At 31.7% G+C, this 288,358-nt stretch overlaps 13 protein-coding genes and 2 long non-coding RNA genes across 19 annotated transcripts; 7 read left to right on the plus strand and 8 right to left on the minus strand.

Moving 5' to 3' along the window:
• Positions 1-369: 369 nt before the first annotated feature.
• Positions 370-5,462, minus strand: LOC132731356 (DNA repair protein REV1-like; the record flags this gene model as incomplete). The annotated part of the gene is made up of 8 exons (XM_060717532.1): positions 5,432-5,462; positions 4,991-5,158; positions 4,657-4,905; positions 3,187-3,345; positions 1,507-1,652; positions 1,110-1,234; positions 744-901; positions 370-489 (listed from the first exon to the last, which is right to left on the minus strand). Coding segments are annotated over exons 1-8 (1,156 nt in total), but the record flags the coding sequence as incomplete, so codon positions are not given.
• Positions 5,463-6,152: 690 nt separating this feature from the next.
• On the minus strand, positions 6,153-22,797 carry LOC132731367 (uncharacterized). The gene is made up of 3 exons (XR_009625877.1): positions 22,445-22,797; positions 7,372-7,460; positions 6,153-6,469 (listed from the first exon to the last, which is right to left on the minus strand). It is a non-coding gene; the product is annotated as an uncharacterized LOC132731367 (long non-coding RNA).
• Positions 22,798-36,808: 14,011 nt separating this feature from the next.
• LOC132731355 (caspase-2-like) lies at positions 36,809-66,739 on the plus strand. 2 transcript variants are annotated; one of them, XM_060717531.1, is made up of 9 exons: positions 36,809-36,894; positions 44,197-44,360; positions 48,699-49,242; positions 49,704-49,798; positions 51,090-51,263; positions 55,092-55,317; positions 56,792-57,016; positions 63,374-63,474; positions 64,366-66,739. In XM_060717531.1, exons 2-9 carry the CDS (start codon positions 44,226-44,228, stop codon positions 64,459-64,461), a joined length of 1,596 nt encoding a protein of 531 aa, XP_060573514.1. In that variant the 5' UTR covers positions 36,809-36,894; positions 44,197-44,225; the 3' UTR covers positions 64,462-66,739. The 2 variants fall into 2 exon arrangements, with proteins under 2 accessions (XP_060573514.1, XP_060573513.1); XM_060717530.1 differs by having other exon boundaries at positions 36,809-36,840.
• Positions 66,740-76,638: 9,899 nt separating this feature from the next.
• LOC132731364 (paired box protein Pax-7-like) lies at positions 76,639-95,804 on the plus strand. Of its 3 annotated transcripts, none has more exons than XM_060717538.1 (6): positions 76,639-77,035; positions 83,402-83,920; positions 91,566-91,898; positions 92,228-92,363; positions 92,914-93,086; positions 93,672-95,804. In XM_060717538.1, exons 1-6 carry the CDS (start codon positions 76,969-76,971, stop codon positions 93,797-93,799), a joined length of 1,356 nt encoding a protein of 451 aa, XP_060573521.1. In that variant the 5' UTR covers positions 76,639-76,968; the 3' UTR covers positions 93,800-95,804. The 3 variants fall into 3 exon arrangements, 1 of the variants encoding a protein (XP_060573521.1); XR_009625874.1 differs by having other exon boundaries at positions 76,643-77,035; positions 91,566-91,905; positions 92,228-92,358; positions 92,873-93,086; XR_009625875.1 differs by lacking the exon at positions 76,639-77,035 and adding an exon at positions 81,980-82,084 and having other exon boundaries at positions 91,566-91,905; positions 92,228-92,358; positions 92,873-93,086.
• A 2,922-nt stretch (positions 95,805-98,726) lies between these two features.
• On the plus strand, positions 98,727-116,795 carry LOC132731360 (uncharacterized). The gene is made up of 13 exons (XM_060717534.1): positions 98,727-99,149; positions 100,616-100,772; positions 101,191-101,413; positions 101,821-102,070; positions 102,768-102,830; positions 105,928-106,130; positions 110,141-110,294; positions 110,791-110,948; positions 111,945-112,211; positions 114,003-114,249; positions 114,900-114,965; positions 115,495-115,743; positions 116,401-116,795. Exons 1-13 carry the CDS (start codon positions 98,894-98,896, stop codon positions 116,616-116,618), a joined length of 2,511 nt encoding a protein of 836 aa, XP_060573517.1. The 5' UTR covers positions 98,727-98,893; the 3' UTR covers positions 116,619-116,795.
• A 2,561-nt stretch (positions 116,796-119,356) lies between these two features.
• LOC132731358 (H(+)/Cl(-) exchange transporter 6-like) lies at positions 119,357-145,087 on the plus strand. The gene is made up of 24 exons (XM_060717533.1): positions 119,357-119,651; positions 120,166-120,225; positions 120,816-120,884; positions 121,440-121,505; positions 122,005-122,071; positions 122,873-122,979; positions 123,587-123,713; positions 123,973-124,040; positions 124,424-124,482; positions 124,986-125,032; positions 126,170-126,255; positions 126,575-126,688; positions 128,108-128,283; positions 128,892-128,985; positions 130,167-130,305; positions 130,764-130,917; positions 131,239-131,401; positions 131,613-131,719; positions 132,217-132,385; positions 132,777-132,814; positions 133,324-133,429; positions 143,241-143,351; positions 143,776-143,901; positions 144,884-145,087. The coding sequence occupies exons 1-24, from the start codon at positions 119,565-119,567 to the stop codon at positions 144,995-144,997; spliced, it is 2,454 nt and encodes an 817-aa protein (XP_060573516.1). The 5' UTR covers positions 119,357-119,564; the 3' UTR covers positions 144,998-145,087.
• LOC132731359 (uncharacterized) lies at positions 135,824-141,944 on the minus strand. Its single transcript, XR_009625872.1, has 3 exons — positions 141,786-141,944; positions 137,897-138,079; positions 135,824-136,260 (listed from the first exon to the last, which is right to left on the minus strand). It is a non-coding gene; the product is annotated as an uncharacterized LOC132731359 (long non-coding RNA).
• A 5,459-nt stretch (positions 145,088-150,546) lies between the features above and the next one.
• Positions 150,547-158,989, plus strand: LOC132731366 (uncharacterized). Of its 2 annotated transcripts, none has more exons than XM_060717539.1 (11): positions 150,547-150,678; positions 151,140-151,407; positions 151,937-152,069; positions 152,318-152,405; positions 152,951-153,111; positions 153,477-153,572; positions 154,099-154,241; positions 154,997-155,024; positions 155,191-155,270; positions 155,731-155,836; positions 156,564-158,989. In XM_060717539.1, the coding sequence occupies exons 2-11, from the start codon at positions 151,229-151,231 to the stop codon at positions 156,906-156,908; spliced, it is 1,359 nt and encodes a 452-aa protein (XP_060573522.1). In that variant the 5' UTR covers positions 150,547-150,678; positions 151,140-151,228; the 3' UTR covers positions 156,909-158,989. The 2 variants fall into 2 exon arrangements, with proteins under 2 accessions (XP_060573522.1, XP_060573523.1); XM_060717540.1 differs by having other exon boundaries at positions 150,661-150,787.
• Positions 158,990-165,385: 6,396 nt separating this feature from the next.
• On the minus strand, positions 165,386-177,011 carry LOC132731361 (spermidine synthase-like). The gene is made up of 8 exons (XM_060717535.1): positions 176,994-177,011; positions 176,108-176,296; positions 174,711-174,803; positions 174,089-174,242; positions 172,524-172,607; positions 171,095-171,240; positions 168,239-168,361; positions 165,386-167,254 (listed from the first exon to the last, which is right to left on the minus strand). Exons 1-8 carry the CDS (start codon positions 177,009-177,011, stop codon positions 167,189-167,191), a joined length of 873 nt encoding a protein of 290 aa, XP_060573518.1. The 3' UTR covers positions 165,386-167,188.
• A 658-nt stretch (positions 177,012-177,669) lies between these two features.
• On the plus strand, positions 177,670-196,410 carry LOC132731369 (E3 ubiquitin-protein ligase MIB2-like). The gene is made up of 19 exons (XM_060717542.1): positions 177,670-177,808; positions 180,269-180,504; positions 180,960-181,131; positions 181,435-181,541; positions 181,955-182,152; positions 184,860-185,041; positions 185,386-185,490; positions 185,656-185,760; positions 186,017-186,284; positions 186,464-186,648; positions 186,978-187,126; positions 187,600-187,756; positions 188,316-188,470; positions 188,961-189,084; positions 190,185-190,287; positions 191,143-191,231; positions 191,671-191,852; positions 192,159-192,382; positions 193,210-196,410. The coding sequence occupies exons 2-19, from the start codon at positions 180,300-180,302 to the stop codon at positions 193,251-193,253; spliced, it is 2,754 nt and encodes a 917-aa protein (XP_060573525.1). The 5' UTR covers positions 177,670-177,808; positions 180,269-180,299; the 3' UTR covers positions 193,254-196,410.
• LOC132731368 (protein DDB_G0287365-like) lies at positions 195,410-209,992 on the minus strand. Its single transcript, XM_060717541.1, has 26 exons — positions 209,814-209,992; positions 209,477-209,693; positions 208,766-208,944; positions 207,128-207,293; positions 206,631-206,807; positions 206,172-206,405; positions 205,236-205,340; positions 204,908-205,080; positions 204,084-204,284; positions 203,781-203,911; positions 202,851-202,920; positions 202,290-202,424; positions 201,502-201,631; positions 201,275-201,338; positions 200,858-200,893; positions 200,278-200,388; positions 199,625-199,808; positions 199,191-199,299; positions 198,838-198,944; positions 198,283-198,485; positions 197,760-197,930; positions 197,373-197,532; positions 197,081-197,146; positions 196,166-196,268; positions 195,750-195,860; positions 195,410-195,643 (listed from the first exon to the last, which is right to left on the minus strand). The coding sequence occupies exons 1-26, from the start codon at positions 209,943-209,945 to the stop codon at positions 195,474-195,476; spliced, it is 3,645 nt and encodes a 1,214-aa protein (XP_060573524.1). The 5' UTR covers positions 209,946-209,992; the 3' UTR covers positions 195,410-195,473.
• Positions 209,993-216,406: 6,414 nt separating this feature from the next.
• On the plus strand, positions 216,407-221,009 carry LOC132731363 (sex peptide receptor-like). Its single transcript, XM_060717537.1, has 2 exons — positions 216,407-216,562; positions 217,372-221,009. The coding sequence occupies exon 2, from the start codon at positions 217,579-217,581 to the stop codon at positions 218,905-218,907; it is 1,329 nt and encodes a 442-aa protein (XP_060573520.1). The 5' UTR covers positions 216,407-216,562; positions 217,372-217,578; the 3' UTR covers positions 218,908-221,009.
• An 8,333-nt stretch (positions 221,010-229,342) lies between these two features.
• LOC132731362 (cell surface hyaluronidase-like) lies at positions 229,343-244,518 on the minus strand. The gene is made up of 12 exons (XM_060717536.1): positions 244,509-244,518; positions 244,012-244,188; positions 243,542-243,775; positions 241,015-241,187; positions 239,133-239,263; positions 238,613-238,682; positions 237,801-237,935; positions 237,044-237,173; positions 236,818-236,881; positions 236,391-236,426; positions 234,039-234,222; positions 229,343-229,489 (listed from the first exon to the last, which is right to left on the minus strand). Exons 1-12 carry the CDS (start codon positions 244,516-244,518, stop codon positions 229,343-229,345), a joined length of 1,491 nt encoding a protein of 496 aa, XP_060573519.1.
• On the minus strand, positions 244,515-246,525 carry LOC132731370 (protein DDB_G0287365-like). Its single transcript, XM_060717543.1, has 4 exons — positions 246,368-246,525; positions 246,047-246,263; positions 245,363-245,541; positions 244,515-244,674 (listed from the first exon to the last, which is right to left on the minus strand). Exons 1-4 carry the CDS (start codon positions 246,497-246,499, stop codon positions 244,570-244,572), a joined length of 633 nt encoding a protein of 210 aa, XP_060573526.1. The 5' UTR covers positions 246,500-246,525; the 3' UTR covers positions 244,515-244,569.
• Positions 246,526-253,222: 6,697 nt separating this feature from the next.
• LOC132731372 (gonadotropin-releasing hormone receptor-like) lies at positions 253,223-260,233 on the minus strand. Its single transcript, XM_060717544.1, has 7 exons — positions 259,954-260,233; positions 256,711-256,852; positions 255,526-255,741; positions 255,099-255,271; positions 254,544-254,658; positions 254,124-254,225; positions 253,223-253,825 (listed from the first exon to the last, which is right to left on the minus strand). Exons 1-7 carry the CDS (start codon positions 260,035-260,037, stop codon positions 253,527-253,529), a joined length of 1,131 nt encoding a protein of 376 aa, XP_060573527.1. The 5' UTR covers positions 260,038-260,233; the 3' UTR covers positions 253,223-253,526.
• Positions 260,234-288,358: the final 28,125 nt, after the last annotated feature.

Consider the following 288,358-nt stretch of genomic DNA (forward strand, 5'->3'; position numbering starts at 1 on the left):
AAAAAAGCAACATAGTAAAAGGGGCATAACTTTGCAAAAGTTTAGGATTATCTTCCCTTTGAAATGGCATTTTTAATGACAGTAAACATTTAGTCCAAGATTGAAGTAAATAGATTTTACAGTTTCTGATAAAATGGACCTTAACAGAAAGTTAATTAATGTCGATGTCCATTTTAAGTGCTTCACATAATCTTTGTAAGTTTTCAAATTTTATGTTGTTTTTTTAAAAATACTTTTTGACCTCTGTGGTACTCCTTTAAAGCACACTTAATAAGATTTCAAAATTTACACAGTTGTTATTTTATTGGCAAGATTTTTAACTAGTAAAAAAAAAATACAAAGAAAAAGAGCACCTATATCAGTAACTACCTGGTAAATCTTTGACTGGCTGTGATTTAATGTAATCTGATACAAGATCTTCTGTCAGGTAGAATTGACCGTTAGGTTTAGCCTTCCTTGTTGCCATCCTGGCTAGTAGTATACTTGATCCTAGAAACACAGCAGAAACAATGTACATATATATATATCACCATTCCCTCACATTATTTCCTATATCTTTTTCTCATTATCATATCAAATGTCCATGTAATATTTAAACAGTTTTACCAATGAATGTTATTCACATAAATATTGTTGTGCCTAAACATCAGAAACATTTATACAAATATATGATCTTTTTTTTTTCCCTAACATTTGTGATTTTACAGAATACTTGCCCCCATCCCACACCCTCCAGCACTTACCAATGCCTGCCGATGCTGGACACTGTGTGTTTGTTGGAAGAGTTGAGAACGAAGTAGTGTGGCAAACTCTAGAGGTGTGGCTCCCAGTATCTGCCAGTAAATCTGTACAATCAACTAACATCTCATCACAACTTACAGCCTCTATATCATGTGTAAAACTGTAAATATAATCAACCTATCATTAACTATTACCATTATTTTTAAATAGACTTGTGTGGCTACCATAACTTCACAACTTTGGTCCAGATAGAATGGAAATAAGGGGAGGTAACTGAATTTGAAAAACAAAAGATCCATAAACTTAATTAATATTTATATGATTTAATTTAAAGGAACAAAGTTAACAAAGAAGAAACATAAGATCACCTTGCTACAGTATCATATAATGTTTTAGAGACTTGTTTGTAGCCATCAAAGTCATAAGGTATTGTAACAAGGTCTGGGCATATACTCTTAGCTCTACCCATAAACATACCATTCTTAACACCAGCCTGAAATCATATAACATATTCATATACAGTATTACAGTATAATAATTGCTACATCAAATGAAAATTCTATTATCTTAAAAGTTTATGCAAAGAAATGATGATAAGCACTTAGACAACTTAGCTGTCATACTGGCTTAACTTTCATCAATATGAACAAATCATTCTCAGTGACATATTTTTTTCTTTCTCTTTTTTTTTATTAGGTCAGTTTCAGTTTTAGCAACATTATTATTTGTTGGGTAGAAATACAATTAATCTACTTGTTTCTTTACCTGCCTTGCTTCATAGCTGCAAGAAGCTATCTCAGCCATTGAGTGGAATGATTCTATTGTTGTCGTAGTAACAGCACTGACAGTATTGATGACATCATCTGTGACATCATCATCAGAGTCAGACTGATCTGGAAAACTCATATCATCTAAAACAAAAATAATAAATAGACTTTATTATTTATAATATCTTTATGTTTTCATTAAAAATAGCAATGTGAAAATTATTTTTCAAATTGTGAAGATCTTCACAAGTCTTTTCGGATTACAAAATTTTTTTGTAGAGAACAAAATATATGATTTCATACATCAATAAACACTGCAGTCTTATCAATGTTTTGATGGATACATCTTATCAGAGAAATAGATTTTTTTAAACTTTTTCTTTTGCGAAGTTTATCATTTTTCTTATGTATAACAGTAATATTTACAAAATAATATTTGTTTCTATTAATTTAATGATTTAGAAACAAATTTTCTTATTTTAAATGATAACAATTGGTTTAACAGTTACAAAACAATACAGTTATATCTCGTGTATATGGGTGGGGTAAGCAATTAAATTCTACCTGTCAACAACCAGATCTCGTAAATGTTATAAATAAGAATGGCCTTTACATTGGGATGAGAGACCTTAGACTCCATCATGAGCTTTAAAAGGATGTCAGTGTAATATGTTCCAATGGGCCAAGTTCTTAAAATACTATACATACTGATGCAGTAAGGTAAATGATTTTATCACAACAAACTTATTCTACTCTACACTTTATCAACCAGTTTCTGCCAACAGACTAACAATCTAGCAACAGACTAACTTCGGAATTAAGAATATTTGTTTTTTCCCCAGCTAAACCTTAGTGGTTGGGGACCACCAAAACCGGACAACCACCAAACCCGGACGGCCCCGAAAATGCTTAATTTAGTATTTTCGATGTTCAGTGGTTTTCAGTCACTTTTTCATCAACAATAAATGCATGTTTCTACTACAATTAAGTAAATAAATTTATATTAACCTTCGTAAATGGTAATATTTCAATGCCTTTTTCTAGAATGTTGACATTGTCATTTGGGGGGGTTAAGAATGCATTGCCTGACCTCATATATCAGCTATAATCATTTGCAAAGTAAACAATAGAATATCCAAACTTAAGCATTTGTTGCTGAAATATTGTATATCATGATTTAAATCTAAAATCAAAACACCCAAGCTTTTATCTGAATTAAATCATGTGATGTACATATCTGTCCGGACACATGGTACTGTAGTGTAGACAATCTAGGTAATTTTGATACCCTCCTTGTCGAGCCTCAGATATAAGTGTCAATACAATCAGAAATAAACAAACTAGTTTGTTAGTTAGGAGAAGAACCTAGCTAAACTGTGTCAAATTTTAAGGTCTCTATGTTAAAAATTATGAAATCTGTACGGAAAAATGTTCAAAAAGTGTCCGGTTGATGGTCCCCGACCAGTAGGTACAAACTTTTACAGTTACAGCTTCAAACATAAGCTCATCAGGCCGACTTATCAATTGTAAACAGTAGTGCATCCTTAAGCTAAAACAGTAAAAGTTTATACCTACAGATTAGCTGGGAAAAACCCACGTCATTTGCCGAGTTCCGGATTAAATCTATTCCAAAAACTGTGATTCATAGACAAAACCGATATATATACTAGTATATTACCATCTAAACTGGTTGTGTCAACTGGTTTAATTGTTTTCTTGCCTTTGCCTCTTCTCTGTAACTTTTTCTCCTCCCACTGACGTCTCTCCAGTACTGGATCAGCTAACGGGTCAGGGGTTTGACCTTTACCCTTGGAATGTGTTACAGCTACAGGTTTACCTGTACACAAAATTATTATTATAGAAATGCTTTGATCCAGTAGTCATATTATAAAATTGTTTCCTAGGTATGTAGTGTACAAAGGTTGACAAAGTTTTAGTATTTGGTGAGCCTAATTTCCCTATCCATTTATAACATGATACATGCAAAGTTTCAAAAATTGGACTAATGATTCTAAAAAGGACAGAAAAAACCATGTCAATATCTCCTTTCTGATTTAATCTGTGGAAGATAACATCTGAAGTTTACTGTGAATGAAATGGTATTCTCATTTTGAAGCAGCAAGTAAAAACAATATCACCATTATATAAGATTTATAAATATGAGGAAAATACTTAGCTACAGTATTTATGCGACACGTATGGTACTTTTACTGTAAATCACAAGCCTGAGTTATTTACATGTATTTTTTTATTACTCTCAACAAATACTGAAACTTTCAACTTACTGTTCTTCAAGTAGTACAGTTTGATATCTAGAAGCTATAAAACATACAATGAGCTATTTTTCACTCAAACTATTACCCATTTATATGGATTATGAGATAGATTTAATCTGATCTTATAAGATATTTTTTTTTTTTTACCCTCCATTTTTGACAATATGCAACTACAACATCTACTAGTGAATGTTATTTTAGATCTCACATGACGAATCCGAAGACACTGGCGCAGCTCAAACCTACAGCAGTAAGAGGCAAGTGGTTTGAAGTCAACAACCGTAATAACTCTGCAACGGAAGCCTCTTAAATTGTCTTACTACTAAATTTTTTATTAAACATTCCCTTCAAGTGACATTATGCCCATCCAAGTGTATAAATTAGTGAACTTCAAAATAAGTGTTTATTTTGCCATAATTTCTTTTAATAAAAGCAATTATTTCACAGTAACAATAAACAACGCAATGATCCAAACAATTTTTTTGTAAATATCCATTAGAATATACCTGTTATGTTCATTTCATAAAAAAGTGGGGCAGTCTTTTTATATTTTACACAGATTTTAAAGTTTATCAAAAGCATTTTTCAATATGAACTGTTGGTCAATCACAATTTTAACAGTCAATATTTTGAAATATATAGTGAGTTAAGCTCAACTAGACTATTAAAATATGAGCATAATGTCACTTTCAGGCAATTACTTTCGCTTTTTTACTATTCAATCAAATTAAAAGTGTTTTTAGACAAAAAATCAGTGTAACAGTGCCAATGTCTAAGTCATATGGTACACTTTTATTGATAATAAGAATAATTCTGATTGGCTAATTGGAATTTAATATAACAAATAAGTGATGGGTAATAGCAATAAAAACCTCTCAAGTCTGGCCTCTTCCTCAGTCCAACAGAAACAAAGAAACAATCCATATCTATGTGCATCACACATCTTGATGGTTTTCCTCTCCTTTTGTTTGATAAAGGTTCATCAGGAGTTACTGCCCTTTCCTGAACAATCTGTCTAAGTTGTTCCCTGCCTGGAAAAATTACCTCCTTTACCTGTAGCTCATTGACATAATTTTTCCATTCTGCTTTCCAAGTAGATAGGTAGTGTAGCCCTCGAGTTGCTGTAAAAACTCATTTAGAAATTTAGGATCTCTGGCATCTGCAGTCTTCCCAGGGGAGATCTTTTAACACTCTTATTTAATTTACCATCACTAATATCTTTAACTTGAGTTTTTCCACAGGAAACTCCATTTCCACTGTTTGTGCTGCTGATTCTATTTAAAGAACTGTCTTTAACGTAAGTGGACAATGAAATATCACTAATGTTACTATCTTTAGATTGGGGAAAACTCCCTCCAGACTGGTTACTGTTCTCTGTTGATGTGGTAAATGTATGTAAACCCTTCTGTAATCCACATTGCGCTGTATACAGCTGATATTTTGCATATGAAAGGGGCTTTCCAGCACAAAATTTTTCAGATAAAGGAAAAATTTTTACTAACCACTAAAAAAGCTTTTATATAAAAAGTATAAGAAAAAATGGCTTAAAAAAATTTTTTTTTACACTATGTATAAAGCTGAGAAAAGATTTGGGACCCTTTAAATGGCCCTTTTTTAAACAGTAAACAGATAAAACATTTGAAAAACCCCTTAAAACTGAACATAAAGCCCTCAGCATTTTTTAACCCTTTGAGAGGGGAGGACAAGTTTTAAATCGCAATCTTAATCATTTTGTATAAGATGTTTTGGTATTTAAAATGCAAGGGCCAAAGGGTGAAAATTTTTAATAAAACATTTTTTCATTGGGAAATGTTAAACCCTTTAAAAATTGGGGATGCGAGGTTTTTATCAATAAAATTAAAAAAATGAAGGACCAAAAAATTGGTTTTTACACCAAAAAAATACAAAGGGAATTTTTGAGATTTGTTCGGGTATTCCAAACCCCTTTTAGTATCCTTCAGGTCGGACAAAATTTTAATTCCTTTTAACTCCTTCACCTTTTGTTGGTAAAATTTTTTGCTATAAGTGGGGGAAGGGTTTGAATAAGAAAAATGTTTTTATTTTAAATTTCCCCATTTTAACATCATTTAACTTCAAATATTCTGATTTTTATTTGGGTTTACATAAAAAAAGGATAAAAAGGTAATAATTTTTGTTTTAAATTGTGTATTCTGTAAACGCTATATTACACTACCTCTTACATTTGAGATAAGTGTCAGGTGATTTTCTAAAACAAGATGGATAACTCGTATGTTGCTCAAAACTCCAGAGACAAGATATTAAGAATGTTGATTCATACAAAATTTATTTTAATTCAATTGTGTAGGAAGCTATAAGCTTACGGACACACTTTTGAAACTGTTCCTGGAGCCAACCAGTACTGAGCAATGAATGTAAAGTTTCTTGCTCAAGGAAACAACAACTTGTCCCCTTAAGAGTGTTGTTTATTTAAGAAAATTTATGGAATGACTATCCAATGCTGGCATAAAATGGATCATTTTATTGTAATATTCATGTATTTGCTTTAAATTACAAATTAAATGTAAACTTACTTGTGTAACCATTCACATATATACTTATGCCAGCAAATATCTTTGAGCCACTGCCTTCCTTCTTCAACTGACCTGGGGCATCTTCATCAAATTGTTTTTGTAACTTCTGTTTCTTTGCATTCATGTAACCACCCTACAATGTAAGCAAATTTCAAAAATATGACCTTGACAGTCAAGGTCAATGAAAGGTCAAAGTCATATCTCTGTATGGCATTAGGGCATTAGAATAATAATATTCTGCATTTGAAGAAGTGCAAGTGAAGGAACTCATTTTATAGATTCGTTGCTATGGTAATTAACCAACATCACAATCAATGTAATCAATGTACAACATAATAAATATAACTACACAAATTTACAGTTTACTGGTGCATAATTTGAACATTACCCTTCATTTACAATTAGATAGAAATTTTTGCAGTGTTTCAATTAAGTTATAAATGAGATTCAATTTGCCATTTTTATAAACTTATATAAAATTCATTTTCAAGCATGACATTTTACTTTCATTGTATTTATGTATGATTATACCTCTATGAACAGTTTTCATATTTGTTTTAAGAACTAGCTTGCCCTTTCCTGCAGACAACATGAATTTCAATTTATCCCAATGCAATTAAATTTTAGCTTCTCTTCTTGAAGTTCTTCACCTATCATGCTCTTTGACATCAAATCAGTGCTTTTTCAGTGTAGAATTGTGGCAGAGCACATAGAGAGGGCAAAATGCACCACAGAGGGAAATAAGGGGAAATTTAGACTCTGTGTAAACAATTCACTGTGTGTTAAATAATCTTGCTAGATATGTTAACTGTGGAGCAATACCATTATGTTTTCAAACTGAAATATCCCTTTCTGTTCCATGCTTGTGAATAAAAAATCTCAAATATTTCACAGGACATTTTTTTCCAATATGGGAAAAATATCTGAGAGGGAGAGCAGTTTCAGGTTCATTTCTTTATCACATGCAGACTTTATAATTTGTTACTGTCACTACCAACTGACAGTAAGACTGTATAAGGCACTAATTGTTCATACCCACACTTCCCAGCCATCATCTCTAGACCTGCTTCTAGTGTTACGTCCTCTACTACTCATCTTTGTTTGCTGGGGACATTCTCATCAATCTAAAAATAGATATTTTACTGGGTTGTATTACCTTAATCTCAAAACATATTATGACATAATTTGTTTGTTTGTTTCATTTTACGTCTTTTCCCAACAGTATTTCAGTCATAAAGGCGGGTAGTTTCCTAACCATCGTTCCTGGAGAGTTACACCAGTACTAGACTACCTTCCTCAACGCTAAACTACCAAAGCATCTCCAGGGGATCAAACCCACGCCAGAGAGATAACTGGATTAGAAGTCATTGACTCTAACTCCTCTACCACGGAGGCGTTTCATTATAACATAAAAAATAAATTAATTTTCAATATGAATATTCACTGCAGCCCAGTTATAAAGGGGTTATGTTATAAAGGGGCTGCAGTGTACATGTTAATTGTAATGAATAGGTTTTTTGTTCTTGTTTTAACAAAATTCTAAGATAATGTTCAACTGCTGAATATCAGGTAACTTTATTCTTTTATAAACTGTAATACCTATTCACTATTGTAATTTTAATTTGATACATTCTATAAAAGATTTGCTTAAAAAAATATATTTGGTCCATGCGTGCAAAGTCGCGCATCTGATGATCTTTTCAACTCAATTCAGTTAATCTTCATCATATCCTGAAAGCTTCTGCCATGTTTGTTTTTACTCGAGGTAATGACTAAAATAGGTACTAAATCACATTCTTTTTGGTATGTCATATTGTCAGGTAAATGCATGCCCCCCACATTTTTTTCTAATCCCCTACATTTTTCAGTTGAGTGGGGGACACTCCCCCATAGATGCAACACTGGTACTCATTGTGTTTTCTGCGTGAAAAATGCGTGTTTGTATGTGACTGGGCATGCTGTAACAGTTGTACTGTATAAATATTGTCTTCTTATAATATCAAACACTTTCGCCCCCTCCTGATAATAAGCTAACAAAGAGTCGTCAGTGACTTCACAATTAAAATTTAATTTCTAATATCATTTAATAACAACCGTTCTCACAGAAATGTATATAAAGAATACACATCAGGTATTTCACCACTGCGATTGTTTTAAGAAATAGTTTACTTAGTATTTTCATTTGCTGTTTGAAAAAAAAAAAAAAAACAACATCAAAACATGTGACTAAAACTTTTGGTTTTTATTTTTCAATCCGCATTTAACTCTGTTTAGCAACATCTAAAGATGTCATCCGTTAACTTCCAACATCCACTGAATTGCATCGCTGCATTTCATTGGTTTTCCAATTTTACCTACCATTGAAAATAGGTTTAACGGACTGTGTGCAAAAGGGCAGAGCATGGCCGATTTTGACATTGCGGAAATTATCCAAATAAGGCCAGGGTGACTTTATTTTCGGCCTTTTAAGCAAAATGGGCACTATTTTGCCCAAATTGTCTAAAAACCTGATCTCAAAGTCAAATAAAAAATGTGGCTTGTTTTGGCTAAAAATGTTTAGTTCTGGTTTCCATAACTTTATATGTCACTTTTATTTTGATGTTGTGCAACTATTTGTTAGGGGAAATATGTAGAGATTATTTACCAATATGGAGTCTGCTTTCAAATGAAATCTTGCTGGACTTCAGGTTTTTAAAATTGTACAGTACTACAGATATACTAAAACCCATGACGGCATCATCACGGAAAATATAATTTACTGTCACGGGTTTTGTTAAGTTATTTATTTATTTAAATATAAGTTACTAAAGATTTTATTTGATTTTATGAATGATAATTTTAGTTTTATCTTTTAATTTACATTACTATCACGTTGCGATCACAACTTTATATTACAATAACCTCACGTGATTGACTTAGTAACGACGTCAGTGAAGATGGTAGAAACATAGAATTAAATGTCATTGAGTACAGACCAAATTCTACGGCTTATACGGTCCGAACCGCCGATATCGGCGCTTCCTTTTAGACCAAGAGGTGGCGAAACGTGGATTTTTAAAGGGGACGGTCTAAAAGCACAGGATTGGCGAGCTGACGGACATCGTTGGATAAACCAAGGCACTGTGGGTCTTCCACGCAAAAATCCGCGGTTAAAGAAAAAATATTTTTATATACATACCGAGAATGGGGCATCAAAAGAACTTGTTAAATTTGTTTACCATGAACCTGAATGCATTAACGGTCCTTTTGTAATTCAGTACATGAACAAATCTCACAGCCGATGTCCCATGGAAATTCAAAAAAACCAGGAACGCCCTTTTTTAAGATCAAAGCCAAGCAGTCTAGAAAAATGGCTAAATAAAACAAAATCGGAGGATCCAAATTTAGTTTATAAGAAAGAAATTCATGACAACAGCCAAGGGACTTAAAACAAATCCAAAATCTGTGACATAAAGGAAACACAGAACTTAGAATATTTCGTGATGCCTTCTACAATCTGCATGCTTTAGCTAGAGACACAAGCAATCAGTTTATTCAGGTAATCAATACTTTCCCAAATTTAGTTGTTATATGCGGACATAAACTTATGTTCGAAGAACTGGAAAGAGTTCTTTACCTTGACAATGAAAGTCAGTGTCTCAGCTATGACACAACTTTTGGATTTCTACGTATCTACGCTGATATTTAGACATATTCTTTTTAAGGAAATGCCATGCATGCCAGCAATATTTATGCTGCATGAGCGCAAATTCCAAAAACACCACGAATTATTGTTCAATTTTTCAAAGAAAAGATATAAGACTTCCGAAAACGCTGTTTGCTTGTGTCACAGATGGTGAACAGGGGATCATGAATGCTATGTCTTGTGTTCCAACACTTGTTGATGTGAGATGTTGGAACCACATATTAAATGATATTGGAAGATGGCTGACTGAACATGGATTTTCCAACTCAGAAGTTCTAGCATATAAGGATCATATTCGATTTATATTTGGAACAGATTCCAGAGATGACGGTATGGCTGCATTTGCCGAATTAAATACAGCCTGGGATGAACAATTTCGAAAGTATTTTGAAGAAAGAATATTACCTCAACTTGGAAAGGTTTCAAAATGGGCAATAGAAAAAATTAAAAAGTACGACCCATACAGTGGCATAACTCAAAATCAGAGCGAAAGTATGAACAAAGTATTTAAACAACTCAATAAATGGAAAGAAGCCCCAGCAGATGTGGTAGTATTGTCATTTCTACGTCTTCATCAATATTATCTTAAAGAAATTTCTCGAGGTCGCGCAGGCACTGGTACCTACACTTTAAAACCTCAATACATTTCAGCTAAAATTGATCTCTCAGAAATTATCCAATTTACAGTTTCACAACCAGAAGATATTGTAAATGGCATTCGTGAAAACCAATTTGTTAATGCAGAAAATGACGCACATCCAGAACCAAATATCCCAAAGATTGATATTAACTTCTCACGCGCCGATGAACTTATAAAAAATGGGTCAAAGACAGAAAAGGCCGGGTTGCATTTGTACACCAAATATCATGAGGCTGTGATGTTACGAAAAAAAATTTCCATTGACCTATTAATGTCGAAAATTTAATTCAGTAGGTAAACAGGAAGTGGATTAGCTACACACCTAAAATCGAATCCCACAGTATGGGACCATGTGTCAATGCTGTATGCCAAATATCAAGAGGCTGTGATTAGTAGTTTCTGAGAAAAATGTTACGAAAATTTCCTACCATTGACCATTAATGTGAACAGGAAGTGGATGAGCTGCAGACTTGAAATCGAATCCCTAGGTATGGGACAATGTGTCAATGCTGTATGCCAATTAATATCAAGAGACTGTGATAAGTAGTTGCTGAGAAAACTGTTACGAAAACATCCTACCATTGACCATTAATGTCGAAAAATCTAACTAATTTAACTAAGTGGATAAACAGGAAGTGGATGAGCGACAGACCTGAAATCAAATCCCTAGGTATGGGACAATGTGTCAATGCTGTATGCCAAATATCAAGAGGCTGTGATAAGTAGTTGCTGAGAAAACTGTTACGATAATGTCCTACCATTGACCATTAATGTCGAAAAAATCTAACTAATTTAAGTAAGTGGATAAACAGGAAGTGGATGAGCGACAGACCTGAAATCAAATCCCCCAGTATGGGACCATGTGACAATGCTGTATGCCAAATATCAAGAGGCTGTTATAAGTAGTTGCTGAGAAAACTGTTACGAAAATGTGTTACCATTGACCAATAATTTCAAAAAATCTAACTAATTTAACTAAGTGGATAAACAGGAAGTGGATGAGCGACAGACCTGAAATCAAATCCCACAGTATGGGACCATGTGTCAATGCTGTATGCCAAATATCTCAAGAGGCTGTTTATAAGTAGTTGCTGAGAAAAACTGTTACGAAAATTTCCTACCATTGACCATTAATGTCAAAAAATCTAACTAATTTAACTAAGTGGATAAACAGGAAGTGGATGAGCGAAAGACCTGAAATCCCAATTCCATAGTATGGGACCCATGTGTCAATGCTGTATGCCAAATATCAAGAGGCTGTGATAAGTAGTTGCTGAGAAAACTGTTACAAAAATTTCCTACATTGACCATTAATGTCGAAAAAATCTAACTAATTTAACTAAGTGGATAAACAGGAAGTGCGATGAGCGACAGACCTGAAATAGAATCCCACGTATGGGACCATGTGTCAATGCTGTATGCCAAATATCAAGAGGCTGAGATAAGTAGTTGCTGAGAAAAACTGTTACGAAAATTTCCTACCATTGACCATTAATGTCAAAAAATCTAACTAATTTAACTAAGTGGATAAACAGAAGTGGATTAACGACAGACCTGAAATCGAATCCCACGGTATGGGACCATGTTGTCAATGCTGTATGCCAAATATCAAGAGGCTTTGTGATAAGTAGTTGCTGAGAAAACTGTTACGAAAATATTTCCCCGCCCGCCCGCCTGCCCGCCCGCCGCCCGACATTCACCATATTATAACCCGGATTTGCACCAGTGCAACCCGGCCAAAAATGACAGAATCGTTTTCGCTCCAAGGCTAGGTACATTTACCATATTAGGACAAGATGACAAGGCTCGGGTTGTAACACTATTCCCCTAGTCATGTTCGTGTGGAAACACGCATTGCTATCATTTAATAGCTGTTAAGAAATCTATAGGTATGGAAGTGAACTTGAAAACAACACCAACCTAACATTTAGATGAAAAGAAAAAAGCAGGAAGAAAACGACCTAGACAAGATGATTTTGATTACATAATTTCCCCTGACAAAAATTCACGGAGAATTGAAAAACCCGTGACAATACAGCAATCTCGGAAATTACAGTCACCCGTGACGGATGAAGTAGAAAAACCCGTGACGATTCAGTCGTCACGGAAATTAGATTCACCCGTGACAGTACCAACTCGGGACCATGAGGAAAAATCCGTGACGACTCAGCCGCCGGAAGAACCATCGTATACTATATATATTGAACAGGATATTGCAGTCTATGCGAAAGTCAATTTTTTTTTCAGGCCACAAGGACCGAGACCCTTAGGTTTATTTCCGGCCCGGATGATATTTTTCCGGCCAAGACATTTCAAGCATTATTTTATAATAACTCAGTTGAATGTAAAAATGATTGTCTTTCTTTAAATAAGTGTGACAATCATTAGTGTGACCATCATATAGAAACACAAGAAGATGCTGACCATATGAAATAAGCAGGGTTCTCACTAGAATTTTCAAAGTAGGAGTCCTGGGACTCCCAAGCACAAAAATGTAGGACTTCCAGATCACTTTGAATATGTTAAGCCATCTTTGCTGCACTTATGCAGTTGCAATTATGATGTATATGAGCAGAGTAAGGGGCTGGGGAGTTGGAGTTTTTAAACAGAGAAAAAAAAAAGCTTATTCAGGAAAATGGTAATATGTCCCAACACTGTACCATAAAAGTGATTGAAAAGATTTGAAATATAATTCAAAAAACCCTTCATCATCAGGACCATTATGCTCTTTTCTTCCAGATTCCACTCCACTTCTCCCCCCCCCCCCCCCCCCCCCCCCCATAAGAAATATTGATTGTATGTGACAAACATGTATACAGGTAAATACCTCCATTTCAACTAAATAAACAATATCTTTAGTAATTTTAATTCCTAAACTACATTTTAAGTGTTATGACACACATTTTAACAAAACATATCTTCCTTTTAATTACGATTTTTTAATTATAAAAAGCGGCATCGCGAAAATATGTGACAATTGAAAATTTGTCTGTTTCCTGCAGAAACATTCACAAATCTACCTGTTGTTGATTTTGATTATATTAAATTAAATATTTTTTCATTATTTTAAGATTGTTACTCATCGGCTATTTCAACAGGCATCGTATAACAAAATTTTCAAATTTGTATTTTACGGCAAAATTTACCGTTGTTGATGAAACTTTTTGAAGACAGGGTTTACTGGGGGTCGGTATACTTTGCAGACGACTTTGCAGACAAGTTAAACATAGAGGGATTTTGCAGACAAGTTAAATAAAGAAGGATTTTAGACTTTGCAGACAATATAGATTATATAGGGGGTGTTTAATCCCTTGTCAACTGGTCAAAAGGTGTGAATGGGCAATTACATTGAAGTAATGCCATTTAGAAAGTATAATTAATTTGCAAAACTTTATTAAATTTGAAAAAAATATAGTTTTAAGTTGATGTTTTTTGTTAATTTATGCTTTCATAAAAAAAAATAAGAATATAATTAAAAAAATAATGATTATAACAAACAATATAAATTGTATCCAAATAAATGAAATAAAGAGTAAAAGCATTTAAAAATCAAAGTAAATCAATGATATAGATAATTGTCACATAAACAAAACATAGTAATGAAGGGCAATATGCTTGTGTGACAAATAATTCCAACTGTTTGATGTATATGAATACATGTTTTATTTAAGATAATAGAACAATTATTTCAAGTTTTTATAAATTAAAGCTATTTGATATTAATGCTAAACCATTCAATTAGCACACTTGGCCAATTGGTTTATTAAAAGTAAATCATTATTGTGTTACAAACATGCCTTTTATGGATAATTAATCTAATTTTTAATAATCACTTACAATTAATATGTTTGTTTATATTATTTGATCTTAAGTTTGGTTTTTATAATTATAGCTAAAAACTGTGAAAAATTTACTGTATAAATGGGGTGAAAAAAAAAATTACAATCTTTCTCATATTTTAAATATTAGTTCAGTGTTATATTGGTTACCAGAAAATTTTCAAAGAATTTATAAGTGTGTAATTTTTGTGAAATAAGTTGGATTATATTTCATTAAATAATTTAATTTATTTTTTTATATTTGTGTGTATTATCATTAACATGGCTGTTGTTATAGGACACTCACAGACAAAATATTTGTCTGAATATTTGAGTAAAGACTGTTTTAGTGTGTTTTCCTACCCCGGATACTCTGCTAACCAATTTCTGAAAGAGGATGTGATTTTTTGAAGTTGTGCCATTCTTTTCTGTAAGTACAATTTAAAGTTTTAAACTTTAACTTTTGGTCATATAAATTGATCACTTGTTTTCCATTTAATTTTATCATAAAAGATTTGTTTTATCAAAAGAAATGTATAACATAAATAACAAAGGCAGTTCATCCCTTATAATAGGGTGATGCTTTTAAAGGCAAATTATTCCCATGCAATATGTTGATGTGTATTGAACCCCCTGTGCTGTTGTTTTCCTGTCACCTATACAATTTACTGTGATATACATCATTGTCTAATTGTGATCCTTGTATAATCCAGCAGTGATTGGCTTAATCCCTTTATCACACAGTAGGAAGTAATGTATATGTCTTTAAGTTAATAGATAAAGTAAAGACAGAATAGAGGTTGAATTTTGCAGACAAGTTAAAATAAGAAGGATTTTGCAGACTAGTTAGATATAGAACAAAATATAAAATGATAGGGGAATATAAGGGTAATCTGTATTTTGCAGACAGAATTAATGTTGAATTTTGCAGACAAGTTAAAATAAGAAGGGTTTTGCAGACAAGTTAAAATAAGGAAGGATTTTGCAGACTAGTTAGATATAGAACAAAAATATAAAATGATAGGTGTTTTATAAGGCAAAATCTGTATTTTGCAGACAGAATTAATGTTGAATTTTGCAGACAAGTTAAAATAAGAAGGATTTTGCAGACAAGTTAAAAAATAGAAGGATTTTGCAGACTAGTTAGATATAGAACAAAATATAAAAATGATAGGGATTATAAGGCAAAATCTGTATTTTGCAGACAGAATTAATGTTGAATTTTGCAGACAAGTTAAAATAAGAAGGATTTTGAAAGACAAGTTAAAATAAGAAGGATTTTGCAGACTAGTTAGATATAGAACAAAATATAAAATGATAGGGGAATATAAGGGTAATCTGTATTTTGCAGACAGAATTAAGGTTGAATTTTGCAGACAAGTTAAAATATGAAGGATTTTGCAGACAAGTTAGATATAGAACAGAATATAAAATGACAGGGGAATTTATAGAAAACCTGTATTTTGCAGACAGAATTAATGTTGAATTTTGCAGACAAGTTAAAATAAGAAGGATTTTGCAGACAAGTTAGATATAGAACAAAATATAAAATGATAGGGGAATATAAGGGTAATCTGTATTTTGCAGACAGAATTAAGGTTGAATTTTTGCAGACAAGTTAAAATAAGAAGGATTTTGCAGACAAGTTAGATATAGAACAAAATATAAAATGATAGGGATTATAAGGCAAAATCTGTATTTTGCAGACAGAATTAATGTTGAATTTTGCAGACAAGTTTAAAATAAGAAGGATTTTGCAGACAAAGTTAGATTATAGAACAAATTTATAAAATGACAGGGAATATAAGGGTAATTTGTATATTGCAGACAGAATTAATGTTGAATTTTGCAGATTAGTTAAAATAAGAAGGATTTTGCAGACTAGTTAGATATAGAACAAAATATAAAACAATAGGGGAATATAAGGGTAATTTGTATTTTGCAGACAGAATTAATGTTGAATTTTGCAGACAAGTTAAAATAAGAAGGATTTTTGCAGACAAGTTAGATATAGAACAAAATATAAAATGATAGGGGATTATAAGGCAAAATCTGTATTTTGCAGACAGAATTAATGTTGAATTTTGCAGACAAGTTAAAATAAGAAGGATTTTTGCAGACAAGTTAAAATAAGAAGGATTTTGCAGACTAGTTAGATATAGAACAAGATATAAAATGATAGGGGATTATAAGGCAAAAATCTGTATTTTTGGCAGACAGAATTAATGTTGAATTTTGCAGACAAGTTAAAATAAGAAGGATTTTTTGCAGACAAGTTAAAATAAGAAGGATTTTGCAGACTAGTTAGATATAGAACAAAAATATAAAATGATAGGGGATTATAAGGCAAAATCTGTATTTTTGCAGACAGAATTAATGTTGAATTTGCAGACAAGTTAAAATAAGAAGGATTTTGCAGACAAGTTAAAATAAGAAGGATTTTTTGCAGGACAAGTTAGATATAGAACAAAATATATAAAATGATAGGTGTTTATAAGGCAAAATCTGTATTTTGCAAACAGAATTAATGTTGAATTTTGCAGACAAGTTAAAATAAGAAGGATTTTTTGCAGACAAGTTAAAAAAGAAGGATTTTGCAGACAAGTTAGATATAGAACAAAATATAAATGATAGGGGAATATAAAGGGTAATCTGTATTTTTGCAGACAGAATTAATGTTGAATTTTGCAGACAAGTTAAAAATAAGAAGGACTTTTGCAGACAAAGTTAGATATAGAACAAAATATAAAATGATTAGGGGATTATAAGGCAAAATCTGTATTTTGCAGACAGAATTAATGTTGAATTTGCAGACAAGTTTAAATTAAGAAGGATTTTGCAGACAAGTTAAAATAAGAAGGATTTTGCAGACTAGTAAGATATAGAACAAAATATAAAATGATAGGTGTTTTATAAGGCAAAATCTGTATTTTGCAGACAGAATTAATGTTGAATTTTGCAGACAAGTTAAAATAAGAAGGATTTTGCAGACAAGTTAAAATAAGAAGGATTTTGCAGACTAGTTAGATATAGAACAAAATATAAAATGATAGGGGAATATAAGGGTAATCTGTATTTTGCAGACAGAATTAATGTTGAATTTTGCAGACAAGTTAAAATAAGAAGGATTTTGCAGACAAGTTAGATATAGAACAAAATATAAAATGATAGGGGAATATAAGGGTAATCTGTATTTTGCAGACAGAATTAATGTTGAATTTTGCAGACAAGTTAAAATAAGAAGGATTTTGCAGACAAGTTAAAATAAGAAGGATTTTGCAGACTAGTTAGATATAGAACAAAATATAAAATGATAGGGGATTATAAGGCAAAATCTGTATTTTGCAGACAGAATTAATGTTGAATTTTGCAGACAAGTTAAAATAAGAAGGATTTTGCAGACAAGTTAAAATAAGAAGGATTTTGCAGACTAGTTAGATATAGAACAAAATATAAAATGATAGGGGAATATAAGGGTAATCTGTATTTTGCAGACAGAATTAAGGTTGAATTTTGCAGACAAGTTAAAATAAGAAGGATTTTGCAGACTAGTTAGATATAAAACAAAATATAAAATGATAGGGGAATATAAGGGTAATCTGTATTTTGCAGACAGAATTAATGTTGAATTTTGCAGACAAGTTAAAATAAGAACATGGTAACATTTCAGAATCAGGTGGCAAGAAGCGAAAGTTACAATTTTTAGATGAAACCAGTTTAAAAAAGCAAAAAATCAAAGCAGATTTGTCAGACATTAGTGAAAATAGTGATTTTGTGGAATTTGAAAGTAGTCGTGATGAAATTTATGATATGCCGGAATTACCAAAGTTAAATATTCAATGGTGGATTGAAGAGTTACAATTAACAATTGAAGACAAATCTGCACTTTTAAAAGGGGGGAAATTGAACTCTCATCATATGGAAGCTGTAAACAAAATACTAAGAAAACAAGTTGGCAGTTCGATACATGGATTACAGTTGACTGAAAAAGTTCCTTTTTTTAATGACACTGAAAATAGATGGATTACTAAATTCCCATTTGATCCTATTGAACAATCACCAGCATGTCAAATTCATCATACCCACAGTGACCACTGGGTAGTGTCCTTGTTCCATAATGACCAAGTTTACTTATTAGACAGTTTAGGAATTGAAAGAAATATAGACAAAATTATACCAGATGGCCTCAAAATACAACTCTCTCAAATTTACGGTAGAAAAGTTAAATGTCTGTCTCTCAATTTGTCATGTATAATGAAACAAACTAACTCTGTTGACTGTGGTTTATTTGCAATAGCTTATGCTACTTCTTTTTGTTTAAGGAAAAAAATATGTAATGATATAATTTTTGACACCAAATCTTTACGTACACATCTGTTAAATTGTTTTGAGAATAAAGAATTGACTGAATTTCCACTTACCAATAAGACATTAAGTATTAGACGTAGAAAAGGTTTTAGAGTAACAATGTTGGAACAATATTGTATTTGTAATATGCCTGCCTGTTTAGCAGATATGGTACAGTGTGATAAATGTTTAAACTGGTTTCATAAGTTTTGTGTAAATGCTCCATCAGATGTTTCAAGACTTGAAGAATTTAAATGTGGATTTTGTTAATAGGATTTTCTGTTTTAATATAGAAATATACATATATATCCAAAGAATAATATAAATGAGAAATAAGGTCAATGTTTTTGAACAAGTTATTTTTTACACTCTGTCACAGTAACATAAATAAAAAGATTTTTTTTTTATATTTTCAAAATCAATGGTAATTTAATACAATTAATATTAAATTCTATTATGTTCAGTAATTTTTTTTGGTAATAATTAATAAATTATTAATCAATAATTATTTTCTTACTTTAAATTTATTATAGCTAATTCATTTATTGGTATGAGCTTTTGTCCCTGGTATTGTTAATGACATTCATTATGAATAAAAGGTATGAAAAATTAGTAATAAATGATCTGTACCTTGTTTATTGTTATTTCAAAGTGTCAATACATGTTGTTTATTCAATTTGTTTATCTATGTGATATCTTGGTAAAACATCTTTAATGACAATGATATTTATAGTAATATTAGATATCTATCTATCTATCTGTATATTGTCTGCAAATTTTTTACAACTGATCAACAGCATAATTGCCCATTCACACCTTTTGACAAGTTGACAAGGATTAAACATCCCCTATATAATCTATATTGTCTGCAAAGTCTAAAATCCTTCTTTATTTAACTTGTCTGCAAAATCCCTCTATGTTTAACTTGTCTGCAAAGTCTGCCTGTATCTATCTTTATATAAATGTAGATATATATATATACACACATATCTTTCACTGAGGAATTATCTAAAATGTTTTAATTAATACTTCAAATTTGAAACATTTATGTCTGAGTACATGTTTTAAATTTATTGTGTATTATATAAAGATATAGGGTTTGGATTATTTTTTAAATACTTTTTCTATATATTGAAATTTTTTTGTTATTGTTTGTTTTTTTCTTGTTTTCAATAATTTATTATAGATATATCTATAATTATCCTTGTGTAATTATTTTCATATACTTATTAAGAAAGATGAAATATAACCATTTTGCTAATACTTTTTATAAAAACTTTCATTAAATATTGTTTTACTTATATAAGAATCACATTATTTGATAAATATTATACATTAAAAATAAAATGCTTTTAAACTTCACATTGTTATTCTTTTTTTATTACACAGCTTACCAACTGATCAACAGCTATTATTATAATTGCCCATTCACACCTTTTGACCAGTTGATAAGGGATTAAACATCCCCTATATAATCTATATTGTCTGCAAAGTCTAAAATCCTTCTTTATTTAACTTGTCTGCAAAATCCCTCTATGTTTAACTTGTCTGCAAAGTCGTCTGCAAAGTATACCGTCCCGTTTACTGGTATTTATTTGACATGTCTATAAAATAGAGTTAAGGTTGGTCAATATCTTATTTAATAAATTCTTTGTATAACGGGGTACTTGTTATCAATCAGGTCATTAATATTTTTAACTTTTTGAAATTTTATTCGGACATGAGGACTGACGGAAAAGAAATTTATCTCGGACCGCATGATTTTTATTCGGCCAGGACCGAGGACCGACGGACTTTCGCACAGACTGATATTGAACCAGGAGAGCCAGTACAGTCCAACACATCGGTAAGTGGACCAGAATGGCTAGATATTGGGCAGATTAAACTTAAGGACGAAGAAAAAAGTATCCTGTATTCACCAACAGAGTGGTTAAATGATCGGTTGATTGATGCGGCGATGTCTCTTCTAAAGACACAGTTCCCACATATATGAGGGGTTGGACAGTTGCCTAAATGCAGCAACTCTAACGTTTACTTGTGCTTTTGGAAATTTCATTCAGATCGTCAACAGAACGCCAGAACAGGGTGGGTCACATTGGCTGACATTATCCACTATGAAAACAAATAACAAGTCGGAAGTAAAAATTTATGATTCAGGTTTCACACTAAGTTTTTCTACCCAGCAAGTTATTTGCAATTCACTCACCAAAAAAGAATGATAAAATATTATTGAATTTTATGGACTGTGCATTCCAGGAAAACGGCAATGACTGTGGTCTCTATGCAATTGCAAACGCAACTGCGGAAGCCAACGGTATAGATCCCTGCACCCAAAGGTTTGACGTAGAACTGCTTCGTGGTCACCTGATTCAATGTTTGGAAAAGGGTAAGCTTGTACCATTTCCCGCTGGCACCCGGTCGCTCGAGCACCCGAATGGTGTTAGATACACGGCATTTCTTAAGGTGTTTTGTTCTTGTCGAATGCCAGAAGATGGTTTGTATGTTGTTTGCAATAAATGCAAAATATGGTACCATCCAGAATGTGAGGGTCTACAAAAAGATGACATTCCTGGTGATGACATTCTATATTTCTGTACAAAATGTACACCCCCCCAAACGAGAAACATACGACGAAAAAAACGCAAGTAATGTACAATGTATAATATATACTTTAAAACTTTAGTTTAAATTTGAAATAAATTTAATACTGTTATTTATCGTCACTTGTTTTACTCATTTCCCTTAATTCATCACATGTCATAATGTTATGTTTTCATTAAATGAAGAAAAAAAAAAGAATGATTATTTATCATAAGGATTAGTTGCATCGTCACGGGTTTTAGCTACCCTTCATGACAGACGAATAAAGGCGAATATAGTTCGTCACGGTATTTAGTGCCTTGCATTATTTATCACGGTAAATTTAGTGTGTCACGGATTTTAGGTACATGTCACGGATTTATATTGTCACGGTCGTCACGGAATTAGATATTGTCACAGGTTTTAGGTGATCCCACAGTACTATAAATAGTGTATGGTCCGTTACTAAAAAGAGATGCTAGAATTCCCCAAACCTGAAGTCCAGCAAGATTTCATTTGAAAGCAGACTCCATATTGGTAAACAATCTCTACATATTTCCCTAACAAATAGTTGGGTACACGATTTCATTGAAGTTTCATTTAAAAACAAAACCTGTATTGATTCAAAATTGATTTGTTTATCAGATGGTATTTTATTTGACCCAAATTTGATTAATATGGGTGATTTTCATCACAGGGGATTCTGTCATTTTTTTCCTTTCCCACTATATATATAATATAACAAGGGATACAACTCAAAATTGGTCAATTCATAAAAAAGTAAATAAAAGGCATTATACGACAATATTTTTCTCTTCTGATTGTTGGACTTTCATGAAAGAATCGATTATTATAAAAAATGTCCCACTTTGATACATTGACAAGATAATATTAAAAGTTAAGCTCTCGTGTTTCATTTTTACACACGTTCGTAAAATTTCGGCATGTAAAATTACACATGTAAAACTATATTTTATGCACAGTTATACTGATATGAGACAGTTTAATCATGTTATCACATAAATATCAATCACCCACCACCAGCAATGATGCAATCATAAACTTCTGCTACATATAAATCAAGGAATTCTTGTTTGTTTTGATATTTTTAAACTTCAGCTGCCATTTTGTAGTTGCCCGTATGTTCCAATGCATAAATCCAACTTCTGTTCGTAACTGTCAATTTCATTGGCTAATGAATAATAATAATCCGGATAATAACGGCATAAAGCCGCGACGAATAGCGGTTTTTTCATCAGCCAATGAAAATACTCGGAACATAAACACACTTGCAAAATGGACGACAACTTGACAGCCAATGTAAATATTGAAATGTTAGCTATTTCCTGCAATGTTACAGGTTTTAATGAAGTGTTTGTAGTAGAAATTGGGTAATGACTCGTTCATATATTAACTTCTACAATAACTTTGATGGAATAGTAGTCCTAATTATAAGACCTATACGTAACCTATTTCATATTTATCATTCATTAATCTGATATTTTACATTTTTCATTTTCCATGTTACGTTAGGTCTTAACAGATCTTTGCAAAATCGTGTAGCAAAAAAATTGACATTAGACATCGATTTAGATCTAATGAATTTAAACAATTAAAACAGCGTGTATTTACATTAATTTTTTGACCTATTTATGAACAAAACTAAAAAATAAATACCTTTAAACAAAATAATTGAACTGTCACAACCGAAAAGTCATGATTAAATCCTCTCATTTAATTAAATTATTTGTACAGCTGATATACAAATGGCCGCCATACAGTGCGCGAAATCTGATTGGCTAATTCAAATGCAAACGTTTAAATGAGTCCAGAGAAGTTTCTAAACGGAATATTTTTTCCAACGAAATAATTGCCCATGCACAGTCAGTGTGTTCGAATATATTTTTCCGTTCAAAAAATTGGAATCAATCTGTAAAACCTTTGCTTAACCAGTATGGCCGATGAGCAAAAAATAGACTGATATTTATATTTTATTTTAATTGAATTAAGTACATTGTTTTGAAAGTTTTTGTTAATGATAGAGCATGCAATTGAAAGAACAATATGATAAGCTTTTGAAATAAAGCTTGAAAGGCAAGACAAAAGACATTTTTTTATTTTTTAAATGCTATGCGTTTTTGAGCAATAAACTATTAGACGTAAAGGCTTGACCAACATAAAAATAAAGCCTGTAACATCTTAATCTATTGGACTAATGGAATAGAGTATTTTATACAGTTTACCGTGTGAATGCATTTTACGAACCCGTGCTGGTAGTGCGAGGCCACGACTTGTATCCCTTGTTTATATTATATATATATAGATTTAATAAAAAAAATGACAGATTTCCCTGTGATTTTCATAGGTTTTTATGTACTGCACACAAATTGCCAAAATTCTGGTAGCCTTTGCAAATAGGGTTGACCCATAACTTTACTGTTGCACAACATCAAAATAAAAGTGACATATAAAGTTATGGAAATCAGAGTCGATAAATACCTTTTTAGAGAGATGACAATTAAGTTGCTCAATAGTTGGCGCCTTACTTTATTGTGAAGAGTATTTGGACAGCGGTGATAAATACCTACCTAGAACGTACCACACCGTACAAAGAATTGAAATAAAATTAATGATTAAGGTCAGACACGCACATTGATTTTCCCATAGATTAATGTAGCAGGAGAGGGCTACTTCCGAGGCGACAGGTTGCAAAACTTTCACAACCTACTGTAGCATCGCAAGTTCCTCTCCCTTTTTCTTGCTACTGATTTATATACAATAGAGCCTGAAGCTTTGACTCACTTTGTCTCTTAAATTCTGAACCTTTACTGAAGGAAATAACCAAGGTTTTAATACAGATTTATGTATGATAATAATCTTTATTCAAATGTATAAACTTTAATTTATCAAAGTATGAACTGTCTGATGAACATTAAATTCTTACATCTATAATAATTACCAAATTTAAAGTACCCAAATTTAATTCAAAGAACTTTCAATGCAGAATAATATTGAAGAGAGAAATAATGTAGCTTTTACTTTAATAAAGGCCCAGCCAGCATGACCATATCGGGCCGATATAGGATAGGGGCAGTAGCGTGGCTTTGTAACCTTTCAGTCAGTCAGTTGTTTATGCTTAATGAGGGTCCATCCGCCCGTAAGGGCACAAAATGCAGCTTGCGCTGTCGAGTACGGACCCCGGACATGTCACCAGTCATGCATGTCCTTAAAGAGTTAATTTTGAAGCACAAAGTGGTGATAATTTACCTCCATGCAATTTCCACGGAGTATTAGCCAAAGATATGAATTCTGAGCCAAAAGTAGGTCACTGTACGGCGGTCAATGAGAACCTAAATGTACAGTAACCTGTGACAATAGGAAAGGTGTTTAGCCCTGAATGGGGCTGTTTGTGCCAGCATTATAGGCCCCTGCCTTTCAAAGCCGTCTAAACCGTGCTGGGGCTTATTGCAACCCTAGCAAACACCATCCTCGTCGAACCCTAGCGCCTTACTTTTGTTAGGGCCACTCCCCTCGGCAAAATTAGTCAGGACACCGGCAAGCTAACTTCATGTAGTCTGTCTAGTTCGTGCCGCCTTAAACGTTACCCCGAGTAGAAGATAAACGATACACAATCCTTCTCATCTGCCGATGCCCTGTGCCTTCTCAGCGACGTGCACGCTCCGAGGGGAAGTGAGAAGTTTGTAACATTTCCAATGAAATCGAACCTTATATACCAATGCTATAATTACTTCAAAACAACCAATATATCAAATTATTATTTTTATAAATATAAATTAAGAATAATTACCAAAAGCAAAATTTTTAAAGTCATATACCTGAAATCTTCTCTATATTAACAAATTCAATATCTAATAACATGCTTGATATGTTGTGTGTAAATTGTAATTCAAAATGTAACAAATCATAATTTCATGTACTACTAAGAAAGGGAAATAACAAATTTATAGCCTAAGTGTAAAAAATCAGAACATTTATTTATATACAAAGAAGGAAAACAACCTGCCCTACTACACTTACATTATAATAAATGGGACTTAATCCTATCCTAAAATTGAATTTTCATGCTATAAAGAGGTGATTTTCTAGCAGAATGAAATGTCTGACACATAAAAATGTTCCTGTTATATAAGGGTAACTAACCAATTTTTTTGCAAAATGACTTCAAAGAGGATCTCGTTACCCATGACTTAACTATCTCGTGGCCACGACTTAGTAATTAGTGGCCACGACATAGTATCTTGTGCGCACGAGATAAATAAAAACACATACATGTCACCTTTGTGCCACCGTACTTTCTATAGGGATTCTGTTTTTCCTATTTCAAAGTACCTTGGTTCAGAGCTATAAGTGTCGCTACATGTACTTTTGATGCAAAATGATTGTTCGCTCCCTGGTTAATAACATTGGCCATTTGTGTTAACAAAAACGTACAGTTGAAGATTTTTTATCGAAACCTAGCTTTGTTAACATTTCATTATTGCTGCAATAGATCATTGCTGTGCTTAAAGAGTGTCAATCCGCAAGTAAAGGCACAAAAGAAGCTTTCGCTGTCGAGTACGGACCCTGGATTATGCCCTTAAAAAGTTAATTTTGAAGCACAAAGGGTTGATAGTTTTCCTCAGTGCAATTACCATAGTGTATAGAAAATCAACTTTGAGCCGAAATAAGGCCACTGTACAGTTGCCAATGAACTCTAACTGCACAGTAACCAGAGCCAATGATGAAGGAAGAAAATGACTGTTTATGCCAGCATACGCTCATGCACAATAGTACCGTTCCTCGTCGTCTCTGCCTAATTTTAGTGTCACCGCTTAGGCTACTGTCAGGACATTGACTGCGAACTTTATACAAAGTATGTATGTATGTATGTATGTATGTATGTATGTATGTATGTATGTTATGTTATGTTATGTTATGTTATGTTATGTTATGTTATGTTATGTATGTTATGTTATGTTATGTTATGTTATGTTATGTTATGTTATGTTATGTTATGTTATGTTATGTTATGTTATGTTATGTTATGTTATGTTATGTTATGTTATGTTATGTTATGTTATGTTATGTTATGTTATGTTATGTTATGTTATGTTATGTTATGTTATGTTATGTTATGTATGTATGTATGTATGTATGTATTGATATGTATGTTATGTATGTAGACATTTCATAATACATTTTGTAAACTCTAAAGAAGTTAAAAAAATTTTATAATGTTTAAAAAGTAAAAAGAAAATAAATGAAAATGAAAACATAATAGTGTATGCTTTATATCTTCTCATTTGAAATAGGTTAGCCCAGAATTAACATGTGTACAGTACATTGTATCCCTTAATATATTGCCTGGTTTTCTGTTTGACCAAAACTCATTAATGAGACCAACCCGCTTATTAAGACCAGATTTGTAAAGTCCCTTCATTGGTCTCATTTGGCGAGTTTTTTACTGTATGTATGTATGTTATGTAATGTATGTATGTATGTATGTATGTATGTATTTGTATGTAATGTATGTATGTATGTATGTATGTATGATTTGTTGGGTGTTGTGTGTTGTGCGTGCGTATGTGTGTGCGTGTGTGTGTGCGTGCGTGCGCTGGCGCGTGCGATGTGTGAGTGCGTTGTGCGTGTATTCTAGTCTTAATGAGGACCAATCCGCCCTTTCTGAGAGTACGGACACCAACAGTACGCCGGTATTCATTGGCACGAATTTTAAAAAATGTCACATAAGGGGTTGGGTTAAATGGGGGTTTTAAAAAAGGGTTTTCATCTTCAAAAATTTTACCCCATATATTTTGGGGTTTATTAATTCAATGAATGGTTTTCCCAAAATCGATTTTTTGGGTGTTTTAAATTTTTTTGATGCACGGAGGCAAAAGTCACCTTTTTGCATATGAAGAAAAAAAAAGGGGTTTTGCGGCCAAAAAAAAAAAAAAAAAAATTTTATCATATTTTTGGGTGACCTTACTGATAAAGGTTACTATTAGTAGTTTTACCTGTCACATGTATTCCGTATGGCCTACATGCAAGAGCATTCTTTTCAGTTTTTCATTGACGAATTTTGAATGAGTTTTAGCGAAAAAATGCAGTCTCTTTTTCAAATTTGTATAATAATGAGAATACATCGTAAGATTCAGCAAATGATATAGAACATATTTTTGTTTTGTTTTGCCTGTTCATTTATTTATTCGTTTTTAATGGCATTAGCTTGTCGTACTTTTTTTAAGTCAACTCAAACGGGACAGGAATTTATTTGATTTTGTCTATAGACACACATAAGGGCCTGGAAGTCACGAACCTCATATTATCCGATATTTTCTTCTTACAAAATTATTCGCTTATATATACAATCAATGTATTCTGCTTGATTTACTCGTGAAACGTGTGTGTATCTATTTACATATATGAAATATAATTTAGATACCATCTTTTTCTAATGAATCATTAAGCACAGATGGTAAAATTAAAATACAAAACAAAAAACATTGCAGTATCGGGACGTCGGAACAACTATAACAAGCTAAAAATTGTTAAATCAAACTGAGGAACTTATGTACAATATAAAATTTGTGTTTATTTCACCTTTGGTGTGAAAAGTAAATTTCTGCATTATAGAATATGGATTTTCAAGAAAATAGTTTTTTTTTAGCAATTGTCTTTGACAGTATCACTTCAAGAACTGGTGTAAAAATATTTTTTTTGGTTTGAAATTTAAACTTAACTGAAATTAAAACTACTTGTTTTAAACTGAGAAAAAATAAAAAAAAACTTTTTTCAAAAATTCCCACATTTTGGGAAAAAAAACGCAGAACGAAAACAAATTTAAAAGGGAAAATAAAAAAAAGGGGGCCTTTGGTTTATATCTTATTTTAAAATGAAAGGGGAATTTTCTAAAGCCCAAATTTAAATGGATACATGTAGATTTTTTGCGTTTCAAACATATATAAGGAATGGTCGCTTGAATTAATTTACTTATCATGCACGCTTTGTCATTTTTATCAAAAAAGAGAAAGCTTCGCTACTAAATAGTTTTAAATACGTTTTTGGAAACTAAAATTGGAACTATTTTATCCATAAATGTTCAGGTTGGAAAAGGCATTATGTCCTAATAATTAAAACGTGAAATCGATTGATCGTTTACGCTTTTTAGTTTTATTCTGAACTTATTAATATGTTATCGAATTATAATATAACATGTTAGTAAAGCGAATATACGCATTTACTGTTATATACGCAGCTAGTATATTTCTGCTCCAGAATCAGCCATCAAAGCTGAAATCAAAGAAACGTTTGAATGATGAAGCAGAAAGGTATCTGGTATTCGAGAATAAGACCATGATGAACTTTACCAAACCTTTAACGAAGAATAAAATAGAGATTTTGCAGAAAAGCCCCAGGCGCTATTTATTGTTTACATCTGCCGGTGATAAAAGTAACGTCAAACAATGGCTTGGACACGAGAGGAATTATGACATTGTTGTTGTGTACTATGGCAATATGACTTTTCCAGCTTGACGTAGACGAATTATACATACGTAAAGACACCAAGTTTCCTAATTTAAAATGGTACATGCATACTCTTTCGATAGACAAGTACAGTGCTATTGCTGTTTGGGATGATGACATTGTTTGCTTCTGCACACCGTATTACCGGCGGCAGTGATGGCAGATCACTGCAGTGATGGCAGATATCTGAAAATTACCGATCGTACAGGGTAGGTTATAAATAAATTTGGTTGGTTTAATTATATTACACAAATACGGCCCATATCATTGCTATAAAAACTATTGTCCATTGAATGGAGATACTGTAAGGTAATTTTGGACTCGTTTTTTTCCTGTTTTAAGACTATTTTGAGCAGGTTAAAAGTGAAAGCCTTGGAAAAAATCCGTGAAAATGTCTGTTTTCTGTTAAAAATATCTCAAGTTTTAAGTAAATGGCAGGATTTCCTGTTATCAATATAGACGTTCATCCATTAGGGTCACGCAAGCCAAATATCTTCCCCGTGAGTCTTTTCTTGAAAGTTTTACAGACGCTCAATCTTGTCCGGTCGAAGAAAAAATGCTGCCGTTGTAGGCAGATACATATTATAAATGCTGCCGTCGATGGCAGAAATACACGAAAGTGGCTAACATTCTGACAGAAAATCAAGTTCAATCTTTTATCAATTTCCTCTTTTCTTTGCGTCCTTTTAGTCGGAATTGAGACGTTAAACTATCATTTTCTAATATTTTCTCAAGATAGAAAAGTTATTAATGCGGTGTGTGCATCGAAAAAAAAGCTTTTTAGCAACATGCAGTTACAATACAAAAAGTGATGATTTAGTACGACAAAATTTCACTATAAATAGAGAAATGAACATGAAAAACTTCATTTTTTCTATATTCATGCATGTGTGCTTGATCTGTTCATATGAATTGAAAGGTCAAAAAAAAAAGAGAAAAAGAATATAACAAATCAAAAAATTCTAGTTTTTTTTCCTATAAATACAGGATTTATTTTCATCTTGTGATATGAATCATCGAAAGGTTCATCTTTATAAGTTGTCAAGGTTACAACTAAAATGAATGAAAAAATATATAGTTAAATGGGAGCACGGTGATGTTAGAACTGTTGTTAATAGTTTAGCATAGTAAATGTAATTCAAAGGCAAACTACAACGCTATTACAAACATGAAAATTTAAAAGAAATGAATCCACGTTGTCGTGTTTTTCAAGAACTTGATAATATAAGGAAAATATTTGAACTGTCAATAATATTATCTTTCCATTTTACATTAACATACATTGTTTTTGATGAATACACTTGATGCCAGTTGCGAGGTTAATAGTCTCCCCTTTTATTACATCAATTTAATAATTTATAATCTGCGCCGATTAAGTAAATTTCAGCCTTTATTTGTCATAAAGCGATGAACATTATTACCTCGAGAAAATAATGTCATATGGCTAGCAAATGAATATCCACTTACACAAGTTACTTGCTGTAATATGCAATTGGCGTATGTCTTAAAAGGGAGTGCGCTGCTAAACTTAAGATACATATAGTAGATCTATTGTATGCATGTAACTGACAGACACAACAGATCAAGCACCACATGCATGAATATAGAAAAATGAAGTTTTTCATGTTCATTTCTCTATTTATAGTGAAATTTTGTGGTACTAAATCATAACTTTTTGTATTGTAACTGCATGTTGCTAATAAGCTTTTTTTTCGATGGACATACCGCATTAATGAAAAAAATCCAAAAATCTACAAAACAGCAATTTTTTCTTCAAAATTATATGTGAGGCCATGTTTTAACATGGAAAAAACGCGTTTTTGGGTAATTTTGTTTTTTTTTTTTTCATCATTTTCTGTTAACCCATTACCAGATATATACGCCTTTCTACGCCTTTTTCACCCCCCCCCTCCTTTTTTGCTTTCTCAAATGGTGAAAAAATGCCTTATTTAGGCCCCCAAACACTTGTTTTTGTTTTGATAAATGTTGTTTAAAAAATTGACCACTTTTTCGGCGCGGCCCCCAACCCCAATCCAAAAGATACATCAGGGGGTTGCCAGAAGGGGGATGTGTCCCCTTCTGTTTGGGGGGTTTGAAGGGGGGGCTGAGTCCCCCTCATCTCCAAGAAAACTTTGGACTTGTGGGAGGCTAAAAAATGGCCCAGGTCGATCAAAGGTAACGTGTAACCAATGCTGAAAAGCCTTTGACTCTATCTCAATCCAATTGAGGAGTGGCAGCACTTTCAAATCAATTTTGATGGAAAAAATCAACGCAAAATAGTGATTTTTGGCAATTTTGAGATGTCCCCTAGTTGCTATGGTAACAGGAAATTTCAGACTGAACATGTTGTTACAAAGGCAATGGTCCAGTCAACATTTGTGCCAAGTTTGATTAGTATTGAAGCAGTTTTTATAGTTTTATAGCAACTTGAACTTGTAACGGGAGACCTTTCAATGAAAACAGCCATTTTTCACAAGATGCTCATGGGGTAATGGGTTAATAACTTTTCTATCTTTGAGAAAATATTTAGAAATGATAGTTTAACGTCTCAATTCTGACTAAAAGGACGCAAAGAAAAGAGGAATTGATAAAAGATTGAACTTGATTTTCTGTCAGAATGTTAGCCACTTTCATGGTATTTCTGCCATCGACGGGCAAGCATTTATAATATGTATCTGTCCTACAACGGCAGCATTTTTTCTTCGACCGGACAAGATTGAGCGTCTGTAAAACTTTCAAGAAAAGACTCACGGGGTAGATATTTGGCTTGCGTGACCCCAATGGATGAACGTCTATATTGATAACAGGAAATCCTGCCATTTACTTAAAACTTGAGATATTTTTTAACAGAAAACAGACATTTTCACGGATTTTTCTAAGGCTTTCACTTTTAACCTGCTCAAAATAGTCTTAAAAACAGGAAAAAACGAGTCCAAAATTACCTTATAGTATCTCCATTCAATGGACAATAGTTTTATAGCAATGAAATGGGCCGTATTTGTGTAATATAATAAAACCAACCAAATTTATAACCTACCTGTATCGATCGGTAATTTTCAGATATCTGCCATCACTGCAGTGATCTGCCATCACTGCCGCCGGTAATACGGTGTGTTCTGTTGACAGCATTAATTCATTATTTGTGCAAATGCTTAATACGGATGCCGACATATTTTCACCGTGTCATACGACAGGTTCATATCGTCAACTGTTAAGATTAAATAGAGAGGGTGTGCGTGATGTCAATTTTATCGAAATGAACGCTCCAATGTTTTTACCATGGAAACTGAATGACTTTATAGTCCAATTCGATCCAATAATAAAAGGATGGGGGACCGATATTTGGTATTCCTATCGATGTAACCATATTTTGGACGGATGTATCATGAAAGTTTCTGATACAACATGTGTAACAAATCCTAAAACGCGGAAGGATGGTACACGAGAAATTACCAACGTACAATCTGATAAAACGCGAGAGAAAATATGGAAAACTTTTGCACGTGATATATTAAACCAGTCTAGTGATGTGCCGGTATATGATCACAACCACGGGAATGTCAAACCTATAAGAAATAATACAAGTACAATAGGATGGAACCAGTTTTGTAAACAAAATTTAAAAAAATAACCTTACATTTGCAAAATATGCAGATAAAATAGGCGTAAAGAAAATTGTCCGCGAATATAACCTAAACATTCAAATTCCAAAAACATATGCAACTGTTACAAACGCTAGCGATATTACTCTTAAAATGATAAAGTCACTGCCAAATAAGTACATATTTAAAGCAAATCATGGGGCATATATGACCGTCATTGTTAAAAATAATTCATTTACTTGTCATGGTTACTGCGGAAAATTGAAATATTCTGGTAATTCGAAAATATTGCAGTTAGAGTTTTTAATGATAAATTGTCGTAAATGGCTGTCTATTGATTTTGGAAAGATACACGATGAACGCCATTACTCTGAGATACACCGACAATGTTTCTTTGAGGAAATGATATCACAGAATAATGATTACAAGATACATACTTTCCACGAGAAACCGGCAATGATTGAGGTGTACACGAATCGGTTTAAGGGACATTTTAAAGCGTTTTACACGCCAACCTGGCGTAAAATAGGTATGAACAAAACGATACCCGAACCCACAACTGATGTTAAAAAGCCGGTCGTTTTGAGAGAGATGTTAGAAGTTGCAAAGCAGCTTTCTCGTGGCCTTTTGTACGTTCGTGTCGATTTGTATGTAAATAAAAAAACCGTAGTATTTTCAGAGCTGACAATGTCACCATCAGCGTGTCGTACCACATACACTCCACCAATTGTAGATGAATTCTATGGGTTACTGGCCACAGGTGGTAATCAAGACCCAGAGAGCATCATTTCACTATTGAAATAAAATACCAGATGCAAAAAAGTTAACACTTAGATGTAAATAATTGTGCTCGGTTTGAAAGATGTAGAACAAATATCGAAAAGTGATGTCGATATCAGTGTCGGTTATGTTATTTATAACAACAAGTTTGTTAAATGAAATTAGATAATTGTACGGTATTGTTGGCTCTTGTGTTGTTATTAGTTTCCTTAATCATATATTACGTTTCGAATTTTCACAGTGCACACAGATTTAATAGATCTATTGCATGATCCTGAATTTGTTCCAGTATGAAACATATAATTTAAACTGTCAAGGGTAGTCAAGTGCTTATTTTTGACATTTTATGAGGGTTCTATACCAAAGATTTAAATAACAAATCTTGCTTCGCTTCGTGCTTATTACATGAATAATCAAAGTACAGGTGGGCTTGCTATCTGTCACTATGTTTTACATACCTCAGTAGGTAATCTGATAAAAAACAGCTTCTAATAAACACTGTTGCGCATAAGGATCTTAATTTCGGTCACCAATAGGAGGTCACCTTCTTGTGACCTTTCAAACAGCTTATCATCAGCGAGCTTTAACAATTTTGAAAGCTATACGGTTTCTAATTTCAACCGCTTGAAAACCAATACTGAGTAAGTAATATTCACGATTTGGAGAACAACATGGCATTGTACATATAGCCGGCAGGTAAACTGGCAAAACAACCTTACCCATTTAAAATTGAGTCTATTATTTCCAGTTTATTTGTTTCAAATTACTTCAAACAATTTTTTCTAACAAAAATCAACAATTTGTTTTACTTTCACCAGAATCTTTCAAATAGAAAAGATCCTGCTTCAACACGGAGAAAAATATTTTGATACTTCGTCAAATGCCTGTTTGTAAATGACGTTTTGATTGCATTGCCAAACAAATACGTGTACGGTGGCGATCAGATCTTCATACAAGAAATAAATTAAGTAGATCTGAACTTTTGTCAGATTGCTCCATACGTAAAGTTAGAATGTCTTCTGAAAACAACGCAGTTCTGCTGCATAAAGACGGCAATAATGAAAGGATGTACACAATCGTATCAGGATGAAATCGGTATAGATCTACGTTACACCTCGTCTTCGGAAAGATCTTCCAAAGGATTGGAACGATCTTTAAATACCCCCGGAACACGATTATAATGTGAGTTTTGCATGTTCAGTCTACGAACGCGGAGATTGGCGGCCATATTTGTTTTGATCAAAATATGAGCTAAACCTCTGAGGAAGGGTTTTATTAATCTCAGACTCTGAGCTCAACTTGAGACTGAACACAAACTCAATTTTTAATAACCTCAACTTTCCTGAGTTTGATCTCAAAGTTTAGCACGGAGCTCGTTTCTGAGCTGGGAGGCCGATCTCAAATTTTTATAACCTCGGGGCCTGTTATCAGCAGAAAGAATCAGGGCCAGCTCGGCCCTAAAACGTACTCGGCCCTCGAGTCAGCTCGGCCCTATTCCAACTCGGCACGGGTCAACTCGGCCCACTTGTAAATAAAGTTTCCTTTTAAAAGGAAAGGCTTGCTCAGTTAATTGTGCCACCATCCCTTCCCTTTGAAATTGTTTTTTTTTTTGTTTCAATTTATTATCACAATTTTTTTAATTACGTATTTGTATATCATAAAGGGTTTAGATCTATTTAGTTTTTTTTTCTCGAAAAAAAAAGTTTCACTTTTAAAGGGATATGTAGGGTTTTTTCGTTTTGGCAGTTGCTAATTTCATTTATATAACAGCTTTAGATACAAGTAAATGCACTAAAAGACTTCGTTACGTGGTACCAATTAATAAGCATGTATCAACTATGTTACACCTAAAATATCTATGATTATTTCAGGCACGAGCGGGCACCTGGATAGAACCACCGACCTTCCGTAAGCCAGCTGGAACCCACAGTGGTGAGGGACCTGTGATCTCAAGTCAGCGACTTTAACCACTCGGCCACGGAGGCCCCACCGGCAAGGTTAATGATATGTCTCACCAAGACGTTTAAACTCTGTCAGTAGATCTAAATATAACTTGATCATGCACTAATATTATGCGTGATTCGGTCACGATCTTTTGATAAGCAGGACCGCCCTTTGGAGACGGAATACTACTACAGTAACCATTCTCTATTGTATAAAACTAATAAAGACAAAACCAATTATAAAAGAAACTAACTTTTGCGTCTTGAAAAAGAATTGAAACGGAATCAATCTTATTTATATAAACAAACTGGGAACTTAACAAAGATAATTTCAAACAATACGTACGGGTATACTGCCAACTTTTTCAATTTCTGTTTGTAAGTGATCACATTTCTGAAAAACTTTACTGTACTGTATAGTAATTTTCTCCTTAATTTTTTTTATTAACTAAACAATCTAAACAATCTATATCCTAATATATGTTTTTAATAGAGGGCCGAGCTGACCTGTGCCGAGTTGGTATAGGGCCGAGTTGACGAGTTGACCCATTACCCAGCAGAAAGTCAGTAGTTAAACCTCTTTGAATTCAGTCACAATAAAAAAAATGCCTACGCCTATTTTTAACAAGATCATTTTTATGTCAGACATTCTTAAAGACCAATCACCTAATTAGTTCGAAAACTCAATTTGAAGGCAGGATTGGGGACCATTTATCATTATATAAGGTAAGTCTACGGGAAAATTATACGTTAGTCTGACCCCTCCGCATGACATACGGAACGACAGCGACAGCTATTATATCATCCAACCAAAAACGCAATCGTAACAACTCGGCAATCTCCGTCAAGTTCGGAGATTGACCTCGTATGTAAGTGTAGGAATACACCAAATTGTTATACGGCCCGGCGAAGCACCGATTTTAATTATTGATGTAAACAAAGATGGCGGAGTTTTCCCAGTGAATTCCAAACTCCTCACAGTGATTACCTCCCTTGGCAGAATTGTACTGATAAGGGGAGATCACTGCGTAGGAGATTGAGTGAATTCTTGTAAGTCGCCCGAGGAGTTCCGATTGCTCGAACATAATAGTATGAATATACAGAACGGATGCGGTATGTCGGTCTAACCTACGCTAAGAAACTAAACATGTAAACAAATAGTAATTTAATGCTGGGAGTTGTTGACAAGTTTATTTCCAATAGATTTAGTAAAGTCCACCTAAAATAAGTGAATTCATAGGTACAAAAGCAAACAATACATTATTTATATATTTATTATTATGGTTGTAGAAACCGAAAGTACAAAAATCAACAAGTTGACATTTAGTCGGATTTGTTTAAAATTGAACATCAGTAGGCATATTTAAATTACAAATTGTTGTCAGACATATTTTCAAGCATAAGTGTACCGGAACAGACATTAGATGTCAAATATATACATTCGTTTTACATTATCTCTGTTTCAGTTTAATCTGAAACCACGTGGTAGACCTACTTTCAACCCGTATTGTTTCCGAGGTTATTATAGATAATAGCCGAGGCAGTTCCGAATGCCAAAACCGAAAGTAGCATAAGAGGAATCATTGTAAATTTCCATTTTATTTTCTTGCTTTACATTATAATATTGCAAGTTATACTGGTAAAATTGCATTAATTATTTTATGTGTTAAATAATCGATGATTTAATATATTTATTACATCAATGAGAATTTGGTGTCTTTGAATAGATACTGTCAGAACAAAATATTATTTACAGTGTATTCTGGCTTCCATATCTATACTGGTCGGAGACCATCAACCGGACACTTTTGGAACATTTTTCCGTACAGATTTCATTATTTTTAACCTAGAGACCAAAAAATTTGACACAGTTCAGCTAAGTTCTTCTCTTAACTAACAAACTAGTTTGTTTATTTCTGATTGTATTGACACTTATATCATAGGCTCGACAAGGAGGGTATCAAAATTACCTACATTGTCTACACTGCAGTACCATGTGTCCGGACAGATATATACATGATGTGATTTAATTCAGATAAAAGCTTGGGTGTTTTGATTTTTGATTTGTAACATGATATAAAATATGTCAGCAACAAATGCTGAAGTTTTGGATATTCTATTATTCACTCTGCAAATGATTATAGCTGGTATATGAGGTCAGGCATTGCTTTCATGACCCCTGAATTGCAACGTCAACATTCTTGAAATAGACATTAAAAAATACCATTTACGGAGGTTGAAATAAATTTATTTACTTAATTTTAAAAGAAACATGCACTTATTGTTGATAAAAAAGTGACTGACAACCACTGAACAAAGAAAATATTAAATTAAGCATTTTCGGGGCCGTCCGGGTTTGGTGGTTGTCCGGTTTTGGTGGTCCCCAACCAGTATGGGTTTACAGACACTTCAATCCCCAGCCACTTCACCCTAGGCCCTTTTTTGCAGACACTTCACCCCTCAGACAGTTCACCCCTCATTTTAAGAAATTTGATTGAGACACTTCACCCCCCATTTTTATTTGTTTGGGTCGTCAGACCAAACAAATAATGGTAGCGAAATTTCAGAGTCTAATGTTCTTAATTGCAAATGCCGAAAGTAGTCCACTTTTTTGAAGCGGTTACTTCCCTTTTGTATGTACACTAAAGCCGAAAAATTCAGGGGAGATCACTGCGTAAAGATGGTCAAAGACAGGCGCATCAATTTTCAAGCAAAGTAATTCCCGAATGGTCGAAGATTTCTAATATTGTTTTCTGGTATTTTCTGATCGAAAATAACTAAATACAAAGCGGACATTCAATCTCTGACACAGAAGTTTATGACAAACCTAACAACACAAGTAGTTCTCAAAACAGCTTAAAACTAGCGATTTAAAAGAAAGAAATATTTTATTTTGTTACAAGTATCCAACAAATTACAACGCATTTAAAGTTAAACAATAGCGTTGGCTTATAGAATTGTCAATAAATGCACAATCACAAATTACGCGGATGAATATGATTTTTATCAATGAAAATACTATTTTTAGCCATGTAGATTACCGAATACTACACAAACCGAGTAGTGGAATATATAGATTCTACATGTCGGACTGTTTGGGCGAGAGGATTTTCGCTAAAATATTTACTTCAATTTTAAACAACAGGTTTACCCTGAACAAAATACCTCGAAATTAATAAGGATTACAAACCTGAATGCAATGGAAGTTCTAAATTTAGAATGACTTGATATTATTCAGACACACTGTGTATAACTTCTCCGTGGTACAGTGGTAACGCGCTCGCTTAGTGAGTGAGAGGTCTCGAGTTCGAAACACAGTCGAGGAAAATTTTTTTTGGTTAAATTCTTTTTTTAATTGTTTTTGTTAAGGAAGTAGCCATGATTTACAAGGATAAAGTGTGGCTGTCGTAAAAAAAGTACATAAATGATTTTTTGATGCAACTCTAGTTATGCAGAATTCCGTATGTGCCTTACAAAATGAATTATAATACATAAAAATAAACTTATACAGGAAAATGCATACAGATATACAGTACGATTTAGATTGCAAAGATCAGAAAATACCAAAGAACATGAAGCCCTTTGATTCTTTATAAATATACATGCTTATAGTAAGCTTCAGGATTATTTACATCTGTGTTAAACAACAGTTAAAAGTCGTTACAAGCCCTAATTTAGAATAATATGGTTTTCTTCAGGCCGTTCACATATAAATTTAACCGTGGCTGAAGGGTTTTCGGGCTCGCTTAGGAAGCGAGAGGTCTGGAGTTCAAATCCCAGTAAAGGTAACTTATTTTTTTAAATTGTTAAAGTCAAATAAACATTGGATTGAATATCAGTGTTGCAATTAGTCTTATAGCCAATTTACTACAATTAAAACGCTGGAAAGCATTGGTGGCACTAAACATATAATCTCACAACCTGCACCTTTCTTACATTCTGAGACCCAAACAAATTCAGCGCCTTCTGTGCTTTGATTTATTTTGTGTTAAACAATCATTTATGTAGAAAATGTTAAATGTATTCAATAGTGATCAAGTATGTTTATTGTAGGGGAGGCTGATATGGGCTAGAAAGGGCGAGGCTTGCCGAGCCCTTTCTGCCCATATCAACCGAGCCTGATAAAATTGATATCAAAAGACAGAAGCATGTTTTTCTACATTTGTATTTATCATGTAACACAATAAAAACTGTCAAAATAGCAAAATAATCTACTTTTGAATAGCGAATTTGGTAAAAAAGGGGATTTTGTTCAAAGAAATAATTCTTGAAAACAAATTCCTGCGCCCCTGAAACTTACAGTAAAATATGTAAATGGTGGCCATTTTTTCTTTCGACTCTGATAAAAGATACAACAGATTGTAACACGATAAAATTCTTACCTTTAAACATCAAAAGCCCTGGGGTTTAAACTGGCCCCGCTCCGGGGGCCTATATACAGGTGAGCAACCTCAGGGTCATCATGGCCCTCTTGTTTCATACTGTCAAACCATTATGACTAATTTTAAGCACAGAAAATTTACCGGCAACACTATCAGATGGTTCTTGTAAGGAAGAGCAAGAGGCATTTTAGGGGAAAATATACCTATTTTTGGCTAAGGGAACAGCCTTTACTCGGCTGTAAAATACAGTGAAAAAGATTTACTATCAATATTTTGGACTGATTTTTAGTGCTTTAATCTGAAATAACTTCAAGGTCTTCTAAAAATCAATAGATTATAAATTCTAGTACTAACTCCCCCCCCCCCCCCTCCAAAAATTAAATTGTACCTGTCTTAACGCATACATGAGATTTATTTCAAATTTGTACTGCCTACAACAAATTTGGCGGACATGTTATGACATCATCGTAAAATAATCAATTCCATGAAAGCTGGTAGTAGCTACCAGTGTGTCTAGCAGGTAAGGGTTGGTTACGCAGGAAGATTAAATTTCAAAAAAATATCGATGAAATAACCCTATGCATTTTTAAAAAAGAAAAACAATTTGTGTATTATTGAATACTATATTATTTTCATTGTGATGAACATAAACAGTTTAGTTTCTGTTAACTTATACTGTATTATAGTCTACTCAATAGATTAAAATGCCTACATAAAATCTATGGAAAAAATCAACTTGCTACTCCTGTGATAATAGTGATTTTGTCAACATTGGTTAACAAAGCATCACCAGTTTTAGATACCCCACAACACTGAACAACAAAAGCTATAATAGCCCTTTATAACATTTTTTTTTTCAGAAATAAAATATATTTGGTCTATACCATAGTAAGACAGTAAGACAAACTTTATTTACAGTGTGTGATGGTTAACAGTACAAAACATAAGCTTTAAGCTTGTATCCGACATGAACAAAAGATAATAAGAAACAAAAATAAAGAAACAAATGTTAAGATAATAATACATTCAATTAATTCCATGTTGTCATTGTTATGAAAATCAGAGCATTTAAAATGAAAATACAGTCCTGTCTAATGAAGTATGGATAACAGGGAATTCTAACACGACCTGCATTTTTCACTATCAAATATAGAAGAACCGAAAGTGTGTGTTATTATGCAACAGAGTCACAGTTTTAGATATGTGACGTAATCATTATGCATGTGACGTAACCACTAAAAGAATCCGACGCGCTTATAATAAGAACGGAAACAAATCAGGCGCAATTTTGCTGAATATCAGGTACAGCAGCATTTATTTGTTGATGTCGTGTTAGAATCGAAATAATATATTCAAATCGCTGATTTTATCGCTGGATAACATCACTGTTTGTCGTTCGGATGCGCATCATTATATCACTTGGGCTACACCCTCGTGATATAATTCCTCGCATCCGAACTCTTAACAGTGATGTTATTGAGCGATAAAATCACTGTTTGAGATATATTATTTCTTAATTACATATATACATAGTACATAATTCAAGGAAATGGTAACTAAATTATTTTCAAGCAAAAATGGGAATTAAGTGAAATAGAACATGAATCAAAAATTTTTAGATACACATAGAGCAGGCACATTTTTCATTACTACATGGTTTTAAAATCTGACTTGTACATGTAATTACATGTATGTTCCTTACTACGCCCCAAGTAAGGGCTACTTAAGCTAAAAATAGAAATACCTTTAAACGTCTATTTCTACAGAACTACATGTAATTGATGGATGATCACTAAAATTTGTCTAGCATTCTTAGATAGCCTTTTATCAAGTTTGCTTATATTAATTTGATTGGCCCCTTTTAGGGGTCTCTAGAGCTAAAAATAGAAAAACCTTTTGACAACTTCTTCTACAGAACTAATGGATGGATGATCACCAAACTTTGTCTGTAGCATTTTTGGGTAGTCTTTTATCAAGTTTGCTCATATTAATTTGATTGGCCCTTTTTAAGGACTGCTAAAGCTAAAAATAGAAATAAATTTAAACATTTCCTTGTACAGAACCAATTGATGGATGATCACCAAATTTTGTCTGTAGCATTCTTGGGTAGTCTTTTATCAAGTTTACTCATATTAAATTCATTAGCCCCTTTTAGGGACTGCTTAAACTAAAAAATAGAAAAAAAACCTTTGAACATCATTTCCTACAGAATAATTGATTGATGGTCACTAAACTTTGTCTGTAGCATTCCTGGGTAGTCTTTTATCATGTTTGCGCATATTAATTTGATTGGCACCTTTTAGGGGCCACTAAAGCTAAATATAGAAATACCTTTTAACATCTCCTTCTACAGAACTGATTTATAGATGCTCACCAAATTTTGTCTGTAGCATTCTTAGGTAGTCTTTTATCAAGTTTGCTCATATTAATTTGATTGGCCCCTTTTAGGGGTCAATTAAGCTAAAAAAAGAAAATCTTTGAACATCATTTCCTACTAAAATATGATGAATGATCACCAAACTTTGTCTGTAGCATTCTTAAGTAGTCTTTTATCAAGTTTGCTCATATTAATTTGATTGGTATCTTTTACTGGGCTGCTAGTTTCATAGTTTCATTTCTGAATGTTACAGGATTATAGTCAATATATGAATATCATAGTTTCATTTCTGATTGTTACAGGTTTACAGTCAACATATGAATATCATAGTTTCATTTCTGATTGTTACAGGATTACAGTCAACATATGGATATCATAGTTTCATTTCTGATTGTTACAGGTTTACAGTCAACATATGAATATCATAGTTTCATTTCTGATTGTTACAGGATTACAGTCAACATATGAATATCATAGGGTTTTTTTTCTGATTGTTATAGGATTACAGTCAACACATGGATATCATAGTTTCATTTCTGATTGTCAACATATGAATATCATAGTTTCATTTCTGATTGTTACAGGATTACAGTCAACATATGAATATCATAGTTTCATTTCTGATTGTTATAGGATTACAGTCAACATATGAATATCATAGTTTCATTTCTGATTGTTACAGGATTACAGTCAACATATGGATATCATAGTTTCATTTCTGATTGTTACAGGTTTACAGTCAACATATGAATATCATAGTTTCATTTCTGATTGTTACAGGTTTACAGTCAACATATGAATATCATAGGTTTTTTTTCTGATTGTTATAGGATTACAGTCAACACATGGATATCATAGTTTCATTTCTGATTGTCAACATATGAATATCATAGTTTCATTTCTGATTGTTACAGGATTACAGTCAACATATGAATATCATAGTTTCATTTCTGATTGTTATAGGATTACAGTCAACACATGAATATCATAGTTTCATTTCTGATTGTTACAGGATTACAGTCAACATATGGATATCATAGTTTCATTTCTGATTGTTACAGGTTTACAGTCAACATATGAATATCATAGTTTCATTTCTGATTGTTATAGGATTACAGTCAACACATGAATATCATAGTTTCATTTCTGATTGTTACAGGATTACAGTCAACACATGAATATCATAGTTTCATTTCTGATTGTTATAGGATTACAGTCAACACATGAATATCATAGTTTCATTTCTGATTGTAACAGGATTACAGTCAACAGATGAATATCATAGTTTCATTTCTGATTGTTACAGGATTACAGTCAACACATGAATATCATAGTTGCATTTCTGATTGTTACAGGATTACAGTCAACATATGAATATCATAGTTTCATTTCTGATTGTTACAGGATTACAGTCAACATATGAATATCATAGTTTCATTTCTGATTGTTATAGGATTACAGTCAACACATGGATATCATAGTTTCATTTCTGATTGTCAACATATGAATATCATAGTTTCATTTCTGATTGTTACATGATTACAGTCAACATATGAATATCATAGTTTCATTTCTGATTGTTATAGGATTACAGTCAACACATGAATATCATAGTTTCATTTCTGATTGTTACAGGATTACAGTCAACAGATGAATATCATAGTTTCATTTCTGATTGTTACAGGATTACAGTCAACACATGAATATCATAGTTTGATTTCTGATTGTTACAGGATTACAGTCAACATATGAATATCATAGTTTCATTTCTGATTGTTACAGGATAACAGTCAACATATGAATATCATAGTTTCATTTCTGATTGTTATAGGATTACAGTCAACACATGAATATCATAGTTTCATTTCTGATTGTTACAGGATTACAGTCAACATATGAATATCATAGTTTGATTTCTGATTGTTACAGGATTACAGTCAACATATGAATATCATAGTTTCATTTCTGATTGTTACAGGTTTACAGTCAACATATGAATATCATAGTTTCATTTCTGATTGTTACAGGATTACAGTCAACACATGAATATCATAGTTTCATTTCTGATTGTTACAGGTTTACAGTCAACATATGAATATCATAGTTTCATTTCTGATTGTTACAGGATTACAGTCAACATATAGATATCATAGTTTCATTTCTGATTGTTATTTAATTACAGTAATTGACTGACTGTGTGTAAGAAGAGGAATGGAGGAAATACACAGGAAGATTCTGCGTGAGAATCGCTCCTATCTTGTTAAAGAGATTGAGGATGTTCTCGGCATCACAGATTATCTACATGAAAAAGATATATTAACAACTAACATGATTCAAGACATTCATGTAAGCTTTTTGAAGTTTTTAGACATTTAAGGGCTTTTTTTTTACATGAACAAACAGGAATAAATTTTTCAGGACTTGTGTATCAATTGATTTAGGTCTTGACAAAGAAATTGTGTACAAAATTTCAGATGATTCCCTCTATCTGTGTTCCCAGAATAATTTATTATGTAAAATGACCAAACCTAGATAAAAATTGTGCAAAAAATGGCTCCTTTTTATTATGCCCCCGCCAAGGGGCATATAGTGTTACCCTGTTCCGTCCTTCCGTCCTTCTGTCATCATCAGTTTCCGTTCATTATCTTAATAACCGTTGCACATATTGAACTGAAATTTGACATATACGTAGATATGTCATGAGAAAATACAGGTCAAGTTCGAAATTGGTCATGGTTCGATGTTTTTTGGCAGAGTTATGCCCCTTTTACTTTGAAAATAATATGAAATTTTCAGTTTCCGTTTATTATCTCCCCAACGGTACAACACATTCAACTCAAACTTGACATATGGATATGTCATGAGAAAATACAGGTCAAGTTCGAAATTGGTCATGGTTCGATGATTTTTGGCAGAGTTATCCCCCTTTTACTTTGAAAATAATATGAAATTTTCAGTTTCTGTTCATTATCAACCCAACAGTGTTACATATTCAACTCAAAATTGACATATGGATATGTCAAAGGAATGCGCAGGTCAAGTTGGAATTTGGTCATGGTTCGATGATTTTTTTTGGCAGAGTTATGTCCCTTTCACTTTTGATAATAATATAGATACATCTTAGGAATAAGCAGTTTAAGTTTGAATTTGTCGTGGGTTCAATGATTTTGGACAAACTTATCTTTCCTGAATGTTGGAAAAAATTTGAACTTTCAGTTTCAGCACTCATACTTTTGTGGAAATGTATATAGCCATTATTTTGGCTACAAATATGCAATATGCTATTTTCAAAAGGTTAAGACTGAATAATTTCAGTGCCTTGAACATTGTATAAAAATGGTTTGTGTTAACATTGAAAAGTTTTAAGGGCTTTGAACTTAGAATGAAAAAAATAATTTGTGCAAACAAATTTGGAACTAAATACATGTATTATAACATTTGAAATTTTGGCTGCATGCGGGGGCATCCATGGCATGATGACACATTTCTAGTTTCAATTTAAATCTAAGTATATTTCTTTATTATCTTTTGCAGATGTTTATGCTCGCCCTTGATTTATGCAAGAATTTCAAATTTTATGCTTTAAAGGTTTTGACCTCAGTGGTGCTCCTTTAAGAAAGCAAATGGTAAAACTTCTAAAATGTGCAGAACTGTCTTGAAATATCAATTCTAGCTTTAGCCATTAATTCTTTGTAAAACTGTGACTTATAGAAGAGCTTTAACTGATGCTTAATAAAAATTTTTTTATATGATCTCTTTCTTAAAGCTGCCTTCTATAAATTTTATAAAAACAGAAATAACTACATTTTGTTAATAAATGTTATCATGTCGACTCTCGTTCTTATTTTGGGGCCCCGATAACCAACTTGAGTTTTATTGTCCCCCGCCTTTTCAAAGAAAAAAGGGGGATATAGAAATAGGCTCCGTCCGTCTGTCCGTCCGTCCGTCACACTTTCGTGTCCGGTCCATAACTTTGTCATTTATGAAAGGAATTTGAAATAACTTGGCACAAATGTTTATTATAATAAGACGATGTGTCATGCGCAACAACCAGACCCCTACCTCCAGGGTCAAGGTCACACTTGCTCATTCAAGGTCAACATTGCCTATTTGAGGGTATATGTCGTGTCCAGTCCATAACTTTCTTATCTATGAAGGGATTTTGTAAATACTTGCCATAATTGTTCACAATAATCAGACAATGTGTCATGCGCAAAAACCAGTCGCCTACCTTCAAGGTCAAGGTCACACTTGGAGGTCAAATATTAACATAGTCTGTTACAGGGTATATTTCGTGTCCGGTCCATAACTTTGTCATTTATCAAAGGAATTTGAAGTTACTTGGCACAAATGTTTGTTATAATAAAACGATGTGTCATGCGCAACAACCAGACCCTTACCTTCAGGGTCAAGGTCGTTTTTGCTCATTCAAGGTTAACATTGTCTATTTGAGGGTATATGTCGTGTCCGGTCCATAACTTTCTTATCTATGAAGGGATTTTGTAAATACTTGCCATAATTGTTCACAATAATCAGACCATGTGTCATGCGCAAAAACCAGTCACCTACCTTCAAGGTCAAGGTCACACATGGAGGTCAAATATTAACATAGTCAGTTACAGGGTGTATTTCGTGTCAGGTCCATAACTTTGTCATTTATCAAAGGAATATGAGATAACTTGGCACAAATGTTTGTTATAATAAGAAGATGTGTCATGCGCAACAACCAGACCCGTACCTTCAGGGTCAAGGTCGTACTTGCTCATTCAAGGTCAACATTGTCTATTTGAGGGTATATGTCTTGTCCGGTCCATAACTTTCTTATCTATGAAGGACTTTTGTAAATACTTGCGATAATTGTTCACAATAATCAGATGATGTGTCATGCGCAAAAACAGGTCACCTACCTTCAAGGTCAAGGTCACACTTGGAGGTCAAATACTTACATAGTCTGTTTCAGGGTATTTTTTGTGTCAGGTCTATTACTTTTTCATAGATCAAAGGATTTTGAAAATACTTCGCACAAATAGTCACTATAATAAGAGGATGTGTCATGCGCAACACCTGCATCCCTACTTCCAAGGTCAAGGTCACACTTAGCGGTTAAAAATTAACATAATCTGTTATAGGGTATATTTTGTGTCGAATCTAGAACTTCTTCATAGTTCAAGGGATTTTGAAATAACTTGGCACAAATAGTTACAATAATAAGTCGATATGTCAGGTACAACACCTGCACCCCTATCTCTTAAGGTCAAGGTCACACTTAGAGGTCAAAGGTTAACAGAGTCTGTTATTTGGTATATTTTTTGTCCCGTCCATTACTTCTTCATAGATTAAGGGATTTTAAAAATACTTGGCACAAATAGTCACAATGATTAGATGATATGTCATGCGTAACATCTGTGTCCCTACCTCCAAGGTCAAGGTCACACTTAGAGGTCAAAGATTTACATAGTCTGTTATAGGGTATATTTTGTGTCCAATCTATAACTTCTTCATAGTTCAAGGGATTTTGAAAATACTTGGCACAAATAGTCTCAATAATAAGACGTTATGTCATGCACAACACCTGCTCCCCTACCTCCAAGGTCAAGGTCACACTTAGAGGTCAAAGCTTAACATGATAGATTTTTAAATTCCGTGTTTCATTTTATTTTTTTAACAAATTTATTGTTACATTTGCAGATCTAGCATTGATCATAATTTTGGACTGAATGTCCTGAGATCCATACTTCAATCTTTTGAAATAGCACAATTTTATGCTTCATATAAAACTCCCGGGGCGGGGGATGTTGGTAACTCTGTTACAAATTCTTGTTAGCCTAAAGTTCTGCAACCTCAATGTGGTGAAATAGGAAGCACAATTTCTATTTGCATCGCCTTTGGGTCATCCGTACATTGATAGAAAATCAACAAACATAGCTTTAATTAGTAGTTCAAATTTAACAATGTATTTCTACATTAAATAACAGATCTTTTGATACAATATGTATTATATCTTTTTTTTATGAGATGATTACTTTTTTGTAAATGACAGGGCTAATGTTAAGATAAAACGGTAAAACTTTGTTTGCACAAGAGATTGTCATATTTACTGCGTATAATTTATAAAATGCAGCTTTAACTGATATGATCTATTTCTGAATTGATATGATCTCTATTTCAATAGACATGATATCATTTTAAAAATATTTTAATTTTTGAGCTAGGTAATAGAGGGGGCAAATATGAAATGAACATTAAAGAAGAGCATTAAAGCATAATTTATACAAACTTTAATGAAGATCCTGTAAAAAAAAAACCTCTGCAAATATTTCACATTTTTAGGCACCCATAGTGAACATAATATTAAAATGCTTCTCTGTGATAAACATGTTACTATTCTTCTGTAAAGTCAGATATTTTTCGTGAGGACAAAATCAACCTGTGGGACTATTGTCATGGAAAATATTCATAAATTTCTATCTTGATAATAAGTCCCAAGTGCTTATTTTGTCTACAGGAAAATATCTGACTTTACAGTGGAAAGGTAAAGTCTAAAATTTATATGATACTTAATTTTCATGAAAATCATCAATTTCAAATTTAAACCCCTTTGAAATTTTCTGGTTACTGATAAGTAACTTAAAAGTCATCTATTTCTGACTTTTAAAATTTTAAAATGTTTATATTGTTTTACAGGCTGAACCAACTCCAATAGCCAGAGCCAGAAAACTGTTAGATATTTTACCTAAAAGAGGAAGATCTGCATTTGATACATTTTGTAATGTTTTAATCAGGACAGGTCAGAGAGAAATTGCTGTGAAGTTAAATCCACAGCTTGCCCATTCTGGTGTAACACCCATTGAACCAGAAAGTAAACCTGGTTCAAACAAGACTGCACCTACCAAATCATCATCCGGTAGTCAACCTGCCGGTGGGAAACTATCATCATCAGGTAGTCAACCAGCCGGTGGGAAACTTTCTAATCCTGCTTATCCTGTACCGGTACAAATGCCGTTTGAACACAACGAAACAAAGAGCTCACCATCACCAGCCAGTAAATCAGAAATGAGCTTACCACAGCCACCAGCTTTTGGAGCTTGTGGAGGAAAAGCTGGTTCCCAGCCTTCAACACCGAATGATGAGCATCAGCCAGTATTTGGAACTCAGGAATCAAGGGAGGAAACTCCATTTGATCCTGCTGAAGAAGAGTTACTAGAAAATTTTCCAAAACCAAAGCCAGGTATCCTAGACTTATCAGTGTATATATATAGTTTTATCTTGACTACAGATATATAAGAGCATTTAAAGAGGTGATTTGTCATATTGGTGTCATTGTGTAAATGATACTGATGATATTTGCTAACATCACAGCTGTGGCCTAGTGCCTCTCAACCAAGGACCATGGGTTTAAGCCCTTATTCAACATTTATTATATGTATTACATTCAAGCTAAAATAAATATGTTTAAACAAAAAAAAAATGTTCAAACAAATCTTTATTGGTAGTGAAACAGTAAAAAAACGCAACCCTTTTGTAACATTTAAAACATAATGATATCAAGGAAACATTACAAAACTTACATTTTACAGTGTTGAATATCATAAGCTAAACTTTTTTCTATATCTTCTGCTGTTTATTGTAATTATTGTGTAGAAAGTACAATTTGCAACTAAGGTTGAAATTTCTTTTCTTCAATTTAAGATTGGCCAAAATTGAAACTGACATTAGCCAGTAAAGACTTCGAAGTGAAGTTCTGTACAGGAGAGGAATTAAAGAAGCAACTCCATGATCCAAATGTAGGTGAAAATATTTAAATCTCGTCAGTTTCATATCATTCTGATATCGCTGTCATACACTGATCTATATCATTTTCAGTGGCATGACTTTGTCATCTTAAGATTCCATCAAACCATTGTCTCTGTGGTCATTGTGTGTGTTATAGGGGGTCAGTGTGTGTTATAATGGGTCAGGGTGTGTGTTATAGGGGGTCAGTGTGTGTTATAATGGGTCAGGGTGTAATATAGGGGTCAGTGTGTGTGATAATGGGTCAGGGTGTGTTATATGGGGTCAGTGTGTGTGATAATGGGTCAGGGTGTAATATAGGGGTCAGTGTGTGTTATAATTGGTCAGGGTGTAATATAGGGGTCAGTGTGTGTTATAATGGGTCAGGGTGTAATATAGGAGTCAGTGTGTGTGTGATAATGGGCCAGGGTGTGTTATATGGGGTCAGTGTGTGTTACATGGGGCCAGGGTGTGTTATATGGGGCCAGTGTGTGTTATATGGGGCCAGTGTGTGTTATATAGGGCCAGTGTGTGTTATATGGGGCCAGTGTGTGTTATCGGGGTCAGTGTGTGTTAAAGTGGGTCAAGGTGTGTTAAAGTTGGTCAGTGTGTGTTATATTGGGTCAGTGTGTGATATATGGGGCCAATGACTGTGTGTTATTTAGGGCCAGTGTGTGTTATGGTGGGTAAGTGTGTGTTATAGTGGGTCAGTGTGTGTTATAGTGGGTCAGGGTGTGTTATAGGGGGCCAGAGTGTGTTTTGGTGGGTCAGGGTGTGTTATAGGGATTTAGTAGTGTGTGTTATAGGGGTTTAATAGTGTATGTTATAGGGGTTAGTAGTGTGTGTTATAGGGGGTCAGTAGTGTGTGTTAAAGGAGTCAGTAGTTTGTCATAGGGGGACATTGTGTGTTATAGAGGGTCATTAGTGTGTGTTAAAGGAGTCAGTAGTTTGTCATACGGGGACATTGTGTGTTATAGGGGGTCATTTGTGTGTGTTATAGATGGTCAGGGATGAGTATTATAGGAGCTCGGTAGTGAGTTGTAACGGGTCAGTGTGAATTATAAAAGGTCATTAGTGTGTGTTATAGGGAGACAGTAGTGTATATTATAGAGGGTCAGAGGTGAGGGTATGAATTATCTTTATTAATACATGTAGCTTCTTTAAAAATTGAATTTTCCTTTAAAGTTTTTTACTTCAAATGTATGTTTGTAACTATGACCAACATCATATGTGAAAAGGTTCTTAACAAGTCAAATAGACAAATTTAGCAGATTAAATGTTAAAGACATTATTATATATTTATAGATATATCCAATGTCAGAAGATAAAGAGAGGCGAGCTTTGATTATCAGCAATAAAACATTTGATGGTGACATTTATGAAGAGAGGAAACTAACAGATTTTGACAGTATTCGTATACATCAGGTTCTCAAAAAAATGCAATTTAAAATTCAAACTAGTTCCAATGTAAAAAAGGAGGTAAGCAGTCTTGTTTTATCTTAAAGGAACTCCACTGAGGTTAATAAGCCTAAAACATAAAATTTTAATTTTTCACATAGACCAACACAAGCTATTAAAACAGAAATATAAATAAAATATAACTAAGAAACATACAAGAAATAAATTGAAAATCGTATGTTTGTGCTATTCTCTGTCCGATTCGAGTGAAAAGCGTTTAAACGCTTTTCAATTTTGGGTCATTTTTCACTATTATAATTATTATTTTGGAAAAACGGAACAAGCTGATGATCTGTAATTTTGCACATAAGTTATAAGTACAGATCTACATCAAATAGGGTAATAATCTCAAAAAAAAATTTCCAGTCCCGTCATGTCAAAAAATCTCAGTGGAGTCCCTTTAAAAGTAAACAATCATCCTTACAAGGCATGTTCATAGACCACTTTATTTCTACATTATATCTAGAAAACATCTTGTACCTACAGTGGTCAAACTTGATAAGTAATTGCATGTGCTCAGTTGTTGAAACGAAGTTAGGGGTGTATATAGGAGTTACTTGGTGGTCGGTCGAACAGTCTGTTGCATTTTCCTTGTCCTGAGCATAACTTGAAGACTTTAGGTTGGAATTCAATACAACTTCATACAATGGTCAACAACATTGAGAGGAAGTGCAGTACACAAGAACCATAGCTCTATCCAGAGTAATTATAGAGCTCTTTCTTCCATTTCCTTGTAGCAGAGCATAACATGAAATCTACTTGTTGGAATTCAATACAAGTTTGTACAATGGTCAAGTATATTGAGAGGAAGCGCATTACACAGGAACCATAACTCTTTCTTGACTCATTTTAGAGTTATTGCCCTTTGTTACTTTTTATTGTCCAGTGCATTACTTGAAAACTAATGGTTGGAATTCAGTGCAACTTCATACAATGGTCAAGTGCAGTGAGATGAAGTGCAATGCACAAGAACCATAATTAACTCTATTTGGACTAATTACATAGTTATTGCCCTTTGTTACTTTTTCTTGTCCAGTGCATAACTTGAAAACTAGTAGTTGGAATTCAATGCAACTTCATACAATGGTCAAGCTCAATGAGAGGAAGTGCAGTGTACAATACCATAACTTCATCTTCAGTATTTGCAGAGTTATTGCCCTTTGTTCCTTTTCCTTGTCCAGTGCATTACTTAAAAACTAATGTTTGGAATTCAATGCAACTTCATACAATGTTAAAGCACAATGAGAGGAAGTGCAGTGCTGTAGAACCATAACTTATCTGGACACATTACAGAGTAATTCACTAAAACTTCATCAATTGTCAACCGCAGTGAAAGGAAATGCAACATACTAGAACCACATCTATCTTTAATTGCCCACAACCATAACTTTATTTCAATACTCTTACAAGGTATTCTGTTACTAGTAACTTCCTTATTTCTGAAGCAGTTTTGTGGTGGTATTAATCACATTTAGTGATAGCTCTAGTTCATGTTAATGTAAATAAAAAATAATTTGAGAACACTTTTTCTTTATTGCTACAGTCAGTTATCTATTTAATTCTGTTTAAGGACGTTTTTGGGAGTTTTCATATAGACATAAAGGCTAAATTAAAACTGTTCTATAGAATTTCTTTAAACTTGGCATGTTGTTAGAATATGACAACAGAAACATTTTAAGAAAAAAAATTGGGGTCACTGTTCTTGTTTTTGAGTTATCTGCCCCTGAATCAGAATTTTTTACTTATTTAAGGTCATTTAAAGGGCAGATAACTTATACATACGTAAATGAATTCTTGTTTTTACTTCTTGGTCATGTTTTTCTTTTTATTGTTGAATACAATACATAATAACATGCAATGCCTTATATCGTTTCAGTTAATTTTTTTCAATGAAAATAAAGGTACTTTAAATTCATAAAAAATAGGTCAATTTTTAAGAAATAATGCACAGGTTAAGAGAAGAAGTGGGGAAAAATCTATCCACTCTAAATTTGTTCTTGGAATTTTGCATATTGTCTAAGACAAAAGTAAGTTTCATGAAAATAAGACAAAAAAAATGTATTGTTTCGCTTCATTGTAAATTATCTGCCCTTGAATTTAAGGAAAAAGTGCAATTCAAGGCAGATAACTCGAAAATGAGAACGGTGACCCCAAATATTTTTCCGTTTAAAAAGTTTCTGTTATCATATTCTAACAACATGCCAAGTTTACAAAAATTCTTGAACAAGTTTTATTTTGCCTATATGTCTAAATGAAAACTCCAGAAAAAGTCTTTAACAGGATAAATGAAAGATGTACAGGGTTTCAGCTGTAATTTGTTGGTAAAAAGCATATTTTTCCAATGTTTATCTAAAAAAAAAGGAAAAAAATTACCCTTATTGACCGCTGATTGATAAATCCAAATCCAGATAAAGTTGATAAAATTGTGACTGACAGCGGGGATTACATGTCAAATTGGCCTAATTGTCGCCAATTTGTCGGTCACATGCATGTTGGGAGATTTACTCACTGAAATTGCAAATTTTGAAATTTTTGTTTTTAAGGCTGTTTGCTTAAATATGGATGTATATCTTCTTTTCCAAGAAAAAATACTGCATATGATTGAGACACTTTTCAATTTTTGAATATATAAAAAAAATTGATAAAAACATGTACATCATAGAAATAATTACAATGTATATGAAATTGTAAAAAACTATCAGTTGAAAATTAAAAAAAAAAATTGTCCATCTCTAGCAGCTATATGCTAAGTATGTTCAGCATTATTGATGAACTTTTCCATCGTTTAAGGTGATATATAAAATTTAATAAATTTAACTATCAGTTAAAAATTAAACAGAGAATTTTACAGAAGAAAATAATATTTAACAAGATGATTAATCATAGATAAAAGCTAGAAGAAATATCTTCACACATATATTTTCTATAAAAACTTGTGTCTACATCAAGTTTAAAAACATCAGATGTTGCAGTCAATAAATATAACATCAATAATTATTACAACAGCTGTTGAAATGTAGCAATAATTGTCTGACTAAAATTCATTGACAGTATATCAAAAGTTAATGTAAACAACCCCCCCCCCCACATTTTAACCTTCACTGGCTGGCCAGCAGAGTTTACTGATGCAACCAGTACAAACCAAGGTCAGCCATCTCATCCATGTCATCTGATCATAGACTGCACTGTTCCTTCAGCAGTCACTACAAATTTTGAAAATTTACAATTTTTCTTTAATTTTGCCTAAAAAAGATGAATAGTTTTGGCCACATTGTATGATGGACATGATTGTATAAAGGACAAGTCCATTTAAGATATTTAGAGTGGTAAAGGTTAAACATTTTAATGAGATTTCATGATTACATACAGTCTAACCTGTGTATACTAGTCAACAAGGAGACTCTGTTAAAATGGGCAATTATACACAAGATGACAACTATATCCAGGTTGCCATGGACATAATGTATACAGGGATGAAAATTAGACCATATTTGTATTTTCATGCTATATCTGTTACATGTAACACTTCAATAAACATGTACAGACTATATGTACAATAGTAACTTTACTTAACAAATAAGTATATAAAATAGTATATAAATCAGTGTCTGTTTGTAAAAAAAGTCCTACATTGAATTGGTTAAAAACCATTTGAAATAAAAGTGGCAACTAACAGCATTAAAGATTGTTTCATTAAAAGACAGGGTCAGATTTTGTGACTACTAATGCCATTTAGACAGGCATCTGTGTCCTGGTTATATATTATGTTATTTTTGCATTGACATAATTATAGTTCATGTATGGTATAACTGTATTACTAGCAGGTAATATTATTTTGTTTATTATCAGGAGTTGGAAAATATTTTAGCGGCGGAGAGAGGGCAAGATAGTGCCAAGCTGAGCATGTTTGTAGTCATTATACAATCATATGGGGGGAAAGGCACAATAATGTGTACTGACGGAAAAATGTTGCCAGTACAGGATATTGTTAACATGTTCTCGGCTAAAAACTGTCCATCTATGGTCGGGATACCTAAAGTCTTCCTCATTCAGGCATGTGGAACCATCATGAAAAGTTTGTATATAACGGCTTTATCTGTTATGTTATCAAAATAAAGTGTAGAAATTTATAATGATTATTCACTGTGACTCTTTTGTAGCATTTTGCATGTTAAAGACATTCTTTTCTGTTTGTTACTAATACAGGAAGTTTTAATATACCCCACCACAAAATGTAGGGGAGACTATTCTGGACTCACTTTGTCGTGTCAGTCAGTCAAATGGTCTGTCCCTCTGTCTTCATTATGTCCTCATTTTAACTCCATTAACCATTAAGAATTTTTTCTCTTGGCTCAGATGTTTACCTTAGCAAGGCAATGTGTAGAACCCATGCTGCCTCCATGCCAGCTCAAGGTCAATGTCACAGTTGAAAGTCAGTAACAATTTTGTGTCTGCTCTGTAAACCCTTGATGGATTTTACAAACTAAGCTTAAAAGTTCATTTTAATGACCCAAACAGGCTCTGTGCTGATTTAAAGATTAAGGTCACAAACAAGGTCAAATGTCAGAAAGTTTCATGTCTGCTCTGAATCTTATACCCCGTGAAGTATTTTCTTCAAGCTATGCTCAAGTGATAACCATATTAAGGCCATGTGCAGAACTCATTCATTTGTTGGACAATTTTGTGTCCACTTTGTAAAGCCTTTACCCCTGAAAGGATTTCCCTCAATCTGAACTCAAATGTTTACCTTAACAAGGGGATGTGTTGATCCAATGCCACCACTGTGTCAGCTCAAGGTAAAGTCATACTTGATGGTCAAATGTCAGACAATTTTGTGTTTTAAATCCTATATTTCTTGAAGAGGATTTTCCTCAACTGACCCAGATGTTCAGCAACCTATGCTGCAGCTGTGCTGACTTGGGGTCAAAGTCACCCTTGAAAGTCAAATGTCAGACACTTTCATTTCTATAAATCCTTTACCCCTGGAAGGATTTTCTTCAAACTTGGTTCAAACAACTTTGCATAAATGCACATTAAGAGGATATTTGTGTGATTAGGTCTCTAGGTGAAAGGTCAAGGACACACTTGTATGTAGTGAATATTTGTTCATGTTTTATGCTTACTTTGCTTGTTATTCATGGACTGATTTTGAATCATTATCTATAAATATATGTGACAAGATCAGGTCATCAATTCTGTCATTCAAAGAGTTTGAAATACCAGAGCAACTTACTTTTGTGTTACAATAAGGATACTTGTCACATACAAAACACCAGGTTGACAGCTAGAAAGGTAAAGGTTGTACTTGGATGTCAAAATAGTACATTGGTGGTTGTGTCTGGTCAAATGTTTGTCGTTCATTCATAGATGTTTTTTTTTTAAAATAATTTAGTTAACTAAGAGTGTGTTTATGTTCCTTTACACTTGTAACACTCATTTTATATTTACCATGGCTTTGTTGTAAGTCAAAGGTTATGATTTCTTTACTGCACCCAGCTTTTGGGGCATTTGCTTGTTTGCAATAATAAGTTTTGTTTTTATATTTTAAGATGTTGATGACCATCTAGAGGGAGCTACATGCAAGGTAGATAGTTCCAGTCAGGCTATCATAGCTGGAATGGAAAGTTTAAATCTTGGTACAGCAGCAGCCACAGGGAAAACCGTTTCTGATACGAGGGGTAGTTTACACAGCAGCAGTTCAGAGAATTCTTTCTCAGATCCTTTAGCTCTTGAAGATACAAGTGACATATTGGTTGCTATGGCAACAACTGCAGGTACAAAAGTGAAGTGGACCTCTACAGAAGTTATATGATAAATGAGCCTGGGGTCAAAATTTTCTCATTCAAAGGGTCATATTACTGTAAATCCATTATTATTTGCGATGTTTTAATTTTCGCTATTATATGCAAAAACACAAAAAAACCTCACATTATTTTTCCAACATTATCAACAAATTAAAACATTTTCAACAAATTACGCACTTAACAGATGAATGTAAACACATATTGTTAAGATAAAAATAAATGAACAATAAAACAGTGATCTACGGACAAATTACGCACTGTTGTTCAAATATTATAAACAAGTTTATAACACCTTTTTTTACAAACATTTAACGTTTTATCAAATTCTGTATTAACAAACAATAACCAGATATGATAAAGGATTAAAAATACCTTTCATAATTAATCAATTATGTTGGTATATGATATCAAAAATGGTCACTTAATGACACAACATTAAAGATGAATTACTGTGAATAAGTTCAGCACAGTATGGAAATTAATACTTGAGGCATCCCAACCTGTAATATTAATAAACAAAATGTCACAAATTTATTTTGATTCTGCTATCGTGAATTTATGAAGCCACAAAATAATTCAAAAGTGGTTTTTTTTGCAAAATAAAAATCATGCAAATATAAAGTGATTTACAGTATTTATATAGACTTAAGCAGTAAAGATATCTTAAAAAGTCTTCTTCTAATATAGACTTATGCAGTAAAGATATCTTAAAAAAGTCTTCTTCTAATATACACTTACGCAGTAAAGATATCTTAAAAAAGTCTTATTCTAATATACGCTTACACAGTAAAGATATCTTAAAAAGTCTTATTCTAATATACGCTTACACAGTAAAGATATCTTAAAAAAGTCTTCTTCTAATATACACTTACACAGTAAAGATATCTTAAAAAAGTCTTATTCTAATATACGCTTACACAGTAAAGATATCTTAAAAAAGTCTTCTTCTAATATAGACTTACGCAGTAAAGATATCTTAAAAAGTCTTCTTCTAATATAGACTTACGCAGTAAAGATATCTTAAAAAAGTCTTCTTCTAATATAGACTTACGCAGTAAAGATATCTTAAAAAAGTCTTATTCTAATATACGCTTACGCAGTAAAGATATCTTAAAAAAGTCTTCTTCTAATATAGACTTATGCAGTAAAGATATCTTAAAAAAGTCTTCTTCTAATATACACTTACACAGTAAAGATATCTTAAAAAAGTCTTATTCTAATATACGCTTACGCAGTAAAGATATCTTAAAAAGTCTTATTCTAATATAGACTTATGCAGTAAAGATATCTTAAAAAAGTCTTCTTCTAATATAGACTTACGCAGTAAAGATATCTTAAAAAAGTCTTATTCTAATATACGCTTACACAGTAAAGATATCTTAAAAAAGTCTTCTTCTAATATACACTTACACAGTAAAGATATCTTAAAAAAGTCTTCTTCTAAGATAGACTTACGCAGTAAAGATATCTTAAAAAAGTCTTATTCTAATATACGCTTACACAGTAAAGATATCTTAAAAAAGTCTTATTCTAATATACGCTTACACAGTAAAGATATCTTAAAAAAGTCTTCTTCTAATATAGACTTACGCAGTAAAGATATCTTAAAAAAGTCTTCTTCTAATATAGATTTATGCAGTAAAGATATCTTAAAAAAGTCTTCTTCTAATATAGACTTATGCAGTAAAGATATCTTAAAAAGTCTTCTTCTAATATACGCTTACACAGTAAAGATATCTTAAAAAAGTCTTATTCTAATATACGCTTACACAGTAAAGATATCTTAAAAAGTCTTCTTCTAATATAGACTTATGCAGTAAAGATATCTTAAAAAGTCTTCTTCTAATATAGACTTATGCAGTAAAGATATCTTATAAAGTCTTCTTCTAATATAGACTTATGCAGTAAAGATATCTTAAAAAGTCTTCTTCTAATATACACTTACACAGTAAAGATATCTTAAAAAAGTCTTCTTCTAATATAGATTTATGCAGTAAAGATATCTTAAAAAGTCTTCTTCTAATATAGACTTATGCAGTAAAGATATCTTAAAAAGTTTTCTCTAATATACACTTACACAGTAAAGATATCTTAAAAAAGTCTTCTTCTAATATAGACTTATGCAGTAAAGATGTCTTAAAAAAGTCTTATTCTAATATAGACTTATGCAGTAAAGATATCTTAAAAAGTCTTCTTCTAATATAGATTTACGCAGTAAAGATATCTTAAAAAGTCTTCTTCTAATATACACTTACACAGTAAAGATATCTTAAAAAAGTCTTCTTCTAATATAGACTTGTGCAGTAAAGATATCTTAAAAAAGTCTTCTTCTAATATAGACTTATGCAGTAAAGATATCTTAAAAAGTCTTCTTCTAATATAGACTTACACAGTAAAGATATCTTAAAAAGTCTTCTTCTAATATACACTTACACAGTAAAGATATCTTAAAAAGTCTTCTTCTAATATACACTTACACAGTAAAGATATCTTAAAAAGTCTTCTTCTAATATACACTTACACAGTAAGTTTTATTCTAATATACGCTTACACAGTAAAGATATCTTAAAAAAGTCTTCTTCTAATATACACTTACACAGTAAAGATATCTTAAAAAGTCTTCTTCTAATATAGACTTATGCAGTAAAGATATCTTAAAAAAGTCTTCTTCTAATATAGACTTACGCAGTAAAGATATCTTAAAAAAGTCTTATTCTAATATACGCTTACGCAGTAAAGATATCTTAAAAAAGTCTTCTTCTAATATAGACTTATGCAGTAAAGATATCTTAAAAAAGTCTTCTTCTAATATACACTTACACAGTAAAGATATCTTAAAAAAGTCTTCTTCTAATATACGCTTACGCAGTAAAGATATCTTAAAAAAGTCTTATTCTAATATAGACTTATGCAGTAAAGATATCTTAAAAAAGTCTTCTTCTAATATAGACTTACGCAGTAAAGATATCTTAAAAAAGTCTTATTCTAATATACGCTTACACAGTAAAGATATCTTAAAAAAGTCTTCTTCTAATATACACTTACACAGTAAAGATATCTTAAAAAAGTCTTCTTCTAAGATAGACTTACGCAGTAAAGATATCTTAAAAAAGTCTTCTTCTAATATACGCTTACACAGTAAAGATATCTTAAAAAAGTCTTCTTCTAATATACACTTACACAGTAAAGATATCTTAAAAAGTCTTCTTCTAATATACACTTACGCAGTAAAGATATTTTAAAAAGTCTTCTTCTAATATACACTTACACAGTAAAGATATCTTAAAAAAGTCTTATTCTAATATACGCTTACACAGTAAAGATATCTTAAAAAAGTCTTCTTCTAATATACACTTACACAGTAAAGATATCTTAAAAAGTCTTCTTCTAATATAGACTTATGCAGTAAAGATATCTTAAAAAAGTCTTCTTCTAATATACACTTACGCAGTAAAGATATCTTAAAAAAGTCTTATTCTAATATACGCTTACGCAGTAAAGATATCTTAAAAAAGTCTTCTTCTAATATAGACTTATGCAGTAAAGATATCTTAAAAAAGTCTTCTTCTAATATACACTTAAACAGTAAAGATATCTTAAAAAAGTCTTCTTCTAATATACGCTTACGCAGTAAAGATATCTTAAAAAAGTCTTATTCTAATATAGACTTATGCAGTAAAGATATCTTAAAAAAGTCTTCTTCTAATATAGACTTACGCAGTAAAGATATCTTAAAAAAGTCTTATTCTGATATACGCTTACACAGTAAAGATATCTTAAAAAAGTCTTCTTCTAATATACACTTACACAGTAAAGATATCTTAAAAAAGTCTTCTTCTAAGATAGACTTACGCAGTAAAGATATCTTAAAAAAGTCTTATTCTAATATACGCTTACACAGTAAAGATATCTTAAAAAAGTCTTATTCTAATCTACGCTTACACAGTAAAGATATCTTAAAAAAGTCTTCTTCTAATATAGACTTACGCAGTAAAGATATCTTAAAAAAGTCTTCTTCTAATATAGACTTATGCAGTAAAGATATCTTAAAAAAGTCTTCTTCTAATATAGACTTATGCAGTAAAGATATCTTAAAAAGTCTTCTTCTAATATACGCTTACACAGTAAAGATATCTTAAAAAAGTCTTCTTCTAATATACGCTTACACAGTAAAGATATCTTAAAAAGTCTTCTTCTAATATAGACTTATGCAGTAAAGATATCTTAAAAAGTCTTCTTCTAATATAGACTTATGCAGTAAAGATATCTTATAAAGTCTTCTTCTAATATAGACTTATGCAGTAAAGATATCTTAAAAAGTCTTCTTCTAATATACACTTACACAGTAAAGATATCTTAAAAAGTCTTCTTCTAATATAGATTTATGCAGTAAAGATATCTTAAAAAGTCTTCTTCTAATATAGACTTATGCAGTAAAGATATCTTAAAAAGTCTTCTCTAATATACACTTACACAGTAAAGATATCTGAAAAAAGTCTTCTTCTAATATAGACTTATGCAGTAAAGATGTCTTAAAAAAGTCTTATTCTAATATAGACTTATGCAGTAAAGATATCTTAAAAAGTCTTCTTCTAATATAGATTTACGCAGTAAAGATATCTTAAAAGTCTTCTTCTAATATACACTTACACAGTAAAGATATCTTAAAAAAGTCTTCTTCTAATATAGACTTGTGCAGTAAAGATATCTTAAAAAAGTCTTCTTCTAATATAGACTTATGCAGTAAAGATATCTTAAAAAAGTCTTCTTCTAATATAGACTTATGCAGTAAAGATATCTTAAAAAGTCTTCTTCTAATATAGACTTACACAGTAAAGATATCTTAAAAAGTCTTCTTCTAATATACACTTACACAGTAAAGATATCTTAAAAAGTCTTCTTCTAATATACACTTACACAGTTAAGATATCTTAAAAAGTCTTCTTCTAATATAGACTTACGCAGTAAAGATATCTTAAAAAAAGTCTTCTTCTAATATACGCTTACGCAGTAAAGATATCTTAAAAAAGTCTTCTTCTAATATAGACTTACGCAGTAAAGATATCTTAAAAAGTCTTCTTCTAATATAGACTTACGCAGTAAAGATATCTTAAAAAGTCTTCTTCTAATATACACTTACGCAGTAAAGATATCTTATAAAGTCTTCTTCTTAGAAACTTAAGTGTCAGGAGCTTAGAAAATTGCCATATACCATCACCTTGTATTCCTCTACAAAAGTGATATTAAACATACCTCCTAGATCAAAATTGGCCCAGTCTTGGGTGGGGGTGGGGGATCATTTAGTTGTAGTTCTAGACTTGTATAAAAAACTATTTTAGTCTTCTTTTTTGAAACTATGATGTCAAGAGCATAGATATTTGGAATGTGGCTTTGCCTATCATTTATATAAGTCTGCCTTTGGGCCAAATATGGCCCTAGAAGTAATGACTTTAAAATTTTAAAGCTTTTCCTCAGAATATAAAATGTTTAGAGTTAAGATATTTTGCATGTACAATGTAGCATCACCTTGTGAACCTCTACAAAAGTTTAATAAATCATGCCCTCAGGCTCAAAATTGACCCCTCCCCTTGGGTCAGGTAGTCATATAAACTTAGATAGGAAAATACATTTAAGATAGGAAAATATATTTAAGTCTTCTTTTGTGTAACTACAATGGCTAGTGCTTAGATATTTCACATATAGCATTGCCTAATGGGCATCTACAAAAGTTATATAAGTCATGCCCCTCAGATCAAAAATGACCCTGCCCTGGGGGTAATTTAGTTTACATAGACTTATTTAAGTAAAAGTGTCTTCTCTGAAAGAACAGTGCCCAGATTAGATGTTTGGCATGTAGAATCTACAAAAAGTTACACAAATGGTGCCTCTGTGGTCAAAATTTGCCCTGCCCTTGGCATCAATAAGCTTCAGGGGGTCACTTCCTTTAAACTGACTTGTATGGGAAAATATATTTAAATCTTCTCCTTTGAAACTTAAATTCTAAAGGGCTTAGTATACATAGACTTACATGGTAAAACTCATTTAATTAAGTTTCTTGTGTGAAATAACAATACCAAGAGGTTAGATATTTGTCATCAAGCATTGTATCAGACATCTTCTTTTTTTAAGGCGGGTGAGGGTGTTCTTTAATGTAAGATCAAGCATACATGGAAGTGTTTAACACTTAAGATATACTTGAAAGTTCATTACTGATCTGAAGTTATTCTTGTTAACAAAAAAGAAACAGTTTTTCCCTTGTTTGTATATGTTAAAAAGTACAAATTGATGAAAGATAAATTAAATACATGTTTTTGTTTACTATTACAGACACAAATCATCAACAGTACACGTCTCTGTTTATGTTAGCGTTGTCATATGTTATCAGCAACTTTTCCAAGTCTTACCACTTTATCTCACTGCTCAGAGGGGTTTGTATATTTACTTCTAGTATAGATAAAAGTAAACATCTTCAACATGTCATAATTAAAGGCACATTATGCCTCAGAAATCCTTGTTTTTTATTTCTTTAGAAATGGCAAACTTTTGTTAAATAATGTTTTAAAATGCTCAGATTTCATTACAATGACTATATGAATTAATTGTATGTATTATTATCTTATGGTGTCTGTTTATTTTTGTTTCTTTGTTTCTTATTATCATTTTCTATATAATTCACTATAATTATACCAATTGCCAGCATTTTTTTTGAAGTATATGCAAAGGGAACTGAAAAATATATAGACAAATAAAAAGTTTTTGAGAAATAAAAATGATAGCATTTCTTAGGCATAATGGGCCTTTAAGATATTTTCATAGTTTGCATGCATACATGTGATCTTTTTTTGATGATCATGTGGGAGATTTTTCTTCAAAAAGAGGGAGATTTTAGAATTTGCAATAAACAAAGAAGGAAGTTCAGACATCAAAAATAGGGAGATTTCTTTAATTTGTGAAAATACCCATTATTTTAAGAAAAATCTTTGAAAAAATGGCTGCAGAAAGTGGGAGTCTTCAGCTAAAAGTGGGAGAGTTCACATGTATGTGCATGTAATATATTCACATTAATGAGTCAGTCACACTAGTGTATGATATTGCCTGAAAGTAAATAAGTGTTTAGATAAAATGAATAAAAAAATATTTTTGATAAAAATGAATGACATTAAAATCAAAAGTAGTATTCAGAACTATACAAACGACATTGATATTGTATTTGCAAGTAAAATACAAAGGGAGAGAATTGTAAAGGAAAAACAAAAAGAAACTGTTGAAAGTTGTTTCCCTTTTTTTCTTCTAATTTGTGTAATATATGTTTATTTCAGATAAATAATTTAAAGTGTGATCAATCTGGCAATGTTGTGAAGTTATGTGAGTTCAAGCACTCGTTGTCTAAGAAGCTGTACATGTTGCCTGTTTGACCTGATGGGTCACTAGGGGGCGCTTCTGGTAATTTCTGGCGCATTCTGATTGGAAATTCCAAATCTTCACGAGACTTCAGTCAGTTGTGTTTCTTTTAACTGCTTAGTATGTGGCAAAAGTATGGAACCTTTTGTATGGTTGATTGACTGAATATTTTCACAAGGAACATTGTCTTGATGTTTGACATATCTGAAGACATGTGACATAAATTATGATTGCATCCAGGGTATAGAATGAAGGTGAATATTGTTGTCATGACAACGTGTAGTATAGTTGTTGTCATGTAACTCTTGTAAGAATGTAATAAATGTTATAATATAAGAAAAGTGGCATATGTTATAATGTAAGAATGTAAAAAATGTTAAAATTTAAGAAAAGTGGCAAATGTTATAATGTAAGAATGTAACAATTAAATGTTATAATGTAAGAAAAGTGGCAAATGTTATAATGTAAGAATGTAACAATTAAATGTTATAATGTAAGAAAAGTGGCAGAAGTTATAATGTAAGAAAAATAAGAAAGTGGCAAATGTTATAATGTAAGAAAAATGAGAAAGTGGCAAATGTTATAATGTAATAAAATGAGAAAGTGACAAATGTTATAATGTAAGAAAAATGAGAAAGTGGTAAAAACTATAGTATCATAAAGTAAGTTATCATTATAGTTATAAAACAGGAGGACTGATGCCAGGTTACAAGATTGCTCACAGACTGGTACCAGTACCAATGTCTTGCTATGTTATACCTCAGAGCTTCTTAGGGAACCATCAATATTTGTGACCCCTTCTAGTAAAATAACCAGGCTATATTGATTTTTTTATACCTTTACATTACTTCTTTTAAAGTTTTATACTCATTTAGTGTGATGGATAATTTTAGAAAGGTAAAATAGTAAATTCTTATTGTAGAAAGTTCAAAACAAATAAGAAAGTAGTAAGTATTATTTTGTTTAAAAAAAGAAGAAGAAAGTAGTAAATGTTATTTTGGATGTAGTAAATGTAATAAACCAAGGAAGAAGTAAATGTAATTTTGGATGTAATAAATGTAATAAGCTAAGAAAATAGTAAATGCATTTTTGGGTGTAGTAAATGTAGTTATCTATGAAAGTTTTTCTGTGAGAAGTGGTGAATGTTACATGTATATTGTTAAGAAAGTAATTAATGTAATTTTGAAAGAAGTAAACCTAATAATGTAACAAAGTGGTGAATGTAATATTGTAAGAAAGCAGTAAATGTAATAATGAAAGCAATTGGTGAATGTAGTTTGATAAGACAGTACCAAATATTATATTGTAAGTAGTGAATGTAATATTATAAAGAATGTAGAGAAGGCAATATTGTAAAAAATGGTGATTTTTTTTTTGTAAATTGTAGAAATGTAGTGAATGAAGGTAGGGTAGAAAATAATGAATGAAATAATGTTAGCAATTAGTGAATGTAATAATGTAGTGAAAAATAACACACAGACATGACTGTCATTATATGAGTAGCAACCATTTACTTTATGTTTATTTATTGAGAGTTTCAGTAAAGATGTACACACTGTAATGTATAATAAATCTTCTGTTGTTTTCTGATTTCATTTCTTATCATTGTTTGCTATAATTGTGAAAGGTTTGTTTGTTTTATTTTATAAATACATGTACATATGTAAATATAAGTTATAATAGCAATATAAATAAATATATGAACTAAAGAATTTTTAAAACACACACCTGTATTATATGAGTTTTTAAATAATAACAAATAAAGAAAGATCCCATTTAACAAAAACCTGACAATTGCAAAAATATTTATAAAATGTTCATAAGTGTTTTACATAAATCCTTCAAAGACTTTCAGGTGTACTTACTTATATTACCTGTAGATAAACAGCCTAAATTGTCAGCAAACCCTGTCCATAAATGTTTTTTACCATTTCTCTGGTACCCAACCTCTATGTATTGATTTGTATATTTTTAATTTTTATATTCTTCTACCTAATATTGACTTCATTTTCATATTATAATAAGCTTTGAATTGGGAACATTCCATTTCAAAGTTGAAGAGATTTGAATAGAATAGAATGAGCTACCAACATTATAGAGCCTGGTCACACTTCACATGTTTTCAGGTTGGCCTGGCCCTATATATATTGGTGGTAAAGGCTTGAATAATCTGCTCCAGGAAGTTAAGGTTTTTATTAACCAGATAATTGTTTTGTTATAATCTGTGATATTTATTGATGTACAACTATTAATGAATTATAAAATCTGTATTAAACCCTCATCATCATTTAACTTGTTTGTGTTGGTTTATCTATGACAAGTTTAAAGAAATAATTTATCCAAAATATCTTTAAACTTGGCATGTTATTAGAATAACATAAATATTTCAAGTGAAAAAAAGTTGTATCACCTATTATAAAAATAAGGTATTGTTTACTTTCATTGTGAATTATCTGCCCTTGAATTAAGCAAAAAAGTCCAATTCAGAGGCATATAACTCAAAAGACGTGATCCTTATTTTGTTTCGCTTAAAATGTTACTGTTATCATATTCTTACAACATGCGAAGTTAAAAGAAAACAATATTTAGAATTAATGGTTTGGTTTTGACAATATTTTAGAAATTAAAATTATTAAGGTTTGAAAGTCGGTGTATATGTCGTTAAGTTAAAACATCAAATGCTACAGAGTAGGAAAAGTCTTCATGAAGTTTGAAATATTGTGTTACAGTACACAATGTTTAACATTTACGTTAACATTTCAGCTACCCTATAAGGTCTAAGACGGCTAAACAATTCTAAAAATAATGAAAATCAGAAAAATCTAAAAGTGAAGACTATTACAAATGTATGTTTACTTCCAATTCATATTAGACTTCGCATTTATTATGTATTTACTATTTTATCACTATAGTTTTACTCGGGTACTTATGAAACTACGGCTATTTTTACATTGCATCACACAATGTGCATTTTTAGCTCACCTGTCACAAAGTGACAGGGTGAGCTTTTGTGATCGCTTTTCGTCCGGCGTCCGTCGTCCGTCGTCCGTAAACTTTTACTTTAAATGACATCTGCTCATAAACCACAAGGCCAATTTCATCCAAACTTCACAGGAATGTTCCTTTGGTGGTCACCTTTAAAAATTGTTCAAAGAATTTAATTCCATGCAGAACTCTGGTTGCCATGGCAACCGAAAGAAAAAACTTTAAATATCTTCTTTAAAAAAAACATAAGAGCTAGAGCTTAGATATTTGGCATGAAACATCTTCTAGTGAGTGTCTACCAAGTTTGTTCAAATAAAAGCCCTGGGGTCAAAATTGGCCCCGCTCCGGGGGGTCATTGATTTTCCCTATATGCATATAGTGAAAACTTAAAAAATCTTCTTTTAAAGAACTCAAAGAGCTATGGCTAAGATATTGAGCATCAAACATGTTCTAATAGGTGTCTATCAAGTTTGTTCAAAGAAAAGCCCTGGGGTCAAAATTGGCCCCGCCCCAGGGGGTCATTGATTTTCCCTATATGCATATAGTAAAAACTTAAAAAAATCTTCTTTTAAAGAACCAAAAGAGTTAGCGCTAAGATATTTAGCATGAAACATGTTCTAATAAGTGTCTACCAAGTTTGTTCAAATAAAAGCCCTGGGGTCAAAATTGACCCCGCCCGGGGGGTCATTGATTTTTCCCTATATATGCATATAGTAAAAACTTAAAAATCTTCTTTTAAAGAACTCAAAGAGCTATGGTTAAGATATTTAGCATCAAACATGTTCTAATAGGTGTCTACCAAGTTTGTTCAAATAAAAGCCCTGGGGTCAAAATTGGCCCCGCCCCGGGGGTCATTGATTTTCCTTATATGTGTATAGCAAAAACTTAAAAAATCTTTTTTGAAAAAACCCAAATAGCTAGAGTTAAGATATTAAGCATGAAACATATTTTAGTGAGTGTCTACAAAGTTTGTTCAAATAAAAGACCTGGGGTCAAAATTGGCCCTGCCCCGGGGTCATTGATTTTCCTTATATGTGTATAGCAAAAACTTAAAAAATCTTCTTTGAAAAAACCCAAATAGCTAGAGTTTAGATATTAAGCATGAAACATATTCTAGTAAGTGTCTACAAAGTTTGTTCAAATAAAAACCCTGGGGTCATAACTGGCCCGGCCCCAGGCGTGTCATTGTTTTTAACTATATGTGTATAGTAAAAACTTTAAAAAAATCTTCTTTTAAATAGCCCAATGAGCTAGAGCTTAGATGTTTAGCATGAAACATTTTCTTATGGGTGTCTACCAAGTTTGTGCAAATAAAAGCCCTGGGGGTTGGGGCGGCCTATATACAGGTGAGCGACCTCAGGGCCATCATGGCCCTCTTGTTTACTTTTAGCTGGGACAAACGATAAAATTTCAGAATTCTTGACAACGGAGAGGGTATAAATTCGCATGAATCTGGAAACTTGCTGTTTTAACGCATAGACACACGTAAACAATTTAATGATACGTCCATACTGTTAATTCAAAAACAGAAACTTTCGGATACAGCAAATCTATTTTTTAAAGGTCAGAACTGTGCTCGAAAATGTTTTTAAGAAAATTCAAGAGGGCATTGACTAGTTCAGTTCATAAAACTTTATATTGTATAAACAGCTGGACTTAAAATTGACGTGGACTGTGGACACTAGTCTTTCATTTTTCTCCTAAAAATCAAATTATTTGTTTTTTTCCTTATACATTGTTTACTTGCTCGATTTAATTGTAAAAAAGGTTGACATATGTTGATGTAGGGATCACATGTGTTACATAGAATACACAGGAATCAAGGCCAATTAATATTGTACTTTATAACAGTTTTAAAACAGTCCGACTGTATGTGATAAGATAATAGTTTTAATGGCATAACATTGCTATATTAAATTGATCTTATGGGTGGTCTCTGTATCTGTAACTCAAACATGTCACATAACATAAAAGTTGATAAAACATGTGTTTTGATGGCTTAATTTTTCCAACAATTTGTATAAGAGTCATCCGACTTTACTCACGTTTAGTGACCAAGAAGTCGTATATCTCTACTCACAGCATTGATGAAATGTAACGAGTTTAGTTTTCTTGTTTAATTGAGTGTCTGGCATAATGATAAATGAGCTGCGTCACGACAAAACCAACATAGTGGGTTTGCGACCAGCATGGATCCAGACCAGCCTGCGCATCCACGCTGTCTGATCAGGATCCATGATGTTCGCTTACCAACTCTATTACAAGTGGAGAAACTGACAGCGAACAGCATTGATCCTGATCAGACTGCGCGGATGCGCAGGCTGGTTTGGATTAATGCTGGTCGCAAACGCACTATGTTGGTTTTGTCGTGACGCGGCTCAAATGTGAACTTGTAATGTTTTTATTTGTGAGGATATACCCGTAACTCTATCCACATTGATCTTAGACATAGTATAATATCTCCGACATTGAAGTATATTTTTGTACATCTAGCCTACATATGTAGCATAATCCCATGTCACCTTGTACCACACAATATACATACAACTCGAGGTCTTACCACATTGAAAAAAAAATGACCAAAAACTAATAATCCTTCACCGCTGTGTGTTTTGTTCCAGGACATTGCGAATTCTTATGTTAGATGGTCTAGTAGCACGGTTATGCAATTTATACTATGCTAGAAAGTACAGAGAATCGTCTGGGGCTGACTATAAAATAAGTTAACTGCATGTAATGTCATTTCATTCTATGACATAAAGAGAAATGAGGGTGCTTATAACCAGGTGGTAATGTTCTTTTATTCTTATTTATATTTTTACAACGTGTCTTGCTCATTTGCACTAGTTTTAATAGTCCTATTTAAATACGTCTTCACACGTCGATCACAGCATCATTGTATGTCATGTATTTAATAACAACTTTACATGCTTTAATGAGCTTTTATTGAATACCAACTTGTATGCTGAGCTTGGTTTAGCGCGACCACACAAGTTTTTCTACTTATTTAATATCACTGGTATTTAATAACTGCGTCAAAAAATGAGAGAAATTAATCTAGGCCACATTGTAAGCATGAATAATCCGTTTACGTCCATTCTTGTAGAACAAAAGTGAAAAATATGAAATTATATAGACTCAATTCATACGCCATTCTAAGAGCAGACGATGCGTTCCGAACTGTTGAATGCTGGGATTGATTTTTTGGCTGCTGAGCGAGGGATTTTTAGAAGCGGCGGCGCCAGTGCAATGAATGGCTGAAAAACTAAATATGAAAGCATCTTGAACGATAAACGTTCGTGAATAAGGGCGTATTATAAACTTTTCCGCTTCGTAGAAAATTATTTTCCGGTCTCTCCACGGGCGCGCGTCTTTTGAAGGTGATTCGTATAAAATGGCTGCACCAAAAACACTTGGGAAGGACACGGAAAATGAATTGGAAATAACGATGTTAGAAGGTATATTAGCGGGTGTTTCAATTCATTTCCCGGATATTTAAAGTTATGGACCTGCTCAGAGGGGTTAGAAGCAATTAACAAAGTCCATGTCATTGGATTACGCACTTTTCAAAAATTCATTAATCGACGTATACCAGCAATATGGTGCACGAGGCTTAGTGTTCCGTCGGGAAACGGTGTTTTCTGTAAAGTTATTGTAATTCACAATGCAAACAAAGTCATCGATTTGCACTTAATGAATTATCTGATTAAGGGAAATGAATTATTGAAACATGATATTGAAATATTAATGAAAATTATCTTTTATAAATTCATTCTCATTCTCACTCTGGCAAAAAAGTGCGTTCAGCTTATACTGAATTTACAATCTTTCATAAGCAATTGTCTATATTTTTACGTAAAAGTGATCTAAAATATTGTTTCTACTGAAGATATAGGCTTTATATTTTGTAGGATCTATTTTTAATTTCATTAACATTTGATAACAAGCTGTTGATTTATTGCAAAAGAAATAAAATTCATATTTCCACCGCCGGCTAAGATGATACTGATCTAGGTATATTTCAATCAATATTTGAAGCACAATATGACCAGATTGTGTTTTACTATTGACGTAGGTGACTGCAGATGGTTTAACATACATGACCTTGACCTTTGATAGTATTATAGTTCAATTTTAACATACATTATTATGTCTCTATTAAACTTAAATATGAAACAAATTCTTGCAACTTACGTGTATTTTATAATCATAATCGAGCACTTTTCCGAGAACTCACCAATACTGATGCCACAAGAGGAAGTATTGCTGTAATCACAATAAGGCTCAATCTCACCATGCCGGCAATAAAAGAGAGACGAGACTATCAACCACTGGGTCATCAACCAAGCCTTCCCATAACGACCATACAGTTGAACCACACATTACACCAAGACATATTTTTGGTTCTTAGATATGTTTTTAATGCGAACACTTTAGAAACATTTTTTTTCATAAAAGCTTTACAGAGCTGCAAGAAAACTTAGTGTTTATAAGTTACAAACAAAATCACCATGTATAATTATATAGAATCTAAAAATAATATTACTACACCTTTAAGGCCTTATTTTTCCTTCTTTTCATGTCGTTTGTAAAATTTCGTCAATAAGTAACAAGCATTGTTTACTTCTTTGCTTTAAGCTTTGCAAAATCATTAAAAATGGCTATTTCTTAAAAAAGAATTTTCAATCAACGTACTTAAACTGAAAGAAAGGATTTAATAAAAAATAATGAAATTTTGTATTGTGACTACGGATAAAACAAAAACCATAAAACAATTATTATAAACATGTTATTATACGTACACCGTCTATGCTTTTTAAATTGAACTTTTGAGTGATGAAAATTCAGTACCTCTCAAGCCGGTGCTAGGGGCGTGATGGATTTGCACTCATGTACAGACTCAATCAAACCAAGTCTGCACTTTTCATGTAACTTTGTTATGATTTATGCTTCCGAGGGATCACCTTTTTACCAGTTTTGTTTTTGACTGGGACATAAATATCACAGATTTGTATTATCATTGTATTCAACTATTGTAATCCTAACATAGATATTACATAAAATTCGATAATGACTTAATGAACTCGGTGTTTTTGTTCCTTGATCTAAATATTTGTATATAATATACATGTATTACAAAGCCAGTGGTAAACTTCTTCCTTTAAACATTGATAATAATGATAAAAAAACCCAGTTTATTAGTTTATTTTCTCATTTGTGCATGTTACATTATTAAATACACATAATGGTACATAAATAATAGTATTATACATGAAAAAAAATCTACAATTATATTCATTGAAACACTACTAGTGTATATCAAAATGCTATCTTTTGAAAACACTATAATTTAAAGTAGTTCCAGCATATTTATTGCAAGAGGGATATAGTTAACATTCTTTACAGGAGTTACAGAACCTTTTTGACGTGATGATTTACTTTGTCTTCGAGATGAAACATCATAAAAGCGTATCAACAATGCTTATCTCTATCTAAGAAAGTCTTTTGAGATATTGTAAAATTTTAAATACAAAAGTGGTGTTTTAACACTCGAAATGTAACTGATAGAAAGTTTATATGGTGAAAACTGTTTTGCATGTCTTCGCTTGGACTTTAAAGAAAATGGTTCTTACAAAAATGTCTTCTTACTCGTGCTTATACCTTAAATCGAACAGTAATGGCTCTTTAATTAAGTTCATGAATAAGTATTATAAAGATAATAACTATAAGTAAGTAAGCAAGCACAAGTCGACAAGATATGTATTTAATATTTTGTTACCATTTATTTAATATTTGTTAAATACTGAATACGGAGAGACTTTCAAAAAAGGGTTTCAAGCTTTTTACTCAATCCGTAAATTTTATTTTATAAACCTTATAATGTAAATGTATAGATTGTAAAAATTTATTGTTTAAACTAAATTGTTCTTCAAATGAGGATTAAACGTGTTGATAGTATTGCTATAGGTATTCTGGCAAAGTCCAAAACTCACCTTCCACGAATCCTGTTGGTACTTGAAATAAAGTTATTTCAATATTTAATCAATTTTTACATTTTTTCACATATACATGTAATTGAAAAAGAGAAGAACGAAAGAGAAGTTATTTAGTTCCTCTCCCTTGTAAATACTTCGTTCAATTTATGTGCCCTGTGACCTGAATAAGAAAACAACATGTCGCCATTTGAAGTTTTCGTTGGGAAAAAATAACAATTTTATTAAACTTCACATAAAAAGATATTCATAAACATTAACAATAATTAAAACAGAAGCACATTTTCTATTTCTGTTGTTAGTATGTTAATACATGTGTATATAAAAAGACATATTAATATTTAGTTTCTTATAGCTTACAAAAAAACAAAACATTATCAACAAAAACATTGGAAAAATAATAACACGTTCGCTATAAACCGAAGCCAAAAAACTATTATGTTATCCGAGTTATCTAATTGGTAGCCAATTTTTTTTTCTGAAACCCTTGTAATGTATATTATACTGACTCATTACCTAAACATATGACAAGATGATTCACTCAAATAGAAGTTAAGGATTATATTACAAGTACTGAAAACATCCTAACACCAAAACATATAATATAGGACTGATTTTGACACAAGTTGGCCCTCTATAAGATGCTCGAGGCATTTTGTTGTACAAGTGGTATCTTGGTATATTTTACACATTTTGGGTATGCTGAATCTGTTAAAGTCCTGTCCACAACTTAACCTGGAAAATTCTAACTCAAAGTTCATTTTCAAAAAATATCGATGGTTTTGTATAAAACTTAAATCTCAGTTTTAATGCTTTAGATCGCTCTTAAATATCCAACCTAAGCCTAATGGCCTAGTGGCAAGGAAAACGCTAACCACAAACATGTAGGTTTTCCAACTAGAAGCAGACATTCTTTTTTATAATATAATACTTCTCACTCATAAATTCTTCTTTTATTTATCCCTTTCATTATTTACAACGTATGTGGGATAATGGATAATGTATACAAATGTATATTCTTATTTTACTCGTTTTTTTAAATGAATACTGTATGTTATACATGTAGATCTATGAAAAAAATCGTATGTATTGTGTTCATTAAATATTGTCGCATTTTGTAAAATTACTGCAACAACATTCATGGTATCGAACCCACAATATTATTTTAAACTACCAAAACGTGTTTATAACTGGTGTTATACGTTCAAGTCCATAAGGTTAACTTCGGAAACCGACACAGGCCGAGAAAAGGTCACTGACTATATAAATGTCCCAATTCAATATGTGCACGTCGTCCATTTTCGGGTCTTAACTCGATCATACATAACATCAAAACTAATTTTTTAAAATACCTATGCATCTTATGAGGATTACTTACAAGTTTCTTGAAAAGTGTGTTGCTTATTTAGAACCATTTCAGTGTAAGAAGACGGACAGGGGTGTACCTGCAAGAGTCACCGTGTCTTTTCCTCTCTCAGAGAAGTTTAAGTTATCATTCATATTGTCGGTGTTACCCAGTCGCTCAAAATGTAAAATTATATAACAAGAGTTCAATAATCAAAAGATCATTATGTTTAACATATTATAATCTCTGTGTATTTTCATCCTATATGTATATTGTTAAATGGTTGTTAATATAGTAACAGTATCATTACATCATTTGAACATTGGAATCTGGAAAGGTTATGTGTTTGAAATATTGTTCTTAAAAAGACAATTATTTTGATAGATAAATTCTGATTAACTTAATAACGCTGATTATACGAATTGATAACCTAATGCAACTGATAGTTAAATGATCGATAATAAAATGATCGTTTATGTAAAACCAATTTGTAAAGAAAAAGTCAAAACAAATCATGAAAACGCCCCCCCCCCCAAAAAAAAGAGGAGAAAAATCACCCCCAACCCAAATAAACAAAGAAAAAACAACAAAAAGCACAAAAAAAAAACAACAACAAAAACGAAAAAAAAAATTAAAAAAAAAAAGAAAACAGAAACAATAAAAAAACCCAACATGATTGTGAACTTTAATGGTTCATTGATTCTTTTAGCATTGATGTATTTTTTGTGACGCGTTATATGATGTGACAGATAAAAACTTTGTACAAGATGCTACCTGGGAAACGCCAAGGTAAGATCATTTGGTTTGATAACAAGTGTTATCTGTGAAATGTTTTGTAAAACAACCTTGTCTCACTTAAATCTAAAAACGCTTGTCCGGCTCCATAGACATACCGACTCCAATTTTATGTTGTTTACTGGTTCAATCAATCTTTGAGGATACTTCTTGGAACTTATCACAGGCACGTGTGCCGAGGAAAAATAAATTATCTGCAAAACAAGCTAGTGTCTCAATGAATTACATTCGTTACCCGCGTTCTACCTTTATACATGTTCTATATCTTACATTATTATCCTCCCTGCCAAACGTATTTACTCTTCTTGTAACAATAAGACAAATTTGAAGACGGCAAGCAATAACACTTAATTTTATACCTTCTTAAATATCTAATTATAATTTTCTATTTCATTTCATGTTAATGCGATCACATTTATTATCATCCGGTTTAATGGTATATGGAGCAACTTTATGATTCTCTTTAAGTCAGATATGTCCGTAATTTTATGTCTTGTTTGAAAAAATAACATTAAGAGCCATTAATGTATAAATCATTTAAATTTCGTCTATCGTACGCCGAAATTATTCGCAAAATTTGACCATTATCAAGATCAAAAGCGTTCTAGATTGAAACATCTACATAATTGTGTTTCTTTTCATTTTTACAAGTCTTTCCAAATTCTCCATAGAATCGCACGGTAAGCGTGAATTGTCGATATTTTTGCTGCCATTTTACCGGCTTTAATCGCGCATCATTTTCTCCACCCATTTAACGGAGATTTTCTTCTGATGTTAATGTAATCTTAACTAAACCCGCCCACTTGAGCGCTCTTCACCTCGTGATGTAGAGAGTTATCTGTACATTGATCAGTGATTAAAATTCTTGTAAGATTGACAGGCGAGAAACCAGCCTCTTACATTGTTCAAATTTTCAAACATCAAATTGAAATCGTCACACCTCAGGCGTGAATTTTTGCATGATAGAATCTTTACACGCGATGATGTGCGTTAAAGAAGCTGTTGCAGTCACGTGCGTCCGTATCAACCAACCGCTTTAAAGAATTTTCCAAGGTATTAAAGAAATTTTATGCTTTCCGAGGGCCACTTTATGGTATATTATAATCAAGCGAACGTATCGGGTGGCCATATTTGCGGCAAATCTTTACACCTTTACGTGATATCAGTTTACATTTGAGTGCTAAGTGAAAGTGATGATCGTATCAATCAGTTAAGATAAGACAAGATTATTGCTGAATTAATTACTCTAATCATTAACTAGTTACCGATACGGTGTTATGTTATCATAATAAACACGATGGTATTATGATAAGCCATCAGGCGGAGTGACAGTGGTAAATTTGTGAACAAAAAACGCTCTTAGTGACATCAAAGAAATATCAAAGAAAGCCGCGTCTACAACAATGCTGAATCCGGTATTCCCGTATCATCTTGCAGGACTCGGACTCATGTCCAGTTTTCCATTGGAAGGTAAAGTATGCATTATATATCGGTAATGAAAAATCGTCCGTTATATGTGTTTTTGTTAAAATGTTTAAATAAGAAATGACACAATTGTAGTTGTTTTAAGGTAGTTGTAATGTTATTGCAACAATGAGAAAGGGCGAAAATACGTTCTTTGTCAAAGAGCATTAGACGTAATAATACAATATTCTTTTTGTGTTTCAATTTCTGTGAATATATAAATGCGAATTATAAGATATATGGTATATGGCAATTAAATCTCATTCGATACCTTTAAATAAAATATAGCAGTCGTGTTCATGTACACTACACAGATGTATGAGTATAAAATGTTGTTGGCCACCATTACATTTATAAACCCCGCCCACCTGAACATTTAACATTAGTTAGTTTATCAGTTAATTAGAATACAATTCAAATGAAACTAATGCATTATCACGCTTACAAAGTCAATTTTCTGCAACAAATATGCATAAAGTTGACCCACAAAATTAACTTCGAATATTTTCACCGGCGGGGATCATGTGCTGTAAATACCGTTGAAAACAAAAACTGTATTTAAATATGTCTTCTAAAATATATATGTTAAGGTTTCATAATAGATGGTTGCTTAAACTGTTCAAATGTTTCATAACATAGATATAAAAACTTTAATGTTACCATTTTATATTACTAATATCCTGTATAAAATTAAAAAAAAACAAAACATGTTTGTATGTTGTTGTTTTATTTGTATTAAGATTAATCTACAAACACGTTTATTTAGCAACATACAGTGTTGTTTGTTTCCTTAGATTGTAAGCTTTGTTGTTGCTTATATTTATTATATAAATTGATGTCAATATACATATTACATTTTGAAGATGTAATACATATTTAGTGATATAATTGTAGCAAACAATACAGGAAATACAATGATATAGTTCCACTCAACATTGTATATGTGTTATCTTAAGATATTTATTAGAATGTATGTTAGTTTCTAAGCATATTGTCTCCATAAAAAATCAATTTACATAAAGTTTGCACAATTTACCAGTCTGTTCCTCTTAACAAATTTGTGAACTTTTTCACCGTAGACCAAATATAATAATATTATTTTTAGGTCTTTTGTTCTTTTTTGTATTTTGTTCTAAATAACACTTTACATTTATTTTTGTGTATTGCTTTTTCAACACTAATTTTATGGTGATAATAAATTAAACATGCATCCATATCAAAGTCAAACCTTTATCTTTTACTTATAGATGACGTGTTATGTCTAGGAGTAGAAGAATATTTGGCCCTTTATTTCAACAAATAGTAACACAAGTGGCCAAAACAAAATTAATGTCAGTATTATTAACTGGTTGAAATAGTGAAATAAATTAATCTTGAACTATGTTATACGAATATTGTACTTTTACTTTACTATGAAACTCTTTCTGCACACTTCACTTATTTTCATTTCGAGCTATTTTCTGGTGGATGTTAATATAGCATACGTATAAAATGATATAATCTAGTAAATCATAATTTATTTCTATTTAATTTATACTTATTTATTCTATGATGTCATAGATTTGAGTTTGAAATGACAGAAGGTGGTTGAAGAACAACATTTGTTTAAATATTGAAACAATACTGACGATTATATTATATGTTGATATATTTATGTACACTATATACAAGCCCGAAGACCCGAAAATCAAAGTTTGGTACAAAGAAATATGACACATACAATATATACAAAACACGACATTCAAATAATCAAGGTAAAAAAGATCAATAAAATAAAAGTATTCAATATGAAATGATGCACTGTACGCATGCGCACATTTTATATAAGACTGATTTAAGAATATGTGGTTCTATGTAAGACATATGTGATTCAAAAAGATAGACTATGAGTTAAACATACATACGCGCTAGTTGCTTGTATTTTTTTATTCTTCTTTTTTTTAACTTTATATAACAATGTAACAAAATCAAGCTGTAAAACATGCAAAATGGTTTTATTTTGAATCATAAGCTTTTAAAAACTTCATTTTGATCAATGCCAAAAAGAAATATGGTCTATAAACAAACGACTTTGTAATATCTCCACGATAATAAAATGATCTTCAGACATTAAATGGTTACTTTTTATAACGTTACGTTTATAAATGCATATGCCGGTAAATTCCTATCATCAGCCTTTTTGTTTACTTTGTAATTTTCAAATTATAACCTTGTGTGATAAAGTTTCTGATATATTCATTGGTTTGTATATTGTTTCAATGACCAGTTAATTGATTGTTTATGCATAGCGAAATTTAATTTCCCGCCTATTTCACCTGCTAATTTCTACTTTCACTTTGAACTCGACTGGTCAGCTTCTCACACACTTTTCTCACATAAATTGAGTCCTGTCTACAACATAAATCACTGTCTAATATTACAAGCTGTTAAGTTGTGTCATTATCAATTAAGATACTATTTGATCCCGGTGATTTTATTATGATAAAAAGGACCAAAAGTTATCAGGGATCTTTCATCTCCGCCACCTACCGGTTAGTGAAAGTAGGCAGGGTTAAAGGAGCATACATTAAAATAGGAGCGACCATATTTGATAAATGTGCTCCGATTCTTCACATTTGAAGAATATTAGGGAAAGTTAAAGCAATGGATTTTTCATGGAAATGACAAAGTTTTTATGGCCTTCAATTCCGCTTTAATAAAATAGAAATTCTGTTGGGATATTTTTCTTATTTTGCGAGGCAATTTTGAGACCTTTATTCGATAAGGTTTGACGTGGAGAATGTTATTTTTTTTAAGGAAGACTTTATATGTTAGATAATTTGAAAATTTTATGTTTTGTTTAAAAGCATTACCACTTAACAATCTATAATTATTGTTTAATACCCACTGCATATTTGTTTAAAAAAATTGAAATTGTCAAAAATAGACAAAAGTAAACTAAAGAAAAATGCTATTTTTGCAATCCCATATGTACTATAATGTTTTTGTCATTTTGTTACACATCTATCTACATATATCTATTGTATCTATAACTTATATTTTTTTCTTTTTAAAGCTCTTCAAAGGCTCATTAAGTCTCAGAAATATTTTTGTTTATTTCTTAAAAGCTTTTTTCATTATAGTGACCTTTATGGTTTCCAAAAAGTTACTCATTGACCAATTACCTTGACCTTCTTTTTCATCTGTTGCTTTTTGGCAATATGTACGGTTATAGTGAAGTAGTATGGCAGTCAAAAACACAACTTTGTTTACGTTTTGTTACCTTTATTACAAATTATTTTACATGTTTCGCTACTTTCTTCAGGTAACAAGCATCTAACAATCTTTAAAACCATCATTTACACATTATAAAACGTTTGCTCTTTCTAAAGAAGTAAAAATCTATTTGTTTCTGAGGCATAATGTACCTTTAATGTCGCAATATCTCTCGTTGGAATTTGCCACAAATAGAAATGATCGTTAAAGATGTTATTTTACAATTATTGAAATAAATGAAACACTATCCGGAATGATAGTCATAAAACACCGCTTAGTGTCCCACTACAGAAATAAATTAGTTGCAATCACTTTCACGGCCCATCTATTCTCAATCACCCTAACATCTTTGCCCACTTGTTTTCTGTACAATCAAAGAAAATTAGGGGTTATCAAAATAAGCCGTTAGGGGGCCAGCTCACTTGTGATGATGTCATTTTATGGATCTTTACTAATGATAAGTTGACGGGGCCAGATTGGAAGTAATCTGTTTTTAGGATCAAAAGAGTCGGACTAGAAAAAGACGCTTGTCTGTTGTAACGGTAACAGTTGATACAGTTCAATAATAGCTTTTATAAAACATGTATACATGATTAATGTACATATCATGTTGCAACTTTTAAGGACAAATGTTCTAATGAAACAATCAATTCATTAACATTTCCTCATTAATTATCACAAAACACTGTCTTTCAATTTTCTTAGACGTTTTTTAAAATGATCATTTGATGCCGTAAGATGTATTAATAAAAATGATAAAAATACATGGAAACATTTCTGAAGAGAAACTGAATAGATCATACTGTAATTAAAGTCTTATACATAGTATATTGTCTGCAAAAAAACCCCATCTTAAACAGTCATTTAAAATGCACGTGATTTATATGCTACAAAACAACACAAATTCAGTCTTCAAATTTAATGATAAAGGAACTGAACGTGGAATTATATCGTTCAATCAAATAGATGTAACTTCAAATTATACCTCAGTAATGCTTTTACTTTTATTTATGAGAAGCTTTTTTAATTTTGATGTACTTTAATAGTGTCCGAAAAGTTGCTCATTGGCCAGTTTTCTTAAGCAGCTTTCTGTTGTTTTATCTGTTGCTTTTTGGAAATAAAACAGTTATAGTGACAAAGTGTATTTTGTATGGAAGTCACATACATTTGTTACTTTAACGACAAATTATTTCACATAATTATATGGCTACCTTCTATACGTAACAAGCATCTAACATTCTCTCGAACCATTATTTAAACCTGGGACAAAAATAGTTAACATTATAAAATTCATGTTTGTCTTTTCTAAAGAGGCACAACTTTATTTGTTTGTGAGGCATAATGTGCCTGAAAATTTACAGCAATTCATACATTTTTTTTTTAAATTACCCCTTCAGTCCTTTTAGATTTGACCGGTAGTTTTTATAAATTGCATTCAAGAGTCCAGAAGTCCAGAAGAATAAATTTTAAACCAATAATATAAATAGGCTTAACATTGTTTGAACGAAGGCGTACTCTTGGCTTATCAGCCCTGGTCCAGACGGTGATGTAAGGCATTGGACCACATCCGGTGATCTCCCGCCTTTTGTTTCAATGTATGCATAATTCATTATCTCATTTGCATATTAATGAACTCGTACTTTATTCCGAGCACACCTCAAAATTTCTTACACCACTGAAAAGTGAACCGGTGATACCAGATCATTGTTAATTGTGAAATTAATTTGTGCCATAGAATGAACGTATAATTGTAATTTAACATGGAATATACACAACTTGAAACGGAGGTTTTTCTTAAAGGTACATCTCGTCACATCTCATAATATACTTGTATAAATTATCTGTGTAAATGTTAAACTAACTAACCATGTAATTTCAGGAACGGACTTATTGCTTATAATTAAACACCTTTTACATTAACAGTACATTTTTTCTTGATTCATATTTCATGCACGGATTTTAATATATTCACAGAAGAAAAAAAATAAGATTTGAAATTTAACGTTCAGAAAAACTTACTTATTGTATTTTTTACACTAACTTGTCAATCTTTTGTTATTTTTTTTTTAATAAAATCCATTTTTCATTTTATATTTCAAAGCTCGTAATTAAACAGTAATTAATAAAACTGAATCAAATATTGAAAATAGTTTTGAATGTTTAAAGTAGTAAATTTCAGTACACAAGTTATTTGTAAGAAGTAACAATGGTATACCGTGTTTTTTACTTTTTTATTTTATCATATTAACGGGATCATGTGTAAATTTATTTGAAAACATAGATTCATAAGAAATCTAATAACGTTGTTGTCAGATGTTAGAGATTTCAAAATGTATACTATACAAAAACTTGTTACAGACAAATCAGTGAAATATTGTTCACTACAATAGATATACGTTTGAAAGTGAAAATACGAAATACTTAAATGTTTGTAAGGAGATTTTAAAATAACACGAGTTGTATCTTTTTTTAAGAAGAAAAGATTGACTTTGAAGAAATGGAAACAAAATCGTATAAATCATTGTAATAAGTTAACACTAAAAACACTTTTTTTCCAAAAAATATAAACTTCACAAAATATTAGATTAATCAAACTTAAAATTAAATACATAAATAAAACACAAATTAAATCTAAATTCATTTTACAGGGAATGAATGATTTAAAACGGAATATTTATTTAAATATCAAAATTTTAACAATTACAATATACTAACATAAAGTAAGGTTACTAATTGTTGATATTTTTGAGTATCATTTTAAGTGATATCATGTATATTCTGTAGGTATATCTAAATCAAATAATGTTAATAAACAAGAAAAATATTTAAGAAAACATACATTCTGATTAAAAAAAATATTATATGCCTGTCATACATTTCATTTATTATAATTATGAATTTTTATTAAATGATGGATGCAAAAGATAGTTTGAAATTTTAATTTTTGAATGTTTCCAATTTTTAACATTGACTTGGGACCAAAAAAGTCTCAGCATTGACTTAGGAAATTAATTGTTACAAATCATTGAATGGCAGAGAGTAATTTCAGTTGGATACACAAATCTACATTATTCACCGTAGTATCTGAAAAGTTAAACTGTATTTTTTTATTTCTAGGACAAGGTCGTGTGAATCAGCTAGGTGGGGTATTTATCAATGGCCGACCACTTCCTAACCACATCCGGCTTAAGATAGTAGAGCTGGCCGCTCAGGGAGTACGTCCTTGCGTTATCAGCCGACAATTGAGGGTTTCACATGGCTGTGTGTCTAAAATACTGCAAAGATATCAAGAGACAGGTAGTATCCGCCCCGGTGTTATAGGTGGTTCGAAACCAAGAGTTGCCACACCAGAAGTTGAAAGGAAGATTGAAAATTACAAAAGAGACAACCCGGGAATATTTAGTTGGGAAATTCGTGACAGACTGTTAAAGGATGGACTCTGTGACCGTAGTACTGTACCTAGTGTTAGTTCCATAAGTCGTGTATTAAGGGCAAAGTTCAATATCAAGGGTTCTGATGGAGATTCGAGTGAAGGTCATGAGAGTGACACTGAAAGGTCAGAGGTCAGAGGTAACCATGACATAGATGGTATCCTAGGTCATGATAAAGTCGAAGACAAAAGCGATGGTGATGATGGTAAGTAAAGCAGTTTATTTTCTGATTATATTAAATTACTTTTATAAGATATTTACAAAATCACCAAAACTGACGTTTTAACATAAGCACTTTGCATATACCAAAATAATTTTAGTTTCCGATATGTTTTAGTAAGGCTCAATTCCCTGTTTTGTGCGACTTCAGCCTTGCTTTCTTACTTACAGTCTATACCATTGTACTTAACTTAAAATTACAATAATCGCCTTCATTTCTTTAAAATTATCACTCGTAATTTGGTCATTTTTACTGTTTTCATTAATGTTTGTTTCTTTTTTGTTTTCATTATTGTTTTTATGGATACATTAATTTATTTTGTTATTTCTTTTAACATAATCATTTCATGATTATCATCATGTTTCAATATTTCTTTGCTCGCAAACATTTCTGAAATAAATGATCCCCCAGTCTAGCACTGTGATTTAGGGAACAAAGCTACAAGTCTCGATTCGGTCCTCCTACCCCCTGTCACAAATCAAACATATAATAGAACATCATTAACTTCTCATGATACAATATGAAGATAATGTTTTGTAATCAAAATTTGAATCAAATTTAATTGAATAGCAAAAGTTAATGGGGTTCATCTGATAAAAACTATGTTCTGTTGCAACATGATGGCGCTGTTTAAGAAGATCGATTGGTCAGCCTGTGATTTAATTATGTTTCTTAAAAATGACTTTTTATCTGAGAAAACAAAATAGGCAACATTGTCAGTAGTAACTTGTTTTTATTTTCGATTTTGTGAGAACAAAGCTGCGTTCTGCTGCAAGCTATCATAGTTGTCAGATGGAAACATCTTGTCCTGTTTAAACTGTTTATGTTCTATTGTATTTAAATGCTTGAAGATTAATCGTTATTGACATCACTTCAACATTGAGTTGATATGTTAAATGAGAAATGGTGTACATGATAAATATATTAGAGACATATTGTACAACAAACATCCTCAACTTAAATTGTACTTCTCTTTTAATAAAACAACAAGAATCCTCGAGTTACCGCACATTTTACTTCTCTGTTCATAAAATTTTATCCATTTATATCCATCACATCCATTTTCTTTTTATTTCAAATATAAAGGAAAAGTTTTTTCTTCTTCTAATTTGTGATTCTTTAATTTATATAATTTTGCCTTTACTTTGTATAAGTGCGCAAAATACCACTTTATTTATTTAGGAAATATAATATCATTATTAGAATTAGTTCGCTAATTTGTATTTATCAAAATTCAAGTCAGTTACATACATGTATATGGTCATTTTTGAATGATATTTTATCCCATGTAGCCATCGTCGTATTTCCTCGTACTATATATTTTGTGATTTAAAATGTTAGTATTACTTTAGCAGCATTTGTCTGCGAAGACTGGCAGACATGTATTATTATTTGATGAAAATTTAGTTAGTATTGCCTGTAAATTGTAGTACTTCTGCTGGTTATTTGTTTATATGTTCAATTCTGACATAGTACACTTTATGTCATGATAAAATATTAATCGTATAACAATCGTTATAGAGTAATTGTTCATTTATATAAATTATACACTTTCATCCTCGTATAGCCAAGAAAGCATTGTTTTAATGTAACTATTACTGATATATTCGTATTTGATTAGAACTGTATATCATAATTGATCAAACTTGATCTCCAATTGGTCTGTGATAATAAAAAAATGGAAAAAGAAATAGATGGTTATAATAATGATGAATGCGAGCATTGATAGATAGAGTATAAAACAACAACAACATATAAATGGATAATGATATATTAAAAATACAACAAAATTAAACATCAGCAATAACTACATAATATTTATGATAAGCAATTAAAACGATCGTGCATATCTGTTGTAATATTAAAAATGATTATAATGTATCAACTTTTTGTATAACTTTTTGTTATTCTTCTTAATATCAATAATAAAAAACATGAAAAAGATTCATTTAAGGATAAAAGTTAACTAAGATGTTTATTAGCCTAAATTGATGGTAAAGCAACCTGGACATAACTTATTTTATGTTCTTTAATTACACTACAAGACGGCGAGTTCCTAGACTACCTCGGCGGGGATCACAAAATTAGAAGACAAACTTTAAATTATCAAGATGTTTGATTAGCAATTAGTCTTTCATACCGTATACCGTACCATATGGACTGATGCAGTATACGTATGAATGTGATACGGCCTCCTGCTGGCAACCCTATAGGGGATAACTTAACATCTTGCTGAAAATTTCTAAGAATTGCCCCGTGGTTTAGAAATTCTTTGAAGTTCTTAATGAAACAGGCTGTATAAAAGTACCGTATAGTTTTGTTTTACCGGACCATCTTTTCCTGTGTTTAATTGTACCCCATTCCTCTGCCTAATTGGAGCTAAGTTATAACGTTTCCTCCTTTAAATATTACATGTTTTAGCATCTGATTAAAATCGAAAAGAAAACAAATTTCCGAAACATTAATGAAAACGATATCTCCAGGGAATGACCACCTATTGTAGTGCTTATCACACAAGTAATGATATCAGCCATGATTGTAAAATATTAAGTTATAAAACAAAATATATTTACATGTTACATGAAAATGAACGTATTTATTGATTGAAGCATGGGTACAAGTTTTCAGGCATTTGCCTGAAGTTCATGTTTTTTCTACCCTTAAAAGCTCTCTTTTTCTAAATAAAACCGATTGAAATAAGACTAAATAAAGGGATTTAAGGTTTTCATGATATTTTAACTTGCACCCATGTTAAAGTGAGGAGGGTAGAATTTAAGTGAGTAACCAAGCAAACACATTCTACTATGCTAGTTATAATATATTATAGTAAAACGCCCTTCAACGTGCGTAAAGATATGAATTTAAGGTAGAAATCATTCTATTCTTATCAACGGATGAAAAACGAAGCTAATTTATTAGTTACGGCAGAAAAATTTGAATTTTCTACAAAATTACCTTTATCAACAAACAGCACGAAGGAATTTTAGAATTTTAACTGATTGAAAATACAACAAGGCCCTTTCTTTTGTATTAATTTCAGTTTGGATTTATTTCGCGGCACGAGGCGATGTTTTACGTAACCGGAACGTCAATATGATTGACGTATTGCATGTCCGTTACGTCAGCAAGCAGGGACTAGTAAAGAAATCAATTTCATCCGCAATTTCATTGTCAAATTTGATTACGGGCGTTCGTTGTTAGTAAATCGACTGGAAAACTATTTTCAAGTATCGTAAAATTTGATTTGAAAGGTTGAAATATCTTGACTGCAACAATAAAGATTGCTGTACAAACAGAGCTTTTACCTAAAGAAAGTGGTTGGATTGGTTTGAAAGGTTGAAATAACTTGACTTCAGCAATAATGATTGCAGTATAAACAGTCGTTTCAAATCGTGGCATTTAAAGTACGATCTCATCACTACTAACAATAGTTTTTATTTAATTAAACTACATGATTTTGTGAACATTATTGGCGTATTACAACAATTTATATTTGTTTTAAACTACCCATCATAACAAAATATTTTTTTTAAATATTAGGTTGTCACTTTATAAAAATAATAGATAAATGAAAATGGTGTGAACATTTACATTTATCAACGTGTACAACTATTTCGAGTATATAATGTAATGATTTGGTTAACTTACATATTACTGTTTGCAGCACAATAGTTATGATATTTAAAGATATGCTATGCTCATCCTTGAGTAAAGTATTTGTATTACAGAAACTTATTGAAATCTGAATACGTCTAATTTGAATAAAGATATGTATAAACTATGTACTGGAAGCTGCGTTCCTATATTACGGGACAAGTAAAGTTTGTCCTTCCTTAAAAAACTGCCATTTTTTTAGATGACATTATTTGTGTAAAATTTTGAACATAATGTATCTACTTTGTATGAAGTCAAAACGTGTTTATTTTATATTTACAAAGAGACTAGTATCTAATTTTAATATCAAATTTGAGCATAGTACAATGTATATATTAAAGAAATGCTTACAAATTAAAGTGATACGTGGACCATATTTTTTAACATTTATCATACCCCATCAGCAACTCGAATAATTTATCTAAGTCATTACAGTGTTATCATGTTAGGTGTCAATCATAGACGGTGCTCGCGTGCCGTGTTTTATCAGATCAAAATACACGGACAATTATCTGACAAATTAAATGTCAATCTAGCAAATTGTTACTAACTTGATCTAATATTTCCTTCACTATCTGTGATAATAATCATGATAAGAAATGATAATTGAAGTGAAACATACTAAAACTATTTTAACTTATTCAAAAATGTGTCTCATTGGTGTTGCTTTTGCTAAACCATGTGACACAGCTTGCATTAAAATTTCCGTTTTCCCATTTTTCTTAATAAGATAATATTTTTGTTAAGTTAAGAAGAAAAAAAACAAAGGTTTATCGATGTATACTTTCGAAATCAATTATTGAGCTTAAGATAATTTTTTCAAAATGGTTAATTAGCCATTTTTTTTTATATTTCATTCTATTATAAAATATTTTATAAAAAAATTGCGACTTTTGAAGCAAAAACGTTGTAGTGTTTACACATTAGATTTTATTAACTTATCATGGTTAAACGAAAAAAAACTCGATTTTGAAATCGTTTGAAAACTTAAAAATATTTCATTAAAAAACGATGTGCGGATAGTAAAAAGAAGTTTTACGTTACATCTGTCAAGATAAATTTTAATCCTATTTCACGTATTCTAAACTATTCTGTTATATTTTTTTAAAACGAATGACAGTTGGTTTCCATAGCAATAACACATGGCGCGTGCACACAGATGTTGCGTGCGGCTTTTGAAAGATTGTTGTGGAGGAGAATTGAGACGAGATAATCGTAGAGAATGCACAATTTCCGTATATTCACGAACAAACACCGTCATACCGTAATTATCCGTAGAACACTTAACGCCAGGCTGATCATTTTCAATGATTTTCCCCTCAAAGAATTTATCAAATTTAGGCCTCAAGTGGTATATTAAGAGCTGACCACTTTCATTAAATGGAGAGAAAAACACACTATGTCGGAATATGAATGATTTATATTATTATATTTTTCAATGAGACGTTTCTCGGTTGGGATCATAAGATATTGTTCATGATCATAAATTGCTTTTAATTCTAAGTATAATTTAATGTTAAGAGGTAAAATAAAAATGCACTAAAAATAAACATTTTGTTTTTTTTGTAAAAGAGGACAAAATGCGTTGTAATATTGGTCTGTAGTGATATATAATATTAAGTAGTTTTACGGTACTAAATATGATTTTGCCTGCTTTTCACCATCCATGTCAAATACATTAATACATTTTGGCCAGACGGGATGTGTAGTGTGAAATAAAGACCCGTTTGTACATCATATAAACTGCATAATTAACCTTTTTTATTCATTCTTTCATGTTTGAAGTATTTACATTTTATTCCATTTCATGCAAATATTAATGTTCATCTTAAAGATGTCATATCGTTTCTCATAATTCCTACACCGATCACATGCGCGCATGAATACAAAATGGCCTACCAATATGAAATCCTCGTCCAACGAAATTAAAGTCATACAAAATAGGATTATATACGCGGTAAGTGGTCCATCATTCCTTTTTATCAAACAGATTTGTCAAAAAGTTAATTCAGTTCACTTTCTGTACATCTTTGCCTAATTCCAAAGGTTCTTAAAAGGGTTTGGTTTTCATCCACTAGGAATCCCGCTGGCCCTTAGATTGGAGGATGGTGGGTCATAGCTAATGTCATGAATTGAGGTCAAAATATCATTTCTGATGTGACATAGAGGTGCGCTAGAATTAATTGATACTGTTGTCCCATAGCGTCATTTATCAACTGCCAACATGAATTTTCTAGCCTCTGTCACACGTACACTTCGTGCCAAACTTTCAATTAGCTATGGCACAAACCGTTCTAAAAATCTACTAATTTCCCTGCTTTATATTCTTACAATGACAGTATTAATGCTTTAGTTACAAATGATTTAATGTATGATAACATGATGAACAAAATAATTTTAATGAAAATTCTTAGTATTCAAAAGTAAAAAAACAACAACAACAAAAAGCAACAACGACCAGAAATCTTAACACTTTATACTAGAATATAGATCTTATTAAAATGAACGTGAAATGTCTTTTAAAACGATCGCTGCATGCTTCACGGTGCAAAGAATAATTTTAAGAACATTTCGCTTAATTTATTATTATGAATTTGTAATTTCTGACAGCGTTTTAAACCATTTTGTGCGATGAAATATCTTGAAGAATTCCACGCGGTGGGTGACTAGGTTACACGACTTTAGGCAATTCTGATTGGCTAACGAGAGAAATAATGATTGATAATGACCTATCCGTGACAGCCTCCCGGACCGCAGTCACTTTGATCCGTCATTTTGATTGGTCCCGCTGTGCTTTGATTTCCGTGCTTCCTCCAGAGTGATTGATTACATTATAAAATCCTTGACGTGTTCGGAAATTAAAATTGAATTCCCATTAAATGATGTTGATTTTTTCAGGGTATTTATCAATGTTATATATATTTTTGTGATGATAATATATTCGTATTTTTATCTCATGCTTGGCATACTTTCTAAGAGACATTGATCCGCACTATTTGTTAAAGTATGCATCAACTTTCTGCTGCATATATATGCTACATGGCTTCTCCTTACATGGAACATAATTCCTTGATTTCTTACTCATAGTATGACAAACCAGGTCAATCAGAAATAAGATCAGTATCGTCATAACGTACTTGACAGAAATGCAGTTAAGTGCATTTAGAAGAAAATATAAAGATTTAGAACTAACAGAGAACGTATGTGACATAATTTTACATATGCACAACAAAAAAATTCTTTCGCGTTCACAGACTATTTCAATATTGCCACGGTCACCATGCATGAACAGTTTGTCTTAGGTACAAGTTGTTGTTCAGAATGATTACCCTCTAATTAAACCAAATGTTCAGTTACGACGCTAAGTCTTATATTTCTTGGATAATCTGACGCCAATTGCCATAACTTTAAAATTATAAAGTAAACACAGGAGCTCTGGCCGTAATGAAGCATAAAATCACCCAGAAAGGAATTATAATCTCCAATTTATCGCGTTCATCCCTTTAAAAACTTATCCACAAAAGTCGCCGTCAAGTCTAGGTACATCACAGCATCTTATGAAATAAAAGTTTTAAGTCAATTTTAATGTTTGATTCGATTATTGACGGTGATCAAACAGGCACACACAAGCTTATACAATATCATGGTGCAATGAACGCTGGGACGTCCCACGGCTTATAGCCATGTAAATCGAAGTCATAAACTCTCCGCACAACACTCTTCTATGTAAATCATCCTAAATCAATGCGTTTTCAAGTGTAACACCAATGATTTTCTAAAATCGCATGATCTTCTTTTGATTTGTATATCATTAAAATAAATTGTCCGCGGAAGCGTTATAAACTAATTTCGACGGATATAATCTTATTTAAATACAACGGATTATTTTATCTTTTAGAATGGTTTCTAATAAACGCACAGTATAAAAACTGTTTTTACAGGCAATGAAACATTTATGAACATTTTATATTTTCAGAGTTGTCTGATTGTGATTCTGAACCCGGATTACAATTAAAGCGCAAACAAAGACGGAGCCGAACTACTTTCACCGCAGAACAATTAGAAGAACTGGAACGCGCATTCGAACGCACACATTATCCGGATATTTATACTCGTGAAGAGCTAGCTCAAAGGACAAAGTTGACAGAAGCTCGTGTACAGGTCTGGTTTAGTAACCGGAGAGCTAGGTGGCGTAAACAAATGGGAAGTAATCAGATCTCGGCCCTTAACAGTCTGCTACAAGTTCCACAAGGCGTACCTTCCAACCCATACATGTTACATGACACACCAGGCTACACGTTTCCCTGCCGCACAAGGTATTAAAACAAAACACACCTATGAATGCCGTTATCCTCTTTAGGCTTAATTAACAAAGATATCTATAAATGTCAAAATATGTTCGCTTGATGTATTCTTAATGCAAAAATGAACCGTCTCCATTAAACCTGAATTAACATAAAAGCCGACCACAACTTAATATTCTAATTATATCGATATTATGTGAAGATCGAAAATTCTAGTAAAATTCATACACTTAATCTTTCTCTTTATAACATGCGCAACTGTGCCCTAACAATTAACTGGTGATTTAGTTTTTATTTACATTTATTATGTATATTGTATATTATTATATTATAGACGCAATATGGCATCGAAGTTCTATGTCATCTGGGATACACCATTCTGTACCAGCATCAAGTCTTAAACAAGAGCACAGTCATGTACCTTATCATGGAATCATGGACAACTATTTGAATCATGCTAGCCAGGTACAGTAACATCATTTCGCCTTTACAGCACACATGATGCAAGCTTTTTGTCAAAATCCGTTCCCTAGAAATATAAAAAAGCCATATATCCCACAATTTAGCATATAATTCATTAAACAAATAGTAAATAAAAGACAATTTGTCAGAAGCTATAGTAAACTATGGGAATAAAAAATGTTCTTGCATTGGTAATGTCAAGGCAGTCTAAGAATAAGATATTGTTGCACTAATGATCCTAGATATATTCAATATTCATGCGACCATTACAGACGAAGATCAGCAGGCACCTTGTCGTCTGCTCTTGGTCTGCGATGTTTGCTAGGCAGGTAATATATATATTGAAATTTTCCGTCACTCAGATGAATACTTTAGTCCTATGATGGACAAGGACATTTAGTATATTTGGCGTGATACTGAATAGGCTGTAATTACTGTAAATGTTAAGCAAACGAGAGTTGCCGGCGACTGTAGGCCTATTTAATTATATATTTACATCTCACGTTTTGTTTTACAGATGCACAACCTTGCGAGTTTACAGTCAAGTCTACAGTCAAGTATTCATTCTAATTTACCAACCAATGACAGTTTCCCATCACATACAGCGTGGGCAAATTCCAATACACAGAACCCCGCGCAAGCACTTACCGGATATCCGGGCACCAATCACGTGACACATCTATCTGACGTCACTAAAAGTAGCATCCATTACAATCCCCATATTTCTGCAGGTAAGAAATAACAAGGTTAATGAATGAAATGAGCGCAGTGCCTTTTCAATTTCGTATAATAAAATTGCCAAGGATATTGTTTTCGTTCTCCTAAATTTAGAGTAAGTGAAAAGCAGTATTAAATTATTTATTTGGAGTTTTACAGTTTTTATACGGATCTTGCCGTAAAAGTAAACATTATTCAGTAAGTATCCGTATTTTGGTTAACAAGAAAACCATGTATAATATGTTTAGAATGATTTAAAATTTATTCCTTACTCAAACCATCATTAACAGTAATTTTTGTAAATGAATTTTTACTACAGAGTTATAACTGTTACACACAAAATTTACATATTAATACATGGATGCAAATTTTCAGGCTTTTGCCTGAAATTCTAGTTTTTTTCTACTCTTAAAAGCTCTCTTTCTAAATAAAACCAATTGAAATAAAATTTACTTCAGGGTTTTCAGGATTTCTGATATTTTTAACTTGTACCCATGTATTTATATAACTACCATGTTTAATATGACTCGCGTTTTAGGGATAGCCACCTCCAAACCATTCTTTTAAGATTTTTTATTCTTATCGTTCTCTATTTTCAGTTTCCAGTATGGAGCGTTACGCAGCAGACGAAAGTTTGGCAGCATTAAGAATGAAATCACGTGAACATGCGGTTGCTCTCGGACTTATGCATTCATCTGACAGTGGGAGGGTGTCGGCTGGATTTTAAAAGCTTTCTGGCGATTATTTCATATTGTTATGACAGAAATCGTCAAAGCATATAATTATTGTCCTGCAACCATACCAGAAGAAATACCAATGTGCTTACAACCTCGGTGAAATTAATTGAACAGTGAATTCAAACTGCACTAAGATAAAGTAAAATGTTGAAGTAGAAATTAAGACGAAATAAAACAATATAAAAATGGACACAAACGTTTTCTTATAACATACTATATACAGTGTATCATGATCAACGAATGAGATTTTTGTGTAATTTCTATATACATGTTTAGAGGAATGTTACTATAAATAGAAATCTTTTATGCATTCAAGTGCCTTATTAGACATACAGTTAGCGATAGTGTATATATTTGTATATAAGATAGACTATGTAGATAATTGTAGACCAATGATTTAAGATGATATAGTTTTTTCCACCATATAAACCGGTACAATCACATTGACAACGGTTAATTTTGTACATTGCATGGCATTAACATTTTTTTTATCTCACAACATATTGTATTGCTCTTTTAATTATAAATATTTCCAGTTATTTTGATAATTAAGAAAAATGTCAGAATTTCTAAAAAATAGTTTAAAAACTTAATCTCAGGAAAATAATGTATAAAAGTGACCAACTTTAATCATTTCTTACAAAACATTCAACAAAACATGAATGGTATACGCATACAAAGAAACCGTTATAAACGTTTTACTAGTCATGGGTTGTCGTGATATTTTCTTTCGAGATTATTTTAAGACTAAGAGTAAAAAAAAAATAAAATAAGGAAATAAAATAACAGACACAAATGAAACAACAACATCGACGCCAGCGACAAAAACAACGACAAGAAGAACAACAACAATGTATATCAAATAATCTTTAGAATAAGTCTTTTTAAAATTACATAGATGTTATTTTTCAGCTGATGTTTTGCTATATATTGTGGTGAAATTATACTTTTACAAGTAATAAGCTAGCCTTGCCTTGCCAAAATCATGTATATAATTATACATATATATTAACTTACAGTATTTACTAGTGACGAGTGACTGTGGGGCATGTAGAAATTATTCTTGTAGTGCATTTTTGTGTATTATAATGAGGATAAAAGTCGGTTATTTGTACAGTGCTTTATTGCTATACAACTAAATTAAGTTAATGTATGCAAGATGTCTGGTCACTTCTGTCTTTTTATAGTTTGATTAAATTCCACAATATTTTGTTTGCATAACTCACTGTGTACTTAGCCCTTGATTTATACACAAATTTCAATTACATTAAAATGCAGTCTAATGACCATTGTATAATAAAAAGTAGTTTTTATTTTACTGCACATATATGTTTAGACAAGTTTTAGGTCAGACATTACTATAGATATTCCATTACACTTACAGAATGCTGTTTTATTGTAGTTTATAGATGTATGTCGTTGACCTGACATCACATCATAATATAAAAAAATCAAGACTTACATTGCGTAATAATGTAAAAAATTAAGACTTGAATTACATACACATTTCACAAAATTAACTTCCCTTTCAGCACGAGCCCCTATTCTTAATGTTTTTTCTCTTCACTTAAAATAACCAAGTCAGAAATGTAAATATCAGACTATAATACAATTTTACAAACATTAAATTCCTTTATAGAAATCATTTATTAATTTTAAGAGTATTCTCAAATGTTTTAGAAAGCAGCGTACAGCAAACAACTGACACAAATTGAAATTTTTTTTTCACTGGGCTACATTTTTTATAATCTCCTGTCCCCTATCAGAAAGAACATGTTATTTTAGGCCTAACTGCTCGTTGGCAAGAATGGTATCTGTGCAATGCCGTTAGTTTCCCTGTTTATTCATTGTTTCATAACCTGACATATTGCAACATTACAGCCGTCATTAGTCTTTTATGTGTTTAATTTTTGTTTTTGTTTTGGTTATTACGTCACTAAACATATTTTCGTTCATCTTCATTCTATGTTCATTATGCAACAAATAAAATACAGAAAAAAATGTATGTGTCTGCTGTTTGTTTTTAATTAATAAAGATATTTCCTTTAAAAAAAAAAGACGTTTACATTAAATCAGTAAAATTAACACAATAATCAGCACAACATTCCAGATTGGTGTTAATCTTATGGAATCCTGAAAGTTGATATAATGCGCAAAAATAATATCGACTTAAAAATGACGTTCTAATCTTTAGAACCTTTAAATATTCAAGATTGTCACATGATTTGATGTCGTCGAATCACTTCACAAGTAATGATGAGGTAATGGATGATAAAATAAAGGGCTGATTGTAGAGGCACTAGGCTACGTGTTTGAGGACACATGCTCGTACATGTAACACCTTAGAAGTTGATACGATTATCCCCTGAAGAACATGCAAAATGTTTTAAGATTATTACTAATGGATTAAGAGCATGTGATATGCTTATCGCTTTAATACAATGCAAGTAAATTAATAACGGATGTGGGATATTTTGTCAAAGTAGCAAAATGTAAACAAAGTGGTACATGTATTTTGTTTTCCATATTACTAAAGGATTTTTTTTTATATCTTTTTATATTTTTTATTTGACCTATAAATACCAATTACAAAACATTTATCAAATTGAGGTAATGAAAATAGTAGAACATTTAAGGGCTAATGTTGCCTTCAGAAAGGACCAATTTTATGTAATTCTACGGAAAAGTCAAGAAAACAACTACATGGGACAGCATATAACCTATGTCAAAGGGCACCAAAAACAAAACATTATATTATATTATGTTATGCCAGTATTTATAAAGACATATTTTTTACAGTAATTATTTGGTATAAAATATAAAAGATCTTCTAATGCCCTGATTTATGCAACATTTATTTTGATATACCAGTTACCTTTGGACCACCCAAATTTGATTTTAATGGATTTTGTGAAATAGCGAATTGATGCATGGCTCATTTTATATAAGGCAATTTCATCGTTTACGTCCTTGACTAAGTATTCAGATAAAGTATTCAAATATTTCGTATCCCGCATACAGATCTAAATACAACTTATTAATAAGCATATCATACCCGATAACTCGCAGATTTTCCCCGCATGAGGTCAAGCTATTAAGTACACACTTCAAATTTCGTCTGGGGATTTACAGAGCTAGGTGCACCCGCTTATGATTTTATTCATACCCCGTTGTAGCAAGGATTTTAAAGTGAAAATAGGCATATAATTTCAATTAATTCGATATAACACCATTTCAAAGAAATTGAAAAGCCTCCCATTTTGAATTTCCGCGATCTACTAGTTTTGAATACGGATGTATCACGGTGATGTTTTCTCGTATTTGGCACGGACTGATGTTGTTTATTAGTTTAATTATGAACGGCGCCAAACGGCTTAAATCGCTCATTTTTCTTCAATTTTAATCATTTGAATTAAATAATACTGTAGTGTTTTCCATCCGTAATAAACCCTCAACCAATACAGTAAATATATCATTTACAATGTGCGTCATAATTCGTGACGTAATAAACCGACTTATTTTTTGTGTGTTTTTCCATTTGAAATATTTGGAAGAATACCATTAATACACAGCACTGAGGGCCACATGCCGTTTTTCTGACCGATCAGACAGCCCGTAAACACCGTATATATCAAGTAACGCCGGAATGTGAAAAATAACGCACGATTCGTGCAAAAAATAACGCAAAATTGTTCAATAAATGGTGGGTACCCGGCAGGATTTCCAATTCTGTGTTACTTTTTGCACGAATTTTGCGTTATTTTCACATTCCGGCGTTACTGGATATACACCGTGGTAAACATTTAACTGCTTTGGCCGTTCCATGTTTTAGGCTCACTGCATGGGAGGTCACTGTGACATTGTTTCTGAAGTAATGTTATTATTTCATATATTATACCGCTCTGTATAACATGGTAACAACATGGTAAAAGTACGAAAAAAGAAATCATATTTTGTTTAAAAAAAATCATAACAAAACAAGTAAATTGTACTGAAAACTTTGGCAGTCAGCTTTGCATAAAGCACAGTTTGTAAAATTTTCCTCGCGGTACTACAACCACTAAATTTTAGCGATCCAACAAAATCACCAACAAGAACATAATATTTAGTGTCCGCTCAGGCGATCACTATACTTTTTGTCGGACCGCTGAAGCTTGTCCCTGTCCTTTGCAACTTATAAACTTGACTTAGGCATCTAAAACAACAACAACCACAACAAACAAAACATCTGTGAACAATGGACAGAAGAACGTCTGCGAATATTTGAAAGGAAGAATGTTTGTGAACATTGAGCAAAAGAGGCAACAAATAATCATTGTAAACGGGATAGTAGTGAACAACATAGGTAATGACGTAATGATGTGAACGGCATACGTAATGATGTGAACGGCATACGTCATGATATGAACGACATGTGTAATAATGTAATAACATTAAATACGCGTTTGTTAGTTTGATTCTGACTAATTTGTACATACATTTCTATTTAATGTCTGTAAATTATTATTAATTTGTTAAATGCATCACGCTTTTCAATATTGGAGGAATGAAAGATATTATCATCATTAGCATTATTAACACCGATATAGGTCATAATAATTTCCGTAAAAACCTTATTCTGTCGTTTACCACGTCAGTAATCGATATAACTAGCTATAATCATATTCCAATTTAATTTTGTAACAAGTGAAAATATCAAGCATAACAAGTAAGACAAGAAATTTTCAGTTTAATTAATACCTTAATTTATTATTTGGCATGGTGGTAAGGATTATAGGATATTTGTAACGTTTTGATAATATGTAAGTTGAGATTAAAAGCTTAATCTGGTTTTACCTCAAAATTTAATCTTTTTACATGAACCATTATCAATATTATTGTACGAGTGCCATAATCTTTTCACAATGCTGTATTCTCGATTAATATTAACACAAATAAATCTCTATTAAACATGGAGAAAAGGGTAGTGGTGTAATGATGGAGTAACATAATTACAGATTTAGTTTGTAACTGTGAGATTAACGCTATTCTTTGTAATAAAAACATTCATTATTTCACCTAATTAATCTATATATTCACTGAATATGGAAACAAAAGTAGTGGTTGGTGTAATCAGTTTCGTGATTTGCATCATCGGTGCGCATGCTCAAACGATGCCGACCGGATGTAGCTACGATTCTGGGAGATATATATGCGACTATACGACCCTTAGCGGAAGTAGTCTGATACCGTTACAAGCGTCAGGGTTTAGTCCCATCCCACAGAGAGTGAAGCTTGTTGGTTTACCATCAACGCTCAACAGCGCGGTCTTTGATACGGACTTCGCTTCTATAGATAATTGTAAGATAATTTACTCCTTGTTCAGTTGTTACTATGTTGTTTTTACACGTGTTAAAATGAAAGTTTTCAGTGCGTGAATTTTAATTTTATAAAAAATGACTTAAACCACGGAAGAACATTGGAGAACATAGATTTTTCGCCGTTTTGTTTATAAAGCTACAGTCTCACTTATATCCCGGCAGAGCCCCGGCAGAGCCCCGGTAGACGTCCGGGGTGATCCGGGAACGACCGGGGTACGACCGGGAACAACCGGAGTACATCCGTAACTCTGCCGGCAACGTCCGGGATGATCCGGGATGATCCGGGAACATCCGGCATTCGACCCCGGATGGAATAAAATATGGCTGTGACTAAAAAAAGGATTGGAGCACCACACTAAATACCGTATTCCGGTATATACCGGACAAGGCGCTTGAATCGTAAAATGCCAAAATCTTGCTTTTTTACGCAACGGAATGAACTTTAATAGGTCTAATTCATCTTTTCACACTGATTTATGTATGATAATGCATGAAAAATGTTAAAATCAGCGAAAAAAACGATATTTGTCTATTTTGTGATCATGATTTCTGCAAGCGTCTAGAGGTACTGCTCCAATCCTGTATTGAGCTAAATCCATAAAATATTTAATATCACCGGGGTGGTCCGGGATGATCCGGGAAGGTATAGCTTTGCCGGCTTCATCCTTAGCTCTGCCGGGAACGACCGGGGTTATACCGGGGAAGCACCGTAGCTCTGCCGGCACAAACCGGGGATGATCCGGGGTATGATATAGCCGGTAGAGCTACCGGTAGAGCTACGGTAGAGCTCTGCCGGGGATTTGCCTGGATCGACCGTGGCTCTGCCTGGGTCAACCGGGGCTCTTCCGGCGTCATCCGGGAACGACCGGGGAAGCACCGGCATGAACCGTAGCTTCTGGGCTCTGCCTGGATGATCCGGAGCGCATCCTGGGTGGTTAGTTGGGAACTACCGTAGTGCTGCCGGTGTAAGTGTGACCGCAACAATAATTTCACCCTGGATCGTCCCGAATCATCCGGGATGGTCCTGGGCTCTGTCGGGAGTAAGTGAGACCGCAGCTTAACTAATCGACGAGTTTCGGGGGAAAATGAAAGAGCCTACAAGTTTCACAAACATCTTCTGACATTATGTACTGTATGCATTAAAAACGTCACTTTTTTATTAATCAATAATTACACGTGTAAAGTATATTCTATTTTACATTAATGCTTCAACTGTTGTACTAGCGTTCTCTGGCTTCTGATTAATTATATAAGAAGAAATGTCGAAGTCAAATAGAAAATTGACGTTCAAGTTACATTTATAACTGCTTTTATTATACCAGTTGATCTGCTTAATATTTAACTTTTGTCATCCATTAAAAGATCAATAAAAAATAATTCCTGTTGTATTCTATGTAATTCATTCAAGAAATATGTTTATATAATGCGTTTGTTATCATTCTACAGCTAGTTACGACACGAACTATCCGGCCTCACTGGAGTTAGCTTGTGAGAATGGAGGTTCGCTCTCTGTCGCCTCGGGGTTTCTGGCAAACATGGGACACATCGAGGACTTTAAGATCACTAACTGTAACCTAGGCAACATCCCTGCTAATGCTTTCAGGTAAAGTTTGTGGTAATTTTATTTTTTGTTACAGTTTTCATGTGCTAAGAAGAAATGAAAACATAAAAAAAACGACTGTCACATATAATTGTTCGTACTTTGGTGTTTTTGTCAAAACATGATTATAAAACTTTATATTTATAAAGCTTTATAATTCGAATAAAAAGCAATATTGTGACTGGTTCTTTACCATTTATTGCAGATTAATGTAAATTTGATCTGTTGCTTTGTATAGCTTTACTTAATATGATTTTAAAGCCTCAACTTATATCAGTTGCCAAATCATTTGTCTTCTTTTGACAGAGATTTTCGGTTGTAACAATGACAGAAATAATACGATGATATGCTTAATATACACTATTACAATATTAAAATATTTCTGCAATATTAAGAGTAACAATATATTGTATTGTTTCAGCGAGCTAGGGACGGTTGACCGATTTATGATTGAGAATGGAACAGTAAACGAATTTGGAATGAGTTGTTTAGATGGACTAAATATTGCACGTAACAGCTCGGTATTTCCATCGTTTCCAAAACAACACGGAGCATTGATCATTAAAAACACAAAGTTAACCAGCGGAAGTTTGCCTACCGACTTACTAACTGGGAAAACTGACCTGTATGAAGCCGTCTTTAGGGTAAAATTATTTGACAAAAATAAATTTAAAAAACGTTAGTAATGTATTATACCAAGCCGAAAATGTTGTTGTTGTTGTTGTTTATTTACGTCCCACCAACACTGTAAAAGTCATATGGTGACTTTCCAACTAAGACCTTGGATGCCATTCCGTGCATTATTTAGGCACAATCGGTCATCCGAGTGCCACCGACGTTTTTCGAGGACACAAGTATGGATAGCTTCCTAGCCCACTCGAAACAAACTAAAATCCCTGGCGGAAATCAACGACCTTTACCACTCGGCCAGATACGCCCCTAAATTTATGTTATACGTGTAGATTCAATATAAATATCTTTTTACAACCTAGCTTGTATTTAATGCATTTATTACTCTTTTCATGCAGAGTTGTATTAAAATGTATTTCAGAACATGAACCTGACAACAATAGACTCAGCGGTGTTTGGTACTGGCACTAGTGAGAACATCCGGTACCTGGACTTGAGCTACAACTCCCTCACATCTTTACCGAGTGATTTGTTCTCCAAGTTGACAAATCTAGGTGTGATATACCTGTATGGTATGGACATTGACTGTAGTTGCTCTAACCTCTGGTTCATGAAGCATGCGCACGAGAACTTTCTCACACTAGAAGGCGACATTGTTTGTAACAGTGACAGTAAGTTTTCTAATGAATACGGTAATATAATTTGGTATTTTTACAGACCGAAACATAAGAAAATGAATATTTAAGACTTAATTGTACATAGATAGTAAATATTATTAAAGTCACAAAAAAGAAAAAAAAGAAAGAAAACACATTTTACTACTTAATTGATTTGAGATTTAATATAATAGAATTTCTATCAGAAATTTCAAATTTGATATATAGTTTCTTCATTGTATTCAACAATGCGATACATTTGATTTTCTTGGTACAACATTATATAGTATATAAATAACGCATAGGTTTGTTGGTAAAAGTAAAAATATCATCCCGAGAATGTATACTTTTACCAAATTTCTTAGTCACGTGGTATACTTGCATTAACACTCTCATTGACCTATGGGAAATTAACATTACAAAAAAGTGAGGGGTAATAATTGCGTTTGATATCTTTTTTTCACTAAAAGAATGATATTCATCTTCTAGATCATGCGTATTTCACTACATGTAAGTACACTAATGACATTCATAAAATATCTACGGTATGGTAGTATTGTTGATATATATTGTTTCCTGTTGTAAGTTACTAAAATGATGATAACGCCTTTTTTGTGTGTTTGAGTCAGTATAACTATTTAATAATTGCATGCTAAACATAACACATATACACTGCTCTAAAATATATTATACACTATGTTTTTTCTTTTAGAAAAACTTGCTTGGGCGTTCTATTATTCCAACTGTGTGGAGGAGGTAAAGGCTTGCTCTAGTGGTATGTACATTGCTCTTGATATTAAATGTATACATGTTCTAGTGGTATGTACACTGCTCTTGATATTAAATGTATGTATGTTCTAGTGGTAAGTACAATGCTCTTGATATTTAATGTATACTTGTTCTGGTGGTATGTACACTGCTCTTGATATTAAATGCATACTTGTTCTAGTGGTACGTACACTGCTCTTGATATTAAATGCATACTTGTTCTAGTGGTACGTACACTGCTTTTGATATTAAATGTATACTTGTTCTGGTGATATGTACACTGCTCTTGGTATTAAATGTATACTTGTTCTAGTGGTACGTTCACTGCTCTTGATATCAAATGTATACTTTGTTCTAGTAGTACGTTCACTGCTCTTGATATTAAATGTATATTTGTTCTAGTGGTACGTTCACTGCTCTTGGTATTAAACGTAAACTTGTTCTAGTGGTATGTACACTGATCTTAATATTAAATGCATACTTGTTCTAGTGGTACGTACACTGCTTTTGATATTAAATGTATATTTGTTCTAGTGGTACGTTCACTGCTCTTGATATCAAATGTATACTTGTTCTAGTAGTACGTTCACTGCTCTTGATATTAAATGTATACTTGTTCAAGTGGTATATACATTGCTCTTGATATTAAATGTATACTTGTTCTAGTGGTATGTACACTGCTCTTGGTATTAAATGTATACTTGTTCTAGTGGTACGTTCACTGCTCTTGATATTAAATATATACTTGTTCTAGTGGTATGTACACTGCTCTTGGTACTAAATGTATACTTGTTCTAGTGGTACGTTCACTGCTCTTGGTATTAAATGTATACTTGTTCAAGTGGTATATACATTGCTCTTGATATTAAATGTATACTTGTTCTAGTGGTACGTACACTGCTCTTGGTACTAAATGTATACTTGTTCTGGTGGTATGTACACTGCTCTTGATATTAAATGTATACTTGTTCCATTGGTATGTACACTGCTCTTGGTATTTAATGTATACTTGTTCTGGTCATATGTACACTGCTCTTGATATTAAATGTATACTTGCTCTAGTGGTATGTACACTGTTCTGTTCTTGATATTAAATGTATGTTTGTTCTAGTGGTATGTACACTGCTCCTGGTATTAAATCGATACTTGTTCTAGTGGTATGTACACTGCTCTTGGTGTTAAATGTATGTTTGTTCTAGTGGTATGTACACTGCTCTTGGTATTAAATGTATACTTGTTCTAATGGTATGTACACTGCTCTTGGTATTAAATGTATACTTGTTCTAGTGGTATGTACACTGCTCTTGGTATTAAATGTAATTTGTTATAGTAGTATGTACACTGCTCTTGATATTACATGTATACTTGTCCCAGTGGTATGAACACGTTTCTTGGTATTAAATGTATACTTGTTATAGTGGTATGTACACTGCTCTTGATATTAAATGTATTCTTATTCTTGTGGTATGTACACTGCTCTTGATTTTAAATGTATACTTGTTCCAGTGGTATGTACACTGCTCTTGGTATTAAATGTATACTTGTTCTAGTGATATGTACACGGCTCTTGATATTAAATGTATATCTGTTCTGGTGGTATGTACACTGCTCTTGGTATTAAATGTATATTTGTTCTAGTGGTATGTACACTGCTCTTGGTGTTAAATGTTTATTTGTTCTAGTGGTATGTACACTGCTCTTGATATTAAATGTATACTTGCTCTAGTGGTATGTTCACTGTTCTTGATATTAAATGTATGTTTGTTCTAGTGGTATGTACACTGCTCTTGGTATTAAATGTATGTTTGTTCTAGTGGTATGTACACTGCTTTTGATATTAAATGTATACTTGTGCTAGTGGTACGTACACTGCTCTTGATACTAAATGTATACTTGCTCTGGTGGTATGTACACTGCTCTGGATATTTAATGTATATTTGTTCTAGTGGTATTTACACTGCTCTTGGTATTAAATGCATACTTGTTCTAGTGGTCTGTACACTGCTCTTGTTGTTAAATATATACTTGTTCTAGTGGTATGTACACTGCTTTTGATATTAAATGTACACTTGTGCTAGTGGTACGTACACTGCTCTTGAATTTAAATATATACTTGCTCTAGTGGTATGTACACGGCTCTTGATATTATTGTATACTTGTTCTAGTGGTATGTACACTGCTCTTGGTATTAAATGTATAGTTGTTCTAGTGGTATGTACACTGCTCTTGATATTAAATATATACGTGTTCTAGTGGTATGTACACTGCTCTTGGTATTAATGTATACTTATTCTAGTGGTATGTACACTGCTCTTGATATTAAATATATACGTGTTCTAGTGGTACGTACACTGCTCTTGGTATTAAATATATACTTGTTCTAGTGGTATGTACACTGCTCTTGGTATTAAATGTATACTTGTTCTAGTGGCATGTTTACTGCTCTTGATATTAAATGTATACTTGTTCAAGTGGTATGTACACTGCTCTTAATATTAAATGTATACTTGTTCTAGTGGTATGTACACGGCTCTTGGTATTATTGTATACTTGTTCTAGTGGTATGTACACGGCTCTTGATATTAAATGTATACTTGTTCTAGGGGTACGTACACGGCTCTTGATATTAAATGTATACTTGTTCTGGTGGTATGTATATTAAATGTATACTTGTTCTAATGGTGTGTACACTGCTCTTGATATTAAATGTATACTTGTTCTGGTGGTATTATATTAAATGTATACTTGTTCTAGTGGTGTGTACACTGCTCTTGATATTAAATGTATACTTATATATACACTAATCCGGTGTATGCACATTGATCTTGCAAATACTAGATCTAGCGGTATTTACGCTGATCTTGACGATAAATGTATTTTAGCCCAATATACTTTTATATAATACGTAAGTGTAAAAAAGTTTATTGTTCACTGTGTACTATGTTTTTTTTGTCCATTGAGAGATATATTTCGAAAAATCAATATTTATAAAATGCTTTAATTGATCATTAAAGCTTTTATTTTATCAGTTCTTTTCTTACAAGGTGACTCTAAGCAATATAAAATGATATCATTCAGCAATAAGTTTGTGTTTTACACTTCAGGAGTTGCACTACTTGGCGGATGTTTAACACCCATTGACCTTACAGGATTTTCTATCGGGTTCATAGCGTTTGTAATGGGATGGGTGGTTCTTGGTCTCGCTATTCACACAAGGAAACAGTTGAACCCAGCCAAAGGTAAACCGAGTAGAAAGCCGGGTGCCAAGCGAGCGGCGCCGCCGAAGAAGGCACCAAAAGCTGGATGGGCCTAAAACACATTTATACATGTTATAGTTTCATATTTATATACATGTGGAATTATTTCGCTTTTTATTATATTATGAGAGAGTTACTGTATTATTAACTTAAAACGTTTTATATTGAGGCTAAAGTGTTCATACTATAAACATGAATTTAGTGTAAATTGACTAATTAAATGAAGCGTTTAGTAACTTTATTACACAACCGTTACTGTTTTATTAAGAATGTGACAAAACCAGTAGTTGTAATTATTTCTAATTATTTCTGTGAAATGATAAACACATATTTTAATTATGTACATGTCATTTTTAGGTCAGTCAACTTTTCATATTTATGGATGTTTGATTTTTGTTGGTTGAATCAGAAGAATTTGAAAAATGACGTCACCATTAGTATAAATGTAAAATGAAATAGAAGTTTAAACAATACACATTTGGCCATTAAAAAAAAACAAAAAAAACAACAACAACAAAAAACTATAATCAAAGAATTATTAAAAGGATCAAGCATCCAAAAAAAACCCCAAAAACAGAATAAAAAATAATTGAGAATAAGTGACGTCAGAGGTCAATTCTTCTGTTTCAGATTTACGTTACGTATGATGGATCACCTTACAGCATGATATCCACAACGTTGTTGTTAAAGAACGATTGTACATCTTCCGGAAACGTTTTTATCTATGTTAAACTCATTGTAATAAAATTTCTTTTAGAAAAACAGAAGTTCTTTTTCTTATATGATTAACTTGTTAATGTACAGAAAATTAATTCTCTTCAATTAGCGGTCTTACAAACAAACACAGTACAAATTGACCTATCCTTCACAAAAAAGAAAGAAAGAAAACAACAACAACATAAAACAAGAAGTATCTATAAAAAGATACTCGGACGAAGTCAAACTTGTTAACTTGCATAGGATAAGCTACTACTTTATTTCAGTTCATTTTTACCAGCAATGTTTTGCCCCATTAATTTTCATCATAGATTTAAACGGTATAAATTACATTAATTTATTTGATTTTAATCAAAATGGAATTTGATTTGAATAGGAATTTATAATAAAACAAAGATTTAGTAGATACTGTACACTAATTCCAAGTTCGTTTCAATCGTCTTATGCCCGATTCAAACACTTCTTGCCATTGCGCAATCGAACATACCTCTACCTATAACGGAAGCTCTTCTAAAGTATCAATCGAACAGGATATTACTGTTAAAATGACCAATGAAAATTCTGCCTATATTCATTTCTTTACTGTTAATTTTAGCGGAAGTCAAGGTGAAATCAGACGGCCTTCGGCCGAAAAACCCCAACAAAACAACATCCCTTCTGAGATTAATTATAGCTTTAGGGGAGGCAATCAAGATAGGTTGATTATTACTTGTTGTCCCGATTAAGCTCCCTTTCATTCTGATTGCCAGACCATTGCGAAACATGTATCGCTGGTGTTCAATCGCTAATTTAGCTTACTGAACAGAAATGAGAGTCGTTTTTAGTTAGATAACACTCTTCGACAATTTTCCTACCTCATCAACGTTAAATGTGGGCGTTACTCAAAACTTGTACTGAATCTTCTGTTGCTCTTGATTTACGTTGATGTTAAAATGTAGCCGACTCACTCTTAAGTATAACTAATTAACATCAGATCATTTCATGAATTTACAAGAACATAATTTATATAGGGCAAACTTGAAATAAAGAGAGAGACAGAAATGATTTGACATGACTGTCAGAGATGACAGCAAGCGAGAGACCGTCATGTTATATCACCTATGTACCTGGTGCGCTGTCATTTCTGGCCGTCATGTATTATCCTCTTAAGCCCTCGTGCGCTGTCATTTCTGACCGTCGATCTTCCATATTATATATTTCTTCTGTAATATCTTTCATCTCTGGCCGTCGTGTTATATCATCTCCATTCCCCATCACCTGTCAACTCTGACCATCATGTTAAATCATCTTCATTCCTCATCTGATGTCAACTCTGACCATCATGTTACATCATCTCCATTCCTCATCTGCTGTCAACTCTGACCATCATGTTACATCATCTCCATTCCTAATCTGCTTTCATCTCTGACCATCATGTTACATCATCTCCATTCCTCATCTGCTGTCAACTCTGACCATCATGTTATATCATCTCTATTCCTCATCACCTGTCAACTCTGACCGTCGTGTTATATCATCTCCATTCCTCATCCGCTGTCAACTCTGACCATCATGTTACATCATATCTGTCACACATGTGTTGTGATCTCTCTTGTTAAACTATCTCTCTGACCCTCGAATTCTACCATTTCAGACCTTCATTTGTTACCGTCTTTGTCTCTTATGTGCTGTCAAGATATCATCTCTGACGGTCATATTATGACATCTGTCTCTCGTTTTATGTTATGTGTCATGTATTATCTCTTTGCCTTTCGAGTGCTGTTATCTCTGACAGTCATGTTATGGTATTTGTGTCACGTCACTTCGGACCGCCATGATACAAACTCTTTCCCTCGTTGTCATCATATCTGTCGTTCGTATATTTTCATCTCTGACCGTCATGTTACATAATCTCTGTACCTGGTGTGTGTGTGCTGTCGTCTCTGACCGTCATGTTATATTATCTGTTTGCCTTATGCGCTGTCAACTCTGACCTACATGTTACGTGAAGTCATGTCACATCATTTCTGTCCCTCTTGGGATTTAATCTCTGAACTTCATGTGTAAGCATCGTCGTCCCTCGTGTGTTGTCATCTCTGATTGTCATATTATATCATATCAGTCCCTCATATGTTGCCATCTCTTATCGTCATGTTTTATTATCTCTGTCCCGTATGTGCTGGCATCTCTGATGATTGTCATGTTATGTCATGTCTTTCCCTTATGTGTTGGCATCTCTTATCGTCATGTTTTATTACCTCTGTCCCGTATGTGCTGGCATCTCTGATGATTGTCATGTTATATCATCTCTTTCCCTTATGTGTTGGCATCTCTGATCGTCATGTTTAATCGTTTCTCTCCCTCATGTGTTGGCATCTCTGATCGTCATGTTTTATTATCTCTGTCCCGCATGTGTTGGCATCCCTGATGATTATCATGCAATATCATCTCTTTTCCTCATGTGTGGGCAACTCTGATTTGTCATGTTATATCAACCCTGTCTCTCATGTGTTGGCATCTTGGACAATCATGTAATATTATCTCCATCCCTAGTGGGTTGGCAGCTTTGACCGTCATATTATTTAATAAGGATCTTAACGGATATAACTGTTTATGGCGGTAACGAGACTAAGTGGTTCAGAACTGTTCACTTTTGAAGAAGATGTGTAAGCGGCCGGATAGCTCAGACGAAGAGCCGCGAAAAGGTGTTCCGAGAGTCCCGGGTTGGAGTCTTGGCCAGGCTGACATTTTTCACACTCTGTGGCACAATAATAAGACGTAGGTGGCAAACTAAAGAATCTAGTCTGTATCCTTGGACCTTATATAAATCAGGATAAAGTACATCGAATTAGTTATAACCTCTTTGTTCAACTGACCTACATGTCATTAATGTTAAAACATTTGGAAAGCGGTCAATTTCAAATAATCTCGTTTAATACTGAACTTGTAAGAAGATTATATAGGGCCTATTAAAAATGAAAGTTTACAGGAATAAAATGGCATTATAAAGTGTAAAAAGGTAGGTTTTTCTCCTTTTGTAGATTTTCATGATAATTATTTAATTTAAATATTTAATCTATACGTACTTTGAATAATCTTTTTTAATATATTTGAATTATTTCATTAGTTTTGAATTATTGATCGATATGTGAAAGCATCATTAATTCGAGCATTTTTTCCCACAAAACATGAAACATTAAACGCTTCATATTTCAGAATGTTAGGGAGTTTGAGAACTAATGTAAGGAGTATGTGACCGTGTCGTGTATAACCGGAGGGGTGTATCATGCATGATGTGGAAGTTCTCCCTGTGTTCACCATTATTCTCATCCTTACTTCACGTATTGTTGTTGTTGTTGCCCAGACAGGGCCCACACATTGTTCGTACTCAGACGGTGTGTACGAATGTAATTATGATAAGATGACGTCACTATCATACCGACCAATCCCTTTCGCCGACTTTAGTACGCAGCCGCAGCAACTTATACTGAACGTCAATGGTTTACTCCCGTATTTCGGTAAAACATACACCATACTTTGTTTAACATAGAGAATACTTAAAATCTCAAATTATTTCCATATTTTTAACAATTACAGTTTGTTGAAAATTGCTCGTAATTTAAGTAGCGCAAAACAATGAAATTTAAAAATATTTGATATATAATGAAACATTTACGCGAAAAGGCTTATAAGATTTTTATATTCACAAAATAAGTTATAAAGTGTACACGACAGCTATAAAATGTTTTCCGTACTTCACATCAATGTTGTTATATTTTCCGGTCCTTCGTGATCATTGATTCAAAAACTTTTTTAGTTGAGTACCGCTCAGGGCATGAGGGATATTGCACTTTTTCAATATCCCTCATGTACAGGCTCAGTCAAACCGAGTCTGCAATTAATGCTTCCGAGTGATGACACTTTATCCAGATTTGTGTAACATTTAAAAGCTGATACATGTTTACAACGAGATGAAAGACATGAATTATATTATATATGATGATGTATTATCAGGAGATAGTAGAATCTTCAACTCTGGTTTCTCGGGCATTGACGATACATTGTTTGACGATAATTATCCCGCCTGGCTTGAAGTAAACTGTGGTTGGGGAGGTTCGGCTTATATAGAGACAGGAGCCTTTGACGACATGCAATACATACAACATTTAAAGGTAATCAGTCTTTCCTGTTGAAATACTTCCTCTGACAGTACTCTCTTTACACACGGCAATTTTAGAAAGACTTATAGCCTTCAAACAGTTTCGGCATATATACAATAAAATATGAATGGATGATAGGCCATTCTAAATTAGGTTTAAGAGATAAAACTTCACTGCCTTTAATAATTGATTAAAATAAATGAACATTATTTGTACTTAATTCTCTTAAAAAATAACACCAATAATATCTCAGACTTCAGCTGTTCTATACTTTTAAATTTAATAAAGACTGTGTCCATTGTTTGAACATAATTATTTCTTCAAGCTCGACTGTGAAAATAATATCAATGACATTCGAGTCGGCTTCCCTGAACTAAGCACTGTTGGTGTCATATAAGGCAATAGCTTTATGACTCCAGTAGGGTGCACCATCTCAGTCTATGTGTAGTGGTGGACACCAAAGCTTACCGTCATATCTTTATTATATGCTGTTGATCTTTTTATATTATCTAGCTTTTAATATAATAAATTATCTTCAAATCCTTTGTAGAAATGTTCCTTATTTAGGGTTTTTGCTTTACTATCGATACACTTGTTTTATAATAAAAATGCATTACTCGTATAATAATTCGAAAACATACGAAGTATGTTGTTGTCAATATATACAGCTTTAAGAGCTTGTGTAGATACTTAAGTAGAATAGAATATATTAGAACAGAATAGAATAGAATATAAGGGGTTTATTTACAATGGGTCCTGCATCAATATAACAAATGAGATTAAACAAAAACAGAAGAATATTAACATTAATAAGATTTTCGTATTACATGTTCTCAAATAACTAGATATGAAACGTATGCCGGCCAAAACGAACATTTGTAAAGAAATACATATCATTAAGCATAGACTATGGCCATAACAGTCAAGTAACGTGTTTACCAAAAGAACATGAAAACGTGTAATACATTTTGGAAATACATGTATACAGAAAATATTTTTTTTTTTCAGATAAAGAATTGTGAAATATTCTACATCAACGTGGACTCATTTGATGCGTTTCAAGAACTGGATTATTTTGGTATAGAAGGAGGTACAATAGACACTATAGAATCACTTGCAATGGATGGATTGACCGTACAAAAATTAACTTCCGCCACTCATCAGTTTCCAAGACTACAAGGGAAATTCGAAGTTGTTAATTCAAAGTTTCTGTATGGAGTTGTCAATACAGGATTGTTAACATATTTTACCAATGTAACCTCCATTACATTGAGGGTAAGCCAACACCGTTAGTCTTTCAAACTGTTGTTTTGATTGTCTTATATCATTTAAAGAAATCATCTAAATAATGTTCAAGTCTTTAACGTTTGAGTTTACCAAATGTGACATTACATGAAATATATTCTACAGTAAAGCCCGTACAGAAAAATGCTTCTGTTTTTGTGCTTGGTTAAAACTTTAGAAAGAAGACGCCAACCAAGACCATTCCCGGTTGTTCTGAAGATTAATGTTATTTTATTGTTAAGTTATTTTCCATCAGTCGTTTTTATAAGTTTTATGTGCTACCAAATTAAGATAAACATATTTTAAAGGAAATCAACTGAAATTCGGACTCAACTGAGGTCCAAACACAAATGACATGACATTTTATTTTGTGTCGCCTCTACGGAGTAGTGGCGACATAAAGGGATCACTTCTCCGTCGTCTGTCTGTCCGTCTGTCTGTCTGTCTGTTCGTCTGTCCGTCCGTCACAAAACTTGTCCGGACTACTCCTCATAAACTACTGGTGCAATTTCATCCAAACTTTACAGGAATGATCAGTACCAAGTCTAGTTGTGCATATTGTCAGCATTTTCCGGTTCAATGATTTTTGTAAGAGTTATGGTCTTTTAATAATTTTTATTTTTAAAGTTTGTGCGGACTACTTCTCTTATACCACTAATGCAATTTCAATGAAACTTTACAGGATTGATCTGTAGCTCAAGTCCTTGCGCACATTGCACGGGTTTTCCGGTTGAATGATTTTTTGCCGAGTTATGGCCCTTTGATAAAAAGGTGTTTTTTTCTGTGTGTTGCCAGATACACAAACTTGACCGGACTACTCCTCATAAACTACTGGTGCAATTTTATCCAAACTTTACAGGAATGATCAGTACCAAGTCTAGTTGTGCACTGTCTGTCTGTCTGTCTGTCTGTCTGTCTGTCCGTCCGGTTCAATGATTTTTGTAAGAGTTATGGCCCTTTAATAATTTCTATTTTTAAAGTTTGTCCGGACTACTTCTCTTATACCACTAATGCAATTTCAATGAAACTTTACAGGATTGATCTGTAGCTCAAGTCCTTGTGCATATTGCACGAGTTTTTTCGGTTGAATGATTTTTGGCCGAGTTATGGCCCTTTGATAAAAAGGTGTTTTTTCTGTGTGATGCCAGATACACAAAAGCTTGTCCGGACTACTCCTCATAAACTACTGGTGCAATTTTATCCAAACTTTACAGGAATGATCAGTACCAAGTCTAGTTGTGCACTGTCTGTCTGTTTGTCTGTCCGTCTGTCACAAAACTTGTCCCCACTACTCCTCATAAACTACTGGGGCAATTTCATCCTAACTTTACAGGAATTTATGTCGCCACTACTCCGATCACTTCTCCGTCTGTCACAAAACTTTTCCCAACATGAAATTGGCCATCATGAGGCGACACATGTGATCACTGATCGCTCTTGTTTTTACAAAGATCGGAGTGGTCACTTAAAACAGAAAAATATGTAAAAAGATAATTAAGAAATATACTTTGAAATAAATTGAAAATCGTATTTCTGTGCTATTCGAAGGCAAATTTGAATGAAAAGCTTTACAACGCCTTTTGGTAATTTTTTCATGATTACAATAACAATTCCGGTTAAAACGGAGTAAATTGCACACAAGTTATTGGTCAAGACTGACAACACATGGACATGGATATCTAAAAATTATTTCCAGTCCCGGCATGTAATAAAACTTCCGTAGAGTCCCTTGAAATGTATTTGCTCGAAATTTATATGTTTCCAAATGTTTTTATTTTTCAGAGTGCAGGGATATCCTACCTCTCTCCGAATCTGTTAAAAGAAAACACTTTGGTTAGACTTGTTGACCTAAGTGATAATGTGTTTACAAAATTACCAAGTGATTTTTTGTTCTACCAGACCGCACTTAGTGAAATAACACTATATAATATTGACTGGGACTGTACATGTGACCTACTCTGGTGGGTGGAGTATTCCCTGAGTCAGAACGTTACAGTAATAGGTGATAAAATGTGCAACAATGTTCAAGGTTTGTGAAAAATTATATGTTTGTTTTGTAAAAGATAAAAAAACAGTGACATATTAAGCGCTTATAGTTCAATAGAAATTAAAAACAATATGATATCAAAATAAAATCACAACATTCAGTAAAATATCATTTGGCTACGTTTGCTATCTGGTAATACTAATACAGTTTGTACATGTGCAAACTATTGCCGACCTAAAATTGCATAACTTTTTATCTGTTAAAAATTCGCCATGCCTCAAAAATGTTTTTATTTCATTTCTCCAAAGCTTTTTTTTACCTGAACATCAATTTTCATCTGTTGCTTTTTGGCAATAAGTGCAGTTATAGTCAAGTATTTTGTATGGGAATCTAAATACTACTTTGTTTACATTTTGCTACATTTATGACAAATTATTTCACATTTATCGTTACTTTCTTCAGGTAACAAGTATCTAACATTCTCTAAAACCATTATTTAAACATAATAAAATTCATATTTGCCCTTTCTAAAGAAATTAATGTTTATTAATTTCTGAGGCATAATGTGCGTTTAATGAACACGTATTATATTCTTAACAAGATCGTAAGTTGATGATCATGTTGATAACATGCAAGTGTGATTGATATTTCTCTGTCAATATAGACGTTATAAAGATTATTTTTATTTTCAGGAACATCGGTATTAAAGTACTATTACGATAATTGTGCCACAGCAAACCCGTGCGAAGGACAATCAGGTAAAATGTTTACAAGAAACTTCGATATGTACACAGTGTTTCAGTGTCCTGCTCGGGTAAACTACAGGGAATGATGGGTTTGACGAATAAAAAAATTCTGGTCCTACGGGATAATCGATTCCAACACTTTTGAGTGTTGAAAATTGTGTACCGATCTGGCCGGTGCTAGGGGGCATTTTTGTACTTTTCCATTATCTCTAATGTGCAGATCTAATCAAAACGAGCCTGCAATTTTCATGTCACATTTTTGTCATTAATGATTCCGGGGGGGGGGGGTCACCCTTGGATATTCATAGTTAACTATGACAATAGCGCAATGGGCTTGGATATCAGTCAAATAACTTTTACTTTTTAAAAGGACAATTTTTATGTCGTTGATTTTTTGTTGCTTGTGATTCCTTTTTTCATTGGTTAATAAATGATTTATTAATAAATTACGGAATATGCTTGAAAATGATAGGGACCAATATAATATCTTTAAATAACTAAGAAAAGTAAAGAATGACATGTTGGTATATTTTACTTTCAGGTGTTGCAGTAGGAGACAAATGTCAGACAGTTTTAAGTATTGTAATCATGTGTCTGTCTATAATCGCCCTCGCCATAACGTCCACCTCGTTAGTGTTGTTGATAATTTATCGTAACAATATACATGATACGGACGACTCAGATCCTGTCATGCAAGAACGACTTAAATTAAAAGCTCGACAAAGATGGAGAAAAGCTTTACGACATATAATATATGCTAGAAGAAAGGGGAAACCGTTATATGATCTAGGTACGGATAATCATTTATTTTACCACAATTTATCCTGCAATGTTAAACTTCCAAATTGCTTTTTATTAAAATCACAATATTTTACTTTTAAAAAAAAAAACAGTTTGAGAGTTTTCCTGAAAATAAGCATGAATCTCGAATCTCGAGGCATGCTGCTTTAACTTTGTCCATATTTGCTGAACACATATTTTACAGAAGGTTCCCAAATAAACTTGGTTTTGTCGATATCGATTTATATCCTCTATAGGAAACAGTAAGAAGGTTATATCCCGTTGAACTTTAGAACACCAATAAAAACTTGCAATTCAAGCTTCTATGCCAAACAGTTAAACATTAAAGTACAAACACGATCTTTTATGCTCTTCAAGACTGTGCAATTTCCATTCATGACGGTTCTATCAGTTTCACAACAAATGCCATAAGTTTATTATATCTTGCCGTCTGTTTACAAGTCCTAACTAATGCAATATCAGTTAATTGATTGACTTTATCATTGGAAAAAAATCTCGCAATTTATCATATTTTTCTATCCAAAGATCTTATAAATTATATAATGACTACATCACTTAACTTTACTTAGCACCATCATGTGCTCTATTAAGGTTTATTTCTTGTTTGTTGTTGATGCTGATTAAACTGTTTTATCTTGTTTTATAGCATCAGAAGGAAGAACTATGAGCATACCCGACGAGACAAGGTCACCTCCTCGGCGTAATAGTAATTATAGCGGATATGGAAATTCTAGTTTTGGTTTGTCTGGTATAGGAAACTTTAGTTATGAAAGTTCCAGCATGGGAAATTCTAGTTATACTGATTTCTCGAGCCCAGAAGACATGAGGGGGTTCCAGAGGGGGTTCAGATATACGGAACTGTAATCTGAATCACGCGTCTCCATCTGAAATTCCAACAACAAGAACAATAACAACAACAACAATAACAATAATAAAACATCAACAACAACAACACTAAAATTAACAAGTGTTTAATTAACTGTATTTCTGTACTTTTTACCATGTTGTAAATATGATCATATAACATTTGCTATCAAAATATCACTGTATTATTACGCACATTAAGTACATAACTCGTATTATATATATATTGTAAATTTTCTCTATAAAAAGTTGTTTTTTTTTAACTAAAACTTTACTTATTATGATTTATGTCACTTACATTGTCATCAAACACATGTATATACATAGATTTCTTGTTTATTAAGCATTAAAGGACTGTACAATTTGTGGTCATGTTTATATTTAAGTTGCATATTCTATGAATTTGTATGATTGTTGCACTAATTGACCTCAATGTTGTTCTTAACATGATATAATTTTGTATGATTTTGTATAAAGCGAAGAAATTAATTGCGCGATGTTTTACCTTTAGACTCCTTGACAGTGTTAGACAGAACATCGAATGCATGATTCCAGGGTCTTACAAAATTAATTGAATATTTTTGTCTATTTCTCCTGCATAATCTAGACTTGGCTGTAACTATAATATATTTTAGTATATCATTATAGGTTGGTGTTGGTAGTTTTCACTCCAAATCACGGCAATAAGCCACAATGAACTTACCAGAGCACAGTTCAGCCACCGCATCGTTCCTGGGAAGACTGTCAAGCAGTTTACCAGTACTAGTTGCCTTCACTTTCGCAAACATGCAAGATCAGAGGTGCAGCGTGAATGGCCGTAGAAAGTACTTCAATCACAACGAAATTGACATGCACCGTCCGGGCATCATCATCCGGGTATCGAACCGGGTCACCCGATTCAGAGCCCAACGCTCTACCTATTGAGCTAACCGGGCGGAAATGTTATCAATATAGCATATGTACATGTATAATATATTAAAATGGCTGGAAAGTTTTAATATAATACAGAATCGTCATATGAAAAAATACATTCATAGTGAAATTTGTGTTTCAGCATTCTAAAATGCGCAACAATAAATCAGATTTTAGAGGTGTTGCTTATTTTTGCTGAAAATCACCACGGGCTTCAGACTGTGTTTAGTAACTTAAATAGATAGATTAATAAATAAATAAATAAAAATAAATAAATAAATAAATAAATAAATAAATCAATCAATCAATCAATCAACAATCAATCAATCAATCAATCAATCAATCAATAATTCAATCAATAAAAGTTGTTTGTTAAAGAAAAATAAATAAAGTGTAAAATTCTGAGCTGCATATCAATGAATGAAGTCATGCAAAGACGTCATATTTTTGTTCAAAGAAATAAATATACATAACATATAACCTGACTGTTATGAAAAATAAATGTTGAAACCAAAGTTACTAAAGAGTTTGATGATTAGCATAAAATATGGCGTAAAGTAAATATATATGTCTGAAAATCAGTTACCAATAACAAAATATCAATGGTTCATCGGATTTTCCAAGTGGTAGTGTTTAACATTATACTTGAAAACATATTTGGACACTAGACTGGTCCATAAGGGCTTTTATATCTCCTGAAAATTTGTCTTCAACACATACTGTTTCATAACAATATACACTTGGGTTAGACAAACCCAGCAAATAGAATAATGATTTGGGTTGATTATTTTAAAATTGTTTTGTCCTACGCAGAATGCGCATGCGCCAGCTGAAAGAGAAAGTGTTCGTTTTTGTTGTCATTTTCATTGTTCGTAGATTGACCCGATTTTCATGTTCATTCCCATTCAAAGTTACTGTTTAACATGTAAATCGAATAAGTGAAACACTGTTTCAGTTTACATGTATTTCGAGCAAGTCAATTTTATACTGACCTATTTGATTAGCCTGTAACTACAAATTCACACATACTACATTGTATAATCAAATCGGAAATTAATTGACCAATTAATAATAAGCCATTGATTTTCAATCCACGGCGACCATATCTCTTAATTGTACCCATTCCAATTGTGTATTTTATCACAATTAGAAATTTTGTAAGAGAGTTTTCACTATAATAACTTGACCTTATTTTCAAAACTTTCCTTAAATGCCCCCGAAATTATATTTTTTTATTTTGCAAAGGGTTATAATTTTTGGTGCCCAATAACAGTCTTCTAACGTTAATTATTGACATATAGCTGAACTATCTATCGCATCTTTGACATTTTGTACAATTAAGGCAATTAAGTATTTAAATCATAGTTAAAACCAACATTGTTTATGTTTTGCTAATTAAATGACAATTTTTTTCATATTCAACGTTATCATCTAACTTTATAATCAAATTATTCATGTTTGCCCTTCCTAAAGAAGAAAAAATATATCCATGTGCCTTTAAAGGTTATCTAATTCATTCAACATATAAATATTCATACACAACAAAAAACAAAAAAAAAAAAAAAAAAAAAAAAAAAAAAACAAAAAACAAAAACAAAACAAAAACAAAACAACAACAAAAAATCCCCAAAAACAACACAAAAACAAAACAACAAAAACGCATTGTGAGTGTTTATATCCGGCAGAATGTTCACTTAAAGTTATCACAATGACCTAAATGCAACCACCAGTCAAATCTTAACCTGACTCTGTATCAGTAACCTCTGTTGATAATACAACAATTTGATAATGATATACATGTCTATATACAGTATTTTATCTTGTTCTTACTTGAGTACTAACACACTTAATGATCTCTTTATTACTTAAATACTCGTTTATTATATATGTTATATTGTAAGTTAAAGAAAACATAATATATTGATGGATTAGGGCGTATATGTAACGGATGTTCATGCAGTTTAAGCTGTGCACGGTTTTTTATATGTGAAATGTTTATATAGTTTGGACTAGCTTGTATTGTAACAGAAGCCTATGGAAATGGCAGCAACATGTATCAAGTGTTGTAGAAATGAGGAAGATGAACTAATTCATCATCGACTAGGAGATTTAAACGAGGAGGTAACCTGTGTATATTCTATTTTTGTAACCTTAGTACAGCAACAAGTTAACTCCTTATATAATTTAATAGGAGCTGCACCACGATAACACTTATCCATAACTTTTATTTGCCTACATATATTAATTTATGTTATCTATCTGCACCACCATCAACCAACTGTAATAACCACAACGATATCCGCATCAACAAAGGCATAGTAATGCAATCATAATAATAGTTATAATAATGATAATATTTTTTGTTGGGTTTTACGCTGCACCAATACTGTTTAGGACATATGGCGACTACCTCAGGTACAAATAGGAACTACCGACGTACCGTAAGCAAGTTGGATATGATTCGCAAATGAAAGAATCCATTCTCTGGCAAGTGGTTTGAAGTCAACAACCTTAATCACTCGGTCATGAGCGCCCCCGATAGTAATTGAAATAAAGATCATAGATCTAATAGTTATTAAATATAATGATAATAATGGCAATAATAATAATATGCTTAGAACTTTTGTAATTTCAGAGTCCATTGATAGCTGCCCCTCACAGAGGTCATACTTATTTACCAAGGAAGGATTATGAGGTACGATGTTGTTGAATTAAATTACCTCCCTTCCCGAAATATGATGTAAATAACAAATGCATTTCTTATGTATGAATGTATGTATGTATGTATGTATGTATGTATGTATGTATGTACGTACGTACGTACGTACGTACGTTTATACGTATGTACGTACGTAGTACGTACGTATGTATGTATTCTTTAGATACTAAATGGGGGTCCATCCACCCGTTAAGGCAAAAAAGCAGCTTTCGCTGTCGAGTACGCGGACATGTCACTAAAGAGTTAATTTTGAAGCACAAAGTAATGATAACCTACATTCAACTTCCACAGAGTTTTAGCCAAAGAGTATTAATTTTGAGCCAAAGGTAGGTCACTGTACGGCGACCAATGAGTGCCTAAATATACAGTAACCAGAGACAATATGAAAAGGAGGTAGTCTTGAAAAGGGTGTTATGCCAGCGAAGTCTTTTAAGCCGTCACTCTGTGTTAGGGACTCACGCATCCAAGCAATTTCAATGAAGTCTATTCAGTGTCACGTGATCTGGTTTGTAAATGATTTTGGTCCATATAAAACCTGATTTTATATATTTTATATGTTTCTACAGAGTCTTGACTACGACATTTGCTTTAATAAACCACTTGAAGAACATCTGGCTGTACAAACAAAGGAACATGTAAGTTTTAAATTTAGAAAATAGCTTTTACATCAATAAATATTAAATTACTGCTATTCTTTAGAATGTCATTTATCTGAACAGCACAGATACTTTGATAATTCTAGCTTTTACTTTAATGACATATGAGTCCTAAATTCTGATGTTCAGTTTGTACGATGTGAGTAAAAATAATATACTAGCGCGACTTTTCCCCAACATATAACTGATTATTTTTGTATTTATTTTTGAGTAATAGACGAGAGAACGATAGCTTATTCTATATGCAATTTGAATTACTTTAAACTGTAAACTATATAAATGTATTCTGCTATAGAGAATTTCTGTTCGGGTGATATTGACTATATTTAAGCATTAGAATTGTCAGTAGAAACCCTCGATATAAATAAAAAAGAGTTCTAGCATGCAGATATCCGCCCTACAAAATTGATTGAACAGTTTGCGTATTATTGCGAGTATAAGTTTATGTAACTAGAATATTCCTGTTTCTCAAGTCAATAATGCATTGTTTTATTCCACATGTAATTTAGCACTATTTTACTTCTTTTGTTTCAGTCATTAAGTAAGATTGAGATCATTAAATGGATAATAACATTCCTGATCGGAGTTTCTACTGGTCTTGTAAGTATATATCTACCTCAATGTCTTACATTCCTGATCAAAAACAACAACAACAAAAATAAAATAACCAGAACCCCCTAAAAACACAAAAATACAAAAAAAACAAAAACACAACAAAAAAACAACAAAAACAACAACAAAAAACAACAAACATATTGAACAAATATAGTGCCGTTAACATTATTAAAAATTGCGAAATTAAATATCTACATTGTCATAGAACTATTTTTACTAAAGACATAAACGGATTATTTTCCATCTATTTTATTAAAACACAAGATATCTTGTAAGAAATGGTAGAGACCAAATAGTTGGCAACGTTTCATTGCACAATTGCACATGGTAAATAATTACCGATATTTTACTTTTAATTCAAGCATATACAAGTACTAGATTGACGTACATATTATCTACTTACATATTTTGGTATTATAAATCTAAAAACTAAGATAATTATTACACACCTATTTTCTCATTATTGTTGTTTTGTTTATTACAGGTAGCGTTTTTCATAGATACAATTGTGAAATTATTGTCTAAACTGAAGTTTTCAACAGTAGACCAATGTATCCTTTATAGTATATACCAGCACAGTGCTGATCTCAGTGCGTGACTTCACAAGAAAAATAATTAATTTTCGTTTAATCTAGTGAGGTCATCTCTTTAGACAAACTCTGAGTATGCTTATATTGTTAATAAACTGATACTAGTGTATTATTACTCCCGTTAGATTTATTGAACACTTTTAATTTCGAAAGCATTTTGGCTTGTCCGCCACAGAGCGTTATTTAGCTAAATTAATTATAGCTCTCACATCTTTAAATAATTGACAAAAACATCAGATTTGATTATTTCAAAGCATTCATTTGTTCCCAATGCTCTATGCTTTTATTTTTCTGTCAGTAATAGAATAAAACGTTTCAATATTAACCGTTATCAAATCTACGATATACCCTCGAGTAATATTATTCATTTAGATATTAACAGAACGATAGACTGTGAAATCTCGAAGATAACAAATAATGGATAAAAATGAAGTTAATATTGGACAAATTGACGGCTTTGCTCATCACAAATGAATTTCAGATTCTTTTAAATGTGCTCTTTATCCATTTTTGCACACAGTGAATCATTTTATGTATGAATTGGATAGGCTTTACTTGTTCTAAACATAACTATTTTTATTTTGCATTAAAAGGTGTTTTTTTTTAAATTCCAATTATATCTAACCATGCTTTAGACCTTTTTAGAATACGATATTTCCATAGAAACGAAAGAAGCATTTCGCGCATGCGCATCCTGCGTAGGGTAAAACAAAAAATAATGTTAATATATGAAAGTTTCCCGTTTTCCCTAACTTGTTACAGCTATACAAGTTTGTTCTGAAGATGGTTGTCTTGTAGTGTCTCTAGTTATAATGGTGTTGTTTAATGCTGGTTTCGTGTTTATAGCTACCTGTCTTACAGTCTATGAGGTTAGTAAATAGTTCAGTATGTCCGTAAGTATTTACTGATCGCGAACCAATCTCAAATGTATTAGGTACGTAAGTCAGTGATGTTTCTCACTTTATTGGGAATAGGCCTTAGCATTTTGATTTTGGAAAGAAATATCGTTAAAATTGCTGTATTGGGAAAACTGCATGATTAAAAAAAAACAAAAACATTCTTATTGGTAAGAGGTCCTTTATTTAAGATAAAAAATCACTGTTAGTATCTTATCTCGTACATGTGTTATTTCATATATATCGATTATAGTTAGTCATTTGAGGATAGCTTTTTAATTTAATCCTATGAGAGATAGCATGAAATTTCATTGACATTCATTGACTATGCACGTTTGCTAATATACAAATTATTGTTAAAATTGACTTTTCTCTTTGAGATATATGAGGTACCATTTTATTTTCTTTTAAAAAGTACACCGATAAAATAATTCTCCTTAAACATATCTTTGTTTATATTCCTCGAGTTACTTTGTGCTTTATTAGTTATAAATGTACTACTAAAGTTGTCTTCTTCTGTATTTATAAACTATCCTAATATGGCGTCAACTTTACTTTAGTTGTATTTTTTAAATTTCAGCCAGTTGCCGCTGGATCAGGAATTCCAGAAATTAAATGCTATTTGAATGGTATTAAAATTCCTCGGGTAGCACGATTGAAATCTCTGATAGCAAAGGCTGTTGGGGTCTTGTTTAGTGTTGCAGGCGGTAGGTACTTTTATGTCATTGTGAGAAACGTGTTTTATTTTAATCATCGTCATTATATTAATGTTATGTTTTCTTTGCTCGTCAATTACCTGAGAATTTAACTCGTATGACAACAACATATTAGATTTCTTGTGGAATGATATACATGTATTTCATATATACACTATATAAAATGTGAGTTTAGCTAGTTCGTGATAATCATCAAAGTGTTGATGCATGTATTATGAGTAAATATCGAGTATATTTGTTTATATACTAGGACTATTTGTTGGTAAAGAAGGACCAATGATACACAGTGGAGCAATTATTGGTGCTGGTATACCACAAGTTTGTAATCTCTTTATATTCCTTATATTGTTTATAAAATTAATACTACAATAAACTGTTCATGCCAAATGATGAAAAACACTGGGTTTATTTTTATTTATCTTTCTACCAAATAATACGAGTACAATGAATCTAAGTACAATGTACATCACTTCAGAGAATTATCTTTTTTAAAAACCTTTCAAATAAAAAACATCCTTGTCACACATGATATACGGAAATGTGGTTTATAATTTAGTTAGTGCTTCTAGAGTACTCCTCAAATAAACGTAATACTATGGAAGTATAATATTTTCTCTTAACCATTTTTTACTCCGTATCTAATAAGTATTTCGTTTTGTATTTATTCGTGTGCTCACTTATTTTAAAAATGTATTTTATAGTTTCAGAGCATTACTTTCAAAAAGGTGAAATCAAAATTTGATTTCTTCAGAACAGATAGGTTAATATCCACTTTTACTAAATATCTTAAAAATTATATATACATGAAGTCAATTTTGGTTCTTTTCTCTAAATATTTTAATATCAACTTAAAAGTACATTTTTTTGGTGTAAATTTCGTTTCATAGAACAACTAATATTTAAATGTAAACATGTTATATCAATAACTTTATTTTAAAAAGCAAAACGAATGAAAATTGTCTTATGTAAATATATGTATTTAATTGTCTTCATGCAACCTTACACGATGAAAAGTATTCATTTTATTTCATTTATTTATAAATAAAAGTCGTATATTAAACTACACAACAAATATGATGTTCTCGTTCATTCCAGCCTGAATGATAAAAAGAGTCCACGGATTTAAGTCCTATACATGACTCATGCTTACTGTTGTTCAAACAATATGTAACACGTGTTATGATTTAAAATTCCGAATATGTAAAACGTTTAACAATTTAACAGTTCTCTATACATGTGTGTAAAACGTGTATTTAATTGCAGGGATAAACGTGACTTTGTTTCCGGGGGAGCGGCAGCGGGTGTAGCAGGTATGTTTCATATAGTGATATTTAAAAAAATCATCTACTAAAATATTATCGAATAGTCATCTACAATATATAACAATATTCATTAAATATTCATTTTGTTGCCATAGTAACATTTAACTTAATCTGTATGTGAAGCAATTTAACTTGTAGTAAACAGGCCCTGTGTTAAGGAAGATTTTAGGATCAGGATCAAGATCAGAATTCAAATTTAAAAATTCAAATATTCTTCATTTTATATCCTCATAGATAAAATATTTAATATTAACTTGATAAAACTGGACTTGAATAGCATGTTTAAGAATTTAGAATAAACTGTTCTTTTGCAACATAATGGCATTTTAAAGTTGATTCCAATATTGATCTTGATCCTAAAATTGATCCTTTTATATCCGATTATTTTTGTACTTGTTTTGTTATTCGTTGATATTATCCCATAATAGGTTGGCTTCTTCGGAAATTAGAATTTTTTACATTTTGCCTTACAAAATACAATCAATTTTAGTTTAATGAAGCATTGAAAATTCTGAACTTTTCTTAGTTAAGACGGGGACAGGTGATCAGTAACACATTTATTATAGTACATTTTTAATGCTTTAATGTTAAAGCAAGTTTTATGTATACCAATCAATGATACTAACATATGGATGATCATATCAAACTTTCTAAACCATTCCTATGACATTGACCTATAGATACATCGAGCTATTATTTCTCCCAGAACTTAAAGACAGATTTATAATCATAATCTGTAGTAAAAGATACCAGTGGGAAATGATTGACGTCCTCTGATAGATGTAAATGGAAATTGCATAATGTAAATACGTCATAACTTCCTTGTATGACTGATAGAATGAGTATAAAAAAGTGACAAAAGCCATCCATTGTTTATTAAACCATGTAAATAGGCATTTATTTATAAGCGTTTCTGAAAATTTTAAGGTGCGTATTTATCTTACTGAAACTAAATATGATTTTTACCTTGAAATTTAATACTAGAACCAGTCATTAGCTCGACATAAATGATAATGTTAAAATTAAGCCAATTTGTTTTATTTTTGATTTGTTTATAAGATATAACTACCACGTGATTAATGTAAATAATGTCTGACACATCGCATATAAACCTTATTTTTTAAGCTGCATTTGGTGCTCCTATTGGTGGTGTTCTCTTTAGTTTGGAGGAAGGTTGTTCTTTCTGGAATCAGAAGTTGACATGGAGAACTGTACAGTATTCTTTTAGTAATTTCAATAATCTTAAATATGTTGACTTTGTCTTCATTTGAGTTTGATATAGATAAAAATAGTAACACAACTGTTCTTGCAAACAATTTCTTTATTATGTAATTTGTTGAAGACACATTTGCAAGTTAATATTTAGCATAATTACATGATTATCATTCAATTCTTTCTTATTTCCATTCTTTTGTGAAGTACATCTGCTTTATTATTTAACCAACGTTTAATTCTAATTTCATTTGCTCTATTATCATACAAATTGTGCTGTATTATAAATAAGTTACATTTAGATTGATTCCGTTGCAGTTCTTCTGCTCAATGTCGGCAACATTTACATTAAACTTCTTCCTCAGTGGGCTGGATTATAGTGCTTGGGGATCATTCTATTCTCCCGGGCTTATAAACTTCGGAGTATTTAAGGTACTTTTTTCTGAATATAAAATAGTCTTGTTTTTTTTCTCACATTCACATTTTCATAGCTTACATTTTTTTCTTAAAGGCAAGACCTATTATTGATATATATTTTATATAATTCTGTATTCAATCAGAGTGAATAATATCTTATTATTACTAAACATTATATTCATAAATCAAAAATAAATTCTAGTTTTCCAAACGCAGTTCTAAGCATGTAAGAATCAAGTATTTTTTAAAGTAATAACAAAATCAATTAATGCCAAAAAGATGCTACAGTTTGAGAGCTTTCAACAGGTATGGAAACATTATTTAAAATTGTTCAATATTAAAGATCCTGTATGTTGTAATTAAAGTTGTTACCACACTTAAGTGAAATTTATAAATGTATATAAGTATGCTTCTAAATCAATTTTCAAACATCGAATAATATGTAAAATATGTACTGCAAATATTTTCCACATTATATGTAATCATTAAAATATATGCATTCATTTCTTATTGAAAAATTTGACTAAGACTTTATAGAAAATATATTTCTAATTACCTCCTTTTATTTACATGAAATGTAAATTCCGTAATATTATTACAAATAATGCTTTTTGCAACTGACAATATTGACAATTCTTCATTTGAGCATTATATTTATGATAGAAAAACCATTAAAATTGAGTTACAGTGCTAAGTAACCAAGATAACTTTTAGACATTTACTCTAATTTATTCAATCTGTAAGTAGTTAAGATGTTTGTGAAGAGACACACTTTCCTTTAAAGGAGCAATTTAAAAAGGAGAGTGTGCATTGCTTTTCATACTACTTTGTGTATAATTTGTGTGCAAACATCTAATCTGATATTTGGTGTCTCTTATTTTACATTTTTTTCATGTAAAAAAAATGTTGCCATTGTACAATAAAGAAAAAAAAGTAAAAAATATTTTTTTGGAAATTAGCAGCGAAAATTTTTGATTGTCCAACCACACGGTTTCAATTTATATAAGAATTACTTATTTTTGCCTCTGACTAGACTAAACAGACTTAACTTAATCCCATTAATTATGAGATTAATTATTATTAAACATGAAATATTTGAAGGTTATGAAAGGAACACTTAACAAAAACTACTTTTACTCTTTTGAATGCAGATCAGAAAATATCACGTAGTGATTATTTCATCGAAATTAATGATGTATTATTGAATATAAAATTTTTGACAAATCAACCTGGATCAATAATCAATATAATTACTAGTAAATAGTATTTGTTTTCGTTTATTTGTGTAACTATGAAACAAAAATAATTATTTTTGAACAGTTGCATAGTGAACCTACAACAAAATATCCTTTCTTTCTTAAAATCACTATGTCTTTGAATGTTTCTTCTCTTCAAGAACTCATAAACTATGTTTACAGTAGAATCATTTTACAGTGTGCAGAAGAAGAAAAGACTAATGGAACGTGTAGATTATGGACGGCCATTGATCTGTTTATATTTATACTCATGGGTATTATAGGAGGGTTGCTAGGAGCACTGTTTAACTATCTCAATAAATGTCTTACCATTTATAGAATGAGACATGTCAATACAAAACATTACAGAGCAAAGTAAGTTCTTATATATATCATACAACTTTAATATCCTTTGAGTTATATTTTAAACTAAATAATTCTCTCAGAATCGAAACGTTTGCTATTAATTTGCTGACTTAAACACCTTAGTATTACTTTATATAAACATTATTATTACCTACTAAATTGTGATAGTTTTGGAGGACAATGCTCTTTTGCTTAGCTTTGTTGTTTGTACGTCCACAAACACTTCAATCTTCGGTGGCTTTTATTTAAATATTCCATGTTAGATTGAGCTTCCGTTATTTTGGAAGAAAATTCGACAGCTTTTTGTTTCAATGTAAAATATTTCTTTTACAATGAATGAATTTACCTGAATTAAGACCTTTCTACCGTTACCCCTATACAGACACAAAATTATATTTGTGAAGCATGAAAGGAAAACGTATACCATGTCTAACTATTAGGGCTATTATAAAACATATGACATTCAAATTTAGCTTTTTTAGCTTTATCAAGTTTATATTTTATAGTAATGATTATTCCTATGTATATGACCTCAGGGTTTTTATGTTCATATACATTATACAACATTTTTATATTTTACACAAAATTACATGTATTTCCTGTACAATTGTATTCAGGATATTTGAAGCATTGCTGGTAGCTATGGTGACAACAACAGTAGCATTTCTGGCAGCTATGACTTTAGGCAACTGCAAACCAGTTCCAGCAGTGGTATGTTATGTTTTATATCAACATTTCTGACAAAATATTTATGTTATGTCCATGTGTTAATCCAATAAAAATGAGCCGCGCCACGAGAAAACCAACATAATGGGTTTGCGACCAGCATGGATCCAGACCAGCCTGCGCATCCGCGCAGTCTGATCAGGATCCATGCTATTCGCTATCAGTTTCTCTACTTGTTAAAGGGTTGGTAAGCGAACAGCATGGATCCTGATCAGACTGCGCGGATGCGCAGGCTGGTCTGGATCCATGCTGGTCGCAAACCCACAATGTTGGTTTTGTCGTGACACGGCTAAAATGTAGAAAATGGGTGATCGCTCGGAAGTAATGAAAACAGCAAAATTATATGAAAATTACTACAGACTCAGTTTAATTAAGTCTGTTCATGAGGGATAATGGAAAATACAATATCCCTCACTCCCCTAGCACTGACATAAGCGATATTAAATTTCCAACACTTAATGTGCGGGAATCAATGACATCGAAGAACCAGGAAAATATAAAAACATTGAAATGAAGTACGTGCTGCCGCTAGGCACTTCACACCAGTTGTTGTGTAGTATGAATTATGATATTATGAAAAGGGTGTGATATTATTATACGGAACCCTGTTTCTATTATCGCTTTTCCAACCTAACATTATGCGAAAACTTGAAATAAAGCATTAATTTTCAATTTCGTGCTTTAACTTTTTGGCATTTCTAGGAAATATATTAGCGAATTGCACTTTAAATCTACCTTTTTGCTATTAAATTTTGAGTCAAAACTCTAAATAAGTTTAACAATTGTTCTTGGAAAAAACTTTAAGATATTAACTTAACGTGTTACATAAAGTCGATGGCGGAAAATGGATTCCGTATTTTGTTATCAATTTGTTTCCACATTTCACTTTTTTATCATCGTCACATACAATTTAGTTGAAATTGTATTAATTTCATCGATTTTAAATTGTAGCAATAAAAAATCTAATTAAGATTTAATATACAGATTCTCAACACCGGGAACAATTCTACCCATGGGTTTGTTTTTATATTGTTAACAAATTAATATATTTTAATTCCTTTAAATCTGTTTTAGAATAAGTCGCGTGTGTTAAAGTCATCACAGAAAATAATATTTATATCTGTCACGCTAATTTGTTGTAATGCATTTTTGTTTGTTTGATATAGCTGATAAACCAAACTTCACCAAACATTGAAGACACTGTCCGCACATATTTCTGTAAGGAAGGTTATTACAATGATATGGCTACGTTGTTCTTCAATTCACAGGAGGAGGCCATCAAACAATTGTTTCATCAACAACAAGGTGAATACTTTACGAGTCTTCTTCATTTTCTTGCAAATACTGCTATCGTATATTTGTGATGTAAATCTATAATCTTTTAATGCTTGTTTCGCTTTTAATGAGCCTTGTGTCATTATTTATTGGTATAAACCTTCTTACATCTTGTTTTGAAGTTAATGTATCTGCATTCTTTTATTTCCAATGCTATAAGATATATATACACTTTAACAAGGATTATATATGAGGCAACTACGTTTTGAAAGTGACACAAAGTAGATCTACTGACGTATTATCTGATTATCTGTCCATTTTCATGAAATATCATCTCCTTGATGGTTTAAAACAAGAAGAATGAAAGAAAGTAAAACGAGAAAGATAATAAAAAAATAAATCAAATATAATACTTTTAAAATACGATATTGACATATAAAATACAACTCTATTTTATGTACATATTATTTTCCATCATTATAACATAGGCCAGTTTAGTTTGAGAAGTTTGGGACTTTTCTTCATTTGTTTCTTCCTCCTCGCTTGCTGGACATATGGTACAGCTGTCCCGAGTGGTTTATTTGTTCCCTGCTTGCTATGTGGAGCAGCGTACGGAAGATTTGTTTCTAAACTTCTAGTCAGGTAATTTACTTTTTCTCTTTCTTTTTCTATAACGTGTTGTCTCTTCTGCTATTTAATCACCTGATGCAAGTATTTAATATCTTACAACAAGCTTATAATCAACAATAATAGTAGATGCATTTCGCGTTTTACATCATAATGCATTCCTTAATATGGAGCTCCTTAAAATGTTATCATCCCTTTTTATGTTTAATTTGGATTATGACAACACCTTTATTGAAGAGAGTTCAATTCTTTCAATGCATCAGCAAATGTTTAAGAAATTAGTACGTTATCACTTACTCTCTAGTAGACAATAAAGTTTCTGTATACATATTGAAGTGTTATAGGTTATGACAGAGGGGTACATTCAGGTACGTTTGCATTGATTGGGGCAGCATCATTTCTAGGTGGCGTGGTTAGAATGACCATTAGTCTTACAGTTATACTGATAGAGTCTACTAACGAGATCAGTTATGGCCTACCTCTTATGCTCTCTTTAATGGTAATCTCTCATTCTATTTTTAAATTGCAATCATAACAATATTTCATAAATAATTTAAGTTAAAAGATCGATTTACATAACATGAACTCACCTAAAATTGTTTGCCGAATTAATTAAACACTATTTCTATTTCGCTAATAAATTAGTAATTATGTTAGAGAAAAAACAACCGTCCACGGGAAACAATCATTTACATTTTACTCACTTACAGGTTGCGAAATGGTCTGGGGACTTCTTTAATGATGGATTGTATGATATACATATTCATTTAAAAGGTGTGCCTTTGTTGGAATGGGATACACCGTCTGACATGCATCGGTGAGAGCATTACACAAATATATACTATTTAACTTCAATGAAATGCATCTTTTATTTATGGTGACATACTTTTTATATCTAAGGAATGAAAATGCCAAGATAGGCAAAATTTATATCATACTTCAAATAACATCTTGTTATATTATATGACACAGGGTGAAAACAATGTGCATCCTGACCGGGACTCGAACCCGGGACCCTCGGAATACAGTACCGCGGCTCTACCGGCTGAGCTATTCGGCCGCTTACACTAAATAGTGAACAGTTCTGAATCGTGACATATGCTTGAAAAATGTATTTCGTTTTCTTCTTGATTAAACATAAAACTGATATATTCACACAAATTTCCTTATTATTCGCACTCTTTAAGAAAAAATATAAACATTTCAAAGTCGACCGTATCAACACAGCATGATAATTCATTGTTTTAATAAATCGTTGTTAAATGGTTTCACTATATCATATTCCTTACTTTACTATATAATTTGTTTTTACAGTTTGCTCGCAAAGAATGTAATGAGTAGCGACATACATTTTATTTTTCCGCGAACAAGAGTGGCTGTTTTACAAGGAATATTAAGAACCACTGCTCACAACGCCTATCCGGTAGTTAGCATTGTTGATAAAGATGACATAGCCGACATTGGTGATATCAGTGTGAATAATGTAAGTGATACATAAGTAAACTCTTCATTTTTAAAGGACATCTTCAGTATTATCATGCGCATAAATCCCTTACCTGAAATATACTTTGTCAGTACGTAGCTTATTGATTTAATACATAAACACAGTACTTTAGAATGACTGTAAACCAAGGCAGGTCAGATTCTTTATGCATATTTATCTTCCCTTCACTGCTCATAAAGAGACAAATAATTTTATTTTGAATATTGAAAAAGATACTTTTTTGCAGGCTATATTATTAAAGGAAGAAAAATAAAACGTAAAATTGAGTTACTTTGAGGTACTTTTATATGTGATAGGAGTATTTCTTTATACATACAAAGGCTTGAAAACAATCTATTGTCTAAAAATTACAGTTTTTACATCTTTGCAGGATGTTGCTAGCAAATCAGATCTTGATCCTACTCAAATGTAAGCCACTTTGAATTTTCAAACAATGTAACTATATAAATTATGATTGAACTTTCAATCAAAATATTTGTGTAAATTATGGTTGAATAATTTATCATTGTATATCAATTACGGTTGTATTTCCAATTAATATAACTATTATGTAGTATGGAGAATTTTCAATGTATGTGAATTTTGTTTGTCAGCAAGTGTAGAATTACATTCAATGTATATCAAAACTTAATTATTGTACATGTAGGTTGCAACATTAGCATTCAGTTTATACCTTACCCTTCACCAGCTGAATTTTGAAATGTATTTGCTCCGGCTGTCTATTTTAAAACAATACCATGTCCCGAACAGTGTTGAAACCGTTAAGGTTGCTTTACACTATGACAAATTAAAGGTGTTATTTCCAGCAATTAAGGGATAAACAACAGTTTATATTTTTGATTAAGTAAAATACATTCTTTAACACAATGGAAATGAGTATCAGGCATAACATATCTAAAGACTGTTTTGAATTGCAGAAAACAAAGTGGACGGTCTAGAATTCTGAAGTTTGAAGGTATAATCCTACGATCTCAGCTAAATGTTCTCTTAAAGAATAATGTATTCTATCAAGAGACAGCGCAAGTAAGTCTGCGGTATTTACTTTTTGTAAAATGTTTCATATACCAGTATTCAAATGTTTCTTATCTTTAGTTTTCTATTATATATATCACAATATTAAGTCATGTCATTTGATTTCAAACTGTCACTGGTGATCATTTTCGTCATCCTTGTTACATTGTTCAATATATACATCAATGAATGAACACCTTATCATTTACTTTCTACGTCTTCTGGACATGTTTCATATTTGTCACGTTTGACTTATGAATATGTAAAAATGACATACGTTTCTGTTATCAAACACTACAATTACTAAATTATTGATTCTTACGATAATTCAAAAATATACATAAGAACGTATAATTCAATTAAATTACCAGATATATTATCATCTCATCTGAAGAAATTTCAGTTTAAGTGTCTATAATGAGTGATATACAATGCTTGAAATAGATTATATCTAAAGGAGTGTATGTTTTATGAGGTAGCAAGAAATAAAATAATATATTAACATAAAGTATAAGAATCACTTTACTTCTAAGGGCCAATTAGTGCTTATGGAGAGCCATCATTTGCTTAATAAATTGGTATGATAATTGCAATCGGGAAATAAGTCGGACGCTTTTAACAAAACGTTTTTTTAAGCATTTCAAAATTACATTGTCTACACGATAAAAGGTTAACATAAGCGGTCAAAATATTTTCATATCGAAATAATGCCCGTTATATAAATATCTACTTCTTTCTCATTGCCTTAGGTATATATCATTTGTCAACTCATTTCTCATTCAACAAACCGACCTTCTTTTAATAAAGTATTGCATTTTTACAAAATAATAATAACACTATTTCACCAATCTTCCTAACTGCAACTGTTAATTTGTTATCCTTGAATTAAAGATTATGTTTTTATTGTAAATTCACATTTAAACAGGTATGTTTACATTTACGTGTAAGCAGATTGCGTGACAATAACTGTATACTAATAGCATTTTATTGACAAGTCATTCAAGATAAACAATGCTCTGTGATTTAATTTAATTGAAGTTTCTAATAAAGTGATTTAGAAAAACCATTGGTGATATTTGAAAATATGTATAAATGCAGTATTTTTGAAGCTTTTGATAAAACAATCATAATGAGGAAAAGTCGCACTGCGGCAGTAAGATTAGTTTGTAATTGGTTTTCGTGACGTTTGGTGGCGTTTGATAGTACTCCTTTGAGAACGCTTCCAATCAACACGGGATAACGTAGAGGATTTTAATGGTTATTGAAAAGTCTCTTATTGTTAATTGAAGCGCCTGAGGATCTAACGTTGGTCAAGTCCTCTGTGATTTTATTCATTTAGTTAAATTGTTTTCACACAATGCAATGAAAAAAGTTACTGTACAAATACTGATACTCATTCAGTGGTTTAAGCACCAATTCCTTGTTAAAATTAAATTTCTGATATTAAGTTTATGCCCACACAAACAAAGTATGAAGCACATATTTTCTATTATTACTTTGCACGTTTCTCTCCGATAATCACATATTTCGTAATGGTAGTTAATTGTTTTTAAAATTTGTGGACAGGAAACTATCGCCAAATACCTAAGTTTTTGCGTGTGACATTTGCCCAACCTTTTGTGATATAATAATGCTATTAAGACAAATGTAGCAAGAGGGGACATATAAATTCTTCCATACAAATATGTTTAGGAATGCTTCAAGAGCTAAGAAAAGCCCTTGACGGGTTCCATAACTTCTCAAACTTGACAGTTGATCGTTATTTTAGAAACCTTAATTAAGATAAGGATTTACGTCTTTCTCCTACACGTATTGTCCACCACAACAAGTAATTATCTATATTAAGCAATGCTAATTCACCAAACAGCAAAACAAAATTGAAATGTGGAATAAAGAATTTGTCAGAATTAATGTACTTTTAAGAAATGAAACATAAAAATTAAAGTGAATTATATAACCAAATGAAGTGTTTACAAAGAAAAAAAGACATAACACAAAAAACCAATAAAGTATGAAAATATTTCCTGTTCACAGTAACATTTATCAGAGAAAAAAAGACAACAACAACAATGACGACAACAACAATAACCATAAAAACAAAAACAAAAACGAAAATATAACAATAATATGCATAACAACATACACAACAATATATTGTTATAAAGAATAAAAAACCCTTTCATACATTTTATAATTTATTGTTAAAGTATTATACTAACATTTGTCATTCACATGTACACATTGAAATCTTTGATATCTGTAAAAGAATTATTTTCGTAACAAAGATGGTTTTGAACGTAAGATAATGAAATGAAAATCGTATTAAACCAATGATAAGCACTGTTTGAATAGCATTGATATTTTTTGTAATGTTTTTTTTTTATCAGAACAGAACAAAACCGAAAAAATATTTGTGCTTAATTTATTTTAAATAAAATCATACATATATTTATTTTCGGCAATGTTACAAGATAAAATGATATGCAGGAGAGTCACAATAATGAAATATCATCTGTGCCTAAAATTATAGAGTTTAAGTATCTTAAATTAACACTTGTGTTAACAATGTAAAAATGTTTGTTTGTTTCTTTTTTGTTTTTTAAATATTTTTATAATGTTTACAGGAAGAAATTTAGTGTGACAGGCAACAGAATAATCAGAAAATGTCAATAAGTCAATATTGCTCAAGTGTTCGCTGTTTTTAACATTTCAAATTTGATTCAACACAAAACAAATATGGCTGTCAATATTCTCGTTATTTTATAGTTAATAAGTTTTGTCTATCATTTCCCGTAGATATTGATCACATCACTACGTCATCCTGCCGCTAGGTTGAAAAACATCTGTGAATAAAATATAAAAAGATATACAAATCTTGTTTGAGTTCAGTAAACAACAAAATTGGAATCCTTCATCAAGTTAACAACAAAATTGGAATCCTTCATTTGTTGTTTTGAAACCAAAACATACCCATCTTTTCTGTGATTAACATAGAATGCAACAAATTAAACACTTTTATTACGGTAATTTGCATACATTTCTTTCACCTGTTTTGATTTAAGCAACAATCTCAAGTAATTTTGATCCGTTCGTTAATTATTTGTGTATTTAAATCATATTATAGAAGTTGTTAAAAGTTTATTTCAATTAAATTTTTTTGTTTGTTTCTATTTTCTTTTTTTATCATTTATTGGCATCTACAAATATCACTTTCAGAAGTAAATCTAATATTGAAAGCAAAATTCGATCGGTAAACACCATATTCTTGCTCAGATATTTGAATTTAGTCTCTATCAATAATTTAGTATCAATTAAATTTTCTGTCCAAGCGGACAGATATAACCTCTTGAAATCTAAAGGAAAAATACGTTTGCATATAGATAGATAAACTTTTGCCATAAATATTTAATTTGTTTGCTATAAAGTTCACTATTCAATATAAATAGTAGATAGAGCACTTAAACTCCCTTGATACCAGCTGGTTGGACGTTCTTTGCTACTGTTAACGTACAACATATGCCAAGAATAGTGCCAGGCTTCTAATATAATGTCATGGTTAAATTCTACAATATGATATCATTCTTCTACGATATGATATTCTACGATAAGATACCGTAACATTTTCTACAATATGATACCATGGTTAATTATTATGATAACATTCTACATTATGATGCCATGATTAATTTCTATGATCAGTTTTTTCGATATCATGCCATGATTATTTTCTTTGATTAAATTCTACGATATAATGTTATGATTAAATTTCACGATATGATACCAAAAACAAGTTCTCAGATATGATACCATGATATGATTCTACTATATGATATCGTGGTTAAATGGCACAATATGATACTTATTATGCTTTGACCATAAGGTGATAAACACTGTGTTTTTCTCTGGATTTATATAGAAATTGATGATATAATCCTCGCATTAAAACTCAGGGAAGATAACCTAAGCTACCCATTTGACTCTTTATATCGATTCAAGTTGTTGACATAACTTGATCACATTATTTTCTCTTAAAATTTCCGTTGTTTATATATATGTGAATGTTTTTTTTTCTATTGTTTAAATAAAGCTGAAAAGGCCTGGTGTTTGTATTATTTTTTTTTAATTTTCATTACATGTATTTTAAAAGGAATTTATATTTTATAATATCATAATTGTTCACTACAAAATGTCGTCAATTTAATATCATGTGCTTCCATAAGGGCGAAACAGTGTACTTCAAAATGTTTGTCACAGTTGAAAGGGTAGTTAAAAGTAGACAACCAATAAATATTTATTGAAAACTAGAAAAAAAGGTAAATTCTGGTAAATGTTTCCCTTAAGTTATGGATCACGGGTTTAATCCATACTATAATTTCATATGACAATTATTTGAATTAAACACAAACTAATCAGCATCTATTACGATAGGTCACATAGAAGTATTTTATGCAACAAGAACTACACAAAATAAAACCATACCAAGCATAAGTTGACGTTATTTTGCCCCTCCTTTAGCCTCAACACTTTGTAGTTGTCTTAGTTCATAATCTTGTATCAGTTTACCAATTGCTCTAAGGGTCATCTGTGCGTCTAACTGTCTGTCCATTATATCTGGTAGGGTACCTTGTAACAATGAATATAGACTGTTGTCCACCTTCTCACCTAAAAAAATCAAAATTACATAATTAGCATGTTAATTACAATAACTTTAAAACTGCTAAGAAATGTTCAAATATTAAACTGATACTACACTAATAATGTATTTTCTTGAATCCAAGTCTTTTGCGTATTTAAAATGTTATTTTTATGAACTATTACACACCTACATACAATGTCATTTGATAGTTTAACTTGAGTAAGGTAATATTTAATTAACAGCCGGAAAATGATATGAAACACTACATTATTTCTTTGTTTCATAAAATGATATGTTTATATGGTGATATTTGAGAAAGTGTGGAAATATATAATACTTTGGTATATGAAATTGGCACCTTCAAAATATCTATATATAAAAGTGCAGGATTACATTTCTGAATAATTTTTTGTCCAGCAAAAACAATGCGCCTTGTCAATTACATATGCCATTCATAGGGTGAGAATTACGTTATTTGTAGACTTCTAGTTCAATGCAAATTTTATGTAAACTTATTTCAATTATATGGACTTTTTGTATGGTTTTGAAAATAATTTAGCCATCTTGATTTTGTAGCATTGTGATCCGTTTACTCCTAGCTTATATAAACGGCCAACCTTTTTACCGGTAGTCAGAATGGAGTTACTTACTGCTGAGAAATTACGTATTACTCGATGATATACTTGATACCAATATTAATAAAATCTTTGTACTACATATAACAATGAACATATTCGTACTGATGTTAATACTTTAAAAATGTTTTCAGTAAAATTGTTTGGATCAATTTAAGATGTCAAACTGTATAATGATATAATTTGTAAGATAAAGGAACTCCACTGGTCTATTTGACATGACGGGATCATTTGATGTTGGTCTGGACAAGTAACTTGTATGCAAATTTTCATTCATTCCTTCGGAAAAATGACTTTTATTGTCCAAATGACCCAAATATGAAAAGCATTACAAAGCTTTTCACTCAGATCGGGCTTAAAACCACACAAAAAATTATTATCCTTTGCAAATTTTCAATTTAAGTGCTTCGCATGAGGTATATAAGAAATTCAAATTTTATGTTTAAGCCTTTTGAAATCAAAGAACTCCTTTAAATAATGGAAATTTCTGACGGTAACATTCTCAAAATATTTGCTATATATATGACGATATCACTTATTGTTCTTGTCTGAAAGAATGGTGCTATTGTATCAAATTTATTTATTGTCATTTTTCTTAAATAACTCAATGTCGGTTTTAGTTTTGTTAAGATGCATGACAAATAAATTACGATCACGACATTTGCTTTTCACAGATTAGTCTTTGTTTATGTCCTTTAAATAACACATAATCCGTATCTACCGTATTCGAGGAGGTTTTTATAATTGTTATATCTATCCACAATCTGCCTTATAAAGAGTTTTATTATTTGGTATTATGAAGAAAGTATTTAGACTTTCATTTTTTATATCCCAGGCGGCTTTCTGAATATTTCTAAATGTTTCTTTTGGATTTCATATTGACATTTTGATTATTTTATAAATAACTGTTGGAGTGCTTATCAATGTATAAACCAAAAAAACAAGGCTACAAAAATTAATGAAAATAAATCTAAAAATTAGTGATATCAAATGTGGTCGTCACAATTAAGATTAAATTAGAGAAGGCAGATCTTTGTCGTTTTTCAACAACGATACACGAATTGAACGCATCAAAATGTACATCGTGACATGATATTAATGTGCCGGTTTAGGTGACTTTTAATATAGTTTAATCTCTACAGAACGGCTCTCTGTCAGAGCAATTACCTTATTGCAACAATAATATCATTTCTTTCCAAAGTAAAGTTTTTATATTTCACCTCTGTACAGCAACACCTCTAAGCAACTACCAAACTATTTGTCTCCCAAAGGGTGTTGTTAATGAACTTTACCTCATGAAGCATCAATGATTTGAACGATTGTTAATTTATATAAGAGATACGTACGATTATTGGGGAAGTATTGCACAAACCTTTTAATGTGTCTTACGAAATATGCAAATTACAAAACTGAATACTTGTGTAACACTCCTTTAAAAATAAGGTAAAGAATAATAAAGTGAAAAAGAAAACAATTAAAAACACTATAAAAAACCCAAATAAAAACGAAAAAAGCAAAACGTACAAATCAAATAATAACGAAATAGCAAAACTTACTAAACAAAAACATTACAAAACGTCTATACTGGAAACAATTTAATGTGTTTGCCTTTCTTGAGCAGTTTTTATAAATCATAGGTACAAATGCAACTTGTAATATTTCTTTACATGCTAAAAATGAAGCTTGTTACAATTTATTACAGTTATATAGATAATGTTCAAAATAAAGCGGGGCATCAAACTACCTAGAATTTAAGTCATAAAAAATAAAATAAAACTTTGAAATCAGCTTGAAAATTTTCTATAGCTCTTGATATATATCTACAGAAAGACTCTTATAAAATAATGGATTATCTATTTCTAAAAAGTTTATGCATTCTTCACGTCAAACAGAAATAAAGTGTTTTAATGTTTACTTTTAAAAAAATGTAACAAATTCACATAAATATGTAACTTGCAATATGTGTCATCTTTTTGCGCACGTGAATTCAATAACTTCAGGCATACATTTCTTTCAGTTAAAAGTAAAAATTAAAGAATTCGCCTAAAAATAAAATTTTGTATACTGAAACAAAAAAGAAACTTTCTCCAAGTTTGAATGTAGATATGTTAAAACAGTTTTTCAATCCTTTTGAAACTCGATTTTTACGTTGAATAAACATATCGGGCTTTTATACGGGGATTAGCTGACAAAACGAGTTTTACAAGCTACTACATGTATATAAGTGTGTACATCTAAGTGGTACCCTTGAACAACTGGCACATACTTTGCGAAAGTTTCTTTTTTGGTTCAGTATAAAATCACTGATTTTTGTCGTATTATCCTAGTTTACAAATATCTGAATATTCACCACAGCGCTAACCTTTTTATTTATTATCTGATAATAAATTGGTCGGTAGCTGATGTAAGTAGCTTGTAGTGAAGAATAGCAAAACCCTTTTCCTCCTGATTTTGTTTTAGAAAGAATACAAAACAAGACCTATGAATGGTCCACAAACAAAACAATTTAAAAGTTTTTTTAAAGGAACAACTGATTTAAACTATTGTTACTTTCTACGTCTTAAATGTCATTTAAATAATAATTTTACGATAAATCAATAGATAAAAAGAAATATGAATGTGTACAGGAATGTTTAACCATCTAAATAAATGCATGTTATTATGAATGATTTTCCATAGTTTTTTTTATAATATTCTTTTTGTAAGTAATTTTCCATGATTTCGACAAAATTAACTTGTCTAACTTAATTCAAATGGAAATAATGTTTTGTTTTTTTTAAGTTCATAAAAAGACAAGTAAAAAGGAATTCTTTAAAAGCTGAGAATAAATAAAAAGTTAAGAATTTCTTTCCGCTTTTTTTTTCCATTTTTTAAAAACTGTGTAAAATCAAAATTATTGTATTTGTTTCTATTTAGATATCGGAATGAAGTTTAAGTAGTTTTTATTAAATGTTTTGGACTGTTTATATTAGCTATGAATCGTTTTAGGATTTTTAAAACAAAGACATTCAAACTTAAAAAAGAAGCAAAAACAACAGAGACTTAAACAAATAAAATAATTACAAAAGAATTTATAAAATAATATGGTCTTATTTACCTCTTTTTCCATACCAGTTTGCTTTTGTCGCTGTGAAAAATGTTGCCAATAATAAAGTCACAAATGTTAAACAAAATCCTCTTGTTACGAAGTTCTGTGCCATCTTGCTTCTAATAGAGTTCCCACTGTGCAATGAGAAAGTTTACCTATTGTTTGTCAAGTGACGACTGTAGTAAAGAGAGAGACGATTGGCTGCTTGTTATATATAGTTAGGGTAACTGACGTACAGCCACTGTGTTTCATTGATGTGGAGTCAAGGGAATGATAAAATCACATCATTCAATATTGTATCAAACAATTTCACGGTACAAACAGATACATTCATAAGCCCACATTGCATGTTACTAAAATGTTTAGGAGTAAACACATTTTGGAATGTTCATGATTTTATCATATTAAGAATATGTAAAGCAGATTTGATTGATTGAATAAATACATCAATTCTCTATTTATGTCCTTATTAGTTTCTGCTTTGTTGTAACAACTTTTAGTAGCTTGACAATTATTGTAGAAATATTCCATGCGGCCGCTGCTTTATGATATGTCCTATGATTTAGATGTATTGGACTCTGCAATGAGTGAAGGCAATGGGGCTTTGATTTGTTTAAGGTCTTTGCATTATAGCGTATGTCAACAACAGTATAATATAATTTGTAATATTAACAGTTTGCGTGTGTATATGACCTTTTACTTTTATATATTAATACTTGAATCTACGGTAAAAAGTGATGTCATGGTTTTTCATAATATCATACGTTTTTTATTTCACTTGTTAATGTGATGATATGTTTTGCAATGAATATCATTGTTCAGTTAAGAAAGAAAATTATAGGAAGCTTGTACATAACTTCATCACACTAAGTGTAAATGTTGATTTATGTACATTAAAAAGTTTGCAGCAATACAGCTTTTAGTTTGTTTAGGAGCATATTAAGAAGTTAATGTTATATAATTAACTTTGTTAGTAGGCGCTATTAAAATAAGAAAATAAGATGCATTTTTTAACAAAGTAGCTTATTTTTGTAAATAATGGATAATAATAGAACAACACTTAAAAAACTCAGACAAATACTAAATTTTTGTGGATAAGCAACAACAGAAAGTGACATGAATTATAAATCAAAAGACTTGAATTAATATGATTGTTGCTTATACAACTTTCTAGAATTATCAAACCTTGAAGTAAATACACTTGGTTGTTCTGTCAAATTATGTTATAATTCCAAGTAATTGGTTAAAATGTAGTATTGGTCTGTTTGAATCATGCGAATATAATGGAATGTTTATACTACATATATGCAGTGTTATTCATTACATATGTGTTAATATAATGATAATGTTGATAGTATGAAGTCATATAGTAGGGAGCACTTAAAAAACTTATAAATTTAAATGCAAAATGTTTATTACCATTTATAAACAAATAACTTTTATCAATGTGTTGTTTATATTCAGGCCAGCACACAGCCTTTGATCAGTTACAACACATTAACGGAAGACTACCCAAGATACCCAGACATTGTTGACATCAGAAACAGAGACATCTCAGATACTCAATATATCATTGTATGTATAACTTGAAGTCACTTACAAATATAATCTGAGCCGCGTAACGACAAAACCAACGTATTGCGTTTGCGACCAGCATGGATCCAGACCAGCCTGCGCATCCGCGCAGTCTGATCAGGATCCATGCTGTTCGCTTGTAAACCATTAACAAGTAGAGAAACTGATAGCGAACATCATGGATCCTGATCAGACTGCGCGGATGCGCAGGCTGGTCTGGATATCCATGCTGGTCGCAAACGCAATACGTTGGTTTTGTCGTGACGCGGCTCATCCTTTTTTTACTTTTTATCATCATTTATCTTGAAACATATTTAATAAAATTCGAAGCTGTTAGAACAATGCTCGATATCTTAATACTAAATACGAGTATTGACATACAAGATATAAATCATTAAAATGACAACATGTATATCTGTTACAGGATGTAAAACCTTATATGAATGCGACACCTTACACAGTATATCCTGACACGTCAGTCCCACAAGTTTTTAACTTATTTAGAAGCATGGGCCTTCGCCACCTACCTGTTGTGGATCATTTCGGACAGGTAACTTGAACAAAATATTGCAAAAAAAGGCTTAGCTGATACATTATCAGTTTGTAATTAATTTTGTAAATGATAGGTGTACAATGTAACATTGTTATTCAAAACGTAGATATCAAATATAGAAATTTATTCCACATCACCCGTTAATGTTGTAACATTATAAAAAATACTTTGTTAACTTGCAGTGTGAGGAATATTGGGATTGTCTGCATCATCATTTGTCACATGATCTATGAGCATTCACGTTACTGATGATGGTTCATATTTTAATATATAATTACATTCATTGACCCAACCTTAATTTATTTCGGAACAACTCGCCTCATTGTGAGAAATATCGTCAGTACTAAAACATTGCCCTTTTAATTTTTCATTATATCGGATCAATCAATAAACAGTTGCATAAGCGATCACTAGTTACAATTCTTATAAATAAAATATTTCAAAGAATTTGACAAGGAATGGGCTGAAAATATTCTTAAGATGTATGTTGCCAGTAATTTGTAATGAATTTGATATCTTAAAAGAAAACTCTTAATACATTTGTATATAATTAGCCTTTTATTTTTATCAAATTAGAATAGGGCATAAGATTAAAAATTGCTGAAGATACAAAAGCAGGAGTACCCCAGTTTAATGATAGTTTACATTTTTTCTATAATTCTCCTGAAAACCGAGAAACGAAAACACTATTTTTTAAAAAAAGTCGTCTGAATATCTAAAGATTTTTTTTGTTTGTTAACATTTTGTTTTGATTAATTGTGGATTCAAATAAAATCTTATAGTACATATAAACATTGTAAGTACTTCATTTCACAACAGTGAAAAAACATTTATATATATTTTCAGTTTGTGATGCAATCAATCAAATGTAGTTTCACACATATAAATGCTGTCTTAAAAATACCTATTACACATACATTGTTTATCGTTTCATGTCGTCACACATTAATTATAGCCACATTGTTTATCTTATTGCCAGATCCAGGGGATTATTACAAGACACAATCTAACCCACGAATTCCTTGAAGAACGTCAAACAGAACTAAATGAAATGCAGGATTTGAACGTGTTTGATAGAACTAGGACTTCCTGAATAAACATATTTATATTCGTAATGTAGTGAATATTATATGACTACATGAATATGTTTCATTATTATATGTACAAACTGTAGATTTATAAATATTCATGAGTGAGTTTGCTTTCATCACAGAGGTGTGACGATTTTTGTAATGGTTTAATACTGGAATAAATAGTTTCTTTTGTGAAATCATAAATCGCATCAGTCATTCGTAAACATAAAATCCGGTACGGTCATCTGAACATACTCATGCATATTATTAGTTTCTCACTGTTCCTTTGTTTATTTCTGATCAATATCTTTCAATATCTTTTTTGAATATAAAACATGTTACATTAGTGGTTTGCATTAAATCATAAATTTCATTGTATTGTTCCTTTTTTGCATATGCAAATCATTTTTATGTGATAATATTAATGGAGTTAATTTGAATTATACCGTATGATTGGGATTCAATACTTGATATAAATGTTAATATATAGGTTTACAAAGCTCAAGATATTATCTTTATTGTTATTTAAAAATATACACTTTAATTATGTATCTATTCAACATTGTAGCGTACAGTAAAATCTAAGCCAATTATATTTTACGGAAACAATTTTAAGTATTAATATTGTTTCATCAAACGCAATATATTGAGCAGTCCGTTAGTTTAGATTAAACATATTTTATTGCATCAAATAGGTGTCAACTATTATACAAATGATGAGTATATAACAAAAAGCAAATGGGTTGGGCAACAAGTTCTAGCAACATTAGATTAAGCCCTTCCCAGAGCAGTTCGTTACAACAACATCGAGAAATGTCTTGACAATAACCTGAAAATAAATTTCTAGATATCTACAACTGATTGGGTAGGATATTGTTATCTAATATGTTCAACAACAGATGTGATAATAATTAGACTCTACAAACAAAAAGATTTATGTACAATCTATATACAAAACATAACTAGGTCCAGATGCCTTCAATTATGATGTATTAATAAAAAAAATCTGGACACGTCATTTTACAACAGACGAAAAATGTCAGAAACTTGTACATGCGCTTCTGAAAAGAAACATTGAATTATAAAAAAAGTAACAAAATAAAGACGGTAAGAAATGTAGCATACGTCAATTTGTTACCAACGCGCTTGTTTTTTTTTATATAAAAAGTGTGAAGTAATGTGTTTCTTGTTTAACTAACGCATTAATTTCATAAGATACATCTGAGCTATGCCTCATACATTTAATTATTGGTTAGTTTTAAGTGACATATTGAGCACAATCTGAGAATGTTGATTATATTAAAGTATATACCAGGCGTTAGATATAAGATATGTGATAACGAAATTCTACCTCAGACAAACAGTTGCATAAAATATCATACAATCCTTAGTCAACATATATCACCTGGGGTATAAGTCAAAGTTAACTTAATGTTCTATTTCGAATACCATCCTTGCAAATTATCTTTGAATTGATTGACATAATATGTAACGGGTTTATTTAGATGACGTTATACAAAAACTATGCGATGACTTAATAAAAATGAAATTGCGCAAATATTATGTAATGGCTAATATTAAGAGGATATTCTTTCGTTTCAGTGAAATATGGAATATATTTTCACGAAACATGATAAAATGCCACATATTTTCACGAACCGGGACGGCGAGTGAAAATATGTGGCATTTTATCATGTTAAGTAAAAATATATACCATATTTCACGAAAACGAAAAAATAACCTTTTTATTTAATTTCATTATCAAAGAAAAATGGTTACGAACACCCTTGCTTGCTACGCAACTGCAATTGTACAGCGCGCAGTGATATAATTATTGTCTTATTTTGCACGCGATATTTAGCGCTACATTGTGACGTCACGTAAACAAATCTAAAAACGTCTGTACAGCGTTAATGACTGAATTAAAGATATTGGTGTTCGGATTAATTTTCTTAGTTAGACCATTTTCTATCATTCTAGATGGTTTTCAAAACGAAATTCCACAAAAAATTGTTTGTATTTATCAGATTTTTCAAACAAAATGGAGAAAGAAGTCCCTTAAAATAAATATGAGTTTTGACTCCGCCCACTTTCATATTTATATTTCATATTTATTTTCAAAAAATATGAAATATATTTGACTGATATAGCACCATATTTCATGGGTAAAATTAAATAAAAGGTGGTATTATACAAGCAGTTATGTAATGCCTTGATTAAGATGACATTACATGAATGTAAGTTATTATGTAAAGGTTTGAGAAAAATAAAATAATGCCAAAACTTGAAATTTGAAAAACAAGGAACTAAAAAATATGAAAAACATGATCAACAAGGAAGGGCGGCGTTCAATGAACGCAATCCCAACATGACCCAGCAACACAGGACCACCAACAAGGTGCCCAGTAGGACACCGAACGAAAACATTCATAAAACGATGCTAAAAATGTTATAGGTATCAATGAATTAAAGAAGAATGTCCAAAAACTTCATGAACTTTCTAATGACTAGCCCTGAATCCAATATACGCCTAAAAATATTATAACAACAGTGCATGACCTTCTGTAATTGTAAATTAGAAAAGAAAATATTAACTTCTTCAAAGTAGAGACTTAACGCTTATAATATGACATACAGAGCACATTATACTCGGACAGATCATCCTATTTCAAGTTCAGCCAGTTATCCACTGTCAATTCTGGAATAGTTTCAGAGCTCTTGGGTATAATAATTCTACATGTCTCCTTTACAATGGTATAGATTGTTTTATTTTGATAGATATCTTGATATTGGTTAAATGTCAAACACAACTCATTCAATTATTGCTATTAAACATCACTAACTATTACTCTACTGGGTATACCAATTGAACTATCTAACACTCAACTAATACAATAATGATTTCATGGGAATGAACTCCTTTGTAAAAGTAATTTCCATCCTAGTAGTAATTGAAGACAAGCGTGCTATGATGATTCTACACAGACTGTCTGATTGTTATTTAATCATAACGTTAATTGTAAAATATCATTTTTTCATTTGATCAAGAATTAAATAGAATAAACACGGAATATTAACAGTGTTTATGTTCATTCACCCCCATGAACTATATGCAGAGGTGTCGTACAAGTAAACATATGGTAGTCAGTATTGTACCGACAGATCCCTACCGTGTCTATTAAATTTTTATGTTAAATGCTATTATGTCATATGTTTGATATAAACTCGCATATAGCTTTGAAATAACATTTAAACACTATTAAAAGTTAGGTAAAATACTTGCAGTTTCCTGTGTTTTAGTGGTATGTTTTCTGTGAATGTAATAGAGTGCCCACGTTACTGTATTATTATATTGATTAAAGGTCGACAAAAGAACAGACTAAATTTCTAATATGTATAATAAACTAACGGTCAAGTAACTCAAGAAAATATTTGAAGATTTGCCATATGTGGCACTAGTGCTGCATTATAAAGGAGATATATGTTTCAATTATAGATACATACACATAAAGTCGAAGATATATGTGTTTTGATAATCTACAAGGATTTGCTATTCGTTGTTTTGTTTCTTAAAACTACTTTTTCTAAAATAAATCAAATTATTGTCCTCTGACTATACTCAGTGATTTATTATATTTATTCAATTTAAAGCAATATTTATTTGGAATATTCAGCCTATTATATACATATGACAAAATACAATTTACACATGAATCAAATAATATGAAATTATATTAACATGCCATTATCAAAACGTATATGCATAAAGTTACATAATAACTACATTTCTTTTAAAAATTGCTTCATTTAAAACATTCAATACATTCAGAAAAGTTTACTGCTTTCTACTTGACATTAATTTATAAAATTTAGGTTGTGAAGGTCATAATGTGTTTGGTAAATATTTTTACGTATTTCAGATTAATTAATACATTGTACCTATTTAAACAAAATGATATTCACATCCAACAACATGCATTGTAGAGTGTTCACACAATTTATCCTGTAAATTTATCCCTCTAACGGCCAGATTCTGTAGATAAACAAAAAGACGCAAAATGGTTCACTAATTTGTCAATTCTAATTTCATTTAAATGTCCCTCTGGTTCATTTCCAGTTTTAAATTGAACTAAATTAGATAATTTTGGCATATTATACATATAAATATGCTTGCATTGTTATAGCAACAGCTTTAAGACCAAAGGCAACGTTTTCATTTACCATTTAACTTAAATAATACTGTAACTGCATGATCGATATTTGGTTGTATGTATTTATCTTTGAAACGCAATGATTTAAGGATCGGTTTTCGATCTTTGTAAATAGAAATGAATTAATTTATGACGTATAAATGATAATAACAAATTACTGTTTCTAACAAAGTAATCACCGACATGTGATGTAGAATTATTATACATTTGTTTAATGCATATTGGATGATTTCAGAGCAATTACAATAGTGTGTTTAGAATATATAAAAGTGTTAATTGCATTACTTTTATAATAAACAACCATTATTTATAGAAAATATAAACGTTAATTCAAACATTATTTCAGGTTATGCATATTTCTTACTTATAATTTGCTTATTATGATTTCAGGTTACTGTTTTAAAAAAAAACAAAAAAAAACAACAACAATGTTTTAAGTCAACCGTGATAGAAATAATAACACGTATTAGAAGTCAATTGGTAAGTGATCGTCTGACATAGAAATTCTCTGCATTGATTTCTGGTGAGCAGGTTTTACCTGTGAAGGTGTGAAGAAGATTCATTTTTTATCGCTTTTTATCCAGCGAATTTAGTTTAAACATATTTTATTTCGCATATCAACAAGCAAGTATCATTTTACATCAAAATATATATGGATTGGAAAACAAGCATATTACTTATATTAATTACTTTCCAGGGAACATTCCCTTCAATTATGATTACCACATACATCATGTAGGCAAAATTATGCAAGTTACAATTGTAGCTTTTACTCTTAATGTAAGTATTCTTGAATGTATATACATGTATTTAGAACATATCAAGGCGTCTGATTCTTTCAATGAAGAAGGTAAAGAAACCATTACTCTGATAAAGTCAATAAAATTGAATATTTAATTGTAATTAAGTTCATGTCTATGAAGTAGTATTGTCATTTTGCCATTTTGAAAATCTGTTGAATTTATGTTCCGCTGTCCGTAAGATGAAAGGAACTACTGTCCATTTAATTAATAGAAACTTATGTCCATAAATTAATAGAAAATGCTGTCCATAAATTTCACAGAAACTGATGTCCATAAAAATAATAGAAACCGCTGTCCATAAAATTTTTTGAAACTGCTGTCCATAAATCAATAGAAACCCCTGTCCATAAAATCAATAGAAACTTCTGTTCATAAAACCAGTAGAAACCGCTGTCCATAAATCAATAGAAACCACTGTCCATAAAATTAAAATGAATAGAAACTGCTGTCCATAAAATCAATAGAAACCGCTGTCCATAAAATTAATTAACCTAAGAATGACATCTGTAACCAAGTTTTAATTACCTGTATTATAGAGTGATCGACTTTGTACACTTATAACCATTACAGCTGTTGCTTACCCACGTCATAATCCTTTAAATATATGTAATCATAAACAAATGGAAACTCGATAGTTGATGTACATATTGATAATAAAAACGTGTCATGGCTTTTAATAAGAAGCTGGTAAGTCATTGTATAGTAAGGAATATTTTAGTGTAACTCTCTCGCAACGCAGTATTCTGCTAGAACTGTAATATCTTTAATTTGTTATGTAAAAGGATATATAATTCAGGTAAGAATCTACTCTTTTTTATATCGTCACTGCCAAGAAACTATTTTTCTAACGACAGTTTGACCCTCAGTTATTGTACATATCTACATGTTACATGTTAACAATAGCGACTGCGTTTTTACTTTCTCGAAAACCTGTACATATACATTTTTCTTGACATGTTTACAAATTTCATTATTGCATTCTAACTATACTGTGCACAGTGACTATTTCTTTTTCTGTTTTATTTTTTAGATGTTTACAACTTTCACATTTGTACGCTAACTTTACCCCAGATGTTTAACTTCTTTTCTGTTTTCTTGTCAACATTGTTCATGACTTTATTCTATCGAGGCCCTATCTTTTATTTCAGAAAATGAAAGTGATCTATGAAGTGAATATATTTATCTCTACATGGAACTGGTTTATATATGAATAGTGAAGCGACAACTTTGGATTATCATGGCCATCACATATAACTACAGTGCTTTAGTGAATATACTATCAAGAAGTGAAAATTGTTCGTCAGGTAATAAATGGATATGGAAACATACATCACAATGTGTTGAGGAGACGGGACATTTAGCTGGTTTCATATTTGGTAGCTTTGCTATTGCACTGTCTGCAGTTTCTTATTTAAGGTTATATTTTATTTCATCTCTCTAAACAGTGGTATTTTAGATGATTAAAATATATATATAAAAATTTAATTGAGGTGTAAGCGTGTACGGACACATTACGTAAAACACACGCCGTATGGAAGTTTTTCAAACTTAATGATTTAACATGTGAACGTGATAGCGAACAGCATGGATCCTGATCAGACTGCGCGGATACGCAGGCTGGTCTGGATCCATGCTGGTCGCAAACCAACTATGTTGGTTTTGTCACGACACACGGCTCAAATATAAAACATGAGATTAATGTAAAGGAAGGCCATAGACTTTGTTCTATGAATTTTGATTGAACGCAATATAATGAGTGCAATAAAGTGTAAACGTATTCAAAGCGACAGTGATTCCAAGACAAATATATACTATTAGACTCTTTTCAAACCATTTATCTCTCTTTCAATGAATTGCGTTAACTAAACAATACGTGTGGAAATAAAATGCATTGTTCATTTTTCACATTAGATGTGAGACTGAAACCAATGTGTTTCTTTTGCAGTTTAAGCGTTATACACGTGCGTCGGATAAACAAGTCCCATACAAGTAGTAGCATTGTGACCACAGTATTACACTGGTTTTCAGAACTCAGCGCTTTGATTGGAGCATTTCTATCTCTTCAACTACCAACACAGGTGAAACATATGCATCACTGTCCTTTACCATTTTAATAATCTATTATATAATAACATAATAGACATAGAACCATTGATAAAGAAAGCTTGTAACTAGCAGCTATAACAGCTATGGCAGTGACCATTGTTATCATGTTTAAATGGGTCATTAGATTAAACCTTCAACCTTACATAGTTACATTTGTGTTACATTTAGTGTGTACATTTTCTTTGTTAGATTTGAGCTATGCATATTTTGTATTTTTCAGATCATATATAGTGCTGTCTTACTCAGTATTCACACGATATGTTTTATTTACGTGTGTATCAATCAAAACATCAAAACTTTACGGAATGGTAAGGATTGGCTTTTCCATAATTTTGGAATTTCTTATAACATTAAATTATGTGAAGCATGTTCAAACATGCATTTTTCCATAAAGACTATTGTAAATAAAAGTATTTTGTCAACACTAAATATGCTTTGCAGATTGATCATCTTTCTATAGTTTGAAGAACTTTTGTATGGTGTACTTTAGGCAAAAGTAAATGATAAGATTAATTATAAGAAATATACTAAGCTTATACATGTATCACCATTTGAAAGTTAAATTGGCACTAAGTTACATGTATATTTATTGTAACTTTCACTACATATGTCGATATTTTCCAATCATGATTATTTTGGCTTTCTGTACCTTATAGTCTGACTGTGTGAATCTTCAATTCTGTCTGTCAGCCCTTAAATTATTCCCAACATGCTACAGCATAACGCCATTGTTCAACTAGATACAGATGGTAAAATGACAAAGAGAAACAGACAGAAATACTGAAAAAGCATGATAAATGTTATATGCAATATTTTGATTATTTATAAAATTTCATTTTCTTTAAATTTGTAGTAACAACAGATAAAAAAGGCTCGTTGTTGCTAAGGGCATTTCTGTATCCATGTATTTTGATAATGCCTATAATGTTCACCACTATGCTGACACTAAAATCATTTCCAAATGTGAAGGAGCGCTTTGACAATATTAACGAAAACACAGTGTCATTTTATAAGGTATGCTGGTATTTCTTACATTTGTTTTATATTCATCCAAAGTTGCATTTATGTGTATGTGTGTTTACTAATACAACTTGACAATAGTATTTTATGAAGTCTAAATTAAGTGTTGTGTTTCTCAATCACAAATAATATTCAGTTGCCATGACCAATGACATTAATGTTTGTTTAGATTCAGTTCACAGAAGTGAAGAGAAAACATAATGTGATATGCATATATTATATATAAATAGCTTTACCCAAAACAAAATCTTAAAAGTCACTTCCACTTCTAACTAATCATAGTTTAAAAGCATGCTTAAAACAGAGTTTCCTATTCTGCCTTTTTACTGACTTATCCTGTTTCTAATATTCATATTCAGACTGGGATGACAATATCTTTCTATACTGGTTATAATCTTGGAATATTAGCAGCTATTCTACTGTGTGGTGCACGATCTGTAGAAGTTGTTCACTTGGTAAACGTTATATGACATTTTAAAAGAAACATATTTCTGTTAGAAATAAGCGCTACACGTTCACGTTTATACCATTCGTGTTTATAATGAACATAACATAAAAATACATTGTGTAAATTATATTTTTATTAATACTGCATCTTAGCAATAAATTTCTTAAATAAAGGTAAGTTTTACTTAATCAGATACATATAAATATTAATTATGATCAGTTAGGCACGCAATTTTATTGGCTATGAGAGTTACGTCGTCTTTTTTTGACAAAGTGTTGTCTATGTAAACACAAAATCATTTGATGAAGCTCCGTTACATTTCCATGGCTTTAACGTTATTTAAGGAAATAAATGACATACTAAAAATATTGCTTAAATTTAAGAAACAGCAACATATAAACGATATCTCAATAATGATTTTGTTTTCTATGTAAAGACGTATTTGATGTGCTATAAAATATCTAAATATAATTTATGATCCTTGTAAATGTGTATTAAAGTGTATTAAAGAATATTATTATCTTTGTTTCCAGTTAAGGTATATGGACAATCACAGATGTATACCCTGTGTGTATATGACCAGTATATTGGGAGGTATCAGCTATATATACAGTGTCTTATCTCAAAGTTTGTCACTAGTATTTATTTACCATACTTTACCCTGGACGTTACCAAGGTAACTACTAAAAAAACTCATGACATATTTTTCAGAGGAATTATTCAACAAATAAAAAATAATTCTTCTGAATATCTAAAAATGTTACTTTAAGCTACAGGAAACACTGAATGTTTTATAATATATATTGAACCTTGTTTCTAATTAAAACCAGAAAAAAGATTTTATTCTGCCACAGCCGGTGCTAGAGGGCGTTAGACAGGTTATTATTGTCACACTTACTAAAACTTAATCTGAAAGCTTTACTTGTATATATGTTCTATTTCTATCGCTCTTGCTCCTGAATTTAAAACTACAATTTCAAGTATTTAAATAAACTGTCCCAAATTTAAAATGCAAAGGTTATATACAGACTGTTTTTTTTTATGCATTTGACTTTATTTTCACGTAGGGGCACAAAATGGGTGCAGTTTAATGAAACACTTATCATTTGTTACATTAAGTAACACCTATGTAACGAATGTAAATTCAATAACAATTGTAACAGTTTTGCTTGCGATAACATTTTCCTTGGGAATTCCCATTACCTTCACATTTCCTGTATTGATTCCGATTTCTACTGTCCGATTTCTAGCATTTGTAACAATTATTTTATAAATTTTCATTTCACTCCCAATGCTCGTAACATTTGTAACACTGTTCTATTTTCAGACATAAAAATTGAGTCTTAAAGTACTTTAAATTAAATGTACAAGTATCTAAATAGTGTAATAATCGTGTAATGTTGTTAGTTATTGTTGTTGTTTCATTTTCAGATTAATTACTGTCGGGATAGATGTCGGTGTATCTTTTAAGAAGAAATTTTCTGTTTTAAAAACGAAACAACAGTGAAATACGAGACGACATTGAAAAATACTTATAAAATCATATATTTAGCTCATCGAAAAAAAATGATACAATAAAAAAGTAGTTTTTTTTCCTTACACATTTATTCCTTAACATACACTAGATATTTACACAGCATTTATTGTATACAAAACAAAGCAGAAAAAGAAAAATATCAAACGAAGATGCAGAAACTTTATTGAGGTAAATAATCAGCTAAATGATAACTAATTAAAAAAATGAGACATATTTTTAAAAAATAATAATTACTTATTAATAAGAAGACATCTATCAATAATATACGAATAAATGGAATTCAAGATAAAATTCTAAATAAAACATGATTCAATTTAACACACTGAATTTATAGTTCAAGATAATCCATTTATCAGCATGAGTTAGAATAAGGCATGCTTTTGTATCTTTTAAATGTGGTTTCAGAGTAATTTATTCTAGTTGAATGTTGTAAATACATTTTTGTAGTTTCATAGTAATCTTATGTCCATGAAATTTATGTAATCTTCTAAAAAAGACGGCGTATAGTTTAGAATATGATACAACTTATGCATGATATTATTTTGCTTATTCTTAAGTGTGCCCTGTTCATTATGTATATTAATATTTGAAGTTCAAATGTGAATTATATGAACGTTTTCATATGTAGTTCAGAAGAAGATACCGATTTCTCCGACGACGGTAGTGAGGAAGTTATTTGGATGCCATTAAAAACATTTGATTATCCAACAAACTATCAAATATCAAGACTCCAGGTAAGTCCCGGAAGTGTTACAAAAAATGTCAAGCAAAAATTCCCGACACAGATAATTGCTAAGCATTCTTAAACATATGGTTTGCAATTAATGATTTAGTATTCAGTATTGAAAACGTTATGAATATAAATTGTAAATTACAGTTTTTATTAAAATATCTAGACCAACAATTACTTATTCATCATGCTTATTACATTAATAGGCTAAATAGAACATGCTTGAATTGAGTGATTTTCCGTCTTATTTTGTTTGAGCTTGTGGATAAATGTTTTATACTTCAGCAAACGTCTGTTCATAGAGAAAGGTACTTTGTATATTTAAACATTTTGCAAAAAAGAGAACTAGAAATAACCGTCATAACTGACAACTCCCAAGGTAGAAACCAATACGTTCTTGATTAAATATTCAGTGTGTTAATCAATCGCTTCACCAACTGAGTTATCTCTTTAAATGTCATCCCAAAGGTGTACATTCCTCTTATCCATGGATAGCAGTCAAACCATCGGGGAACAACCTTAAAATGTTGTAATTAAACCCAAATTTTGAAAAGTAATTAAATTAATTTTTCCACACTTGTATGCATTTTAATGCAGTTGGGATAATTTTGAGTAGAGGAATTGAAAAGAAAACGTATCAGTTACAACATGTATATTAGATAGGCAAGACAAAACCCTAAAGCTTCACATAATTATACACGCCACATTTTTCGACCTTTCCTATTTTACAGATTGTGTCGGAATCAGAGCCTATTGATCTGAATATTGATGACAATGAAGTAGAGCCCGTGAATAATTCAGCTAACGATATAGACAGTAAAGTGAACACTGAGAACTCTGACAAGATGATAGAGGATAATCATATAACAGCTGGTGACGTAGTGTCCACTCAAGACGACATTGCTGAAATAGAACTAATAAAAGATGATCTCCAATCTGACATTGAAACAAGTAGTTCCGAGTCTGACAGTAGCAAACATATAGTGACTAACAATAATATTGTAAAGAAAAATATTGCAACATTAGCTGAGGTTAGCAAAGAAGAGAAAATAGTGTCATGGATGAATAGTAAATAGATATGTGGAATGCAAAACAATTCTGTTTGAAATATATATAGAAAAAAAAGAAAAACAAAGCAGACTTTCCGGATAATTGCATTTGACTTTTGAATCGGTGTTTTTCTGGCATATAATTCCCAAATGCATGTTAGGATGCATCCATAACAAACAAACAAACAAACGTCAAAACAACAGCAGAAACAACAGCAGCAACACCAAAATAACTAACATAAAACAAACCATAATACCATATAAATATCGAGAGAAAGAAAAACGGGACCATAGACCAACTGAGGTCCATAATATTTAAGAAATCAATGTACCGGAACGCACTATCAGATACAGCCTCTACTGGTCATGACGCGTCTTTTAGAGCTTCAGTGGTTGGTGAGGAAGAACAAAAATATTTTGGCCTCGTTTTTTATTATTTATATATTATTACATTACCACAATTATCGTACTAGATAACCAAAACATACTAAGTTTGCTTGTTTTGGTTTTACGGCGTACCAACACAATTAAGGACACATGGCGCCGAAAAACTGTGTTTTGTGGGCATGATAACATGATCAAATAAATAGTTTTTCTTATTGAAACAAATAGTATACAATTTATGTTAACAGAATGATGTTGTAAGGGAGGCCACTGTTACTAGTTAAAAAAATATTTGTGCATGTACATATTGGTTATTTCGCTTCTGTTGTACATAGTGTTTGTAAAATACGGCAACGTACAGTTTCTAGTACATGTATTAGGAAATCAAACTGGCAATCAGTTATTGGAGGTTTAGAGACTAGCAGATTAGCGCAAAATGATGTAACTTTGTAGGAGAATCCAGTAGTTTTACAACGGAGTCCTTAGGGTTTCTATGTCATTTAAATGCTTTCGAATGCTTAAAAGGGCGAAATATCCATTACACTGTATTTATACCATCGAACTATTTTTGGGGAGGCTATGCCTCCCCAATGTTAATACCGTTTGTCAAATCTTACTGCCGCGGTAATCAGGTCAAAAAATAGTACCTTGATCTTTTTTAAGCTGACTCATCAGTCATCACAGACATTTACAATATGAAAATATTTTCATTCTTTAACTTCATATCTGCAATTTGTGAATATAATAATTCTCTGAAAAATTCTTGATTTTTGTTTGTTTATTTTTTCAAAATCACTACTCCGTGACGTCATACTGCCGCGGTAATCAAGTTTAGGCATACGTACGTTGGTCATAAATAGTTCTGGTATGAAAACCCTTCTACATAATAACTTTATCAATATTTTTTTAACAAAAAGCACAAATGAAAATTTATAGGTAAATGCTTTAATTAGGTGGCAAATATTCTTTATTATTTTTGATAACAATTTTCCAATTACTACGCAGCGACCAACTGTTTATGACGGGTCATTATCTAGAACGTTGAACACCGTAGTCTCAATATCATGCATGTTCTTTTGTTGTTATAAACCATTAATAGTTCTTAATATTTTTTAAATACAAATAATGGTAAACTGTCGCTTACATCAGAGACCTGGATCATGCTTGCGTGATAACTAAGGAAAACTAACTTATTAGTACACCTTAGGAGGCTGTACGCGGAAAACGCTCATAAACCGCTATATCATATAGCTGTTAGTAAATATTTTGCATACATTTAACTAAAAATTCACTGATGGTGATGAACATATAGGTTGAAAACATTATATTCTTAAACCATGTATCGCCGAAAAAAAAACTATTTAACTACAAAATCCATAAGGACTCTTCGACAAAATTTCACCACAAGATTACATTTTATATTAGCAAAATAAAAAAAGCAATACTTATATTTTCATATTACATAATTCATTAATCAAACTTTTAACATAAAAGTATCTTTTAAAAATATGTCTGGCAATTGACAGATCCCTACTCTGATCTTTTATTTGTATAGGAATAAATTTAAACATGTGCTCTTTTGTTTAGGAATATTTTGTAGTGAAAGTCTTCACGGGGGTGGAACCCCATATGAATCTCAAAAATGAGCATCGGTAAAAATGATATGTGAATTTCCGCTGCACCAGATGTGAAGCATAACACCAGATGTGACTGGAAAAATAGGCCGACCGCAGGGTTAGTTTATATCTTTTTAAACATTTATATAAAATTCAATCCTTTTTTTAAGAAAATCGAAATGTGATTCTACCCTCCTGACTCTCCTCTATATTACCCCTTGTTGTTTTGGATTTCTATGCAGTCTTCATCGAGATATTCTTCCCGTCGTGGATTCTGGTGTGTCCAAAACATGCAATATGAATGAAAAAAAATGTCACTAAACGGACTCGAAAAAACATAGATTTTACGAAATCTCACTACAGGTCGATGCTAAACATTCAAACAAATCCTGGTTTAAATATTTATTGAGATTTGGCTATATACAAGGGAATCGCTGCTCAAAATTGCATTTGAGCTCCAGATGTTATGAAGAGATTCATATGTGCATAGCATAAAAAATTAGCAACATAATTACGCATCACTTTCATACGGCAATCTAGAATTTATTCTATTGTGTATCATTCTGTAATAAATACTATTATCCGAAATAGACACATTTTCACGAGACGAGTTTGAATAACATCAATATCCATGTAGAAAGAGATATAAGACATTATGCATACGAAAGGTTTTGAAAATACGTAGATATGGTGGAAAGGCCTTGCTTATTTTGACTTATTGACGTCGTGTGTACTGCAATCTTTCCCTTTTTATGCCACCATGCATTAATTAATTAATTAATTAATTAATTAATTATTCACTCGACTGCACTGTCTGCTTAATAGGGGAGTAATGTGAAGCGTGTTTGAATTTGTTATGATGCTGTAAGAAAGTTAGTGATAAACTTTAAAAAAGATCAAAGAAGATTTGCATATTTATTTTCCACATCAAGAAACGTCTCTGCAGAATATTTACATGGTTCACTTCATGCCCACAGTCGTAATTATGGGTCAATGCCTATCTGAATTTAATGCCTGCTCACTCATAATGCACATGGATTGTTTCCTGAAAATGTTCATGTACGCAAAAAGATCACTAAACTTATTCTCCGCTTTATAACTATTATTTCAGTGGGAACTGTACATTATAAACACTTTCGTAATTCGTTTCTTTTCTTTTGTTATTTTTCAGGAAAATGGGTCGTTTTCTAGGCACAAGAAGGAAAGGTTTAAAACTTTCAAGAAACTTTCAACTTTCTTAATATTCAATTCACAACTATTAAGTCCCATGAAATGTTCTCCGCAGATAGGATTTGCAAAGATAAATAAAATCAGTTGCAGTGAACAGATAGACATTATGGATGACATGGGTTACATTAAAAGTAACCGAGGTTTCGGGTGGGAATTTAATTTATGGAGAGAAGCCAATCATAAATTGAAATTTTATGTTTATTAAAATTATCATTTCTGTTTATCATGCGAACAGTGGAAACAGTTATAATATATCGAACTCGACTATTATGTAGAAATATCATGACCTGGGGCGGCATCTCGGGTTTTCCTTACAGACAATGTTTTCGACCCATATTCTGTAAAGAAAAACCTTCGATGTCGCATCAGGCCATAATATTTACACATAACAGTCTGTCGCTATAACTATAACTTGTTGAATATTAAAGTTATAGATATTTTTATGAATGTAAACATTATTAAAGAAACATATTATATGACACGATAGCTTTACAAAGTTCAATACTTTCAGTTTGGTTTGTCCAATTTACATATCATTTATTAGTGAATGGTTTATCATAAGAGTACTATCCGCTCTGCGTCAACATTTTCATGTACTCGGGCCTTTTAGTATTTCTAATGCTAGCATAAGCTAGTAAGCTCTGTCACTGTGGTAATCAAACACACTAATGTTACAATTAAACTTTCAGCCAAAGATGCAAAACCTATATTGTTTCTATACATTGGCTATTCAATGATTATATGGAAGTGGTCCGTAGTTTTGTAGATGGTTTTCTACTTCACTTATGAATCTCTTCAGCACATCTGGAGCTCAAATGCACTTTTGAGCAGCGATTCCCTTGTATGTAGTCAAATCTCAATAAATATTTAAACCAGGATTTGTTTGAATGTTTAGCATCGACCTGTAGTGAGATTTCGTAAAATCTATGTTTTTTCGAGTCCGTTTAGTGACATTTTCTTCATTCATATTGCATGTTTTGGACACACCAGAATCCACGACGGAAAGAATATCTCGATGAAGACTGCATAGAAATCCAAAACAACAAGGGGTAATATAGAGGAGAGTCAGGAAGGTAGAATCACATTTCGATTTTCTTAAAAAAAGGATTGAATTTTATATAAATGTTTAAAAAGATATAAACTTACCCTGCGGTCGACCTATTTTTCCAGTCACATCTGGTGTTATGCTTCACATCTGGTGCAGCGGAAATTCACATATCATTTTTACCGATGCTAATTTTTGAGATTCATATGGGGTTCCACCCCCGTGGTCTTAATATATCCACTAATCTCATAATTAGAATTAAACAGGTCAGGGATTTATACAACCAGTTGTTAAGTTATCTACGCTCATTTTAATCCCAATAGAAACATTCAAATATTTGGGGTAAAAAACATGACAAAAGTACCTAGTAGTCGTTTACCCGGCGGTGATCCCATTAAACTGATTATAGATTCGAATAGAAAACACAAATAGAAACATGTGTTTCGGTACAACAAAAATCGGAAGTAAAGTGAAGAGTTAAATGACAGAAATATGTGGTCAACTATGTTTTAACAAGGAAATAAGTATTTCAGAGAAAGACGCAAAGATCAGTCTTCAATCAAATGAATGACCCCGTATTGTGTAATTAGAAAGTTTATTCAATTCTAGGGCAACGAATCATAATTTGATAGTCCATGTGTAATAAAATTTTCAATACAGATTATGAGATACATGAAAATATTAAAGAATAAGAAGCTTTAAAAAAAATAATAATAAATAAAAAGAACTTACATGTTTGTGTTTTTCGTATTCATTTTACAACACTTGAAAAATTACTACAGAAAATGTGTTGTTGTTTTTTTTGTTTTGTTTTCAACAAAAGTGTGTGTGTGTGTTTTAAGTTCATTTATACTCGGCGCCGGAATAACCATATGTCTGAGATTATAGCATCGGGGACGTCTTTTTCAAGCAGAATCTTCCTGGTAGCCCATTCTTCGTTCGTTAGTGGTAAAGGAGACGACAATACTGTCAATGCATCAACTTCCTGACTGACGACAACAAAAACGGCATTCAGTAGCGCCAAACCTCCAGAGTAAGTTTCGACAGGTCAACCAATCACCTCTGGTACTTTAGATGACTTGACCTTGACCTGCCGTGTGCCTTCTCCGCGACGTGCATGCCTCTGGAGGGATTTGGAGAAGTTTCAACAAAAACTTCCAAAACACGCTATTTATAACACCATTCATAGCACTGACGCTTCGATGTTCTCATCTATTTGCGGGAAATGGTCGACAAGGAAAACCCTACATAATAACCGCACACTCTGTGAACAACAGATTTTCCGCAGTATATATTTCAAGCTAGTGTGGTTTAAAAATACATGTAGAATCTACATGTAGAATCTATTGATTAACTACCATAAGTTGGTAGAGTGTTGGCGGTAAAAAAGAAGATATAACTTCCTGATCAATTTTCACTTAGGTTGATTCAATTTTGAATAAGCTTTGCAGATATGTATTTTTTTCAAGAAATATTTAGCTTTAATATTATCCGAAGCCGTCAAAGTCAGCGACGAGTAATGAAATGGGAATAATTTTCTGAAACGTGATTTTATTCGAGATTTGCTTCGGGAGAAGACAACTTTCTGTCCGTAGAGCATGAATATTAATACTCATCACAAGACAGAGGTGTCTTATTGCTCTTAATTATGGTACATGTAAATAAGTATATTTTTATGTTCAATAAGAATGTTGCATAACTTGCAGTTGTTATTATCATTCAATGATATTAAAATGACATAAAATATTTATGATGAACAGTCCTAGAATATTTTGATAAGGAACCGTCAGTTGTAAAATGGTATTATGATCTTATAATGAACAGTCGTCATACTTGCTGGTATGTCATTTATAAAAGGCAGTTTAGGTTTTTCAAAATTTGCATGATTAGCAGTCCGAATGTAGACCTCAATGAAATGTTATGGAATATTAACAAAATTAATAGTCAACCATATAAACCATATATATGAATGGTTGAACACAACAGTACATGCAGTAAGGATAAATGGCGCAATGTGCATATCTTCTTATTTTGGTAATAATTGAAATAACAGCACATTTTAAGCAAAAAGAAAAGAAACTATAAGTCTGAAACATTCTGTCATAGCCTCCCCATCAGTACATTCAGTGCTTTGATTGTAAAATAGTAGTCAATGAGTTTTAGGCTGTTTACACGTACACTATCAAGATAATAACATGGACAGTCATGAGGTTGAATACTAACTTTGATAGTGACTTTAAATTAGTCTGTTAAATATGAACCTTTATTTTGAAGAAAAGTCAGTAATTTACTGAGGACTACTGTAAACTCTTGATAATATACATTGTTTGGGTGGGTTTGTATCAGGAATATAGTTGACAATAATCGATCAATATAGAAGAAGGTCTTTTTCCACCTTAAACGGTATTATAATTATAGAAAATTAAAAATATCACGTAATAGTTTTTTGTTCTTAATTAGGTGTAATTCTGACTTATTCCCTAGAGGATTATCCGTAACGTACCGGCAAACGGTATTTAGCCAGGTTTTCGAAAAGGTCGATTAACCAATCATGTACGGTTTACAGATCACATGCTCCTCCATGTACCGAAAACAGGTCACGTGCTCCTCCATGCCTCAAAAGTTAAACGCGTACCAATACCCTGCGGTCTCTAGACCGCAGGGAATCATCGCTAAAGTTGACGCATATATTCAAAAACGTCATCTACCTACTGGAATTTAAGGTTTATGCCTCCTTTATGACAGAGCGTAAGATGGAATTTACACTGAAAGACTAAATCATCCGCAACAAACCATTCATTTTCCAAATAATGACATACATGCATATTTTTGAAGAAAAGAATAGACCTTCTAGTGTTACTTCTAGTGTTAAGTATTAAAATGCATTCGCTCAAAAGTTTTTAACGCATATCTGTTAAGAAATTATTTTTTTATAGATCTAAACAAAATAATTCATTTACTGTATTTGACTGTTTTTAACTTATGACAAATCATCCGTCAACACTAGCTAATAGATATATCAGAACAGCTGTTACTCGGAAATGTTTAAGTAAAATTTATTGAATCAAAAGTAAAAGACGACAAGACTTTTTAGGAAATTCTGAATTATCTTTATATCATTCACTCAGATCAAAAACAATATGAAGCCAGCTGTGCACGTGCATTCATTTTAACATAAAATATTCATTTAACCGTTTTATACCCCCTTTTATACAGATAACAATGGTTACAGACAAAGTTTTATATTCACAGCCTGTTCACGGTAGATTTCTTGGAAACTTATTGATGGCTGTTAATGACTAACCTGCACTTTAATTACAGAATATAAAGATCCATGTCTCACCCTGTACTTTATTAATTTTGACAAATTCTATTTTAGTATACAAATCTTGCTCTATGAGGCTTAATTACAATTAGTAAAATCACAGGGGTCACCTATTGATCATGTCAATGTCCATGTTTCACGTAACTTACTGACTGGATTTTACATTAAGTGTCACTGTGACCTTAAAATCAATAAAGGTCATCTACTAGCCATGACCGACTTAAAGGTCAACAAGTTACCAGGTTGATATCATTGTTGCTTAGGGACAGACAAATGTCTTCCTAGAATGTAACTAAAGAAAACTTTGGGCATATTAAATTATACAAACAGTATCATAGTATTAGTATGTAATGAATATTTTATTCCGAGGTCAATCTCCAGTATAGTGGGACAACCATTTTATATTATAATCAAATGCTACATCAGCAAGAATTATTCTCCAAACTTTTACTGCCTATCATAGCAAAACAGTGAAAATTCAATAATTACACCTTCAAGGTCATTTAAAAGTCAAGGTCAACGCTAGTTTAATCTCCATGAAAGTCTTGGATATTTTCTAAGTTTAAAAGTGGCATAATTATGTCAAACTATCAGAGTTATGAAACTTGACACACAGTTGCATTGTGAGATTGCTTTGAGTTCAAAGTTAATACATGTAATATCTCTATCAGTTCCAAAAATGGGACAGGACAGGATAAACTGATTCCTACATACATCTAGCACCCCATAATGTTTGTTATACAACACCACAAAAGCTGTAGCATGGACCAAATGCCATGCAGAATGTATTAACATATCCTATGGCAATACATTTATGTCCTCAGTTTAGAAATGACGATGGACTAGAAGTCTACCATTTGAACATAGAGTAATTGAAAAAAACACAGAAAACAACACCGTAAAATATGTTTAAATTTTATTGCATTTAAAATCCCATTTCAAAGTACATTCAAGCATGTAGAATATGTAAAGTACATAATTGCACAAACCAAATGTCTATTTCTGTATATACATGTTATAAAGTGTACATAAATACATGTAAAGATGGGAAATATCTTGTATTGTAATAAATGCCCTGCTAAAGATGCACATTTAACTTCCCCCATTGTGAAAGTAGATTCTCCTATTGTTACAATAAAGACCGCCATTGTGACAGTTGTGTCTCGCATGGTAACAATAGAGTCCCCCATTTTAACAATAGTTTTCCCCATTGTGAAACAGCAAACAAAGCAACATGTTTTGTAAATACTGAAAATAGTTTCAATTTTGAACAAGAGCACCGCTAAGCGGAGCATTATATGCCCGAAAATGATTTTTTTTAGTAAGGATTAAGCATTTGAAAGACATGGGAATGAAATAATTTTACTACGACAGATGGACAGAAAGACGCCAGGGATATAATATAATATAAGCAAATTTTTTAGGGCATATAATTAATGTACTCAATATAAGTGATCATCCTATGAAGTTTGACAGTTGAAAAACTGTTAACAATATTAAGGTCATTTGATACTGACCTTTAACCTTGTGACCCCAGTATAGATATGGATCTTTTATTCAATATAGGCAATCATCCTATGAAGTTTGAACACTGTAAGCCAAATGGAACTTGTTTTATGCTCCAGAAAGCACAATTTCAGTGGTAAGGTCATTGTGACCCTGACCTTTAATCTTATGAGCCTAAAATCAATAGGGGTCATATATTGGACATGGCTGTTCATCCTATAAAATTTTACAGTTGTAGGTTGATTAATACTAAAGTTACTGAGCGAAAACTGTTTTCAGTTTTAATGTAATAGTGACCTTGTGACCTAAAACATAATAAGGGTCTTCTACTCAATATTGACAATGATCCTATTCAGTTTAAACACTGTGGGCCAAATGGAACTTAAGTTATGCTCCTGAAACTGTTTTCAGTTTTAAGGTAATAGTGATCCTGATCTTTGACCTTATGACCCAAAAATCAATAGGGGTCTTCTACCCAATAAGGACAATCATCCTATGAAGTTTGAATATGGTGGGCCAAATGGAACTTAAGTTATGCTCTGGAAACTGTTTTCAGTTTTAAGGCAATAGTGACCTTGACCTTTGACCCCAAAATCAATAGGGGTTTTCTACACAATATGGACAACCATCCTATGAAGTTTTAATAGTATGGGCCAAATGGAACTGTAGTTATGCTCCAAACAATATTTCAGTAATTTCCGGCCTTTAATGCCCAGTATAGTTTGTGCCCAGCTAATTCTTGTATGTCACTCAAGGACTGATAGATGAACAAGTCAAGAACTGATGGTCAAACAATTCAAGGACTGATGGTCAAACAATTTAAGGACTAATGGACAAATATGTCATGGATTGATGGACAAATAAGTCAAGGACTGATGGACTTATACATAGACACATGGCCAAACTGATCAAGGAGATATTATAAATGTATACTGATAACATGACAGTGACATTAAACAATAATAACACAAACACATTTTGAATCAATGGGTACACAGTTCAAGAAGTAGTAAAAATGTCAGAAGTGTTGTTGAGAAGTATTTAGTGGAGTTTCCTGAAGAATAATTAAATGAAAATGATAAAAACTGGACCCCTTAACCGTAACATGTACACTTTCCTATTCCAATGATTGAAAAGATAAATATCTAGAGTAATACTGCTGACATTTTGACTTTATGATTTAGAAATAGCTAAGGATTTTTCAGTTGCTTGTCCCATTTGCCTCCCCATTTGTGGACCCATTTTCAGACTCTTCACTTCTTAAAACCTGCAATACATAAGTAATCAATTTTTAATAGACAGACATTTTTTACTGTAACAAATACCAACAGATAAAAGCAGTAAAGCAGTCAGCAGACCTAGTTGATGTTTTGCCCTAGTTGTTTAAATGTCTTAACATCAATATCTGAAGTTTCACATGCATAATTGACAACATAACTTCAAGTCTTAATGTCTATGGTAAAGATAGAGTTATAGAACCTGATTTAACAATCATTCCTTATATCACAGTAGTTGTACAACACAACTTTGTAACACACATGACCTGTAATGTTTGAGGTATAAGTTATAGAGACTCTGACAAGCTAAACCAGGTCAAATGTCAATTTATCAAATAGTAACAATAGACAAATGTAATATTACATTTCTTTTTATTTTTTTGCATTTTTCAAATAATTTAAAGATAAAACGTTCTGAAATTACTGTATAAATGAATACATTAAATAAAACATAAATTCTTAACAAATCTGTCATAAAACATTGTCTGTTCTTGCTTGACTATTCTCAGTACTTGATAGTAAAACAAGAGCCTGGATAATGTAAAATTTTCTAAGTTCAAAAAGGTCAATAATTCTGTCAAAAATCCATGTTAGAGTTATGGGTCTTGAACAGTGACCTCCTATGATGCTCTCAAAACAAGTATGTTAAGTTTCAACTCGTTCCCTTCTGCAGTTTTGTCGATACCAACTTGCACGCAAAAATTTAATCAAAGTGTGAAGCTGGATCAATAGATCTCCCTATTCTTTGTAAAGTTAAGCTAAAAATGGAGCCTCTCCAAACTCTAACCTGCTGTAACTGAAAATGATTACCAGTACAGCAATAAGCTGGTTTGCACACCTACATGTATGCAGTTTGACTAGACTCTTTTCTGTTGGCTGACCATAATGAAGATTAGACAAGTATATTTAGAAATTTCGTGGATTAAAAGTTAAACAGAGAAAGGAACTGTGATCTGTGAAACCATGTACCATACCTTTCTTGCAAACTCTGGCAGAATGAATGCAGCCTTGTGAATGTCTGTGTTGTAATATTTGAGATCCATCTGCTCAACTTCTTTATTACTTAACTTACGTACAGGTTCTCTAAACACTGTATCCTAAATAAAAGATAAATAAATTAGTAATTAGCCAACCCTGACACTGAAATTAACATATGACTCTTGAATGGGTAAACAAAGAGGAACAACTCAATGAAAATTAATACAAGAGTAATTAGTCTAGTTTTCTGATCTAAAATATGACTCTGAAAAAAAACAAGAGCTGTCCGTAAGACAGCGCGCTCGACTTTTTTAGTGCTTGCCTATAATACAAAACATTGACAGTTAAGGGCCATAATTCAAATAAAATCTTTGACAGAATTACCTTCTCCTGGACATGTTTGGGAATCATGATTGTAAACAAGTATTCCAACTTTCAAATTAATATCTCAAACAGTTCAGTCAAAAAGTGGACTGGTACTAAAAACTTAACCAAGATTCTAAGTCGATAAAAGGCCTTAATTTTTAAAACAAATCCTTGACAGAGTTACCTTCTCTTGCGTACAGATGGGGGTAATGATGTGAAATAGCATTAAAAGTTTCAAAGCAATATCTCAAAGGGTTAAGGCAATAAGTGGATTTTACCCATATTCAATGTATTTTCTAAGTCAAAAAGGGGCATAATTCTGTCAAAAACCTTGACAGAGTTATGTCCTCTTGTCTGTTGATGAAGGTCGTGATGGTAAAACAAGTATGGTCAGTTTCAAAGCAATACCTCCAATGGTTTTGAAATAAAGTGAGGTGGTACAAAAAACTTAACCAAGATTCTAAGTCGATAAAAGGCCTTAATTTTTAAAACAAATCCTTGACAGAGTTACCTTCTCTTGCGTACAGATGGGGTAATGATGTGAAATAGCATTAAAAGTTTCAAAGCAATATCTCAAAGGGTTAAGGCAATAAGTGGATTTTACCCATATTCAATGTATTTTCTAAGTCAAAAAGGGGCATAATTCTGTCAAAAACCTTGACAGAGTTATGTCCTCTTGTCTGTTGATGAAGGTCGTGATGGTAAACAAGTATGGTCAGTTTCAAAGCAATACCTCCAATGGTTTTGAAATAAAGTGAGGTGGTACAAAAAACTTAACCAAGCTCAATACACTTTCTAAGTCAAAAAAGGGCCATAATTCTGTCAAAAACCTTGACAGAGTTATGTACTCTGTCTGTAGATGGAGGTTATGATGGTGAACAAGTATGGTAAGTTTCAAAGCCATACTTGTAATACTTCTGAAATAAAGTGGGGTGGTACGAAAAACTTAACCAAGGTGTGACGCCAACGCTAACGCCGACGCCGGGGCGAGTAGGATAGCTCCCCTTTTCATAGAAAAGTCGAGCTAAAAAACCCAAAAAACCATCAGTGGTATCTAAAACTTGCATAAAAAACATAACCAAACATAACCATGGATTTCAAATTAACGGAGTAATATACTTGAGTTATATGTCATGGATAGTGACATACAATTACATTGTATGATCTCATAGAAAAGTAAAGCTTCAAGTGAATAAATCTGTAGTTAATGTGACATGTAGTTGCATGAAAAACCTTAACCAAGTGTTATTTTACTGGCATTGTGCAAATACTGATGCAGACAAGAGTCAGACTGCCTTGCAAGTTGCATTGTGAAGTTTTTAACAGCTAAGCGTATTGGATTTGTACACCAGGGATAGCTGGTTTGAATTTTTAGTTCAGCTATATTTGAAGATAAGTAGTCTTTCACTTTGGGAGAATTACTGATTTGTTTTCCAAGAAGGCCAGTTAGGTTGATTGACAACCAAGATATGTTCAAAAATGTGTTAAAGTGCAAGTAAAACCAAAAGAACAAGAACTATATTACTTTATTCAATAACTTGTAAATTTGAATTACCTATGGCTAATGACCTTTACTTAATGTCCATTAAAAACAAGTTCAATATCTGATGAAACATCTACAAATTAATGGTTAAAACCTAAAATAAAACTTGAGAATTGTAGCAATAAACAAATAACATGCTTTTTCATTTAAGTTATATATATGTTAATAAATTTCACTTTTACACTATCAGAGATATTTCTACACCGAAGAAGACACAACAATGCACTTGTCCTTATTGTCTCCTCTGTATATGATACATTTATATTACTGTACAAAAACACTGCATATATTTACAGTGGAACTTATCTAATAGTTGTAAACCTCTACCTCTGTTATCATGCATCAGAAATAGAAAACACTTGATAAAAGTCATTATACACTGTTACTTTAACTTTTTTTTCAGAAATATCGTCGACCCGATTATCCACATCAACTATTTAACTTTGCATTGTAAAATTTTTTTTTCCAGGAAATAATTGTGCTGTTTAATTTGTTATCAAATTACATTCTTCTATAATAAGAGATATACAGAAAAAATTTTTATTAATGTTTTAAAAATTTTCTTTTCTCAAAGTATTTACACAGTAAAAAAAACTTTCTACAGTTTTTCCCCCAGCTATTACTACTATCAATGACACTGAAATATCACCACTGTTAATATAGTCCAATAATATTTCTTTAGTGACAAGTTAGGAAAAATAGGAAATACATCTTGGTTGTATAATATTGCACATAATGCCAGTACAACCTTAGTGATTATATATCTGCACATCTGAACTCCTTACCATGCAATATTTTATAACAACAAACACAAAACCAAGATCTATTTCCTAAATATTCACTAAAATATACAACATACAGTAATTCCACCTCAACACTAAAAAAAGTTCATTGGAACAATTTGAAAACAACAATAAGGAATAACAAAATCAATGTAACTTACAGGGTTTTTACTGCAGAGTACAAAGCCAATTTGTCCACTAGGATATGTAGGTATAGTTGTGAAGGCGTAATCTGTGACGGGATACAGTTTCTTGCAAAATGTCAGCATAGTCTTGATGAGGTCCAAATGAAGCCAGAGACACTCACCTGAATATTATATAATACATGTTAGTTTACATTATGTCATCTTCTTTGTTTAAATTGACCCTTAACCTCATGAATTGGTGTTATGAATTTACCCTGCTTTGTATTTGAAAACTGCATAATTAAAGTTAAAGAAATTTCAAATTGAACTACTAATGGTACAGAGCACTGCACAGAAGTGCTGGCTGGCCTGACTATATACTGATGGCACAGACTAAACTAACATTAATATTGTATGTCAAGATAAAGTTTTTCTGCGATAACTTTATGCTTATAAATAATATTTATATATAAGCCTATCTTGCATACATTTATGTTCTATAAACAAGTCAACTTGAATAAATATAGAATATTGAATGGGTAAAAAAGTATGTAATATAAAATTTTATTCATCACATACTCAAAATAAAGACTGTTTGGAATACAAAAGAATAATTTTTCATTGACTTGCCTACAGTGTCATGCTAATATTTGACGTCACATCAAAATATATGTACGTCAGCAATACTATTTTTATGGAGTCACAAATCAGCGTGGGTATGTAATAATACATTCTAATGTGTGATCTTGAACTCAGAAACATTGTGGATACTATTAGATACAAGGTTTCCCAACACAACATTATAATCTCTGATATATGCTCATCTTTGTCATTAATTATTTACTGAAATGATCCATTTTGAATTTGAGGCAGTCAGTTTTAATTTTATTACATTCAACAGTGTTTTTATTTAGTTTTGAGGAGGCCCAAAATATATTTGAGACTGTCATTTTGGCTTCCAGTCTCCTCAAATGACAACTCTTACAATTTAAAAATAATAAATGTCGTTTGTTGACATGATGGTACACTTGAATGTATTGTGCACTAACCTTGTTATTTGGGAACAATCTGATGCAATAAAAACTTAACCTTGACATAATAGACTGATACAAGATTATCTTGACATAATAACGATGCTACCTTACCTTGACATGATAAGACAGATGCTTAATTATCTTGACATAAAAATGATTTTAGCTTACCTTGACATTATAGACTGATACTAGATTATCTTGACATAAGAATGATGTTAGCTTAACGTGACATGATAGACTGATGCTAGATTATCTTGACATAAAAATGGTGTTAGCTTACCTTGACATGGTAGACTGATGCTAGATTATCTTGACATAATAATGATAATAATGATGTTAGCTAACCTTGACATGATAGACTAATGCTAGATTATCTTGACATAATAAAACTGATGCTATATTATCTTGAAATAATAATGTTGTTACCTTACCTTGACATGAAAGTATGCCATCAGGTTTTAAAGCTGTTTTCATGAGTTCATAATATGATTGTTGAAATAATGTGCAAGCAGGTCCTGTAATCATTTAATAAACAATTTAACAGACAATGAAAACAAATTACTGTAATACATAAATACAAACAATTTACTTTATCTGTTGTTAACATTAGTTGCATTTCCAGATTTCAAAACAGATACACTACAGCCTCATTATAACGCTCATGTTGGGGTCCAATGTCTCAACAACGCGTTCTAACAAGGCTCTCATAAGAACGCTCATTGCGAAATTACCGCATTACCGCACCCACCGCCTATATATATAACCAGGGCTGCCAACAGCAAATTTCAAAATCAGCGGAAAATACGCCGGGGGTCAAGGGGGCTGCGCAAGCCCCCTTTGCAGGTCCAGGGCAGAGCCCTGGTGGGGGTTCCGGGCTCCTGGATTCTGATGATTTGGTATGCCCTAAAATCAATTTCCTGGACTCTAAATTTGACAAATATCCGACATTTTGACGCATTTTGACAACAGACAAGAGCGACAATGTAAACTGTAATTTGATTGGTTATTCTAAAATAGAATGCCGGAAAAGACTCGATATGACCAATGAGAAAAGCCCTTACAGACGTACCATAGGCGGCTAGCGTAACGATAAAAGCCGAAGCGTGCCGGTTTTTGGGTACTGTATAAAATATGACGAATGAATTTATTGTCTTTGTCGAATTTACATCGATCTCAAAAATGACCCAGGAGCTCACGAAATCCGCGGATTTCCGCGGATCCGCGGAAAATCGGCAGCCCTGTATAACGCTGACGATTTTTACTTACTGTTCAATGAATATCGACATTATCTTTTTCTAAAACAATTCAATGATGTAAACATATATTATATTCACAAATAATACTAATTATATTTAAAAGAAACAAAAAACTTTCGAAAGAAAAACATAAATCATGAATGTAGTGTAAACAGTTTGCCATTACACTGTAATTTACAGTCCAGCTTTAGTTGTGTCCCCTAGTTAATCAAACGCCATTTATTTCCTTCCTGTCATTTACAGTGCAGGAATTTAAATTGATTTTGGGCTTGTGTGGGTTATTTAATTCAGCGAGGTTTACATGTCACATCTATGTGTGTGAATTTTAATTTATTTATACTCACCACCGGTTGCCCATGTCACAGTTTAATATGATATGAGTTTGAGATTTTGTCTGACTGATGGACAGGTAAAACAACAAAAGAGCAGATAAACGCTAACCTGGGCACAATTTTCACACCTTTGGCGCTCATAAATGTCCTAATTACAATTGTTTATTGTACTTGACCATCAAATTAAACAAGCGTTATAGCGTGCTATAAATCTAGATCTACTTTTTTTGGGAGCCAAGGTCTATGAGCGCTATACTGAGATTAGCGTTATAACGGAGTGCGATATATCGAGGCTACAGTGTATAGCATTTTAGTCTAATTCCTGCGACCAAAGAATCCATCAAAGATTAATTACAGCTAAAGTCTAGTTCTGTCAACTAAAAGTAAATACAAAGGGAGTTAACTCACCAACAGGATCTGAGGAATCTGTGATTATAACATCATATTCTCCCTGATGTTTTTTCATGTACTCAAATCCATCTCCTACATGTAACTTTAACTTTGGACTAGAATAACTCTTTGCCATGTCTGGCAAATACTTTTTTGAGACTTCTATGACTTTCTATGAAAACAAATATAGAAATACACATGTAGCAACAGGATAATTTTTTGTAAACTGCTATACTTTGGCGTACAAAAGGTCACAGATGGGAAAGTATAAAGAGCTGACAATAGGACTGCATGCTTAACTATTCTCAGCACTGGATAGTAAAATTAAAAGCTGGATAATGTAAGAATTAACAAAGAAGAAGATTTCAATCACAAAATTACAAATAAAGTACATGATATAGTTATGAGCTTTTTTATAAAAAGATTCTCTACGCTCAGGTACTTGTTTGGTCAGAAACAGTCACAGAATGTATACTGATCAATACAATTCCTGAGATTTTAGTAAAAAAAATCTTATAGTTTTACAACCTCCAAGACTGGTCAGCTTGCATTAATTTATTAATTGTGTAGGCGATGGCTCTATACTGGTGCCCAAGGCTAATTCAGCAGGTTAAAGAATTATAAACAATAGATACTTTACCTCATCTATCTCACACTGATGTACCTCCTCCACATCCGGGTGTTTCACAACTTCTCTCAATATACCACCATCTCCACCACCTATTATCAATACCTGGTGACAGTAAAACACATCTGATACTATACAGTTTGTCAACCAATAATCTAGACAGCATAATTATATAGAGGATATTTGTTTAGTTTAGTGTAAGATCGGAATATATTTCACCGAGTGAGCACCAAAAGGTATAGTGAAATATGAACTTTTGGTGTTCACAAGGTGAAATATATTTCGATCTTACACTAAACTAAACAAATTCCTTTTTATTATATGCAAAGAAACGTTTTAAAAAGACATTTAACCTAATACTAAATGAAAAGCGCGCCAAATAATAATACAACGTGACGTCATTTACGATATCACGTCATTAATTTGGTTCCCAGTACTGTGCACGCTGGTATTTCACTGAAACAACGTAAGGGGCTTAAATTCAAAACAGTGAAATTATCAAATTGATAATTTCACTGTTTAAAACAGTGAAATTATCAGTTTTATATCACTGATATATTTCTATAAACCACCGAAAAGCATGTAATAAATAATTTTATTATACCTCATGTTTTACTATATAGCCAAATCACCATGGTGTTATTTTGATCTTTCATCCGGGAAATGAATATCAACCGGTCAATGATTTTTTGCAATCTCCAGACATATGAGTAATCTATATAGACTTAAGAAAATGAAGTGTTCTAATTTTCTCCCCTGATAAAAGTCAATGATGAATGGCTGTCGCTTACCCTGAGAGACATGTGTTATTTTATAATATAAATTATGCCTTCTGAATTCAGTTTTGTGTCAAGTCTGTTCAATCAAGTACAATAATAAGAGATAATGGCCTTGATACCAAAGTGAATGTATTCAAATCAAACATTAGCAGTGTTTCAATAAAGTGATAAATGTTCAACTTTACAAATCACACAAGTGTTAGCGTTTTTTTTTCCAAGATGGATCAGTGCGAAATGAACATAATTCTTCATTATGTAATTTGAGTTACAGCAGTTGTGATTGATTATCACACCTTTACCAGTTTGCTATACTTAAGAAGTCATACACTGCTATTAAAAGTGCTAGATAAGTATTGCTTACTTTGTTTTTGTTGTTGTTTTTCTTTTTTCAGTTTAAAACAGTGCTCCAGAAGTGAAAGGTAAAATCAGACAATCCATCTCAAAACATTTTTCGTGACAGTAACATTCTATTCAAAGATTTTCATCAACATTTGGTTACACCCACTTGCATTTAAAATGAATATGTGTAGTTGTTAGCATAGATACTTTTTTTTACCATTGCTGCCCATTGAAACTCACAGTTTTCTACTGACATTTTGCATACATGATTGTATAAGGATAGGTGTGTACCTTGCGTGGTTTAGGATGAGCATTGAGGGGTATATTAGCTAACATCTCCTGGTATGAGAACTCATCTCTCTCCGTACACTGTATCACACCATCTAATACCAGCACATTACCATATGTCTCACTGAAAATATAGCATTCTCTCACTACAATCTTATAATAATCATTATATTTTTTCACAATTATCCTAATCTATAAAACTTCGGCAATGTCTTGGAATATTTGATGACTAAAACTTGTATATTAAAGTAAAGAAAACGAAATGAAACATATATATTTATATTATTATGGCGAACCCGAAGAGAAGGCCTTCTCACAAAGTGAGCATTACGGTAAAGCAAGTATCTTCGAGGGATGCCTTTGAAAATTTTTACTGGAAGTACAGCAAATTTATGACTTGAACATATGGTTATTTTGGTTCCCTGTCCTATTATATAATATTTGGAGCATGCCAGAATGCAGCTGGTGGGTTTAATAAATATATATTTTTATTATTATAGATCTATATGTGAGAGAGCTCGTTTTCAGGCCTTGCCTTGTTCAAATTACACTCCTGGTCTATTTCAGGATGAAGGAATTAGAGTAGACAGAGTAATCATAACCTTTGGGAAGAAAAACAAAACAAAAAACACACACACACAAAAAAGAACAGCAACATTGTAATAATGTTGAAAATAAAATTTAACAAACGTGACACTATGACATAACCTATGATCTATGTCACGTTTCATACTTTAACTTCATGTTCATGATGACGTTGAACTTTTAAACAGTTAAATTTTAACAAATTAATTAAAAATTTTAAAAACAATCTCCTGGAACTTTTTTTTCGTGAAATAGAATTTCCAATTTTAAAGACAACCCCCCCACAAATTTTTAATTTACTAACCCCTCTTTTAACGGCCATCCTTTTTTATCTTGTTGACAGCTGGGCCGATAATCACGCTATTTCCGTTGCAAAACGCGCATGCGTAAATGTTAACGCAAAACTCTGTTATACGGTATCAGACAATTTAAAGTAGGTGACGGGAAAAGTCGAATTATGTCACAATTACATGCATTTTATGCATTTACATTTAATTTAGCTGCGACTTCAAAGCATAAGGGTTGGCTATATTTTCAAGTTTGAAGAAACAAAATATAGCATAACCCTCGAATCCATCATTATTATTTTTTCTTTATATTTGCGCTTCCCTAGAGATTCAGTTTGTATGTCACACTAAAAAAAAAAAAAAAAAAAAAAAAAAAAAATACATCAACAAAAAAACAAAAACAAAACATTGTTAGGTTTGATCATGCCACAGCTTTTTGATGTAGTATGTTTTGTTAATGGCTATCAAAAGTATTGATAAACAACGCATAAAAGGAAAATGTGACATAACATTGGATAAAACAGCCAGATACATGTATATATATATATGTATATGTACGTTCCTGGTCAAAACAAACCAAATTCTTGATTTGCTTGTGTACATACGATTAATAATGTTTTTTTTTTTACAAAATTATTTAAATATTTTCCTAAGCGTGGAGTTAGTCTATAGTGAAAACATTTGATTGGCCATGTAAGAGGAGGAAGTAATATTTGGAAATCCCGTGTCTCAATTTCTAGATAGTTTATCAATGAAATAAACAATGCTAAATCGAAACAGTAACGTAAACAACTAGCACAGAGACGAATAGATACCAGTTTTTTTGATTCTTGTAAGTTATTTTTTTGTTCTTTCTGAATTTGTTCTCGCATAGTTACTTTTCATCAATTCGATAATATTAGCTAGGAAACTGTATATCATCGCATTAATCAGGACAATGCAAAAAGGGCGCCGCATATAATATCTGTTTAAACTAATCCTGAACTTTTATAAAATTACACGACAAATTTGTGTTTGATATCATTAAAAAAAATCCAAAATCAAATTTAAAAGTTGAAGTCTCTTTCCTTAATTGCAAGGACATTGTTCTTGCGCATTTAATTTATATCAAAGATAATATTACGGAACTGCCTTTTTGTTGCATTAATTAGGGCTGATCGCTAATGTTGTAAGAACTTGGGTCAAACCCTTTGCGATTTATCCTTTCGAAAACATGTTGTTTCTGAGTATATGTCCACATATGCTATTATATATAAAATACGATTAAAATGATTTTTTTAAAATTTTATATTTTGTTTAATTGGGTTTTACGTCTTACAAACACCGTAAATGTCATACGGCGGCTTTCAAGTCATACTGGTGGAAGAAGACACCGACTAGTACAATCATAATTATGAAACTACAGGTCAGTGCATTTTGAAATACTGACGTAATTGTTTTCTTTAAATCGCAAAGGGATATTTAGAAGTTGTTTCCCTTTCTTTACAAGGACATCAAAATAATAAAACCAACAATGGATGTACCTAATTAAATGCCCAAACGAATCACATGCTTCTTAAAATCACCCATAAATGTCTTTAAATAAATAAAAACAAAATACAAAGAGTTCTTTTATTCACATTGATTGAAAAGTAGTATTCTTTATTATCATTCATTTTAATTATTGATAATCCGCTGACAGGATTTTTTTTATCTGTTTAATCTTTCAAACATTTTTTATTTGGTTATCAAATAAGATATAGTTGCCTAACCATATCATACCATTTGGTGTATTTACCTTTTAAGGCTTATCACGAGTTGACTTTGACTTAGGTAATATAATTTGATCCTCATTGACAAGGTATCTGCATATATATATATAAATATATGATCTGCATATATATATATAAATATATGATCTCTATTTGTTTATTCAAAGAATTCCAATATACTTTGATTGTATAAAACAGAGCAGATATAATTATTCTCAAACAACATTAAACTGATCTCATTTACATCTTGCAGATATTTTCTTACTTTAAATCATACTTGGGACAAGATTTCATTGATTTTAAATCAATGTAGCGACATTGTGGTTCTATTTATATTTCCAGCTAACATAATATTTGTTTTGCAATATAATGAGCGTCATTTGCTGCTGAATCATAAAATACATTTCATTCATTTGATTTATATGAATATCTTTATTATGAGACTGATAGAAGGTAACAAACAATTTAAGGACATATGACCTAAACTTGTTTTATCTATAAATAAGGAATGATTTTAATTCCTTATATTTATAACTACTGTATCTATCAGATATTGAAATGAATTTCATACGTAGTTTGTTTAAACATTAATTTATCTCAATGTGTGTCGTTTTATTTTCAAATCTTAAATATATATCTGAATTCCACGAACTCGTCAACATTCAGGAAGTAAATATAGTTGTATCACATTACATTAAACTACAAACCTGTTTTAGTATGTAATCTTTATCAGTTTTGGCAAAATATCTTTTTGGTATTGTATAAATAAGACTATTATTTACAAAACACAGAAAAAGGACAACAAAAGTATTAAGGATGGTTTGTAGTTATTTCAAGTAGATATGCATTAAAGGCACATTATGCCTCAGAAATTCATATTTTTTAGTTCTTTAGAAATGTCAAACATGTGCTTTGATAATGTTTTTATAATTGATTTAGAGCATGTAAAGTGCTTAAAACTGAAGGGTGTAGACGGAACATGCAGTAATGTGCCACAAAATGTAAACAAAGTATTATTTTGACTTTTAAAAAACATATTCATTATAAGTATACAATTGCAAACAAAACAAAATAAGCAGACTGTGGAAAAGATAACGAAATTAAAAGTGTTCGAAAAATAAAAAAAAATGATCATAGCAATTATATCGGCCTTTAAGTTTCTCATTTTATTAACATGAAAGAGTCATATCATTTACCGTGTAATGTGTTCAAACTATTTTCATTTTCGATTTAAACGGGTAGTGTAAATAATTACACAGAAGTTTTGAAGATATGGACTCAACTGAGGTTTTTATAAACTTGACGGAACTTTTTTTTAAAACAAACAAACAAACAAACAAACAAACAAACAAACAAACAAAAAACAAACAAACTAAGAACCGTTGAAAAATACAATTTTCAATTTAATTCTAGGTATATTTGTTAATTATCTTTTGCCTACCTTACGTATTTCGTTTAATGCGCTCCAGTTGATCTATATTAATTAGACATTTATAATTATATCATGAGTTTTTAAGACAATAGTTTCAGCTTGTTTTCAGTTCATGTAGACCAAAGACCGATCCTTACACAATGTCTGTTGAAGGTGTAAGGGTGGTCAGAGGGCCGGACTGGAGTTACGGTGACGATGATGGAGGAGAAGGTCACGTGGGCACCGTTACCCAGGACAACGAAGATGATACTGTTGAAGTTCAGTGGGATATGGGCAACTGTGGAACATATAACACCGGAAGTGAAAACAAATGCGACCTTAGAATTCTAGACAGCGCTCCAGCAGGTGTGTTAGACGACTATTCAGTTATATTATACTGTTTTATTATTAAATAATATGAGCCGCGTCATGACAAAACCAACATAATGGGTTTGCGACCAGCATGGATCCAGACCAGCCTGCGCATCCGCGCAGTCTGATCAGGATCCATGCTGTTCGCTATCAGTTTCCCTACTAGTAATAGGGTTTGAAAGCGAACAGCACGGATCCTGATCAGACTGCGCGGATACGCAGGCTGGTCTGGATCCATGCTGGTCGCAAACCCATTATGTTGGTTTTGTCGTGACGCGGCTCATATGTAATCATGTTGATATGCACATTCATGTTTAAGATATCAAAATGAGATACCAAATTTTTGATGATTTTAAACAAAAATATGATTTATCTAAATTAAAGTAAAGTAAAGTAAATGCTGAATCAGATTTTGGTTGAAATGATAAAAAGGAAGTATTATAATACAGGTTTGAAGCACAATGACACAAAGTGTGATGAGTGTAGCATATCCGGGTTCCCAGGTACCCGCTGGAAGTGTCAGAGTTGTCCAGACTTTGATCTCTGCTCCCCGTGTTATTTCGGTGATAAACACAATATTCAGCATCCTTTTCTGCGAATTGATGCCCCCGGTCTGAAAGGGTATGTAAAAATGAAAAAAGTAAAAATGACGCTGAGGATAAAACAATCAATCATTACAAGTATGAATATTTTTAAAATGCCAGCTTATCAAAGACCAACAGTCAAATAATTACAGCTAGTGTGATTGTGGAAAATGACTATGTCTTCTAATATTTAATGATATATGTGTATAAATATAAGCAAGCTTGTCGAATCTGGACTTATTTTGGTTTTGCACGTTTACTTATGAAACAAATAACTTCTAGCCTCCTTTGATCGTACGACATAAGCAGTTAAAACATAAAACGATATTTTTTGTAACAGGGAACCAGTGTCGAAACGTTCAATCAGTACCAAAATGCGAGCACTCGGCATGTTCAAAGGTTCCACTGTTAGGCGCGGAGTAGACTGGAATTATGGGAACCAAGATGGTTAGTAACATGATATTGACTGTATTTGAATATTTTTATAAACATACTATAGAAAAGTTTATTATTCAAAGTTTGTCCACTTAAACAGACCACTTCTCAATCTCCTTAATTCTTATTTCCAAGCTTTTTGTAATCGCGTTTTATTTTGCATCTCGTGTACTTGTACTTAATCTTTGGTAAGGAAAGATGTAGCAAGTTTGAAATCCGAGCAGGTGCTCAGTCTGACCAAGCTCTATACACTTATATACTGTTTTTAACTTTCCCCCTTATTGTCCTAAATTGATCATGAACAGTTCCAAATTAGAATGGAAGCTTAGAAATTTAACAATAACGTGATAAATTAAAAAAATCCCCATCTTTTTCTCATTCTGACCTTTTTCATGACCTAGTTATTTTAATCATTTTATTACAAGGTGGTGATGGGAAGACGGGAAGTATTATAGAAACGAACAACTACGGTTCTAGCGGACCTGAACGGGATTCTGTTAAAGTCAAGTGGCCAAACAAGGAAAGTAACTCTTACAGAGTTGGTTATAGAGGAAAGGTTGATTTGGTCTGTGTAGAACAAACTCCTGGAATGGACTTCTACAAGGACCATTTATTTGCATTGAGTATGAAACAGTTCATATTTTCCACTCTTGTGATAATGCTCTAACGAATAAAATAATGATGTTATTCTAATATTAGATCGGCAAAAACGATGATATATTATGTACATGTAAATAAAGAAAATGAGTGTTTATGTTTTAGATAAAACATAGGAATGTTAATGAATGTAATGTGAAAAAAGTATATTGTAAATTAAGTGTTATGTAAATGAGATGTATGTTTGTTAATACATGTACATGTAAAAGAAGTAAAGGAATGTTCATTATATGTAAATAATACATATACATGTACATGTATGTACGATTAAGTAGCTAAATTAGTTGTAGGACAGTTTGCTTACATGTATGTAAGTAAAGTGATAGAATGGTCATATACGTAAGTAAAATGTAGAAATGTTCATAGATGTAAATAAAGTGTAGCAGTAACATATTATATTACATTATAAATATATAGGTGAAGAGTGGGTATTTTCGTGTATGTAAAGAAATTGGACGAATGCTCAAATATGTATATGAAGTGTCCAGAAACTGACTGGCAAAATTAATATACATGTTATTTATGAGAAATATGTAAAATGTCAGAATTTAGTAACAGTTTAGGTAGGGGTTAAGTTATATGTAACTATTTTACCTAAAAATATTACACCTTTGTATAATGGATACACACACAGACATGCAAATGTTTATAACAGATGGTACCAACACAAAGACCATTTATATAATCACTGTTACAAAATTGTTGGTATCGTGTATAAATATAATTATCATGACTATAACAACTATACAATTTAATCTGATCTTGTCGATCTTGTTTTCAGATACAAAAATACAAGTTAGAGATGGTATATATATATATACAGAAATTTTGTTTCATATTCTTCTCCTTGTTATGATTATTTTCCTAGGAATCAGCACGATTTAACATCATATTATTTCTATATTTGCATGATTTCACTGCACTCTGGGAAGGAATATACCTTTTTATTTGCAGTCGTCATTCTCTTTGAATGAGAGATATTATTAACCATTTATACCTGCTGGGACCGGAAATAGTTAGCCTTACCCAAGATATAGAGCCAGACCAGTATGAACATTTGACAAGGCTCTATACTGTCGGTAGCACAATTTTTGTACATGTAATTTATTGCTGAAATCTCTTAAACTTCCAAGAGCTGTTAAAAACGGAACAAATCCATTTGTTATGACTGTTTAAAGCGGGCCAAATCCATTTGTTTAGACTGTTCAAAGCAGAACAAATCCATTTGTTAAGACTGTTTATAGCGGGACAAAATCCATTTGTTTAGTTCAAGCGGGACAAATCCACTTGTTTGGACTGTTTAAAGCTGGACAAAACCATTTTTTTGACTGTTAAAAGCGAGACAAATACATTTGTTTGGACTGTTTAAAGTGGGATAAATCCATTGAGTTAGACTGTTTAAAGAGGGACAAATCCAGTTGTTTAAACGGTTTGAAGCTGCCGGACAAATCCATTTGTTTAATTAAAGCGGGACGGATCTATTTGTTTAGACTGATTAAAGCGGAAAAAAGCCATAAGTGTTGACTGTTAAAAGTGGGGAAATCCATTTGTTTAGTTAAATTCATTTGTTAAGACTGTTTAAAGCGGGAAAAATCCATTTGTTTTGACTGTTGAAAGTGGGACAAATCAATTTGTTTAAACTGTTAAAAGTGGGACAAATCCATTTGTTTTGACTGTTAAAAGTGGGATAAATCCATTTGTTTCGTTAAAACGAAATAAATTCATCTGTTTAGACTGTTTAAAGCGGAATCCATTTGTTTAATTAAAGCGGGACAAATCCATTTGTTAAGATTGTTTAAAGCGGGACAAATCCCCTTGTTTCGACTGTTTAAAATCCACACGTTTAAAGTTTTTAAAGCGGGACAAATCCATTTGTTTACACTGTTTAAAGCGGGACAAATCCATTTGTTTAAAGTGTTAAAAGTGGGACAAATCCGTTTGTTAAGACTTTTCAAAGCGGGACAAATCAATTTGTCTAGACTGTTCAAAGCTGAACAAATCCATATAGCATATTCAGCAGGTAAAGGATCAAACGCTTTAATGTATTATATATTTATTCAAAATCTTTTGCAAATCAAAAAACTAAAAACTATCTTTAAATAATCTCTACACATAACTCATCCGTATGCCAATAATTTAGGGGTTTATTATTTGTTCTTCTGGATTTTTCTTCTTAGCACTAAATATACCCCATGATAGTAAACGTTAACACTTTGGTATTCCATTTCTAACATACTATATCAACATTATAGTTGCATTTTAAATCATCAGCTTTTCAGTTATTTTTCATGGTAATCAGAGCAAAATGTTTTTTTCTCGTTTTGACTTTAACACAATTTTAGATATCTGCTGTTTACAATACAAAATCTTTGGTTAATTGTACGTTATTTTGATGAATAGATGTATTAGTCTTTTGATAAGCTTTCAATAAATGAAAACAAATTAAGAAGCAAGCTGCTTTAAAGTCTTAAGATATTCTTTTAGTAAACTATCGATTCTACCTATGCGACCAGTGCAGCCGTTAGATTGTGTGCTATTCCGTCATTATATACTATGAAATAATCCCTAAACATGAAGATTGAAAGATGTACAAGGCATCAAGATGCCTGTTTTTAGAGTATTAAGGGATACATATAAAAATATAAGCGTAATTATTATAAATTTTATTCAAAGATACCAAACCTATGGCAAAAAGAACATCTATGATCCTGTCAAAAAGACAAAGTGTAGTAAGAAGTAAATCAGTCGAAGTACCAAAACTGCAAATCGGAGACAATGTGTGTGTAGATCTTCCAGAAGTAGCTTTAAAGGAGGTACAAAGAGGTCACGGTGGTTGGAGCATGCGCATGAAAGAGGTAATTTTCATTATCAAGTTTTTTATTTTTGTAATCAACATTGTATGCTCATTATGCAGCAACGAATGAAAACTAGCTTGATTTTACTAATCAAGCCCTAATTTGGATGCATATCTTCTATGATATGTCATGAAAAACAATGTTTTTCTTGATAAGATATAAATATTTGAAAATAAGTGATCCATCTGAAGTATAAAATCAGAAAAAAATAATGAAAATTCCAGACTCGGTTTGATTTAATCAGTACATGAGGGATAATGAAGAAGTGAAATATTCCTCACGCCCCCAACAAATGAAATACTAACAGAAGAATTGAAAATTCGGCATGTTTATTTTCATTTCAGTATATAGGACAGCATGGAACATTGAAACGATTTGAAGACAACGGTGATTGCGTAATAAGCTACGATGGAAAAGAATGGAGGTTCAATGCCAATGCAGTCAGACAGGTTTGAGGTGTTCTTTTATATTCATTATTTTTTCATGTAAACCGTGGAAATACAACAGTGCCACTCAAACGGACAATTTTCATTCCAATAATGGTGTCAACAGATCTTGAAAAGATAAATGCAAAATTGGTTTTATTACCCAAATAAATCAACCGTTCATTTCAGATACCTTCTCTCAGCGTTGGCGATATTGTTAGGATAATTGATGACAGTGATAAAGTACAGGCCCTGCAGAAACGACACGGTGGTTGGCAAACAGAGATGGAATCTGTAAGATATTTAAAACTTGTAGGATTTGAATTTAAAGTCCAGAAATGCATCATAAACGAACGAAAACTGACATAACTATGTAGGGTTCTATCTGATTATTTCTTAAACTAAAACTCTATATTATTCATGATTGTAAAGTTAATAGCGTTCATGTGAATTGCTTTCATTTATTAAGATAATTTGGTAATAACAATAACCTGTTTTAATCATTTGGAGTGAAAACATATCGTATGTACATTGTATATGATATATTCAGGCTCTAGGAAAGGTAGGAAAAGTTGTGAAGATCGATTCAGATGGTGATGTTGCTGTATCATTTGGGAGCAAGGCATGGGTGTTTAATGCAGCATGTCTCATCCCAGCCCCCGGGGAGAAAGTATCAGACATAGGCGGAGGATCAGGGGGTGGGGAGAGAGGAAGGTTGGGGTCAGGTGCCGGTGCAGGAACTGGTAGAAGTAATGGTGGTGGAGGTGGGGGTGGTGGAGGAGAAGCTCGAGGAGGGGCTACAGGAGGGTCAACTGGAGGTACACACATTTAATTATAATATCAATATATTTACAGTATATTCATTCAATATCAAAATTAATTTTACGTAAAACTAATATTCATGAAATTCAATAGATAGCAATCAAAATCTAAATGACGCTTTTGGGGTTGACTTTTGTCGTAAAATGAAACTTGAATCTTTTTTTTTGCATTTCAGGAGGCGGACGAAGTGATTCTGATAGAGATGTAGATGAAGCTTCGGAAGCTCTGGGTCATCTTATTGCTCAACTGTTCTTATTGCGGGGTCTCCAAGGAACCGTCAGTCCTCAACTGTTAATTTCTGCTGCCGCTAAAAATGACGTGTCAATGGTACAAAGAGTGTTGAAAGACAGTCCTGCGCTGGTATGATAAAATAGATATATCACAGTTGTATTTAATTTTAAAATTAAGTGATGAAATAGTTCTTGTTTAATTGCCCTTGAAACCCTTTTTATTTGCTAATCCAACTTGTTATTTTATTTACTTTCTTTTTTGTGTATGATTAAATAATCATTTGCAACATTTTACAGTCATATACGAGATGTAATTTTCTTACAATATATCAATGCTTCAAACAATCGTTGGATAACATTCGTAAAATAGTGATTTCTTTTATTTATCAGCAGTTTGAACTTTTGCAAAATGTAATTTAAGTTTGATGTCGATAAAAATGAGTTAACATTTCTTACCAGATTGACAAAACGCACCAAGGACTTACAGCATTGATCATATCGAGTCACGAGGGTCACAAAGATGTTGTTAACGTGTTACTTAAAGCAGGCGCAAACAAGGATTTAACAGAGAGTAAAGGAAATACCGCTCTAATGGCAGCGTTAATGAAGTAAAACAATAATCTGTTTAAATTTTTTGTTGATAACTAGTTGTCAATGTTTAAAGCATAGCAAGATTGTAGTTGATACGAAAATTTAAAAAATGAGTCTCATTTTTCAAGATTGTTACCAGGAGTACAATGAAATTGTATAACACATTCGTAAGCTTTTTATCCGGTGTAATGAAATGCCTTTACTCTTGTTCTTAGGAACGGGTTAGAAATATGGTGACACAAAAAGTCCTTCCAGAAGTGGTTCGATGTTTTTGTGTCTCTTGCCTTAACTTAACCGATTTCTGACTTATTCCTGAGATGTCACGGCAGCAATATTTATTCATCAAGTTTAAACTTTTTTCAGGATTTATAGTAAAATGTTCTTATATTTTATTTATGATAGAGTATCGTCTAAATATGACGTAAATATAATAAATATAAGTATGCTTATTCAAGAAAATATTACTGTTGTATGTAATTATATGTTGTAGAAAACGAGAGGAAATAGCGATGATATTGATTGATGCTGGAGCAAATGTACATCTTGTAAATAGTGCTGCAAGAAGTGCTCTACATTTTGCAGCATCAAACGGGTGTAACACAACTTTACGGGCATTGCTGGGAAAGGGAGTCGACGTTAACAAACAGGTTTACTCTCTTTAAGTTTTCCTAATTTTGTTAGGAAAACACTTCTCCAAATATAATCTTACATTTTTAATGTATTCTATATACAAATAAAGAGATTGAACAATGCACGAATGCAACACATTTTGTAGATACAGATTTCAGTTGGTTTAAACAGTATGAGTAAAATGAGAACATATCTTAAACAAATCATTGATGGGTAGAGCAATTGCCAAATACATATATGATTAAATTGGAAGTGAAAGGTCTCCCTAAAGCTTTAATTCCAGCTCGTACCAGCTTTGTATGATTAATCATTGACAAATAATGTTAAATTTGTGTTCATTGCTCTTGTCATTTTGTATGCATTGAATTACATTGTACCATGTATATTTACAACTGAAAAAAAAGTTTCAATAAAATACATTGACATTATATAAGACATATTTACAAAAGTAACAAAAATAAAATTAACATATTGTAATAACATGACATGTTGTTTCTTCTATAACAATCATCGTGTGATCATTTCACTAAGATTCCGAACGCTGTCAGTTTTTTTAATACCAAACATATATTTCAGGATATTGCTGGGGACACACCAATACACGACGCTATTCTTAACAAGAATGATTCAGCAGTGTCTTTCCTGGTTGCCGACCCAAAAATAAACTTAAGGATTTGCAATAAGAAAGGTCATTCCCCGCTACACCTTGCAGCTATGAAGGATGACGAAATGTATGTTTCTTGTACAGTTACCCCCCTTATATAAATATTGTTTTTCAAACCATTTACATTAATGTCATGTAAGAAACGAAAATGAATACGAAAAACATATATGCTAAGTAACCTAGTTTCCATTTCCTTTATACCACTATAATTACAGGTATCCTTGCTTTACATATATGTTCATGATACTGTATTTGTAGTTTTGTTTTTAACCAAAATCAAAGCTTTACCAATTTTAGATGTCCCATAAATCTGATTCTTAAAAAAACCCCATTAAATTGAAGTTTTCAACATATATGGCGATGATAGACTGAAATTGTTTAAATGTTGAAAACTGCATAATGCAATTATAGTTAAGTTACATTTATTAGGCAGTTTTTACATTTTGTATTATGTGTCGAACATATTTGGACTAAAACAGGGGCACAGCCACACAAATTTATGATGTATTTTTGTCGAACAAACCTCAGCTATTTACATGATGATGTTTATTGTGCAGATCGGTGTCTCGTATCTTAGCTAAAGCTCCCGAGTTGAAGAATGCGAGGAAAAGTGAAGGTTATACGCCACTTCATGTTGCGGCAATTAATGACAATAAAGACGTTATAAAAACACTGCTCAAGGTATGTCCCCTAGTTTTTCTAATGTTCAAGACACCAAAAATGCAAGAATGTTAAGTTCAGTTCAATTTCAGAGGTTAGGCAGATGTTATACAAAAACAAATAACCAAAATAGTATCAGCTTATAGGTTATTACGTAATTTGTTTTATAGGCCACTCACCATAATTCTGTCATATTGAGTTATTACGTATATTTTACTAAATTTTGTACATCTATAGTTTATGTAAACCTCAAATGTCATTTAGGCGAAATGTTATTAAAACCATTTTACTGCAATTTTTCTGCTGTAACCATAGACATTTTTTAAATGTTTCTATATGTTTATCATATTGAATGAAAATTACTTAATATGAGGTTAAAATACATTGTTGAGTAAATACTGAAATGTTTTGGACAAGTACACAGCTGTCAAAACTATATCCGACGAAAAGCTAGTGGAGTCTGATATAGTTTTTTTGTATCTGTGTACGAGTCAAATTGAATCAGTATGTTCTCAAAAATGTAAAATAACCTCTTTATTTCACACCACTTCTTTGACATTTTGTTACTGCAAGTGCATTTAGGATTTGGTATGAATTTTTCAATAATGAAAGGGAGGCTATATGGGGTACGATATGCACTTGGTATATATTTTTGTTTGTATTTTGGGTATACAGGTAAATTTAAATTAAATAGATTGGATCCAATTATGGATTCTATTTGAACATCACGTGGTTGCAAGCGTTAGATTTTCATTGATTATATCTTATAAGATGTGAAATAAACTTTGTTATTATATGATTGTGTGTTAGCTGGCAGCATTTATTTTGCCCGTTTTTACACCGTTCAGAATGTGGAGCTTATATAATAGATTATACTGTCGTTTTCTCAATTGTCATTATCTCTAGCATCTCAGCTATCAAATATATACATGTATAAGTAATGGTAATGGAAGCCAATTTATATCCAATTATAAATCATACTAATTTTGTTACTAGTTTGCAATGCCAAAGTTAACACTATTGACAAATTTTATCGAACAAAACTATATGGTTTGCATTAATCGCTATTCTTAGGTAAAATCCAAGTTTTAGAATCTAGTTTATATGGCCTTCTTCTTTAGGCACATGCTGTAGTAGACTCGACGGATGGTAACAATATAACACCGTTACATTTGGCTGCACATCAAGGATATATAGCAGCAACTCAACTTCTTGTTGAAGCTGGTAAGATTACATTTAAATTTATCATACTAAACAAAACATATGCCTTTGAATCACAACTTAACTTTACTCACTCTATCATTTGCAAGATAACAGAACGGTTTATTTGTTATACTCAAGAGAAGACACATCCCGAGTTAAATGTACATGCTTGTATTTTGTGCTTGAAATGAAATTATATTTCATGAAATTAGATCGTCTCATTTTAGATAGTTTTGAGACAATTTCGTTATAAATCGAACAATTACAGTTATCTACTTTACAATATTCACCTAGATGTGTCGAGAGGCTGTGACTGATAACATTTCACGTATCTTGTATTACAGAGTTGACAGAAATTATATGAACAAATTTAAAAGTATAAAAGCCACAAAGCAATGCAGCAAAATGATTTAATCCAGTCATACTTAAACATGGTAGCACGCATGGTACGAAACACACGATTAAGATATGATATTCCACACTATTTAAAAAAAAAAGACAAATACACACATAAACATGTAATGGTAATTGTAAACCTGTTTCTTCTCGGGTATTATTTCAATGATCATTATGTTTTGGCCTTTGTTAAATATATGATATACAAAGCTAGATTGCATTAGATGTTCGACAGCAAAGCAGCGTCTGGAACATAGGACATGTAGGAAACCAATAATTTAAACCAGTGCGTTAGTTTAAATGTGTAATATTTATTAGAAAGTCATGTTAATTTCAAGGCGCCAGCCTGTTGCTTACTTGCTTTTAGAAAATTCTGACAGAGTATATAGAACAACATTAAACTTTATGAGCCTTTTGTGAAATATTCTATAAAATTACTGACACAGGAACATTTACAAAATGTTTGTTTTTTAATTTTAGGAGCTGATGTTAACTTTCAAGACAAAGAGGGGGACACACCACTTCACGTGTGTTGTATGGGGAATAGAAGTGGACGGGAGTCTGAAATGGTACAAATATTATGATAGCTTCTAACTTTGAATATTTTAACATGTAAACATTTGTTTGACTAAAGTGCATTAATAAAATACTAGAATTAGAGACAGTGCGTTTAAGACCACATGTCTTACAGAATAATTGTTAGATATTTGAACAAACTGATATTAATCTTAAGTGAACACATGTTGTAATTACAATTCCATAGTTACGAATTCACATATTTTAACTTATTTTTCAAATGATGCAATTCATTTGACATTATGCCATTTTATGACATAAATCATGCATAAAAGCCTTAAAAATACTTGCATTAATTCATTATTTGAAGACAGACAAAACCATATTACAATGTAATGGAAACAATTGCTGTCCACCACGAAGTTATTGTAGTTATCTTATAGGATACATTCACATGCTTGTACATAAATGTTGATTTATTTTACTGAACAGCTAGCTCGATTACTGCTTGGCATATCTAGTGATGGTGAGAAAAAGGAAAGGGTCAACGTTGCTTGTTTCCTCATACAGAAAGGAGCTAATTGGGGTATTCGGAATGGGAAAGGTCGTACAGCACTGGAATGTTGCTCGGATGGCCGGATGCGAAATGTCATCAAACAGTTTGCCGATAAACAGTATGTAGACAAACATTATCAGTCATACTCTAAATAAATGACAATTATATATAATCTTAACAATCTATTCATTCTTGATTTTCAGAAATGTCATTTTATGTTAAACGTTTTTGTTTTAGAATTAAAACAAATTTATTATAGCAATATTGTACTTAAAATTACAATGTCGGCGTGTTTTGTAATCTGTTCTTTGTCGTTTATGACAATTATTTATACTATTTAGACACATATTGTTGAGTTTTTCTCATAATTAATTCAAGTATCAAATCATGATTAAATATTAAACTATTATCCTTAACTTAATAGTGGAAAACCTTCAAGTAGTGGGGCATCTCAGCAGCAAAGAACTGGTGCATCACTTTTGCAAGAGCTATTTTCAGACTTGCCATTACCATGTATGGGATGCATGCAGAAAATTGCAGATACCAAGTTTGTTCCCTGTGGACACAAAGTGTGTTGTGCGCGATGTTCTTTTAGAGTGAGGGAATGTCCAATGTGTGATAGAACGATCTTGGAAAGATATGACTTGGGTAACATTTGTTTATACCTCTTAGCTGCTTTTATACTTGAATATTTGCATATGATTGTGTTAAGTACGAACGTGAGCTATAAGGATTTCTCATAGTACAGGATCATTATTTCATCTGTAACAATTTTCTTTTTTAACAAGTCTTCTTATATCGCTAGATCAATAGAATAGGTTGATAAAACTAGGAGAGATGTTCTTCGCAAAAAGGTTTTTTTTAATAGTACAGTTAATGTAACTCAATGAAAGGAAAAAGCGGAAAAATCTTATTTTTAAAGACAGAAAGGTCAAAAGCTTATCTTCTATACATCTTCTTTTCTCACATAATCTAATATAGAAAGAGCTTAAACGTCTTCTCTGAAACCGAAACAGTTTTAAAATTCTCCATTCCTATATCTTTATGTCACATTATGACACCGGGGCTTCATCCAAAAAAGGTCTTAGGTGTAGACATTTCGTTTGTAGATCAACAAACGTATTTTGGACATTTTCAAAGTTTCCTAAAGTCACGACCCTTAGGTTTAAATTAACCAAATATACGACGGCAACTATACATGTACACGGTGCTAACTTTCTTTATAGTGTTTAAAACATACTGGAGTACAATACCCTTGCTTAATTTCTGAATTGTTACGCTAATAAATGTAAGTGTCATATAAAGCCTAAAGAATATTTTTATAAATATGAAATGAAAAAAAAATGAATTGAAAGATACTATTTTTAAACTCATAAAGCAAAACAATTTTTTCTGAATGATAGATTATAATTTGATGGTTGATTATCTAATATTATAAAGTGATTTAACACTCTTATTATTGATATTTATTTCAGAGGGACGCCGCCTTGTTTTGCAAGATCCATGTAAAGTGCAGTAATCTACAACTTGGGTCTATGGAATGAAAACGAAATGTAGATGATTTTCAAAAATAGTTTTTGACTATATCTACTTATTAAGTTATTAATGTATTTGACTACAATAATCTTTACAATCATGTTATAAGTGTGTCCTTTTATGTAAATGTGAATCCTGTATAAAATAAAAATGTATTGTTTTATTAAGACACACAACGTTTCGAGTCGAAAGTATCATCAGCTTTATGTGAGGAAACGTTTTTTTTTTAGTAATGGATGATGAACAGTACATACTGTAATTACATGTACTATCAAACTAGCGTTTTGTGTTTAACGCACAAAACTGTGACATTATTAACGCGAGTTAAATTTAAAAAAAAAATAGTAACACTTTATTGTCCAGTTATCAATATGTAATCACATTTTGTAATCCTGATAAAAATCATTATTTCGTCTTTTGATAAGGATCGTGCAATTGTCCGTGATAATAAGATGATTGAATAAAAAGGGTTATAATACTGTGTTTTCACCAGACAGTTTGTTTGCCAACAAACGTTCATGAGAACGAGAAATTTATTTGAATTACAGTTCGTGTTGAGTGATGTTGTTACATTGTATCATGAATAATTACAAATGCAAAATATGCAAAACGAATACGTGAAACACGGAACAGAAAACCAATAAAGTTGCAATTGTGTGGTGGCGAAAACATAGTGTTTTACAGTACATTATCAATAAAAAGACAACACTTTAACGGTGTTGAATGATGTCATTCATGTGTAAAACGGTTGTACTTTGATTTCTGTGATATCTTGCTTGATTAGTGCCTTGTTTATCATTAAATAATAATAATTAATGTAATGTCAATGTTGAATAGATCAGATAAAACTAGATATTCAACGTCGTTTAATATATAGCAAGTCGTATTAACAATGGTGAAAGCATTTTGTTGCTCTGTTAGTCTGACGTCACAGTTATTCTTTATTTTATATTATATATTGATTTATATAGATATCTTTGTCGCTTTAGCAATGAATTATAAACAGATTTGTGGCATTTTAACCCATTCATTAAGCTATTTTATTGATATGCTTTTCCTTTTACATATTATCTTTTTTTCTTAAAGTTGTTCTATTAAATACTAAATTAAATCATATTTAGATATCATACTTGTCCAGCAAATTGATTATGTAACCTCGATTATCACATTTCTTTCTGATATTTGTTCATAGTATTGCACTGTTGACACATTGGTATATTTTTCAAATGCAATCTACACATACAAGAAAAAGCTATGACCGATATTTAACTAATACAGTGTATAATAGAGTTCAAATAATTTATGCTAAGAAATGAATGAACTGATTAACATTTGAGGAAGTTTGTATTTAGTGATATTTTTTACAAGCGATTTTATAAATCGTTTTTTTCTTTTTACATGATGTTACAGGATATTAAGTTTGCTTTATTTTTCACAGATTATAGAATGTACAATTTTGCTTACTCTACTTCTCGTCACTTTTGTGTTTATTAAGCTGGATTGTATAGTACGTATATCTCATTTTGTCGTTTTATTCAAATGACTCTCATTTGTTTTATCCTGGAATGTCGTATTTTTGTCTATCAAATAGTTTATCTTGGTTGTCTTTGACACATTTTTGACGGCAGTGTCTTCGTCACATTTTTGACGGCATTAAAACTTCCGAATCATAACCAGCTATATGATAAGTACATTGATTTTTACTTCTTTAGACTGAGGAAACATGAGCTTTTTAACATTTAAATAATGATTTAAGAGGATTTTAAATGCTGGTTACATGAAAAGGATCACTTAATGTGAAATAATGTGTAACCAAAGTAGCAAAATGTAAACAAAGTAATATTTTGGCTTCCATACAAAATACTAAATCACTAATTGTACTTATTGCCAGCGACAAAAGAAAAGATGGTTAAGGAAATTGGGCAATTGTTAAAAAATTTTGAAACTACAAAAGTACTTAAAAAAAGACAGCTTTTGAGAAATGAAAATTAAAGCTTCTTTTCGGCATATTATGGGTCTTTAACATTGAATTTTACAATAGTAAAGGCTAAATTATTTGCTATTTTTGAGGCAAATATGTGAGCATTTTTTCCACAATGTTATACCCAACTCATATGATGTATTATGAACGAATAAGCAACAAATACTTTATTTTAATCAGTTAAGGAAATTCAATGCTTAATTAAAATTAATCGCACGTTTATTAACACGTGATACATGTCTCTACTTCGTCATCTGATCCATGACAATAAAGACCGCCATAATCCGGTGATGGTGATGTGCAAGTGCGCATGCGTTTCTTGTAACCCTGACAACCACTTGATTTCATACAAGTAGACCATTGAGACCAAAGAGAAAAACCTCCATCCACCGCTGAAAATGTAATAAAACGATCTCATGTATTTGTCATTTAAAATGCATGAAGTGATCAAGATTTAAGTATTGAAGTAATAAATTTCAAATCTTATCATATACTTACGACAATGAAGACTGTTACACGAACGCTGCCCCCTTACGTCTCCGTGGCAGTTATGACCTCCATGTGCTGGCCTTGGGAAGTCACATGCCCGCGTCCGTTCCTGTTGACCACCTTTACAAGTACAATTGATACAAACACTTCAGTACAGTAAGCATTAAAGAAAGCATCACATACAGATTCTGATCCATATATTTCAAGCTCATTGAAACACGAAATGTAATAAAAATATATTTCTGTTATTTTCATAGCTTCTGCTGCTGTGTTATATTTGTTTTATGCTCTGAATATTTTTTAGTAGATGGGAATGTACTTTTTCAACTTAGCAATTGAACAATGCCCAAGAAACATGTAAAGAAACATGAATTGTTTCTATGGCTAAATCTGTTAGAAGTCAAAAGAACACGTCGCTGTCATACCGCCACATGTTTTTGAGCACGAGCTCCACTGTGTCCATAAACCCCAGTCACCGTCTACCGGAATACGATTGATGAAAGGTTTTGTTGGTCCTGCACCCCATGTCTGAAGTACATTTTATTTTAAATAAGTAATATCTTTATATTCTACTCAACAAGTCTGAAGTTTGTTTTACAGCAAACTTTATGTTTTGATGAAATGATTATAACAGGAAAGGTTAACGAGTCAATAAAATGATAAAAATGTGTACTGATTTCTTATATTTAAAACAGACTTCCAACAAAAAAAAATTCACAATGAGGTTATATTTTAATGTCGTGAAGATGTACAGAATGTTAATGGAGGTTATATAAAAGTGTCGTGAATATGTAAAGAATGTTGCCGGATATTATATGTAAATATCGTGAAGATATAAAGAATGTAAACGGAGGTCATATGTAAATATCGTGAAGATGTAAAGAATGTAAACGGAGGTCATATGTAAATATCGTGAAGATGTAAAGAATGTAAACGGAGGTCATATGTAAATATCATGAAGATGTTAAGAATGTTACCGGAGGTTATATGTAAATATTGTGAAGATATAAAGAATGTAAACGGAGGTCATATGTAAATATCGTGAAGATGTAAAAAATGTTACCGGATGTTATATGTAAACATTGTGAAGATGTAAACAAAAATTATCGAAGGATATATGTAAATATCGTTAAGATGTAAGCAATGTTAACGGGAGGTTAAATATAAATATCGTGAAGATGTAAAGAATGTTACCGGAATGTAAAGAATGTTACCGGAAAATATATGTAAATATCGCAAGATGTAAAGAATGTTACCGGATGATGTATGTAAAAATCGTGAAGTGTAAACATGTTAACGGATGTTATATGTAAAAATCGTGAAAATAAAAAGAATGTTACCGGAGGAGGATGCCTGCTTGTCGCACCAAAATGCTGATTGTTGTGGGGAATTGTTATCGCTCTATTCTGAATAAAAAAATGCAACACATGTTAAATATTGCATACAAATGGTGTTTAAAATGATTTTTTTAACTTTAAACAACTACTTCTGTTAGAATTTCTGAGATTTGCTTATTGTAAGAACATATACATGTAAATTAGCAAATATTTACACCCAATATCTTTCTCTTTCTTTATGTCAGTATCAGCATTCAATATTTTCTAATTTAATGTAACACAATATAATACTTACATCTCCATGTTTAACGGTATGATATAACCTTGACCTACAATCAGCATCGTTCAAGTTACCATGGAGAATTTTGATTGTTACCATCGGACAATTCCCTGGACATGGGTTTGTATCATTAGTGTGTCTAACATGTTCATTGACGAAGTTGAAATACAACATTCTGAAATTCAAAAATTTGTTGAAAATATAAAATAATTGAAAATACCAATTTTATTGTGATTTTATACTATTTTTAAATACATGAAGGTAAGTAAAAATACTTTCAATTATCACAATGTTATTCATAATTGTAGGCTTGATTTTACGATATTAACATATATGTTGAGAAAATAAAGAGCAACAATTAACACTATACTCTATATAAGAAGTATCAATATATAATTTTACCCTGTTTTGGTGTCATGATAGTATTTTGTCCCGTCTTTGTTCATATCAAGCTCATGAAGAGATGAAGCGATTGCCCAACGAGAGATATCCGGCAGATATTTTGGCGAATACGTATACAAGTCAAACCTTGCTCCTAAAGGTAGACAAATCCCGAAACGAACATTCTTGTCTCTAAATAATGTAAAAACATTTTTTCTCCAAATTTAAGAATATTTTGATTTTTCAGGTGATACAAACAACTATTTACATTAATTACATCGACAATATTAGCTAAACCCTTCAACTAATCTAATGTGAACGGCTTCTCCTTAAAACCGCCAATAGTTTTTCTTAAAATTAGCCAACAGTTTCTTATTTAAACTGATTATAGTTTACCCCAAAAACTGTCAATAAGTTCAGTTGTGTATCTTGAAAATTCAATGTTTCAATAGTTTCTTCTTTAAAACGCAAACAGTTTCTTATAAAACTGCCAAAACCTGCCAATAGTTTCCCTTTAAAACTGATAGTTAAGTATCAAAAGTACCTTTCAATGCCATCACTAAAGATAGATAGAGTTGTGGGTATAACATGTGTCCAATGTAGGCTGTATGTTTTACTCCCTCCAAGTATAACCAGGAAGTCAGCTGACTCTATGGCGTCTAATGTCTCGTTAATTAATGGCAGATCATCACGTACCATAATCGGAAATGTATGGTTTCTATACTTACGTTCCATACTCAGCCTCAGCTGAAATAATTTATCCAGAATATAACACCATCCTAGTCTGATTTAAGGATTAATGCTCTAAATCATAAACATTTGCTTTTGTGACTTTATCAAATGAATATGTAATATGTTATGCAAGGTGTTTAAATATTGGAAGCACAAAAAGACAACTATGTAGATATTTAAAATAAACAAACATCAAGTTATTGGTATCATACCATCTGATCCTGACATCATGTCTAGCATTTAAACTGAAATAACTTATAAAGTTATTGCCAATCACATATCGAGGGTCGCGTTAAAACAAAAGAAATTATAAGAGTATTGTTTAAAAGACATTTTTTTTATTTCATTATACTGACATATAGCCTACCTTTCCGTAAGTGTTGGGACAAATAGCCATTCCCCAATTTTGTCTATATGTACATTGTGGTGTTACGTAAAATGGCCATGGTTTTACAACTTGGGCCATTTTGTTACCTTGAAAAAATAAAAACATCGGCCTACACAGGGATATCTTAATTTAATAAATACATGTTTGGTAAGTATTTTGCATTTGAGGTTTAAACTTCAACACACTTCAAATTTAAACAAATACAGATTTTACTTGAAAAACGTGTTCACAGTCAAAATATTGAATATAACGGTCAAGAGAAATAAATATTTGACTCAGTTGCGTATAATTTGCTGAACATAATTTGAGTGTAATGACATGAACATTTATACCTGTGACCGAACCGTCGTAGTCTCTGTTGGTAGCTACTTTATCACCGTCCTTCCTCGCATAACCATGCATTCCAACATCACCGTCAAACACACGGTTACCAGTTGTTGGCTAACGTTCAAAGAACATTTATTGTAAAGGAGTCTATATTGCACCGAAGACAATTGCAGTTTTGATAAATAAGGCACGAATACAAATCATTTAGTTTTGTTTCTGTAAACCTTCATCAAGTGATCAATTTATCTAAATGTCTTATAAATGCAGGATTACAGACAGGTTAGAAACAGGGATAAACGTGCAATTATGTTTACCATTTAATATCAGAAATTATAAAGTTTTATGTCTGTTTTTTGCATGTCAAATAATACATTCACTCGTAAAATTAACAATGGTCTAAGAACAGTTAGTTTTATACAAATAGAAGGGATATACTTACACCATCAACGAATCCGAACTTAGCGTTTCTGATATTACTGACAGATGAACTGCTGAAAACATTTAGTCTGTCGTAACACAATGCCCCTGCTGTATACAGCTTTGTTGAAATAAAACCATCAAACCATATATTCTCACCATACACAGGTCCATCGTAGAAAACAAATCCTTGTAATGGCGCATGTCTAAAATATGGGAACGATGATCAACAAGGAAGATGTATCGTAAGCGTTCAAAATGCTTTGCCCTTAATAACATTGAACAGATGTATAATTGATTTGTGTTTTATTTATGTGAATATTGAATAAATGTCACTACACAGTAGGAATTTTAAAACTATTTTATAAGCAACAAGCGCATGATGAAAAAAAAGACACCCGGAAATAAGATATATTTCATACACAAGCATAATCAAAGCAATGACTTGTTGTATCTTACTCCTTAGTTTAGTAAACCAAGACCGTGGGTTTTGCACTCAGTATCAGTTTGATATAACTAAAACCATCTGAGATATGCCAGTGTCTCGTCAAAACGCATTCAGTAGATACTTTTTACATGTCGATGTCGATGCATATTAAATAAGTACTGAAACTGATTTAGCCTATACTTTCACCATTGTTTATAAAGCTAATATTTCAGGATTTCAAAACTTACATGTCATACCACACTGGGAGAGAACGGGTCCAGTTTACTGATGGTTTACCTAGGTTTTCAGACAAACCTATCATTAAGCTATTGGAAACAAATTGATTTTGATTCGTTGATCTGTAAAGTTAAAACACTTGTTTTTATAACACAAGCAAAATACAAAGTATAGATTACAGATATTATAATTTTAAGAGGTTTTTCTACAATGATCACTATTTACCTTTTGAAAACAATTGTCAAATGAGTACCACTAAAACACGGATCATGTCAAAACGGGAAATGGTTATTTTGATTATATGAGACGCCTTTGCATTTAAATGGAAATGTTTGGAATATGTTCTTTTTAATAATTTAAAGTCAAAGGTACACAAAAGACGAATAATCTAATTCTTAAACCGTTTGAAATAATGATACTTTCAACAGTTATCTTTCTGTATAGAACACCAAATATTTACATGTATTTTGGTATGCCAGTCTCAATTATAAGTTAAATCACTGAGTATTCTAGTCAAATGAATGGACATGATTTTCATAGCACATTAAATTTTCTTTCAGTTATATTTACGAACGATTCAAAGCTACAAACCTTGCATATTGAAGAGATTTTTGACTGTCCGCAAATCTATAATGAAGTCAAATTTAAATAATCATTTTTATATAATATTGCTTTAAGGATAAATAGATAAATTACAATGCACTTTTTTGTTATTGCATTGTTAAACTGTAGATACTTGTATTCTTTGTCATAAATATGTAATGATAATTCGAAAGTGCGGTTTATAATTTCTTTTAAGAACAGTATTTGATTTAATGACACGTGCGGGCAACCGGTTTGAACCACCGACCTTATCTATGATAGCTAGCTAGCTTCCTCATATAAAAGAATCTAACGTCCACAAGGGAATCGAGCAAACAGGTTGAGGGGAAGTGATTTTAAGTAAGCGACTAAAACCACTCAACCATGACAACTCATAATTGTTTAATTTAGATCAATAATACTTACGATGATTGTGTAATATGGAACCATCCACCTCGAAGCCACGCATTTTGTATAACATTCTTGTATGCTACAATAGAAAAATACTCACATATACGGACATCATTCTAAATTACTGTTAATATACACATTTCTTGGATATTTTATGCATAACAATCAAAGTATATAATGCAACGTTACAATTTTATATACCGTGTGTACTTGTGACAAGAAAGAAATTTCAGCTGCTTTACCAGTTAATCGGAAGAGTTTTACTTCAACGTCTTTAGATTTTTCATCAAGTGGGTTCGCTTTAGGCAGGTAGGCATTGTTTTGGTCAGCACTGCCATCGGGCATCAAACGATGATCTACGAACAAACCAGTCTGAAAAATAGATTTACTTAAAACAATTGCTTTGCTTATATTCACAATCTAACAGCAGTGTTAATTGTTCATGTTCTCTTTTATTATTTCTGTTTACGTTGAATTATCTGTGGGGTCTTGATGATGGAAAATTGCACAGCAGGCCACCCTTATAAGAATAACAAATTAACGTGTGTGATTAGCTTGATGTAAACAGCCTGAACAGCCAGCAGACTTTAATTGCACAGGAGAACCATCTGGTCATTTCTCGAGTATCAGTGGTTTTTAAATAAATCGTCCAATCAATTTTATATTTAAGATGTGAAGGACATGTTTAAAAAGACAATTCCTTTAAATGATTAAATATTGCTAACGTTTCTCATAATAATTATAATATTTCCTGACAAAGATAATATAATTTTTAATATGTAAATTATCACAATTATAAACAGAAACAAATACAAGAGATACAAGGTTCAAGCGACATGAGACAATCAGATACTTGCAACAATTTCTTGATATTAATACTTTCATTTTTGATACAAACATAAGTCAATTCTAATGGTAGATTATTATTTATACAAAATAATAAATATCTTAAAATTCAATCTCATGCAAAGAAAAGACAATGTCACACGAATGTTAATTAACTAAGAATATGGTTAAAACATAAACAGACCAATCCCTGTGAATGTACGACATTGTTGTCAAATTCAGATATAGGAGTTCTATCAGCTTCGTGTGGTTTGAAAAATCCGAGACCTTTAGATGGTCCAATAGGTTCAACTGGGTAAATGTACCATATTCCATGCCCCTTGAAAATGTATCAACAACATTATTTTATTTTTTTTTAAATACAAAAATTAGAAAACAGCACCTCAGAAGTAAGGTTATTGCAAGAGCAGGGCTCCGGGTAAAGTTTGATATTTTTCTCCTTTTTATAAAAGAAGAAGACAATGGATATATGAAACTTACAACAAGCTATATCATAATACAGAGAACAGCTATTGTGTCTATGTTCTTTATATCTAACTGTAACTATTAATTCCCCTTTAGTAAAAACTGTTAGACATAATAGTTATTACTTACGATGATAAAGTAAATCAACTATGGGAAGGCGTGCATTAAATGCCACACAAGGTAACCTTAACTAAAATAATTGATTAACAGCTAGATTTTATAAATTGTTTAATCGGTCATTATGAAAATTGTATAGAGATAATATAAACACTTGACTAACCGCTCCCCCGGCAGCTACGTTGTTCCTCATTTTTGTTAACGGACTAGTTATCCAGAAACAAGCAGGTTTTCTATTACAAAAACAAAGATACATTTTGTACAATCTTATATAATTTCAACTGATAATCGTTATACAATACGGTATATCATATTATGAAAATTAGCAATTATAATAAAAATATAACATAATAATTTAAAATATATGTAATATTTATAAGAAATTCAAACTGGGGTGTAATAGTTAAAAAAATCTGGAAACAAAGTGATCCCTCATAGCATTAATCACAACAAAATTACGAGAGAATTGCAGATGATTGAGTCTGTACATGAGGGATAATGAATATATGCAAATCCCTCACGCCCCCTAGCACCGGCCTGAGCGGTACTCAATTCTCAACATTTAATAGTGCTAGCATCAATGATCCCGAAGGACCAGAAAATATAACAACAATGAAGTTAAGTACGGGGCAACTTGTTACAGCTGCCACACAGCACTTGACACCTGCTGTTGTGAAGTATAAAATCTGGAAACAAAGTGATCCCTCGGAAGCATTAATCACACAAAACTTACTTCATGTTTCTTTCTTATATTTTTGTAGTATTCTTTTGGTGTGTCTTTCCATTCTTCCTAAATCTGCATTGAAGTTACGCATTGTGCTTTATTTACACTTTAAGGTGTAAAGAAGAAAAATATACATTGAAAGCTAGATAGGTAGGAATGCAGATTGGTAAAGTATGGCCTAATTATAGTTAAGTCAAACACATTTTTTCCCAAATATTTGTTCGAAAATACATAACTATCCGCTGGTCAAAAGATGGTTGTAGTTAGTGACCCGATCTAAATTGATGTAATTATTGTAAACCTCGTTTTTTTATATAATATAATATATTTTTAAACATCACGTACCAGTCAAATGACATTCAAACTTACTGATCTGAAGGAATAAGGGAGCCTTTTCGCACACTTGCAGCCAAATTTCCATCAAAAGTTGTATCATGTTCTCCTCCATCTTCTATGAAGAAAGCATGACCTTTTGTGTCATAACAAACGTTGTCTTTAACCTGGTAAGAATTAAAAGAAACACAAGATAAAATTTCGTTAAATCAGGATTTGGTTTAATTGTTTCTTTGAAGTTCTTTTTTCTGATTGATTTTGTTATTTTATCTACATTGATTTCAAAAAATCAAATTCAATGGTGTGGTTTTTAAAACATTGGTTATAATATTGACATACCATTACGCCATGTGTTCCATGAACAGTGACACAGCGGGAGAATGAATGATGAATGGAATTTTCTCTAATGTAAGGCGGATGTGTCATATTTCTCATATCAAAACCCATGTGAAAATGTAGGGGATATCGCCCGACATCAGTTTGTTGCCCCATATGATACAATTCCGCTCCTTCTATGTGCACAGTTGATCCACGTAGAAACTATCATTATATAATGTTCAAATTATAAATATTATATTTGTCATAAATAAAAGTTAAACATGCAAAAATAACATTTATCGAAAGACCATTTAAATAAAAAAATTTGAACACTGAACACATCTTTCGTTCCACGACAATTATAGTTTACTATATTTCACAAAGGATAAAAGCCACATATTATTTCTTTTAAACAAATATAAAACACTTTCAACTTATATCATGAATTAAAAACATTACACTTTTGCATTCGATTTAATATTATTTTGCTTTCTTGCATTGCATATCTTTTGAATATAATGTGCAAGCTGTCTAGAGGTGAAACTAGTTGCTTTAACACTTTTTAAGTAAATATAAATCCATCAGACACGTTGTATTTCTGAAGGAATAAAATATGCTGATTTCAAAAGTTACCTTTTATAATAATAAAAATTAGCAAATCTATTTTATGTTAAGAGCATAGACAGTCTTATCAGATGTCTTAAAATTCTTCACAGCTTCAAATAAATTTTATAAAGTTTAAAGCCGGCTATAAAATTTGAAATTATGTTTCTCATGTAATCATACAATCACCCCCCCCAAAAAAAACAGTTTTCTACAAAGGATGATTCAGTTGCTGTCATCACCTTAAAATGTCCGCCAAAAGTGTCGCTTTTATATTTGTGGCAATTACCATTGCTCTGTACGCACGTATCTTCCACCTCTCCTTCTATTACAATATTTCTCGTCAACAATACCACTTCTCCCCGTTCGTCTACTCTGTTTATCATAGTTCCCCAATGCTCATATTTTGTTTCAACTAAAATGATAGGTAAATATTTCTTTCAAATATTACATATCCACAATGAACTATATTTATTTTAAAAATAAATTTTGATATATAACCTATATGTTTCAAGAGATATTGATCAGCACTAAATTTAAGTGAGTAGAAAATAAACTGCAGATACTCACGATCTACTCTAATTTGTTTATTAGAGCAATCAGAACAGTGCACGATGGTTGCTTCTTCAGCTTGTTTCCAGTCATAGTCTGTAGATGTGAGCACTACTTTGTCACCTATGCATGAGAATATTTTCAACTCTGTATTTAAGAAATACTACACTGAAATTCGATGTTAGAAAATAATGATCACTGCTTCACAGTCTTTTTGTAATAATTATAAAGTAAACATATGATTGATTCACACTAAGTACATCATCTGTACTACACACCATAAGTGGTCATAATATGACTATATAGTGCCATTAAAAATGATAATTTTTAATTGACCTGTAAAAGGGAACGCAGCTTCCCATACATTGTTTCTTTATTCACTCTTTTATTCAAATAAGGCATATTTAGTTAGATTGCTTTCACTGAATTATTGTGATTAAACTATTTTTATTTTACTTAAAGATGATTATATTATATCTTTAATGTCAATCACAACGTAATGTACTAATAACATGTACTTAACATTAATTAACAAATGGTGATATTTCAGTACTCTACATCAATATAAAACTCTAATACAGCATAGTCATCGAAGACTATTTACTTCTAGATCAACTAGATTTACATACTTTTATGCATAACTTTGCTAAGTTTACATATTGTCGGTTTGCCAACATACAATTTCACAAAGCAAACCACCTGCTACGTTATAGTTGTATTGTTTTCTTTTTGTTGTTTAACCAACATTTATGATGTAATTACATAAGTTTTACTGTTGGAAAAGAAATAAATACACCGCAGCAGGTCTGCAAACTTGTGTACCTGTTATATTCCTAATTATACGAAAATAATTTTATCTCAATAACTAAATACACTTAACTGTAACTATCTTTTCGGTTGGCAAACAGTTCTATTAATTTGTACGTAAAGACGTTAGCATAAGTAAGTCTTAACCTTGCATCCAAGTGCTGGTATCGTCAATCACATCCAATTTCGGGAATGCACCATCAATAGTTGAAACCCTTAAATTAAGATAGCTGAGCCAGGAATGTTTTTGGTCAACATAACTTTCTACAGATACCTTAGTTGATGTCTCTTCCGGTAGCAGAGCAGATCTAGACAACATGGTGTCACCGTTATAACGAAATCTTGTTACGTCCTCAACGAATTTAGTTTGTCCTCCGGTTTCTCCAATATAAAAGATATTTTCAAGTAGAAATTCATCAATCTTCCTTTATATAATATTTGTTTACATTACTTATTATGACGTTCTGTTTAAAGCCTTCAAATTGCTTCAATTGTCATGGTAACAATTAGAAATTGTTATTGAAAACTGAATATAGAGATAATATTCTTATAATGAAAATTTCTGTACATTCGTATAATGATAATTTCAGTTCGAAAGAACTTTACCTTTATAAACAATAGCTGAATAAGCATCATGGTTACGAATGCCTCTTATAACACTTTTACCAGTCACGTGACCAGTTGTTAATACTTCAAAGGCATCGTACACATCATCGATATTACCGTTGTCAACATTAAGATTATAATGTATACCTAAAGCTAAAATATCTCCCATGCTCATATCTGAAACATAATGGTAAAATCTGTGTACAAAGTTATTTAAAACCTTCATCGTTTTTACAAAATTTCATGTTTCTATTTGCAATCAATTTTTGCAGCAAAATAAGTTGATATATAATAAAATTCTCTTTCTGAAATTATTTATTTAGGTCATTGGATAAATCCGATAAATGTTATATATCATTACGTATTTCGGCCTCATGCAAGCCTTTGTTAATTATTCGTACATGTAAATTTCATCGAAATTTGTACAAATATCGAAATGATTAACTTACAGAATTGGCGTAGTTAGATATTTATAGGAAGTTATACACGCCACTTACTTTTGATCATATTTATAAATCTTGATTTTTCTTGTGCTGCTTGCCACGTGGAGATTAGTTCATAACTTCCATATTCCTTAACAGTTACTTTGTTGTGTGAATCAATTCGTAGAATGTAAGCAATGATTCCGTTCTCGTATTTCTGATTTTCTAAATTTCCACTATCCTGCAATGATTGACATACAACAGACGATGAAAGATAGAAAAGTTTACCAGTTTCATTTAATGTCACCCCGAGAATATTCTTCATACCGTTAATAAGTTTAAAAATAAATATATAATTTTATGGCATTTGAAATAAAAAAAATACACATCTATTTAATTAGTTAAGGAAAGAAACAGATAGGAAGTCTTTTTTCAAGTCTTCGTAATTTTGTCAAATGAATGACAATAATTCACAAATGTTATAGTTATCGTATTTTTATAGAAATATGAGTATGTATAGATTACAGTGTAACCTTGTAATCTACACATATCTCAATAAAAATACAGAGCAACAGATAAGCTTTGAAAATGAATTGGGTATTACTCCATTATTTCATTTGCAATTGGGTATTTGCTCTATTTCATTGGGTATTCTAAAACCAGTACCCTACAATTTTAAGATCCATTGGGTATTAAATTATGAAGATACGAATTTCATGGCTTTAATACCAAAAAAGCATAAACTGTTTTTAAAAAAGTTAATATAGGCTACTTACTTCATTTATCAATTTTCTGAATTTTTCACAACATTTTAAATATTTATATAAAAAATGCACATATGAAATCTATGTCAGACTTCAAATAAAACAAGTTTAGTTGCAAAGAATTACATAGTAACATGTTGTCACTGGAAATCATTTATCAACTCGCTTATTGTTTCAAATCTCTTTGTTTTTTTTTCTTTCGTCCCCTTTTGTACAATGCCATATGGCATTCAGAGCGTCTTTTGATACAGATTAACCTACTACTTGATGGTCTCTGCAAAATCAACGGTCTCTGTTGGTCTGTAAAGACCGTCGCCTCGAGTAGATTAAATTTACGGTCTTGTGCTTAATTGATATGACTTTTAAGACCGGGGACCGTCGATTACTAAGTCCTGATAACATTCAAAACTACGAGCGAACGACTGGTAAATTTTGTGATGGCGACAATATGCATGGATCTTTAAGACAACTGCGTATTTTTATTTTTTTTAGATGGGTTTTAGTAAATACGCAAATACGCGCCTTATCTGTTGCTCTGCTGGCGGGGTATATAATACATTTATTTGACAGAAAATAAATTAGTTTTTGTTATTTTCATTATTTTCCTCATTAAACGAGTTTAACATACAAAGGTAAGTCTGATATCTTTTCTCGTAAATCATTTCATTTATGTGATATTGAACAAGTTTGATTTGTCAATGAATGTTTCAAAGGTTAACAGCGGGAAAACACTTTTATAATCAATACCAAGTCTTGTTTCATTAAAAGATACAATCTCTTTTAATCATCAACATATTCCAGATTCCTTTAGGAATTAAGACATGTATTGGTATTCTCATTAGAAATCAAGTCAGTTATTTGTTTTAGCTGAGTTATTCGAGAAAGCAAGAAATCTATAAATTCCAACATTAATAATTATGTGATAGAGGTAGCAAAAGTTTCATCTTACAATATGGTCAAATATGATGCCAGTTTTCTTTGACAAGACTGGAACTGTTTTAGTCAATTTTGTCCATGGTAACTTAGGTTGTCCATGGATTTCTATTGTACCTCCTTCAGCAACAACAATTACTTTATCCCCTATAACCATGTTCATATGATCCCGGAAATTGAATTCACCTCTGCGGCCTGTAAAATTTTACAAATTACAGTGAATATCCATATTCATAAAGGTACACATAAAGTGTAATATCTAAAACACTATATTATTTAGTATTTAAAGAAAGGGAAGTAATCGATATGACGTATTGTTTGTGTTCTATTTTTTGAGATTCAACTTATAACTAGGTCATTTAATGATATACAAGAAGAACTATTTAAGTTGTTTTAACTTAACATAAAAAGCAATAAAAAAGGAAACATTATCATTTCATTAATTAATTTAGAAAGTAGAAATCCTTCAAAAACAATGAATTGAACATCGCAATAGATTCATTTAGTTTGTTCATAGAATATTGAAAACGAAACAATTTTCATCTTTGCATCGGTTTATATCCCACATGAATTACTGAAGCTGAATCTGAAGGGGCACAAATATTTCAGAGAATAAGCGGAACAAAAAAAAAAGCCGAAGCAGTGGTACTATAACCACCAACACAGAAAACAAAGAACACAAATTAAAGCAAACAAGAACACAGAGCAAAGCAAAGAAAGGTGTGACCTGTAAGTATAATCTTGGCAGTCCCAGTGAATGGACACACTTCAGACCCGATATCCAGTCTTCCATTTATGTAAATGAATTTTGTACGCAATGTGATATTAGCATGTGGACTCCACACTAGTCTTCCAGTAGATGTAATGTTAATACTATGAAGATCAGGAGGCTGTTCATCTAATAGTACATTTGAAGATATAACCACAGGTGAATGTTGCTTTGGCTGCAAAAAGCAAATGCTGTAATAAAAACTATTCATGATTTCATATATTTTGAAACACTTATGTTCATATCAGTCATAATATTGATACAATAAAATCAATAAGAGTTTTTTTCATCTTACCTTTCCATGAGGCCATGTATGAACGTTTGACCAATGTTTTAGATGGAGATGCCTATCTTGATGAGGACAAAGCGAAAAGCAATAGTCTGTCAGAAATAGGAGAAATACCAAACTACAAAAAGAAGGCGCCATGACTTCTCTTGTCAAAATTGGTCTATGGAACCAGTAGTACAAAATAGGACACTCATATGAATGTATTTGGAATTCTTATCTCAATCCTATTTAAGACAACATTCTATTTAACTTATCAATTTAAAAGTTTGATATCATCATCACATCACCAAAATGGGACATGAAAAGGTGTTTGTTTTACTAGCATTCTCGCTATCTTAAGTGACACATTACACTAAAGTTTATCATTACAAATTACAAAATAAATTTTAGTACACTAAGTTCTTTAAAACAATTTTAGAGGATTAACAACTCATAGTCATACATACAGCTCACATTTTACAAATGAAATGTTGTGTTTTAGACACTACTATTTCTTTCTCACTGGAACTGTTTGTTTGAGAAAAGTTCTTTACAATATAAAAAGTAAACAGTACAGCGTTTTAGTAGTAATGATATGAACTTAATTTGACTTTGGTTTTAAAGTTTTATCTTTAGAAAGACTAAACAATCCATATCAGAAATTTAAAATGTCTTATCATAGCTAGATTAAACTGAAATGCAATCCTTTTGAAAGCGACTATGACTTGCATTGATTCAGTTTTACGACGCCACCTAAAACACTTCCAAGAAGAAAGAACAAAGTAACTGATTGTATGACAAGCAATTTCGTTTATCACTACACCTTGTTAAACAACATTAAGCACCTTGGGAAGATGGATTTTGTAAAATTGCGATTCTAATATTGTTTGCATGCAACTCAAAATTCAATGCAGTATTCATAATGACGAATTACTAAAACCCTGTATTGTATACTTAGGTCTATAAGAAAAAGCACTTGCTGTTAAATACTTATTGCATGATTAAGTTCAAAATAGAACATACTAAATGTTAAACATTTTATTGTATGATTAAGTAAAAGCACAATCTGCATAAACGTGTACTGATATTAGTTAATAAGAAAACAGTTTTATGCGCTGTATTACATGTCAGAGTCAATAAAATCCAAGTGTCATATCCTGTATTGTATAATAAAGTTCATAAGAAAACACACTGATTTGCATAATAAAATCCCCTAAGAAACCAAACAAATGCTATATCATGTATTACATGAGAAATGCCTTGAGAAATCATACCAGTGTTATACCCTGCAATTTATATTTGAAACAATAATAAAACATACAAAGTGTTATACTCAGTATTATATGATTAGTTCAATGAAAACTATACCAATGTTATACCCTGTATTTATTTTGCTAGATTAAGAAAATACACTGCAATACATTATATTCCCTGTAATGCATTTTTATGTTTTTTTTTTATAATAGATCTGATGCTCAAAATAAAGATTTATCAATTGTGTAAGTTTCAAAAAGTATTATTTGTAAAGATATTACCGAATTTAACATTTCATATAAATAAAAGGAGGTTATTAGGAATTTATTTTCGATAAAGTCTAAGCCAGTTTTTTTAATAAAAGTGAATGCATTAATTTTAACGTTCAGTAATAATGTATATAAACATTTGCTGTATATATTTAACATATTATTGGATGATTGGAAATTGTTTAAGAAGAATAATTATATACATATATAAAACTTCACTGTATATTACATCTTTATTACAACACATATATAAAATTTCACTGTATATTACATCCTTAATTACAACACACAGAATCTTTAAGTTTTTGTACATAACATAAGAAACATACTAAATGTTATGCTCTGAACTGCATGATAAAGTCAATAAACACATTAAGTGTTGTACTTTTTATTACATAATTGTCTCTATGAGAAAAGATCAACTGTTATACCCTACATAGCATAATGTAGAGAAACATACAAAAGACTACGCTTTGAATGGCACGATTAAGTCCATAAGTTTTTTTATTGTCATAAAAGTTTAAATTTAAATTTCAGACAAAAAACATGGTACAGATATTTGAGATATTTACGTCATATACATCATTAAGAAGGTCTCTTTAAAATATAAAAATGTCTGTTTGAAATCATTTTTTCAAAATACATAATTCCCTTCCGAGAGATATAATTTAAATAAATTTCCTTCATTTTACTTTTTTTTCTCTCTTTTAAAACATTGCCTATGTATATTTTTCAGACAAGATAATCTTACTTTTCTGTTTAATCGTTTGTGCAAGGGCTATGACAGACTATGAAAATGTTATATTTTCTAAAGTTAATGAATTTCAATAACTAAAGCCCATTGGTCTGCTATTCTCGTTTATGATACAAAACAATTTTCACATTATCTTAATCAGATATCAGGGAATATTATTTCTATTAATCAGACTTTACTTAACATGAAACAACATTATGCCACCACAACAGATGAAGATGAATTTCAACCCTACTTAACAATTACAGACATGCAGTTAGATATCAATTCTTAAAGTCATACTTACGATAATATTTTAACAGAATATACAGATTTTTTGACTTTAAGGTAGTACACCCCTAATGCACTATCTCCACTTTGAAATGAGCTAGAATCACTGTAAAGTGTATTGAAACTGGGGGGCGTGCGTTCGAACCCCAGAAGGGGCAACTTTTTTTCTTTCTTTTTTTTTTCTTTTTAACATATTTTATTAATCTCCCAGATCCCTAATGGAAGAAAAAAGTGTTTCATTTTAATAATATAATTTTTGTAGGTATTTTTTTTACTAAATAATGCCAAATTTAATAGCAAATATGATACCATATATTTTCAAATGTTAATAAAATAAAAACTACACGGTAAAAGTATTTTATTTTTTCCAAGACCAACCAATATACATTTAAGAAAATTTAGGCAAATTTTTTGGAATATTTTAAATAAGGCTTTCTACACATGGAAATGGTGAAATAAGTGTTAAAAGTAGGTGGGGTAGGGTTACATTTTTATACATATCAAAAATATTTCGTTTAAAAACAATCATTTTGCTTGTTTAATTTGTTACCTAAATGTCATTATTTGTGTCTTAACAATGAGCAATAGGAAAACATTTTTCATAATGATGATATTATAGATTATTTAGAGTTTCCTCATTTCTGAAAAACACCCTTTAAATGGCAAAGTTTAAGTTAAGAAAAATGTCCATAACTCATAAACCACACGGTAAATTTTGTTTAAATTTTGCATACAGGTGACATTTAAGGCATATAACTGTCCTATGTTGTCAATTTTACAGTTCCTTATAGTGACCATTAGGGGTGTACTACCTTAAGTAATATTCAAAAGAGAAGTATTTTTGGCCTAGGAAAAGCTCTTAGATTTCTGTTCGGCACAGCCGACGACGGTGATTTACAAAATGTAAAACGTAATGTTAAAAAAATTAGCTAATACACAGAAGAATATTATTCACGTTGTCGAAGATTCACTTTCTATCCTAAACGTTTTAGGTATTTGGGTTATTTGTTTAAATGTCTTGTTTTGTTTTCTCATACTATGTTTTAATGTTTTTGTTTTATCCATTACAGATGAACTACAGAAATTTTTGGTATTGTTGGATTGTATAATTTTATATATTATTATGTTCTTTGTAGTCAAAATAACAACATTGATTATCATGCTATTCAGTTATCACTTGTAATATTCTTAACAGAAAGTAATTAATGAACTTATGTTAACTCAACATGTATTCTTTGTAAACGTTGCATTACATTCAAGTTGTTACACAGTATTATCATTGTGTGTTTTAAAATTTTATATTTTCATTTCTTTGTCTTAAATATATGTTTAACTTTTGTTTTCCTTTCGTTTCGTTTCAGGTATACGAATGTATAACCTCTACGCACGTCGTTTTCAAAAGAAAGACAAGAGGGCCATGATGGCCCTGAGGTCGCTCATCTGTATATAGGCCCCCGGAGCGGGGCAAGTTTAAACCCCAGGGCTTTTATTTGAACAAACTTGGAAGACACTCATTAGAAGATGTTTCACAATGTTAAGTTTTTACTACACACATGTAATGAAAAACAATGATCTCAACCGCCCCCGTCCCCCCTCCCAACCCTTCCCCCCCCCCCCGGCAGGGCCAATTTTCACCCAAGGGCTTTTATTTGAACAAACTTGGTAGACATCCATAAGAAGATATTTCATGCTAAACATCTAAGCCCTAGCTCATTGGGTTTTTTAAAAGAAGATTTTTAAGTTTTTACTACACACATTCAGTTAAAAACAATGACACCCCTGGGGCGGGGCCAATTTTGACCCCAGGGCTTTTATTTGAACAAACTTTGTGGACGTTTACTAGAAGATGTTTCATGCTTAATATCTAAACTCTAGCTATTTAGGTGTTTTCATAGAAGATTTTTTAAGTTTTTACTATATGCATATAGGGAAAATCAAGACCCGCCGGGGCGGGGCACATTTTGACCCCAGGGCTATTATTTGAACAAACTTTGTAGACACTCACTAGAAGATGTTTCATGCTAAATATCTAAACTCTAGCTATTTGGGTTTTTTCAAAGAAGATTATTTAAGTTTTTACTATATGCATATAGGGAAAATCAATGACCCCCTGGGGCGGGGCCAATTTTGACCCCAGGGCTTTTATTTGAACAAACTTGGTACACACTCATTAGAAGATGTTTCATGCCGAATATCTTAGCTCTAGCTCTTTGGGTTCTTTAAAAGAAGAATTTTTAAGTTTTTACTATATGCATATAGGGAAAATCAATGACCCCCTGGGGCGGGGCCAATTTTGACCCCAGGGATTTTATTTGAACAAACTTGGTAGACACTCACTAGAAGATGTTTCATGCCAAATATCTAAGCTCTAGCTCTTAGGATTTTTTAAAAGAAGATATTTAAAGTTTTTTCTTTCGGTTGCCATGGCAACCAGAGTTCTGCATGGAATTAAATTCTTTGAACAATTTTTAAAGGTGACCACCAAAGGAACATTCCTGTGAAGTTTGGATGAAATTGGCTTAGTGGTTTATGAGGAGATGTCATTTAAAGTAAAAGTTTACGGACGGACGGACGGACGCCGGACGGACGCCGGAAAAAAGCGATCACAAAAGCTCACCCTGTCACTTTGTGATAGGTGAGCTAAAAACAAAACAACAACACAGATGTTCTAGAAAATTGCAGTTGGTTTACAACAAAAAGCAAAAGTGAAAATTGTGTTTTTTGATAGTTCTGTGTTCATAGAAATTTTTCTATTCTAAGCAATTCTTCGGAGGTTCTACATTCGTATCATAGTTTTTTGAAAAAAAAAAGTGACATATTTACTAGGACTTGTTTTAAACAGAAATGAACAATGTGTATGTGAAAGTAAAAACAAAAAAAATAAAGATATCAGATTCTGTATTAACATGTGCGATGTTGTGAATAATATATATATATGAAAAATCTAGAACACTCATTTTCTCGAAATACTTATCAAATATCTCATGTATCAAAATGTGTAAATGTTTAATTACCTTCGTTTCTATTCTGAATATGTTATATATATATATATATATATATATATATATATATATATATATATATATATATATATATATATATATATATATATATATATATATATATATATATATATATAAAGTAATGTTGTGTTTGTATCCTTTGAAAATCTATTATAATTAGAATTGTATTTGTTATCATTACTATTATATCAAAATATAATAAAATAATATACAGTTGTTATAAATTGATTAACCATAAACACTATTAAAATCTGTTAGCCTTTAGAAAATTAAAATGTTATATTGTTAGGAAACTGCGTATCATTCTTATCTTATATTTTATTTTATTCCATTTCACTATTACATCTGTTCATCTCGAATACTTATACAATACTGATTTTAAATTTTTGAATTGTTTTTTTAAAATATCTGTAAATATTTTATAATGGCCAAGGGGGTATTGTCGTATAGTACGCATTTCCTCAATTAAACCCGTGGGTCAATTAGGTGGACAGCTCGTCCGGTCACATAGTAAACAAGTGTCAAAACAACAATAGTACTTCCCACTTGATAAAGATCGTTAATTTCTAAAGATGCTTAATTAATGCATGCTGTCAAATATAAGCGAATCCATATATATAAGAGTAATTGTTACCTGTCACAAAGCGGGGAATTTGGTTTAATTAATTCACTTTTATTATACATAACGTAGGTTGATTATCCTATAAATACTCGGGGATCAGACTAGTTTTGCAGTGTCGTTTTTAATGTTAGTTTGGCACTCAATTTTGGTACGCAGTTATAACTTACTCTTTGAATTGTTTAACTTGGAAACGTTGATTATAAATAAATGTTGAACTTACTGTAAATGCATATTCTAGTAAACAATAATTAAACTGAATGATATTTGAATATACACTGTGTTGACTTATTGTATTTGAGTTTATTCAGATAACCCGGTTACAATACAATCTGCATGACCAAAGTCGAAAGTCCTGTGGAAAACGTGTGTTTTGTAAGTGGTTAGGGATCATTTAGGAAAACAGGAAAATCACACTAATAACACTTGAACTGCGTTAATCACTGTTATTCATTAATTTATAACAAAGCACTATGTATTTGATAAATGATCGTTAATGCAAATAAAAGTTGTATAATATCATAATAATCTGTGATATCGGATGGACACAAAGATATCGAGAAGTTTTAATTTTTGCTACAAACCAAGTAAGTTCATACCTTACCAAACATTACTAGGAAATGATATATGATCCTACATGTTTACATTTATTAGGTTCAAGAATAAGTTTTTTTTTTCTTTTTTATGATGATAAGACTGGAAAAGGCTCACAAATACATTTTGATGCCTTGCATTAAACCACTAAGGAAAAGAACATTTGCGCATTAAAATTGCTTCATGTTTTGTTATCATTATATTATTATACTGTCAAAATTTTAATTATTATATGATTTTTATGTTTTATAATAATAAAAATAATAATAATAATAATCATAATCATCATAAAAATAAATATCATAATCATGATACATTGAAATTGTTGTTGTTGTTATTATTATCATAATTATTATTATTATTATTACTACTTATAAATGCATATTTTGTTGTTCTTATTACTGTTATCGTTATTATATATTTTCATATTTTGTTATTTTTGACTCTGGTACTACCACCTTTACTTCTATGACTACCACTATTACCACCACCACAACAACAACAACAACTACTACTACTACTACTACTACATCATCATCATCACCAACATTGTCATAATAATAATAATAATAATAATAATAATCATCATCATCATGATCATAACTATTACAATAATAATAAAATAATAAAAAAGCAATGATCAATCTAATACAATGTAACTTTAAATAATAAAATGATGATGATGATATAATTTTAATTTTGTTTACATGCAAGTTTTGTTATTAATATTTCTATAACATAAATTATAACCATTATTATCATAATGTTAGTATATCAACCTAATATACATTTTTACATTTAGGGTCATGGAAAGTAGATGTTGATAACTTAAAGACAGAATATAACAGACAGACCCACATAATTGATACATCAACAGCATCGTCAAGCTAAAAAAAGCTTCGGGAACAAAAGGAAAAGAGAGCTTTCACTACAACAATAACTGCATTTAAAAACTTCAACACGCTTTTTTGTGATACAGATATCATAAACGTGCACGCGACGCAATTAAATGTCACTGAAAATGTCACACAATAACCAGAGTAAATTTAACAATTCTGACACCGATGATTATGGTTTATACACCGACAATATGTCTTATAATTACGACTTCAGCTATTGGGATGAGTTCATATATCCAAGCTATGATTTTGAGAGGGCGCTGTATCTGTACATTTGGGAAATAATGGTTATTGTAACGTCCCTCTTTAATTTTGTCGTTATTTCCGTCTTCCTCCGAAGAAAAATGCGGAATTCTACAAGCATAATCTTTGCGGCAATAGCTGTTTCTGATTCTCTCACTGGAATAGTGACCTTACCAACATACATTATGGTGTTCCATTCCGACCCATTTGAGTTGAGTTACAGTATGTATGATTACTTCACGAACTCGAATGGAACATCAACCACCAACTCATCATCATATTCACCAGATTATTTAACCTATTACGCCGATTACGCCGATTACGTAGAAGCGCAGGAACTAGTACATGACTTTAATGTGACGAAAGATTTATGTAATGGTTTTATGATAACAAAGTACTTTCTGTCGGAATCGTTTCACACAGTTTCAATATTTCTGACATTATTTTTGGGAATTCAAAGATACGTGTCCGTTGCTTTCCCGTACAAGTCGAAGTTTCTATTTGATATCAAGCGAGCGCTTGTCATTTGTGTTGTTATATTTGTTTTGTCCCCACTGCTACATTCGTATCACCTGGTAAGCAACAGAGCAAAGAACATGTATTGCCTATGGGAACTGCAAAGACATGGATGTGAAGGAGGTTGCATTAATTTGTGGATAGCATTCTTCATACGTCACTTCCTGCCTTGTTTGACGCTTGTTGTCTTTTCCGTGCTGTTCATTTCAAAGTTACACGTTGGAGAAGAAAGCTTGCGTAAACTGGGTATTAATCGGTCTCAGATATCTCGACGCGTTGAAGAAAATCGCCAAATCTCAATCATGGTCACGTGCATCGTTATTGTATTCCTCATACCAGAAATACCATACGGCGTTTTCATACTGTGTATCGCAATAGACAAAACGGCCAACAACGGTAAAGGAATTGCTTTAAAACCAATCAGGGCGATATTTATGGCCTATCAAATTTTACTAGTTCTTTCCTTCCATGCAAACTTTTATATATACACTGTGTTTAACAGAAGATTCCGCAAAGTACTATACAGAACTGTTGTCAAACCAGTGAGGCGATTTTTTCAGTGTAATGATTCTGAGCAAACGCCCCACATGGAAATGAAACCTCTTCAAACATTTGCTGCAAAGGTGCGACCAAGTGAAAATGAACCCGAGCATGAACCATTAAATGCTAAAGATAATTAATCATATTTCTCCCTTTACAAGAAATGTTACACAGAAAGAAAAAACTCTAATACTATTGTATTATAAATCTATCTGTATAAATTTTAGTTCTTTCTGAGGATATTTCTAGCACTTTGCAAGACTTATGCATTTACAAATGATACTTTATCTGTGTAATTTATAGCAAGTTTTTACTTTATCAAGCATACAGATGCGGGCTAACATGTCCACATTTGAAACAAATAAATCTTAAAGTCTAAATCTAAGGTCCCTAAATATGGTCCAAGCGGCAGGGCACTCAACTGGTCCCAGTCTAATATTCATAGTTGTTTTGTTGTTTACCTATCATATTACCATTTACAAGCTTTTTTCATATAAACCTGCTGGTTTATAAAATTGATAAATTATAACGTCAATGCTTTGAACTTGCATTAATGCATATCAATAATTGAATAATACATACAATGCAACCACACGATAACAACCAGGCTTAACTAACCAAGATGGACGCCGAAATTATTTTCAACATTATGAGGGCATAATGTAACGCTCATTCTTGAAACATTTAATTTTTTCGTACCTAAATACGAAAATAACCGTAACGTTCAGAATCAAAGAGAATTATGAATATGCCTAATGTTATCTACAAACAAAGTTTTAAACCCTTATTAATCACTGCGAACTTTACAGTTAATTTTGCAATTAAATAAATGAAATGTAGACAGATTCATTGAAGAAAATGGGGAAAAACTTATTTTCCTTGTTTGATTTAAGGATATTTGTCTAAGGTTAAAATGATACAAAACAAAAAAGTCGGAAAGATGCTTTAGATAATATAACACGCCTTAAAATGTACTTTATCTGTGTATTGTATCATAGTTTGGAGACCTTTCTGTTGAAAATGTGTCTGGGTTAAATCGTATACATATACATGCACCGTGCGTTAACTGGAGTGCGGGTATTAGTTACCCGCACTCCAGAGCATGTCCATTGATTGGCTCATTTTTGCTGGGGTTTACATATTGTGACGGCAGAGAAAGGGAAAGCGACAGAAATGTCATATTCAGATGTTCGTTCATTGGTTCATTTTTGCCGGGGTTTCATATTGTGACAACAGGGAACGTGCTTTTATGTTTGACTATGATACAAAAGAGAAAGAACACCAAAACACTCGGCAATCTGATTAATACTCGGGGGCTACGCCCCTTCGTACAAATCAGATAGCCTCGTGTTTCGGTGCTCTTTCTATTACATGTAAGGACTCTTTCCTGTTTTCAACACCTAATTGATGCTATTTTTAAAATATATAAGTGATGTTAATACCGCAGGAAAACATGCTTTTAAATTAACTGTTTCAATATTCAAGTGCAGTAGGTCACTCATATGACTGTAAGTTGATTTTGCTTTAAAGGCATTTTCAGCAATTTGTATTGTCACGATTTCCGTAATACAGATACATAAATAAGTTCATTACTGTAACATTTAACATTTCATCATGATCATATGACTTTCAAGTGCATTTTAATTCCATTGTTGTATTAACATTCAGTTACAATTTTCGTTTTATGTCAAATACAAAGAGTCATATAGGGTGTACCTTTCCTATTACAATTTCCTCAGTTTACATTAAATGTCAATTAGATCTTCCTTATTGTCTTTTGCCTTCAATAATCGTCGTAATGTGTTTCATGGAAATTATCGTTATGTGCATTTTGGGAGACATGTAAGATTATTACTAAGTTATAGTATTGCAGAATTTTATTTTGCATACATATGCCTATCATGCAAATACGAGTGTTGCCAGTCAGTTTTCTATACAGCAAGGACATACATACTTTTATGATTTGTCAGGCAAATAGATTCGTTTACATAACATCCGTCTTGTGGACAGTTTGAAAGTTGATTCTTACAATGATGCATCATTACATTTTCCAAAAATATGTTTGTTTTAATTTTGCATTCGTTGTAGGAATAACACAAAATGAATGTGAACGTAGACAATAATAAGTGTATAACATTTATAAGTTGCCTTTTATTGGTTAAAAGATAAATGATTGCATCGACTCAAAAACTGATCTCTACTGATTATAATGATACACTGACAAGTGCAGAATAGAACAGAATCTTGTTACATTGGTCTTTTATAAACTCCGGTTTTATAAAGGTTTAGCTTAAGATTAAAAAATTCGAATGTATTTTTTAAAAATAAAATTACTATCAAATGGGTGCTCTTGAATGCAAACGTATATCTTTAAATTGTATTTCATTGTCATTTTCTTTCGTTCGCTTCTTATTGTTAAGCATTAAGATTGATGTATATAGAGAATATGGAATATTCGATCTTGTCAATGATATATGTAACAGAAGTTTCTAATGTTATATTTATTCTATTAAAAACGGTGTCATGTGCCAAATCAAATTACTAGTACATCTTATCTCATATATATCAGAACGTATTTGTCTTTCCGTAAAGTGTCTGTCATGTAGAGTTCGTGTAAATATATTACTCCTGAAAAACGTCGTTTTTCATAAATTGAGAATTCTTTTTCCGTTATGAATTGTATTAAACTAACTAAGTCTTTCATGAATGTATGTGTATATAAAACTTTTCAAAAATGCCTTAATTGTTTTCTTACACAATTAGATTGTCGGAATAAAATAACGAGGGATTTGTCTTTCTTAAAAATTATTACTTCGTCTGATGCTGTAGAGAATTTAGCTTCCTACAAGGTTGTAAATTAATCAGTCAGATCATGCTTGAAATCAGTCATTCATACATATAAAATTAAAATATCATAATCATATTAAGTTCTAACAACTTTAGCTACATGTAGATCGTTTAGCGATTAATTTTGATTAAATGATAGCTTATTTTAAACGAGTTTATGTTAGAGCTGGAATGCACTCAACCTAGCACCAAAATTATTTTTTGTCACAGCCTCAACAAATGATTTTTAAAAATATAAGCTATCATGCGCTAATATCGAAAGTAAAATAATTAAACGTGTTTCTCTTTATGCGCAATCGGATAAAGAACTATCCCTTGAATTCACTACGTAACCTGACAACAGTCGGCCTAGGTCAGGGTATCGCATTGTAACATGGCCAGCGATTGGTTAAAAAAAAGTGCAGGGAAAACCGTATGATTCTATTTATACATGAGGTGATTGGATGAAAGTGGGGTATTTTTAAGTATAAAAACTAATTTAAAAGTAACACTACATTGTTTTCAGTCATTTTGCAAGAAATTTGGTTGACTATCCCTATATAACAGGAACATTTTTATGTGTGAGGCATTTCATTCTGCTAGAAAAAATACCTCTTTAGCATGAAAACTCAATTTTAAGGTAGGATTTGGCTCCAAATGAATGCAAAAATGACCAAAAAATGTCAAATTTTAGGCTATTACTGTGCTGTTAAGTCCAGAGGAACTTGGTTTTTCCATATATTGCATTTGTTATATCCATGTAAGAGAGAAAGAAAATATATATAAAGAATTTTGGCATTTTATTGACATTTAGGCTTGTATTTAAGACTATATTAGCAAATATTTGGAGTAGAAAAATATAGCAGGGGCAGTTTTAAAATACCTAGTGACTCCCGAAATGTTGCTATGTGTGTACAAATAATGTGTAATCCATAATCAGGTCACTATACTGGCATGCGAGCAGTTCCCGTACAAAAATCGTAGTGACTTAAACATTATTTTTTGTTACGCTCACTCACCACAATTTGAATGTTACACATCAATATTCAGCTCGTCACACAAATCATGGAAAGTCCATCATGTTCTAAACATAGTATAACCCTTAGTTATGAGGCCTCATATGGGGTACCGAAATTATCCATTATTTTGTATGAAGAGAAGTAGTTCCCGTACATAAAATCTAACCCATTATAATTATACAATTTTATTATATCGGACCTATTTTTCATTTACAATTGTTGAACAGACCATTATCTAAGAGATAAATAGATGTAATTCAGGAAATAGAGCGTAGACTAAACGCGGGTATCAATTACCCGGTACCGTTACCCAAACGCATTCACATGCAATAGCATGCTTGTATGCATTATATTTTACGCATCAAAGCCATAAAATTATTATATATAGTAATATTGGTCAACATTCTGATAATTAAACAAGTTTACATTACATTGCCTACTTATTTGTAAACAGGTGGTATTAATGGAAAACCCTTTAACAAGCCTCACGTGTAAGTATTTTTGCGCATGCGCACAAGAACGGAATCCCCCAGAGAAAACAAGGTCACGTTTTGACGACGCACAGGTGAAAGTTATTTAAAATGAGACTTTATATACGTACTGCCGAACTGACACTAAGATTTTGTCTCGTTTATGTATCTGCTTGAATTGAAATGAATTTTTGAAGAATGCAAGTAAAAATCAAGCGTTTAAATGAAAAATACGGGTACTGCTTCTGTACGGGAACTGCTCGCATGCCAGTACAGTAGTTATTAAGTATGTTTTCTAAGCTAAATCTTCATTCAGGAAATCTATTGGTAATAAAATGTTGAAATTTGGGGGAAAAATCACTAATTTTGTTATGGGTGGGGTGATAAAATTGCTCCCTGCTACATCCTTTTGTTACAAAATTAGTATTTTGAAGCACTTCTGTAATGAGAACAGTGTAGTTTTGCTATCTGAGTGATTTTATGGAAGTTGTTACAAAATTGGCTTCAGAATAATGAATTTTGTATGAAAATCACATGCTAACATTCATTTTCAGAATATCCGGAATGCGGCATAATGGCGCTTGTTAGAAAAAGGGAACTTCAAAGTTTTAAATGACTTAAGAGTTGTGAAAATCCATCCATATAATTGGTAATTGTATATGCAACTTCATTTATTATTAGATATTAGAATACTAAACATTTAATATTCCCTTTAGGTCAAAGTATCGCATTGTAACATGGCCAGCGATTGGTTAAAAAAAATTCCAGGGAAAACCGTATGATTCTATTTATACATGAGGTGATTGGATGAAAGTTGGGTATTTTTAAGTATAAAAACTAATTTAAAAAGTAACACTACATTGTTTTCTGAAGAAAATGAAATATTTCATGAGCCTCTGTGATAATTTTGACTTGGATATTTGCATTTATAAAAAGTGTATGTCAGTCCTGTGATCAGCAGAAAATTCCAATGAAATGTGGGTAATCCTCTTTGAAGTCATTTTGCAAAAAGTTCGGTTGGCTACCCCTATATAACAGGAACATTTTTATGTGTCAGGCATTTCATTCTGCTAGAAAAATACCTCTTTAGCATGAAACTCAATTTTAAGGTAGGATTAGGGACCATTTCTTATAATGTAAGAAATTGGAAATATCAATGTGAGTGTCTGACCTAAAGAGAGGGAAATTGGAACTGTCATAATTCATTTGTATTACTTTGTCTTCATTGATTACTTCATGAAAAGCTGATATTTTGGAAGAATGGATGTATACAGCCTTTCTAGGTATGAAATTTCATTATTTTAATGCAAATGTTGGTGTTTACAGCAGATAATGTGTCAAGGGGGTCAATCTACAAGCATTGTTTACATATGAACAAGAGTATTAGTTAAACTTAAAAGTTAATAATGGTTTATATTTTCTGTAAACAGTTAATTTGAGTGATTATCAATTGGTGATATGTTGATGATGAATAATGTAGACCTTGGTCAATAAAAATATTTTTTCAGATTTCAAAGAAATGCTGTACATTGGCTATACACATGCCAGGTTTGAGGCTAAAACGCAGACGCTTATGCAGACAATATAGGATATATAGTAAAACGCAGACAATATAGATATAGAGTGTTTTCACAAAACGCAGACAATATAGAACAAGAAGGTGTAAATTACATGTTGGACTATTACGTGGAGGTTACGTAGTAAATGCAAGGGATATTTCTTTATGCGATTGCGCATAAAAAGGAACACGTTTAATTATTTTAATTTCGATTTTAGCGCATGATAGCTTACATTTTTAAAATCATTTGTTGAGGCTGGGACAAAAATTAATTTTGGTGCTAGGTTGAGTGCATTTCAGCTCTATTCTCATCATTTATCAGTAATAAATTTGAGAATGAATTTCGTCTGCTGTTTCTAAAATTAGGACAGTGAAGTGTTGTTGAAAACATAAACTCATTTAAATACATTTCTAGCTATCATTTAATCAAAATTAATCGCTAAACGATCTACATGTCGCTAAAGTTGTTAAAAACTTATTATGATTACGATATTTTTATAAAGGTTTAGAAACGTTTTCATTTTGCGTGCGTTTTAGCGTGCGTATATTGTTTAGAGTATTTCGTTTAGCGTAAATCGTTTTGCGTGCGTCTGCGTATTTCGTTTCGTATAGCGTGCGTATAACGTTCGTTCGTATAGCGTGTAACGTGCGTGCGTTTTTTCCAAAGCGTGCGTTTTGCGTGTAAACTGAAACGTTCACCCTAGGTAAACGGTAAAAGGGACCGAGTAAGAGTACACTTTGCATATTTAGCCTCGCCTATAAATTTAGCACGAATTTCTTATAAAGCGTTATCATCATGATTAAAATAGACTTAATCTATGGAAATCATCAGCGTCACTGTGAAATAATGCATATGCTTAATCCTCCTAATAAATTTATGCATATGTCTAGAAAATGGAAACAGGCTTTAAACTTCAGGACATACAACTGTAGAATAATGGTTTTTCATTCATATGCCTAATAATTTAATCAGCAGATGAACCTATGTTAGGATATCAAGTAAGATTATTATAGGATCATCTGAATGCACTTGTACACAATGTATACTTATGTTCATTAAAGATATATGAGTAATCACATTATAAGAGGACCAAGAGATCATCTGCATGAACATATACTAGTTTTTATAGAAGATGCATGAGAGGTTAATGTAAGATGAGCAGGGAATCATCTAGATGTAAATATACATTAGTAGTGATGGAATATATATGAAGAAGGGTCATCTGGTCTTTAAGGTGTATAAACACTGTAGTTCTTAAAGAACATATGTGAGGGAAATACATATAAACATTTTTATTATGGAACAGATATAAGGGTAACTCGTAAGATGCCCAGGGGATTATCTAGATGTACATATACTATAGTTTTCATGGAACAGAAATAAGGGGATCATGTAAGATTACAAGATCATCTGGATGTACATAAACTTTTTTTCATTACATATCAGATGTAAGGGGATCAAATAAAATGACCAAGGGAGCATCTAGATGTACATATACTATAGTTTTCATTGAACAGAAATAAGGGGATCACGTAAGATGACCAGGTGACATCTACATGTATATACTCTTTTTAATTCTGGAACATATATGAGGGGATCAAATAAATGACAAGGGGATCATCTATATGTACATAAACTCTTTTTATTATGGAACAGATGTAAGGAGATCATGTAAGAATACAAGGGGAATATCTAGATGTACATATACTATAGTATTCATTGAAAAGAAATAAAGGGATCACGTAAGATGATAAGGGGATCACGTAGATGACAAGGGGATCATGTAGATGTACATTTAATATAGTTTTTATTGAACAGAAAGAAATAAGGGGCCCGATTACGATGACCAGGAGATCATATAGATGTACATACTCTTTTTCATTTTGGAACAGCTATGAGGGTATCGCGTAAAATGACAAGGAGATCATGAAGATGTACATATACTATAGACTTCATTGAACAGAAATAAAGGGATCACGTAAGATGACAATGGTATCATCTAGATGTACATATACTATAGTATTCATTGAAAAGAAATAAGGGGATCACATAAGGTGACAAGGGGATCATCTACATGTACATATACTACCAGGAGATCATATAGATGTTCATACTCTTTTTCATTTTGGAACAGCTATGAGGGTATCGCGTAAAATGACAAGGGGATCATCAAGATGTACATATACAATAGACTTCATTGAACAGAAATAAAGGGATCACGTAAGATGACAATGGTATCATCTAGATGTACATATACTATAGTATTCATTGAAAAGAAATAAGGGGATCACGTAAGGTGACAAGGGGATCATCTAGATGTACATATACTATAGTAGTCATTGAACAGAAATAAGGGGATCACGTAAGGTGACAAGGGGATCATCTAGATGTACATATACTAAAGAATTCATTGAACAGAAATAAGGGGATCACGTACGATGACAATAGTATCATCTAGATGTACATATACTATAGTTTTCATTGAAAAGAAATAAAAAGATCACGTAAGATGACCAGTGGATCATCTAGATGAACACTTACTTTAGTTTTCATTAAACAGAAAGAAATAAGGAGATCAGATAAGACGACCAGAAGATCATCTATGTGTACATACTCTTTTTCATTATGGAACAGATATGAGGGGATCGCGTAAAATGAAAACGGGATCATGTAGATGTACATATTCTATTTCTTATTATGGAACAGATACATTTAATAAGGGGATCACGTAAGATGACAAGGGTATCATCTAGATATACATATACTTTAATTTTCATTAAACTGAAACAAGGGGATCACGTAAGATGACCAGCGGGTCATCTAAATAAACACATACTTTAGTTTTCATTAAAGAGAAATAAATAAGGGGATCAGGTAAGACGACCAGGAGATCATATAGATGTACATACTCTTTTTCATTATGGAACATATATGAGGGGATCGCGTAAAATGACAAGGGGATCATGTAGATGTACATATACTATAGATTTCATTGAACAGAAATAAAGGGTAAGATGTAAGATGACAATGGTATCATCTAGATGTACATATACTATAGTATTCATTGAAAAGAAATAAGGGGATCACGTAAGGTGACAAGGGGATCATCTAGATGTACATATACTATAGTTTTCATTGAACAGAAATAAGGGGATCACGTAAGGTGACAAGGGGATCATCTAGATGTACATATACTATAGTATCATTGAACAGAAATAAGGGGATCACGTAAGATGGCAATAGTATCATCTAGATGTACATATACAATAGTATTCATTGAACAGAAATAAGGGGATCACGTAAGGTGACAAGGGGATCATCTAGATGTACATATACTATAGTATTCATTGAACAGAAATAAGGGGATCACGTAAGATGACAAGGGTATCATCTAGATGTACATATACTATAGTATTCATTGAACAGAAATAAGGGGATCACGTAAGGTGACAAGGGGATCATCTAGATGTACATATACTATAGTATTCATTGAACAGAAATAAGGGGATCACGTAAGGTGACAAGGGGATCATCTAGATGTACATATACTATAGTATTCATTGAACAGAAATAAGGGGATCACGTAAGGTGACAATAGTATCATCTAGATGTACATATACAATAGTATTCATTGAACAGAAATAAGGGGATCACGTACGGTGACAAGGGGATCATCTAGATGTACATATACTATAGTATTCATTAAAAAGGACCATCAACTATTACTTCATTTGCAGCCATAATTACAACCTTTACAACATTGGTACGACTTCTTATCAAACTTACTGAATTCTTTCTTTGAATTTACTTCAACTTTTGCTATTGCTGTTTCACAAGAAAATGGGAAACTGTATTAAGCATTTGTTATTTTTAGAACACCTTTTGATGTTGCCAACGGAAAATTATTTAGCATACAGGGCTTTCGGGAAATTTGTCAAAATATAACAGACAGTGTTTAATCACATGTGTGACATATTGTAAAATTTCGAGATAATTTTGTGAGATTTACGGCCTTAGTACTTTTTACATTCTGCATGGATAAATTATGTCTATTTTTATACTTAACATGTTCATGTCTTTATGCTGAATAAATATTGAATTTGAAATGAAATGAATTGTTGCTAATGATTTACTTCTTAACTAATCTCAGTATATTCCTTGTCAAACCATTTGATTCCCCGTTACATGCTTGACCCTATAATACATGCATATGTTTGGTAGAATATTATCTGTTTTACATCTCTATTATCCCCTAGTCAATCCATTTGTTCCTCTATCATATGTCTGAAGGTATATTCTCTGTTGTACGTCTGTACAATACCCTAGTCCATCCATTTGATCCCCTCTGATTTGTTTGCCCTTAGTCATTCAATTTTATCCCCTTTGATATGTTTGAAAAGGCATTCTCTGTTGTACATCTATACCATACCGTAGTACATCAAGTGGACACCCTTTACACGTTGACTAGTATGTTCTCTTTTATATATCCATTTGATCCCCTTTTAAATGTTTGAAGGTAAATTCTGTGTTGTACATCTGTATGATCCCCTCGTCCATCCTTTTGATCCCCTCTTATATTTTATAGTATATTCTCCTTTGTACATCTGTCTGATCCCCTCGTCCATCCATTCGATCCCCTTTTATATTTTTGATAGTATATTCTCAGTTGTACATCTATTTGATCCCCAAGTACATCAATTTTTATCCTCTCTTGTATGCTTTATATAATGTTTTCTGTTGTAAATTCATATGATCCCCTACTCCATCTAATTGATCTCCTCTTAAATTTTTGATACAATATTCTCCGTTGTACATCTGTATGATCTCCTTGTACACCCATTTGATTCCCTGTTATATGTTTGATAGTATGTTCTCTGTTGTACATCTATTTGATCCCTTAGTCCTTCCATTTGATATCCTATCATTTGCTTGAAGGTATATTATCCTCATCTATATCACACCTGGTCTTACGTGATCCCCTGATATATGTTCAATGAAAACTAAAGAATATGTACATCTAAATGGCCCACTGGTCATCTTACGTGATCCCCTTATATCTTTTCAATGAATAGTATAGTTTATGTACATCAAGATGTTTCCCTGGTCAACTTACGTGATCATCCGATATCTGTCCAATAAAAACTATAGTATATGTTAATCTAGATGATCCACTTGTCATATACGTGATCACCTTATATCTGTTCAATGAATACTATAGAATGTGTACATCTAGATGATCCCCTGGTCAGCTTCCATTATCCCCATATATTTGTTCCAACATATGAAAGAATATATGTACAGGTAAATGACCCCCTTGTCATCTTCCGTGATCCCTTTATTTCTATTCAATGGATACTATAGTACATGTAAATATAGTTGATCCCCTTGTAATCTCCATATATCCGTTCCATAATTAGAAAGAGTATATGTACATTTAGATGATCCTCTGGTCATCTTATGTGATCCCCTTTTATCTGTTCAATGAATGTTATAGAATATGCACATCTAGATGACCCCCTTGTCATCTTACGAGATCCCCTGATATATGTTCAATGAATCTTATACTGTATGCACATCTAGACGATCCCCTGGTCATCTTACGTGATCCCCTGATATCTGTTCAATGAATATTATACTGTATGCACATCTAGACGATCCCCTGGTCATCTTACGTGATCCCCTTAATTATTTCTGTTCAATAAAAACTATAACATATGTAAAATTAGATGATCCCCTGGTCATCATACGTTTTCCCCTTATATCCCTTCCATAATAAGAAAGTAGACATGTATATCTAGACGATCCCCTTGTCATCTAACGTGATCGGTATCCCTTTATTTCTGTTCAATGAATATTTTATAGTATGTGCACATCTAGATGATCCCCTGGTCTGCTTACATAATACCCATATATCTGTTCCATAATAAGAAAGAATAAATGTACATGTAGATGATCCCCTGCTCATCTCACGTGATCCCTTTATTTCTGTTCAATGAATGCTATAGTATATGTAATATAGACGATCCCTTTGTCATCTTACGTGATCTCCTTAGATCTATTTAATGAATACTATAGTATTAAATCTGAATGATCCCCTGGTCAGCTTAAATTATCCCCATTTATCTGCTCCGAAATATGAAAGCATATAAGTACATTTAAATGACCCCCTGGTCATCTAACGTGATCCCTTTAGTTCTGTTCAATGGATACTATAGTAAATTTTGATATAGTTTAACCCGTTGTCATCTTTTGTGATTTCTATATATCCGTTCCATAATTAGAAAGAGTATATGTACATGTAGATGATCCCCTGGTCATCTTATGTGATCCCCTTATATCTGTTCAATGATTCTTACAGTATATGCACATCTAGATGATTCCCTTGTCATCTTACAAGATCCCCTTATTTCTATTCAATGAAACTATAGCATATGTAAAATTAGATGATCCCCTGGTCATCTTACGTTATCCCCTTATATCCCTTCCATAATAAGAAAGAGTTCATGTACATTTAGATGATCCCCTTGACAGCTTACATGATAACCATATATGTGTTCCATAATAAGAAAGAATAAATGTACATGTAGATGATCCCCTGCTCATTTTCGTGATCCCTTTATTTCTGTTCAATGGATACTATAGTAAATGTAAATATAGTTGATCCCCTTGTTATCTTTCGTGATCTCCATATATCCGTTCCATAATTAGAAAGAGTAGATACATGTAGATAATCCCCTGGTCATCTTACGTGATCCCCTGATATCTGTTCAATGAATCTTATACTATATGCACATCTAGACGATCCCCTGGTCATCTTACGTGATCCCCTTAATTATTTCTGTTCAATAAAAACTATAGCATATGTAAAATTAGATGAACCCCTGGTCATCTTACATGATCCACTTATATCTGTTCAATGCAAAATATAGTATATGTACATCTAGATGGCCCACTGGTCATCTTACGTGATCCCCTTATATCTGTTCAATGAAAAGTACGGTATATGTACATTAAGATGATTCCCTGGTCAACTTACGTGATCACCTGATATCTGTTCAATGAAAACTATAGTATATGTAAATCTAGATGACCCACTTGTCATATTACGTTATCTCCTTATATCTGTTCAATGAATACTAAAGTATGTGTACATATAGATGATCCCCTGGTCAGCTTACATGATACCCATATATCTGTTCCGTAATAAGAAAGAATAAATTTACATGTAGATGATACCCTTGTCATCTAACGTGATCGGTATCCCTTTATTTCTGTTCAATGAATATTATAGTATGTGCACATCTAGATGATCCCCTGGTCTGCTTACATGATACCCATATATCTGTTCCATAATAAGAAAGAATAAATGTACATGTAGATGATCCCCTGCTCATCTCACGTGATCACTTTATTTCTGTTCAATGAATGCTATAGTATATGTACATATAGACGATCCCTTTGTCATTTTACGTGATCCCTTTATTTCTGTTCAATGGATACTATAGTAAATGTAAATATGGTTGATCCCCTTGTCATCTTTCGTGATCTCCATATATCCGTTCCATAATTAGAAAGAGTATATGTGCATGTAGATGATCCCCTGGTCATCTTATGTGATCCCCTTATATCTGCTCAATGAATACTATAGTAAATGTACATCTAAATGATCCCCTGGTCATCTTACGTGATCCCCTGATATCTGTTCAATGAATCTTATACTGTATGCACATCTAGACGATCCCCTGGTCATCTTACGTGATCCCCTTATTTCTGATCAATAAAAACTATAGCATATGTAAAATTAGATGATCCACTGGTCATCTTACGTTATCCCCTTATATCCCTTCCATTATAAGAAAGAGGACGTGTATATCTAGATGATCGCCTGGTCACCTACGTGATCCAATGATATCAGTTCAATGAAAATTATTTTATGTGTACAAGTAGATGATCCCCTGGTCATCAAGTGCGTGACCCGCTGATATCTGTTTAATGAAAAGTATAGTATATGTACATGGTCATCTTACGTGATCGCATTGTATCTGTTCAATGAAAACTATATAGTATAAACTTGGTCCTCTTATAATGTGATTCCTAATATATTTTTCATATGAACAAAAGTATACATTGTATGTATATTCAGAGTATACATTGTATGTATATTTAGATGATCCTTTAGTCATCTAACTTGATATCCTCACATAGGTTCATATGCTGATTAAATCATTTGGCATATGAATGAAAGCACCATTATTGCACGACTTAACACTTTAAAGCCTTTTTCCATTTTTATAAGACATTCGTGTATATTTATTAGGGGGATTAAGCATTTGTACTTACATACAGTAACACTGATCATTTCCACAGATTTATAGTCTATTTTAATCATGATTATAACGCTTTATAAGAAATTCGTGCTTTATTTATAGGCGGGGCTAAATATGCAAAGTGTACGCTTACTCGATCCCTTTTTCCGTTTACCTTCACCCTACTGTACCACCCTAATGGGCACTATAAGGAACTAAAAAATTGACATCATAGGTCAGATAAATACCTTAAAGTACACCTGTATGCAAAATTTAAACAAAGTTTACCGTACAGAAATCAAGTTATGGCCACTTTTCTGAACTCAAACTAGGATGTTATGAGGGCCATTTTTCAGAAATGAGGAACCTTTAAATAATCTGCAATAACATTCTTATGAAAAATGTTTTCCTATTAATTTTTGGTAAGAAACAAATAGTACCATTCAGCTAACAATCCACATAAGCACAAGTATGGTTTATACTTAAAATTTATGAAATCTGTATAAAAAGGTTACCCTACCCCACCCATTTTTCCACGTGTGTGACCATTTCCCTACTTAGGGAGCCTAATTTAAAAAATCCTTAAAATTTACTCAAATGAGTGCCTGTTTTCAAAGTTTCCCTAAATTTTTAAAGAAATATATTGGTTGATCTTGTAAAATATGAAATACTTTACCGTCCAGTTTTGGTTTAATTACACTTTGAAAAAATCAGGTACCATATTTATTACTAGATTCAGCATAATTTAGCCAATAAATACCTATATAAATTAAAAAATCAAAATTAAACACTTTTTTCTTTCCAAATGGGACATGAGAGATACAAAAATAATGTTAAAAGAAAAAAAGAAAGAAAAAAAGTTGACCCTTCTGGGGATTGAACCCACGGCCCTCATTTTCAATGTTCTATAGCCTATTTGAATACTCTTCAAAGCGGAGGTAATGCATTAGGATGGTAATACCTTAACCATATTTATCAAAAATTATAAAGTAATATGTTTGTTTTTTTCATATCAAATAATACATTCACTCGTAAAATTAACAATAGTCTAAGAAAAGTTTGTTTTCTACAAACAGAAGAGATATACTTACACCATCAACGAATCCGAACTGAGCGTTTCTGATATTACTGACAGATGAACTACTGGAAACATTTAGTCTGTCGTAACACAATGCCCGTGCCGTATACAGCTTTGTTGAAATAAAGCCATCAAACCATATATTCTCACCATACACAGGCCCATCGTAGAAAACAAATCCTTGTAATGGCGCATGTCTAAAATATGGGAACAAAGATCAACAATGAAGGTATATCAGCGCTAATAAAACTGTTTAGAATGGAAAGTATACCTTGAGAAATTTAACAGTTGTACATTATGGAATATTTGTAAATTCTTAATAAAACCACTTTTTATGTTAAATTTCATATGTTAATATGCTGAGTTCTACTGAAGTAGGTGCTATTGAGCGAAACAAAAGCGTGTATTTATCACTCGCATCAGTGAACAGTTTTGAATATTTCCAAAATGTCCACGTTTGTCAAATCTTATGTCTTTGTTATTTGTTTAGCTTACAGTTCCCAATATGTTTTTACACTCAATATCAGTTTGATACAACTAAAAACAATCTGAGATATGCCAGTATCTCATCAAAAACGCATACAGTATGTACTTTTTACATAATATATCCATGCATATTACATAAATAATTAAACGGCATGGTACTTTTACCATTGTTTATAAAGCTTTGTAACACCGCACTTTGGGGTCAAACGCACTTTGGGGTCCGACCCTAAAGTGCGTTACGTACCAAAATTTCTTAAAAGTCCTTCAAAGCTTTAAGCATTTTTTCTAAATCAGTGGAATATAAGGACCTATTTAGATCTTTTATTGTGCATTATTGTAATACACCAGTTATTTGTAACCACCTCCCTTGCCCCCGGGGTAGTGCGGGTTAAAAAAGAATCGTGTTTTGATGTTTGCGCTGTTCTGGGGCATAAGGCAGGAACGTTATTATCTGAGTGTTCCCCGCAGGGCGAAGATATTACCAGTGGTCGGCTTGGTTTAAAGTCAATGCCCCCCACCCGCTATTCTCAGGGGTGGGGTTGAGTGGTCCATATTTATGGAGTAATAACTGATCACCAATCAACAGCCCTTTCCAAATAGACACAAATATAATAGTATATAATAATAATAAAACAATAATTATATAAAATACATATAATTTAAAAAATAGGCCGGTAAGGGTCGCCCGAAACCAGACTTGAGCGGCCGAAAACGACTGGGCCGATTCCAAAAATGGGCCGAAATGTGAACAAACCACTGTGCTTTATACTCAACTATTGGCTGTTATGAGATGTGAAGGCTGTTTCGCTTGGCTAAACTATGTACGAAAAACAAAAATAAAATATGTACGAAAAACTAATATGAAATATAAATTCAAAGCTAAAAAAATATGTATGCAAAACTAAAATAAAATATGTATGCAAAACTCAAAAAAAAATGCAAATGTCACTTTTATGCCACCGTAATTGTGTTATATGAACAAATATTTTAGATATTTGAAGTGGTAAAATTAATGAAACTTTTATCACTTAAGCATCATTAAAGTATTGACCGCCATCTTGAACTCCACCTCAAATATTTCAATGTCGCAGATCGAAAATAAGTCAGTACTCAGTATTTAAGCAGAACTCACATGACACCTTTAGACCTCTGGAACCCAAAGTGCGTTGATATGTAGCATATTACCGCACTTTGGGGTCAATTTCTCGATTTTGACCCCAAAGTGCGTTGGACCCCAAAGTGCGTTTGACCCCAAAGTGCGGTGTTACAAACCTTATATCTCAGGATTACAAACTTACATGTCAAACCACACTGGTAGAGAACGGGTCCAGTTTACAGCTGGTTTACCTATAGGTTTTCAGACAAACCTATCATTATGCTATTGGAAACAAATTGATTTTGATTTGTTGATCTGCAAAATAAGAAAATTGCATTCATAACACAAGCAAAAGCAAAGAATAGATTACGGATATTATAATTTTAAGAGGTTTTTCTACAATGATCACGATTTACCTTTTGAAAACAATTGTCAAATGAGTACCACTAAAACATAGATCATGTCAAAACGGGAAAGGGTTATTTTGATTATATGAGACAGCCTTTGCATCTAAATTGAAATGTTTGGAATATGTTCTTTTTAATAAAGTCAAAGTTAAGTTACACAAAAGACAAATAATCTAATTCTAAAACCATTTAAAATAATGATACTTTCAACGGTTATCTTTCTGTATAGAAAACCAAAAATTTACATGTATTTTGGTATGTCAGTCTCAATTATAAATTAAATCACTGAGTATTCTAGGCAAATAAATGGACATGATTTACATAGCACAATAAATTTTCTTTCAGTTATATTTACGAATGATTCAAAGTGACAAACCTTGCATATTGAAGAGATTTTTGACTGTCCGCAAATCTATAATGAAGTCAAATATAAATTACCAGTTTTATATAATATTGCTTTAAGGATAAATAGAAAAATTACAATGCACTTTTTTGATATTGCATTGTTGAACTTTAGATACTTGTATTCTTTTGTCATAAATATGTAATTATAATTCGAAATTGCGGTTTATAATTTGTTTTAAGAACAGTATTTGATTTAATGACACGTGCGGGCAACCGGTATGGACCACCGATCTTCAGTATGCTAGCTACCTAGCTTCATCACATGAAAGAATCCAACGGTCCTCAAGGGACTCGAGCAAGCAGCGCTGAGGGGAAGTGATTTTAAATAAGCGACTTAAACCACTCAACCACGACAGCTCCTAATTGTTTCATTTCGTGAAAAGATCAATAATACTAACGATGATTGTGTAATATGGAACCATCCCCCTCGAAGCCACGCATTTTGTATAACATTCTTGTACGCTACAATAGAATAATACTCACATATACGAACACCATTTTTTATTACTATTTATATACACATTTTTGGATATTCTATACATAATAATTAAAGTATATAATGTAACTTCACAAATGTACATAACGTGTTTACTTGCGACAAGAAATAAATGGCTGCTGCTTTACCAGTTAATCGGAAGAGTTTTACTTCGACGTCTTTAGATTTTTCATCAAGCGGGTTCTCTTTAGGCAGGTATGCATTGTTTTGGTCAGCACTGCCATCGGGCATTAAACGATGATCTACGAACAAACCAGTCTGAAAAACGGATTTACTTAATAAAACAATTATATTCACAATTTAATGTTGAAGCACAACAGTGTCTCATTGTTTACGTTTTTTTGTTATTATTTCCGTTTTACATTGAATTATTTATGGGGTCTTGATGATTGAAAATTGCATAGCAGGTCACCCTTACAAGAATAAAAAATTGACTTGTTTGACTGGCTTGATGAAAGCAGCATTGAATAGCGCAGCAGGTCCATCTGGTCATTCGAGTATCAGTTAAAGCGTCCAGACAATTTTCTATATACAATGTGAAGGACATGTTTAAAGAAAACAATTCCTTTAAATGTTTAAATATTGCTAACGTTTTTCAAAATATAATATTTCCCGACAAAGATAAATATAATTTTTAAACATGTAAATTATCACAATCATAAACAGAAACAAATATCACCGATACAAGTTTCAAGCGACATGAGACAATCAGATACTTGCAAGAATTTCTTGATATTAATACTTTCATTTTTGATACATCAATTCTAATGGCAGATTTATTATTTATACAAAAATATAATATCTTGTAAATGAATCACATGCAAAGAAAAGAAAATGTTACACAAATGTAAATTAACTAAAAATGTGGTAAGAACATAAACAGACCAATCCCTGTGAATGTACGACATTGTTGTCAAATTCAGATATAGGAGTTCTATCAGCTTCGTGTGGCTTGAAAAACCCAAGACCTTTAGATGGTCCAATAGGTTCAACTGGGTAAATGAACCATATACCATGCCCCTGAAATGTGTTTTCAACAACATTATTGTTTATAAAAAATATTACAATATAGCAATTTATAAGTAAAGTTAATGCAAGGGTATTCCGGTACAATTTGATCTTTTCCTTTTCATAGAAATGAAGAAAACAATGGATATATGAACTTGAAAAAACTATGACATATTACAAAGAACGGCTATAATGTCGATCCTCTGTATCAAACTATAACGGTTAATTCCCCTTGAATAATAAAAATGTGGAATAATAGTTATTACTTACGATGATTAAGGAAATCAACCTGGGTCATGTGTTCATTAAATACCACACTTCCTTGGTGTTCTTTGTTTAATATCTTATTTGATATTTATCCTTACCTAAAGTAATTTATATAGAGCTTGCTTTAATTAATTGTTTAATTGATCATTTTGAAAACTGTATGAGATAATATGAGCCGTGTCACGACAAAACCAAGTGCGTTTGTGACCAGCATGGATCCAGACCAGCCTGCGCATCCGCGCAGTCTGATCAGGATCCATGCTGTTTGCTATTAGTTTCCCTACTTGTAATAGAGTTGGTAAGCGAACAGCATGGATCCTGACCAGACTGCGCGGATGCACAGGCTGGTCTGGATCCATGCTGGTCGCAAACGCATTACGTTGGCTTTGTCGTCACATGGCTCATATAAACACTTGACTTACAGCTCCTCCCGCAGCTACGTTGTTTCTCATTTTTGTTAACGGACTTGTTATCCAGAAGCAAGCAGGTTTTCTGTTTAAAAAATCCAACAATCGCTTGATAAATTTATACAATTTTATATAATTTCAACAAATTATCATGATATATTTAAATTAAGATAATTAAAATACACGAAGTATTTCTAAAGAAAAACAATGCAGAATGGGATGAAAACGTAAATTTTACTTCACTTACTTTAAATATCTAATTATATTGTTGGTGTGTCTTTGCATTCTTTCTAAATTAACACTGAAGTTATCTTTGTGTCCTAATATACATTTTTATGACAAGAAGGAAAATATACATTCAAAGCTAGATAGGTAGGTATGCAGATTGGCATAATTCTTGTCACTGACCCCCCAATATTTGACCATTCACTGGGCAAACATGGTTATTGGTGTTATTGGTGTTTAAACTCAACACTTTTTTATATATTTTATAGAGTTTTACATTAGGTGCCAAATAAATTGCATTCAGACTTACTGATCTGAAGGAATAAGGGAGCCTTTTCGCACACTTGCAGCCAAATTTCCATCAAAAGTTGTATCATGTTCTCCTCCATCTTCTATGAAGAAAGCATGACCTTTTGTGTCATAACAAACGTTGTCTTTAACCTGGTCAGAATTAAAAAGAAACACATGATAAAATTTCGTTAAATCAGGAATTGGTTTAATTGTTTCTTTTTAGTACATTTTTCTGATTGATTTTTTATTTTATCTAAATTGATTTCAAAAAATCAAATTCAATGGTGTGATATTTAAAGAATAAAAACATTGGTTATAATATGGACATACCATTACGCCATGTGTTCCATGAACAGTGACACAGCGGGAGAATAATTGATGAATGGAATTTTCTCTGATGTAAGGCGGGTGTGTCATATTTCTCATATTAAAACCCATGTGAAAATGTATGGGATATCGTCCAACATCAGTTTGTTGTCCCATATGATACAATTCCGCTCCTTCTATGTGCTCAGTTGATCCACGTAGAAACTATCAATTTATGATATTCCAATTATAAATATTATATACGTCATAAATAAAAGTTAAACGTGCAAAAATTGCATTTATCGAAAGACCATTTAAATAACAAAATTGAACACTGAACACGTCTTTTGTTCAATCACAATTATAGTTAACTATATTTCACAAAGGATTAATACCACATTTTATTTTAAACATATATATAATATAAAACACTTTCAACTAATATCATGAATAAAACAAATTTTAAACTTTAAATTATTTTGCTTTCTTGCATTGCATATCTTTTGTAAATAATGTACAGCCTGTCAGGAGGTGAAACTAGTTACTTTAAGACTTCTTAAGGTATGGCCCACCTAATGCATTACCTCCACTTTGAAGAGTACTCAAATAGGCTAGAACTACTGTCAACTGCATTGTAACTGAGGGGCGCGGGTTCTAGCCCCAGAAGAGGCAACTTTTTTTCTTTCTTTTTTTTTCTCTGAACATTATTTGTGTTTCTCAAATCACTCTTGATAAGAAAAAAGTGTTTCAATTTAATTATAAAATCATTAATGGTATTTATTGGCTAAATTGTGCCAAATTTTTTATCAAATATGGTACCTGATATTTTCAAAGTCTAATAAAATAAAAACTAGACGGTAAAAGTATTTTATATTTGACAAGCGCATCCAATATACTTTAAAGAAAATTTATGCAACCTTTGAAAACTGATTTGAGTAAATTTTTGGGATATTTTGAATAAGGCCCTCCAAGTAGGAAAATGATCAAACAACTACTTAAAATGGGTGGAGTAGGGTAACATTTATATACATATTTCAAACATTTTGAGTAGAAACAATAATTTTGCTGGGTCATTTGTTAGCTGAATGCTATTATTTGTTTTTGAAATATTTTCTATAGGAAAACATTATTTCATAATGATTATATAATAGAATAATTAGAGTTTCTCATTTCTGAAAAAGAGCCCTTCTAATAGCCAAGTTTTACTTTAGAAAAATCTCCATAACTCATAAACCATACGGTAAACTTTGTTTAAATTTTGCATTCTTGTGTCTTTTAAGGTATATAACTGACATATGTTGTCAATTTTATAGTTCCTTATAGTGCCCATTAGGGGGCTCATACCTTAAGTAAACATGAAGCCAAAAGAGACGTTGCATTTCTAAAGGAATAAAATATCTTGATTTCAAAAGTTACGTTTTAATTGTGAAAAATAGCAAACCTGTCATAAGTTACGAGTATAGAAAATCTTAAAAAGTCTACACTAGTTAAAATAACCATAGCCAATTATAAAATTTTGAAATTATGTTTCTCATGTAAATCATACAGTCAAATAACCAGTATTTTAAAAAGGATGATTCAGTTGTTTTGATCACCTTAAAATGTCCGCCAAATGTGTCACTTTTATATTTGTTGCAATTACCATTGCTCTGTACGCAATTGTCTTCCACTTCTCCTTCTATTACAATATTTCTTGTCAACAATGCCACTTCTCCCCGTTCGTCTACTCTGTTTATTATCGTTCCCCAATGCTCATATTTTGTTTCAACTAAAATGATAGGTAAGTATTTGTTTCAAATATTACGTATCGACAATGAACTATATCCATTTTAAAAGAAATTTTGATGTATAACCTACATGCTCACGAGATATTGATCAGTAGTAAATTTAAGTTGTTAGAAAAATAAACTGCAGATACTTACGATCTAGTCTAATTTGTTTATTAGAGCAATCAGAACAGTGCACGATGGTCGCTTCTTCAGCTTGTCTCCAGTCATAGTCTGTAGATGTGAGTACTACTCTGTCACCTATGCATGAGAATATTTTCATTCGATGTTAGAAAATATTGATTATTGCCCCACAGTCTTTTTGTAATTCACACTAAGTACATCGTCTGTTTGTTTGTTTGTTTTATTTTACGCCTTTTCCCAACAGTATTTCAGTCATATAGGCGGGTAGTTTCCTAACCATCGTTCCTGGAGAGTTACACCACTACTAGACTACCTTCCTCCGCGCTAAACTTCCAAAGCATCTCCCGGGATCGAACCCACGCCAGAGAGGTAACTGGATTAGAAATCATCGACTGTAACCCCTCGACCACGGAGGCGGTACATCATCTGTACTACACACTATAAGTGGTCATAATATGAATATATAGTGCCATTAAAAATGATCCATTGTACTTGACCTGTAAAAAGGAACGCAGCGTCCCATACATTGTTTGTTTATTCACTCTATTATTCAAACAAGCAAATTCGTTGAATTTATATCCCCCGCCGAGTACTGATTATTACTAACTAAACAACTGAAGACATAAGGCTTTATTTATATATTTATCATGGCATAAACAGTAATATTCTTTGAACTTGATAAATATTCAGGGCAATAACAGAGCCATAACTCCGTGTTAAATAGTAATATCTGGAAATGCCAATGAGATGTATGCATACTGCATATCTAATCAAGGGCCATAAATCTGAGTTATAAGTGTCTGACCGGAACAAGGCGACTATATGCACATCTCCTCTTCGTATCCCATAAAGTTTCATTGAATTCCAACCAGTTGTTACAGAGAAGTAGCACGGAAACGATTATTGCTCTGGTTGTATACTGTATAAGTTATCAAGGGCCATAACTCTAAGTTAAAATGTCTGACCCGAACAAGGCCACGATATGCCCATCTTCTCTTGGTATTGAAGGTTCCAATAAAGTCTCATTGAATTCCAGCCAGTAGTTGCAGAGAAGCAGCGCAGAAATGAATATTTTTCTATATGCATACTGCATAACTAATCAAGGGCCATAACTCTGAGTTAAAATGTCTGACCCCAACAAGGCAATGATATGCGCATCTCCTTTTGGTATTGAAGGTTCCCATAAAGTTTTGTTGAATTCCAGCCAGTAGTTGCAGAGAAGTAGCGCAGAAATGATTTTTGCTCTTTAGGGATACTGCATAACTAATCAAGGGCCATAACTCTGAGTTAAAGTGTCTGACCGGAACAAGGTGACGATATGTGCATCTCCTCTTGGTATTGAAGGTTCCCATAAAAATGTGTTGAATTCCAGTCAGTTGCAGAGAAGTAGAGCGGAAACGATTTTTACTCTATAAGCATACTACATAAGTAATCAAGGGCCATAACTCTGAGTTAAAGTGTCGGAACGGAACAAGCCGACGATATGCGTATCCCCTCTTGATATTGAAGGTTCCCATAAAATTTCGTTGAATTCCTGCCAGCAGTTGCAGAGAAGTAGTCCGGAAACGAAATTCGGACGGACGGATGGACAGACGGACGGAAGGACGGACGGACAACGCCAAAACTATATCCCCCTCCCGATTCCATCGGCGGGGGATAATTAGACATATTTAGTTAGATTGCTGTCAGTGAATTTCTGTGATTAAAATATTTTTATTTTACTTAAGAAGAGCATATTATATCTTAATGTCAATCACATCGTAATGTACTAATAACATGTCCTTAATTAATTAACAAATGGTGATATTTCAATCAATACCACATTGAGTACTGCACATCAATATAAACTCTAATACAGCATAGTCATCAAAGACTATTTACTTTTAGATCAACTCATTTACATACTTTTATGCATTACTTTGCTAAGTTTACATATTGCCGGTTTGCCAACATACACTTTCACAAAGCAAACCACCTGCTACGTTATAGTTGTATTGTTTTCTTTATGTTGTTTAACCAACGTGATGTAATTACATTAGTTTTACTGTTGGAAGAGAAATGAATACACCGCAGCAGGTCTGCGAACTTGTGTGCCTGTTATATTTCTAATTCAACGGAAAAAATCTTATCCCAGTTACTAAATACACTAAACTATAACTATATTTTCGGTTGGCAAACAGTTCTATTAATTTGTGTATAAGTAAGTGTTAACCTTGCTTCCAAGTGCTGGTATCGTCAATCATATCCAATTTTGGGAATGCACCATCAATAGTTGATACCCTTATATTAAGATAGCTGAGCCAGGAATGTTTTTGGTCAACATAACTTTCTACAGATACCTTAGTTGATGTCTGTTTCGGTAGCAGAGCAGATCTAGACAACATGGTGTCACCGTCATAACGAAATCTTGTTATGTCTTCAACGAATATAGTTTGTTCTCCGGTTTCTCCAATATAATAGATATTTTTAAGTAGAAATTCATGAATATTTAATCAATCTTCCTTTATATATTATTTGTTTACATTACTTATTATGACGTTCTGTTTAAAGCCTTCAAATTGCTTCAATTGCCATGGTAACAATTAGAAATTGTTATTGAAAACTGAATATAGAGATAATATTCTTATAATGAAAATTTCTGTACATTCGTATAATGATAATTTCAGTTTGAATGAACTTTACCTTTATAAACAATAGCTGAATAAGCATCATGGTTACGAATGCCTCTCATAACACTTTTACCAGTCACGTGACCAGTTGTTAATACTCCAAAGGCATCGTACACATCATCAATATTACGGTTGTCAACATTAAGATTATAATATATACCTAAAGCTAAAATATCTCCCATGCTCATATCTGAAACATAATAGTAAAATCTGTGCAAAAAGTTAGATGAACACAGACACGTTTTAAAACCTTCATCGTCTTTACAAAGTTTCATGTTTCTATTTGCAATCAATTAAATGTTTGATAAAGTTCTCTTTCTAAAATTAACTTTTTAGGTCATTGGATCAATCCGATAAATGTTATATATCATTACGCATTCCGACCTCTTGCAAGCCTTGGTAAATTATTCGTACATGTAAATTTCAACGAATTTTGTACAAAAATCGAAATGATTAACTTACAGAATTGTCGTGGTTAGATATTTATAGGAAGTTATACACGCCACTTACTTTTGATCATATTCATAAATCTTGATTTCTCTTGTGCTGCTTGCCACGTGGAGGCGAGCTGTTAACTTCCATATTCCTTGACAGTTACTTTGTTGTGCGAATCAATTCTTAGAATGTAAGCAATAATTCCGTTCTCGTATTTCTGATTTTCTAAATTTCCACTATCCTGCAATGATTAACATACTACAGACGAAGAGAGATAGAAAAGTTTACCACTTTCACCTAATGTCACCCCGGTAATATTCTTCATACCGTTAATAAGGTTAATAATAAATATATATGGCCTTTGAAATAAAAAAAGAACACACATCATTTAATTAGTTAAGGGGAAAGAGACAGATAAACTCTTTGTGGTAATATAAAGAAGTCTTTTTTCCAAGTCTTCGTAATTTTGTGAAATGAATGAAAATAATTCATAAATATTATAGTTATCGTAGTTTTATAGAGATATGTATAGATTACTTGATATATATTACATTTATTTGAAGGAAAATAAATTAGTTTTTGTTATTTTCATTATTTTTCTAAACTTTTGCCTCATTAAACAAGTTTAATATACAAAGGTAAGTCCGATATCTTCTCTCGTAAATCATTTTTGTCAATGAATGTTGCAAAGGTTAACAGCGGGAAAACACTACACTATAATCAATACGAAGACTGGTTTCATTAAAAGATACAATCTCTTTTAATCATCCACATTTTCCAGATTCCCTTAGAAACAAAGACATGTATTGGTATTCTCATTAGAAATCAAGTCAGTTATTTGTTTTAGCTGAGTTATTCGTGAAAGCAAGAAATCTATAAATTCCAACATTAATAATTATGTGATAGAGGTAGCAAAAGTTTCATCTTACAATATGGTCAAATATGATGCCAGTTTTCTTTGACAAGACTGGAACTGTTTTGGTCAATTTTGTCCATGGTAACTTAGGTTGTCCATGGATTTCTATTGTACCTCCTTCAGCAACAACAATTACTTTATCCCCTATAACCATGTTCATATGATCCCTAAAATTGAATTCACCTCTGCGGCCTATACAATTTAACAAATTACAGTGAATATACATATTCATAAAGGTACACATGAGGTGTAATATCTAAAACACTATATTATTTTGTATTTGAAGAAAGGAAAGTAATCGATATGCATATGAAGTATTGTTTGTGTTCTATTTTTTAAGATTCAACTTAAAGCTAGGTGTGGTCAATTAATGATAGACAAGAAGAACTCTTTAAGTAGTTTTAACTTAACCTAAAAGCAAGAAAAAAGTAAACAATATCATTTCATTAATTAATCAAGAAAGTATGGAGCCTTCAAAAGCAATGATTTGAACATCGCTATGGATTCATTGACTTTGTTCATGAGAGAATATTGAAAATGAAATAATTTTCACCTTTGCACATGAATTTCTAAAGCTGAATCTGAATGGGCAGAGAATAAGCAGAACAAAACAAAAACCGAAACAGTGATATCATGACCCCCAAAACAGACAAGAAAGAACACAAATAAAAGCAAACAAAGCAAAGAAAAGTGTGACCTGTAAGTATAATCTTGGCAGTCCCAGTGAATGGACACTCTTCAGACCCCATATCCAGTCTTCCATTGATGTAAATGAATTTTGTACGCAAGGTGATATTGGCATGTGGACTCCACACTAGCCTTCCAGTAGATGTAATGTTAATACTATGAAGATCAGGTGGCTGTTCATCTAATAGTACATTTGAAGATATAACCACAGGTGAATGCTGCTTTGGCTGCAAAAAGCAAACGCTGTAAGAAAAACTATTCATGCACATATGTTCATAACAGTCATAATATTGAGACAATAAAATCAAATAAGAGTTTTCTTTCATCTTACCTTTCCATGAGGCCATGTATGAACGTTTGACCAATGTTTTAGATAGAGATGCCTATCTTGATGAGGACAAAGCGAAAAGCAATAGTCAGTCAGAAATAAGAGAAATACCAAGCTACAAAAAGAAGGCTCCATGACTTCTCTTTTCAAAATTGGTCTATGGAAACAAGTAGTACAAAATAGGACACTCATATGATTCTATTTGGAATTCTTATCTCTATCCTATTTAAAGACAACATTCTATTCAACTTATCAATTTTTAAAGTTTTATATCATCATCACATCACCAAAATGGGATATGAAAAGGTGTTTGTTTTACTTAGCAATCTCGCTATCTTAAGTGACTTAAGTGTATCATAACAAATTACAAAATTAATTTTAGTACACTAAGTTCTTTTAAACATTTTTAGAGGATTAACAACTCATAGGCATACATACAATTGACATTTTACAAATAAAATGCTGTGTTTTAAACACTATTATTTCTTTCTCACTGTCTCTGTGTGTTTGAGTAAAGTTCTTTACAATATAAAAAAGTAAACAGTACAGCGTTTTAGTAGTAATAATATGAACTTAATTTGACTTTGGTTTTAAAGGTTTATCTTTAGATAGACTAAACAATCCATATCAGAAATTTAAAATGTCTTATCATAGCTAGATAAAACTGAAATGCAATCCTTTTGAAAGCGACTATGACTTGCATTGATTCAGTTTTACGACGCCACCTTAAACACTTCCAAAAAGAAAGAACAAAGTAACTGATTTGTGACAAGCAATTTCGTTTATCACTACATCTTGTTTAACAACATAAAGCACCTTGGGAAGATGGTTTTTGTAAAATTGCGTTCTTATATTGATTGCATGCAAATCAAAATTCAATGCAGTATTCATAATGACGAATTACTAAAACCCTGTATTGCATATTAGGTCTGTAAGAAAAAGCACTTGCTGTTAAATCCTGTATTGCATGATTAAGTTCAAAATAGAACATACTAAATGTTAAACATTGTATTGTATGATAAAGTAAAAGGAAAGCACAATCAGCATAAAAATGTACTGATATTAGTTAATAAGAAAACAGTTTTATGCGCTGTATTACATGTCAGAGTCAATAAAATCCAAGTGTCATATTCTGTATTGTATAATAAGGTTCATAAGAAAACACACTGATTTGCATAATAAAATCCCCAAGAAATCAAACAAATGCTATATCATGTATTACGTAAAAAATGCCTTGAGAAATCATACCAGTGTTATACCCTGCAATTTATATTTGAAACAATAATAAAACATACAAAGTGTTATACTGTGTATTATATGATTAGTTCTATGAAAACTATACCAAGTGTTATACCATGTATTCATTTTGCTAGATTAAGAAAATACACTGACATACATTATATTCCCTGTAATGCATTTTTATGGGGTTTTTATAATAGATCTGATGCTCAAAATAAAGATTTATCAATTGTGTAAGTTTCAAAAAGTATTATTTGTAAAGATATTACCGAATTTAACATTTCAATTTAAATAGTATTGGATGATTGGAAATTGTTTAAGAAGAATAATTATATACATATATAAAACTTCACTTAACTGTATGTTACATCCTTAATTACAACACACAGACTCTTTAAGTCTTTGTACATAACATAAGAAACATACTAAATGTTATGCTCTGAACTGCATGATAAAGTCCATAAACACACTAAGTTTTGTACCCTTTATTGCATAATTGTCTCTATGAGAATATATCAACAGTTATATCCTACATAGCATAATAAAATACATGTAAAGAAACATTCAAAAGACTACGCTTTGGATGGCACGATTAAGTCCATAAGTTTTTTTTATTGTCATAAAAGTTTAAATTTCAATTTCAGACAAAAACATGGTACAGATTTGAGATATTTACGTCATATATATCATTAAGAAGGTCTCTTTAAAATATAAAAAGGCTGTGTGAAATCATTTTTTAAATACACAATTCCTTTCCGAGAGATAAAAAAAGAGTTCCTTTCTATAAATAAAATAGTTACCATTTACGTTTTTTTAAATGTTGACATTAAACAGGATAATGTGAAGACCTCATAAGTATATATTTGTTGAGCTATTATATTCTTGAATATTTACTATTTACATATATTACGTTACTCGCCTGATTATTGTTCTTTCACATGAATGCGTATATAGACACGGAAGTCTTTTTTGTCTGAAGTTCGATAATGTAAGAGATAAATCGCATTTTTCTGATGATGTCAGGTTATGTGTTATTGAGGTCTTATGTGTTTTTCGTAATTGAAAATACTCGTGTACTTATGACTTAACTATGCAATTTTGATATCAAATCATCAAATCAAAAAAATTACTTTAAGCCCATTTGACTGTTGTTTTTCAATATATAATTACGTAATCTTCACGTTGACAATACTTCAATATATAAAAGTAATTTCAAATTCTGGTTTATATTTAACTTCTACTTAGCTTGATATTTAAAATATTCGTGTTTGTTTCCAAATTTAGAATCACAAAACAAAATTAATGAAATTCAACCACTGTAATACGAAATACCGCTGTGGACGTTTCAACGTAATGAATTCTAATTTCATCTTCGTCACATTACGTCTACGTGAATTCACGATTTCATCATTGGGAATGACGATTTCAACTTCATTAATACACGATTTCAACTTCATGAATTCACGATTTCAACTTCATGAATTCACGATTTCAACTTTATGAATCCACGATTTCAACTTCATAAATTTAGCTCTGTGAATTCACAAATTCTTGAATTCCGTATGTTGTAACGTAAATTTACGAAGTTAAAATTGTGAATTCTCGAGAATGAAATCGGAAACTTATAAGGTTTAAATGCCCTGACCAGTCTAGCCTACAGTAATGAGTATGTTTCTAGTTAATTAACCTTAACTCACATTTAATTGACCTGTCAGGTGATTATGCATGTATTTCACTCTGCTCTTGTGCCTTGAGCGCAAACTCATGATCGTATAATTTTGTACAGGATGCTACAAAACGTGCAAGAAAGAATTTGGAACTACAAATCTGCAGGAATTCAATATAAAAAAGTGATGTTATTGTTTTCGTTCGATAATCTTTTGTGTGGCTATAAATATTCTCCCCTTGAACGTGTAGCTGTATTTATCAATATAAAACTTATGAACATGTTGCTGTATTTATCAATGGAACATTTAGAATATCAAACTAAATAACATGTAGCTGCATTTATCAATGGGACATTTCAAATATCAAACTCATGAACATGTAGCTGTTTTTTTATCCAATGGTTCATTTAAAATATCAAACTCAAGCGATGAAAAGACGCAATCATACTTCTTTCCATGAATAGGAAAAAGCCAAAAGGAATTTATGTGTAAACTTGGTGGTTGAAATGAACGTCACTTTTTTACATTTTTTTTAAAATATTGCATTGTCTTGGTTGCCATTTCTTGATTGACACATTGTAAATGCTTGTTGTAAATGCTTATATATGATTTGTTTAATTGAACAAAATAATAGAGTCACATTATTGATGAATAAAATAGTTTCAATATTTAACAATATTAGTAAGATTTCCTGAAAATTGATTTGCTACCGTTAAGGGTGTTGAAATTCTAAAACCGTAGACGGATTGTGTAATTGTAGAAGCATATTTGAAAAGGGCTCTGAAAGAAATCCAGCTAGAAGATAAAAAATACTTCCATTTGATCTTAACTTTATTTGTAATTACGACCACAATTTATTATGTGTGTTTCAGATCCATAACACTGCTTATCTAGGCGCATGCTGTTATTTTAATTTATCTAAATGCATAACGTTATCTCAATTTAACTTTATGTTACTAGGTTCCAAACGGCTCTTGTAAACTAATGAAACATAAATAAATCTTAAAAAATACAATTTGATTTCGTTATCTACTAATGCTTTAGAATTATCGACAAGTAGCCAATAAATTAGTTATTTAATGACATAATACTTGGTGAAGTATCATTCTTATATAAATGTGATAATAAGAGAAAGAACCTTCGTGATTTGTGTTTGATTTATTCCTCAAATTACCCTTAATAATGCCAAAGCTGTCTGTAATTGACAAGTCATTAGTATAACGAGCTACTTGCATTTCCATAAAATCAATTTAACAACATACAGATGCTTGAATTGTCTCTATTCCAGGTCACGTAAAATACACTTCTAAAATATATAGAAATTCTTTTAACGTCAAATGTTTTATGCTTATGTTTATTGTACGCATTAAAAACTGTTTAACTACATAGAGAAATATAAGAGCAGTTTCCATTCAAAAGTATTGTCTTCGGAAAACTAAAAGACAAAAATTGAACAAGAGCTATGTAATACATGGTTGTTTATCTCTCTGCCGGAAAGAAATTAACTGATGATTGGACTTTAGTACATTTTACTTGGTTAAAAAAAAATCCCTAGAAAGCCGTTTAGTTATGGTCATGTTAAGTACAGTTTTCAAGTAAGAGGAAAAAGAATAAGGCAATAAAAAAGAGGTAAGTTTAACTAGTAACGTTTATGTCAGTATTAAGTTTAAACTATTTTTGGAGTTATTCTCTGGACATTTTCTTGTAAAGTAAATTTGCTTCGTAAAAAGTTTTCAAGAAAATAAAGGGAAATAACTCTAAAAGTTATTTTATAATCACACTGGTCTTATGGAGTTATGTTTCAAGTAAATCTGATAAAGGAAAATAATTCTAACAGAAGGCAGGGTAGAGTTATTGTTCTTACAATCTGCACTACCTACCAATGTCCCCTGTCAGTGTATTTATTTTGAAGTATATCCCTTTAGTACTTTAGGACTTATGCTTCGGTCAAGGTTGCGCACTGCACTTTCCATCTAATGTGTTCTGTCAGTGTATGGAGTTTGAAGAAAATCGATTAAGTGCTTTTGGAGTGGTGCTTTGAACAAAATTAGTACGGCCGCACGATAGGGGGCATTTCTAAAATTCCATACGCCTTTGACGAGGGCATAAAATACAGAATAGTACAATTATAATTTTGTTGTCTAGTTGTTGTCTAGTTTATTGGACGGACTAATGTTAAAGATAAGCTACATGCGAAGGGGTGCCTCTTGCAGAAAAATTCGCTTAAATATGTATTAAAATGACTTTAACTATTTGTTCAATCCAAACTATTTACAACAGGTTGTAACCGCAATACAGCAAGATCAACAAATGAAGAGGGCCTGCTTGCATATTTCTGCCACATTCATAGTACTTGGCTAACAAAAAAAAAAAACAAAAAAAAAACAATTATCATTTATATATGTATACGTTAAAAATACATTTGTAAGTCGTACTCATTATCATTCGGTAAACACATGTATCAAAAACTTAAAATGACCAGTGGCCTGGTATGCCTTTCTTGATATGCAATCCCAAGGTGTCCTTATCCAATGGCAATTCTGCCGATCTTCCAAGAAGATGCTAAATTCACGCAATTCATGTCAACAATGCTGCTGGACATATCTCAACCTTAACCACGTTAAGTTATTACATTGGACAAACCCCTGTATGCAATTGCAAAATAAATCCAATGGAACTGGCCTCGCACGTATTGAATGGGTAAGGTTGTAATAATTTTATTCTTTGGTGGTCTGCACATAGAAATGACTTCCAAAAAGTTAATTGGTGACTGGCTGGATAATAGTGGCTAAACGGCTTCTCTAACTCAAACATAGCTGCAGACTCTTTTCTAAAATCTTCCCATGCGTCCAGGACAAGACATTCCCATGAATAATGGATGTGCAACTTACATGGAATTCCGTGATGAAACAATAAATAAAATGGGCAACCCGTTCCAGGATGCTCGTGAAGACCTGATTAAACTTGATGCAAAGGATATTGCTGATAAAAAATATTGCAATAGTCTGTGACAAGTCCGCTTTTGTGCATTAACAGCGTAATGTGCACCAAATTAAGTTTCGCAGGAACATCGAATTAGTTTACTGCATGCTCTTAATGCTTAAGGAGTGTTTGGTTAATCAGAAACCCCATGTTTGATATAAATGGTCCGTGTCCTTCACCACTCTCTAGGCACCGCGAATGCACAAATGCAAACTTGAGATATACTTCTCTATGCAAATACAACAAAGTGGTGATATCAAATCAATAATGTGTTTGAAATTTGAAACAAAAATTGATAACCAACCATATAAGAGAATATGTTAAAATACTAAATAACAAATAGTGAAATAAGTTTTGTTTGTTATTAATTATGCAATAGTTATTGTAGTTTCACCCCAAAATCACCATAAAATCACATAAAATGGCTTGCATCTAGATTTTGAAGCCAAATATAATGTTTTAACACGCAACAGACTAAATTATGGTAAGCAGTTGTTATCTGTGACCTATAAATGACATGTTCCCTTTTTCATACTATTAAGAGCTTTATTTTATAATGTCCCCATATTTTTGCGGCCATCTTGTATTTGGCGACCATTTGGGATTTTATAAACCATACTGAAATAAAATGACATGCTTTTCCTACCATTATGCCAAGTCTCATTTTTTTGCCAGAAAGTACTCTATCATTTCACGATTGTCTGCGACTATATGTCATTATTTCTTTGGAAACCTTTGGTGGATGAAATACATTTGTATCAATTTCATTCCTGACTGACTGATGTTAGAACTAAAATAATTTGTTCGGTAATTTGTTTTCCATAATATCTAGTGTCATTAGAAGCTGAATAACTGTTGTATGAGAATCACTTTAATATCACAATATCAAGAAATTTAAAATGTTCTATTTTACATTTTTAATCTAATGATTAGTCACCGACATTTTTTTACATAAATCACGTTCAAAAATCATCATTCACACATCATCTTTAAGCAGTCATTACACTCAAAACTTTATTTCTCCAATATCGCTTGCAGTGTTTTCATTGTATGCAGTAAATGTATATTAAATAATTCTAGGCAGATTGAAGAGGTATTCTTAGTTTGCTTAAAGTAAACTTGAAATAATTGAAACTATTTTAATTAGATAAAGCAAACAACAGGAGACAAGTGTATGTTTATTTAGCCAACATGCTTGAAATGTAAGATCTTCATTGCTGCTTATAGCATAAACCAAATGTTCATGTTTGTATATACAGCTACAGAAATGTAGATTAACAATTAGTGCTTTGTTTCAATGGTGATATTTCGGTATCTCCTACAGTTTTAACTGTTGTAGAAATGTCATTGTTACTCAATCTGTTAACAGTAGTCTCAGTTGTTAAACCACACGATGACGAACCAACAGTTTTTGCTCTGCGTATACGCCTATGAAACACAAAGAATATTATAGGATTTACTGAACAATTCAAATAATATGTAGGTATGAACACCATCACAACTGGGTCATTAAATCCTTCGAATATAACCATATACAGCATTGTAAAGTACGGTGTCCATGCAAAGATGAAACCTGTAAAAGAAATACAGGATTGTTAAAACACGCATAACTACACAAAGGCTAAAAGTTCTTCACGGCCATTTACACTTACAAAAATAAAAACACAACAAAAGTATAACACCCCCAAGAACCCCCCCCCCCCAAAAAAAAAAAAAAAACAAAAAAAAAAAACAAAACAAAAACAACAACAAAAAACAAAACAAACAAACACAAAAAACACAAAATAATACAACAAGAACTAAATAGTGCAATAATGTCTTTAAGTTATTCAAACTTTATATATTCTATAACATACAATCTTAAGACTTACTTAGAACTATTCCAAAGGTCAGTTTCACACTTCTTACTTTTGAACTAGGCAGTGCTGTATTGAATACTAGCGACATATTGAAGTTATTCACACCACGTACACCTGCGAGTTAAAAAAAATATGTCAATTATAATTTATTTTATGACAATAAAATTTATAGTTGGCATAAATGATACAAGTTTACCAATTCATTGTTTCTGGAACGATTCATAATGTAATAAAGTCTCCGGATAAAAAATTAAATAGGCTCTAATTTGCAGTTACATTTAAACAATATGATACAGTTTATGCGCGCTTAATCTTAACAGACAACTAAAATTCTTAAAATGCATGTATGCTTACTTTGATTTGCCATTTTATACTTTACATATTATTTTACAATTAACATATTTCACAATTAATATCAGTCATATGACTTACTGTTTGGCGGCGATCTGGCACGTTTATATATAGCCAAGACTAGTATAGTGTAGCTAATTATAATAACAGTCAATGGTATGAGCACACTAAAGATCAACAGCAAGTAGAAAAATATCTGAAACAATATTTTTATCCTTTATTTATACCTTTGACAATGTTTAATCTCATACAGTGATAGCCATGAATACGAACTTCATGTTTTATTTTTTGAAAAGACCATAATCATGTGAAATGTATGGAAAACAAACAAAAAATACATACATTACTGTATATACATAAAGTGACAAGTGTGTCTATACAAAAACTTAAGTCGAACCATAAAAAAACTTAATCAAAGTTACAGGTTAACTAAATTTGACATTCAGTGTCTAAAAGGAGCAGAGGGTTTTATGTTGATTTTGCTACAAGAAACATTACTTTACAGCTATTTATAACGATAAAAAATACTCTAAAAGATGACTTCATTAGGCTAAGACAATAAAGCCTAAACAATGTGTGTGAAGTGTTAGACGTTTTAAAGTGACAAATACTTAAATAATAAAAACTATATCAAACCTTCCAACTGCCGATTCCGGTTATAGTTTCCCTACACAAAGGTACATTTTGAACACCGCCTTCTGGAGTTAATAAATCGTAATAACCTTGTTTATATATCATTAACATTGGGCAAGAAAGAAGAGAACTAAGGAGCCAGCAAGATAGTATCAGAATCTTTTGTAGCGTATTCCCTGAAAATAGTATACTTTACATAACTATGTATAACGTTATTTACAACTTAAAATACTCTAGACAAGACGAACTTATATATTTCAGATTATATTGTCACAGTGGTAATGTGCTGATAAGACTTGCACATTAATTAAGCTCAAATTGGCTATTAAATTGCCTATTAGATGAAGTTATGAAAAAGGTAATACTATCAACACTAAACCACTTTGAATTTAAGATGAATTTTAAAATACTTTAGGAATGTCCAATATACCTCTCTTGAAATGTAACATTGGTTTGGCAACTACCAAAGCCCTGTCTATGCTAGTTACTGCGAGAATAAAATTTGACGACAAAAGTGATATATTGCTGAATGTACGCTGCAATTTGCACAGGAAATTTCCACCGAACCACCAATAATTCAACACGCCCATACCCAAGGTTCTTTCTGTAGCATTCACCGAGGCGTCGACGATTCCTGTTATCAAATCTAAAAAAAATCAGGAGGTCATTTCTTTATGTATTAAAATTGAGCAAATACCAAAGAATCGTATTTTATACTCGACCACTTTTTACCCAGTTATATACTTATGGGTTTTAATGCTATGACATAATTATACTTAATTTACATCAGCTTTTTATGCATTATGACATATAAATGTCAAGCTATCTATATTTTATTTACAGATAAAAATGATATAGACTTCCTTTAAAATCAAAAGTAAATTATCCATAAAAGCCAGAAACATTAAGTAGTAAAAAAAAAACTATGTTACTCTTTAAGTTATCACTGAATAAAAGCAAATATTGACCACCCTAGTGATGATGACATTATGTCTTACAGCCATCTCTTGCTAAGAGCAATTCAATAAAATTTCATGATAAAAACTAAAAAGAAAACCGGGCATCGTAATGAACTTCCTAGTTTGTTGATTTTCAAGTATCCCTAGACACTATATTTATATCGCCTAAGTATTTGGCTAAATTAATAAGTCAAAACCAAAAAAGGTGAATAGGAGATGAAAGCAGAATTCTGCAATATTCTTAATAAAACATTTTTCAACTAATCTCACAATTACAAACTATATATTATGCAATAATCACCTATTTACAATCACGTTTCGTGTTTCAAAACAAATATATTTGTTCTTTATATTATTTACAAAATGTAGACAGTATGATAGAAAGTAGGGACTGACGTCAGTTAATGCGTTTATCGGCATATTCAGTGAGGTTATTGGTTGTGATTTATATGTAAATGACTTATTAAGTGTTCATAATAAATAGACACATCTACAATTCAGTTTCTTATTTTTTTGGGAAGATTGTATTTAGGAAAGAAGTATTGAAGACAACGTTCATGTCGGTTTGATGAAAAATACATGATTAAAAGGATGTGAATCTTTGAAAAATAATCTAAAAATGAAAAGAAGATACAATGATTTTAAATATCACAAACCTGCAATGGCCATATTCATGAGGAGGAAGTACAGTCTTGACTTTTTCTTGTAGCGAACGATTGTCACAATAACTGCAGTATTCAAGGATATTATCAGCATTGCATTTATCCATTGCCAGCCAAGTGCGATAAAAAAACTTTCCTGAAATCAATACATTTAACAAACATGCAATTATCAAAATGCTTTCATCATATCTTCGTAAATACTTTGAAGTGAAATACAAGAATTACAAATATATGTTTCTGTATAAGATGTAACTTTGCTTCAATGTAATAAAATATACAGTATCTTTCATTAAATGTAAATAATGAGTCTTTGATTTGTTTAGTCTTAGAAATATCAATTCATATATTGATTCAACTCCAAGGAGACAATTATTCACAATAAAGTTCTGTAGCGTATCAAACATGTTGTCTTCAAGTAACAGAATTTTCTACAACCCTCATCAATTATTGTCTGGAAATATCTTATACGCTTGAAATATCACGACAAATAAAAACAAAGACAAAGCTCAGTGATTTATGATATCTTTATTATCCAAGGTGAATATATTGAAATTCAAGTATTTTCAGTCTGGAGACTGTAAATATAATCTTAATTTGTTTACCCACAGAAACGTCTTATAAAGTATCAACGGTACTGCAAATTGTGTACAATGTAGCCTCGTCACCATAACATTCACACAAAGGTTTTAGAATATGGCTGATTGATGGTCATATTTCAACAAATATCCTTACTCTACGTGAATGTTTTGTTCAAACAAATTTTGAAAACATGGTGTTAACATGAAGAACACATTTCAAACATATGCACGTGTCATTCTTTCCAAAAATGTTTGCAACATGCTCATCATAGATCAAAAACTGATAAATAATTATTTTTCAGCAGATATGTTTACTAAATTATTTGAAATTTGTCAAGCACAATACAATACATTCACTACTATCAATATTACATGTTTTACAATACATAAAAATGTCTCATGTTCAAAACTACATAAAGCCTTATGGCCAATATAAAATGGTGGTGAAGTAAGAACCTAAAGCAAACATTAAATGTCTGTCATTTGGTTGAATTTTACGTTGCACCAAAAAAGTTTAGATCATGTGACGACTATTCAGCTTATCAAGTGGAGGAAGACCTCAGATGCCCCTCCGTACATTATTAGAGACACGAACAGGTTCCTGAGTAGAATCACTGATCTTCCGTATGTTGGTTGCATGGCATCATCTAACGAAAGAATGCAAAGTCCTTGTCGGGATTTGAACCCACAGCGGTTGGGGCAAGTCAAGATTGAAGTCAACAACCCTTACTACTCAACCACGGACGTCTCTGATATAAATGTCCAAACAGTCAATATAAAACGCCTGATAGTGATAATTAAATACTTTTAACTAAATTTCAAATGATTTATAGTCAATATAAAATGCCTTTTCTATACTGGTTGCCTACAGGTTTGTTGGTTTACTGGCTGAGATCTTCCTAAACCAGTAAAGCTTAAAAGTCGCAACATGACTTTCACTGTGTAAGCTTGAATGTCGCAACATGACTTATACTGCGTTGGTGCGATTTAGAAACCCAACCAAAAAGGAGCAAAAACGCATTAGTCAACATTAAAAGCATTTCAGTCAATAAAATTACATTTTGTAATCTATTTCACAAACAAATAAATATATAGGAAATAATAATTTATGATTAATAGGAACATGATTGGTTAGTACCTATATTGTAATATAAACGGTGACCGTCTTTTCAGTTAAGTTTTAAGATTTAAGCTAAACAATTGTAGACGTCACTTGTATAAGAGCACAAACGTACATTGCTTGACATAAATTATCATTATCATCAAAATAAGGACATTATAGTGAATATCAAAGTAATTCATCAGGTTAATTAGTGAGAAATAATAAAAATGATGAGTGAAATTATGCATTTGGTGATATAAAACCCAAAGAGATGTAATCAAAACTTACAGATTTTGTTTCATTGAAAGCAAAAAAAAAAAAGATCGCTAAATGTTTTATTTTATTTAGTTTAGTTGTACAATCTTCAGACAAAACATATTATTCATTTGCTTAACAAACATTGATCTGTAACACTGTTTGCATGTCCTTTATAATGACAAAGTAGAAACCATTATGGAATAGCAGAAGTTATCTAAATTTTGTCAAGTTATTTATAATTGTTACCTCTTTAAATGTATCATGACATTGCAAATGAAAACTACTTTGCACTTAAAAATGGTTCAATGTTTTTCTTAGAAATGAATGCATTATACTGCTTACAAGTTTTATATGTATCAAACATATATCTAATCTTAGGACTTATTGATCAACTTAAGAAAAAACGTAAACGAAACAACAAAAACCGTTAACATTAAAATATAATAAAAATCATTAAAGATCATGTATGTTGTAATTGAGGTTGTATAGTACACTTAAGTGAAATTATATATATGAAATTTATATAATTATGCTTATAAAACAATTTTCAAACATCGAAGAATATGTAAAATATGTTCTGCAAATATTTGTACATATTATATGTTATCATTAAAATATATGCATTCATTTCTTAATAAAAAAAATTGACTTAGACTTTATATAAAATAAATTTATATTACCTCTCTTTGTTATAAGAAATGTTTAATTCGGAAATATCTTGATAAATAATGTTTTTGGAACTTACGGAACTTACAAAATTGACAAATCTTAATTTGAGCATCATGTTTATGAAATAAAACCATAAAAAATTGTGTTACATGATCTTTAACAGATATAAAGTGTTTTTTTTATAATAATAATTCAATAGAAATCTGTAGCCGTCTTTGTAAAGAAAACAAAAATCCTTCAGAAGTATTGTAGAACGTTTCAAGTCAGCTTTATGTCTGTAATCAATTTATTTTAGAGGTTTGAATATAAATAACCCCTGTATTTGTGAGATAACAGATACATTTATCCTTAAGATACTCATATTAATTACTGATCTTTACTATATTAAATAATATTGATGACAGCAGACAGGTAAAATAAAATACAAATATTTCTTTTGTTGTCAAAATTTGTTTATTTATATTTATTTCTGAAGTTTTTATAATAGTGATACTTGCTGCCCAAAGTATTAGATATATAAGAATGATACAAACGTTTCAGGTGTATTAATAAATGACTAATATCTAAGTAGCTTTCAAATGTATAAGCTGGACATTATACTTTAATGATGGTAACGTTTGATGTACTGACCTTTACAAATGGTTTTAATTCCCACTCATCTTCATAATAGTATTCCTGTGTAAAATTTCCGGCTTCCGCCGTTGTTGTATTCATATTTTATCGTTAGTTTATTCTCTGATACTCCTATAAAACTTCGCCTGAAAAGATTTTTCTTGTAACCTCGTAGCTGACAAAATACAATACTGATCATACAGCAGGAGATTTTATAGTCAGAGATGATTTCAGCACAAGTGAGATATCAACAGATACAATCAGTAATAACTTTCACCTAAATTAGTGACTGTCTGAACACGCGAAATGTATATTTCTAACACCATAATAACTATTATTGTATGATAAAGTGAATTGACACTCAAAATGAATATAGTCCTATAAATCAGGAAAACGGAAAAAAATAAACATCATCACTTAGAGGTTGATAATTCGCTCGCCTACCTACCAATTATGGACTGAACAGAAACGTGGTTTCAAACAGAATGTAATTGAAATCTATCAATTGTTAGCAAAACATTAAAATCCATATCCTTTTAAACGCTGTGTTATATTGTCTATAATTTAAAAAGGATTCATAATTTGTGAAGAATAGAAAAATGAATAAATAAATATTCATGTAAATGGGAAATACTCGTATGAAAAAGTTTATCTCTGTTGTAAAATATAGTTAATGCGAATAATTCCAGTACAATTCTTGAAAAGGTAATATTATTGCAACAATGAAAACAAAAAAAATTTCGACTCAATATTGAAGGTTAGATTGTGTTGATGTTTGATGCAAACGACTGAAATGAAATAAGTAAAATATATAAAGCTCCGAGAACCAGTAAAAAAGATTTTAATCTTCAACACAAATGTGATGTTATAAATTTCCCCTAGGCATTGGAATAAAAATCGTAATACCTTTCTTATTATTACATTCATGATTTCAAGTTTTACTGTCCAGCATTTAGGCTTTTATAAACAAACCAAGATTAAAACAAACCGCATATGCAAAGTAAATAAACCTAAGTTCATAAAAAACACATTTAAACCTTTTTTTATGTAATTACACGAGACAAAAATAATTTAATTACATCCAAAGCAAAATGAATTTCATTTTCATTTTTTTTTGAATATCCAATCGACAATTCACCATGGTGAATATGTTTCTAAATAGGTACATTATCAGTCTGACACGCTCGATTTTAAGGCATGCAAAGCTGATGTCGAATGTTGGCATATGTTGACTAAAGACGTTTCGCTTGGCTGAAATGTTAGGTTAATTGCTGATTCTTTTCTCACACAGTAATGTCTTGGGATACTATAGGATGAATCTATAATATAAAATGCACAAGTAGACACCTGACAAACATAGCTTTTCTAAATTGTCTATATATTTGACTACCCATAAAAGATGTGACTGTTTTCTAGGGAACAACGGCACGAAACAAGGTTGATCTAATCAGATAATTCCAGAGATGGTATGTGAACAAATATTCTTATTAGTACTCATTACGTAGTTTTGTTCAAAGCCTATGATACCCTATCAAAATTGCATTTTATTTAGTTTCGCCTATTTGTTTTTCCGTTTAGGACAGATGACTTCCCTTAGTTTTGGATAATACGTCACTTTCCATGGAATGGCACGTTCGTGTCACATTAAAGGTTCATAATAGCACCGTAATATTACATCTGCAGATGTTTCTGAATGCAAAAAATCACAAAGTTTACATGTGTAAATGATGAATTCTGTATAAACCGGTGTTTGGGAACGTGGAAGTAGCTTGCAATACAATCTGCCGTCCAAATACAACCTCAATAAAACCGAGTCTACATCGTTTTCAAATTTTCTGGGCATTTTTTAAAGGATTCCGTTTTTCTCTATTTTTGTCAGAGACTTAACATTATAATGTTTTTTTTTTTATTTGTAAAATACTCCTTTAAATATTCAAGTAACATAATTATGAAGAAAATGTTATAGGAGACACTTAAGGCATAGCATTTCAGAAATATGCTATAAACATTACAGACGCTATGAATCAATTCATTGTCATTTTTGTTGATTATTTGATGTCACGGAAGAAAAGAAATTTGTCAAATATATTACAATAGGGAATAAATGTTTTTGCCATTGAGCCATCTAGCTGCATTTATGTTTAGTATTTGGTAGACGTCGAACAAAGATCAATTTTAATAAATAAATGCATTTGTTAGTTTTACATCAATGATATACATTGTTTTTCGCATTGAGAATCGAGAAATTTGAATAAATAAGGATATTCTCTTTCATATTGATTTAATTAAGGTAAAAAGAAATATTCTTTGATTCCATTTAAATTTCTAAACTGTTTTAATGACATTTTAAAACTGTGCAAAAACTGGAGTTAAATTAATTAATTCATTATCAAGATTTAATTTATTTTCTCTGAGTTATTAATTGACAGGGGGAAATAGGTAGCACCAAAGTCATTTATTTGCAGTGCTACGTCTAGAAAACAGCATTGTCAATTTGTCATAAGACTTGTGAAATATTTCAAAGAAATGGTGTCATACGTTGTAAGGCATGAACGACAAGTTAAGGTAAAATCAATATCAGAAATCTAGCTAAATTATAAGGTTTCGTATCACTTTGCTGAATTTTTGACAACAGATTGCTATCAAAATAATGATTATTCTCGGGGAATATAATGGAATGTAAAAGGTCAGCGACACCGCCAAATTGAAAATATTGTATTTTCGGTAAGGTTGTGCTTGTTCAATAATGGTAGTGATAAATGTAAGCTTCCGTCATTGCCTTCTTGCATCGGTTTTAGTAGAAGATGAAGATGGCGTTGATTTTTATTTACCAAACATTTGCATTTTTTCAATGGAAGTGATCATTGTGTTTAATTTGTGGTATTATAATTCATTCACTACATAATTATCACTTATGGTGAGTGATAAAACTTCATAGGTCAAACTTCTTATTGGTTTGAATTTAATTATCTGTGAATTAATGAAAAAAATATATAATGCTATTATGCATTTTTCTAGATTCAGATATCTACATATCTTTAATTCAATAAAATTCAAAATTTATTTGTGACGAGAACTTTAAACTTGAGCTTTTGGGGTGTTTTTTTTTTTTTTTTGGGGGGGGGGGGGGGTCTGGGGTAGATTTCGCAAAATGTTAGCGCAGCCGCTAAACGCCTTTCACACACTTTTATCTTTTTTTACTATTATTGCTATACTTTTATATGTACGAATATAAATATATATATATTTTTATCGCCAACATATCTCTTTTGCGGTGAAGTTAACAATAGTAAAATAACAAAACAAAATATAATATTTTTATTTCAAGGCCCATTATGACACAGAAATGCTTTTATTCTTATTTCCCAAAATCGTTTTATGTTTTTGTGTCCTTTTAAAGTGTTCAAAAAGTTACTCAGTGGCCAATTAGCTGAACAATCTTCTGCTTCTGTTGCTTCTTTGCAATTAGTAATGTTACAGAAGTCAAACTACTACTTTGTTTACATTTTGCTACTTAATGACAAACGATTTTAGTTTCAGAACTACTTTCTTTAGGTAATAATCATCTTACATACTCAAAAACAGTTATTTATATGTTATATAACTTATGTTTGACGAACAATTATTTCGTTTCTGAGGTGTAATGGGCCTGTATGTGGCATTATTAATGTTTTAGGTTTATGAAATGCATATTTGTATTCTACATCAAACATTTTATATCTTTTCATTAAAGCGAAATAAACAATTTGCAAATTTCCCAAGTTTTATTTGAACAGACCTTTTGTGTGTTGACATAAGTTTATTAAATTTATAATATATTATTTTTAATAATTACTATCTAAAAGACTCAAACGGAATTATCTATATGAAAAGGAAATACTACTTAAATTGATAATATGATTCAACTTGATTCATATGACATCCTCTACATAATCTCTCGCTTCTAATAATGTTCTTATATCGACCTTCTTTAATATCTGAGATATTAGGCCTCTTTAGTGAAAAAAGTTACATTTCCAACTGCCTTTTACGGAGCGGAATTATGGAATGATTTGACAGACACTGATATCCTTAAGATGGAAAGATTATTCCGGTTAGCTGCCAAATGCATTCAACACTTTCCTAGAAGAACTCGAACTGATATGGCTCTAAGCATGCTGGGATGGTTACCTGCTATAGCAGAAATTGACAAACGAAAGCTTAATTTCCTGCAGAAACTGTGCACAATGCCTTCAAATTTATTGACAAGAAAAATATTTAATTTCAGATTACACCTATATGCAAACAGACAGTTTAGTGGACAAAGCGGATATATACCTGACGTCTGTAGAATTCTAAGAAAATATAACCTTTTCCATATTGTTGAATCCTACTTACAAACAGCAATCTTTCCTGACAAGTTACAATGGAAACGAACAGTTTTTAACGCTATACGCAAATATCATACACAGCATTGGTCAGAAAGAATGAATAGCGATGATGATTTTGTACGCTTTAAAACTTTACATACCGATGTAAGCCCATCAATATTATGGAGAAATTCCGACTCTCTAAACTCAATAAAACATGCATTATGTACTGCTAAAGTTCGTGTTGAGGCAAAACAAAGTGATGTAAAAACATGCAAGAAATGTGGTTCTCAAACAAGTGACCTAAATCTCCATGTAATATCAAAATGTATTTCACTTAAAAAGACTCGAACAACTTTCCTTAATAGTGTTGAAAAACAATATAGTTGTGAACTCAGTAACTTCCTGAAAGGATGTAACAGCGAGACGTTTTTAAGAACTATCTTAAATCCTCGTGCCTTGGATATATATGACATAGTTGAATTTCTCCAAAAAGACTTCATACAAAGTGCTTGTAAGTTTATATACGATTGTTTAGTTTTTAATAACTAAACGTTTTATCTAAATAAAAACAAGGACTTCAAATGACAGAAAATATTTAAGCGGTATTGCCTAATTTACATAGCTTATATTTCGTTTCGGTAAGATGTGTGATACTAGGTTGAATACTGAGGCATTTTAACCATATATAATTACATTGCATTATCAGTATGATAACTCAAATGAAATTTAAATATGAAATATGTATAAAACAATTATATAAATGTGTTTTTATTGTTACGCTTAAATACTTATTGCTCTAAGATAACCTTTGATATAATGCTAATATAATCATATAGAAATATAATCATATAGAAGCTTATACATGTATATAAAACCATTTAACTTGAACTTAATTGTTATGTCTCTTTAATAATATATAAATGTACATTTGTCATAATCATGTATCATATGTTTGTATATATATTTCATGTTGTATATGTTGTAATCGCTGAAAAGCGGAAATAAAGAGTATATAAGTGACTGACACATGTTTTAGACTAAGTTTTTGTACAGAGTAACTATTCTGATAAATGATTTTCCCCCACATATCATTGCTTGCCTTAATTGACAGATTTCTGTCTTATAAAACACAATATCATTATGATTCCTCCAATATGTTTTATATAAGTTTTATATCAAATAAGATAATATGCTTGTCTGACACGTCTTTTTTTATAATTGTCAGGCTAAAGGCCTTAACAGACATAGGAATTAGAAATACAACAATTAAAACTTGATGTACAAGCAAATCTGAAGGCTACTATATCTAGAATTCGTACAAGTTAATATTAGATTCACAGGATAGGACATGTTCTATTAAGTAATTCTTGCTTTAAACAGGATTATAAAAGAAGTTTAATATATGAAATGGAAAAAATTTCCTTGATGTGATAATTTCTCATGAAAAGAAAAATATTCATCATCGTAAGACAGAATTATAGAACAGTCTTATGGGGTGCTTAGTTATTTCATTTGTTTTCCAGACTACATACTATTAAATGCTCTCTCCTGGCTATCCATGGCCGAACCTTTCGTCTTCCCCTTAAACAATCTCCTTAATTGTTTAATACCAACAATCACAATAACATTTACACATATTCCAGTAAAAATATTGTCTTAATTCTGCAAGTGACCCATTTGAAAGAATGGAAATATTTAGGAGGGCAACAAAATGATTTGTATAAATTAGATACAGAATTACGGTCTAAATGCAAATGGTTTATTACTAAGGAAATAGTACACTTTATCTTTAATAAGTATTGTTCTGAAAAAAAAAATCTACCAGCTGTTGAAGCAGTAAGACTGATTAAATGCTTTGTTCAGTTGGTTCCCATGTAATGTTATTTTAGTTCATTTAATAATACATAAAAACGACTTCCTTAATAAGACATTCTTGAAAGAGAAGTCCGCACCATTTATCAAGTTCTTGTAATCTGTATGTATAAAACGGGCCATCTCTCCTTTTGATATGTTTATGTCCAACTTATCTCTATTGTCCATTATTCTTGCACATCAACTACGCACGCATGTATACATTAACCGAGATTAACGCCCCATAACACACGCCGTTGTTGCATGTTTTAAATATGCGTGAGTCAGGGCGCTACACAGGACTGGCGGCCCCGATAAGTTCATTGTAATACCATTACATTCAAATGACAACGGACATGCACGTCAAAAGCACAGCAAAAATCGTGTTTTTAGTACGATAAATAAATGAATGCATTTATACAAAAAGAGCCAAAAACTACTCATCTACAAGTAGAATCAGATACAACACAATTTGTAAACTCAATCAAAATGTTTGAAACAAGTCTGACTTAGTTATTATTCCACAATATATTAACTGCTAAATGAAGGTTGTAACTATTATAAAATCATTAATTTACTCTTTTAATTATCTAATTTCATTAAAACTATAGCTAGGAATATATCATTATTAATAAAAAAAATATGATAAATGGATAGTTAGAGACAATGCTCAAAGTAGTAACACATTAACACTTTGATAGAGTTTAACATTAATTTTCCATCAGTTCAGTTATATTCCCCATGAAACAGGAAATGATGCAAATTTATTGGGAAGTAAAGCTTGTCTCAGGAGAGATGCCTCCTGATTTTGAGCATCTGGTCGATACAAACAACAAAAGACTATATTTCTTGACTTCTTAAGAATGTCTGTGATTTTATTTAGGACATTTGGATAAAAAGCCAACACAAATTTAAGTATCAAAACATGTTTCGCTTTATTCAGCTTCCTCAGTTGATGTGATTTTATTTGAAATTTTAAAAACTTATTTTATTTGAAATTTTAAAAACTTATTTGAGATTTTATTTGAAATTTTAAAAACTTTGAATGAAGCCACCTGCCAAAATTTTTGAATTTATTTTTTAGTAAAAATGTTAAAATGCACCGAGAGCAAGAATACAAATAATATAATGAATTTCTCTTAAACAGTATAATGTTAAATATTTTTTTCTTATGGGAGCAAACTGTTATAACAAGGTTTTATGTTGTCTGATGAATGAATATATGTTGCACAGTTAATGGTGTCAATTTAGAAAAATGTTTCCATGGGAAGATTTTGATGTAATTGATACTGCTATACCGCGTCATTACGTACCGTGTGAAATTGAAAAAAAATGAGTTGTAAGCTTTGCTAAAATATGTCTAAAATTGTTGTCATCCGAAGAAGGAAATAAATGTCAGCACAAATAACGACTGTTAAAATATTTGTACAGCACATTATAAAAAGAACTCAAGTTGATATGGATTTCTGGTGATTAAAAAAAATGATTTGAGGCTCCACAGGTTCAAACCTTGTTTGACTTTATTGTACATGAATATGTATACATGCCATTTTAAAGTATTAAAGAATGATTTTTTCCATGTTCATTTTGACTTTATTCAGCATTTAAAAAGTAACTTCATGCTTTTGAGCGTGAGGTAAAATTTAACTTTATGTTAGATATGTTGTATTGCAATTAGAGTCTGACTGTCTTAAACGATGGGATACTTTTATGTTTTATATATTTGTTACAAACAAACTGAAGTGGTTTTCATCACTTGCAATAATATGTAAAAACATGTTCAGATAAACATAAATAAAGGTATGTTAGAATTTGATTTGTTTCTTCGGAATTTAATATAATTACGAATTTCAAAATGTTTTTGTTGTTACGAGTAATAAATAATGAAAGAAAAAGTAATGAAGCTCTGCATGAAAGTATAATTTCAGAGAAGACTACAACGTGCATATTCTATAGACAATTAAAGATTTAAATGATTTTACCAACTATTTATTGAGACAGAAACTGACAATGTATGCATTTCACATAAGGACAATCACCTGATTTGAGATAAATCAAGGTGCAATTATAGATGTCATTACCTAGTCTCTGTAATAAACAGGTCATTTAATAACTAGTAGATACTTGTAATTGTTAAATCAAACGTTGGCTAAATTACGTATACATCGTTACAACAAGTACTTCGGTGAATAACAACACACCAAATAGAATATATAACCTTATATAAAAGATACATTTTCTATCCTAGGAATACATCATACAAAGGCATTTATTTAACACACTGATACAGAGTAATATTTCATGGAGTCTTTAGGACGAGAATCCATAAACTTTACGAGAAATGGAATTTTATTTTGGATATTTTTTTTTTACATTGCCGTAAGGCTTTATAAGGCTTTATGTTGACATTTATTTTCCTAATTTGGCTAACGATCATTTTATTTAAATTATTGTAATATAAGGTTTGGTCTCAATTTGACACATCATAAAATGATGTAGATCAACGTGACAATATGCTCTCAATTTGACATATAATTAAATAATCCAGGACAAGGTGACAATAGACTCTCCACATGGTAACATATATTTAAATAGACTACATTTTACATACCAGAAAGATTGGTTTAACAGCCAGTTTATCTATCTATCTATCTCTGGATACTGCCAACCCCTCTTACGAGTATTAAAGGCAGGAATTTAGTGCACGTCGGATTGTTAGTAAAAGGTGAAAAGAAAAACTAAAAAAGAAAAGTCCAAACATTGACATGCTTGGAAGGTGAGACTGAAAATGTATTCTAGTCACGGTTAAAATGTTAATAGTGAAACAAGATGCTAAGAGATAAAATAGTTTAAAAACACTGGGAGTAAGACTAGTACTGCAAACCCACCACTGCCTGTTTGAACTGACTCAGGTTGGGCAGGGTGGCAATGTTACTAGGAAGTTTATTCCATAGTATAATGCTATGAGGGAAGAAAGAGTACTTATGGTAGTCGGAGGATACCTGTATTTGGCGTAAGGATAAGGGATGCATATGTCTGGTTAATCTATGTGGGGTTTGAACATAAGTTTACGCAAATGTTTATTCCTTAAAGTCGGAACTAAGAACATAAGGCATTACAACTCCGCAATTCTTTGCATTTTGCAATCACGGTTAAATCAACCCAGCATCATGCAAAATTCTATCTACAATAATATTTTACCTTATTTCTCATTTACGTAGGTTCAAGAACGAATTTGAAAAATGATAATCAATCTTGTTTTAAGCTGGATTTTTTCATCTAGTTTCTGACACAAGTTTCATTGTATACTTCTATACAACAGTTTTCCTGGCGACAAATAAAGTATATCCGAGTCCTTTATTTAATTTATTTGCCACGAAACTCTTGATATTATGAATGAGAGTTTGTTTCGTTAAACTGGAGTTTGTACAATTGATCAATTACTGTCTGGAGCAAACACTTGGCACTTTTTTCGGTTATCTTGTCTGATATAACTTTGACGAATCGATCTTAATTTGCGAATTCTATTGATTGATGGTACGATCTTCAGAATCTATAAACGTGGTAGGAAGCTGTCATTGAATATGTGAATATGAAAACCATAAAACTCGTGTTTGCCGGCAATAAAACATTTCTATGTTCATAATAATTGTAATGATTCAACACATTTTATTCTAGTAATTATGTCGATAATTCTCACAATGAAGTCATAACACTGATTTACGTTAAGCTCGTATCATCTGAGCGCCAACAATATAATATATAAGTAATATTTCAATCATTTTCAAAGTGACCCGAGCCTCAAAGTAAAGTCAATCAGTCTAAATAAATTTTATGATAATGCGATAAAAGGATGTGTAACATAAACGCTCACGTTAGAACACGTGTTTGCAGGAACTTACGTCATGCTCATGGATCCATGCTACATGTAATGTATGCGCGGGGAAAAGAGTGAGCCAGCTTGGGAACTTGTCTCTCGTGCATGCGCAATTTGGTCATTATTCCTTACCTTAAATATTTTACGAGATTTTACGAAGATATAACATTGTGGAAAAAAAATTAACGTGACATGCACCTGCTCATCAATTTGTGGAAGAACTTTCATTTTTTCGTTTTTGTAGTTTTTTTTTTTTTTTCCGACTTGGTACGGAAGTCATGCCATGTTAATGTTTCAATGTCGGGGCCATTGAATTGGGGTTAGCAGTGGTAAAGGTGCAATCTTTCATTCGTAATTACATTTCATTACGATATAATTGCAACTAAAATGATACACAAAAATAACAAAATGCATATTTTAGAAGAAACTGTCATTTATATCGGAAAATCATTTATCATGTCAAGTACGGGTTAAAAATGGTTAAAATGAGTTCTATGTTAAAAAATGACTTTCCTACTATGGCTGGTAATTTACAAAATATTTTTGTAGCAAATGGTTCAAGTTGAAAGCTTTCATCAGTCACGGGAAATGTATCAATTAATGTGGCCATCATTTAACTGCCGGATGAAAACATAACTTACTGCATTTGATAGAATACATTCATTTTTTTGCCTTTCCAGAGTTAAATTTTTTCATGTACAATTTTGTCAAGAGTCAAGTCCAAGTCAAGTCATTACAGAGAGTCATATTTAAATGTTCGCACTTTATTTTATCACTGATTATATTTCTATTTTTCTTTCGAAAAGATTGATTTTTTTATCATTGTCTCGTAAATAGACGTTTCAAATTGAGCGGAAAACAAAATGGAATGACAATAGAAAATTGAAAAACAATACCAGGGAATTCTTTTCAGAGTCGATTTCTAATCATTAACTTTACAATACATCATTTTAAAGAATAAGGTACACGAACTGAAATAGTCCAAACTGAGCACTGGGAACGTGTCTTTATCACTCAAGTTATATGCCCGAAAGAATTTCGGACATATAATGTTATACCCACTGGCGTCCGTCCGTCTGTCCGTCCGTCCGTCTGTCCGTTAGCAATTTGGTTTCTGGAGCATAACTTAAGTTCCATTTGGCCCACAATATTCAAACTTCATAGGATGATTGTTCATATTGGGTAGAAGACCCCTATTGATTTTGGGGTCACAAGGTCAAAGGTCATGGTCACTATGACCTTAAAACTGAAAAGAGATTCCGGAACATAATTTAAGTTCCATTCGGCCTACAGTGTTTAAACTTCATAGGATGATTGTCCATATTGGGTAGAAGACCCATATTGATTTTTGGGTCACAAGGTCAAATGTCAAGGTCACTATGACCTTAAAACTGAAAACAGTTTCCGGATTATAACTTAAGTTCCATTTGGCCCACCGTGTTTAAACTTCATAGAATGATTGTCCTTATTGGGTAGAAGATCCCTATTGATTTTGGGGTTGCAAGGTCAAAGGTCAAGGCCACGTTTATCTTAAAACTGAAAACAGTTTCCGGAGCATAACTTAAGTTCCATTTAGCCTACAGTGTTCAAACTTCATAGGATGATAGTCCATATTTGGTGGAAGACCCCTATTGATCTTGGGGTCACAAAGTCAAAGGTCAGGGTCACTTTCACCTTAAAACTGAAAAACAGTTTCCGGAACATAAGTTCCATTTGGCCCACAGTGTTCAAACTTCATAGTATGATTGTCCATATTGGGCAGAAGACCCCTATTGATTTTGGGGTCACAATGTCAAAGGTCAAGGTCACTATGACCTAAGAACTGAAAACATTTTCTTGAGCATAACTTAAGTTCCATTTAGCCGAGAGTGTTCAAACTTCATAGGATGATTGTCCATATTGGGTAGAAGACCCCTATTGATTTTGGGGTCACAAGGTCAAGGTTACTATAACCTTAAAACTGAAAACAGTTTTCGGAACATAACTTAAGTATCATTTGGCCTACTGTGTTTAAACTTCACAGGATGATTGTCCATATTGGATAGAAGACACCTAATGATTTTGGGGTCACAAGGTCAAGGTCACTTTTACCTTAGAATTGAAAACAGTTTCTGGGGCATAACTTAAGTTCCATTTGGACTACAATATTGAAACTTCAAAGGAGGATTGTTATTTGAAGGAGGTATTACTTTATTTAATTCCCATGTCTTACAAATGCTTCATCTTTACTTAAAAAATCACGTTCGGGAATATAATGCTCCGCCTACCGGTGCTCTTGTTATCTTATGTTTTCTTTCTTTCTTTCTTTCTTTCTTTCTTAAGTTTATAGCAGTTTTCTTTGGGATACAGGATTTATATCATTGATTCTCTTGTGATACAGAATTAAGTGTTAAGTTAGATGCATTTTAAATTCGAAAAGCTTTTAGAGTCAATAATTTAAAGAGTTAATAACTCATTTAAATTCATATATCTGCACTGTATTTGCTTTTATCTTTTAATCGTATGTATTTGATTTCCCCAGATATAAGAAACATTTTAAACATAAAAATGTTGCGATTTTCACATTGATAGAATTTGATTGAAATTTTGTTTACCATACATAATCACTATTTTCTTCTTAAATGTGACAGAAAGAAACATCTGAAATGTAAAAGAGTTAAAACCTGCGTCTTTTTAATAGCTTCTCTAGAGGATATTTTGTTTCACTAAATAAATCACTACTTTTCGTAACATTATTTGAAGCTGTAGATCTCGTAACCCAGAAAATAATATCTCAATGTCAAGAAGTGCGAAGGAATATTGCTGCAAGAAATGACAGATGCTGATGTTGTACATAATTTGTTTTGTGAAGGCCCGACTGATTAATCAATAATGATATCTATCAGCTTTAATTATATCAGGTCTTTCAGTAGAGATGATGAATTAAAACTTTTAATGTATTATGCGATAACATCAGATTTTTTTCTAATTATTTTGTGTGGTTTATACATATCGGCATTTAAATTCATGGTTATTTTTCAAATACAACTTTGTTTTTTAATATTTACATCTATATGTCCTCTGTCTGTGTAACAGATAATTGTCTCAACAATTTATTGAATTTCCTTTTCCTTTTTGACAATACATCAATTGAAACAATTCACCTTAGTGACAATTTATCATTATCGTTCTGGCAAAGCTGAGAACGACTGATAGTTCTGTCTGTTAAAATACCTTGTATGATTTCTTTTGATTTGGTCAAAGTCACATAATTGTTGTGACGTGTTATTTTATAGGTTTATAATTATTAACAGCACGAGCAGTTAGCAGGGTAGAAATACCAAACTTCTATGTACTAGAAGATGGTTGACAACACGTCAATTGAATACTGGTCAAGCCGGTGTTATAGTGGATGAAGAATGTTGCACTTTTTCACTATCCTTCAATCAAATTGAGTACTGCTTAAGTCAGTACTAGAGGGCGTGAGGGGTGTTGCACATTTTCATTATCTTTCATGATAGGAATCAATCTAATCGGCATTGCAATTTTAATGTATTGTTTTGCGATTTATGCATCTGAGTGATCCCCCCTATCTTCAGATATATGTTTAACGTTAAATATCATAAAGACTGATCATTGTTATGTATGACCGCTCTCAGTTTCTTTTTTTTAACAGGGGAACACTAATGCAAAACAAGGTAAATCCAATCAGACAATTCCGAAGATGGTGTCTGAAAAATTATCTAATTTGTATTCATTTGATTTGATATTCAGTTTTATCAGAGACTAAAAAATTGAGAAAAACAGAATCCCTTAAGAAAGGCAAACACATAGTAGGATTGAAAATGTTGCAGGTGGGATTTAATTGAGCTGTTCATCGTCGGCAGTGTTAACTGCAAGCTACCGTCAACGCCCGTTACCACCGCCTTAAGCAGATTTCAACATACATTTTAACAAGAACAGTAGTATAGGCGTCTCTTTAGCCCCAAGACTGCGCATGCGCGGCGGCCATTTTGTTTTCTATTAATAGCTACTCATTTGCATAAAAGAAATGACCTCTATACACATGCGCGGCGGCCTTGTTGATTTACAGACGCGCGGCGGCCATATTGGATTCTATTTTTAGAATGACATCATCGTTCTATTTTGAGAATGTGATCATCCGTCTATTTTTAGAATGACATTATCGTTCTATTTTTAATCTCCCGGAAGTATACGGAGCTGACTCGTATACACGATTTAGGGCTTGAATCGCGGACATTGAGGGTCAGGTCCTCGGCCCTAGACGGAGAGATAATTACCGTTATGACAGATAAAAGAAATGTTTGTAAATAGATACGTACTTAACATTTTAATTTATAAAAAATAGTTTAGGTTCAAAATAATATTGATACAAATATAACTCGTTTACTTACCTACATTTAGTAAGGAAATGACTGTCATAGCGTAATGTTCTTGTAGACTGCGCATGATCTATTTTTAGTCGCGGTATTTCACAACCACCAGGAGCTATTTCATCAGCCCCACGCGGGTGTCAATGAAAGAAAAAAGGCATTAAGTACAGTCGCCGCTCAGTCTAGATTCACAATACCTAGCGGAACTATTTTGAAAACAAAAACCTTTATCCTTCGTTACTAATATAACTTTTCATTAATCACAAAAGAATCTATTATCCTTTCAAAACGCAGCGACCGTCAAGTACAGTCGCCGCTCAGTCTAGATTCACAATACCTAGCGGAACTATTTTGAACAAAAACCCTTTATCCTTCGTTACTAAATATAATTTTCATTAATCACAAAAGAATCTATTATCCTTTCAAACGCAGCGACCGTCAAGTACAGTCGCCACTTAGTCTAGATTTTACAATACCTAGCGGAACTATGTTGAACAAAAACCCTTTATCCTTCGTTACTAAATATAGCTTTTCATTAATCTTTATCCTTTTAAATGCAGCGACCATTAAGTAAAAACTCATTAACGAGAAATTGCTACGCATGCATTAACATATTTTAAACACTTCATATATTGTACCGTTCCTTTTAAGTGCATGCTACGGTAAACTGATTGCATATTTTAAACACGGTTGCCCTTAGCAACTGGTAAAATGTTGTGATTTTTATGAACACTTCAGATTCTTATTTTTATACAAAAATAAATTTTAAATGAATACACTTATGTATTAAGAAAGTTGTAAACTGATTTTAAATGAAATTTATAATACAACTTAAGCTATAAAACCGGTTTTTCATCGTTTGGGCAAACCGTTTACGCTCAAAATTGTCGAGATAAAGTCGTTATAAGATAGAATAAACCGAAAGCTTTTCGTTTTGACCCGGGGTTCTCGATTCGATTTTCAGCCGTTTTTGAGTTATGACGCAAGAAGCGATTTTAAACCCTAAATTTGCGAAAGTCAATAAAAACGTTAGAAACCTTTTTACCAATCGATTCGTCTCGTCGCGCTGATTTAAGAAAATATATAGTTTTATGGGTATTAATTTTTACCGTTTTTGTGTAATTCGAGGTTTAAAGTCACCGGAAGTGACGTCAACGGAAATTTCAAAATCGATTTTTTCCGTTATTACTTGACCGACAATATACTCTTGTTTGGGTATCGTTGAAAGCAATTTTTACCACACCTGTACCTGGCCGCTATTCAAAAAGCCATTGGACCGGAACTGAAATCACTGAAGCGTAAAAACGTGTTTTCTGTACCACGTCCGGACCGAACTAAGGCGTGTTTGGTATCAAACGAAACGTCTTAAGCCGCCTCTTTATGAATACGGACTCAAAATCGAAATTTAAAAATCACATCATGCGTAAAAATCATTAAAATAACTAAAATAAGCTTACCCCCAGTCTTTATCCTTGCCTATCAAACTAATTTTTATGACAAGTTACTATAGCCTTATCGTTTAAACGGTCCAGTTACGACAGGTTTAAACCGGTATTGCTATTTTTTGATTAGCCCAATGAAATTGAAAGAACGAGGTTTTAAAACCATTTTTTTAAAGTTCATAAAAACCCTTAGATTTATATGCCGTTTGAAAGAATCTCTGCGAGTAGATACAGAAAAAACGTATTATTATATAGGGATCTATCTTTTACTGTTTCTGGAGATAGGAGAGTTTTCAATATGGCAGACCAAAATCACTCATGCGGAAACACGCGCATAACTTTTTCGTTTATGAACGAAACGATAGTTATTTTTTTGGTATCAAATTGAAGGTCTTGACGAGTACATTTTAGTCACGCGATCAACCGGATGTTGAATCACTCATGCGTGAAAAATATATATTTTGGTTACTTAGAGCAACCCCCAAATACGATATGATTTTTAATTGTTGGACTACCAATTGAAAACAGTTCAATACTTTAATTTACACCCCACGTTATTCGATTTCGATTTTTCAAAACTGTTTACAGAGTTATTACGTAACAGCGATTTTTAAAAACCCAAAATTTTCAAAGTTTACAAAAACCCCTTAATTTAATATACCGTTTAAAAAGATCTCGACGAGTTAGATTCAGAAAATGTATAGGTTTTTATTGCGGTCTATGATTTTATGAGTTACTGAGATATTACAGATATAGACTGCTAGTGTATTTAACCACCAATGTAAAGATAAAGCGTCTATTGCACTACATTGTTTTAAAATATTCAAAATGAGTGTTGGCCGTCCTTATTTATGGGTCGATTTTATCCATTTTTTGGTATCAAATTAAAGGTATTCAAGAGTACTTTCAGACGCTGTTGATAGTAAAGTTCATACTGGAAGTCAAAATCACTCATATGCGTTAAATGACAATTCTCCGCTTATTTCTGGACATAACATGGGTATGTTGCATATTCAAACGAAAGGTTCTTGACAAATGCGACAAGCTGAAACTAACAAACCGCAAGTGAAACCAATCACGCGTAAAAATCATTAAAATAACTAAAATAAGCTTACCCCCAACCTTTTACTCCTCGCTATCTAAATCGGCAATGAATGAATCGCTACGGTTAATCGTAATAAATGGAGTAAAAAGAAGCGTTCGGATTGGTCACTGATAAGACAGTATTAATGATTGACTCGAAAGGCAGGTTGGACAACCGATTCCTTGCAATGTGTAAAAAATACACTAAAAACAAGTGAGGAGGAGGAGGAGGTGGAGGAGGAGGAGGTGGAGGAGGAGGAGGAGGTGAAGGAGGAGAGAGGAGGAGGGGAGAAGGTGAAAGAAGGTGGAGGGGAAAAGAAAGAAGCAGGAGGGTAGGAGGTGTAGGAGGAAGAGGAGGAGGAGGAGGTGGAGAAGGAGGAGGAGGAGGAGAGAAGGAGGGGAGGAGGGAGAGGAGGTGGTGGCGGGGAGGAGAAGGAAAGGAATTTTTTCCTGTATCTGCAAACGTAAGAATCGTTAAATAAACTTGTAAGAAGGCAGATTTTCTTCGGCTTTTTATAAATCTTGCTTACTAAAATGAATAAGTGTTCTGTATGTAATCAGGTGTTCTCTAGGCTTGACAACATGCGAAGACATGAACGTTATATGCATAGCAGTAACGACACAGTTAAAAGTAATTCTCTATTACAAGAAGTAACTCAAGGGAAAACTTCAGAAAAGATGACATTTCACCACCCTTTTTCCATTCTGTTTTTCCACTACCACTGGTCCGGAAACAACCCATGGAAAAAGGGTGGTGAAATGTCATCTTTTCTGAAGTTTTCCCTTGAGTTACTTCTTAATCATATCGTATTTGGTTGCTCTAGTAACCAAAATATATATTTTTTCACGCATGAGTGATTTCACATCCGGTTTGATCGCGTGACTAAAATGTACTCGTCAGACCCTTCAATTTTGATACCAAACATAACTATGTTCGTTCATAAACGAAAAAAGTTATGCGCGTGTTTTTTCCGCATGAGTGATTTTTGTCTGCCTATTGGGAAACTTCTCCTATCTCAGAAACCAGTAAAAGATAGATCCATATAAATAATACATTTTCATGTATCTACTCGCAGAAGATCTTTCAACGGGCATATAAATCTAAGGGTTTTATTGAAACTTTAAAAAAAAGGGTTTTAAAAACCTGCGTTCGTTCAATTTCTTGGCTAATCAAAAATGAGCAATTTACCGGTTTTAAACCTGGTTCGTAACTGGACCGGTTTAACGATAGGCTTATAGTAACTTGTTCAATAAATTTAGTTTGATAGGCCCAAGGAGTTTAAAGACTGCGGGGTAAAGGCTTATTTTAGTTATTTTTAAATGATTTTTACGCATGAGTGAATTTTTTAATTTCGATTTTAGTCCGTACTTCAATTTAAAGAAGCCGGCTTTAAGAACGTTTCGTTTGATACCAAACACGCCTTAGTTCGGTCCGGACGTGGTACAGAAAACACGTTTTTTTACGCTTCAGTGATTTCAGTTTCCGGTCCAATTGGCTTTTTGAATAGCGCCAGGTAACAGGTGTGGTAAAATGCTTCCAACGATACCAAACAAGAGTATATTCGGTCAAGTAATAACGGAAAAAAATCGATTTTGAAATTTCCGTGACGTCACTTCCGGTGAACTTTAAACTCGAATTACACAAAAACGGTTAAAAGATAAACCCATAAAAACTATATATTTTCTTAATCAGCGCGACGAGACGAATCGATTGCGTAAAAAAGTTCTAACGTTTTTATTGACTTTCGCCCAATTTAGGGTTTAAAATCGCTCTTGGCGTCATAACTTTCAAAAACGGCTGAAAATCGAATCGAGAACCCCGGGTCAAAACGAAAAGCTTTCGGTTTATTCTATCTTATAACGACTTTATCTCGACAATTTTGAGCGTAAACGGTTGCCCAAACGATGAAAAACCGGTTTATAGCTTAAGTGTATTATAAAATTTCATTTTAAAATCAGTTTACAACTTTCTTATACATAAGTGGTATTCATTTAAAATTTATTTTTGTATAAAAAAAATAAGAATCTGAAGTGTTCATAAAATCACAACATTTACCAGTTGCTAAGGGCAACCGTGTTTAAAATATGCAATCAGTTTACCGTAGCATGCACTTAAAAGGAACGGTACAATATATGGAAGTGTTAAAATATGTTAATGCATGCGTAGCAATTTCTCGTTAATGAGTTTTTACTTAATGGTCGCTGCATTTAAAAGGATAAGATTAATGAAAAGCTATATTAGTAACGAAAGGATAAAGGGTTTTTTGTTCAACATAGTTCCGCTAGGTATTGTAAATCTAGACTAAGTGGCGACTGTACTTGACCCGGTCGCTGCGTTTGAAAGGATAATAGATTCTTTTGTGATTAATGAAAAGTTATATTTAGTAACGAAGGATAAAGGGTTTTTGTTCAAAATAGTTCCGCTAGGTATTGTGAATCTAGGACTGAGCGGCGACTGTACTTGACGGTCGCTGCGTTTGAAAGATAATAGATTCTTTTGTGATTAATGAAAAGTTATATTTAGTAACGAAGGATAAAGGTTTTTGTTCAAAATAGTTCCGCTAGGTATTGTGAATCTAGACTGAGCGGCGACTGTACTTAATGCCTTTTTCTTTCATTGACACCCGCGTGGGGCTGATGAAATAGCTCCTGGTGGTTGTGAAATACCGCGAACTAAAAATAGATCATGCGCAGTCTACAAGAACATTACGCTATGACAGTCATTTCCTTACTAAATGTAGGTAAGTAAACGAGTTATATTTGTATCAATATTATTTTGAACCAAAAACTATTTTTTATAAATTAAAATGTTAAGTACGTATCTATTTACAAACATTTTCTTTTATCTGTCATAATGGTAATTATCTCTCCGTCTAGGGCCGAGGACCTGACCCTCAATGTCCGCGATTCAAGCCCTAAATCGTGTATACGAGTCAGCTCCGTATACTTCCGGGAGATTAAAAATAGAACGATAATGTCATTCTAAAAATAGACGGATGATCACATTCTCAAAATAGAACGATTTGAATGTCATTCTAAAAATAGAAATCCAATTATGGCCGCCGCGCGTCTGTAAATAAACAAGGCCGCCGCGCATGTGTATAGAGGTCATTTCTTTTATGCAAATGAGTAGCTTATTTAAAAGAAAACAAAAAAACCGCCGTTGGGGATGGGGCATTTGGGGGTAAAGAGACGGGCCTATACTTTTAAGAACTTAAAAAAAATTTAAAAAACCCCGCAGATTGTAATTTTAAATCTGAAAAGGTTTTTAAACATACATCTAAAAAAAAAAGTTCTGTAAATCAGAGACACTGTATAAGATTATTGCATTTTCTTTATATGTCGGATGATGTGTTGTCACAAAAGAATAAGAAATATGTCAGTTATATTACAATAGGGAATAATTGTTTTGACATTGATTTATCTTAATATTTAGTTCAATAGTTCAATATTGTAAGTTACGAACAAGGGAAATGAGTTTTTGTTTAATGTTCATAAACTCATGAAAATAATATGTCTGACATATTCTACGATAATTGGCAGGCTGAAGGCCTCAAAAGACGTACAACAACAATTAAAAGTTAGATGTACAGATAAATCGTAATGTCTAAAGGCTAGTATTTCTTGAATTTGTACTATTTGATACCACATTTACAGGATATGCATACTCTATCTAGAAATTCTTGTTGTACAGACATCCAACGATGACAAACGACATATTTCCAAATCATCATCGGGTAACGTGTATAATAAATAAAATTCCAGAACAATTAGGGTTAAAATGTAAACAAAAAAGTAACCTGAGGGATTATAGAGAAAATATTCTTTGGGAGACCGACTTGTGGGATGTTCGAATCCTTAACTACTCAGGGAAAAAGGGTTAAAGACAAAGAAGTTTTATATAATGGAGTCATTGTTGAATAACACCCACAATAACATTTACACATTTACACATATTCAAGTAATAATATTGTCTTAATTCTACAAGTGACCCATTTGAAAGAATGTAAATATTTAGGAGGGAAACAAAATGATTAATATAAATTAAATACAGAATGACGATCTAAATGTAAGTGTTTTATTGCAAAGGAAATTGTACAAGTGTTGTTCTGTAAAATTCTACCAGCTGTAGAAGCAGTAAGACTGATTAAATTCTTTGATCAGTTGGTTCTCATTTAATGCTATTTTAGAGCATTAAATAATACATAAAATGACTTTCTTCAAATGGCATTCGTTATTGTTATCTGTATCTATAAATACTAAATAGGGACATTTTCACCTCCATCTTACCTCTATTGTTCCACATTCTTGCATAACAACTACTCACGCATGTATATATTAACCGAGAAGAAAACGTGTATTAACGGATAACAATACGCGAGCACACACGGCGTTGATGCACGTTTTAAATATGCGTTAGTCAGGGCGCTTTGTTCAGCCGGCGGCCACGATAAGTTCATTATAATACCATTACATTCAAATGACATCGGACTTGCACGTCAATAGCACAACAAAAATGTTGTTAGTATGTAAAAAATGAAGATACTCTGAATAACCTAATCATACGAATGCATTAATGCAAAAAGTCAAAAATACACATCTTGAAGTAGAATAAGATACAACACAACGTTGTTAAATAAATCAAAACTTTTGAAACAAGTCTGACTCTGTAACTATTATGCAATATTATTACTGCTAAAAGAAAGTCGTAACTAAAATCACATGATAAAACGAAATTCATTAATTGACTGACGCCTTTAATTATTTAATTGCTCTACATTTAAGCTTGGAATATATAAATATCAATAACAAAAATATTATAAGACAATGTTCATAGTAGTAACACATTAACACTTTGTTAGAGTTTAACATTAATTTTCCATCAGTTATATTCCCCATGAAACAGGAAATGATGCAAATTTATTGGGAAGTAAAGCTTGTCTCAGGAGAGATGCCTCTTGAACTTGAGCATCTGGTCGATACAAACAACAAAATACTATATTTCTTGACTTCTTAAGAATGTCTGTTTTTTATTTGAAAATTACTTAACTTTTATTGAAGCAGTCTGTTAAAATTGTTGAACATATTTTTTTAATAAAAATGTAAAATGCATCGAGAACAAATCACAAAAGAGTGTTATGAATTCTAATTAAAATGTAGGTTTTATGTTAAATAAAGTTATCTTTTTGGAAGCAAATTGTTATAACTAGGTTTCGTGTTGTCTGATAAAAAAAGATTGCACAGTAAATGGTGTGAATTGAGATAAATATTACCATGGGAAGATTCTTATCTAATTGATACTGCTATACCGCGTCGTTACATACCGTGTGAAATTGAAAAAAATGAGTTTGATAACTTTGCTAAAATATATCTACTATTGTCGTAAACTGAAGTAGGAATAACTGTTATCCCAAATAGAGACTGTCAACTATTTGTGGAGCAATCTATAAAAAGAACTTCTAGAGAAAATCTTTAATGATTTAAGGCTCCACAGATTTAAACTTTGGTCGACTTTCTTGTACATGAATATGATTAATTCAGTATTTTAGAAGTAACTTTATGCTATATCAAATATGTTGTATAGAAATCAGAGTGTGACTTTCTTAAAACGATTGAATACTTTAATTTTAGTTTTTATATATCTGCTACAAACAAACGGAAGTGGTTTAATACATTTGTAATGCAATATATATTATACATCCTAATTGAAGCACGATGATATACCAAAAAATATCTCATTTAAAGCGGCTGATTGGAAAATGCTAACATGATAAGTTTTTTAAGATGATATAAAGAAAACTGTTCATACCTATTATTTCTTGGGTATTTCTAAAGAAATAATATTTTAAAGCACGTTTGGATTTGTATAACATAATAAAGGTATGATAGTATTTGTTTTGTTTCTTCGGAACTTAAAATAACGCATTTCAAAATGTTCTTGTTATCATGAATTACGATAAAGGAAAAAAATGAAGCTCTGCAAAAAGTATAATTTCAGAGAAGAGTACGATCGGGCATAGTCCAATGAAAATAATGATTAAAGATTCAAATTATTTTTTGTAACTATTTATTGAGACAGAAACTGACATATAAAGGCAATCACCTGATTTGAGATAAATCTAGAGATGTTCAACATGTCTGCATCACCTTTCGCAGTCTTTGTAATGAACAGGCTATTTAATAACTAGTAGGTATTTGTGATTCTTAAATCAAACGCAAGCTAAATTACGTATAACTCGTTACAACAAGTACTTTGTTGAATAAAAACAACCAAATAGAATATATATATGAAAGATATATTTTATCCTAGGAATACATCATTCAAAGGCTTTTTTTAACACGCTGATACAGAGTAATATTCATGGAGTCTTTAGGACGAGAAGCCATAAACTTTACGAGAATTGGAATTTTATTTTGGATATATTTTTTTACTTTGCCGTAAGGCTTAATACACATTTATTTACCTTATTTTGGATAACGATCACTTATTTAAATTATTGTAATATCATATTGGTCTCAATTTGACACAATATAAAATGATGTAGGGCAACGTTACAATATGCTTTCAATTTGACATATAATTAAATAATGTAGGACAACGTGACAATATCAGTCAGACATAGACTCTCCACATGGTAACATATATCTAAATAGACTACATGAAACATACAGCATAAAGACCAATTTGACAGCCAGTTTACGCAAACGTTAATTCCTTAAAGTCGGAACTAAGAACATAAGGCATTGTAACTCCGTGATTCTTTACATGTTGCAATCAAGGTTAAATTAACCCGGCATCATGCAAAATTCTATGTACAATAATATTAAACCCTATTTCTGATTTCTGAGGTTCAAGAATGAATTTGAAAAATGATAATCAATCTTGTTTTTGACGTGTTTTTTCATCTAGTTTCTGACACAAGTTTCATTGTATACTTCTATACAACAGTTTTCCTGGCGACAAATATATTGTATCCTAGTACTTTATTTAATTTATTTGCCACGAAATTCTTGTTATTATGGATGTGAGTTTCGTTAATCGGGAGTTTGTACAATTGATCAATTACTGTCTGGAAAAAGCACTTGGCACTTTTTTCGGTTATCTTGTCAGATATAACTTTTACGAATCGATCTTAATTTGCAAATTCTTCTGATTGATGGCACGATCTTCAGAATCTATACACATGTAAGGAAGCTGTTATTGAATATGAGAACATGAAAACCATAAAACTCACATTTTCATAATAAATGTAATGATTCCACACATTTTATTCTAGTAATCATGTCCTCACAATGAAGGCATATCACTGATTTACTTTTAGCTCGTATCATCTGAGCGCCAACAATATAATATAAAAGTAATATTTCAATCATACACAAGTACAGTCACTCAGTCTCAATAAATTTTATGAAAATGTGATAAAAGGATGTTTAACATAAACGCACACGTCAGAACACGTTATTGCAGGAACCTCCATGCTAATGTATGCGCGACCAAAGTTTGAAAAGGGAAAATAGTAGCCAGCTTTGGAACATGTATCTCGTGCATGCGTAATTTGGTCATTATTCCTTACCTTAAATATTTTACGAGTTTTACGAAAAATATAACATTGTGGTAAGAAAATTAACGTAACATACACCTGCTCGAAAATTTGTGGTAGAACTTTTATTTTGTCGATTTTGTAGTTTTTTCCGACTTAGTGCTGTTGCACTTTTATAATTTAAAAGTGTTAACGAACAAAGCAGTGTTAAAATGTGTCCTTGATCACAATGTGATATGCCTCATCAATGTTCCAATGTAGAGGTCATATTGAATTGTGGTTAGCAGTGGGTAAAATGTGCCTTATTTCATTCGTAATTACATTTCATTACGATATAATTGCAACTAAAATGATACACAAAAATAACAAAATGCATATTTTAGAAGAAACTGTCATTTATATCGGAAAATCATTTATCATGTCAAGTACGGGTTAAAAATGGTTAAAATGAGTTCTATGTTAAAAAATGACTTTGCTAATCTGGCTGGTAAATTACAAATAATTTCTGTAGCAAAACAGTTCAAATTGAATGTTTTCATCATTTACGTGAAAGGTATCAATGAATGTGTCCATCATTTAGCTGCTGAAAGAAAACATAACTTACTGCATCGGATAGAATGCATTCATTTTTTTGCCTTTCCAGAGTTAATTTTTTCATGTACAATTTTGTTTTAATACACCAAATCATTACAAGTTATATTTACATGTTCGCACTTAATTTCATCACAGATGATATATTTTTGATTCCTTTAAAAAGATTATTTTTTCATATCATTATCTCGTAAATAGATGTTTCAAATTGAGCGGAAAATAAAATGACAGGAAAAAATTGAAAACCAATACTAAGGAATTCTTTTCAGAGGCAATATTTAACCGTTTAAACATAAGGATAACTTACTAAAATAGTCAAAACTGCTGACTGGAAACTTTTCTTTATCACTCTTATGCTTTTATATTTCCTTCCTTTCTATAGTGTATAGCAGTTGGGATACCGGATTTATATTATTGATCCTCTTGTGATACAGAATGAAGTGTTAAATAAGATACATTTTAAATTCGGAAAGCTTTCTGTGTCAATAATTCAATGAGTTAATAACTCATTTAAATTCATATATCTGCACTGCCTTTGCTTTTACTTTGTAATCGTATGTATTTGATTTCCCTAGATATAAGACAAATTTTGAACTTAAAAATGTTGAGATTTTCACAATGATAGAAACTGATTGAAATTTTGTTTACCATACATAATCACGATATTTTCTCACATGTGTCAGAAAGAAACATCTGAAATGTATAAAGATGTTAAAACCTGCGTCTTTTTGACAATACCTTTAATAACTTCTCTAGAGGATAGTTTGTTTCACTACTTTTCGTAACATTATTTAAAGCTGTATATCTCTTTTCTCGAAACACAGCAAATAATGTCTTAATGTCAAGAAGTGCGAATGAATATTGCTGCAAGAAATGACGGATACTGATGCTGTACATAATTTGTTTTGTGAAGGCCCGACGGATTAATCAATAATGATATCGATCAGGTTTAATTATATCAGGTATTTCAGTAGAGGTGAAAAATCAAAATGTTTCAATGTATTATGCGATATTTTACAACCAGATATAGCAGGGTACACATCAGATTTTTTTCTGATTATTTTGTATGGTTTATATTTTGGATCATATCAGCATTTAAATTCAAGGTTATTTATCAAACACAACTTTGACTTTTAACCTTTACATCTATATCTCCTCTGTCTGTGTAACAGATAATCGTCTCAACAATTTATTGAATTTCCTTTTCCTTTTTGACAGTACATCAATTGAAACAATTCACCTTAGTGACAATTTATCATTATCGTTCTGGCAAAGCTGAGAACGACTGATAGTTCTGTCTGTTAAAATACCTTGTATGATTTCTTTTGATTTGGTCAAAGTCACATCTTCATCTTAAGGATCAATGGTGGTTTTTTACATAATTGTTGTGACGTGTTATTTTATAGGTTTATAATTATTAACAGCACGAGCAGTTAGAAGGGTAGAAATACTAAACTTCCATATACTAGAAGATGGTTGACAACACGTCAATTGAATACCGGTCAAGCCGATGTTATAGTGGATGAAAGATGTTGCACTTTTTCACTATCCTTCAATCAAATTGAGTACTGCTTAAGTCGGTACTAGAGGGCGTGAGGGGTGTTGCACATTTTCATTATCTTTCATGATAGGAATCAATCTAATCGGCACTGCAATTTTAATGTAATTTTGTTGCGATTTATGCATCTGAGTGATCCCCCCTATCTTCAGATATATGTTTAACGTTAAATATCCTAAAGACTGATCATTGTTATGTATGACCGCTCTCAGTTTCTTTATTTTTAACAGGGGAACACTAATGCAAAACAAGGTCAATCCAATCAGACAATTCCGAAGATGGTGTCTGAAAAATTATCTAATTTGTATTCATTTGATTTGATATTCAGTTTTACCAAAGAGACTCAAAATTGAGAAAAACAGAATCCCTTAAGAAAGCCAAACACATAGTAGGATTGGAAATATTGCAGGTGGGATTTAATTGAGCTGTTTATGGTCGGCAGTGTTAACTGCAAGCTACCGTCAACGCCCGTTACCACCGCCTTAAGCAGAATTCAACATAAATTTTAACAAGAACTGATAAAATGATAAAACCTCTGCAGATGTGTCATTTAACTCTTAATTGTTTAAGCATATCATCTCAGATAAAACGTTCTGTAAATCAGAGACACTATAAATTAATGCATTTTCTTTATTTGTCGTATGATTTGTTGTCACAAAAAATAAGAAATGTGTCAATTATATTACAATCGGGAATTAATGTTTTGACATTGATTTATCTTCATATGTAGTTCGATAGTTCAATATTGTAAGTTACGCACAAGGGAAATGACTTTTTGTTTAATGTTCATAAACTCATTAAAATAATATGTCTGACATATTCTATGATAATTGGCAAGCTAAAGGCCTCAACAGACGTACAACAACAGTTTTAATAGTTAGATGTACAGATAAATCGTAAGGTCTGAAGGCTAGTATTTCTTGAATTTGTACTATTTGATACCACATTTACAGGGGATATGCATACTCTAATCTAAGAAATTCTTGTTGTACAGACATTCCAACGATGACAAACGACATATTTCCAAATCATCATCGGGTAACGTGTATAATAAATAAAATTCCAGAACAATTTAGGGTTAAAATGTAAACAAAAAAGGACCTGAGGGATTATAGAGAAAATATTCTTTGGGAGACCGACTAGTGGGATGTTCGAATCCTTAACTACTCAGGGAAAAAGGGTTAAAGACAAAAAGTTTTATATAATGGAGTCATTGTTGAATAAACACCACCCAAATAAAAATTTACACATTTACACATATTCAAGTAATAATATTGTCTTAATTCTACAAGTGACCCATTTGAAAGAATGTATATATTTAGGAGGGAAACAAAATGATTTATATAAATTAAATACAGAATGCCGATCTAAATGTAAGTGTTTTATTGCAAAGGAAATTGTACTATCTATCTTGAATAAGTGTTGTTCTGTAAAATTCTACCAGCTGTAGAAGCATAAAGACTGATTAAATGCTTTGTTCAGTTGGTTTCCATTTAATGTTATTTTAGTGCATTAAATAATACATAAAATGACTTTCTTCAAATGACATTCGTTATTGTTATCTGTATTTATAAATACTAAATAGGGACATTTTCACCGCCAACTTATCTCCATTGTTCCACATTCTTGCATAACAACACATCACGCATGTATACATTTACCGAGAAGAAAACGTGTATTAACGGATAAAAATACGCGTTGTTGCACGTTTTGAATATGCGTGAATCAGGGCGCTTTGTTAAACTGGCGGCAACG

The sequence above is a fragment of the Ruditapes philippinarum genome, unplaced genomic scaffold (assembly GCF_026571515.1).
Source record: "Ruditapes philippinarum isolate M1 unplaced genomic scaffold, ASM2657151v2 ctg54_1_1_1_1, whole genome shotgun sequence".
NCBI lineage: Eukaryota > Metazoa > Mollusca > Bivalvia > Venerida > Veneridae > Ruditapes > Ruditapes philippinarum.

Coding starts and splice junctions, on each gene's coding strand:
- LOC132731355 (XM_060717531.1), top strand. CDS start 44,226: ATGGAGGAAATACACAGGAAGATTCTGCGTGAGAATCGCTCCTATCTT. Junction 49,799..51,089: donor AGCAACTCCATGATCCAAAT/GTAGGTGAAAAT, acceptor ATATATTTATAG/ATATATCCAATGTCAGAAGA. Junction 63,475..64,365: donor TTATCTCACTGCTCAGAGGG/GTTTGTATATTT, acceptor TGTTTATTTCAG/ATAAATAATTTAAAGTGTGA.
- LOC132731364 (XM_060717538.1), top strand. CDS start 76,969: ATGCTGAATCCGGTATTCCCGTATCATCTTGCAGGACTCGGACTCATG. Junction 77,036..83,401: donor GTCCAGTTTTCCATTGGAAG/GTAAAGTATGCA, acceptor TTTTATTTCTAG/GACAAGGTCGTGTGAATCAG. Junction 92,364..92,913: donor AATCATGCTAGCCAGGTACA/GTAACATCATTT, acceptor TCTACAGTCAAG/TATTCATTCTAATTTACCAA.
- LOC132731360 (XM_060717534.1), top strand. CDS start 98,894: ATGGAAACAAAAGTAGTGGTTGGTGTAATCAGTTTCGTGATTTGCATC. Junction 100,773..101,190: donor ATCCCTGCTAATGCTTTCAG/GTAAAGTTTGTG, acceptor GTATTGTTTCAG/CGAGCTAGGGACGGTTGACC. Junction 102,831..105,927: donor GGTAAAGGCTTGCTCTAGTG/GTATGTACATTG, acceptor TTTACACTTCAG/GAGTTGCACTACTTGGCGGA.
- LOC132731358 (XM_060717533.1), top strand. CDS start 119,565: ATGGAAATGGCAGCAACATGTATCAAGTGTTGTAGAAATGAGGAAGAT. Junction 120,226..120,815: donor TACCAAGGAAGGATTATGAG/GTACGATGTTGT, acceptor ATGTTTCTACAG/AGTCTTGACTACGACATTTG. Junction 124,041..124,423: donor TTGGTGCTGGTATACCACAA/GTTTGTAATCTC, acceptor TGTATTTTATAG/TTTCAGAGCATTACTTTCAA.
- LOC132731366 (XM_060717539.1), top strand. CDS start 151,229: ATGGCCATCACATATAACTACAGTGCTTTAGTGAATATACTATCAAGA. Junction 151,408..151,936: donor TCTGCAGTTTCTTATTTAAG/GTTATATTTTAT, acceptor TTTCTTTTGCAG/TTTAAGCGTTATACACGTGC. Junction 155,271..155,730: donor GATGCAGAAACTTTATTGAG/GTAAATAATCAG, acceptor TTTCATATGTAG/TTCAGAAGAAGATACCGATT.
- LOC132731361 (XM_060717535.1), bottom strand. Junction 174,243..174,710: donor ATCAGTGTGAGATAGATGAG/GTAAAGTATCTA, acceptor TTGTTTTCATAG/AAAGTCATAGAAGTCTCAAA. Junction 167,255..168,238: donor TGCCAGAGTTTGCAAGAAAG/GTATGGTACATG, acceptor TATGTATTGCAG/GTTTTAAGAAGTGAAGAGTC.
- LOC132731369 (XM_060717542.1), top strand. CDS start 180,300: ATGTCTGTTGAAGGTGTAAGGGTGGTCAGAGGGCCGGACTGGAGTTAC. Junction 182,153..184,859: donor GGACCATTTATTTGCATTGA/GTATGAAACAGT, acceptor TTTTATTCAAAG/ATACCAAACCTATGGCAAAA. Junction 191,853..192,158: donor AAACAGTTTGCCGATAAACA/GTATGTAGACAA, acceptor TTAACTTAATAG/TGGAAAACCTTCAAGTAGTG.
- LOC132731368 (XM_060717541.1), bottom strand. CDS start 209,945: ATGGCGCCTTCTTTTTGTAGTTTGGTATTTCTCCTATTTCTGACAGAC. Junction 202,425..202,850: donor ACGTAGCTGCCGGGGGAGCG/GTTAGTCAAGTG, acceptor TACATTTTCAAG/GGGCATGGAATATGGTACAT. Junction 197,147..197,372: donor ATACCGTTAAACATGGAGAT/GTAAGTATTATA, acceptor TTTTTTATTCAG/AATAGAGCGATAACAATTCC.
- LOC132731363 (XM_060717537.1), top strand. CDS start 217,579: ATGTCACTGAAAATGTCACACAATAACCAGAGTAAATTTAACAATTCT.
- LOC132731362 (XM_060717536.1), bottom strand. Junction 243,776..244,011: donor TTCAGCTATTGTTTATAAAG/GTAAAGTTCATT, acceptor ATTATATTGGAG/AAACCGGAGAACAAACTATA. Junction 241,188..243,541: donor TACCAGCACTTGGAAGCAAG/GTTAACACTTAC, acceptor CTATCATTTTAG/TTGAAACAAAATATGAGCAT.
- LOC132731370 (XM_060717543.1), bottom strand. CDS start 246,499: ATGGAGCCTTCTTTTTGTAGCTTGGTATTTCTCTTATTTCTGACTGAC. Junction 246,264..246,367: donor ATACATGGCCTCATGGAAAG/GTAAGATGAAAG, acceptor TGCTTTTTGCAG/CCAAAGCAGCATTCACCTGT. Junction 244,675..245,362: donor GCATCATATTTGACCATATT/GTAAGATGAAAC, acceptor TAATCATTGCAG/GATAGTGGAAATTTAGAAAA.
- LOC132731372 (XM_060717544.1), bottom strand. CDS start 260,037: ATGAATACAACAACGGCGGAAGCCGGAAATTTTACACAGGAATACTAT. Junction 255,272..255,525: donor AATGTTACATTTCAAGAGAG/GTATATTGGACA, acceptor TACTATTTTCAG/GGAATACGCTACAAAAGATT. Junction 254,226..254,543: donor TGCCAGATCGCCGCCAAACA/GTAAGTCATATG, acceptor TTTAACTCGCAG/GTGTACGTGGTGTGAATAAC.